This window comes from Cnephaeus nilssonii (assembly GCF_951640355.1).
Source record: "Cnephaeus nilssonii genome assembly, chromosome: 6".
NCBI classification, from domain to species: domain Eukaryota; kingdom Metazoa; phylum Chordata; class Mammalia; order Chiroptera; family Vespertilionidae; genus Cnephaeus; species Cnephaeus nilssonii.
The window spans coordinates 92,032,304-92,320,661 of NC_137077.1; the positions used below are offsets into that span (position 1 = coordinate 92,032,304).

Below are 288,358 nucleotides of genomic sequence, written 5' to 3' on the forward strand. Positions count from 1 at the left end.
ACTTAGTGACAACTTCAAGGAACTTAGAGAGTAAGTCAACATCATAAAAAGTACCATAAAACATCACAAAAAAGTCATAAATTAAGCATACACTAATTGAAATGAAGAATAATTACAAGGAATCAATAGTAGAGTAGAGGACACAGAGAATTAAATCAGCTATTTGGAATATAAGGAAGCAAAAAATACCCAATCAGAACAGCAAAAAGAAAAAAGAATCCTCCCCCTCCCCCCGCCCCCATTAAAAAAAGGATAGTGTAAGGAGTCTCTGGGCAGAAAGAAACAGTGGGAATTGTTTCTTTCAAGCATACCAACACTCGCATCATAGGGGTACTGTAAGGAGAAGAGAGGAAGCAAGAAATTGAAAACCTATTTGAAAAAATGACAGAAAACTTCCTTTACCTGGTGAAAGAAACAGACATACAAGTCCAGGAAGCACAGAGAGTCCAAAACAAGATGAACCTAAAGAGGCCCACACCAAGACACATCATAATTACAATGCAAAAAGTTAAAGACAAACAGAATCTTAAAAGCTATAAGAGAAAAGCAGTTAGTTACCTACAAGGAAGCACCCATGTGACTGACAGCTGATATCTCAACAGAAACTTTGTAGGCTAGAAGGGAGTAGCAAGAAATATTCAAAGTGATAAAAAGCAAGGACCTACAACCAAGATTACTCTGCAAAGTTATCATTTAGAATTGAAGGTCAGATAGAGAACTTCCCAGACAAGAAAAGGCTAAAGAAATTCATCACCACCAAAGCAGTATTACATGAAATGTTAAAGGGTCTTCTTTAAGAAGGAGAAAAAAAAAAGATAAAAAACATGAACAGTAAAATGGCAATAAATACATATCTAACAACAATTGAATCTACAAACAAAGTAGACAGTATAATAGAAACAGACTCATACATACAGAGAACTTTTTGTTGGTTGCCAGGGGGGAGAGGGGTTGAATGTGGGTGCATGAAAAAGGTGAAGAAATGAAGAAGTACAAATTGGTTGTTACAGAATAGTCATGGGTATGTAAAGTACAGCATAGGGAATATGGTCAATAATATTATAGCCCGGCCTGTGTGGCTCAGTGATTGAGCATCGACCTATGAACTAGGAGGTCACGATTCAATTCCCCATCAGGGTACATGCCCCAGATGAGGGCTCCATCCCCAGTGTGGGGCATGCAGGAGGCAGCCAATCAATGATTCTCTCTCCTCATTGATGTTTCTTGCTCTCTCACCCTCTCTCTGAAATCAATAAAAATATTTTTTTTAAAAGGAAGTACGAAGGCACATAACAGGGGTAATGTCTGACAAAGGCTCAGAGCTGTTAAATTGACAAAAGCATAATTGTAGTTATTAACCAAACTGAGGTCAAGAGAAGAAGCCAATATAAACATGTGACCGAATTCTCTAGAGCTAAGTCGCTTCCCAATGGAGTGGCATTATAAACTCTTAGACATGCTATTTATAAAATGTCTTCTAATTAGCCTTGAACCAGCTGCTCTCCTGTGGCCAAACCCAGGCTTGGAAAGCATGTATCAGTGTGGTTTGAGAAATGGTTTTAAAACAGAGAGATCCAACAACTGTTTTTAGCATAGCAGAGTTTTAAGTAGTCTTCTACTGTTTGCTTCTATTGTTAACAAGATCTTCTATAATCATTTCTTTGGACTTTCTATCTCCAAATTTTTTTCTTAATTAATTTTTATTCTCACCTGAGGATATTTTTCCATTGATTTTTTTTAGAGAGAGGGGAGGGGAGGGAAGTGGGGAAGAGAGAGAGAGAAACATCTATGTGAGAGAGGACACATTGATTGGTTGCCTCCTATTCGCACCCTGGTCTGGGGCCAGGGATCGAGCCTGCAATTGAGGTACATGCCCTTGATCAGAAATTGAACTGGTGACCTTTCAGTCCAAGGGCCAATGCTCTAACCGCTGAGCAAACTTGCCAGGGCCCATCTCCAAATTTCTTAGTAGGTCAATTCAATCACCTTTCCCTACTGGGCTCGATATCCAATTGGCATGGTGGCAATATAAATTAAATATTGTCTTGATTTGCACTTGTTTTCACACAACTCTGGTGTGTTCTAAGGTTATAACTTGTTTCTTAATTGGATAAATTTAAAGAAACTTGAGCTATTTAGAGATGCCACATTTAGTATTCATTTGATGAGTGAACTAATGAAAAGCAGTAGGTCTATGAAGCTAAGAAATTTGTTGCAGAACTTGAATAACTTGATTCTGAGAATGGATGATTAAGATGTGGGTGTGGAGAGAGGCGGTTATTAGGGAAGAAAGAATCTGGAAAGTAAAGGCAAATATGCAGCTCCCTCACCAAATTTGCAACATCTGTACTGATTTTGCTTTCAACCTTTACACATTCCTTTGTGTGCTTCTTTGATTGCTAGTTTTACTCATTATGTGACAACTGGATTTTCACATATTTTACATTTTTTGGTGTGTTTATTCCATAGTAACTTTTAAATTCATATCCTTGATGTCTAGCATAGTTCTTATTACATAGTAAATATTCAATAAATATTGTTAAATGAATGAATGAGTGAATGCTATTAAAAAAGTTGAGTGATATTTTGAAATCACATTTAGACACTACTAACAGGCATTAAGATACTTTTGCCTTCCTTTTCTACCTTTCCTCTCTCTATCAACATTTATTGAGCACTCAGTACAAGCCAAGCACCATGTTATATGTTGGAAACTACTGTGATTTACTCTTCCACCTTGAAATAATTTGGCAGTTGATGAAAACCTGTAATGTTTGTTATTTAAAAGTAGCCAGTTCTATGAAAACATGCTCAAAGTCACTAATCATCCGAGAGATGCAAATTAAAGCAACAACGAGATACCATCTCACGCCTATCAGAATGGCTATCATCAACAAATCAACAAACGACAAGTGCTGGCGAGGATGCTGAGAAAAGGAACCCTCCTGCACTGCTGGTGGGAATGCAGACTGGTGCAGCCACTGTGGAAGACAGTATGGAGTTTCCTCAAAAAACTAAAAATGGAACTCCCATTTGACCCGGTCATCCCACTCCTAGGACTATATCCCAAGAAACCAGATACACCAATCAGAAAGGATATATGCACCCCTATGTTCATAGCAGCACAATTTACAATAGCTAAGATTTGAAACAGCTTAAGTGCCCATCAGCAGATGAGGGGATTAAAAAACAGTGGTACATCTACACAATGGAATACTATGCCACTATAAAAAAGAAGGAACTTTTATCATTTGCAACAGCATGGATGGAACTGGAGAGCATTATGCTCAGCGAAATAAGCCAGTTGGAGAAAGATAAATATCACATGATCTCACTCATATGTGGGATATAATAATCAACATAATTTGATGAACAAGGAAGATCCAGAGACAAATGGGGGGGGCGGGTTAGAGAGCAACCAAAGGACTTGTATGCATGCATATTAGCATAACCAATGGACACATGGACACAGACACTGGGGCGGTGGGGACTTGCCCAGGGTGGGAATGGCGGGGGGTAGGGGGTCAATTGGGGAAAAAGGAGACATATGTAAAACTTTAGACAATAAAAAAAGAAAAAGAAAAAGTAGCCAGTTCTTTTTTTCTCTTTTTTAAATTTAATTTAATTTTATTGTTTAAAGTATTACAAATGGTAGTACATATGTCTTCTGTTTTTCCCCATTGACCTCCCCCCCCCGCCTCCCCTACCCCCCACCTCTCCCCTGCACATGCCCTCACCCGCCCCCCCACCCCCCGCAGGGTCTTGCGTCCATTGGTTATGCTTATATGCATGCATACAAGTTCTTCGATTGATATCTTACCCACCCCCCCAACCCTCCCCTGCCTTCCCACTATAGTTTGACAGTCTGTTCGATGCTTCTTTGTCTCTGTATCTATTTTTGTTCATCAGTTTATAATGTTCTTTATATTCCACAAATCAGTGAGATCATGTGGTATTTATCTTTCACTGACTGGCTTATTCCTGGCAGCTCTCTCTAAGGAGCATGCCTATGCCTTTCTCTCTCTCCCTCCCCCTCGGTATGTTCCTTTTCTTCATCTTTCTCCGACGCTCCACGGGCCCTTCTTTTGCCTCTGTAACTTGTTTCCTGAGCCAATTTCTTTTACAGCTCACTTGCTCTACCTCTGTGACTATAAATAAAACCTTCTCGCCGGGCCAGCATAGCTCACTGGTTGAGCGTCAACCTATGAACCAGGAGGTCAAGGTTCGATTTCCAGTCAGGGTACATTCCTGGGTTGCAGCCCCTATCCCCATTTGGGGGGGGGGGTGTGTGCAGGAGGCAGCTGAGCAATTGAGCAATGATTCTCTATCATCAATGATGTTTCTCTCTCTCCCTCTTCCTTCCTCTCTGAAATCAATAAAAAATATATTTTAAAACTTTCATATATATACATATTGCCGGTTCTTGGATTTGATAGTGCAAGTGTAAGGCTTACAGTTTTATTATTGCTCTGAAGTCTACACTTCATAGAGCCATTAGATTAAAAAAATAAAAATTTTTATAGTGATAGCTGTTTTACAATTTCAAGCAACCAGTGCCTGGAATAGGCATCCTTTACCCTGGATTGAGTCATACAGGTAAATGTACACTCTTAGAGGAGCAGGGAACAGCTTCTGGAAACTTATAAATATGTTGTATATATTTATTTCTCCTGAAAATGTTAATAGCGACTCTGTTTGCTTTGCTGCATAGTGTAGTGGTTACGTTCTTGGGTAATTAATAGTTATAGTCCTTCTGTTTGAGTCCTGGCTCTGATGTTTAATAGCTGTGTGATCTTAAACAAGTAACTTCACCCCTCTGCTTCAGTTTCCTCGTCTGTAAAATGGAGATAACATTAGTACTATGTCATATATATGTATGTAATCCTCACCACAACCCCATGACATAGTACTATTGTATATATATATAATTCAGAAAATGCTCAGCACATAGTATTCTTTCTATATTAAGTATTGTTATTACAATTATTACATAGTTGTGGCATTGATGATAATAATGGTGAAAATTGTGATGACTTAAACCTTCCTAAAGCCACTAAACACTAAAGAGTGAATGAAAATGAACAACTACAAGAAATGTTGAATAACCAGCTGACCATTCCAGTTATTGCTAAGACAGCCTTTTCCTTCTCGTTCTATTTAAGGCCAGCCAGACTCTTAAGCCCGGGGAATCTGACTTGACTTCTGAGATGAATTAGGTTGAATTCGAACGGCAAAAACAATATGCTTTTTAGATTTCACTAAAATGTATACTGATTCTATCTTTCAGCCTGGATGGAACCGAGTCATTACCATGGTTCTGTGGTTTATTTTATCCCATGAAACGCACATTGTTGATGCTCTACCAGTGATAAACAAGGAATGGGGAAATGTTAACTTTTGATTAGCTGTCCTAAAGCTTCTCTAATCCAGTTCTACCACATACAATTAGAGAAACAATTTATTTAAGTCGTCATTTCCACATACCGACTTCCACTGCTGAAAGGGTTAGTCGAATTAGATGAGGTTAGAATTTGTTCCAAAGGTTTTTAACTTTTCCTAGCTTTACCTGACCAAAGCTTTCTTTAGATAATTGAATTTCAGGGTTATCTGTTTACCTTTGTTGGGTCAACTTTGCTTTCTCAAATGCCTGAGAGTGATTTCTTTCCCCCATGTATTATTTTTGAGATCTCTCCTCCCCCCCCCCCCCCCCCATTTTTCTTTATCCCTTCCTTGCACAAATAACTGCCAATTCTCACAATGACTGCCCCCGGGAATCTGCTCTCTGCAATGGCTGCTTCTCTCCCGGGCTCTGCCTCTGGAAACAGAGCCCCTTGGGGAACTGCTAACCCAAGAGTGCCAAGTAGAAATCGTGTAAAGTTATTTTATTCGGATGCTGGCTGCCTAGCAGACTTAAAATCCAATAGATCTATAAATCATTGCTTGAATCTTTTCAAGAGTGGAAGATTGAAGCCTAAGGCCTAACTCCTATGGCAGTGTTTTTAATTTAATTACATACTTTTTTTAATTATAAGAGAAAGTTTATTTAGAGGTAGTAGACGGGCCCTTGGAGTTTAGGAGAGAGAAAGGCAGAGGTAACATCCCTGGGGGGTGGGGGGAGGGGGAGGGAAAGCATGGGCATGTTCCCAAGAGGGAGAACATGCCCATTGCTGTGTGTTCTTTATTTTTGTTAATCTTCACCGAGGATATTTTTTCCCATTGATTTTTAGAGAGAATAGAAGGGAGGGAGGGAGGAGGGAGAGAGGGAGAGAGGGAGAGAGAGAGAGAGAGAGAGAGAGAGAGAGAGAGAGAGAAAGATGTGAGAGAGACACATCGATTGGTTGCCTCCTGCAACCCTGGTACATGCCCTTGACCAGGAATCAAATCTGCAACCCTTCTGCCAAAGCTCTAACCACTGTGTGACACAGTGTATTTTTGTTTGTTTTATTGCTTTCAGAGAAGAAGGGAGAGGGAGAGAGAGATGGAAACATCAATGATGAGACAGAATCATTGATTGGCTGCCTCCTGCACGCCCCACACTGAGGATACAGCCCACAACCCGGGCATGCGCCCTGACCAGGAATCAAACCGTGACCTCCTGGTTCATAGATCAGTGCTCAACCACTGAGCCGTGCCGGCTGGGCTGCAGTGTATTTCTTAAATGTGGTCCATGGGGACAAGACCCATGTAAACAAGGGGCCTCTTGTTCAAAGTTATTAAGAACTTCAAGTCTGCGACAAGAGAGCATTAAACCTAGTGTCGGGTCCTTTGCGTACAGAGCCCTGTGCAATTGCACAGGCTGTGGGTCCGTGAAGCCCAGCCTGTGAGGAGCCCATAGCATCAGAATCTCTGAAATCTGACTGGTGAAGGTCTGATTTCTGGGTCCTACCGGAGAATTAATGAATTGGAAACTCTGGGGTTAATGTTTGGGAACTGCATTCTTAACAAGATTCCCAGAGGTTGATTTTGTACATAAAAGTTTGAAAACCTATTTTCTTCATTTGCTTGGGAAGTGGAAAAAGCAATTCTGTATTTTAAAAGTATTTGGCTTGCTTTCCTAGGTAGCTATAGGAGGCAGCTCAGAGCACCTACCTTGCACCATGAGCTTTCTTTTCTGCTCTTTCACACTCTTTAGTCTTTAAAAAAAATTTTTTTTTAATTTTTATTTATTGATTTTTTTCTTTTTCTTTTCTTTCTTTTCTTTTTTTCCTGGCACCAGTTCTTCCAATTGGCTTTCTCAGCAGTGCCTGTCACAGGCATCTGAAGACCATCGTGAAAATAGACATCATCTGCCTATTTATTGATTTTAGGGAGAGAAAGGAAGGGAGAGAGAAACATCGATTTATTGTTCCTCTTATTTATCCATTCATTGGTTGATTCTTGTATGTGCCCTGACGGGGGATTGAACCCGCAACCTTTATGTATCAAGACAATGCTCTAACCAATGCTCTAAGGGCTCACACTCCTTATTCTTCTTTCTTCCCTTTCCTCTTCTGTTCTGTGTTTGTTTGGGACCTGTCAGTTGTACCCCGGGCATGGTTAAACTTGATTGATGACACCCAAGGCATATAAATTATTTAACAAAGAGAAAGTTCAAGAGGAAGAAGTAAGACTTTCAATAGTCTGGGCACTTTTTCTACAGGAATTATGTCTTTTTGTCAGAGCCCCCTTTTCTTAACCAGTTTTTTAGGTGGGGGGGGGGAGTGCGGGTAACAGAGAAACAAAGCTATGTGAACAATGCCAATTCCACAGTCTCACCCTCAGTGACTGTTTGGTCACACTCATTGGGTCAGTTCGGTTTCCTCAACACTAAATGCCTGCCAGTTCTTGGAACTTATTTCTGCAAATTGTCACTTGACCGAATTGTAACACCAAGGGCTCAGTACTTCATCCTGGATAACTTGAAGAAATACTTTTATCAAGTTACCCTGACTAAGCACTTGGTTTTAAATTCTGAATTTAGCTGTACATCATTAAGATATTTCAAAGTTAATAAACCTCATTATATTATGGATTTTGAAGTTTAGCTTAAAAAACGCTCTTCTTTTTCTCACAGTTTGTGTGTAAGTTATTGCTTAAGTAGTCACTAAGCAGAACAAATGCTGTCTTGAATTTTTCCTTAATTAAAAGGCACTTTGCAATTACTTATAAAACTTTTTATTTATTGATTTTAACTTCTTATTAAAAATATATATGTTTTTATTGATTTTAGAGACAGAGGAAGGGAGAGGGGGATTAAAATATCAATGAGCCTGGCTGGCATGGCTCAGTGTTGAGTGTCAACCTGTGAACCAGGTCATGGTTCCATTCCCAGTCAGGGCACATGCTTGGGTTGTGGACTTGATCCCCAGTCGGGGAATGCGGGAGGCAGCAGATCAATGTTTCTCTATCATTGATGTTTCTCTCTCTCTCTCCCTCTTTCTTCCTCTTTGAAATCAATAAAAATATATTTTAAAAAACCTTTGAGAAGTAAATATCAATCAGCTACCTTCTTCACACCCCCTACTGGGGATTGAGCCTGAAACCCAGCCAAGTGCCCCGAGCAGGAATCGAACCAGTGACCTCTTGGTGCACAGGACGATGTTCAATCCACTGAACCACACCAGCCAGGCTGATTTTAACTCCTATTTCCTATTCCCCCCACCAATATTTGGAGCTCCCTAAAACAAAGCTTTATTACTCTATATTTTTAAAGTAATAAAATCTTTTGTGTTTCTATTTCTATTCTTGTAGCAAGTGAGAGACTAAATGGAAACAATCCTTTATAACTTTGAAATATCATATAACCCTGGAGTTCTTAAAAATATTTTTTTCTGCTCTGGCTGGTGTGGTTGGGCATTGTTCCGTGCACCAAAAGATTGCCGGTTTGATTCCTGGTCAGGGCACATGCTAAAGTTGTGTGGGCTCCATCCCCAGTAGGGGTAGTGCAGGAGGCAGCCTTTTGATGTTTCTCTCTCTCTCTCCCTCTCCCTTCTGCTCTCTCTCAAAATCAATAAAAAATTTTCTGTTTGCTTTTTATTTTGGGAAAGTATTTAATATGCACAGAACTCTTATAATTCAATAATAAGAAGGGAAAAAACTCAAATTGTTGAAATAGGCAAAACATTTAAACAGGTAGGTATATCACAAGAGTAAAGATAAGAATGGTCAATAAGCACATTAAGAAGTTTCAACATCGGCCCTAGCCAATTTGGCTCAGTGGATAGAGCGTCGGCCTGCAGACTGAAGGGTCCCAGGTTCGATTCCGGTCAAGGGCATGTACCTTGGTTGTGGGCACATCCCCAGTAGGGGGTGTGCAGGAGGCAGCTGATCGATGTTTCTAACTCTCTAACCCTCTCCCTTCCTCTCTGTAAAAAAATCAATAAAATATATATTAAAAAAAAAAAAAGAAGAAGTTTCAACATCGGCCCGACCAGGTTGGCTCAGTGGGTGAGCATCGACCTATGAACCAGGGTAACCTTTACTTGGTTTTTAGAGCTTGTCTCCTGTTTCTTTTTAAACATATTTTTATTGATTTCAGAGAGGAAGGGAGAGGGAGAGAGAGATAGAAACATAAATGAGAAGAATCATTGATCGGCTGCATCCTGCATGTCCCCTACTGGGGATTGAGCCTGTAACAGGGCCTGTGCCCTGACCAGGAATCAAACCCAGACCTCCTGAGCTGACACCCAACCACTGAGCCACACCGAGCAAACATGTCTGCTGTTTCTTAAAATTAACTGGCCTGGGCCTAGCCGTTTGGCTCAGTGGATAGTGTTGGCTGGAGGACTGAAGGGTCTTGGATTTGATTCCGGTCAAGGGCACATACCGTGGTTGCAGGCTCGATCCCTGGCCCCTGTCAGGGTGCATGCATGAGGCAACCAATTGATGTGTCTCTCTTATTTCGATGTTTCTCTCTCTCTCTGTCTCTCCCCCTCCCTTCCACTCTCTCTAAAATCAATGGAAAAATACCATCGGGTGAGGATTAACAAACTAACTGGCCTAAAAGAATTCTAAGCTAAAAAGACATATTTTGGGGTGACAAATTCTGTTTCCCTACAGTTCCTAGGGCACAAACTTGTACAGCATGTTACTATACCGAATACTATAGGCAACTGTGTCACAATGGTAAGTATTTGTGTAATGCATTGTGATACAATGTTAAGAGGTCTATGATTTATGACCTCACTAGGTGATGGGAATTTTTTAGTTCCATTTTAATAATCTTATGGGAGCACCATGGTATATGTGGTCGCTCATGACTTAAACATCAAAACAATTGAAAAATGGGATTTTCAAGGGAGACTGGAGAAACCGAACTGCCATCTTGGGTTTCCTATGGGATATTTATTTAATTTACAACCACTGTTTACCCAAACAATATAGAATTTTTTCAATCACCTATTTTACAAAGCTTCCTTGCAATTTAGCATAAAAACAAATCTTTTTATGTATTCCAGTGACCCTTCTGAAACACCCTAAAGTTGTTCTTACATATATTGAGATTTTAATCCTAAAAATTCCAATTTCTAAGAAAACAATCAAAAAGAAAAAAAAAACCCCTCTCAATTTCTAGATGAAAACTAAGAAGTAAACAATTAGCATTCTTTATCTTAGCAGATTTATGAAGACATTTTATAACCTCTAGACATATTTCACAGACATCAAAGTCAATTATTAATATAAACTTATTTTCGTAAACCTGGGTAAAATATAAATATTACATTTATATCAACAACTTGAAAGAAGTGTCTGTTCTACTTAAACCACCAAACTTAAACTAGCTTTTGTTTACTAAGAATTAATCTTAGATCATGTGAACTTGAAAAGCACTTCAGTTAGTTTCTATTTCTGAGAATTTTAGAAATGCTTACAAGGGCCTGATTTTAAATTAATTTTAATAATACCATCTGAAGGTAAAAAGTTATTTCACACTTATTTATTTTTAAATATATTTTTATTGATTTCAAAGAGGAAGGAAAAGGGAGAGAGGGGACAGAAACATCAATGATGAGAATCATTAATCAGCTGCCTCCAGCACACCCTGCACTGGGGACCGAGCCCACAACCCGGGCATGTGCCCTTGACTAGAACCGAACCCGGGACCCTTCAGTCCACAGGTGTGGATACTCTACCCACTGAGCCAAACCAGCTGGGGAACATTAACAATATGGATAGACACATGTAGATAGATGCAGAGACATTCTAGCCATGAATAGTTGTATCAAAATTGTTTTGGAAGAAACTCACTAGTTTATAGTATAAGATTAGTTGGATCTAAATTTTGTTTTGGAGACATTTACAATTTATATCTGTCCTTAACAAGTGCAGTTTCAAATTACCTTCCCCCTTTAAAATAAGGACAGCTGTTGTTAATACCTTAAAAGAATTGGGCTGACATCATAGGTTGATCCATTTTATAGCAAGCTTTTTCTAATTGTGCACACAAAATATTTAGAAGTATCAAAGGTCCCTATCTTCACCATCTTAGTATTAATGGGAGACTGACTGTCCTTCGGCTCAAAGGCATAATTTTCCTGTGAGATCCGTAGGGTCTCAACAAAGTTCTAGGAAAAATCAGCCTTTATGTGCACATCTCCATATGATTCAAATGCGGTGAATATCCCTTGTCAAACCTAAGTACATACTAGCTTGTTGAGAATCCTACCTAATAAAAAAGTAATATGCAAATTAACCATCACTCCACTACACCCACCAGCCACGCCCACCAGCCAATAAGAGCGAGTATGCAAATAAACCCAACCAAGATGGCTATAGCCACAGACAGCAGGAGGGAGGCTTGGGTTTCCCAGGCAATAGAGGAAGCCAAGCTTTCCGCCTGCCATTGCCGGCCTAAGCCTCCACTCAAGGCTACAAAGTTTCAATTATAGAAGGTAAACAAATCCAAACAGAAATGGCGGCAGCCACGGAGCTGGAAAGAGCGGGAGGCTAGGGTTTCCCCCGGCAATGGAAGAAGCAAAGCTTTCCGCACACCCTGGCCAGCCCAGGCCTCCGCTTAAGGCTACAAAGTTTCAATTATAGAAGATACATGAACCCCAACAGAAATGGCTGCCGCCACAGAGCGAGCAGGAGGCTTGGCTCCGCTACAGGATACAAAGTTTCAATTATAGAAGGTAAATAAATTCCAGATACCAGGGCCTCCACTTGGGTCGCCAGGGGGCATGGCTGGCCTGCAAACCACCACAGGCCCCTAGCTCAGGCTGCCCCACGCCCCAAGGGAACCCCAACCCTGATCCAGGACACCCTTCAGGGCAAACCAGCTGGCCCCCACCCGTGCACCAGGCCTCTATCCTATCTAATAAAAGAGTAATATGCAGATTGACCATCACTCCAACATACAATATGGCTGCCCCCATGTGGTCAAAGATCCTGCCCCCATGTGGACACAAGATGGCCACCACAAGATGGCCAGCAGGGGAGGGCAGTTGGGAGGCACCAGGCCTGCAAGGGAGGGCAGTTGAGAGGGACCAGGCCTGCAAGGGAGGGCAGTTGGAGGCGATCAACCCTGCAGGGAAGGGCAGTTAGGAGTGACCAGGCCGGCAGAGGAGGGAAGTTGGGGGCAAACAGGCTCGCAGGGGAGCAGTTAGACATCAATCAGGCTGGCAGGGGAGTGGTTAGGGGGTGATCAGGCTGGCAGGCAGAAGCAGTTAGGGGCAATCAGGAAGGCAGGCAGGCGAGCAATTGGGAGCCAGCAGTCCTGGATTGTGAGAGGGATGTCCCAGATTGGAGAGGGTGCAGGCTGGGCTGAGGGACACCCCCCCTGCCCCCGTGCACGAATTTCGTGCACCGGGCCTCTAGTTTTTATAATAATTTACTTGAGCCACAAGAGGCTATGCCTAGAAACAAGATCTCCACAGACAAACATAAATCTTCCAAGAAATAAGTTTGTAGCTTTTCTATGCATTTAAAATTAAGGAGGGAACGAACATAAGGATGATTACTTGAAGGAGGGAGAAAGCAAGGCAGGGATCAAATTACAGGACAGTCAAGAAGATTATGTGTTCTCTAGATGTGGTCATGCTTTAGAAGGGGTCTGAAAGGAGGCATTTCAAAGGTATGTCAACCTAGATGCACAGAAACAATGGACAGGGCTTGCTAAAGGCAAAGATAAGCCTTTCCTAAGGAACTTATAGGTGTGGGGCATGACTACCTACCCAGTCCTGCCTCATCAGGAATTTATGATCAGATCACCCTGTGAGGTTACGTTCTGTCTACACCCTATAAGATTGTTTCATGCCCTGGAGGAAATTTTTCATTATGAACCCCACAACAATTCTTACTCACCTAAGAATACCTGAGCAAGGGCCAGTGAGAATTTGGATGCCACCAGAACTGAGATGCTTTCCAAGGCAGACCCTTCTCTCAGAACTCTCCCTTCTGCTGGCTTTTCAGCTTTCAGTGTGTTACCGTACTGGATGCCTTGAGGAGCCCATCTCACCACTCGAATTCGAGAATCTGCAACAACCATTGTCACCCATTGGCTATTCTGGCTGGGAAAGCAAGCGTCATATCTATTTTGGAGCTAAAAAGAATTGGGTCTCTCATTTAACCAGCAAAGATTTTGTTCAGACTCTCAGTAAGCAATCCACTGAAAAACTGAAATTAAAAGCAGTCATCGATTGTTTTCTTCTTTCCTTGGCTAATCTCAACCTTATTCATTTTGATGATTTTAAAAAACTGATTTTAGAGACTGAGGAAAAAAGAGAGAGAGAGAGAAACATAGATTTGTTGTTCCACTTATTTATGCATTCATTGGTTGATTCTTCTTGTATGTGCCCTGACCCAGCATCAAACCCACAACATTGCGGTATCAGGGCAATGCTCTAACCAACTGAGCTACCCTGCCAGGGATTGATGATTTTCTAAGAACAGGTCAAATAAAGTTAGGACCTGCTACTTAAAGCAAGAAGGTCTGGGATTCTGAGGAAAACTCACTTGAGTTCACCTAATGCAAAGCGGGAAGCCAGTGGGGCAAAATGGGCCCTTGCTGGTATCTAGTCCGCAGGGTGGTCCTGGGTGGGTTTTCTCGCGAGACAGGCCAATAAGCCAGAACAAGCAAAATAGGGAAACGGAGAAGGTTAAACAAGCAGTTTGCAGCCACCTAGTAAATCCTATCTTCCCTAAACCAGAGACCCTTAAAAGTAAGTTGTTTGCACTTCTCCTCCCAACCAGAGGGTAAATAGGTTAAACCACCCTATTCAGGGAGACAGAAAGCAGGAATCCAATTAGTGCCATTTGCCAAGCACACCCAAGGACAGATGAAGGTAAGAGAATAAACCTCATTTTGGTACACCAGCATAAAGCTGATGAATATTCTATTAAGATCCTCCCCTAAGAACTCCCCTAAATGTGCAGCCTTTAAAACCCCTCACAATGAGAGGACACGCCTGAGCCTCCCCTCCCCGTTCCCCCCACAGGCATGCAGACTAGTACATCTCTTAAACGCTAAGGCCCCACAAGGCTTGCAACCGGGGAGCAACGGGCAGCAGCAGTTCGTCCCAGGCAAACTCCCTGAGTCACATAAGGCCCCCTTTTCTCTGACTTTTAAAAATCTTTGTTTTAAAAAAAATATTTTTATTAGTTTCAGAGAGGAAGGGAGAGGGAAAGAGAGATAGAAACATCAATGATGAGAGAGAATCATTGATCGGCTGCCTCCTGCACGCCCCAACTGGGGATAGAGCCCACAACCCGGGCATGTGCCCTGACCAGGAATCGACTGTGACCTCCTGGTTCATAGGTGGAACCTCAACCACTGAGCCACGCTAGGCGGGGTTCTCTGACTTCTTAGTGAGCCAAAGCAGACCAGCCAGGCTCATTTCCCCAGTCGTTTATTTGTTTCAGTTCCCAGCTTTCATAAATGTCCTCTAAAATTCATCGGGACTCACGTGTTGTGAAATTTTTCCTGCACGAAGTCAAGAACCCACATACTACCGACTGGCGCTAGGCAGACCTGCCAAGGGCCAGTTTCCCTTTCCAGTAACATACAAAGTCTTTTTTGTTGTTGTTGTTAATCCTTACTGGAGGATATTTTTTTCCATTGATTTTTAGAGAGTGGGAGGAGGAGAGACAGAAAGAGAGAGAAACACCAATGTGAGAGTTACACATTGATTGGCTGCCTCCTGTATGCACCCTAACCAGGGCCAGGGATCGAGCCTCCAACCGAGGTACATGCCCTTGTTAACTGCACCAAGTAAATGTTGATGTAAGAAATATGCAAACTTGTAGGAAATTTTTGTAAGAATTTATTTGACCTAAGCTGATGACAAATGCTGGGAAGCAAGATCACAAATGCTGTGGAAAGTAAGTTTGCCATTTCTTTTATGCATTAAGAAGAAAGATTCCATGAAGGTGGGAGAAAACAGGGCAGGGACTGGATTAAAGTATAGTTAAGATTATGCTCCCTTGTGGGTGGTTACACTTAGGTCAAAGTTATGTTAAACTAAATGCAGGAAAACAATGGACAGGGCTTGCTTAAGGCAAAGATAAACCTTTTACCAAAGTGGTTATTATATTCCTGGAACTTGACTATCCATCATGACCTGGCCAGATAGGAATTTATGAACAGATTACTATGTGAGGTTACTTTTAGTGTAATTCCTTTTTTGTCTACAAATTGGAATATTTTATTATATGTAAAGTACACTTTACTAAAACAGATCTTTATAAAAAATAAAAAATGTTCAGCCCTAGCCAGTTTGTCTCATTGGTTATAGTTTCGGCCCTTGGGCTGAAGAGTTGTGGGTTCAATTCTGGTCAAAGGTAAGTACCTGGATTGCAGGCTCAATCCCCGCCCCAGTCTGGGCACGTATGGGAGGTGCAGGACAAGGTCAGCTGCCACCTGTGTTCTGCTGGGGCCAGGTGGCATGAGCTACAAAGTGATTTGCAGATGACTGCTACTTGTGTTGGGTTTGGAGGTGTCCAGGTGAAATCAAGCTTCAAATGAAGCTGGCTATTGCTAGTGCCAGGCTTAGGGCCACTTGGTGAGAGGTATAGCATGCTAGATGCTGCTTGTTTGAGAGATTTTAGGAACATCTGAAGTATGAGTCAAGACAGGCCATCCTATGGAAAAGCCACTGGAAATAGGTTCGGTGGGCCAGAAAGTTGGGTGGACCAGGATCTCAAGGTAGAGCAAAGTGTGAGCCAGGCTGATGGAGTCTCAGATATGGTGCCTTCCCATGGGCTCTTTGGGGCCCCACAGCTCTTGCTCTGGTGCTGGACAATTCAGTTTCTCCCTGTATTTCTCTGGTGCCTCTCAAGCTGCTATCCCAGCACTGGAGCTCAGAGGGAGTGAGTTAGATAAAGTCCTGTGCATGGGCCCTTTAAGAGGAATTGCCTGGGACTCCCTCAGCCTTAATCCACACTAGTTTTTATAGCCAGAAGTTTTGGGGACTTCTCTTCTTGGGACTGAAACCCTGGGTTGAGGGGAGGGGCTGGAGTGGGTTTTGGGGCCCCTCGCTCCACAGGGGTGACCTCTGCAAGACTAAAGAAAAATGTTCAAGATATAAACAAATGGAAGAATATACCGTGCTCATGGATTGGTAGAATCAACATCATTAAAATGTCCATACTACCCAAGGCAATCTATAGATTCAATGCAATCCCCATTAAAATACCAATGGCATATTTCACAGACCTAGAACAAACTCTCCAAAAATTCATCTGGAATAAAAAAAGACCCGAACAGCTGCAGCAATCCTGAGAAAGAAGAACAAAGTTGGAGGGATCACATTACCAGACATCCTATCTAATAAAAGAGTAATATGCAAATTGACCATCACTCCAACACACAAGATGGCTGCCCCCATGTGGTCAAAGATGGCTGCCCCCATGTGGACACAAGATGGCCACCACAAGATGGCCAGCAGGGGAGGGCAGTTGGGAGGGACCAGGCCTGCAAGGGAGGGCAGTTATGGGCGATCAGGCCAGCAGGGGAGGGCAGTTGGGAGGGACCAGGCCTGCAGGGGAGGGCAGTTAGGGGCAAACAGGCTGGCAGGGGAGCACTTAGGCATCAATCAGGCTGGTAGGGGAGTGGTTAGGGGGTGATCAGGCTGGCAGGCAAAAACAGTTAGGGGTAATCAGGAAGGCAGGCAGGCAAGCAGTTGGGAACCAGCAGTCCTGGATTGTCCGACTGCCCATTTAGGCCCGATCCTGGACAGTCGGACAACCCTCGAGGGGTCCCAGGCTGGACTGAGGGACACACACACCCCTGTGCACGAATTTCGTGCACCGGGCCTCTAGTCAAGATATATTACAAAGCCACTGTTCTCAAAACTTCCTGGTACTGGCACAAGAACAGACATATAGACCAATGGAACGGAACAGAGAACCCAGAAATCAATCCAAGCCATTATGCCAGTGATGGGCAACCTTTTGAGCTTGTTGTGTCAAACTTCGCCAAAAAACTGAGCATAACTCGGGTAGTGTGTCACTTTGAGGAAAAAACATTATTTCACAAATGTTTCATCCTCAGGAGCAGCAAATGTTTCATCCTCGGCATGCAGCCGCCTCAGCAGCCGCGTGTCATCAGAAATGGCTATGCGTGTCAGTGTTGACATGCGTGTCATAGGTTCGCCATCACTGCATTATGCTCAAGTAATATTTGGCAAAGGAGGCAAGAGCACACAATGGAGTGAAGACAGTCTCTTCAATAAATGGTGCTGGGAAATTTGGACAGATACATGCAAAAAAATGAAACTAGACCACCAACTTACACCATACACAAAAATAAACTTAAAATGGATAAAGGACTTAAACGTAAGATGAGAAACAATAAAAATCTTAGAAGAATCCATAGGCAGCAAAATATCAAACATATGTCATAGCAATATCTTTATGGATACAGCTCCGAAGGCAATGGAAACTAAGGAGAAAATAAACAAATGAGACTGCATTAAGTAAAAAGCTTCTGCACAGCAAAAGAAACATCAACAAAACTACAAGAGAGCCCACTGCATGGGAGAACATATTTGCCAATGTTATATCTGATAAGGGTTTAATCTCCAAAATTTATAGGGTACTCATACAACTTAACAAAAGGAAGATAAACAACCCAATCAAAAAATGGGCAAAGGACCCAAATAGACCTCTTTCGAAAGAGGACATACAGAACTCCAAGAGACACCTGAAAACATGCTCTCATCTGAGAGATGCAAATCAAAACGACAATGCGGTACCATCTCACACCTGCCAGAATGACTATCATCAACAAATCAACAAACAACAAGTGCTGAAGAGGATGTGAAGAAAAAGGAACCCTGGTGCCCTGCTGATGAAATGCAGACTGGTACAGCCACTGTAGAAAACAGTATGGAGTTTCCTCAAAAAATTAAAAATGGAACTCCCATTTGACACAGTAATTCCACTTCTAGGACTATATCCCAAGAAACCAGAAACACCAATCAGAAAGGATATATGCACCCCTATGTTCATAGCAGCACAATTTACAATAGCTAAGATTTGGAAACAGCCTAAGTGCCCATCAGCAGATGAGTGGATTAGAAAACTGTGGTACAGCTACACAATGGAATACTACACTGCTGTAAAAAAGAAGGAACTCTTACCATTTGCAACAGCATGGATGGACCTGGAGAGCATTATGCTAAGCAAAATAAGCCAGTTGGAGAAAGATAAATACCACATGATCTCACTCATTTGTGGAATATAATGAACAACATAAACTGATGGACTGAAGTAGATACAGAGACATAGAAGCATCTAACAGACTGTCCAACCGCAGAGGGAAGGCAGGGAGGCGAGTGAGAGATCAACCAAAGGTGGGAATGACCGGGGAGAGGTCAATGGCGGGGAAAAGGAGACATATGTAATACTTTAAACAATAAAGAATTAAATAAAAAAGAAAGAAAGAAAGAATGTTCGTGTATCTAGACCACCCAATGAACATGACCAGACTTCCTGGAGTCCATCTGAGACAGGTTGGTAAATCAGGAAAAGTGGATTAAGGAAACTGAGAGATAAATGGCCTAGCAGTTACAGCCATCTAGTAAATTGAAAATTCCTATCTTCCCTAACCAAGGACACTTAAGAATAAACTAGAGGCCCAGTGCACGAATTAGTGCATCTGCCCCTTGGTGGTCAGTGTGCATCATAGCAACCGGTCCTTTGGTCCTGCGGTCACTTAGGCTTTTATATATATATATATATAGATAGATGGGACACTTAAAAGTAAATGGAGGCCCTGGCCAGGTAGTTCAGTTGGTTAGAGAATTGTCCTGATATGCCAAGGCTGTGGGTTTGATCCCTGGTCCGGATATATACAAGAATCAACCAATAAATACATAAGTGGAACAAAAAACCAATCTCTCTCTGTCAAAATCAATAAAAACATTTTTTAAAAAGAGTAAATGGTTAACACTTCTCCCCAACCAAAGGATAAATCACCCTACTCAGGGAGATAGATAACAAAAATACAATTAGTGCCATATGTGTCAGCCACACCCAAAGAAGGATGAAGTCAGGGAATAAATCTCATTTTGGTGCATCAGTATAAAGCTGATGAATATTCTATTGAGATCCTCCCCTGAGACCTCCCCTAAAATTCCTTCCTTTATAAAACAGATAAGAACCTTTAAGACAAAGACCCACCTATCTCTGGAGCATGCCCATGCCTTTCTTCCCCCTCAGGCATGCATCTTTACTTTTCTCTCTAAAGTCTAAGGGTCCTGCTAGACTTGCACACCATGGCTCACTTTTTTTCCTATAATGTTTCTTGAGAGCCAAAGCAGAGCACTGCCTAGGTTCTCTCCTATTGCTTCTTCTACCCTAACTCCTTCCTTTGTTTCACTTTGTCCCCAGCTTTAATAAACATACCCTCAAAACCACCTGGACTTGTGTTGTGAAATCTTTCCTTCAGGAAATCAAGAACCTACACACTATCGGCCAGCCAGAGGCAGGCCTGCTCCAGGCCTGGTCCCTTTCCAGTGACACATCCTCCAGACCAACTGACATCCGTCATTCAGACCAACTGACATCTGATAACTGTCCTGCGTCAATTCTAAGGCTAACGAATCATTTGTTACTATCAAGAATGCACTTTTTACTATAAGAACTCTTAACCTTTCTTTTTTGTTTGGAATACTTCTGGGTTTTTGCTTAACTGTGTTTCTGGTTTGTAAAACCTAAGACCCTTGAATAAATTTTTATCATTTATTTCTAGTCATAGCCTTTAGACTCTGTGTTCATTCAACACATCCATCACCTCAGAAGAACATTCTTATTGTGGATGAAAAGGGCACTGTAATAAGTCTAACTGAAATAAACTCACAGGGTGATCTGAATATAAATTTCTATCTAGGCAGGTCATGGTAGGTAGTCACACCCTAGGCATATAACTTCTTTAGTAAAAAGTTTATTTTTGCCTTATGCAAGCCCTTTCCACTATTGTGCATCTAGGTTAACACACCTTTGAAATGCTATAGTAATCCTCTTTTTCAGACCCCTCGAAGGGTGACTACCCTCAATAGAGCACATAATCTCATTAACAATACTGTAATTACATACCCCTGCCTTCATGTAATCTTATTTATATTCCTTCCTTAATTCCAAATGCATATAAGAAACTGCAAATTGCATTCTCTGAAGCACTTTGCTCAGTCCCTTGACATCTTGCTCTCAAAATCCTCTTGTATCCTCTGCTTGGCTGAAACAAATTTATAAAAATTCTCTACAGATTTGGATGTTTTTCTATTAACATTATCATGAGAGACTGGGAGTTGATGCCAAATGGACCTGTACAAAGAACCCTATTAAAAGTAGTGCTAGCCCTACAGTTGGTTAGAGCATTGCCCAGATATGCCAGATAGTGAGTCAATCCCTGGTCAGGGCACATACAAGAATCAACCAATGAATGCATAAATAAGTGGAACAACAAATTGATGTTTCTCTTTCTCTCCCTTCCTCTATCTCTCTAAAAATCAATAAAAATAGAAGAGAGAACAAAAATGGCGGCATAGGTAACCACCTGTACTGGCTGCCTCCCACAACCACATCAAAATTACAATGAAAATACAAAAAACTATCATTCAGAACCACCTGAAAGCTGGCTTAATGGCAGTCCTACAACTAGAGAAGTACAGAAGAAAGCACATTGAGACAGGTAGGAGGGGCAGAGAAGCATAACGGGCTGGTCTGACACCCATGTGTGCCATTTTTTTAATTGGGAGGGAGATTTCTCTGCAAAGGCCACCTGTGAGGAGCAAGGGATGCTCACTCCACCCCAAACCCCCAGCCCAGGGTTCCAGAGCTGGAAAGAGAAGTCCCCGCAACTATGGGCTATAAAACCCAGTGGGGATTGTGGCTGAGGGACACAGAGGCTGCTGGAGACCCAGATGTTCCATTTAAAGGTCTGGTGCACACGAACTTACTTGGACTCTATGCGCCGGGCGACATTGGGGGACCCAGACACATATGGGGACTAGATTGTCTGGCATCAGGGCAGGAACTCGGGGGTGGCTTTCTCCCAGATGGGAGTGCTCACAGGGGTCATTTTTCCTGTGCTGGGACTGCCCCAATTGCAGGGCTGACTGGCAGCCATATCTAAGTCTCCATCAGCCTGGAGTACACTGTTTGCTCCTCCCTGGTGATTCCCTGAGATCCCACCCCATCCAATTTGCAGCCCTACCCAAGCTGTTTGCAGCAGCTTTTCCATATGAATGGCCTGTCCTGGCTCAGGCTTCAGACTTTCCTAAAATCTCCCAAACAAGCGGCAGCTGGTGACAGCATGCCCCAAACCCATTAATAAAAGACCCAAGAACCAGCACTAGCACCAGCCTGCCTTGCTTCACAACTGGGCCTTGCCTAGGCACCTCCAAGCACAATACAAATAGCAAAGAGCAACCACCTGAAGATCCCTCTGTACCTTCTGCCAGATGGCCCCAGGCAGTGGCTGACTTTACACCTCCCTGGAGGCTCTAGAGCCAGAGCACCTGATGGACAGCTTCAGACTATACCAGATTATAACTCTACACATCCACAAGTGACACACTCAAAGGGAAGACTCAGTGAGTACCAACGCCTCACTGAAGCAGTCCTGTTCCATAGGGGTGTTTCCTGCATAGCAGCTCTCCTACTGTAGTCCAACTGGTCCTCCCCAGCCAATTGGCCTGAAGGTCAGCTCCTCCCAGTGACAACAGCAATCAAGGCTCAACTATAAGACTGTGCACATAGCCCACACAAGGGCACATCTAGAGTGCCCAGCTCAGGTGACTGGGGAGGCTGAGCCACTAGGCCCTACAACACCTACTACACTAGGCCATTCTACCAATTATAAGAGACATAGCAGCTCTACCTAATACATAGAAACAAACACAGGGCATCAGTCAAAATGAGGAGACAAAGAAACATGTCACAAATGAAAAACATGGAAGCAAGCAAACTACTGAATACAGAGTTCAAAACCATGGTTATAAGGTTACTCAAGGATCTTCATGAGACTTTCAAGGATCTTAGTGAGAATATCAGAGAAATAAAAAAGGATCAGTTAGAAATTAAGCATACACTAACTGAAATAAAGGATAATTTATAGGGATTCAACAGTAGTGTAGAGGAGTCTGAGAATCAAATAAGTGATTTGAAATATGAGGAAGCAAGAGCAAAAAGAAAAATGAATCAAAAAATATGAAGATAGTGTAAGGAACCTCTGGGACAACTTCAAGCATACCAACATTCACATTATGGTAGTTACAGAAGAAGAAAGAGAGCAAGATATTGAAAACCTACTTGAAGAAATAATGACAGAAAACTTCCCCTACCTGGTGAAAGAAATAGACTTACAAGTCCAGGAAGCACAGGGAGTCCCAAACAAGAGGAACCTAAAGAGGACCACACCAAGACACATCATAATTAAAATTCCAAGGGCTAAAGATAAAAAGAATCTTAAAAGCAGCAAGAGAAAAGCAGTTAGTTACCTGCAAAGGAGCGCCTATATGACTGTCAGCTGATTTCTCAACAGAAACTTTGCAGGCCAGAAGGGAGTGACAAGAAATATTTAAAGTGATGAATAGTAAGGACCTACAACCAAGATTACTCTACCCAGCAAAGCTCTCACTTAGAATTGAGGTTCAGATAAAAAGCTTCACAAACAAGAAAAAGCTAAAGGAGTTCATCACCACCAAACCAGTGTTACATGAAATGTTGAAGGGTATTCTTTAAGAAGAGGAAGATGAAGAAGAAGGAGAAGGAGAAGGAGGAGAAGGAGGAGGAGAAGGAGAAGGAGAAGGAGAAGGAGAAGAAGGAGGAGAAGGAGAAGGAGAAGGAGAAGGAGAAGGAGAAGAAGAAGAAGAGGAAGAAGAAGAAGAAGAAGAAGAAGAAGAAGAAGAAGAAGAAGAAGAAGAAGAAGAAGAAGAAATAAAAAATATGAACAATAAAATGGCAACAAATACATATCTATCAACAATTGACTTTAAAAATCAAAATAAATGAACAAAAAATCTAGTGAACAAAATAAACTGGTGAATAAAATGGAATCAGAGGCATGGAAGCATGGAACAGACTGAGGAAACTCAGAGGGTTGGGGGGAGAGGGACAGAAGAGATTAACCAAAGATCTTATATGCATACTAGAGACCTGGTGCACAGATTTGTGTACTGGTGGGGTCCCTTGGCCTGGCCTGCACCCTCTTGCAACCTGGGACCCCTCGAGGGATGTTGGACCACTGGTTTCAGCCAGATCCCCTCAGGCCAGGCCAAGGGACCCCACCAGTGCATGAATCTGTGCACCGGGCCTCTAGTATGCATATAAGGTCTTTGGTTAATCTCTTCCTGCCCTCCCTGCTCCCCGCTTCCCTCCGAGATTCATCAGTCTGTTCCACGTTTCCATGCCTGTGTGATGAGCATCTGCCCCCTGGTGGTCAGTGTGCATCATAGCTACTGGCTGAATGGTTGGACGGTCGCTTAGGCTTTTATATGTATAGACTAGAGGCCCGGTGTACAGATTCGGGTGGGGTCCCTTGGCTTGGCCTGTGGGGATCGGGCCGAAACTGGCTCTCCAACATCCCCCGAGGGGTCCCAGATTGCAAAAGGGCGTTTCTTGGATAACGCACCCTGGAATTAGGCTCCCTCCTCTCTGATTCCGGGTGGGTCACCCGAGAACCATAGCTGCCAAGTCACCGCAGCTTGGCAGCTCTTGCATTGAACGTCTGCCCCCTGGTGGTCAATGCGCATCATAGTTACTGGTCAGCCAGTTGAAGGGTCAGCTGGGTCGGCAGGTCGCTTAGGCTTTTATATCAATAGATATGTATTACCTACAGACATAGACAATGGGGGAAGGCCTGGGGTGGAGTGGGAACTGGGTGGAGGGGGGGCAATGGGAGAAAAAGGGGGACATATGTAATACTCTCAACAATAAAGAGTTTAAAAAGTAAATAAAATCAATAAAAATTAAAAATAATAAAAGAATAAAGTAACCTCAATCTCCCATTAGTGCCTCCTGTATATTTCCTAATCATTGTCCTATAGTTTACTGTCCTTAGTCCAAGGCCCTTTGCTTTGTCACATCCCCACAATTTTCCATTTTTTTTGGAAAAAGGTTTATAAGCTGTTGAGTCTAACTGCTTCTTCGGGTCTTCATTTTCCTTCTAAAGACCCCTGTGTGTAGATAAAAATATTAAATAAACTTATAAGTTTTTCTCCTGTTAATCTGTCTTATGTCAGCTTAATTCTTAGGCTAGCCACAGACTCTAAAAGGGTGGAAGGAAGTTTTCCTCTACTACAACATACATAGAAGACAATCACAGAAACTGATTTGACAGTTCTTGCTCTTTTCTGGGTGGTAGGGGTTACCTGTTTTATGGTCCATCTTCCATTTTGTCCTTTAGGCTAGTTTTAAGTATTTTGTAATTATGAAGCTGTTAATTTCCCTTTGTAATTTTTTTTGGAAAAGTTGTAGACATAGCACAAAGAAGATTACTAATTTTGGTTTTCACTAGCCAAATAATTTGTTTTTTTCTTCTTAAAATAGTAATTTTGTTAAAAATAATAAATAAATCATTTTTATTTTCTTTAAGGGAGAAGCAACAAAATCCAGTTACGATCTCAAGTTAAATTCACAATGGGGTCTAGGATTTTTTTTTACCTTTAAGAATTTGAAAGCTTCACTTTCATTTGCTTGTTGCTTTAGATCAGCAATTTTCAACCTTTTTCATCTCATGGCACACATAAATTAATTACTAAAATTCCACAGCACACCAAAAAACCCCCACATTTTTTGCCAATCTGACAAAAAATAGGTATAATTTTGATTGATTTACAAAATAATAATGATGTAATTACCTATCGTTTTTCCTCCAAAGTGACTTGCCCCTGACTAAGTAGTTAGGTTAAGGTGACCAGACGTCCCGCTTTTGGCGGGACAGTCCCGATTTTTAACAATTTGTCCTGTGTCCCGCGGCGTTTTAAAAAAGTCCCGATTTTTGGAAAGAATGCACGACAAGCTAGGGAAAGGCGAGAGAATGGGAAGGGAATATACGTTTTTCAGCGGCCATGTGGCTATTTAGCCAGGATATGAGTTTTATATTATTTTTGTTAATTTTATAATGTTAAACTTTAATAATAACAAATAATTGTTGAGAACTGATTATCGAGAATTGCTTATCAAAGTTCTCATTGTTGATCAGTTGTTAGAATTCGACCACCATTGTTTGGACTTAATGAACAATGGCATTTTTTGGGATTGGCAATGACGAAAACATTTTGTAACTGTCTCTCAGACGATACACATCGTACTGCGTGCTAGTAAGCTAGTTAAACAAGTGATGTCATTACAAATCAGCTATTCAGATAATTTAGGTAAGTAATTTATTTATTTATTTCATAAATACATAAATTTTCTTGAATTTAGCAGACAGTACTCGTATTATTTATATTTTATAGTGGCGGCAAAAAGTCTAGCGCCGGCCTTGAAAGTGACACTTACGACTTACGTTACGGCAAATTCAGAGGAAAAATAATAAAAGTTAGTATTGTTATTATTTAGAAAGAAATATAGGATTAAAATAATTTTTAAAATATAGTTACTTTATAACAATCAAATTAATTTAATTTATAAACTAACAATAAAATATGTTCATGTAATTATGTACCTACTCACTGTGTTTTTAAGCAATATGTATATAATAATTTATAATATAATTTTAAATTATTTTTTTTAGATTTTTAACATAATGAGTAAGAAAAGAGGATGCAAATTCAACGATGATCTAAGAAGTGAATTTCCTTTTATTAAAAAAACCAAAAGCGATTACAATATAGACCAAATTTTTAATCAAGAACTACCCGCTCCCCCCCCACCCCCCCACCGGGCCGAAACCGGTTTGGTTCAGTGGATAGAGCATCGGCCTGTGGACTCAAGGGTCCCAGGTTTGATTCCGGTCAAGGGCATGTACCTTGGTTGCGGGCACATTCCCAGTAGGGGGTGTGCAAGAGGCAGCTGATCGATGTTTCTCTCTCATCGATGTTTCTAACTCTCTATCCCTCTCTCTTCCTCTCTGTAAAAAATTCAATAAAATATATTAAAAAAAAAGACACCCCCCCCCCTGGTAAATGGTGTCCCGCTTTACTAATGTTAAAATCTGGTCACCTTAAGTTAGGTATTGCATGTTTTAATAATACTTGTGGCATACCTGTTGAAAATTGCTGCTTTAGATACATCTCCAATTCTCATTGGCTATTGGCTTGCATATCACAATGGAGGATAAGTCTGTCCCTAGACCAAGTCCAATATCATCATTTCAGTAAAATATTGTACTGTTGCTGAAGTCTCATTCTGGGGTATCCACAACTGGATTATGAATGTTACTCACCCAGTGATGCGTTCGCCTTGTCAACATCTGATAATTGTGGAGGTGACTACCTCAGACTAGCTGTGCCACAGAGCACTGTTGGGTCACTGGTGGCTAGTATGGGGAGCAGGGTGAGAGGAACTTTTTCCTTGGTGCTGCAGAAGATGTAGCACCAAAGTGCTCCACTTCCTGTGGAGAAGTGTGACACCATAAAAATGGATCCTCGGATGACACTGGAGGATATAAGATTTTACTGAATTCCCTTTGGTTCTCGTCAGAAGACAGCGTATAAAGATTAGGAGCTGAGAGAAGCCTGAAAAAAATCTGCTTTGGAACACGTAATGGTGGCATCTAGGTATGGGATATGGTGAAGGAAGGCATGGACGTGGGATTGTCCCTCAGGTTAGGGATGGTGGCAACATCCTCATTAGCTGAAAAGGGGTTGGGGTCAAGATGACAGAGAATGATAGGTAAAATCTTGATGGGAAAATATTAAGGCTCATTCTCACATGTTTTAGCACACAATGGAGTGTTCCAGAGGAAGCTCTTTCAGTAAAGTGCATGGTTTTGTCAAAGCAAGATTGAGAGAACTATGCAGAAAAGATGTGAAATCCCCGAATGATCTCTTTTTTAATTGTCTTTTTTATATAGCTCTGTCATCTTTAGTAGACCTCTTATTAAGCCTCAGGTTCTTGTTCTCATTTTTGCCTGATGTGAGTTTGCATACTGGGTCAAATTTTCTATTCAAAGACACTGTATTCTGTTTCTGATTATTGTGGAGGTGTATGTCTTCCTTGATTTCAATCTCAAAACTTTGTTTTTACCTAGAAAAATAGATGACATTATTATGTCTTTACAAATTATGGAAATTAAAAAACATAATTAATATTTTCAATGTAAACTACTACTTGAAGGGATTTAGTTCCTTTAAATTTAGTTCTATAATTTTATTTATACTAATTTTATCTTCCAAGCTTACCTGGGTGGCCTTTAGCTCTCAAATACCTGTGTTAAGACCACATTATTCATGTTTTTTGTGATTTTAGTAACTTTAATAACTTCTTAGAATTTACATTTCCAGGTTGAAGAGTTCTCCATTTTTATTTTTTCTCATATGTCAGACTCAAGGTCTTATACTGATAGGAAGCTTTTTCTGTGAAGCTTCTTCGGGCATCCGTTGTTTCCTCTTGTTGTGGTCCAATGGAAGCACAAGCCATTGGCATAGATGTTCTTGAAAGCTATGGATTTCACTTAGTCAATAACAAGAGTTTTGACAGTTAAGACAATGACCTCTTCAGAGTATGATAAATTCCTCTTAGAACTGAATGTGAAGAAAACATTTTTCTATGCCAGCTCCTATATTGTACTTCCTTTTCTTACAGAATAAGTATGTAACCAAACCTGTTCTTGTTTTCTAAGTTAGAGCTCAATTAAAAGCTCACATGTAGAAAAAAATGACTCATTTTGGGTAAATAGACACAGTACTTAATGTTGAAAAAGGTTCTGATCTGCTATACATAAAAAAAACCATTTTAAAAATCGTTCTGAATTGTATTTAAGAGTGAATGGCTCACGTTGTTTTTTATAAGTAGTAGGGCATAAATCATAATACCTTAGAAGGCATTAACAGGCAAACGCTTTTGTTTTGGGAAAGATTCGGCTAATGCTTTCGGATTTATTTCCGAAGCTTTCACAGACGACGTCTCACAATATATTGGCCGTTGGCAGAAACACGCCTAAACCCCTAAATTTTGGCTTCTGCTCAAGGTGTGTAACCCGTATTCTCAGAGACTGGGAAAAGCGTCCACGAGCTAGGAAGGGCCCGCTTCTTCTGTTCTAAACTGCTTTCCTTGTCGGTGGGAGGGAAAAAGCCCAGGGAATTTATGTGAGCACCAGCGGAGCGTTTCCTCTCGGTCCCCTGACGCGCAGCACAGCTTTCATTGAGCCCCAGGCTGAACCACAATTCCCAGGATGCACTCAGGTCCGAGGCGGCCAGAGAAGCAGCTTCCGGTTTTAGCCAGTGCGGCTGCGCTCAAGGTGTGGTCTTATTGGATGTTACCGCCTCGCGTGCGATTCACGGCGACGTGCGGCCGTGGGGGCGGGCGGACGATCTGAGACTCGGTATCGCGGCGGCGGCAGCGGCACGGCTACACCGAGTTGGGCTCCTTCCCTCATCTGCCCTCCCCTTCTCCCCCTCCCCTCACCTGTGGTTCCCGAGGCGCCCGAGGCGTGCGGCGAGGCGGCGGCCAGCTCTGGGTGAGGGTCCCTGGAGTGTGAGCGCCTTCTCCCGGGCGAAGAGGTAGAGCTCGGGTCGGGAGGACGCGACGGCGGAGGGGACGAGTGTCCGGGTGTGGGCCGGGGAGCGTGCGTTCGTCCCAGCCCCGAACTTGGCCTCTTAACCTGACCCGCCCGCCCAGGACGGTGTGTCGCGAGGGGCCTGGATCCGCCCTCCGTTCCAGCTCTGCCCGCCTCGCCCCTCTCGGTAGAGGGTCCAGAACCCCCTGTCTCTCCTCCCTCCGCCTGCAGTTGCCGTTCCTTACTCCCCACGGAGAGAATCTGCCCTCCGTTTTCTCATTTCCGTCTCTTTTACCACTTCGAGTACTTTCTTTGGTGCAGGCGTCGAGTGGGTTCTGCTCAGCACTCCTTGGACAGTGGGAACGTTTTCCTCACCTCCTCTAAGGCGGCGTTCCGGGCCACCTGGTTGGCAGAGTAATTGGGCTGTTTTCCCAAGCCCTGTTGGGCGTCTCGCCTCTCGGCGTGCTGCTTTTAACACTGTTGGTAACAGGGTTTAAGTCAGTGTGAGGGGGTCAGTGAGAGACTTGGGATTGAAAACTAATAGCTACTTGAACCCTCCTCCTGGCTTTTGACCTTTATTTAAACGTTTGCTTCTGGAATTTTGACAACTTAACGTGATATAGCCCAGTAGTGAATTTTGGTAGAAAGACTCAAATGTCCACCTGGGATTTTAGTGGTTGATTTGTCTTCATTGCAGGCTGCTGACATTTTTTTTTTTTTTTAAATAGTAGGATGATTTTTTTTTAGTAGGATGATTTATTTATTATTATTATTATTATTATTATTATTATTATTTTGTTAATCCTCACCCGAGGATATTTTTTCTGTGGATTTTTAGATAGAGTGGAAGAGAGCGTGAGAGACAGCGAGAGAGAAACATGGATGTGAGAGAGAGACGTCAGCCGGTTCCCTCCCGCACCCTGGGGGCCGGGGAATGGGGATCCAGCCTGCAACTGAGGTAGTGCCCTGGACCGGAATCGAACCTGGGTCTCTTTAGTCCGCAGGCTGACGCTCCGACCACTGAGCCAAACCGGCTAGGGCAGTAGAATGATTTAAAAAAAAATTAATTTCAGAGAGAGAGAGAGAGAGAGAGAGAACATCGATTGGTTGCCTCCGGTAGGAAACCTGAAACCTGAGTATGTGCTAGAGAAAGTACTAGAAGTGATGTGCCCAGACCATAAATTAAACCCACCACCTTTTGGTGTATCGATGGGACAATGCTCCAACCAACTGAGCCACACAGGCCAGGGCTAGAATGATTTTTTAAAAAAAAAATATATTTTATTGATTTTTTTCAGAGAGGAAGAGAGAGGGATAGAGAGTTAGAAATATCGATGATAGAGAAACATCGATCAGCTGCCTCTTGCACAACCCCCACTGGGGATGTGCCCGCAACCAAGGTACATGCCCTTGACTGGAATCGAACCTGGGACCTTTCAGTCCGCAGGCCGACGCTCTATCCACTGAGCCAAACCGGTTTCGGCTAGAATGATTTTTAATATTTTTATTTTAGACATAATTTCTCAGCCTGTACCTTAGTCCTATTATATCTTTTTCTAAAACAGCCCCTCCCTAAACCATTTGAAACTCCAAGAAAGTTGTCACATTTAAAATCATTTGATCACAAAGCTCTTCCCAGTGAAATGTTAAAATTTATTTCCTTCAGGCCAAAGCTTTATTTTTTTTGGGGGGGAGATCATATGTCACTTACGTAGCTTGAAGTGTCCTCATATCAAGGGCCACCTTTCTGTCTCTCCTTTTACCACACTCTGACATTTATTCTGTTAGCATTTCATAGATTTTTTTCTTCCTTAATTTTTCATTTCATAGAAATTTTATTTCTGATGCTGTTATTTGTTCATAGATGTTTTCATTCTTTCTCAGAAATCTCTCAGTGGTGACTGTGATGATCTATAACTAAAATCATTTCATCAATATGCAGGACTTCCACACATGTGGTAGCAGCTGCTTGGTGGTGAATTATTATGAACTTTGAAAACTTTCAAATTGATTTAAATATGAAAGGCATATTTCGTTTAGCCTCTGTTTTAACTGCCCACCCACCAGCGTATGATTTTAGGCAAATCTTCTCTTATTACTGGGGTTCTGGGCATGAGAGGAGTATTTCCAGAGTGTTTTTCTAACCCTAGACTTGTATGAATTAAGTGAATGGATTTTCCCTCCATCAGTAATATCAATATAGCTGATGCACTTTGGTATAAAACAAAATGAAAATTGTATTCTTCATTTCAGGGGTCAGCAAACTTTACAGCTTATGGGCCAAGGTCTGCCGGCTGCCTGTTTCTGTAAATTTTTTGTTGGCACATAGTTGTATGTGTTTGTTTAGATATTGTCTGTGGTTGCTTTGTGGTGCAGTGGTAAGTTGAGTAATTGGGACAGAGACCCGTATGTCCTGCAGAGCCTAAAATATTTATTATCTATTCCTTAATAGAAAAAGTAAACTGACTCCTGCTTTATTTTATTTTTAATTTATTAATATTTTATTTATTTTTAAGCGAAAGCAGTGTTTTATTATAGAAAGCTTTCTGCTTCAGGAAGAGGACCCAAGCGCATGGCCATATTTTAATGATTTTAGAGAGAGGAAGGGGGACAGAGAGAAAGAGAGAAACATGATGTGAAAGAGAAACATTTATCAGTTGCTTTCTATATGTGCCCTGATTGAGGATGGAACCTGCACCCAGGTATGTACTGTGCCACGGAAAAGAACCCACAACCTTTTAGTGTATGGGATGATGTTCCAAGCCACACTGGCCAGGGCTCCTGCTTTTTTTATTAATGTATTCCACGTAGAAAATTAAAATGATTCAGAAAAATGTAAAGGAGAAAGTAAAAATTATCCCAAATCATACAACTCCAGAGGGGTTTGTTTTTGTGATTATTTTTATAGAACTTGTGAGTGAATATTTATATATATATTGGCTCATATTAAGTGTTGATTTGTAATTTGCTTAAAAAATCTTAGGTTATTTTAATTTGCAATGGAATACATTTGTATTTTCTGCATCAAATATTCTATACTAGATGAACCAAGTTTTCCTGATTTGTCTTATTAGTCAAAGATTTAAAAAGTTAGGAATGCTTGATGTTGAATAACATATACTTGATGATGATGGTGAACATCATTTTTTGAGTACTTACTGTATACTAGATAGTTTTCCAATACTTTATATATAGTAAGTCATGTAATACCTTCAGCAGTTCTGTGGAGACACATACTATTATCCCTATTTATAGATGAGGAAACTGAGGCATAGAGAAATTAAGTACCCAAATTTATCAGCTAGTTAATGGTGGAGCTGGGATTTGAATCCATGCAATATGGTTTTGGGACTGAGACCCTCAATATGTTACAGAGCCTCTCCTTAGAGAACTGTTCAGTGAAGAAAGTTTAGACAGTCCCGAGGTATATTATGTAAAAGTTCCTCCTTGTATTCCTCTTTCCATTCCACTCTGTAGAAAACCACTGTTAACAATTTGATATAGAGCTCTCCAGCTCTTTGTCCTCATTTGCAAATGTTGATTTGCAAATCTGCAGGTTTAAAAAAAATTAGTACTTTTTCTTTTAAAGTTATTTTTAAATTTTTTTACTTATTGATTTTAGAGAGGAAAGAGGGAGAAGAGAAACAGAGAAACATCGATTTGTTCTACTTTACTTATTTATTAAAATGTATCTTTATTGTTTGAAAGTATTACAGGTGTTCCTCCTCTCTCCCCATCAGTTAACCCCCTCTGCCAATGTACCACTTATTTATGTATTTATTGGTTGATTCTTGTATGTACCCTGATAGGCAATCAGACCTGCAACCTTGGCATATCAGGACAATGCTCTAATGAACTGAGCTACCTGACCAGGGCAATACTTTATTTTTTTAGAGCAGTTTTAGATTTACAGAAATTTATGCAGCTAGTACAGAAAGTTCCCATATCGTCCATCTCCCATTTTTTGTTGTTAATAGTATTTTGCATAATGTGACATATCTAAAATAATAAAAGTGTAATATGCAAATCGACCGAATGGCCGAACAGCAGAATGACCATCCAGACGACTATGCTATGCCATGCACTGGCACCAGGCCAGCTAAGGCAAGTGCGATGTGATTGTTCGAGGGTGGGGTGTGGTGGTGCCTCGCCATCGCCCCATGATCGTCCCACAGAGGGAGGCCCAGGCCACCGGCCGGTGGGGTGATCAATTCGGGGAGAGGGGCTCCGTGATCGCCCCAAAGAGGGAGGCCCAGGCCACCTACTGGTGGGCTGCGGTGGGTGGGCGAGGCCTCCCTCTGTGGGGCCATCAGTCGTGGCTGGGTGGGTGGGGCCTACCTCTTTGGGGTGATTGATTGTGGGGCTCCCGGATTGTGAGAGGGCGCAGGCCGGGCTGAAGGACTCCCCCCCCCCCACCCCCACCCCTCTGAGTGCACGAATTTCGTGCACTGGGCCTCTAGTTTGTTATAATTGATGAACCAATATTGTTGCATTGCTATTAAGTAAAATGTAGTTTATATTAGGCTTATTTTTTGTGTTGCAGAGTTGTTTTTTAAAAAGTGGGATCAAACCAGCCATTGTTAAGCAGTGTGCTTTTTAGGTGGTTTTCAAAATAATAGTGCTTCTGGACTTTTTGATGCAAATAAACTTTCTTGATTCACTAATTTGCAGATTAATCACATATACTTAGCATTCTCCTTGGAGAGTGGAAAACTTGAGAGTTACTTCATTCCTTTTCTCTTTCAAAAGTTTATCTTGTAGTGCCAACTGCTTTTCTCTGAAGTAATGCTGATTATTTTTTGACTGAACATTCTGGCTCTTCCATGAAGCTGTTCAGCTTCTTGGAGTTTTCTTGTTCATCAGAAGAGTGGTGCACATAAACCCATTTACCCACCAGCCTCCTCCTCAATAAGACTGGTACTTCCTCAGCCATCTTTATCGTTCTCAGCATTATCTTCCTCTTCCTCAATTTCCAGAACATATGTTCCTGGAATGTAATCTTTAGCAGCTAATTGTTCATATTCTTGTACTCTTAATTTTTTCAAGGCCTCTGTAGCCTTACCCCAGAATTTCTTCTGCAACATCTGAGGATTTAGTGTTTGGATGAACTGGATCAATTCTAGCAGACATCATCACATTCTTATCTTTGTTTTATGCTGAACCAGGTCTTGAAGAAATTTTTAAGCCATTGAGCTGTTATTTTTCATAGCACTGATTCCTACAGCCATGACTTTCCCAGAGTTCTTGTCCATACCAAAATGGGAGGCCACAGTCATGAGCAACGATTGAATGATCTTTGGGACTGCCAGGTGATGAGATGTTTGTGCAGCAAACAGATCTTGTTATTTCCCTTTGGTTTGGTGCCATTGCAGAAACCTTTGCATAAGAGGATGGAAGTTTGAAAAAGCTCATGACTTCCCACCAATCTTCTCTCTATGTAAAAGGCTAATATGCAAAGTGTCCCCTTGGCAGTTTGACCGGGAGACCGGGAGTTCAATCACTTGCTATGATATGCGCTGACCACCAGGGGGCGGCGCAGAATGAAGGAAGGCTCCCGCAGGTAGTTGGCAGCCAGGGAAGGAAGGCCGCCAGGGAAGGAAGGCCCCCAGCCGGCAGCTGGAAGGCCCCGCGCCCCGATTGGTCCTGATTGCCAGCCAGGCCTAGGGACCCTACCCGTGCATGAATTTTGTGTACCAGGTCTCTAGTCTGGTTGTAAAGTTCATGAGCATCATCTTCACTTCAACTGTCTTGTTAGGGCTTATAGCCACTTTAGCATTTTTTGTTTGTTTGTTTTGCAAAATCTTGGAGATTATGAATCAAATGGAAAACTGAAAAGTTAAACACCTCTGTTATTTTTCCTTTTGTTTCTGAAGCACTTTCAAAACCTTTCACCCTTTTCTTGTGTTTGGAGTCTTTCTTCCCTGTGGCATACGGCACTAGCATCTTTAGGAAGAAAGATGAACCAGAGGAACAGGCAACAACTAATATCTTGGTAACCTTAGCGAAGCATGCAGTTGTGATAACGTTGACTTTTTTGGCATCATTTCTTCTGTAGAGTTCACTTACCACTTCCAGAAGATATCTTGGAGTGCAGTTACATTGCTGCTTCTTGACATGTGTACTTGAAAGTCTGTGACACTATATTTACTTTTTTCTTGTATTTTGTGCTTGTATTCTCACCAGTACAAAAATGAGTATATAAAATCTTAGGTGCTTCTGTGGCAATGTAGAAGTACAAAGAAGAGCTCTAGCAAGTAGATTGATTAGATTCTTCTCAGTGACATCAAAGCTTTGCAAAATGTTATTGAAAGATTAGATTTAAGACAATGTAATTGTAGGAGAGCAGATCTTTCAGCTCTTGAGGAAAGTTATAGATGTTCTGGGCAGCAGTGACCAATCTGTGCCATAAACATCACCAGCTTTGCCATTACTTTGCAAGGTGTATTTGGTTGCAATTTAAAAATCTCCATATTGGATTTATAGTGAGCTAAATGTACTATTGTAGAAACTCCTCAGTGTAGGCGAGAGGGTCCACTTTATTAGTTCTATAACTACTGCAGGTTACTGGGAAGCTTGTGTTTGTTTCTGCGGGCATGTTGGCTGCATACTGGATCACAGTGAGCAGTTCTCAGGAAACCACACCCACTGACACCCGCCAGCCCTTCTTAGGCTGTCACTTAGAATCATGCTTCCGGGTGTGGGGAAACAGCCCTTGGGAGCTCAGCAGGTGATACCATCTTGGCTCATAGTAGTGTGCTTTAAAAAATAATATTCATGGGTAGCTTTCCAGGTCAATACATTTGCACCTACTCTGTTCTTTTTAAATAGTTCTTTAGTATTTTATTGAGTGGGTATGCCATAATCTAATAGTGTTCCTATTGCTGGATATTTAGATTGTTTAAGTTTATTGTAAATTGTACATGTGCCTTGTATGTACAGTTGTCTCATGCTAATGACTATCTCTCTGTTTTTTAAACAATAATGGCAAGAGTTATTAGAGTGAAAAACAAGAGATAAACTTTTGAAAGAGGCAGAGTGGGCAGGCTAGAGGGTAGAAGCTGCTGCTAATGACTCTTTAGGGTAACTTTCTGAGTCTAATTACTGGTTGAAGGAAATATGTTTTTCATTTTGATGTATATTATCAGACTGCCATCCAGAAAGGTCATAGCAATGTAAATTTACCAAAAATGTGGGTGTGGGTGAGGTTTTTGCATCTCTATGCCATTGCCATGATTTTTTAAAAAACGTTATCCAATTGGCAATGTATTCCATTTATCTTACTGGGAGATATGATTTAGACTTTAGTGGGGCTTACATTCTGTAGTTGTTCTGAGTACTCCATTAAAGAGAGCTGCTCACTTGTTTAGATTCTTTACTTGGCTTTGAAAGCAGCATGATTTTGTCTCCCCTGTTAAAAGAATCTGGGTGACTTCCCAGTAGGCTTTATATTTCTTGAGAGTAAGGAGTATGTAGCTTTCTTCATATCAAATAGCAACCCAGGTTTATATGAGTATATGTTCTTTTTAAAACCTAAATTGGATCATGTTCTTTTGGGATTACTAATGAGTAAAGTATTTTAACTTTGTTAAAAATAACCTTTTCAAAGTCTTTGTGAAATTGGAAAATTACAGTATAAAATTGTCATCTTGGTGTATATTCTCCAGCTCATTCTTTATTTCTAAATGAGATAAATAAGACTGATTGATATTGTAGGACCTATTTGTTAGGAATAAATTAGCCTACCCTATTTATTTTTTAAATTTTTATTTATTGATTTTTTTTTTTTTTTTTGAGAGAGAGACAGACAGAGACAGAGAAAGAAACATTGATTTACTGTTTCACTTGTCTGCTCATTCATTGGTTGGTTCTTGTATGTGCCCTGACTGGGGACCGAAACCAGTCTTGGACTGTCACTGCTCTAACCAACTGAGCTACCTGGCCAGAGCAATTTTTTACTGTGTGTGTGTGTGTGTGTGTGTGTGTGTGTGTGTGTGTGTATAGTTAATCCTCACTAGAGGATATTTTTCCATTGATTTTTTTTTTTTTTTTTTAGAGAGAGTGGAAGTGGGGGGGAGGGGGGAGAGAGAGAGAGAGAGAGAGAGAGAGAGAGAGAGAGAGAGAGAGAGAAAGGAAGAAAGGAAGAAAGAAAGATGGATGTGAGAGAGAAACATTGATCAGTTGTCTCCTGTACTTGCCCGGACCTGTGATTGAACTCGCAACCTAGTATGTGCACTAAATGGGAATCCAATCTGTACCCTCTTGGTGTATGGGATGATGCTCCAACCAACTGAGCCACACTGGCTACTGTGCAATCTACCCTATTTAATAAATACTTTTTGGTATTCAGTTTTGGAAGTTAAGGAATGGATTAAATAGGGTATTTATTTCATGGAACCCATGGTTTTGAATTTTCTGTTTTGGAGTATACCTTGTGGTAGAGGGGATATATGCTGGCTAAGTGATATTATAGTTTGTCTTAATTACATATTGTAAGTTCTGCAGATGAAAAGGGAAGCTAAATTCTGGAAACTGCCAAAATATCTTTAGGCATGGACAAAATACCTGTGAGAAAGGACACTAAGTTTTTTCATGGATGATCACAGACAAATATAATTTTCTTTATAGCTTACTTAACAGTGTTACATATTATTGGACACTGTATTTTCCACAATATCCGTGCACTAGAAAACAAAGCATACAAAGAGTATGTATGGTCTTGAAGAGACAAAAATAATTAGCTTATTAAAATTTGGCCATCTAGGTCTTTTGTATTTTGTTTTTGGTGTATATTAGCTAATTTTTTCACTGGCGCATATTCACTTTAATCCTATACATATGTCCTTAAATTTTAGTTTAGTGAACATGTATTCATAGTTGTATCTACACACCCATTCCTTTGGTCAGGGAACAAGTATTGGCAGTGAAAACTTTTTAGCATTGTGGAACTGAAGGGTTACTTTTTATTTTCTTGGGATTTATTTATATTCTATTTCATTCCAGAAAGACTTTCTAGTTACTTAAAAGATCCAGAAGTGTAATAAAATGTATATTAAAAAAAAGAAATGAGAAGGAGGAAACATATATTCTGTTCCCAAGTGGCAGTATAGTTCAATGACTAAGAATAAAATTTGGATTTGAATTTTCTTGGCAGCAAAGGGAAAAATGGAAATACAGTAAAATACATAGCACTAAACTGGAAGGAGGAACAAGACCAGTTTTCCAGGGGTAAATCTTCTCGACATATTTTAAGGAAATATTTAAATTGGGCATTATATAAAAGCTGTTTTTGTTGTTGACTAGAGGTTCTGGTTAAAAAAAGGTGATGACTAATTAACATTTTAAATCAAGAAAATTAATTTTGTATGGTGGTTGGTTTGAATTTAGGATACAGATGTGTTTTATTTCCTTAAAATACTTCAAACATATGTAGAACACAGAGTCAATATAATTAATATCCATATGTCCACCATACAGCTATATCAAATCTTAACGTTTTCCCATACTTCCCATTTTTTAAAGAAAAAATGGAAAGAAAACATACAGTTGAAGCATCTTCCTGGATTATATTTTACTTCCCAGAAGTAACAGTTATCCTGAATGGTGTTGGTGTTGATCATTCCTAATGCCTGTTTTTATGTAATTACTTCATAAGGAATCCTATCTAATAATAGACAAATATGCAAATTGACCATACCTCCGACACACCCACAAGCCACGCCCACAAGCCACACCCACCATCCAATCAGAGCAAGTATGCAAATTAACCCAAACCAAGATGGCTACAGCCACAGAGAGCAAGGTTTCTTAGGTAACAGAGAAAGCCAAGCTTTCTGCCAGCCGTTGCAGGCCTAAGCCTCCACTCAAGCTACAAAGTTTCAGTTATAGAAGGTAAACAAATTCAAACAAATGGCGGCAGAATGGAGCTTGAGAGAGCAGGCCAGGGTTGCCGGCGGCAACAGGGGAAGCAAAGCTTTCCACACACCCTGGCGGGGCCCACCCGCTTAAGGCAACAAAGTTTCAATTATAACCCCAACACAAATGGCTGCGGGCCTCGGAGGGAGCCCCAGGCTTGGCTCTGCTCCAGGCTACAAAGTTTCAGTTGTAGAAGGAAAATAAATTCCAGATACCAGGGCCTCTGCTTGGGTTGCCAGGGGGCGTGGCTGGCCTGCAAACCACCACAGGCCCCTCACTCAGGCTGCCCCACGCACCAAGGGAACCCCACCCTGATCAGGGACACCCTTCAGGGCAAACCAGCTGGCCCTCACCCCTGTACCAGGCCTCTATCCTATCTAATAAAAGAGTACTATGCAGATTGATCATCACTGCAACACACAATATAGCTGCCCCCATGTGGTCAAAGATCCTGCCCCCATGTGGACACAAGATGGCCACCACAAGATGGCCAGCAGGAGAGGGCAGTTGGGAGGCACCCAGCCTGCAAGGGAGGGCAGTTGGAGGTGATCAACCCTGCAGGAGAGGGCAGTTAGGGGTAACCAGGCCGGCAGAGGAGGGAAGTTGGGGGCAAACAGGCTGGCAGCAGAGTGGTTAGGGGGTGATCAGGCTGGCAGGCAGAAGCGGTTAGGGGCAATCCAGAAGGCAGGCAGGCAAGCAGTTGGGAGCCAGTAGTCCTGGATTGTGAGAGGGCAGTTGGACATCCCTTGAGGGGTCCCAGATTGGAGAGGATACAGGCTGGGCTGAGGGACAACCCCCCTCCGTGCACGAATTTCGTGCACCGGGCCTCTAGTATATTTATAAGCAGGTCATAATATTGTTTTGCGTATTTAAAACTTTATGTAGACACTTTTCTGCCTATTCTGTAATTTACTTTTTTATGAAACATGTTTTTTAGTTTCATAGGAAGTTGATATTTTATTAACATTTTGACCCACAAAAATGGCTGTTTTCATGTGGTTCAACCTGATTATAGTCATCACGTTTATCTGCTGTATAGTTATATTATTATTAGAAAACCAGTTTAAATTTATTTTCATGTTGATAGGTGTGTAGGTTGTTTATTGTTTCTCCTGTTTTAAAAACAATGCTACTGTTAAAATTCTAGATAGGAAAGTATCAGGTTGTACTGCAGGTAATAAGGATACATGTTTTGTGAAATTTTCATAGCAGAAAGCTTTTTGGAAATAAAGTGTTTATTGAACCAAATATTAGTTGGAAAAGGACAGGTCCTGCGATGTGCAATCTAAACCATCAGCAGCAGGAGCTAGATGAAGAAGGCAAATGTTCTCTGTCCTGGAGTAGATGGCCTCTTTTAAATACAGGGGTGGGAAAAAGCAGGTTTATAGTTAATACAATGCACATATTTAAGATCTTGGGCAAGTTTTTCAAACTGCATGTTGGGAGCCATTAATGGGTTGGGAAATCAGGTTAGGAATTCAAATAGGATGGAAAAGTATCAGGTTGTATTGCAGGCAGTAAGGATAAATGTTTTGTGCAGTGTGTGTGTGTGTGTGTGTGTGTGTGTGTGTGTGTATGTGTACAAAATTTGAAATGAAGTCCTCTAAGGTAAATTACTTAGAAGTGGAATTATTGGGTTGGAGGTTATGGAGAAATTGCCAAATTGCTCTCCAAAATTGTCCCTATTTTGCATTTTTTTTTCATTAAAATGTGAGAATTTGCTCTTTCCAAATTCTTATCCATGGCACGGTCAGATTTTTTACATGTTTACAAATCAGATAATTGTGAAATGATACCAAATTGTGTAATTTTTTTATTAATTATGAGATTGAGCATGTTTTCAAATGTTGTGTAACTATTCAGGTTTTCTTGAATAGCTGTTCTCTCTCCCCTCCCAATTGGGTTGTCTTTTAAATGGATTTTAGGAGTTTTATATTCTGGTTATGTCTGTTAAGTGAATTGCAAATATCTTCTCCTAGTCTGTGGCTTATTTGTTAATTTTTTTTGTGTTTTTTTCTAAAAGTTTTAGACTTTTTTTTAATATTTAAGTCTTGATTATGTCTGTTAAGTGAATTGCAAATATCTTCTCCTAGTCTCTGTGGCTTATTTGTTAATTTTTTTCGTGTTTCTTTCTAAAAGTTTTAGACTTTTTTTTTTACATTTAAGTCTTGATTCTGCCTGATGTTTTTTTTTTTTTTTTTATATATGATGTGAGGCAGGGATCTAATTTAATTTAAAAATATAATTTTATTGATTTCAGAAGGGAGAGGGAGAGAGTGATAGAAACATCAGTGAGGAGAGAGAATCATTGATCAGCTGCCTCCTGCCTGTCCCACACTGGGGATGAAGCCCGCAATCAGGGCATGTGCCCTGACCAGGAATCGAACTGTGATCTCCTGGTTCATAGGTAGATGCTCAACCGCTGAGCCATACGGCCAGGCAAATTAAATTTTTAAATATTTTTTATATTTCTGTTAATATTTTAATACTTTTGTTAATTAATATTAATAATTTCTGTTAATATTTAATATTTTTATATTTGTTTTTATATGCCTATGCATGTAAATTGTTGTAAATCTTTTAAGTAGTTTCAGTTCAGTACACTAACAGCCTTTTAAAAAAAATTTCACTTGAGGATATACTTCCATTGATTTTTTAGAGAGAGTGGAAGGGAGGGAGGAAGGGGGGAGAGAGAGAAAGAGGGAGGGGGAGAGAGAGAGAGAATGAAACATCGATGTGTGAGAGACACATCCATTGGTTGCCTCCCAAACACACACTAACCCAGACCAGGGATCGAGCCTGAACCATGGTACGTGCCCTTGACCAGCAACCGAACCAGAGACCCTTTTATATGCAGGGCAGTGCTCTAACCACTGCAAAACTGGCTAGGACAGCCTTTTTTTTCTTTCATCAGGCTGCTTCACATGTTCAAGTTTGTGACTTCTGGAACAGAGTAATGTGATTGGTTGATTACTTGATCCAGAACTAGAACCCAGAATGTACATAGAGAGCATACAGGAGGTGGGCAAAAATACATTTACAGTTGTGAGTATGCGAAACAGAGTTTATGCTTGTATTATATATTTTTCCATACGAACCTGTAAACCTACTTTTGCCCACTGCTGTACAGTGGAACCTCAGTTCTTGAACTTAATTCATTACAGAAGGCTGTTCAAGAAGCGGTTTGTTAAAAAACTGAATCATTTTTCCCCATTAGAAGTAATGTAAGTTGAATTAATCTGTTTCAGACCCCCAGGTGATTCTGTTTTAACCTTTCTTTTATACAGGTCATGTCTAATGTACTGTTTAATCTATGAATAAACGCTTCTTTTCTTAAATTTATCCAACCACCCACTACTAGCCTTAAATGAATCACTTTGAACACTTGGTCCAAAGGTGTCTTTCCGGTCTGTATGCAGCATCTTTGTTTGCTCATATATCACTGCCTGGGAAATGGCTGTCACTGGCTAACTGCTTTTCATTTATCCAAATCAACAACAGTTTTTCTACCTCTTCAGTAGTCTGTGATCATTGTTTCTTTCACACCCTTAGCAACATTAGCACTAAAGATTATAACTATTTACACATTATATCACAGTTTAGCTGATCCTGATGTATTGATGGCTTCTTTTATGTTTTAAAATTGTGCTAATTGTTGATTTAGCCGGCAACAAAAGCATTTTCTCCTTTGTTTGTTGCCAGAGAGACCCTTTTTGTCATGCTGAGGTATCAGCTTGAAAGGGTTGTCAGTTTGAAAACCAAAGTTTGATTCCACAACCCAGACATTTTTGCCTGTGAACAAGTTGGCCTAGAACTGAATTGGAGATGTTAGAGAAAGAGGTTTGATTGTGTTTTGTAGACCTCACCCAAATGTCATTTCTCTCAGTCACTTTTTAAATTGAATCTGGCTTGCAAACAGTTTGGGGATATATTTTTATGAGGAAAACAAGATTGCTGTTTTGTTGTTTGTTTTCTTGCATTGCTGGTTAATATCCACAGACTTTGGAAACTAGATAAGCATGTATTGGATTGACATTTTGATAGTTGAAACTTCAGAATACTTAATTGTATTTAGTCATCCAGTTGCTATTGTCATATATATGTCCTGATGTTTGAGACTTTTAAAAAATATATTTTTACTGATTTCAGAGAGAAAGGGAGAGGGAGAGAGAGATAGAAACATCAATGATGAGAATCATTGATCTGCTGCCTCCTGCATGCCCCCTGCTGTGGATGGAGCCCGCTGGGCATGTGCCCTGACCAGGAATTGAACTGTGATCTCCTGGTTCATAGGTCAGTGCTCAACCACTGAGCCATGCCAGCCAGGCAAGACTTTTAATTTTGAGTTTAGGAGAATTATGTATGTAAGCTTGAGCCTTAACTGTCTTAAATGTTTGTTAGAAACCGCTATGAATCATTTAGTTTAAGAATGAAAACTTTGCCCTGGCCAGTGTGGCTCAGTTAGTTTGGCGTCATCCCGAACACTGAAAGAGTGCTGGTTCAATTCTCGGTCAGGGCACAAGCCTGGGTTGCTGGCTTCCATCCCTGGTAGGAGGCACGCAGGGAGCAGTTGATTGATGTTTTGCTCTCACATTGATGTTTCTTTCTCTTCTCTCTTTAAAAATCATAATACATAATAAAAGTATTTAGAAAAAAGAATGAAGACTATTTTTCTTCCCACTTGAAAGGGTTTTTATTGCATTTTTAATCTGAGAAGAGTTTTTGTGAGGCCTGTAGATATATATTCTAGGTTTTTCTTTTTTTCTTCCTATTTCTTTCATATTGGCAGTTAGTAAAAGTGAGCAATATTGAGAAAGATTGTAGATGCAAGTTTTATTTCTAGATTTCTGATTGTGATATTGAGAAAGGGAACTATTTCCTTCAAGTCTCCTTCTGTAACATTATAAAAAAAGACACAAAAAAATAAACTTGTATTCTAGTGTTACAGAATTTACCAGGCGACCGAAAAAATACACAGGAGTACCGGAGGCACAGGAAAAACCCATTTATTTCCAGATATTTCATGTGTACCAGTACAGTGACCCAGGGGTGTCTGTTTCTCTCCAAATCCTGAGCCCCCCAATATGGAGGAAGCTTTCCCTTTATACCCCTTTAGTTTCTTTGTCCCCCAAATATGGATCATACTTCTGGACCTTTTGCAGGCTTTGCAAAAAACCCTATGTACTGGGATGGGGGCAGTGGGACCACATCTCAAGGCCTGGCCTGGTGCCAGCACTGATAACTCCATCTGGGGATGGTTTATGGCCTCTCTGAAATTGGAGTAGTATTTTGGGTAAACAGATCTTGCAGGACCAGATAATTAAAGGGGCAGTGACTAGATTCAGATTGCTAGGCCCCCAAAAATGTCTCATTTTCCCCATCACTAGAGCAGCAGTTGACAACCTTTCAGACCTCACGGACCACCGCTTGACGACCACTGCTGTAGAGGATCTTATACGGGATGAGATAGGACCCTGAATGGTTGTTACTTACTTATGAGACGGGTTCTTTACTAAAGTAGGGTTTTGATTTTGCCTCAGAGGTTCACTCTACAGGTCAGATATTTTACCTGGACAGATTTTATTTATGAAATAGTTGGAACAATAGTGTGGTTATATGGTATTATATTACAGACTAGAGGCCTGGTACATGAAAATTCATGCACTGGAGGGGGGGTCCCTCAGCCCAGTCTGCCCCCTCTCAGTCTGGGAGCCCTCAGGGACGGGAGGCGACCCGGCGATCAGGGGAAGGCAACGCCCCCATGACACCTCTGCTGCTGCCACTCAGGCGGCCCTGGGCGGCTGTGCAGCTGCCATCCAAGACTTGCCTGCGCCTTGGGCGTCTGCTGGGTAGCCGCCATCTGAGGCTTGCCTGCGCCTCGGGCTGGTCCTGGGCAGCTGGGCAGCCGCCATCCAAGGCTTGCCTGCACCTCGGGCCGGCCCTGGGTGGCTGAGGGGACTGGGGGACTCTGGAGACAGGTGCGCGGAGTGGCTGGGCCCGCCTGGGGGCGGGCCCGGCTGTGCCGTGCACCTGCCCTCTGGCGGGGCTGAGGGGACTGGGTGCCGCCATCTTGTGGCTGTGGGTGCCACCATCTTTGTGAGGGCGTTACTATCAATTAGCATATTCCCTCTTTATTAGATAGGATGACTTATTAAATTTAATTACTTTTTTTTCCAAATGTAAGCAGAAGTTTATTTAAAAAGTCAAAGAGGTAGAAGAAAGGGGCTGTAGAAGAAATGGGTTCAGGAAATCAGTTAGATGCAAAAAGAAAGGCCCTTGGAGCTTAGGAGAAAAAGAGAATGGTCTAGGTCAGTGGTCGGCAAACTGTGGCTCGCGAGCCGCATGTGGCTCACGAGCCGCTGTTTGCCGCTCTGTTGACTAATGAGTTTGCCGACCACTGCCTTAGGGAAAAACTTAAAAAACATTTTAATAATGTACTAATGTCTTTAACCTGAAGTCAAAACTTCTGTGTAAGGGTAATGCCTTACAGCAGTGGTCGGCAAAACTTCTGGGTAAGGGTAATTAATGCCTTATGCAGTTTTTGGCAAACTCATTAGTGAACAGAGAGGCAAACTGTGGCTCGCGAGCTGCAGTTTGCCGACCATTGGTCTAGGTAAAGTCCCTGGGGGGAAGAAGAGGGGGACTGGGAAGGCTAGGGTGTGCTCCAGAAAGGGAGAGCACCTATTTGTATATTTTACGTATTTTGGTTCAGTGTATAACAATTTATATATCCTGGACTTCTCAAGATTTCTCTTACTATAACACTCAGGACTGTTGTTCCTGTAATGTACATAAGCATTTTTATGTACTATTTTTCATTTCAGAAACAATATTCAGGGTTACTATAGATCTGGGAAATGGAAACCACCATTTGTAGTATGGCTATAAGAGTTGGATAAAGATTTTTATTTTATTTTAAAAATTTTATTTTGACTTTTGAGAGAGAGAGAGAGAGAGAGAGAGAGAGCGAGAGAGAGGTAGGTTTGTTGTTCCACTTATTTATGCATTCATTGGTTGATTCTTGTATATGCCGTGACTGGGTGGGGATCGAATTCACAACTGTGATGCATCTGGACAACAAAGCTATCTGGCCAGGACCAAGACTTTTCCTTTAAAAGTGTTTTTTTTTTTTTTAGCTCTATGACCAGTGGCTACAATGCACTATTGTGTCTTTAATGAAGCTCTATAAGTATGGTCTTTGGAATTAGAGATACAGATTTGACTTCAGGATCTTTTACTTAAGTTTGTCTTTGATGAGTTACTTGATCTCTAGTCTTAGTTTCTTTATCTGAAAAATGAGACCCCTTTTCATGAGGATTGTTGGAGGATTAAATGAGATGTTTAAAAGGCCAACTACTTGGCCTGGTTCAAAGTTGGCTTCAGTAAGTGTTAAGTAGCAGTTTACCTCCCTTGAAAGAGATAACATGACTAGGAAAAATGGAACTACTTAACTTTTGTGGGAGGTAGTGTTGTGTAATTAGAGAGGGCCCAAGCTGGGCAGTTCTTATTTTTCTCTATTTTCTAATTTGTGTAACCATGGGGAAATTATCTAGACAGTCTCACCCTTAGTTTTCTTATTTGTAAATAAAGATAATGCTATCTATGTAACAGACAGGGTTTTAAAGTTGAAGGGGAAAACTATAAAAGCTTACCTTATCTGGCACATGGTAGCAGCTAAAATTAGCCTCTAAATTTTTTTTTGGTAGTAGTAAATAATATTATGCTCTGAAGTGGGTCTCAAGAAGGACTTTTGGTTGGAGAAACCAGAATGGTTATGAATTAGTTTGTTTACTTTTACTTGGAGAGAATAAACATGAGGGAAAATTCATTGAAGGAAGACTCCTTTTAGGAGCCTACTATTATTTGGCCAAAGTAAAAATAATATTATGGTTGTTTAGCTCATGGATTTATAGTTTTCCAAAATTTTCAGTAATCTTGGATTAAATAAACTTTGGCATTATTTATTTTATTTATTTATTTATTTATTTAATTAATTAATTTTTTAAATGATATTTTTATTGATTTCAGACAGGAAGGGAGAGGAAGAAACATCAATGATGAGAGAGAACCATTGATTGGCTGCCTCCTGCATGTCCCAGAGTGGGGACTGAGCCCACAACCTGGGCATGTGCCCTGAACGGGAATCGAATCATGACCTCCTGGTTCATAGGTTGATGCTCAACCACTGAGCCATGCCAGTCGGGCGGCATCATTTATTTTAGTATTTAAAATTAATTTTACTGAAGTATAATTTATACATAACAAAATATATTCATTTTAGTGTTCAGTTAGATGAATTTTGATCATTTATACACTCAGATAATCATCACCCCAATCAAAATACAGAATTTCTATTACCTCCCTCATGTCCCTTTGCAGTCATTCCACTCACATCATTCTCACATATCTGGCCCAAGGAAATGACGGATCTGTATAGATTAATTTTGCCTCTTAGAATTTTATACAAAAGAAATTTTACAGTATGTATTCTTTAGCATCTGGCTTATTTGACTCAGTGTAATCTTTTTGAGATTCATCTGTGTTGCTATGTTTTTTTGTTTTGTTTTGTTAATCCTCACCCGAGGATATTTTACCATTGATTTTTAGGGAGAGTAGAAGAGAGAGGGAAAGACCAAGAGAACATATATGTGAGAGAAACCCATTAATTGGTTGCCTCCTACATGAGCCCTGACCAGGGCCCGGGCCAGGGAGGAGCCTGCAACCAACGTATGTGCCCTTGACCGGAATTGAACCCGGGAACTTTCAGTCCACAGACCAACGCTCTATCCACTGAGCCACACTGGCTAGGGCATCTGTGTTATGTATACCAGCAATTTGTTTCTCTTTATTGCTGAGCAGTATTCGTCATGGTATTGTTACACCACCATTTTATTCATTCGCCTGATGTTTGGATTTCCAATTTTTGGCTATTATTAAAGCTGTTATAAACATTTATGTACAATTGTGAAACATCTTCAATGTGGAAAGTTGTCCTAAAAGAAAGTGTTTATTGAGTCATATGCTAGCAGAAAATGGACCAGGTCTTGGGACATGCAGTCTAACCACTAGCAGTAGCACTAGGTGGAGAAGATGAACATGTTCAATGTCATGGAGCTGACAGGACCCTTTTATACAAGGTTGGGAAAGAAAGATGTAAGTTGTTTGTAAAGAATTTACATTGGCTGTAAATAAGGGGTAGTGGGGAAAGGTGAAGTGCAGGCTGTTCTAGGATAGGTGCATAGCCCATGAGGAAGACTTATTTTCTACTTCTGGATTGGTTATATGCAATAGACCTGAAATAAGCGGATGCTGTGTCATCTGGGGTTTGGCTTTTAAAAAAATTTTTATTTTTTAGATAGCCTTCTGGAAGTTTGATTCAAATTTTTAACATACATTTAGGAATGTGGTTTTGATCTGTGACTCTGGCTCTGTTAACTGATTAACCTCTTACCTCTTCCTTTTCACTCTTCAGCCTGCTGTAATTTAATTTAGGACATCTCAGAATTTTTCTTGTCAAAGTCTTACATTTTTACTTCTTTTGGGTAAAGTTTTAGTAGTTTACTATAAATCCATGAGCTAAACAACCATAATATTATTTTTAGTCATATAGTTAGTGTGTTTGGAAGTTTCTTAAGTTAACAATTTTTCAAAGTGGTTGTGTCAGTTTATCTTTTGCCAGCAATGTACTAGTCCTCATTAATATTTGACACTAGAAGCCTGGTGCACGGAATTCGTGCACGGAGGGGGGTTGTCCCTCAGCCCAGCCTGTACCCTCTCCAATCTGGGACCCCTGGAGAGATGTCTGACTGTCCACCGGGATCGGGCCTAAACGGGCAGTCGGACATCCCTCTCACAATCCAGGACTGCTGGCTCCCAACTGCTTGCCTGCCTGCCTTCCTGATTGCCCCTAACCGCTTCTGCCTGCCAGCCTGATCACCCCCTAACCACTCCGCTGCCAGCCTGGTTGATGCTTAACTGCTCCCCTGCCAGCCTGTTTTCCCCCAACTTCCCTCCTCTGCCAGCCTGGTCACCCCTAACTGCCCTCTCCTGCAGGGTTGATCACCTCCAACTGCCCTCCCTTGCAGGCCTGGTCCCTCTCAACTGCCCTCCCTTGCAGGCCCGGTGCCTCCCAACTGCCCTCTCCTACTGGCCATCTTGTAGTGGCCATCTTGTGTACACATGGGGGCAGACATATTGTGTGTTGGAGTGATGGTCAATCTGCATATTACTTTTATTAGATAGGATAGAGGCCTGGTGCAGGAGTGGGGGCCAGCTGGTTTGCCCTGAAGGGTGTCCCAGATCAGGGTGGGGGTTCCCTTGGGGCGTGGGGTGGCCTGAGCGAGGGGCCTGTGGTGATTTGCAGGCCAGCCACGCCCCCTGGCAACGCAAGTGGAGGCCCTGGTATCTGGAATTTATTTTCCTTCTACAATTGAAACTTTGTAGCCTGGAGCGGAGCCAAGCCTGCTGCTCCCTCCGCGGCCGGCAGCCATTTCTGTGGCAGTTAATTCACCTTCTATAATTGAAACTTTGTAGCCTTAAGCGGAGGCTGGGCCTGGACAGGGTGTGCAGAAAGCTTTGCTTCCCCTGTTGCCACCGGCAACCCTGGCTTGCTCTCTCAAGCTCTGTTCTGCCGCCATTTCTGTTTGAATTTGTTTACCTTCTATAATTGAAACTTTGTAGCTTGAGTGGAGGCTTAGGCCTGCAACAGCTCTCGGAAAGCTTGGCTTGCTCTGTTACCTGGAAAACCTTGCTCTCTGTGGCTGTAGTCATCTTGGTTGGGTTGATTTGCATACTTGCTTTGATTGGCTGGTGGGCGTGGCTGGTGGGTGTGTCGATGGTACAGTCAATTTCATATTACCTTTTTATTAAATAGGAGGATTGTGTTTTACAGCAGCGGTTGCCAACCTTTTGGACCTCCCTGGATCACTAAATTCATAATTTTAAATCCCATGGACCACTATTATGATTTTTTTTAAAAAGATAAATACATTTGTAAAATAATGATCAGAGAACTTTCATTTTATTAATATGAAATGCACCTATTTCATATAACAACATTATACTTATAACAAAACCTTCAAAGGTTGTTTAATTGTAACACATTTATTAAAGTAATTTTTAAGAAATAATTGACGCTTATTTAAGTAATACACATTTTTAGAGTGTGATATTTGCTCCTGTTTGCTTGAAATAAGTTTATGGATTTTAGGCTCCACACATGTTACTGCAAGACAGAGAGCTGTATTTATTTCAAGCCGAGACCGATACCGAGTTTTAATTGCTGTGACAGATGAAAATGTTTTTTCGCACAAATATGTTGTTGAAAATTGAATTAAAAGTTTCATTGCTTTTTCACTCAGCAATGGATATTCACTTTTAATGGAGATCCAAAAATGAGGTCTTGATAAGGATGACTGAAATTTAGCTTTGAGACTGTCCTCGGATGATAGATTGATGAGGCTTTCTTTTTCATTCATGCTTAAATTGCTATCTTCAATGTTTGCTGCAAATGGATCTATTATCCACATATTGCCATGTCTGGGATCTTCTTTCTTTGTGTAATAACACCAGAAGATTCTGTCAGTGATTGTAAGTGCTGTTGAACAATGATTACCACCTGCCGGTTGACATCCTTCTCTCATATATTCATCAAAGTTTGAAAACATTTGCAGATCTTCTTCAGCCAACCGCATTTGCCACAGTAATATTTCCTTTTGAAAAGTATCCATTTTACCTCGTAGTGTGAACATAAGCAAGGATATGTTTAGTTCATTTAATAGCGGAAAAGTATCTGCCAGGTATGCAAGCTTGGCTACCCCACTCATCGTTAGAAAAGAGGTCTTGTGATTTCGGGTTATTTTGCCGCTGGAAAAATATTTTGACTTCTTCGTGCAGGGCGAACAGTCGGGTTAGTATCTTGCCCTATTATGAATCATGCTTTTGGCATCAAGTCTCAATACTCTTTGCATAGCTATAGATCCTGAAGATTTTCTCTTATGTTTTAATATGAGTTTTATATTTTATGTTTTAAGTTCATGTTCCATAGGGTGTGAGGTTTATTTAGATCAAGGGGCCACTCCCTCCCCTTGCCCAAGGGATTGTTTCCACTTCTTTATTTGTTTTAGTTATGCTGGGCCTATTTCTTCCATATCAATTTTAGAATAAGCTTGTCTTTATTTACAAAAATCCTTGCTAGAGTCTTGATAGGAATTGCATTAAACCTATAGAAGAATTTGGGAGGAATTGACATCTTTACTATTTAATATTTCAATTCATGAATATTATATGTTGCTATTTGTTTAGACCTTTGATTTCTTTCATTATCATTTTGTAATTTTCAGTAAACAGATCCTATACATATTTTAAGTATATACTTAAGTATTTAAATTTCTTTGAAGTAATTATAAATGACATTGTTTTAAATTTTAGTTTCCACATGTTTATTGTTAGTATATAAAAATGTGATTGATATTTGAGTGTTCATGTTCTATCTGTTGACCTTGCTGAACTCGCTTAGTAGTCCTAGGAGTTTCTGTAGATCTTCAGTAGCATTTTAAGTTTTGTTTTTAAGTATTTTACTTCCTATTAGTTTGTATTAGTTTCTTCTATAGTAACCAAATATTGTGGGCTTTTAGGATGGAAGCTGTTAATATCTGTATGTAATCTTATACCCAATCACTTTGATGAGTTTTCTTATTATAATGATTTTTTGCAGTTGATTGTTTTGGGTTTTATAGCTAAACTGTGATATTATGTGTAAATAGTTATAGTTATAATCTTCATTTTTTTCCTCTTGTTGTCTATAACCTCCAGGACAGAGTTAAATAATGGTGATAAAGGACAACACCCTTACCTTCCTTCTGACTTTACCTTAGAGTTTTAGAATTGATTGCTTTGGGTTTCAAGGTATTGCATCCTAGTAGAACTTCATTTTATCATTAGAGAGAATGCAAATAAAGTAAAACATATAGTAGATTACAGTTTTCTCCAGTGTTCTTATATTGGGCCGTTTTGTTAAATCGTTGGGAACCTGAGCATTGACATATATGTTTTTTCTTTCAACAATTCTATTGTTGAAACTCTAAAATATATTGGTAGGCCTTTCTGCTTTAGCATATGTAAAATGGTGAATATAACTAATTTTTTTATTGGAGATTTTACAGTGTCTTATTTTGTTCATTCTTCTTTTATTGTACTTATAAATTTAGAAAGCATTGTTGATAGGACTATTTATCTTAGCCCTTTCCTGGAAATTGATTTTTTTAAATGTCTTTTTATTTTAAGGAGAATCCTTACAGATTCTTTGGGAAAACTTATTTCTTGTCATTTGCTTTCTGTTTCTGAGTTGAAGATTTCAAAGCAATTCTAAATAGAGCATTCCATTTATATTCTAAATGAGCAACATACATAACTCCTGCTTATGAGAAGATCAGTGTGGTCATATTTCAAGGCTGCTTTGCAGAAAGCTTTCTTCTGTTTTCTACGTTTGATAGTAAAGATTTTTATTCTTTAGTTTACTTGCCATGTAAACAAAATGGCTTTAGGGTTTTTCTATGTAGGAAATGTCCAAACCTGCAGAGAATTTTTATGAGTTTATTTAAGCCATTCTGGTGACAGTTTCCAGGAAGCAAGAAGTTTTGCAGTTTCTTCCTTTTTTAAAAAAATTTTATTTATTGATTTGAGAGAGAGAGAGAGAGAGACAGAAAGAGGGAGAGAGAAGCATCCACTTATTTATGCATTCATTGGTTGATTCTTGTATGTGCCCTGACTGGGTATCGACCCCACAATCTTGGGTATGGGGAGGATGCTTTAAACAACTGAGCTGCCTGACCTGCAGTTTCTTGTATACTTTTGGAATTAAGGAGGGAGCATAAAGGAGATTATGAAGGCGGGAGAAATCAAGGTACAGGATAGTTAACAAGAGTATTTACTCCCTAAAAGGTCTGGAAAAGAGGATTACTTCTGGCATCTCAAAGGTGTGTTAACCTAGGTCAATGGCCGGCAAACTGCGGCTCTCGAGCCACATGCGGCTCTTTGGCCCCTTGAGTGTGGCTCTTCCACAAAATACCACGGCCTGGGCAAGTCTATTTTGAAGAAGTGGCGTTAGAAGAAGTTTAAGTTTAAAAAATTTGGCTCTCAAAAGAAATTTCAATCGTTGTACTGTTGATATTTGGCTCTGTTGACTAATGAGTTTGCTGAAAACCGACTTCTGCGCATGGGCCACCAAGTTTCAATCGCACTGTATGTGCGTGCCCGCATGTGGTATTTTGTGGGAGAGCCACACTCAAGGGGCTAAAGAGCCACTTGTGGCTCGCGAGCCGCAGTTTGCCGACCACTGACCTAGATGCTTAAGAATAATGGACAGGACTTGCTTAAACCTTTCATTAAAGAGGTTATAGGCCTGGAGCATGACTACCCACTCTGACGTGCCCAGTTAGGAATTTATGACCATATCTTTTTGTGAGGTCACTTTCCATCACTGAACTTGGCTGTTTTATTACAGAACCAACCCTCTTGTCCACAGGTTCAAGTTCTTATCTTTTTTTCCCCCTAGTCTTAATTTTTTTTGGGTAGCAGTTAGCACATGAACTTCATGAGGGCCAGAACGACCTAGATATAAATCCCAGCTGCTTTTTATTTATAGACTAATGGCCTTGAACAGTTACCTAATCTCTGAGCCTACTTTCCACATCTGTATATGAATGTAAATCATTAACATTGTTTCCTCTTTCAGAATTGGGCATTAATAGCATAGTTTATAATCTTAGTATTACAAATATGCTTGCTACGGCCTTTATGTGATAGGCACATGCCCAAGTTTGGTGATCCTTAAAGTTTTATGTTTGTTATTGCTCCCAAAACTTTGAAAATACTTAGAGAAATTCTGTAGTAAAGTCATGATTTATGAAACTAACAGAGTAATTCTTAGTTTAATTAGAATTCTTGGACTAAGTCTTGTGTACCCACATATATGAACATTAAATACACCTTTTATGGTATCCAGGCCCTCCCACTTTGCCCTACTCCTACTTTCCCCTGGTAAGAACGTTGAATCTCATGGGATTTATGAGCATAACATGTACCCTGGCTCCTTCCTATTTTAGTATTTCTAATTGGATTGCCTATTATAATTGTCTTATTTGGATGTGTAACTAAATGTGTAAAGTAAGCCTTTGGCCCTGGCCGGTGTGGCTAGTTTGGAGTGTTGTCCCATATACACCAAAAAGTGGTGAGTTCAGTTCCTGGTAAGGGCACATACCCAGGTTGTGGTTTTGATCCCCAGTCGGGTTGTGTACGGGAGGCAACTGATCGATGTTTCTCTCTCTCTTTCTCCCTTCCTCTCTAAATGTCAATAAAAAATAAAAAAATAAGCTTTTATAGTATGAATTAAGAGGTGGAGGGTCAAGGACTTGAAATACTAAACTCTAGGAAATTTATTGCAATCCATTTTGGAGAGAGAGAGATGATTTCTGAGAGTGTTTTTACAAAAACACTTAACATTTAAATATCATCTATCAAATATTCATTAAACATGTGTATAGCACTTTCTAAGAACTCACAGGGATATAAAAGTATGCTCTGGTCCTGAGTTTCGTTTCTTCCAGGGTAGTCTACAGTTAAAAATAACTAAAAATATTGAAATGCAGACATTAAATAAGTTAAATGCAAACCATTACCAATAATATATGCTATATTAAGTCAGAGATTTGGTCCTATTTATTTTCTACAAAGTATGGCGAATTTTGGTTTCCTTAACTGTGAAATTGGTTATTATGATGTCTATATGAGATTGGATATGTAAAACCCAGCTATAATGCATACAATCCACATATGTATATTTAAATATATTTTTATTGATTTCAGAGAGGAAAGGAGAGGGAGATAGAACATCAGTGATGAGAGAGCATCATTGATTGGCTGCCTCCTGCATGCTCCCTACTGGAGATTGAGCCGGAACCCGGGCATGTGCCCTGACTGGGAATTGAACTGCGACCTCCTGGTTCATGGGTCTGTGTTCAACCACTGAGCCACACTGGCTGGATCCACATATATTCTTTCTACACTTATATATGTTTTTCATTGAAAAAGTAATGTATAGTATGTGTCAAAAATATACAAGTAGAACAAAAATGGAAAGTAAATCTTCTCATTCAAGACCCAGGTTCTTCCCCATGCATTTCTTACTTTTTTTTGTTGTTGTTAATCCTCACTCAAGGATATTTTTCCATTTGTTTTTAGAGAGAGTGGAAGGGAGGGGAAAGACAGAGAGAGAAGAAACATTAGTGTGAGAGAGAGACACATCGATTGGTTGCCTCCTATATACACCCTGACCAGGGCCGGGGATCGAGCCTGCAACCGAGGTATGTGCCATTGACCAGAATTGAACCGGGGACCCTTCAGTCCGCAGTCCGCCATTCTTATCCACTGGCTACAGCTGCTTTTTTCACATAAAAGTACTTTTTGGCCCAGCCGGTGTGGCTCAGTGGTTGAGTGTCGACCTATGAATTAGGGAGTCATAGTTTGATTCCCATTCAGGGCATATGCCGGGGTTGTGTGCTCGATCTCCTGTGTAGGGCATGCAGGAGGCAGCCGATCAATGATTCTCTTCAGTGATGTTTCTATCTCTCTCCCTCTCCCTTCCTCTCTGAAATCAATAAAAATATGTTAAAAAATAAAATAAAAGTGGATTTGGGCAGTCTTTCCTGTCATCAAATACAGATTTTTAAAAAGTACATTATTGTTTTATCATTATTAATGATTGCTGAGTATTTCATTGTTTGAGCATATAATAATATAACCTGTCTCTTCTCCCAGCACTCGTTTAATGTGTTTAAAATATGTTAAATTTAAAATCTTCCTCTCTTTAGGGTCAACACACTATCCTGAGAGTCCACCCTCCCAAGAAGAAGGGACAGAAAGAAAGGTCTCTTTGTAAGAAAGCCTTCTGTATCCCATGAACCAGACAGCGAAAAACGGATTGGAGTACATCAGGACTCCAGAGCCAGAAATACGGCTCAGAAAAGGACCCCAACTTGATGGTACAAGGAGAGGTGATAATGACAATCGCCAAGGAGATTTGGAGCCTGTTATAGAGGCATCTGTTCTTTCTATCCATCATAAAAAAGTAAGTTGATATGTTAAGACGGTAAGACAAATTTATGGGAGTATGGCTGGAGAGAGGATGGGGTTTTGAAAAGGAACCTTGAGCACATTTGTAAGTTTTTGTTCAGAATAATTTGAAGTCTCTTACTAAATCAGGTAGGTATTACTTGATTTCATTGTTATGAGCGGGGCCTTTTCTGTTACTTTAAATCATAATCTAATTTATCTTGTTTGAGAAAGGAAATGGGTTGTGTAGTGCTTTAGTGATGACATTGTTGTTTATATTTTTGGAGAAATTTTGTTTGCATGCTAGAAATACTTCTGCAGATATGGTTTATCTCTAGTGCATATTTTGGAAATCAGTAGAGTTCTGAGAAGAGAAGGCAGATCTTTCACTTCTCAGAGAAAAGAACAGCTTTTAAATTATTCAAGCAACTATTCCTAGAAAGAACAAAGGTAGAAATATCTGTAAACAGCATTAGAAAGTCATTGCTATGTGCTTTGGTACCTTGGAAATATGTAGCATGCATTCAATATTCTGGCTCTAGTACAGTGTTTCTCAAATTGTAGGTTGTCCCCATTAAAAGTTTATGAAATTAATTTTGGTACTATAAAGGCAGTGTTTAAAAATTAAACAGCAAAATAGAATAAATATTGAGCTGCACGTATACAGGAATATACATTTAAACAAACTGTTATTTTACGAAATTGTTTAGCTTTATATATATATATATATATATATATATATATGCATATCTGTAATAATAAAAGCGTAATGTGCTAATTAGACTGGATGTCCTTCTGGACGACCTTCCGGATGAAGCTGGGGCTGCGAGGGAAGCCCGGGTCCCAGGTGCCAGAGGGAAGCCAGTGCCGGCATCTGGGGGAAGGAAGGCCTACTCTTTCACAAATTTCATGCATCAGGCCTCTAGTGTGTGTGTGTGTGTGTATGAATAATATGCATTTCTTACTGGTGAGTCATAGTTAAAAATGTTTTAATACTTCTTGAAACTGCATCTTTACCATTTTAATAGATATGCTTATTATATGGATAATAGGGTACTGGTTTGAACTCCAGTGTGTTGTCTTGTCTGTTGAGATCTTTTTATAATAATTTTACCAGGCTTTGTAGCAATATATGCTATTGTGGCAAGAAATTTGAGGTCACTTCTTCTTTTATTCTTGATACCACTTTGTAACTTTATACTAGACTAGGGGCCCAGTGTACAAATTCGTGCACCTTAAAAAGGAACTGTGGGTTGCGAGGCTGAGGTGGGCGCAGGGGTGGGTCTCGGCCCATCCTCTGCACCTCCCACCCAGGCCCTCCTGCCGCGGCCCCCAGCCCCCTGTCTCCTGGCAGCCCTGCTCCCACCACCACTGCTCCCACGTGCTGACAGCGCCGGCCCTGCTCACACCCGCTGACGGTGCAGAGCGATTGGGGTCGTCGCCTGCGGTGGGTGTGAGTGGGGCCAGTGCCGTCAGTGGGTGTGAGTGGTGGCTGTTGCCCCTATCACCCCTTAGGAATAGGGGGAGGTAGAGAAGTTCTCAGGGGCAATCGGGGCCGGCGCCGGGCGCCAGCAGCGGGTGCGAGCAGTGGCTCTGGCGTGGGCTGTGGGTGCGAGCGGGGCCAGTGCCGGCAGTGGGTGTGAACAGTGGCTCTGGTGCTGGCAGCGGGTGCGAGCAGGGCTGTCGCCGGCAGTGGCCCCAATTGCCCCCTCAGGAGCAGGGGGAGGTGGAGAAGCCCTGAGGGGCGATCGGGGCTGACGCTGGGCGCCAGCCGTGGGTGCAAGCAGTGGCTCTAGCGTGGGCTGCGGGTGCAAGTAGGGCCAGCGCCAGCAGTGGATGTGAACAGTGGCTCGGGCAGCGGGTGCGAGAGGCGGCTGCTGGCCCTGATTGCCCCCCAGGAGCAGGGGGAGGTGGAGAAGCCCTGAGGGGTGATCGGGGGTGGCAGCCGCTGCTCTCACCCACTGACGGTGCCAAACGATCGGGGGGCGAGCGGGGCCAGTGCTGGCAGCAGGTGGGAGTGCTGGGCAGGACCGCAGTGAATGGGAGCAAAGAATTTTCAGTAACCACCAGAGGCTCGCCCCAATAATAGCGACGGGCACCCCGCCTTGGTCTGGCACCCCCGCTCACCTGCTCCACCATCCCACAGCGGCTGACGCGCGCCATGTTCCGCACGTGTCCCTTGGTGGTCAGTGCATGTTATAGTGACCAGTTGTTTGGTTGTTCTGCCATTCAGTCTATTTGCATAATAGGGTTTTATATATATAGTTTGTGCTACAATGACTGATTATTTGCATGCATATGCTTGCAAGTGTTTCACACACAGGCAGATTAGTAGTTTATAGAATTAAGAACTATTTGCCTACTGCAACTATAAGTGTAATTTGGCCTATAAACTAGCATTATTGTTTAAATAGAAGTTTGACGGATATCTTGGGCAAGAACTTCCTTTCACATTTAAGACTTTTCTTTCCTGTTGCCACTTTATAGTAATACTAGTGGCCCGGTACATGGATTTGTGCACATTGAAAGGCAATTAATTAGAAGAAAGATTCATGCACTAATTACATTATTGCAAAAAATTACATATCAAAATAGTATATACACTGAGTGGCCAGATTATCATGATCTCTGAACGCATAATAATCTGGCCACTCAGTAAATATATATTATAGGCCCGGTGCATAAATTTGTGCATGGGTGGGGTCCGGCCAGCCTGGCCAGGGGGAGGGGACATGGGCGGTTGGCCGGCCTGCCTGCTGGTCGAACTCCTGGTCAAGGGGACAATTTGCATATTAGCCTTTTATTATATAGGATATATACTGAGTGGCCATATTATTATGCATTCAGAGATCATAATAATCTGGCCACTCAGTGTATAATATAGTATTATAAAATTAAAACATGTGTGCGATTGGCGCCAGTGAGAGCTTAATATGTATCACGCTTGCGTGAGTCAACATTTATTTTTAAATTGCCAGTGCGCATCATATGTACCGGCCGATCAGCCGGTTGGACGGTCAATGAATAAATTGTGATGTGGTTCACGTTGAATGTCAACAAAAACAACCAAATTAACGATTGACAATGACAGATTGAAACACATGCGTGTGATTTGCACCAGCGAGAGCTTTATATGTATTGTGCATGCGCGAGTTTATTTTTAAATCACCAGTGCGCGTTGGATATACTGCTGGTCACTTAGCCTTTTATATATATATAGAGGCCTGGTGCACAAATTCGTGCACCAGTGGGGTCCCTGGGCCTGGCCTGCAGGATCAGGCCGAAACCAGATCTCCGACATCCCCCGAGGGGTCCTGGATTGCGAGAAGGCGCAGGTCAGGCCGAGGGACCCCACCAGTGCACGATCGGGGCCGGGGAGGGATGTGAGAGGTTGGCCAGCCAGAGAGGGACCGCGGGAGGGCTCCAGGGTGTGTCTGGCCCATCTCGCTCAGTCCCGAACTGCGGGGCCTCAGCAGCAAGCTAACCTACCGGTTGGAGTGTCTGACCCCTGGTGGTCAGTGCACATCATAGCGAGCTGTTGAGCAGCCTTAGCATATCATTAGCATATTACACTTTGATTGGTTGAACAGACAACCAGATGACTAGACACTTAGCATATTAGGCTTATTATATAGGAATGTATGTATGTATGTATGTATGTATGTATGTATGTATTTATTTATTTATTTAATTTAACCCTACCAGACCGCTGTACCGATTTTTCGGTAATTTCCGAATCTGTCACTATACCGCTGTACCTAATTTTCGGTACTTTGCCTAGTACGTGAAAAAAATGCGTCACAAACTAAAAATAACCAACCAATCATGGTCAAACCTCATGGTTAGCCATTGCAAATGTCTGCCCCCATGTGTTTGAATTGACTTTGTGTGGTTTAACGTGCAAAAATTCTGAAAATTCAACATTTGAGCCTAGATGAGGGGATGATCCCGACAAAAAATCGCTTGGCCATCAAGCAGTATATCAAGGATAAGCCCACAAAGTGGGGCATCAAGTCTTTCCTTCTCTGTGAAGGGGAGACTGGCTACATTTTGAATGCAGAAATCTACACTGGTGCTGCACCAATGCCTATAAAAGACTTGGGTGCAGTAGGAAATACAGTCATTTGTCTCCTGACCTCATGTGCAATGGAAAATGAATCTCATGTGCTTGTCATGGACCGGTTCTACAACTCTGTAACCCTTGCTAAATATGCACTGTCAGAATTACACACAGGAATTGTGGGAACCCTGCAGCAAAACAGGAAGCAGTTTCCTAAGTCGCTGAAAAGTGTAAAAAACTTGCTAGGGGTGACAGTCGCTATCTATGTCAAGAAAGTGTAACATGTTTAGTTTGGCAGGATAGAAAGCCCATCACATTTATTTCGAACTACCACAATCCAGCCCAAAATGTAGTAATAAACCGAAGAAATAAAGATGGCAGTGTGCAAGAAATACAGATGCCACAGCTGGTGAAGGACTATAATAAATATATGGGTGGCTGTGATACAAATGACCAGATGACCCGCCTTCATCGGTCTCGTCATCATTACCACTGGCCCCGGCGGCTTTTCATAAAATTTTTTATGTGGGCCAGTTATAATTCTTATATCTTGTATGCTTCAAAGCAGCAAGCTGCTTCAAAAAAGCCAGTTTATTTCACCAGATATATTCAGAAACTGTGCCTGCAACTTATTGGTGGATACAGGACATCAGCCCACCGCCACCCTCAAAAGGAACCCTGCCCTCAACAGATGACCCCAGGCAATCATTTTCCAGAGATTCCCCCTTGGACATCGTCTAATCATATCTGTGTTTTGTGCATGGAAAAGCACTCCAGGTACAACAAGCAAAATCCTGGAGTGTCTTACAAAGACAATCCATGCAAGAAGGTGAAGAGCAACACCTGGTGCTCACTTTGCAAGGAGTACCTCTGTGTGAAATAAGGCTCATCCTGCTGGGTGGATTGGCACACAAAGGTGGAATATTGGCGCTAGATGAAAGGTAGACCTATTTTCTACAATGTCTCCAAGTTCCATCTTATTCTAACCACTTGTTTGCATGTAACTAACATTTTTCTATATCATGTTGATTTTTTCTCTTTAATGCTCAGGAGCCCAGGTATAGGAGACAGTTAGGTTCAAGGCTTCAGGTCTGGTAGGGTTAATAAATCTTTATTGTTCAGATTATTACAGTTCCCCTTTTTACCCCATAGCTCCCCTCCACCTGGTTCCCATCCCACCCTCTGCCCTCACTCCCCCCCCCCCTCGACTGTCCTCATCCATAGGTGTACGATTTTTGTCCAGTCTCTTCCCATACCCCCCACACCCCTTTCCCCTGAGAATTGTCATTCCACTCCCTTTCTATGCCCCTGGTTCTATTATATTCACCAGTTTATTCTGTTCATCAAATTTTTTTATTCACTTGATTTTTAGATTCACTTGTTGATAGACATGTATTTGTTGTTCATAATTTTTATCTTTACCTTTTTCTTCTTCTTCCTCTTCTTAAAGAATACCTTTCAGCATTTCATATAATACTGGTTTGGTGGTGATGAACTCCTTTAGCTTTTTCTTATCTGTGAAGCTCTTTATCTGACCTTCAATTCTGAAGGATAGCTTTGCTGGGTAGAGTAATCTTGGTTGTAGGTTCTTGATATTCATCACTTTGAATATTTCTTGCCACTCCTGTTTGGCCTGCATAGTTTCTGTTGAGAAATCAGCTGACAGTCTTATGGGTGCTCCCTTGTAGGTAACGAACTGTTTTTCTCTTGCTGCTTGTAAGATTCTCTCTTTGTCTTTTGCCCTTGGCATTTTAATTTTGATGTGTCTTGGTGTGGTCCTCTTTGGATTCCTTTTGTTTGGGGTTCTGTGCGCTTTCTGGACTTGTAAGTCTATTTCTTCCACCAGGTGGGGGAAGTTTTCTGTCATTATTTCTTCAAATAGGTTTTCAGTATCTTGCTCTCTCTCTTCTTCTGGCACCCCCATAATTCGGATGTTGGTAGGCTTGAAGTTGTCCCAGAGGCTCCTTACACTGTCTTCATATTTTTGGATTCTTTTTTCTTTTTGCTTTTCTGGTTGAGTGTTTTTTGCTTCTTTGTATTCCAAATCTTTGACTTGATTCTTGCGATCCTCTACTCTGCTGTTAGATCTCTATATAATATTTTTTATTTCAGTCAGTGTATGCTTAATTTCTAGTTGGTCCTTTTTCATATCCTCGAGGGTCTCGCTAAATTTATTGGCCTTTTCTAGAAAATTCTTGAAAAACCTTATAACCTTGGTTTTGAACTCTATTATCCAGTCGTTTGCTTTCCTCCATTTCTTTCATTTGTGATCTGTTTCTTTGTCTCCGCATTTTGGCTGCTTCCCTGAGTTGATAGAGTGGCTTTGTGTGCTCGGTGTCCTATGGGGCCCAGTGGCTCAGCCTCCCCAGTTACCTGAGGTGGACACTCTTGGTGCACCCCTTTGTGGGCTGTGTGTACAGCTTTGTTGTAGTTAAGCCTTGATTGTTGTTGGTATCACTGGGAGGAATTGACCTCCAGGCCAACTGTCTGTGAGGATCAGCTGTGGTCTATGTTGGGAGAACTTCTGTGCTGGAGACACCCTTATGAGACAAGACTTGCAAAAAGCCTCTGTGCTTAGCTTGGATGGGCACAGTCTCAGGGCGGAGCAGACAGCATTGGTTTCCTGTCAGCCCTGCCCTAATAGGCCCCTGTGTCTCAGTGTCCCGTGGTAATCGCTGCAAGCACCTCTGAGAGAAAGCCACCCTCGAGTTCCGCCTGCTGCCAGACAGTCCAGTTTCTCCCCGAATGAGTGTGGGTCCTCAGAGTCTCACCCAGAACTGGAGTTCAGAGCCGTCGGGAGCTTTTGTCTCCCTCCCGCTTGAGAAAGCCAGCCGCGTACTCAGTTGCCCGCCCTCTTTATGTGCGCGTGTGCCTGGGTACCTCTGCCTTCCGCAGTTCTTCTGAGTCTCAATGTGCTTTTCTCTTTCCTTCTAGTTGTAGAATTTCCACTCAGCCAGCCTTCCTGTGGTTCTGGATGATGTCTTTTTTTCCTTTTAGTTGTAGTTTTGAAATTGTTGTGCGAGGCAGCAGTTTAGGTGTTTACCTATGCCGCCATCTTGGTTTCTCCAAAAAAACTTATTTTTATTGATTTCAGAGAGTAAGGGAGAGGGAAAGAGCGAGATGGAAACATCAGTGATGAAAGAGAATCATTGATTGGCTGCCTTCTGCACACCCCCTACTGGGGATCCAGTCCACAACCTAGGCATGTGCCCTTGACCGGAATCGAACCCGGGACCCTTTAGTTCACAAGCCGACGCTCTATCCACTGAGCCAAACTGGCTAGGGCTGCATGTCTTTATGGCAGTATCATAGTGTTACAGTAGCTTTGTATAATGTTTTGAAGTAAGGACTTGTAATGCCTCTAGCTTTGTTATTCTTTCTCAAGTTCTTATGACTATTTGGGGTCCTTTCTCATTTCATATAAATTTTAAGATTGTTCTATGGCTGGGGTTATATTAAAGAAAGAGGCAATGAATAAACAGAAATAGAAGAGGGTTGATCAGGTTATTTAACACAGGGTTGGGAAACCTATCATCTAGCCTTATAGAATAGGCAGGTTATTTAATTTCTCGGAATTTGTTTTTTCACATGTCATAGGACAGTAGATGATGTATGTGTTCCTTTCCAGTTAAAAATAAGACTACATTTTTATCAATTTCTTGATATTAAGAAATGTTCTAAAAGGTTTTCAAATATACACATTGAACTGTTCTGAAGTATACTCATATCCAATTTAATAAACTGATGTTATAAAGAAAGTAATACTTCTGCCAGTTTCTAGAAGTGACTGTGTAATTGAATGCTTAGTAAAGGCTGATCGAAAGTAGAGAAGAGGAAAGAAGAGGAGCATGTGTGTAGGGCATTTCAAGTAACAGGAGTAGTGTGTGCAAGGTTCTGAGTCTGAAAAGAACTTGGCCTATTTAAAAAGTGTGGTGAGTGGATGGGGGAGGATAGTAAGAGATGAAGTAAAAAAAAAATGTAGGTAAGGACTCTTGTAAGCTGTGATTGGAGAAAGTGCGTTGGAGGCCATTGGAAGATTTTAACCAGGGGAATGATAAAATCTTATTTACATTCTAAAAAATGTAATATTTGACTTTCGTGGAAAGACATTATATTGGTAAATTTTTTTGGGGGGGAGAGAAAATTATAGATGAGCTAGAAAGCTGCTACAGAAATTTGTGAAAGTAGCTTAGTCTGGGTTGGTGGTGATAATTGAGTTGGCAAGAAGTGGATATATTAGAGCTGTGCTTGGAAGTAGAGTTGATAGAATTTGCTGGTGGGATTGGATGTGATGGTTAAGGGAGAAGGAATTGACAAGAATGATTCTGAGGTATGATATGAATACAGTGGAGGCTTGGTTCTTAATTTCCACGGATTGGTTCTCGAACTTAATTTTTTTGGAAGACTGTTTGAGAAGTGATTTGTTTAAAAATGGAATCATTTTTTTCCCATTAGAAATAATGTAAATTCAATTAATCCATTCCAGACTCCAAATGATTCCCTGTTTTAACCTTTCTTCTTTTTTTTGTTAATCCTCACCCGAGGATATTTTTTCATTGATTTTTTTTTAGGGAAAGTGGAAGAGAGAGGGAAAGACAGAGAGAAACATTGATGTGAGAGAAACACATCCGTTAGTTGCCTTCTGTACAAGCCCTGACCAGGACCTGGGCCGGGAAGTAGCCTGCAACCAAAGTATGTGCCTTGACTGGAACCAATGCTCTGTCCACTGAACCAAACTGACTAGGGCTTTAACTTACCTTTCTTATATACAGTACATGTCTGAGATACTGTTTAGGAGGTAATATGCAAATTGACCATCGTGCCCTCACAAGATGGCTGCATACAACCAGGCCGGCAGGGGTGTTAGTGAGGAATGACCAAATGACTGAACAAGCAGGCTTCGTGGGGCGACCAGGCCCGCAGGGAGGTTAGTGAGGGACGATCAAACGACTGAACAAGCAGGCTGCATGGGGCGACCAGGCCGGCAGGGGAGGGCAGTTAGGGGCAATCGGGCCAGCAGGGGAGCAGTTAGGCGTCGATCAGGCTGGCAGGGGAATGGTTAGGAGGTGATCAGGCTGGCGGCAGAAGCGGTTAGGGGCAATCAGGCAGGCGAGCGGTTGGGAGCCAGCAGTCCTGGATTGTGAGAGGGATGTACGACTGCCCGTTTGGCCTAAACGGGCAGTCGGACATCCCTCGAGGGGTCCCAGATTGGAGAGGGTGCAGGCTGGGCTGAGGGACTCCCCCTTCCCCCCATACACGAATTTTGTGCACCGGGCCTCTAGTATCTTATAAATGCGTATACATATATTTAGAGTTACATAAATATTTAAATGTTAATATACCAGAAAAACCATATTCCTGTGTAATTCAGCTTTTGCTGCAGGAATTGAATACTCCAAAAGCTCAGTAATTTACAATAAATACACACGTTCCATGAAGGCTGCAGGTCAAGTGTAATTGCTCTAGGTTGCCAGTCTCTTGCAGGTCAGCTCCATGTGTCTTTTCATTCTGGGACTCAGGCTGAGGGAGGCTTCTTGGGACATGTTCTCATGGCAGATTGTACTTAAAGTTTTTGCTCATATGTATATTACATCTGCTTATCTTCCATTGGGCAAAACAGTCATGTGGCCAGATCTAAAGACAATGGAATGGGGATTCTATTACTGTTTGGGGAATGAGTGCCACAATTTTTTTAAAGGAAAGAAAAAGCATTCTCTACTCCAGGGTATTTACCTAGGTTATTGTACTTCATGTAATACATTTTCAGTGCCGAGTCTGATGCTAGAGAGAAATTTTCTGTTTGTACCACAGAATACTAGACTGGCAGTAGAAGATCTAGGTTATTTTATTTATCTAATTCTTGACTGTAACTTTGCAAAACTTTTCTGTGCATCAGTTTCTCTGAAAAAGAGTAATATCATTGTGCAAATTATACCTTCTATATGCATACTATGAGTAATGTGAAAATTTACTGGTATGTGAAAATTCTTTTAGTTTTTAGATTTGATGTTTGCTTTTCTGTTCTTGTCCATTGCCCTCAATTCTAATAATGAACTTTGGGTTAAAAAACAAACTTAGCAGTGGAAATATCTAGAGGTTTACCATATGTTGTGAATTAGTGTGTGCATTTGAACTGAGTATTCTATGGTATGTGTTATAGATGAGAAAACTCCTAGAGAAGCCTAAGTGATTTAGAACCTACTAGTAAACAAAGTAACTGAGATTCAGGTCTTAAGACTATAATTTTTTTTTGTTATTTTTGACATATTCCAGTGATTTACAGTTTGGAGCAGTTTTGACCTCTTAGGAAATATTTTGCAGTGTGCTAATGTAAAAGCATTCAAACCTGTAAAGAATTTTTGTCAGTTTATTTGAGCCAAACTATGGACAATTGCCAGGAACAGAATCTCAAAGGATGGGGATAATAATGCTCCAGAGAATGGCAGTTTTTCACCTTGTTTTATACATTCCAATGAAAAGAGGAGACTTAAGTGGGTTACAGGAAATCCATTGGTGATAGATTAGTGAGGCGGGAGAAAGCAAAGCAGGGGTGGGGGAGACCTCTGGGATTGGATAAAAAGTAAAATGATAGACACATACTTCTTTTAGGCAGGTGCAGGATAGTTAACAGCCAACAATTAACATGATAACAGTAACAATGAAGGAATTTATGGTCTCTGTTCTGGCGCCCAGGCGCATTTGGTTGTGCCCCAAGGGGTCCAGAAAAGGGGAAGTTACAAGTTACCCAGACATTTCATAGGTATGTTATCTTAGATGCAAAAAGATGATAGGCTCAGTAAAGATCGAAGTTGATCTTTGTCCGGGAAAATACTGGCCTAGGACATGACTACCTACTATAAACTGCTTTTAGTTAAATTTTTAATTTCAGACCAGCCTTTGTGGTAACTGCCATGCAGGCCTTCCCTGAGCTAGTCAGGTTAGCATGTGTCCTCCCCCCCCCTGTCCACAAGTGTCTGGAGACATTTTTGGTTGTTGCAACTAGAGGAGTTGTGTTGCTAGCATCTAGTGGGTAGAGGCCAGGGATGCTGCTAAAAACATCTTCCAATACACAGATAGCACCCCCAATAAAGGATGATCTACCTGAATATGAATATGTCAGTAATGCCTACGTCAGTAGCAGCATATCTAGAACTGTTACACTTTTTAGTAATAGAAGTATTGTTGCAGTGTATTTCTTCAGATTTTCCAGCGCTGTCAATTTGCAAAACTCCAAGAGATTTCATCAAATCATAATCCATGTAAATGATTCATCTTAAGTTGTGCTGTGCACAGCCTGCAAGGTTGAGCACTAGTGACCCTATTTGTCTACTCTGGGCCAGGTGCCTTTCTAGTGTTTGTAATATGGTGGTTAATAAGACAGCCTGTATGGTGCAAGTGCAGAAGTGGAAAAGACACAGGCAATAAAACCCTGAAACACAAACTACTAAGATAATTACAGATAGTAAGCGATAAGCTATGAGGAAAAAATATGCTAAGGTAATGGGGTAGTTAGTGATATTCTTTAATTTTTTAAAATTTTGTATTAAGAATTTATTATTTTATTATTTTATTGTTATTGCTAGAGGCCCGGTGCATGAAATTCGTCCCTAGGCCTGGCTGGCGATCAGGGACGATTGGGGCCTTCCGGCTGCCGGCCGGGTCCTGCCTTCCCTGGCTGCCAGCTGCTGGCCAGTGTCTTCCTTCATTCCACGCTGCTCCCTGGTGGTCAGCGCACGTCATAGCAATTGACCGAACTCCCGATCTCCAAGTTGAACTCCCGAGGGGATACTTTGCGTATTAGTCTTAGATGTGTGTGTGTGTGTGTGTGTGTGTGTGTGTGTGTAATTATTTTGATAATCTTAATAAATTTATTTGAACCAAACTGATGACAATTGCTGGGAAGCAAAGTCTCAGTGGATTGAGAAAATGCTCTGGAGAATAACAGTTTTGCAGTTTGTTTTTATACATTACAGACAAAGGAAGAGGCCTAAGGAAATCCATTGGTGGTAGATTAGGGAGGCCGGAGAAAGAGGGGGGCTTGGGGGAGTAATCTCTGAGATTGGCTAGGGACTAAAATGAAGAGACAAATACTTTTTTTTAGTTGGTGGGATAGGCTATTTAATAATTAACATTTACAGCACATAGAGATGGTATGTGGGCAACAAGGTAACAATGAAGTACCTCATGCTCTGGTGGGAGATTGTCCCCTGAGGAGTCTGGGAAAAAAGGGAATTACTCCGACATTCCAAAGGTATGTTAGGTGCAAAAAGACAAACAGGCTCAGTTAAGGTAAAATTTGACCCTTGTCAAGGAAGATACCTGCTTAGGACATGATTATTGGACATGACATGCTTTTAGTTAGGAAGTTTTAATTTCAGACCATCCTGAGTGGTTACTTGAGGTCTCTGAGTTTGTAAGGCCTGCCATCCATGCCTCCTGAGCTTGTCCAGTTTAGTCTATGACTCCCTTTTCATCCACACTTCCCCCTTTTGGTCATAAATCAATTTAAAAGATGCATTGATGACCAACCTTTTAGTTGGATAATGTGTTCCCATGATGCTAGAAAGGCTCATCATTCCTAGGAAGTCTTAATGTCAGTGTTTGTCTTGCTGAACAGTGGACCATTGGGAATGGGGCAAGACTATAATCTTTGATGGAAGCTAAGGCCAAATTTTTCTCAAAAGGGAAAAGCAGGTGCCCTAGCTGGTTTGGCTCAGTAGATATAGCATCAGCCTGTGGACTGAAGGATCCCAGGTTCCCTTCCGGTCAAGGGCACATGTCCAGGTTGTGGGCTTAATCCCTAGTAGGGGACGTGCAGACAGCAGCCAAATGGTGATTCTCTCTCATCATTGATATATCTATTTCTCTCTCCCTCTCCCTTCCTCTCTGAAATCAATAATTTTTTTTTTTTTTTTAAAGGGAAAAGCCAGTAAATGGGAGGTAGTCAGGTCTTCTGGGCCCTCATTAAGAAAAACACTCTGGATCACTTCTAATCTACAAGCTATCATGATCCAAGTTTTGTTGTCTGTTTCACTTTTCTGTATTTTGCATCTAATATAACATTTACTTATAGTTTGAGGGCTCACCATACACCTCTTTAATTTTTACAGTCTGACCATGATATGGGTTATCATTTACTGTGGTCCATCTATTTTCTATTGGAAGCACTCAAGTGCCCTTCATTTTTAATCTGATTCCTGCTAGTTGGCAATTGGGAACTGTAACCTTAATGTTTAATTGGGACCAAGGCTGTAAGAACATAATGGTATAAATTACAATTATCATCTAAAAATGTCCCAAGGTCAGGAGGACAGTAAGAGTTTCATAAGTAAATTTCCTGTGCCTCAGCAGCAGTTATTGAGGACCTTAAAATATTATAGTGACTTCAGCTTCCACATGAATTAACTAGAGGCCCAATGCACGAAGATTCGTGCAAGAACAAGCCTTCCTTCCCCTGGCTGCCGGCACTGCCTTCAGTCTGGCCAGAGCCGCCTTTCTGCTCCGGCCCAGAGCCGCCTTCCCACACTGCCCAGAGTCCCCGAGTGGCTGGGGTGGTGCGGAATGCCTGCATCATCGCCATGGTGACAACGCAAGCATCCCGCCCTGCCCCTGGCTGCTCGGCGCCTGCATAGGCAAATTAACCCACCATCTTTGTTGGGTTAATTTGCATACCCACTCCTAATTGGCTGGTGGGCGTCGCAAAGGTACGGTAAATTAGCATGTTTCTCTTTTATTAGTGTAGATATACTTAGTAGTCCTTGTTGGTATAGGGGTAAGCGTGTTCCCATAATTGGGTTCTAGTGTTTATGCATAAAATTCTTTTTTCAGTATTCCTTTTGCATTAACCTTCTACATCTTCCCTGTACTTCTTTGTTTTTCTCTTTTTTACTCATTCAGAAATAACCAACTTATTAGGACAAACTACTACCTTTTAACTTCTTTTACAATCCCACACACCCTGCCTGGCCAGTGTGGCTCAGTTGGTTGATCATTATCCCATGCACCAAGAGGTCACCTGTTCAAAACTTGGTCAGGGCATATGACTGGATTTCTGGTTCCATCCCTAGTACGGGAAGGGGGCGTGCAGGAGGCAGCTGATTGATGTCTTACTCTCACATCGATGTTTCTCTCTTTCCCCCTCTCTCTAAAAATCAATAAAAACATATTTTTAAAAAAACAACTACAAAATCCCACACACACCTTTCCTTTCTTCTGCAATAATATTTTTTTCTAAATTTCAAAAGAGAAACCGTAGAAAGGGTATTAATAATAATACAAAAAGTTATCTTACTCACCTTCAGCAGTTATTAACAGTTAAGGTATATATACAAGGTTTGAGAAAAGCCAAAAAAAACAGATGTAACTATTATTATGACTAACATTACTAGCAGACATGTAAAGACAATCAAATAAATGGTGTTTTAAATTCAACATTAATTTGTAGGTATTCAGGCCTTGTTGATATCCTGAGATAGATAGCTATGATGTCAGTGGCTTCTCATTCTTGAGGAGTCTTTGATAGGCAGATGACTTGGTTAGGCACCTGATAAGGTCCCTTCTGATGAGGTTGGAGAGAGTCTTTAATTGATGTCTTTTCCAATGGACAAAATCTGGTTGTAAGTCGTTAAATGAGCATGCTATGAAATGAATCAGTTACTAATTTATTAATTTCTTTAAGCTAGTTAATAATTATTCAGAATGTCTCTTTTTAGTAAGGTTCTTATATCCCTTCATCTAAATGCATAGGATGGCCAGGGACTAATGAGGAGAAAGGCTAAGTTTACCAAAAAGAGTAGGTTGAGGAGCATTATAGGGAGAGCTTTTGGCCAAGAAGACTTAATTTTTTTAGAGCAGTTTTAGGTTCACAGAAAAATTGAGGGGAAGATACAGAGATTTCCCACATAACCATTGCCCTCAAACCATCCAGAGTCTATAGTTTGCATTACAGTTCACTCTTGATGGTTGCACACACTATGGGTTTAGACAAATGTACATATAATGACATGTATCCATCATTATCTTATTATCAAAGTAGTTTCACTGCCCTAAAAATCCTGTACTCTGCCTATCCCCTAAAAATCCTGTCGTTTCACTGCCCTAAATAAAAATCCTGTACTCTGCCTATCTACTTCTCCTCTCCTGAATTTTTAGGTATAGTGGTCAAGGAAAGCCACTCTAAGGAAGAGCATGTTTGAGGTAAGATCTGAATGATAAGGAACCAGCCATGCAAAGACTTGGGGGAAGACTGTTTCCAGGTAGAAGAAACAGGCTAGTACAGAGATCTGAAGGTAGGAATTAGCTTTTCTTTTTCTCCTCTTCCTCTTCCTTTCCACCCTACTTCCTCCCCCCCCCCTTTTTTTTTAAAGGACTAAAAGAAGCCAGTGCAATTAGAGTATAGTGAGAGGGAAGAGTGAAATGAGATGAAGTCAGTGGACCAGGCAGGGACCAGATCATATAGGTGTAGAGAAGGAGTTTAGATTGTATCTTTTAAAAAATATATATATATATATATATATATATATTTTTATTGATTTCAGAGAGGAAGGGAGAAGGAGAGATAGATAAATACATCAGTGATGAGAGAGAATCATTGATCGGCTGCCTCCTGCACGCCCCACACTGAGGATGAAGCCCACAACCCGAGCAGGAACTGGGACCGGAATCGAACTGTGACCTCCTGTCATAGGTCTATGCTCAACCACTGAGCCATGCTGTCTGGGCTAGATTGTCCTATCTATAAAACAGTAGTATGCAAATCATCACTCCGCTACACTCACAAGCCACGCCCACCGGCCACGCCCACTGGCCAATCAGAAAGGGAATATGCAAATACACCTAACCAAGATGGCTGCAGCCTCAGAGAGCAGTTGTTGGAACTGGGATATTGGAGCCGAAGATCAGAGGGGAAGATCGGAGCCAGCGGTGGTCCCCCACAGGTGATCAGAGCCAGCTGGGGTCCCCCGCAGGTGATCAGAGCCAGCTGGGGTCCCCTGCAGGCGATCGGAGCCAGCTGGGGGTCCCTGCCCAGGGCCCGAGCCTCAGCCAGAGGCTTGTGGCATTGGCTGGGGGTGGAGCTGGGCCACTGGAACCAGCTGGGGTCCCCTGCGGTGATTGGAGCCAGCTGGGGGTCCCTGACCAGGGCCCAAGCCTCAAACAGAAGCTTGAGGCCTTTGCCTTGGATGGAGCGGGGGATAGAGCCATCTGGGGGTTCCTGCCCAGGGGCCGAGCCTCAAACAGAGGCTTGCGGCATTGGATGGGGGCGGAGCGGGGAGATCAGAGCCAGCTGGGGGTCCTGCCCAGAGCCCAAGCCTTGGCCAGAGGCTTGCAGCCTTGGCCGTTGGGGCGGAGCCTGGTGATCGGAGCCTGGCGATCAGAGCCAGCTGGGGTCCCCTGAGGGCGATCGGAGCCAGCTGGGGGTCCCTGCCCAGAGCCCAAGCCTCTGCCAGAGGCTTTAGGCCTTGGCTGGGGGTAGAGCCCACGAGCGGAGCCAACTGGGGGTCCCTGCAGGTGATTGGAGCCAGCTGGGGGTCCCTGCCCAGGGCCCAAGCCTCAGCCAGAGGCTTTAGGCCTTGGCTGGGGGTGGAGCCCACGAGCGGAGCCAGCTGGGGGTCCCTGCAGGTGATTGGAGCCAGCTGGAGGTCCCTGCCCAGAGCCCAAGCCTCTGCCAGAGGCTTGCGGCCTTGGCCGCTGGGGCGGAGCCTGGCAATCAGAGCAAGCTGGGGTCCCCTGTGGGCGATCGGAGCCAGCTGGGGGTCCCTGCCCAGAGCCCAAGCCTAGAGGCTTGCAGCCTTGGCCGTGGGTGGAGCCGGGCGATAGAGCCAGCTGTGGGTGTCTGTGGGCAATTGGAACCAGCTGGGGGTCCCTGCCCAGGGCCCGAGCCTCAAACAGAGGCTTGCGGCCTTGGCTGGGGGTAGAGCAGGGCGATCAGAGCCAGCTGGGGGTCCCTGCCCAGGGCTGGAGGCTTTAGGCCTTGGCAGGGGTGGAGCCGGAGATCACAGGAGATAGGTGTGAACTACAGAGGAAATACCTTTTCTGATCACTCATTGGCTAAGCTCCCTGTATGCCACTGGTAATATTCTTAGTAACTTGGGTATAAGAATCCAAAAAAGTGATCTAGGGCTTTTCCACCACACTCCTGGAGAAAAAAATGAAGGTCTGCTGCTGGAGGGCTAAGAAATGTCATAACCTGCCCTACACGGTTTGGCTCAGTGGATAATGTCTAGGTTTGCCAACCGCAGAGTCCAGGTTAGATTCTGATCAAGGGCATGTACCTAAGTTGCAGGCTCCTCCCTGGCTGGGGCCCAGGTCAGGGCTCAGGAAGGATGCAAGCAATCTAAGTATTCCTCTCACTTTGATGTTTCTCTCTGTCTTTCCCTTTCTCTTTCACATTCTCTAAAAGTCAATGGAAACATATACTCAGGTGAGGATTAAAAAAAAAAAAGAAAGAAAGAAATGTCATCCTATCTAATAAAAGAGTACTATGCAGATTGATCATCACTGCAACACACAATATAGCTGCCCCCATGTGGTCAAAGATCCTGCCCCCATGTGGACACAAGATGGCCAGCAGGAGAGGGCAGTTGGGAGGCACCCGGCCTGCAAGGGAGGGCAGTTGAGAAGGACCAGGCCTGCAAGGGAGGGCAGTTGGAGGTGATCAACCCTGCAGGAGAGGGCAGTTAGGGGTAACCAGGCCGGCAGAGGAGGGAAGTTGGGGGCAAACAGGCTGGCAGCAGAGTGGTTAGGGGGTGATCAGGCTGGCAGGCAGAAGCGGTTAGGGGCAATCAGGAAGGCAGGCAGGCAAGCAGTTGGGAGCCAGCAGTCCTGGATTGTGAGAGGGATGTCCGACTGCCCGTTTAGGCCCGATCCCACCAGGATCGGGCCTAAACGGGCAGTCGGACATCCCTCCAGGAGTCCCAGATTGGAGAGGGTACAGGCTGGGCTGAGGGACAACCCCCCTCCGTGCACGAATTTCGTGCACCGGGCCTCTAGTATCTTAATAAAATTCACTGGAATGTAGGCAGTCTTTGGTGTGTTTAAACAGTAGGAGACATGGGTGATTTTAAAAAGATCACTGAATGTAGAGGATTGTGAGAAGACAGAATGGAAGGAAAAAAGAAGCCTGTTAGAATGTTCTAGGTGAGAGATGATGTTGGCTTGAAACAGAGTGGTAGGAACAGCAGAAATGGAAAGAAATGGATGGATTCCGAGTATTTTGGAGGTCAAGCTAGCAGGACATCCTGATGGATTAGATGTGGAGAGTGAGGAAAAGAGGAATTAAAGGTGATTGCTGGATGTTTTAATTGAGCTAAAATTGAGATTTGTAAGTCAAGAGTGAGGAGTAGGTTTAAAGGTGCAAATCAAGAGTTCTGTTTTGGAATGTGAGATTTGAGATTTATATTAGTTGTCTTGGAAGAGATATTGAGTAAGCAATAACTAAATCACTATGATTTTAACTATTTTTAAAGCTGACATGAATCTAAAGAATTTTGCAGCATCAAGGAATTTCAGGCTAAACAATTTGAAATTAAAAATGGCAAAAAGTTCTGTTTATAATATTAGTTACTACATGAGATAGTAAAATGTTTTTTTTTCAGAATTTTCACACCCAGTCTCTTTTGTGTTAATCACATTAATTGATTATCTATTTCTTGTTATACTGTGTATTTTTCTTTGCCATCTACTTGATAATGTCCTCTAAGTATATATTTTTTTGTTTCACCAACAAATAATCAAGTGAATGTGATTTTTTTCAACCTTCTATGAATGAACTCATATTGCCCTGAAAACCTGTATTTGATTTTCCTTTAATGTTAGAGCTAACCCAAAAGCCAGAACAAAAGAACCATTTCTTTCTTTCCATCTCATCTGCTTTAACAGATTTTTTGTGAGGAATCAAGGAGAGGATTTGATCCATAGATTGTAGAATGTTAGAGCTGAAAAGGCTCTCTGAAACCCTCTTGTTTACTTATCTCAGTTTACCAATGAGGAAATTGTGTTTTTGTTCCTGATGAAAATTCTTCTTTGTGTATTGTTTCTCTTTGGAGGAAGTTCTTTGCTAAAAAACAGAAGGTGGTTTATGAAGAGACCAGTACAACTGCCTGTGCTACGTACTTGGAGGTGGTTTCAGTAGAAAACTTATTGGATCATTTAAGCAACGAAATCTCCTTTTGCTCTGGTCCTTCCTTGGCCCTTTCTCTCCATTCATTATCCTATATTTAATCTATATGTAGTACTGTTCCTCGCTACTAATTTCAGGGTTATTAGTGTAGAATAATCATGGGAACTAGAAAAGAAGGGGGTAGAGTTACAAAAAACTAATTTTGAGACTGAAATTAAAGACACAATATTAACTTCCTGTCTTCAAGTGAGTTGAAGAGTTCCATATACTGACTTTTTGTTGTTTTTTTTTTTTTTTAAGAGAAAGGACTCATTTCTTACAATTTCCAGCTTTGAAGTGGAACTATCTGAACTGTTAGCAAGTAGAGTGTATCCTTTTAAATAATTCTTTTAAAAAATGTGTTTTTATTGATTTTAGAGAGAGAGGAAGGGAAAGGGATAGAAAGAGATAGAAATATTGATGAGAGAAAAACATTGATCGGCTGTCTCCTGCACGCCCCCTACTTGGGATTCAGCCGGTAACCTGGGCATGTGCCCTGACTGGGAAGCTTGGTTTATGGATAATGCTCAACCGCTGAGCTACACCTGCCAGGCCTAAATAATTCTAATAATGCCTTAAATTTGTATGTAGCACTTCCATACATGTTATTTCATTTACTTCTTAAAACTGCACTCTGAAATAGAAGAACAGATATGATCTCTTTTTGAAAGTGGATGAAAGTAAGATTTATAAAGCTTAGAGTAATTTGCCCAAGGTCACATGGCTGAAAGAGCATGTGCTGTCTTCTGATTGCTCTTTCTGCTGAACAAAGCTGCCTTTGTGACAGCTGGCACCAGGTTGACTTCGGGTTTCTCAACTCCAAGCTCTGCCCCTGAGTGTTTTATGTTGAGCCCAGAGATTAGATTCAATGGTTGGTTCTTGGTTTTTTTTTGCTGGAATTGTTGCTGCACATCTTTGCTTCTTAGATGCATTCTAGCCTTTCAATGGATTTTCTGTTTATTTTGAAAATAAATAAACCAAATGTATCATGGTACAGTCCTTCATATTTCTAATGATTTTGCATAATTTTCTTTGAGTATTTGTTTCCTTCTTTTTAAGATGTAGAATTTAACTAGATTGCATAGATTTAAAAAAAGATATGGTCGTTTCCCTTAGGCCCCTTAGTTGCATTAAATGCCAATTGTTTATAGGATAAAAGCGTAATAGGAAAGCAACAGGGTGATTTTTGTTAAAGTTACAAACAAGTTAAGTGAAATCTCGAATAGTTATATGCATTACAGAGTGGTATGTCTTTTTGTACAGGCATTTACCAACAGGTTCCTTTAAGTCTATTAGGAGTCTTGTGGTTCTTTAAAGAAAATAAATATATACAAATGCCAGGATTTTATTCCACACATATTGAACCAGAATCCTTGGGTCCTGGATTTATGTATTTTTAAAATATATATATATATATATATATATATATATATATATATTTTTTTTTTTTTTTTTTCAGAGAGGAAGGGAGAGTGAGAGAAACATTAATGGTGAGAGAAAAATTGATTGGCTGCCTCCTGCATGCTCCCTACTGGGGATTGAGCCTAAAATCCAGGCATGTGTCCTGACTGGGAGTCAAACCGTGGCCTCCTGCTTCATAGGTCGACACTCAACCACTAAGCCACACTGGCCAGGCTGGATGTATGTATTTTTAAAAAGCTTCACAAGTGATGAAGATGTCACTATTGTTTGAAAAAGAAGTGCCTAAAGTAATTAGTTCTATTTTATTCAAAGCAGTTAATGTATTAAAAACTTCTTAGGAACGTGCTTTTTACAAAATGACAAATCCCTACATGTTCTCTAAAGAATATTTGGGAAATAAAGTTAGATTTCTTTCTTTATTTTTTTTTAAATTTAATAAATCTTTATTGTTCAGATTATTACAATTGTTTCTCTTTCTTCCCCCCCCATATCTTCCCTCCACCCGGTTCCCATCCCCTCCTCTGCCCTTACCTCTCCCCCACTGTCCTCATCCATAGGTGTACGATTTTTGTCCAGTCTCTTCCCGTACCCCCTACACAGACACCCCTTTCCCCCTGAGAATTATTAATCCACTTCCATTCTATGTCCCTGATTCTATTATATTCACCAGTTTATTCTGTTCCTCAGATTTTTAATTCACTTGACTTTTAGATTCACTTGTTGATAGACATGTATTTGTTGTTCATAATTTTTATCTTTACTTTTTTCTTCTTTTTCCTCTTTTTAAAGAATACCTTTCAGCATTTCATATAATACTGGTTTGGTGGTGATGAACTCCTTTAGCTTTTTCTTATCTGTGAAGCTCTTTATCTGACCTTCAATTCTGAATGATAACTTTGCTGGGTAGAGTAATCTTGGTTGTAGGTTCTTGCTATTTATCACTTTGAATATTTCTTGCCACTCCCGTTTGGCCTGCATAGTTTCTGTTGAGAAATCAGCTGATAATCATATGGGTGCTCCCTTGTAGGTAATGAACTGTTTTTCTCTTGCTGCTTGTAAGATTCTTTGTCTTTTGCCCTTGGCATTTTAATTATGATGTGTCTTGGTGTGGTCCTCTTTGGATTCCTTTTGTTTGGGGTTTTGTGCACTTCCTGGACTTGTAAGTCTATTTCTTTCACCAGGTGGGGGAAGTTTTCTGTCATTATTTCTTCAAATAGGTTTTCAGTATCTTGCTCTCTCTCTTCTTCTGGCACCCCCATAATTCGTATGTTGGTACTCTTGAAGTTGTCCCAGAGGCTTCTTACACTATCTTCAACTTTCTGAATTCTCTTCTCTTCTTGCTTCTCTGGAGGAGTGTCCTTTGCTTCTTTGTATTCCAAATCTTTGACTTGATTCTTGCGTTCCTCTAATCTGCTGTTGGGTCTCTGTATAATATTTTTTATTTCAGTCAGTGTATGCTTAATTTCTAGTTGGTCCTTTTTCATATCTTTGAGGAAAATTTATTGGCCTTTTCCAGGAAATTCTTGAAAAACCTTATAACCGTGGTTTTGAACTCTATGTCCATTTGTTTGTTCTCCTCCATTTCTTTTGTTTTTGATTTGTTTCTTTGTCTCCATATTTTTGCTGCTTCCCTGAGTTGGTAGGGTGACTTTGTGTGCTAGGTGTCCTATATGGCCCAGTGGGTCGGCCTTCCAGTTACCTGAGGTGGAGACTCTTGGTGCACCTCTTTTGTGGACTGTGTGTACAGCCTTGTTGTAGTTAAGTCTGGATTGTTGTTGGTGTCACTGGGAGGAATTGACCTCCAGGCCAATTGGCTGTGGGGACCCGCTGTGTCTATAACAGAAGAATTGCTGTGCTGGAGACACGTTTATGGGGCAGGACTTGTTCCAGTAGGGCTTTGGTGCTCACTGAGTCTGCCTCTTGAATGTGTCCCTTATCAGAGTGGTTGAAATCTGGTGTTGTCTCACACAGACCACTAGATATACTAGTTTCTGGATCTCCAATGGGGTGCAGGTCAGCTACTGTCTGAGGCCACCCAGCAGGAGCTACAGCAAGAACTACAGTTTTCTCCTCTTTGCTTGGGGTTTGGCAGTTTTGGAGCTGTCTGACTGGAGCTGCAGTTTATTTGGTTAAGCTTCCACAGAACAGGCCATTTATATGCAAAAGCCACTTTGTGGAGCCTGGGCGGGTTTGTAGAATGTGTGGGGCGGGGTCAGGGCGTCACTAGGCTAGGGTGTGGCAAACGGCGATGGCTGCCGTCAGCCGTCTCTGCCTTTTCGCGTTTCCAAGTCCCCGCGTCCTGCGATCCAGCGCAGTAAACAATGATTGCTGGGCGCACCTCTGCAGAAAAGTCACTCTCACTTTCCGACCCGATGGCTGAGAGTCCAGCTTCTCCCCGTAGGCGTCTGGGTCCCCCGTGTGTCCCCAGAAACTGGATTTCAGAGTGATCGGGAGCTTGTCTCCCTTCGGGTTGAAAAAAAGCCGCGTGCCCAGTCGCCCGCCACCAGCCCAATTCGCGCGCCTCCGTACCTCAGCTTTTCAGCGTTTGTGCTCCTTTCTCTTTCCTTCTTAGTTGTAAAACTTCCACTCAGCCAGCTTTCCCGTGGTTCTGGGTGGTAGACATTTTGTCTTTTAGTTGTAGTTTTGAAATTGTTGTGCGAGGCGGCAGTTTAGTTGTTTACCTTTGCCGCCATCTTGGTTCCTCCAGATTTCTTTATTTGTTATTTGTTAAAGGAAAATGTCACATTTACTCATAGTTGACTCTTAAAAAATTGAGATAATTCACATATAAAATTCACCAATTTAAAGTGTACAATTCATGGTTTTAGTATATTTACAGAATTGTGCAACCATCACTACAGTCTAATTTTAGAACATTTTTTCATCCCCAAAAGAAACCTCTTACCCATTAGCTGTCACTCCCTATCCCCATCCCCTAACCCTAGGCCACTTCCAATCTACTTTATGTCTTTTCTGGATTTGCCTGTTCTGGACTTTTAAAAAAAATTAATCCTCACCAGAGGTTATCTTTTCCATTGACTTATTTTTATTTTTTTGCGAAAGTGGAAGGGAGGGGGAGAGACAGAGAGAGAGAAACATCGATGATAGAGAGACACATTGATTGGTTTCCTCCCCCATGTACTCCATCTAGGGCCAGGGATCGAGCCCACAATCGAGGAACGTGCCCTTGACCAGAATTGAGCACTCGACCCTTCATTCTGAGGGCTGATGCTCTAACCATTGAGCAACTGGCTAGGGCCTCAGTTATTATTTTTGTAGGCATCTTAATTTCCAATAACCCTTTAGTTTGTATTTGCTAACTATATCAGCTTGCTAATGCCTTTACTACACAGTTCAGAACTCTAAATTTAAGACTGGATTAACCTGTCAATTTTCCAAAAATAACCCGGTGCTCAAACTAAGTCAAGTTTATACTTACTGCAGTGAGAGGGAGCATTGCTCTAAAGAGTTCCAATAGTGTTTTAGAAAGAAGAGGTCCTGGATGGAAATTTATAGGGTTTTGGTGTCTCGGTTCTAGTGGTTTAAGGCAGGTCTTTTTTCCTTTTTTTTTCTTTCTTATTGAATTCATTGGTGGTGACATTGGTTAATAAAATTATATAGGTTTCAGATGTACAGTTCTATAATTCATCATTGTATATTGTATTGTGTGTTCACCACCCCAAGTCAAATCTCCTTCCATCACCCCCTTTACTCTCTTCTACCTCCCCCCACCTCCCTATACTTCTGATAATCACCATACTGCTGTCTTTGAAAAAGGTTAGGGAATTAAGCAAAACAACAAACAAATAAAAACACACCCCACAAATACACACACACAAAAAGCCCAAAACCTCATAGACACAGACAAGGCAGGTCTTTCAACTCAGAGAACATATTGGCACTGGGCAAAGCTTGTGATAGGATAATTTAGGACTCGTTGAGCAAGTCTCGATGAGCAAATATTTGTTCGATAAGCGAGCAGGTTTGCTTAGCTGAGCAATTTATTGTATTAAGGGACTGGTGGAGCAGCCTGTTGTTTAGTTAAATGAATTTTTGAGAAGTTCCTAAAGCGAATAATGAAGTTATGCACTGGTTTTTATCCTTATTTTGCTGGGCAAGATTTTCCTGGAACAATTGATAAAGTCATGTTGATGTAAGGGCTTTAGATTCTTCTTTATCATTAAGTTATGTGAATGTAGAAGGTCTCAATGACATCTATAAAGGCAGATACATTTTAATTAAATACTGTTCCCAGCCCTGGGTATTTTACAGTTCCCATGACTTTAATCTTCTAACTTTAGATGGCATTATGATTATGGATCTCTGTGGCACTTTGTTTACTGACTTCAATTAGTATTTCAATATAATTTATCCCAGAATGCACCCTAAGTTTCAGTTGAACTGAACTAGTTTCTATTCCTCAAAATGGTACTTTTGCTTTTCCTTTTCCCTCTTGACTATTGTGTTCATTTCATCTTATCAAAATTCTGTACCTCATTCAACCTTTCCTGAGTCCCACACTTTCTATCTTTAAACTAGCTATACCGTATTTCTTTATAGTCATTTATGTGACTCATTCAGCCCCTTATTAGATTGCAAGCCAATGGAAAACAGACTGTATTTTACTCATCTTTTAAAAAAATCCTTTTAATAAATATTTGTGTTACAGTGATTTTCAAACATTTTTCATCTCATGGCACACATAAACTAATCACTAAAATTCTGTGGCATGAATCAAAATTATATCTTTTTTTATCAAATCGTCAAAATATATATTATATATATATTTTGATAAAAAAAGATATAATTTTGATTCATTCACACCAGACAGTTATTGTGTTGATTGTTGTCATTTTTTTATGTGCCCCTGACTAAATAGTCAGGTATTGCATGTTTTAAAAATTCTTGTGGTACACCAGATGAAAATCACTACTCTATTGAACTGAGTCAGGCTAAAAAAGATAAATGTCCAGTAGATTAATGAATTATTTCATATTAGACTGATCTTAAAGGCCTCTATGATTCTGTCTTTCCAAAGATAAAATATATTCTAGAGAACTGTCATTTTAGCTTGTACTTTGGGTAGATCATGAGTCAGATATAATTGTTTTTTTAAAATATATATTTTTATTGATTTCAGAGAGGAAGGGAGAGGGAGAGAGAGATAGAAACATCAATGATGAGAGAGAATCATTGATCGGCTGCCTCCTGCATGGCCCCCACTGGGGATTGAGCCCACAACCCAGGCATGGGTCCCTGACTGGAATCAAACTCGGAACCCTTCAGGTCTGCAGGTTGACGCTCTATCCACTGAGCCAAACCGGCTAGGGCAAATATTATTGTTTTGAAATATAACCAACTTTAACTCAGTCTTCTCACAGATGGACTTAACTGAATGTAGCAGGAAAAAAATGTTAAAAAGTGTTTCATTCTCACTTCATAGCATTCACTTCTCTTTTTTTTTATTTTTAAAAAAATACATTTTATTGATTTTTTTACGGAGAGGAAGAGAGAGGGATAGAGAGTTAGAAACATCGATGAGAGAGAAACATCCTTCAGCTGCCTCTTGCACACCCCCTACTGGGGATGTGCCCGCAACCAAGGTACATGCCCTTGACTAGAATCGAACCTGGGACCCTTGAGTCCGCAGGCCGACGCTCTATTCACTGAGCCAAACCGGTTTCGGCTTCACTTCTCTTTAAATATAGTGACTTATTCGTAGAAGGTCTTAGGGAATTAAGTTTTATGCTTTAATTTTAGGCAGGTTTGGTTTTAATTCTTTAATCTTTCATAATGTCCTGTTTCTCTTCATAGTTCCTTTTGATAAGGGTTAGAGGTATGACCACAGAACAGAGCATAGTATATATTTAACACTTGTATGTGATATTTTAATATAGTTGCGGTTCAGTGTTGAAAGAGAGATCTTTGGGTACTGTGGTTTAGTGGCTGCTAGATGGGAAATCAAAAGTAATTTCCACTCATGACAAGGTGGTTCTTTAGAGTTAATATTGGAAGACAGAGACTATTTTATATATAGTGCCCAGCGTAGGGTTTCCCAGCTATCATGTGACATTGTTATAAACTTGCCCATGTGACCTAAGAGAAAGCATTTTTTTAAAAAAAAATTCTGTTTTCTGTCCAATGTTTGCCTCTACCACTTTATACCTACTTATTATCTTCTATCTAACCCAGGAAACTGTATTTGCCACCACCCACTCTACACATCCCTAATTAGCAACTCCATAATGCTTGAATACAATAAATAGCTATGATCTGGCACTTAAAATTTTTTTTTGAGGATATATTTGTGAGTATTTCTTTATAGGAGGGTGAGAATTGGGGATAATACGTGATAAATCAATAGACTTATTAGTACTTTGTGCTTCTGAAGGAAACTTTTTAATAAAAATCTTGCTGATATGTTGGGGTGAATTAATGTGTATGTATTTCTTACCTCTGACCACATTGTGCCTAATAACATATACTGGACCACCAGATGGAAATCTTACCAACAGTAATAATGTATTATCTTGAATTGAGGTTAGCTTTTTTTAGAAGCACCATTTCAGATAAGAAAGGATGGTTATGAAAGATGTGACAAGAAAATATGACAGGCAACCCTAATGCTTTGAAAATTTCCAATATCTATGAGTTTGTTACCATGGGTTAGTTAAATAATAGTAGCTCCTGAACAATATGGTTCAAATTTTAGTTACCACAGTATATTTACTGTGAGTAACTGCATAAAGTAAAAACTTTTCCGGTAGCTCTTCAGTCCACAGATCACTATGCAAATAATAGATGTGTATCATGGTCACCGACCAATCATGTCATTTCTTTGAAGTCTGTCAGTGACTGATTATTGTACGTCTGTTAACTCATAATACACAAGACAGGCAAGTGTATAGTTGTGCTGCTTCCCAGTGATAAACATATATGACTTTTTACAAAAATGGAAAACCAAAAGAGGGAATTGGCTAACAAAGTGAAGCAAAAAAAAGGATCATGATAACGCTGAAAGTAAAAGTCAAACATAAATGGATTATAGAAGAAATAGCTGACTGTGGCAATGTTGACACTGCCACCGCTTAAGAGATTTTAAATAGGCAGCAAGAGGAACTTAGTGAAAACAAACTTGTCGACATAAATGAGTCAAGTGTTTGCGACCAAAAGGATGAGGATGTCCAGAGAAATGATACAGGCAAAAAAGTTAAATTAAAGGAACTTTTAAAGATATTTTAGGATACAAAGTGCAAAGAATAAAATGCTGAAAGCCGATCCAAACTTAGAATGGAGTATGACAATTTTGCCAAGGCATAGAAAAGATGCTCACTTTGTGTTGTAAGTTATACCACAAGAAGGCACTGTTTCATTTATTTCTTGGCAAGTTTTAAACAAATAAATAAATTCTCAATATTTCTGTTTTAAAATATAGCATTTGAAATAAACTGACAGTTTTTAATGTTTTGACAAAGATTTTTTAAGGTTATGGACTAGTCATTTTCCCATTGGCTAGTAAAATTGTTTTACATGATTTTGGCTTGCAATCATTTTTATTGTCCTGCACTATCATGTAAAGCAAGGTCTGCCTGTATGTGCTGTGGCCTTTGGTCAGATGTCTGTTACCTGCAAAATCAGGCACTGTCATAACTAAAACTGCGAGTGGAAGGAATAAAGTATGAACTTTGGAACTATATGGACCTGAATTGAACTCTTCCTCTGGTATTTTGTAAGTGTGTGACTTAGGAGTCAATTAACCTCAGGTTCCTCATCTGTAAAGTAGTAGCTGCTCAATGAATACTTTAACACATTAAGTGCCAAGCCTGTTTTGTCTTCCTTTCCGTTTAGCCTGCGATATCCGATTTCACCGATATGCTGGCGGCACCAGTGACTGACCAGTTGGACGGAAAGTATAGTGTCACTCACCAGTGACTGACATGGCGCTTAACGTGTTAAAAAATTTTTGGATGGATGCTTAGGCCCTGGCACTAAATAGCTCACTTATTATTAGCATTTTTCATAGTGAAGTATCTGATAAAATATTTTTTTCTGATGTGAACACATAATACTGGACTGTCGCATATATAATTTGAAGTGTATAGACCCTCATATCATTTCTTTAGATCAGTTTCTCAAACACTATTGACATTTTGGCAGATAGTTCTTTGTTGTGGGGAGCTGTCCTTTGCATTGTAGGATGTTTAACAGCATCCTGGCCCTTCCTACTAGATGCTAGTAGCATTCCCCCCACTTATGACAAGTAAAAATGACTCTACATATTGCCATATTTGAGGTGGGTGGGAGCAACAACTGCTACTGAAACAAACAGGAATGCTGTTGTTATAGTTTATTTGTCAGAGAAAACTTGAGTAACTTTTTCATTTTTAATACTCATAATTCTATAATAAACTGACTTTACTTCCTGTATTGTTACTTGTCTGAGGCTTTGTTTTAACCTTAAGAGAATTTCATTATAATTCTTCAAGGGAAATATATTGTTTCATTGGTTCTTGGTCTCTGTCCCTGACTATTTCTATGATTGCCTTGCAGAGCTCTGAGGAACATGAGTGTAATGATGAAGCTTCTCAGGAAGAGGAGGGGTTTATGGGCATGTCCCCTCTCTTACAAGCCCATCATGCTATGGAAAGAATGGAAGAGTTTGTTTGCAAGGTAAGATGGCAATTTCTTGTAATTTTTGTGTTATATGACCTGCCATTCCCAGACAGAAACCTTTAAGGAGTGGTAGTGCCTTACCCTTTGGTTTGCTTTGGGAATAATCTCTGGCAAAATGGAGACAAAAGCAATCTCATGACTTTAACCCTATTCAAGGCATAATACATTTGCCTGCAGCAGCCATGATAAAGATTTGAGAAAACTAGAACATCTAACTGGTAAAAAAGTTTTTCCTAATATGGGTTATTGATAGTTTAGACAAGACAGAATGAAGCAAAATTGGGGGTGGTTAATGCCTGGAGATACTAAGTGCCATCTCCAAGTCCCTTGAATCTATTTATGTGTTGACTGTGATGGCAAGTAAGATACTCTTTCTAGGGTAATCAACTATTCTTTATATAGGAACTAGAGGCCTGGTGCATGAAAATTCATGCACTGGATGGGGGTGTCTCTCAGCCCGGCCTGCCCCCTCTCACAGTCCGGGAGCCCTCAGGGGTGGGAGGCGACCCAACAATCAGGGGAAGGCGACGCCCCCATCACACCTGCTGCTGCCACTACTGGCAGCGCAAGCCTTGGCCGGCCCTGGTTACCTTAGCCTTGGGCAGCCCTGGGCAGCTGGGCAGCCGACATCTGAGGCTTGCCTGTGCCTCGGGCTGGCCCTGGGCGGCTGGGGGGCTGAGAGCAGTTCTGGCCGCACTGCATGCCTGCCACCCCTCCAGCGGGGCTGAAAGGACTGGGGGACTCCAGCAGGGCTGAGGGGACTGGGCGCCGCCACTTTGTGATGTAGTGACGGTCAAGTTGCATATTCCCTCTTTTTTAGATAGGATTGCCTGGTTTTCGTACACATCTAGTGTTTTTAGTTTAACTGGTATATTGTCTCTCTAAGGCTTTTCTTCCAATTCACTTTCTGGTTCATTAGGACCTATTGTGGGGATTTTGTTTTTCTTTTTCCCTAAAATGGTAACTGGAATTGGGATTGCTTGCTTAGAGAAAATAGGTCAGGGACACTGGTAAATCTATAGCCACTTGATTATACTCATTGATCAGGGCCCTGGCAGGTAAAAAGTCAACATAAGTCAGTTGTCTATGTGTATATGTGTATGTAAATTCATTTACATATTAAACATTCCCGGAAAACTCTTTTAGAGAGAAATTTTCATGCATATGGTCATAGATCCTGAAAACTAAACTTAGGTTTTTCTGTATTCACAGGGACATTAGAAATAATTGAAGCCAGTTGACTTAGAATACTATACTTTAGATCAGAGGACAAGAAGAAAACATTATAATAGAGACATCCCTTCCAAGATGAAGTGATTGGTGGAGAGGGGAAGGGGAGGGATATAAACATTATGGGATTACTTAGAGCCCAGGACATTTTTTATAAAAAATCTTTATTGTTGAGGATATTACAGATGTCCCTGTTTTCTTCCCCCATTGCCCCCCTCCACCCAGTTTCCACTCTGCCCGAAGCCTTCACCACCTATTGTCTGTGTCCATAGGTAATGCATATATGCATTTAAGATCTTTGGCTAATCTCTTCCTGCCCTTTCCTCCACACTTTTCTCTGAGATTCGCCAGACTGTTCCATGTTTCCATGCCTCTAATTCTATTTTATTCACCAGTTTATTTTGTTCATTAGATTTCTTGTTTATTTTGATTTTTAGATTCAATTGTTGAAAGGTATTTGTTGCCATTTTATTGTTCATATTTTTTTCTCTCTTTTCCTTCCTCTTCCTCTTCCTAAATAATACCCTTCAACATTTCATGTAATACTGGTTTGGTGGTGATGACTCCTTTAGCTTTTTCTTATCTGTGAAGCTCTTTATCTGACCTTCAATTCTGAATGATAGCTTTGCTGGGTAGAATAACCTTGGTTGTAGGTCCTTGCTATTCATCACTTTGAATATTTCTTGCCACTTGCTTCTGGCCTGCAAAGTTTCTCTTGAGAATCAGCTAACAGTTGTATAGTGCTCACTTGTAGGTAACTAACTGTTTTTCTATTGCTGCTTTTAAAAGAGACAGTCTCTCTTTGTGTTTAACCATTGGCATTTTAATTATAATGTGTCTTGGTGTGGGCCTTTTTGGGTTCCTCTTTTTGGGACTCTCTGTGCTTCCTGGACTTGTAAGTTTATTTCTTTCACCAGGTAGGGGAAGTTTTCTGTCTTTATTTCTTTAAATAGGTTTTCAGTATCTTGCTCTCTTCTCTTTCTGGCACCCTCATAATGTGAATGTTGGTATGCTTGAAGTTGTCCCAGAGACTTCTTACACCAAGCATGTCAAACTCACTGTATGCAGCCCACAACAAATATTTTTGCGGCCTAGCCAATATAACAGTATGTAAGAAACGTTTCAGTAAAAAATTCGTAACTTAATTTTTATAATATCCTGTTATACACAACTATTAATAATGAACTATAACGTTTGCTAATGACTGATTACTATAATTGTTGTTGCATTCATTCATTTCCCTTACACGCCTTACGCGCAGGTGCATTATTTCTCTCCACTAATACTAGCAGCGAGCATTTTAGCAGCCAATTGCCACATCATTAGTCTTGTACTGACTTGTTTGGTGTGTGCAACAGATTTTGCTTTCGGAAAACAAGAAAAATAGGTTTATTTGCGTTAGACTTAATAATTTGTGCAGTTATTCAGTGTCTGGTAAGTTAATGTTCAAGAAAAAATATTAATTTTTATTAAAATGTTCTATTAGTTTATGTTAACGATTACTCATTTATTTCAGCTCTTTGTATTCAGCATGTCTCTTTCGAAATAAACCTACGTTTCTATGAAAATTGAAGCTTTTGTTTTTTTGCAGGCCACATAAACTTAAACCTTGTTTATTTGGCCCATGTTAGCCTTTGAGTTTGACATGCTTGCCTTACACTATCTTAATATTTTTGGATTCTTACTTCTTTTTGCTCTTCTGATTGTGTGTTTTTTGCTTCTTCATATTCCAAATCATTGATGTAGTTCTTAGAATCCTCTACTCTACTGTTGAACCTTGTAAATTACTCCTTATTTCAGTTTGTATAGGCTTAATTTCTGACTGGTCCTTCTTCATGTCTTTGACATTTTCACTAAGATCCTTGTAAGTCTCACTAAGTCCCTTGAAGCTCTCTTTGAGTCCTTTGGAGCACTCATTCAGATCCTCGAGTAACCTTATAACCATGGTTTTTGAACTCTGTATCCTATAGTTTGCTTGCTTCCATTTCTTTAATTTGTGACATGTTTTTTTTTCCTCCCCATTTTGGCTGCTTCCTGCGTTTGTTTCTATGTATTAGAGAGAGCTGCTATGGTTCCTGAAATTGGTAGAGTGGCCTTGTGTGGTAGGTGTCCTGTAGGGCCCAGTGGTTCAGCCTCCTCAGTCACCTGAGCTGGGCACTCTAGGTGTATCCCTATGTGGACTGTGTGCACAGTCTTGTAGTTGAACCTTGATTGCTGTTGGTGTCACTAGGAGGAATTGATCTCCAGGCCAATTGGCTGTGAAGACCAGCTATGACTACAGTGGAAGAACAGATGTGTAGGACACCCCTATGGAGCAGAACTTGCTTCATTGGGGCTTTGGTGTTCACTGAGTCTGCCCCTTGAGTGTGTCGCTTGTGGATGTGTAGAGTTGTAATCTGGTGTGGTCTGAAGCTGTCCACTGGGTGCACCGGCCCTGGGACCTCCCAGGAGGTGCAAAATCAGCCACTGCCTCGGGCCACCTGGCAAGAACTACAGTCTACAGATGGCTGCTACTTATATTGGGTTTGTGAAGTGCCCAGGTGAGGCCCAGTTGTGAAGCAAGGCAGGCTGGTGGTAGTGCCAGGTCATGGGCCTTTTATTGATTAGTTTGGGGCACACTGATGCTAGCTGCTGTTTGTTTTAGAGATTTTAGCAAAGTCTGAAGCCTGAGCCAGGGTAGGCAATTTATATGGAAAAGCAGCTGCAAACAGCTTGTGTGGGGCTGCAAATCGAATGCGGTGGTGTCTCGGGTCGTCATAAGGGCAGAGGGGACAGTGTTAGCCAGGCTGATGGAAACTCAGATATGGCTGCCAGTCAGCTCTGCTACGAGAGGAGGTGTGGTGGTGGTGGTGATGGGGTCCCAGCACAGGAATGAGGACCCCTGTCTGGAAGAAAGCCACCCCGAGTTCCTGCCACATGCCAGACAATCCAGTTCCTCTCTGTATGTCCCTGTGTCCCCCAAAGCCTCCCGGCACTGGAGCTTAGAGGGATTGAGTCTGAGTATATTCGTGTACTGGCCCTTTAAGAGGTGGTTTTTACAGCCCCAAGTTACAGGAACTTCTCTTCCCAGCTCTGGAGCCCTGGGCTTGGGGTCTGGGACCCTTTCACTCCTCACAGTGTGTGTGGGGGGGGAGGGGGTGCAGTGTGGGGCGGGGCGGGGCGTGGAGTGGGGGTGGGGGTGGGGGCTCTGCAGCCAAGATAACCCTCCCGATTAAAAAAACAGCACTGTGAGTGTCGGACCAGCCCATTCTGCATCTCCGCCCCTCTTACCAGTCTCAGTGTGCTTTCTTCTTTACTTCTCTAGTTGTAGGACATCTATTCAGCCAGGTTTCAGGTAGTTCTGAATGATGGTTTTGTATCTTAGTTGTAATTTTGCTGTGGTTGTGGGAGGCAGCAAGTCCAGGCATTTATCTATGCTGCCATCTTGGTTCTCCGAGCCCAGGAAATTTTAATCAGTGTTTGAAAATTGGTGGAAAAAAAAACTCCAAGCAAAACAATAGATCCACTCTAGTGATTACTGACGTAGGAGAATTAGTACAGAAGGATACAAAAGATATATTTTATTTTTCAAAGAGCATGTTTGGGCCCTGGCTTGGTGGCTCAGTTGGTTGGAGCATCATCCTGTACACCAAAAGGTTACGGGTTCGATATCCGGATGGTCAGGGTACTACCTAGGTTGCAGTAACTAATGTTGAATCTCTCAAAGTTGAGTACGTATTTAGTGTCTGGGCCATTGGGGATTTTTAATATTTATATTATTAGTGGGATACTGTAGCTAACTTCACTGTCTTTTTGTTCTTTCTGAACTAAAAAAAAGTGAAAACTTTCAATTTAATAGCTAATGAAAGAATAAATAGGGCATTTTTTTTTTTTTTTTTTTTGCTGCAAACAATGATTTATTGAAGAAAAATGAGTGGGGCACAGAAATGGATAAACCATTCACTTATCATCCACTAGCCGTTTGTCTATGAGAGCAGCAAGAAGAGGCCTCCTATTACATGGTGTTCTCCAGACCTGCTCTACCCTGCTCTGGTGGTGCCACTGACCATACTTAAAAAACTAGCCATGTCCAGTGCCTCAAGGATTCTGTTTGGATTGAAAGCAAGTAAATGGAGACAGTTTAAAATGAAGTGTCCTGTGGTCTTGCTGGTATACTTTCTCTTTAGGAAAAGGTTTTCTTACAGGAATAGGGGAAAGAAAATCATTTTAGTCTTTATAGAGAGTCCAAGTTTGATCTTGGTCTCTTTTTTCAGCCTTCAGTTGCTGTTATTTTACCAGCATAGCCTGGGCCATGTGGGAATAGGTATATTGTGGGCATTTTTTAAAAAAAATTCCATTTGTGCACTATATATTCTGATACAAACTCAGTGGACCGTTGCTAAGTTTGATGTAGGCGGTGTCTTTGTCAGGCTTGTAAATAAACATGTCTTCGTCTAAGCTGTGATCCTGTTCTTTTTTTCCCCAGGCAGTAAAAGAGGATACCTGTTTAGGTTGGCATTTGGCTTGACTCCAAGTTGAGAATAAGGTGTAGGGTTTGTTGAATATAACATTAATTGCAGTATAATTAGAAAGTACAGCTCACTGGCTCAGTTTTTAGACCACTAGAATGTTTGTATAGAAATAATGGCTGGGTTGGGGGGGGGGGAGAGAGAATCATTCTAATATTTTATGCACATATAACTAGTAAGAAACTCAACATATTCTTTCTGACTATAAAAAGGAAGGGAGAATTTGATTATTTTGTCTGTGTGGCAACACAATAGCAATTTTTATGTGGTCACAGTAGAGTTGTTTCCGAATTGTGAACTGCCTTGAGGATGTAAGGATTTGATGCTCGTTTTCCTTCCCTCTTAGAAAATAAAATTCTCCCGAAGTAAAAACGGTAGCAGCATCTTGTAAAGTTAATCTCAGTAATAGCTGTTTTACCAAGTTCAAATTAGATAAAAGGAATTCATTATCTTGGTGTGTCTCTCTCTCACTTTCTCTCAATATAAATCCCATGAAAGCTACAGGTACTTTTATAAGTCGTAGTAATATCAGCAGTAGACATAAAAAATTTGGATTAGTCTTTTGGCATTATTTTATTTTGTTGTATGTTAGGAACAAGCATTGAATAGTCAAATTAACACCAGTAACCACAGGGCCATTTCTATTCTTCTTTTTTTTAAAATATATTTTTATTGGTTTCAGAGAGGAAGGGAAAGGGAGAGAGAAATAGAAACAATGGTGAGAGAGAATCATCGATTGGCTGCCTCCTGCACGCCCCCCACTGGGGATCGAGCCTGCAACCCAGGCATGTGCCCTTGATCGGAATTGAACTCGGGACACTTGAGTCCATAGGCCAACGCTCTATCCGCTGAGCCAAACCAGCTAGGATGGCCATTTCTATTCTTAAATTTAGTCTCCACTTCCTTTGGAGTTACACAGAGGATCAGTTTTTTATAAATGTCAGGAGACACTGAGGAGAGCAGAGAACAGGAAAATGTTGTGGAGTGAAAGGAATGGACATATTTCTGCATAGTAGAGAGAGAACCAGTGTCTGTGGTCAGCCATGTTTGTCACAAGAACCCTGAGGACAGTGGGTGGAATCATTGCCTGAAGCTGAAGCCTAGAGGTAGACTATGTGCCTGGCATTTTTTCTTACATCTTTCTGGCTAGCAGAAGCAAGTTCATTTAGGATTAAGTGATCCTAGTGGTGTTGGCTCTCTGGGCTGAGAGACATTAAAAGAAGCAGAGTGCAGAGTTGACAGACTTTTTAAAGAGTGCATACTAAACTCCTGATCCCTTTTCCTTTAAAGTTTGATGGGGAGGGACAAACAGGAAAAGGGAGAAAGGGGGGCAAAGGGACTTGAAAGGCAGTTAAAGCCAAACTTCTTTGTCATCTCTCCAGCATGAGGAGGGTTGGATTAGTTACTAATTCTCAGACAGGTGATAGCCTCTGAGATGGTTAGGGTTAATTCCACCTTTGGGATGGATGTTGAGGTTTGCTAACTCATTTATGAAATGCTTTGGGTCATTTCATTTGATCCTCATATCTTCCTTATGAAGTAATCAAAGCACTAGAATCCTCATTTTATAAATGAGAAAACAGGCTTGGCGATTTTGTGATTAAAGCTCATTCAACTAGTTAGTGGCAGACATCCAAGATTTTCTGACTCCTATGCTCTTTTCTACTTCATCATATTTGCTATGATAGGAAGAGAAGATAAAGGGAGAAAGAGAGAGCAAAAGGGAGCAAAAGGCACAAAAGTATGATTCTATATAGTTCTTTTTTCACCAACAGGAATAGCCTATATAATAAAAGCCTAATATGCTGTCAGTTGTCCGGTTGTCTATTCAACCAATCAAAGCATAATATGCTAATGATATGCTAAGGCCACTCAACCTCTCGCTATGACGTGCACTGACCACCAGGGGGCAGATGCTCTGACTGGTAGGTTAGCTTGCTTCTGGGGTCCGGCCAATCGGGACTGAGTGAGATGGGCCGGACACGCCCTGGAGCCCTCCTGCGTTCCCTCCCCGGCTGGCCAAACTCCTGCGTCCCTCCACGGCCTGATCATGCACCAGTGGGTCCCTTGGCCTAGCCTGTGCCCTCTCGCGATCTGGGACCCCTTGGGGGATGTTGGAGAGCTGGCTTTGGCTTGATCCCGCTCAACACAGGAGCTGCCCCTTGGTGGTCAGTGTGCTCCCACAGGGGATCGCCGCTCAGCCAGAAGCCGGGCTTACAGCTGTCTCCCACCTCCGTGGCAACACTAAGGATGTCCGACTGATGGCTTAGGCTGTCGTCAGTCGGACATCTCCCGAAGGCTCCCAGACTGCGAGAGGGCGCAGGCCGGGCTGAGTAACCCCCTCCTCCCGAGTGCATGCATTTTGTGCACCAGGCCTCTAGTTAAGTATAAAAATGGTCATATTTAATATCACAGGGATTTCTCAGAGGTAAAGTCTATTGTGGAGAATGGAGGGGAATCTGTATGGGTGGAACTTTGGACTCTTCATCCTACTTTTAGCCATATTAAAACAAAGTTTGAAACCACTCTTTAGGACATATTCTATAAATGCATTTACTCTTCCCCTTTCTTAAGAAAAGCCCTCCTGCCCCATTTAAAAAATATCTTTTTCATCAATCTGTTTTTTAGAAACTCAGAATATAGGACATTGTTTATTTGAATGTGTTTGTCTTTCTAAAAATAAGTTATTTTTCTCATAAGAAAATGTAAGAAATTGTTATTTGGGACCAGTGTTGCTAAAGTTACAATTAAAATCCCCAAAATATTTGATAATATTTTTCTTTCAGGTTTGGGAAGGTCGATGGCGAGTAATTCCTCATGATGTCCTACCAGACTGGCTCAAGGATAATGATTATCTTTTACATGGACACCGGCCCCCTATGCCTTCTTTCCGGGCCTGCTTTAAGAGCATTTTCAGAATACACACAGAGACAGGCAACATCTGGACACATCTCTTAGGTATATAATATCAGTGATGTAATGAATTGGTGATCTTATTCTTTTTTCACTTGATGGAAAGGATGGAACTTAAAAATGTATTTATGATTTACCATTTTGTTTTCTGGATTTCTAATGATGCAGTTTCTCAGTGATTTTCTCTGTGGTTTGCACTATGATTTTATTACAGCTAAGTTATATATATGTTGTTTAAAGTATTACATATGACTCCCTTTTCCCCGATTGGCCCCCCAATTGAACCAGGCCAAGAGAAATATACTATACAAAGTGTGGTATAATATTTTAATGAACACTGAGAGGAAGGTAGTTATTGAATAGAAGTAACCTGGTTTTTCAAAGTCATTACTTAGAATATTCACAATTACATTTCAGTTTGTCTTAAAGTAGAATGTGATGTATGATATTTTTTCCCATCATGATTGTATATTAAAGAAGGAATAGAATGGTATTGGGGATAACTGTGTAACTACATGTAAAAGAATAAAGCTGGACCCCTACTTCACACCATATATAAAAATTAACTCAAAATGGATTTAAGACTTAATCATAAGAACTAAAACTATAAAATCAAGAGAAAACATAGATGCAAATCTTTATAACTTTGGGGGTTAGGTGATAATTGATATCCAAAGCATGTGCAACCAAAGAAAAAAAATTGATAAATTGGACTTCATAAAAATTAAAACTTGTATGTCAAAGGACATTATCAAGAAAGTGAAAAGGTAACCCACAGAATAGGAGAAAATATTTGCAAAATAAATATCTGATGATTGCTCTAGTAAAGAACTCTTGCAGCTAAGCAATAGGAAGTCAACCCAGTTTAAGAAATGAGTAAAGCATCTGAGTAGTAATTTCTTCAATAAGTTCTAAAAATGGCCGACAGACACATGAAAAGAGGCTCAACATCATTTTGGGGAATGCAAATCAAATACTTTGAGAAATGCAATGAAATACCACGCCATACTTACTAGAATAGCTGTAATAAAAATGGGAAATAACAAGTGTTGGCAAGGATATAGAAAAATTAGAACTCACATACGATGCTGGTGGGAATATAAGAAGGGTGCAGCCTCTATGGAATATAGATAGCTAAACAGAGTTACCGGCAAATTCTACTCCTTAGGCATATACAAGAGAATTGAAAACATGTTAAAACAATGAGGACATGAATATTTTTAGCAACATTATTATTATTATTATTATTTTTTTTAATATATTTTATTGATTTTTTACAGAGAGGAAGAGAGAGGGATAGAGAGTTAGAAACATCGATGAGAGAGAAACATCGATCAGCTGCCTCCTGCACACCCCCTACTGGGGATGTGCCCGCAACCAAGGTACATGCCCTTGACCGGAATCGAACCTGGGACCTTTCAGTCCGCAGGCCGACGCTCTATCCACTGAGCCAAACCGGTTTCGGCAACATTATTAATAATAGCTAAAAAGTGGAAACAGCCCAAAATCTATCAATTGATGGATGGATAAATAAAATTTGGTATATCCATACAATGAAATATTACTTGACATTGATACATACTACAACATGAGTGAGCCTTGAAAACATGCTAAGTGGAAGAAGCCAGACATAAAAGGCCACTTATTATGTGATTCATATACATGAAATGCCTAGAATGGGAAAATCCAAAATCAGAAAGTAGGTTAGGGCTGTCTGGGGTGGGGATTCGGGAATGAGCTATGACTCTAACAGGTATAGGGCTTCTTTTTGGAGTAATAATAGTGATAATTTCATAACCTTGTGAATACAGCAGTCTCGTTATCAAGGGGGATACATTCCAAAACCCCCAGTGGATGCCTGAAACCGCAGATCGGACCAAACTCTATATATACTATGTTTTTTTTTCTACGCATGCTTATCTGATAAGTTTAATTTATGTAAAATTAGGCACAGTAAGAGATTAACAACAGTAACTAGCAATAAAATATAACAATTATTGTAATGAAAGTTATGTGAATGTATCTGTGCTGACACCCCCACCCCTAATAACAAATCTGATAACTGAGACTGCTACTAAGGAACTAAAGGCTGGGAAATGTATACATTCTGGACAAAGGGATGATTCATGACCTGGGGCGGGATGGCTTGAGATTTCATCACACTAAGAGTGGTGTGCAGTTCAAAACATGGGTTGTTTCCTTCTGGAATTGTTTATTTAATAGTTTCAGATCACTGTTGACCATGGGTAACTGAACTATGGAAAGAGAACTAGACATGGGGGGGAACAATTACATACTAAACTAGAGGCCCGGTGCATGACATTCGTGCACTGGGGGGTGGCTCTCCTCAGCCTGGCCTGTGCCCTCTCACAGTCCAGGACACCTCCGGGAATGTCCACCTGCCAGCTTAGGCCCGAGTGATGTCGCACTCAGATATCCCTCTCGCAGTCCGGGGCTCTCGCAGTCCGGACCCCTCGATACTTACTGCCTGCTTGCAGTGGAAGTGGGAGAGGCTCCCACCACTGCCGCTGCACTTGCCAGCCGTGAGCCCGGCTTCTGGCTGATCGGATCGGTACTCCCCCTGTGGGAGCGCACTGACCACCAGGGGGCAGCTTCTGCATTGAGCGTCTGCCCCCTGGTGGTCAGTGCATGTCATAGCGATCGGTCATTCTGCTGTTTGGTTGATTTGCATATTAGCCTTTTATTATATAGGATAGTTTGTGGCCTTTCCCCATTTGACTTGCATTTCTTGTCACATTTTATTTCCACTGTGTGCCCATGTTCCTACCTTGCTAGTATAGTGAGAATAGAACAGAGTATGAAATCAAGTTCATTGCTGATGTCTAACTCCAGGGTAAATGTTTTATTAAATGGATCAAAGAGAATGACTTAGCAAATGTTTAAATTCTTAATATCTGTGCCTTCCTTTTGTTAAGTGGCCCATCCCTAAGCAGTAAGAACATAACATCTTACTGTGAAGAACAGTTCAAAAATTGGTTATGAAATAGCTTGAATAGGCATTTACTGTCCTTAATTCTTGAATCTATTGGACCAATTGGTGAGGACCAGAGAAGCATAGTGTTCCTTGACAACTATTGGTAGAGGAAAGCTGTATTTCTTGATAGGGTATGGAGGTATTGGAATTTATTGCAAAGCAAATGTAAAGTGGACCTTTGAAAGCTGGATAGTAGCATAATGTGCCCAAAATGGCATAAATGGAATTTCATACTAAATTTAGAGGTAGAAGTAGACTGATGCAGTCTTCTAGAGAAGAACAGCATGGTGTGGTTTATTTTTTGATTATGCTCTTAGACAAATAAATGATAATATTTTGTATACTCGGTTTATGAAGCTGAGAAGTATATGATGCCAACAATGTTTGAAGTAGCCAAAATTTTGGATAGGCTTCAGTTATTTAGAAAATTTTTCTTATGGAATTTTCGATCCAGATATCATTGTGATTGTGAAGGTTTGAAAACACAATTAGCATATAACTTTGTGTCTTCAAAAGAATAATCTTTCCTCTCTCCTCTGCACTCTTTTCCTAGGTTGTGTATTCTTCCTGTGCCTGGGGATCTTTTATATGTTTCGCCCAAACATCTTCTTTGTGGCCCCTCTGCAAGAAAAGGTGGTCTTTGGGTTATTCTTCTTGGGGGCCATTCTCTGCCTTTCTTTTTCATGGCTCTTCCACACGGTCTACTGCCACTCAGAAGGGGTCTCCCGACTCTTCTCTAAGTAAGTATCTGTGAAGTCCATATTTTGATCAATGATTTAGAGTCAGTGGGTTAGTGAAAAACATCTAGCAGAGCTGGCAGAATTCTTAATACCACCTCATAGAAACTTTCAAAAAATGTTAAAGCAAGCACTCCAGTATGCCTCTTAGCTGTCATTGCTAGCTCATGTCATGGGGGATTAATGTGAATACCAGTGAGCAGTGATTTTTAATATTCAATGCATTTCTTTTCCTATCCTAGACTGGACTACTCTGGTATTGCTCTTCTGATTATGGGAAGTTTTGTTCCTTGGCTTTATTATTCTTTCTACTGTAACCCACAACCTTGCTTCATCTACTTGATTATCATCTGTGTGCTGGGTATCGCAGCCATTATAGTGTCCCAGTGGGACATGTTTGCCACGCCCCAGTATCGAGGAGTACGAGCAGGTAAGAGCATGTGGAGGTTTTACATTAAACAGTTACTTATTTGTCAGCCATTTACTAAAGGCTTACCATTGTCTAAGCATTGTGCTATGTACTTGTGATGAATAGATCATAGTTCCTGTTTGAGGGGCTTTTAATGTAGTCTTTATTAGAGCTGAGGAACAGTGGTTAGCTATGTGAGCTGATATACTTGGGGCAGTGTAGTTTACTTGAGTTTATGGCCATACACTGTCGATAAGACAGGGGCTCTGTAACTTTTGTAAAATAAACAACGATTCCTCTTACTCTCAGCATGAAGTATACTCTTCGTAGTTATAATAATTTTTGTTATTTTTATTTAAAAATGTGTAATCTGCTTACTGATTGTGTTCTATTACTGTAGGCATCATACATCTCTTCTGATATAGGGATAAAGAGGCTTTTTATTTTTAGGATAATGTCTGTTGAGCTGGTGATCATATGGAAAGCCTAAAGTCTTTGAGTACCTTGGTTGAGCCGTCCTCAACCAAGGAAGTTACAGGTTAACAGAGACAGGTTTTTATCTCCCACTGGACTGGAGACGCCTTATAGCCAAGGCTGTGTCTTGAATTTTCTTTTCCTAATATCAAACCCAGTGCCCACTGAGAATGAACAATAAATTAAATATTTTGGGAGTATTTTCCCACCCTAGCCAGTTTGGCTCAGTGGATAGAGCATTGGCCTGTGGACCAAATGGTCCCAGGTTCGATTCTGGTCAAAGCATGTACCTTGGTTGGGGAGCATGCAAGTCGTGCAGGAGGTAACCAATCAATGTGTTTCTCTCACATGGATATTTTTCTGTTTCTTTCCCTCTCTCTTCCACTCTCTCTAAAAATCAGTGGAAAAATATCCTCAGGTGAGGATTTAAAAAAAAAAGAAAAAGTATTTTTCCTTTCAACCTTTAAAAAATTTTTTTGAAAGAAAACAACTGTTTGGTATTAACAATTAAGCCATGGTTTAGCTGCAGTTACCTAGAAGGTTAGGAGTTAAAATTAACTTTGTTATAACACTCTACCCTATTCCTTCTTTAAGTGTTTATGTGAGCAAATGAGCAGTGGTCAGGGTTGGCTTTCAGTAGTACTTGACTGTGGTGTTAAGCTTGCTTGAGCACAAAAGATAAGAATGTCTTTGCTGAGTAGAGCTGGATATCCTGCTTATTATACACATCAGAAGAACCAAGTTCCTGAGCTTTGAGACAATGACAGGCAAGACCATTGGTAGCCTTTGCTTAGCATGTAGAGGCACAGAACAAGTGAAAGAAGAAGGTCATGGTGATTTTTATTTTTTTTAGTGAGGAGTGGAGGTAGGAAGTAGTTTTTATTTAGGCCTACTTGATTTCTTTCTTTTCTGAGATGAGCATTGTCATTTTCCTCTTTTCTGTTGATGTCCATTTTAATTGTGAATAGGCATTGTGCTTACATCTGTTGTTGCATACCAGCAGCTTATATAGTAATGTCTGAAGCAAGCGGTATGCCCCTTTCTTTTGAGAAAGCTTACCAAATGATTGTTTTATAAGGGTCATTCTTAAGTCTTTGTGTCAAAAATGTAAAGCAATTACTACTTTTGTAGGGAGTATTCGTGTAGTGCTTGGTTGACACACCGATTTCAAGTGGTTTTATAACAGTTGCCTTCAAACTTTTTTGATCATGACATTTTCTCCTACAACCCTGAAAACACACACACACACACACACACACACACACACACACACACACACACACACACTGACAGAAACAGCAGTTACAAAACTTTGATAAATTAGCGCTTAACTTTCCACTTGTGACACAGTCTGATATTTGTTATTTTAGCCTAGTTGTTTTAGAAATTCTGATCCAGACTCAGTTGGTCATACCCAGAAGTTTGAAAAACACTGCTGTATATGATTTTGAAGGCATTGGGGCTTGGTGGAGTGTTCTGATGCTTCTGTAGACTTCTGTACCTGATGGGTACTTTTGGGCCTGAGAACTTTGAGAAGCATCTCTCTCTCTCTCTCTCTCTCTCTCTCTCAGACATGGCTTAGACTTGGAGGGATGAACCTCTAGCTGAGTGTAGTTCTAGTTGCGGTTTCCAAAAATACTTTGGGGATTCATCCGAACCAATAATTGCCTTTTCTTTCCTCACCTCCACCCCTTTCCATCTCAGGAATATCTGTTGCTTTAAAGGGAAGATAAAATATGTAAAATTGCTTTATATTGCAACCTGTGTCTATAAAGAGGCAGAATTTAGGGACTTTTAAACCAGCTCCTAGAGCTGTGTATTTCTAAAACACTTTGCAATGTGCTTTGAGGACTGCCGAGTCCTTAAGCTAAGCCTCTTTCAGCAGGAGGCTCCTTGCATCTGTAAATAGATCTGTCTTTTAGAACATAGCTGTGCTGTCTCGTGTGGCAGTATCCGAGTTTGAAGTACCTTCTTTTTCTGTTCAAACAAGAAGCTAATGTTGCATTCTACTTTGAAGTATTCAATTTATAATATTTATTTATTATTTCTCTTCTGCATTTTTGCCTTTTTCTTGTGATTTCTAGGAGTGTTTTTGGGCCTTGGCCTGAGTGGAATCATTCCTGCCTTGCACTATATCATCTCGGAGGGGTTCCTGAAGGCTGCCACCATAGGACAGATCGGCTGGTTGATGCTGATGGCCAGTCTCTATATCACAGGGGCTGCCCTGTATGCTGCCCGCATTCCTGAACGCTTCTTTCCTGGCAAGTGTGACATCTGGGTAAGTGTGATCAGAGGTGGCTATTGTGTATACATACTTACCTCTTAGTGGATTATTGGCAGACTGGGAAGTGAAATAAATGAAAAAGTTTTAGACTCAAAACCAACAGGTCTGTATTCTAAGCCTAACTCCCCCTCATCAGTTATGTTTCTCTGGATGATAAGTACAATAATAGCTGTATTTATTGAGTAGTTACTGGGTGCCTGGCACATGTCTGAGTGAGCACTTCATATGGATTACCTCATTTAAGATATTAGTCCTATCAGGTATAACAACTGTTGCTAATGTTTTCATTTTGAAGATTAGGAAATGAGGTTTAGGAGATTGGTAACTTGTCCAGTGTGCCTGGCTATTCAGTGGTAGGGGTAGAATTGGAATCAGGCTAGTCTAAAAACAAGAGTGTGAGCTGCTGTATACTGCACTCTACTGGCAAGTCATTCAGTTTTTCTTTGTCTCAGCTTTCTCATTTATGAAACGAGGGTGATGGACCAGATTTTTGCCTAGGTCATTTTTGATCACCAAATTTAGTGATTTGTAATGAGAGATTGAGTATATATATATTTGGTTGTAACAGGAGATAGAGATAACTAGATTGTGGTTAATGGTGGAAAGAGGAGGGGCAAATAAAATATAAGAGACCAATAGTTAGAAAATTTTAAAACAGAAGATGGCCTGAAATGTTTTCAACAGTACAGAAGTGGAGTGTTGTTTGATATGAAGTCTGACCTTTGGAATTCTTTTTCTTAACCTGTCAATTGTTATAGACTACGTTGATCATCTAGTCTCTTTAAAGTATAGTTTAGCTATCTGTAAAATGAAGATAATGCTAATTTAGGCAATCTTTTGAAACATCTCTATAGATGTGACTTAAAAAAATCTAGTTTACACTCTAAAATCAGTGTCTTTCCCTTGATAAATACTGTTTTGCTGCTGTACTTTTTCTTTCTTTCTTTCTTTTTTTTTTTTTTTGCTGCTGTACTTTTTAATTTTGAAACTATAATAAGAGAATAGTGTAAGTTTGAAGTAATTTTTGGTGCACTTGATAATCCCTTTTGAGCATTCAACAGAACAGGTTAAATCAGAAATAATATCACATGTTTGTAGACCAGCTTCTGACTTGAGAAGAGAATAAAAAGCCCTGTTTTCCTAGTCTTTCGATATAGTATGTTGTTCATGTAATTCCAGAGTCTTCGAGCTGGAAAACGTTAACCACCATATGTTTTGACCTTGTACCCAATCCTGGAAATCCCTTTAGTTTTTCTAACAGAGAGCATTTTTCTAACATTTGAATGACCAGAGATCAGGTGCTTTAGTCCATGATAAAAATATCCATCAACAATGAGGAAAATGCCCTTCTGTCTATGCGGAGCCCACTGCTAAGTATTAGGGGGTCCTTGGGGCCCTTGTGGTCTGTCTTTGCCCATCATTTGCCCCTGAGTTCACCAGATACTCCACTGTTAACTGTGCAGAGTTTCATGTCCAGAACTTAGCGGCAGCACCTTGATTTCTGTGGGGACAGCTGGCCTTCAGTTTAGCAGAATATGATATGCCTAATGTATATCCCAAGATCTCGAATTTGAGCTCTGTCGCATCCATTCCTTGCCCTCTGCTCAGCATAAGTGATCTTAATAATCATTAGCAGACTTTTAATAATGCATGGGTTTCTCCACCCCCCTCTTTTTTTTTTGCCTCCAGTTTCACTCTCATCAGCTCTTCCACATCTTTGTGGTTGCTGGCGCTTTTGTTCACTTCCATGGGGTCTCAAACCTCCAGGAGTTCCGGTTCATGATCGGCGGAGGCTGCAGTGAAGAGGATGCACTGTGACACCTGCAGTAGCCAGGGCTAGGGCCCTGAACCAGGGCCTGCTGCACCTGCAGGCTTTTCCCTTCCTGGCCATTGATGCCAGTACCCGAGGAGCCCCAAAACTTTGACAGCCTCGTGCGCTTGGTGACACACCAGAGGCTCCATGTGGCACATGACTGAGAAGAGAAAAACAAAAATAAATCATACCTCAAAGGATGGAGTGCATCAATTTGGGGAAAAGGAGAAATAGTCCAAACCCCGGTGTATTCTTGGGATGTACTGATTGAGGGCTCTGCAAGACCCTTGGCAAACTGGCTTCTGATCCATATCATATTTATTTGATGGGGAAACAGTTTAGCTGGCAGTTCATTCTTCTCTCCCTTTCTCTCTCCTTAAAACAATAATTCAAACCAATTTAGGTGAACATTTATATCCTATCAAGGGGTGGGAATGTGATTTTAGATGCTCTTTTGGGAGAACAAACAAGTTAATGTAAATAAGATTTCTAACTTACTGTTTAAATAAGAATTTATATAAATGTTTAAAACATGGGGGTGGGGGGGGGAGGGAGAATTTTTGTATAGAATGAAACATGCAAGTACCACACACTGTTTCAATTTTGCACAAAGTGACCGTAGGAGGATGAGGTGATGGCCCAGAATGTATAATGCCTTGGTGCACCATGCTGCCTTCTGAAGGCTGTCATACCCTAGACCCTGGTGGGGCAGAGAGCACAGCCCCTGCCCGGTGATCACATCGCCACTCTCATGCCTGAGAGCCTTGGGGAGTCCTGAGGGAGAGGGAGGTTGGTATGTGTTTTCTAAGGAAGCAGCAAGTGAATGGCTGACAGGATGTTAGTTAAAAGCTCTAGTTCAGGTGTCCTTTGAGAGACCCACTTCTTTTTTATGCCAATGATCCTCTCTAAGGAGCAGAGCCACCTGCTGCAGAAAGTCAGTTATGCTTGCAGGAGGGTAGAGGAGACTAGGAGGTCTGGAAATGTTAGCACAGGGCTGGGCTGGGTGCTTCCTGGCATCCTGTTCATTTTGGGGTGATTTTCATCTGATTGCAGGGATGTGACAGTTTTCCATACCCTTGTTGTGGAGCTTTTGGAGTATCCTGGAAATGTCCCTCTATGAAAATCCCTGCCCTAACTACCCTTCCTCCTCTTGGAAATAAAAATTGAACTTTTCCCAGCATCATCCTTCTTGGCATGGAGCCAACCAGAAGAGTCTGCCTTGTCCAGGTGCCCCCTGAGCTCCTTTACCAAGGCTGGGAGACGCTTCCTTTGGATTAGGGAAGACGAGTGTCACCTGTACTCTGTCTTGGTGAACCTTGGTGTGGCAGACAGATCTGCTCTCCTTGAACAAAAAAGCCACTAAAACTCTTGAAAAGCAGGGCCTAATACCCACCAAGGAGTAGCAGCAGTATCTGAATCCCAATTTTAAGGGATAGTGTGGTGGTGGGACGTTTTAAAAGGAAATTGTATGTTATTGCCAAGGAGTCTAGGAGAATCTTGAAAACTGTATCTTTGAAGAGTTGCTAGAAGTAAAAAAAAAAAAAAGATTACTTATGTCTTCAAGGTTACCCTGCTATGGCATCAGGGAGAGTGTTAGGGGAAGGCTCTGGTTCATATGATCCTCACTTGGCTCATAGGCAAACCACCCAGATGGCACTAGAATCTTAGGTTACTTACTGTCAGCCAAGGCTGCAGGTGATCGTTACATCCTGGGACTGTGTGCATTAGAATAAACACTGAGGCCCTAAGCATGGGGCTGGCATCCTCTACTGGGTGTTTGAAAATGTGGGAAGGGTCTCCTATTTATTCCTTATGGGGTTTTCTCGGTTCTTTCTCTCCCTTTCAATCTCCAGCAAAAGCTGCAATCCAGGAAGAAAGAATCCATTGTAGAACTTGGGAGGAACTTAGAGTATTTTGGTTCTGGATAAGGTCACTACCCTGGGTGCTAGGTGGACCCAGCAAAAGACGCAGTGCGTGAACCAGTTCAGTGCCTGACAGAATAAAGAGCAGTATTACTCCCTCTGAGGGGACAGTCCAGCAGGGCAGTGCCATGTGGAAGGAAGCTCACTTAGCTCCTGGAAGCAACAGCACATATCAGAAGCCAGACTTGCTCTTCGGTCATGCTCTTTGAGGTGCGGGGTGGAAGATGCAGCCTTGACACAACACCAACAGAGGTAGCTGTCTCTGGGCCCAGTCACCCCACACCCCAAAGAGGAGCCCAATCTGGTTCAACATAGCACAAACCCTTAGCAAACATGAAATTTAACATCAACGATGTATAATCCAGTAAAAATCTCTCCTTAGGGTGTGTGTGTGCGTACCCATTTATAAGTGTGTGTCTGTGCAACTGACTACCAACAGCCTCACTGCACTGGGTCTTACAGTGCTCGCTGAGAACTCTCACCAGGTTGGCGCCTGAATGCCTTACTCTCAGCAGTCCGAGGCTTGCTTGCTCTGTGCAGATTTTTAATTTTCTTTTTTGGCCCTAGGCTGATTAGGACCTCTACAGCTTCATACTGTCACCATTAAATAGTGGCCTTTTTCAGTATTTTTTCCTTACCCTTTAAAAATTGCTGAAGCCACAAAGCACATGTTTTGGGGATCATAGATGTTTGGGGTTTCAGAAAGGCATCTGTGTGATGGTTCATTCACCATGGGATTTCCCTATTTGCTGTATACTCAACTTCTAATAAAAGGAACCAAGTGGAAAATGAACTTTCGTTGTGTATTTTTTCCCCCGCTGTCTCAGCTTACCACTCCAGAGCTTTTGGCATTTCTGACTTGAAGTGTTAATTTCGACACTGAAGCTTAAGGAATTTTCAGAAACTTTCTAATCTGAATTCACAAACCAAAATGCTCATGCCCAGCTCACTTCTCAACCTTTCTGACCAAGTTTATTTTATTTTTTAAAATATGTTTTTATTGATTTCAGAGAGAGGAAGGGAGAGGGAGGGAGGAAAGGAGAGAGAGAGAGAGAGAGAGAGAGAGAGAGAGAGAGAGAGAGAGAGAGAAAAACATCAGTGATGAGAGAATCATTGATTGGCTGCCTCTTGCATGTCCCCTATAAGGGGTTGAGCCTGCAACCTGGGCATGTGTCCTGACCGGGAATTGAACTCTGACCTCTGACCAGGTTTAGAATGGAGGAGAGGGCTAACTCCTTCTTAATTATTAAAGTTTATGCAACTAATATATAATGAACACGTTATGCAAAGGACTCTTGCTATCTCATATAACCCAACTACAACCCTCTGAACTGCTGATCAGTTCACATTTCATCAGTGCAAAAACTAAATCAGAAAAGCTAAGGCTGACTCTGCCGGTGTTCTTTAAGAAGAAAATTCAGATTAGATAGTCTAATGTATATTGACTTAAAAGTTTTGAGGATTGTTAACCCTTTTATGTAACTAAAGAAGATGTTTAACTTTTGTCTTAGGTAAATTTAGTTTTGCAGGAGAATTTCCAGTATTGGGATAATATATCCACTCTGAGTTTTCATTTTAAAGTATAGATAAAAGTTAAAGGTTTTCCATATTATCTGCATAGAGAACACTGGATTGCATTCTATTCTTGAAAAATAAGGTGAGGCCTACAAATAATTCACTTCATTTTTTCCTAGGCTTTTCCAAGCTGTCTATATACTCCTCAGGCGAGCTCTGGTTATCGTAAAGGAAATAGATAAGGGCAAGTTTGAATTTTGACGATAGATTGCTAGGACTCTGGGTAGTCTAGAGAAACCTCTGGGCAGTGTTGCTTTAAAATTACCCCAGAAATAATATCATCCCCAGTATTTTGCTTCAGTTACAGCACCTTCTGTATTCTCAGTGGGCATGAACTATGCACTGCCACTCCCTGTATCCTAATGTGCAAACATTTTCTGCCTTCAACTATTGGATTTGGTGAAACAACATCAGTCTGGCTCTTGTAACTTCGGGTTGTAATGGTATGTAGGGGGCTCAGGGACCCAAGGAAGCAGTGGGTCCAGCTGCATGAACACAAAAGCCTCATTACTGCTCACTGACCACCCCTGCCAGCTACACTGACCTAGAAACAGCTGTAGGTTCAGAGCGCAGCTCTGCCATTTGCCAGGTGACAGGCGAGAAGTCCTTTCCCCAGCCCTGATTTCTCACTTGTTAAAATGGAGTTTCAAACATCCTTTGCATCTTTCTGTGAAATGCTCTCACAGATTAACATTTCTCTAATTTCCCATGGTGACTGGCTGGCGTTTCTGCCATACTCTTGCTCTAATTTCTCTCTTCTGTGGTCTTTGACTTTTCTGACTTTATATTTACTTTTCTGACTTTATATTTACTTTTCTGACTTTAAGATATGCCCACTCCTTTGCTCTCCTGAACCAAAACTTCACTTAGCACCAGTAAGTGGCTATAGAAGCATTTTACCTGAAAGCACTCCTATTAAAATACACAAAATTATTAGGTGAATTTAGAAGTTAATATATCTCTGTACTGAGGAAGGAGGCTCTGACAGCAGCCTTGAATTCTGGGTCACCCAAAGATGTGTAACATTTATAGGGAAAGACTTTCAAGATTCTGTACCCCAGGCCTAACCGGTTTGGCTCAGTGGATAGAGCATCAGCCTGTGGGCCAAATGGCCATGGGTTCGATTCCGGTCAAGGGCACATACCTTGGTTGCAGGCTTCTCCCTGGTCGGGGCATGTGCACGAGGCAACCAATGGATGTGTTTCTCTCACAGCGATATTTCTCTCTGTCTTTCCCTCTCTCTTCCACTCTCCCTAAAAATCAATGGAAAAATATCCTCAGGTGAGGATTAACACACACAAAAAGTTAAATCTTAAAAAAAAAGAAAAGATTTTGTACCCCAGACTCTTGTCACTTATTAAATAACTTTGGTTTGAACTTTGTCCCTTTGAAATAAAGGTGATGGCTCTTTAGCTTGAGCCAGGTTGCCACCTGCTGTCCTTGAGTGATTTTGTTAACAGTAGAAAGAGGAACAATAGTTCTGACCTCTGAAGGCAAACTCAAGAGAACGTTCTGTTCTCCCAGGTAAGGAGCAAACTAGTTGATCAGAAATGGTCTTTTGTTCATTGGTTCTGAAAGAGATTTCCAGATCTTATAGTCCACTGCAGGCCAGGCACGCCATGTGGTTTAAGTGGACAAAATGAGGCCAGGATCTGCCACAGCACTTCCTAAGCTTGGTTTTAAAATTATATGGCTAACGTAGTTGTTAGATTTGCCTAAAAATGCTTGCTCTGGTTGGGTGGGGAAGATAAGCCTTTCAAAAGACAACACTGAATTGTCCTAGAGAGAGACTGGCAGTCCGTGTCTGGGAGGTGGTAGTTGAGGTCAGATGCTGTTGGAGGCCAGGACTAATGCTGAAGGAAGGCATGTGGGTGGCCATGGCCGGTGGCTAGGAAGTGCTTATGCTGCCATGCTGGTCACAATGAGGTCATTGCGACATGGTAATGGGGAAGCTCTGAGCCATGATAGCCACTGGGTTGGAGAAAGGGCTCCCTGCTGCTTTTCACCCACCAGCACCAGGTAGGCAACTGTGACTTTTACCTACTGTCCCTGGCATCCAAACTAATTTCTCTGTCCCTCCATGAAACAAGGTAATAGTAGCTAGGCACATTATTACGAATATAGCATTCAAACCTCACAATATTCTTCTAATAATTTGGAGTTTTCAACTCTGTGTTTCAGTTTCCTGGTCTATGATGTGGGGCTAATACTAATACCTACTTCAGAGGGATGTTGCAAGGGTTGAATGGGTTAATAACTGCTTTTATCTGGTACATATGGACCTTAGCTATTCCTACCATTATTCTGCCACTTAAACTGGCCAAGTGAATCCCTTATCTTCTCTGAGGTTCGATTTCTTCAGCTGTAAACAGGCTGTTAATGCTCACCTCACAGGATTGTTGTGAGACTTAAGTGGTAATGAAAATAACATTGTATAATTGATAGCATAAGGCATTTTACAAATATAATGAATGTTTAATAAAAAAATGAAAAAACAAAACAAAAATAATGAATGTGTTTTATTGAGTTGGCCTACTTTAGAGAGAAGGGGGCCGATTACTGGTGGGAAACTTGTACTTTGAAGAGTGGAGGGCTGAGAAGGGTCCCAAGGCCCTGTGCGCTGTCCTTGCCTATGACTATGGGGTGTGGCTAGACCTCCTCATTGGAGGTTGGTTAAACGGAAAGATCTGAGGCCACTCCAGGATTCCTGCACAGTTCTGGTTTTAATGTTGCTCTCTCAATGGAGATTGCTGTCTCTTAGGAGCCAGGTCTGAGAGGGGTGGGTCGCAGGAATTCCAGGGCCTCAAGATACTGGAGGAATGTGTATATGGAGAGTGAATTCCCAAATATAGCTCCCTTACCAGTGGGCTCTGCCTGGCAAATTGAAATGTTCCTCAAAGTTCTAACCCCAGGAACAGTCCGGTAGTCTCTTTGTAGATCAGTGGGCCTGGGCCTCCTGGGAAGTGGGGAGCCAGCCCTCTGGAGACCCTCCCCATGCCACTCTTTCCTGGGACTTTGTTCCATGACAGCCACTCCTGCTGCCTCTGCTGAACCCCATTATCTTCCAACGTGGCCGCTGGTCATCTCATGCTTTTCTTAGATGCAAAAAGTTCCTTCACATCGGGGCTTTGCAAATATTTTTCAAAAATATATGTTTTCATTGATTTCAGAGAGGAAGGGAGAGGGAGAGAGATAAAAACATCAATGATGAGAGAATCATCGATTGGCTGCCTTCTGCACGCCCCCTACTGGGGATCAAGCCCACAACCCTGGCATGTGCCCTGACTGGGAATCGAATCATGACCTCCTGGTTCATAGGTTGACACTCAACCACTGAGCCACACTGACGGGACTGCAAAGATGTTTTTAGAAGTTTTTAAAATAGCAATATTTTGCAGACATCACATGCAGCTATCCTAATATATAAAAAGCCAGGGGTCGTCATGACCAAAACAACCAGACAGACAACCAAACAGCAGGCTGTGTGGGGTGACAAGGCCAGCAGGGGGGTTAGTGAGGGACGACCAAATGACTGAACAGCAGGCTGCGTGGGACGACCAGGCTGGCAGGGGGGTTAGTGAGGGACAACCAAATGACTGAACAGCAGGCTGCGTGGGGCGACCAGGTCGGCAGGGGGGTTAGTGAGGGATGACCAAACGATTGAACAGCAGGCTGCGTGGGGCGACCAGGTCGGCAGGGGGGTTAGTGAGGGATGACCAAACGATTGAACAGCAGGCTGCGTGGGGCGACCAGGCCGGCAGGGGGGCAGTTGGGGGCAACCAGGCTGGCAGGCAGAGGCGGTTATTGGCAATCAGGCAGGCAGGCAGGTGAGCAGTTAGGAGCCAGGGGTCCCAGATTGTGAGAGTGATGTCCGACTGCCGGTTTAGGCCCGATCCCAGGGCTAATCACTCTCACAATCTGGGACCGCTGGCTCCTAACTGCTCACCTGCCTGCCTGCCTGGGATTGGGCCTAAACCGGCAGTCAAACATTCCCTGAGGGGTCCCGGATTGGAGAGGGTGCAGGCTGGGCTGAGGGGACCCCCCCTTCCAGTGCATGAATTTCATGCACTGGGCCTCTAGTGTTGGTATAAAAGGATTTGGAGTCTTTTCCATTACTATTCACTTCCCTTCCCTCCCTCCCTCCCTCCCTCCCTCCCTCCCTCCCTCCCTCCCTCCCTCCCTCCCTCTCTCTCAAATAGAGTTAGAGTTTTTTTGAGCAGCAGAAGGAAATTGAGATGCCCCCACTGTGCACCTCACTTTGAGGCAGCTATGTTTCCTGTGGGGGATTGTTCTTGCCCTTGTCTCATTTGTGCTGTTGCTATGGTTGGTCTAATTCTGCCGCTCTTTCTCAGTATCTTTAAGTCCTTGGTTCTACTGAAGACCAGCCAGGTTCATTAGAACAGCTGACCCTATTTTTGGCTAGGTCTGGGCTTCTGGAGAATAGATGGAATGAAATCCTTTTGTCTTGGTCCAAGTTGAGCTCATGCTAGGCTCCTGAAGAGGAGGTAGGAAGGATGGGAGAATGCCCCTCGAGGTGGGTTGGGTGGTTGCAGGCACCCTGGAAGGACTTGGGGAAGTGGTTTCTGGTTCCACCCAGCAATTTCAGGAGGCAGGGTCATTGAGATAAGCATTGACCTGAGTGATAACCCAGCTGTAGTGAGCTGGGTTTCCCATCAGTTGCTGACTCCTTAAAATGTCTCTGGAAGGACTACTTTGTCAAAACAGAGGTCAGACTGGGCGGGTGTCACTGCAGCAGCTGGGGTGGCAGCAGCCAGGCACACAGAGGCAGCAGGAGCAGGGGGAGCGAGGCACAGGTTTCCGAGGTGCCGCCACAGTCCTGGGCGTTCTCCTGGAACACAGAGCAGAGATGAAAGGGCAGCATTCACGTGAGGTACCAGCCAGAGGAGGCGGGAAGTAGGGAAGGGGTCTCTGGACTAATAGGAGCCCAAAGCCTGGGGAAAGAGGGAGGTTTCCGAAAGTGGAGGAAGCACCGTCCCCTTTCTCAAACCCCCTACCTTTTAGGGGGAAGTAGAGGCTAAACACTCAGCCCCAGAACTGGGCTCAAGAATTCTCTGCTTGCCCCTTCTTGGAGTGGCTGCGGGGTCATCCTCTTAGAATGACTTCAGGGAAGCCATTGACTCTGGGAGTATCTTTGGTGTGGGTTATTTGTGGCAGCCATTTCCAGCAAAGACAATACCGAGTATAAGCACCCAGCTCAGGGCCTGCCACAGGGCGGGTGCTCAATACATGTCGGTCACCATTAGTATTTTGCACATAATGATTTCCTGTTGGCTTAGATCATTTGCAGCTAAGTGCAGCAGCCATGAGGACAATATGGGGGTGCTGTATTTTGATTCACTGAGGGCCCAAACCCTGGGAACTGTGTGGCTGTTTGTAGAAGGCCCCTCGGATCCTGGTTGACTTAGTGTTTGCGGCACGTGTCTGGAGGTTTCCCCGTGCAGTTGCATCCTGTGTCCAGATGCACTCATGTCTTCAGTGCGCAGGCACAGCCACAGCACTGAGGATTTGGGGATAAAGTCCAAGCCCCACCTCTCAACCCCCTCCAGCCCCACCTCTGGGTGGAAGGCATGACAGGAATCTGGTCGTCGGCGGAGCTTCTGGGCGCGCATCCTGTCACACTTGATAGAGGCATTATGTGCAGGAGTCACTGTCAAGGCAAACGCCTCATGACAAGAGCTGATTCTGGAGAATCAGTTCTGGAAGAGCCTGCCCCGGTAGGACCAACTGCCTTACAAGCGGCTTCCAGGGTCAGGAGGCAGTGCCCAGGGGCCTGGGGGGAGGGTTGGAGAACAAATAACGATGCTCTGTGTGGGAGAGTGGCCTCAGCCTCAAAATCTAAGCCCTTCAATCTCTCCTGCACCGCCACCCCTCCCTCACCCCGCACATCCTGGCAGATCAGAAGGATATATTTGACTTCTGTAGCCTCCTGAAGGACTGGTGGGAAGATGCTACAGTCACAGGTGGAGTCTGTCACCAGGAGGAGAAGGTTACTATTGGGAATCTGTTGCATCACAAATACCCTGCAGCAAAGAGAGAGGGGCGGGGGGCATGGAATCCATGGAAGGCTTGATATAGGGCTTCTAGGGGGGAAACCCCCAGACTTCTAGTGTAGAGTTCGGGTGGCAGGGGAAGAAATGGAACCATGAGGCAGGTCAGATCAGGGCAGCTTCAGGAACAGCCCTGGGCAACTGACTCAGTCCTATTGGCTTATTTTACCCACAAGCCTTTGCAAATGCTCCTTTCCTAGCAGATTGGAGAAGGCGAGGAAGTCCTAACTGGAACATATTTGAGAGTTAAAGTTATTATTAATATATGCAGGACAACAGGTATAAATCAGGACTGCACCAAGCAAATAGGGATGTGTGGCTCTCCTTGCTTTAATGTGGTGGGGGCAGGCCATATGGGGAAGATGCAATGCTCAGTCTTGGCCACGAGGTGGCACAGCGCCCCTGCATACTGCCCAGGAGTCCTGTGAAGAGGGAGGGAGTAAAGGGTTATGGAGAGCCTGTTATGCACAAGGCCTGGTGTATTACATAACAGCTGCCCCTTACTGACCATTTCCTCCGGGATGGTTGGTTTTGTACACACACACACACACACACACACGCACGCACGCACGCACACACATGCACACACACACGTACAAAACCTTCACCACACTACATGAGGTTATTATTTCCCTTTTGTAGATGAGAACATTGAGGCTAGAATTGGCTAAGTCACTTGCCTAAGGATACACAGCTAGGAAGTAGCAGAGCCACTTTTTAAACTCAGGTCTGTCTACCCTAAAGTCTTGGCTTTGCACCATAGCATTTGCTTCATCCTTACAACAAGCCTTTGAGCTAAGTGCACAAATAACAATAGTCCCAAGAGAACTGCTGTGGTAAAGTTAAGATGTGTAAACCTGGCATTACACAAGGGTAAGAGAGGGAAACCTGACTGTCCGACGCCAAAGTCTGAGGCGCTGCACACGGAAGAATTTGCTCCAAGTCTGGGGTCTCTCAAGGATATCCTGGGAAGCCCTTGGTGAGTGGCAAGGCTGACCCAGGGGACATCCTGGAGGAGGCCATTGCCTCCTGGGCCAGGAGAGAAGTTCCAGGGAGCATGGCCCCTGAGGTCAGGGGTGGGGTCAGCAGGAGGGAACTTTCATTCAGGCCTCCCTGGGCCAGGCTGGCAGAGCGAGTTGGCTCTAATGGACTCTCCATGGGGAAGGCTGAGTCTAGGCTGGGCCCACGCGCTCCTAAGAACATCCTTATGCTTTCCCCTTTCTCTGCACAGACAGATTTCTCAGGGAGGGCTGGCTTGTCCTTTCCTCAAATCTACCCTTGCCTTCCAAGATCTCTCGATGGAGTTCAGCTTGTGTGGCCGTGACACTGAGCTTCAGTGCAGGTGTGAGTGAGATAGACAGTGAATCGTGGGATCATTTCTTTTCTATCTGGGATGGCTTTGGGGCCTGGCACGGAGGTGACTTGCTGACAAGGATCTGGCCTCGGGACCACCATTCCTTAGCCCCCAACTGGCCTCCTCCCTCACACCCTCTGCCTCAGCCTGTTTCCTTCACTAAGGGGCCTGGGAAACAAAGACCCTGGAGCGTGCCCTTTCACTTAGAGCACCCCCTCCTCGCTCCCCATTTACAGACGCCCCCCTGTGCGTGACCAAGCCCTGCCCCGAGGCTGGGGACAGGAAGAGCTGCCTCCGGTCTTACTTCTGGCAGGCCCCACACTCGATGATCCCGTTGACCTCCTGGATGGCCCTCTGGTGCACAAACACGGGGTACTCCGTGTCGCAGGGCTGCCGCATGTCCTGCTTCCTGTGCTTGTGGGCTGTGGGGAGACAGGTGCGAGGGGAGAAAGAGCATCATGAATTGGAAGGGCCTTCAAAGTCATGCCTGGAGGGATCTCAGCTTCAACACCTCCAGGCCCTAGTCCATTTGCAGGTGGCTCCTTGGTCAGAAAGCTCTCCGATCATGTAAAGGAGGGGTAGGGCGGGAGAAAAGGGGGAAGGGCAAAGGAACAGAATCAAAGCAGTGGAGTGGATCACAGTGGACAGGGCAGCAGACTGGGCCTCAGGGTGCCTCGGGTTCAGTTGTGTGTGACTGACACACGGGCCTCATGACCTTGCAAAAGCCACTTCCTGCCTGTGGAAGCCTGCATCCCTACTGTGGGCTGGGGCTGGGGAGCGGGCGAGCACCTTCTCAAAGGCTCCTTTCAGTGTTGATGTGCAGGGTCTGAGAGGAAAGCAGAGGTGGTCAGAGTGCCCAGGGGTGGCTCGGGGAGACTTCAGCCCTGCACCCCATCACCCTTCCAATTCAGTATGGACGGGTGACACCTCCTCAGCCCAGCCAAGGCGCTCTGCAAGTGCAGGGCCTGGGCAAGCCCCGGGTCTGCCCTCGTCCCTGCTGCTGGTGAGGGCCGAGCAGTGCGGGCCAGCGCCCGGCTGCGGGGCTGTGGGGCTGGGGGGCGGCTGGGGGACGGCTGGGCAGGGGCCCTCAGTGCATGTCTGTGGTGCACTTGAGTCATTCAGAAAGGACTCAGCACACAGGAGAGTAGGTCCCTGGCCGCCTGCTCTGGACGGCCTGCTCGCTCCTGAGGTGAGCAAAAAGCAAACAAGGCCAGCTCCCAGGCTGAGGGACACTGTTTTTGTTCAAAATAGCGTGTCATTTCGGTGCTACAGTACTCCTCTTCCTGCGCGGCACTTTCCACGCCTTCCCTTTCATTCTGAGAGCTCTCTGTGAAATAGGCAGGACAGGCCCTATTCCCCCATTGTGTAGACATGACCCATGGCAAGGTCACACAAAGGTTATCAGGGAGTTACAGGTCTCCTTCACCCCCAGACCCAGAAATGTCCCCGTGCAGCCCTGCTGAGGGACAGCCAGGGCCACACTGACCTCTAAGGGTGGTGCTGAGCAGCGCCGCGGCCCCTGGGATTCGAGAGGGGGTGCTCTGGCTACAGCCTGCAGAGGCTCAGGGCCTGGCTCCTCTCCCTCCAGTTCCCCGGGCCTCGCACCCAGGGGGGCTGGCGCAGGCTGGCCTGTCCACCCTGTCAGCTGAGACACTGTGTGTGGTAGGTCATCGCAGGGATAACAAGAGCAACATGCCAACAACAATAGGCGAGTGGCTTCCCCAAGGTCACACAGCTGCCCTCTGCCCAGGCCCTTGGACTCTAAGCCCAGAGGACACGGCTGACCGGCCGGGCCGGGCCTGCTGGGCGGGAGGAAGGAGCCCCAGGACAGCGGCCTGAGACGGGACGTTCTGGACCAGCAGGACGAGGGAGCTCACGCTCAGCTTTGTAGGCGCAGATGCTGGCAGAGGACAGAGGGGCGCTCCGCCCCGCCCGTGTTCCCGAGCCGCCGGGAGGGGGGACCTGCTTCTAGATGGGTGGTGACACCTGTTCCTGGTTCCTGTCACAAACACCCCGTGACTGACCTGTCCCCGGGCAGTCCTGTGAAGGCTGCTGGGTGTGATTTCCAAAAGGAGTCTGGAAACATGGCAGGGGATGGCCACGTGAGCGGAGGGTCGGAGGCCGCACCGGCAGGCCAGTGCTGAGAGCAGGCAGAGGGGGAGTGAAGCCGGCCAGGCAGGGACAGCAGTGCGGGTGGGTTTTCCATCAGGAAGCAAAAGAAGGGGTGCAGCCCCCCTGGTGGAGAAGGTGCAGAACACCAGGGAAAGGCTCTACAGCAAGCAGGGCTGGAGCAAACCCGCTAAGGTGCGGCAGTGTTGCGTGGTACAGGAGCCCGGGCCACCCATGTCCCTTTGCCGGTAAAGACCAGGTAGCTCACTCTCCTGGGAATGTGGTCAGAGTCCCAACTGGCTGACAGGACATGGCTTTGATCTGTGGTCAGACCTTTGGGAGTTGCTGGAGACACATTATCCCAGGAGTGTCCCAGTGATCAGATGAGGCCTCTGCCTGCCACCCCTCAACCCCGAGCTGGAGGCCGCACTGTTCGCGCCGCAGGGTGACCTGGTGGCCACTCACTTGCATGTGGCCACAGCCACTGGACCCCATCCCTTTCCCTCTTGGAACTGCAAACGTCCTCCCCAAGGAGACGGCTGGGGTTCCATCTCGCCCGGGTAGGGCTGTGCTTGTGTGGGATGAGGTCTGGGCTGCACCCCACCCCTAAGGCATGGGGCTTTACACTGGGGGAGCTCCCGAGTTGGGGTGCCCGGGATGAATGCACCCCTTTAAGGGAGAGCTGAGGGGGCCCTTTGCAGCTCCAGGCTGCCTCCTGCTCCCCCACCCGGCTCCGCAGTGGGTGCTACTTACAGTGATGGAAGACAGCTTTGGCTGCCAGGACATGGGGCCCAGCACAGGGTGGGCATGATGTCACACAAGGTCAGGATGTCACAGGTGGTGATGTCACATGGGATGAGTGATGTCACATGGAGCAGGGGTGTCCGGAGATGGTGTGATGGCACACAGAGGTGGGAAGCCCGGAGGGGAAGGTGACGAGAGAAGGCCAAGCAGGATGAGATATGAACAGTGAGCTGCCCAGGGCCCCTTCCCCCCTGTCATCCCCCCCCCCCCCCCCGCCCCAGTTAGCTGGCTGAAATGGCACTGACAGCAAACACACGGTCATGCAGGCACAGGTGCTCACCCTCAGCCCCGCGGTCGGCTCTCCGGGAGCCCCAGGCACTCCACTCCAGCAGGAACCTGTCAGACATGGCACCGAATCCGACTGGGTGGCCGGGGCCCTGGCGCTCCCCGTGGCTCCCCGGTCAGCCCTGTCCTCCTGGACATCCTTGTCCCTGCCCGAGGGCCCCCCCCCGCCCCCGGCAGCAGCAGGAAGGAGCAGGCCCCACACAGGACAGTTCCTCCCCGACCTCCCCTCCTCCTCTGGCTCCCTCAGAAGATACACCTGCATGAAGTCCCCCAGCTGCCCCCCCACCGTAGCCCCCCCCCCACCCCACTCACAGCAAGAGCTCCTGCACCAGCCATCTGGTCGCAGTCAGGAGGGCTGAGATAGGCTGGGAAGAAGGGAGACAAACAGTTAACGCTGGGCTGGGGGACAGTGACCCATTAGAGGCCACACCCCGGGACACCCCCTCCTGCTGCCACCACCCACCCCTTCCCAGCTGCGGAAGCCTGGGGAGCTGGTTATCCGAGAGCCTCCGATGCAGGGCCGGCAGCCTGGGTTAGACAAGCCCATCAAGAAGGCCAGGCAGGGCCTCGTCCGAAGAGCCTCTTGGTGACGCTCCCAGGGTCCCTGGGGCCTGTGTGACCACACTACTCACCAGAGGCCTGCAGACACGCCCTGCCGGCGGGTGGGAGGAGGCAGAAGTGGGCGAGGACTTTTTGGTCAGAGTCAAGAGGGTCCCTGGGGCTAGATGCCTGAGGCTGGGGGAGACCAGGGACCAGGTAACCTCATTTTAGGTGGAGGGCTTGCCCTCTGGCGGAGGGGAGGTCTGGGGTGACACTCACGCTGACCAGGGGCCGGGCGGCGCTGTGGTGGTGACTCGGGGGTTTGCACATGGCCTGGTAGTCATACATGGTCACTCTGAAAGCCAGAGACAGGAGATGGCGGGTCCGGACCCTCCCGCCCCTGCCCTGCCCCAGGGAGTCGCTGCAGTTTCATTCACCCAGATGCCCGACAGACAGTTCAGGGGTTAGGACGGCAGATCAGAAGCGAGACACGCCCCAAATTACATTTCTGCGCTTGGTTTTAAAGAAAACGAACAGTAAATTTGGTTTTCCTTCTAGGGCCCACATGTCCTCATGCCACTCCCCACCTCTTCTCAGGTTCCGGGCTTCAGAACGGCTGCTTTTGGAGTACTTGGGGGCTCTCACGGTGGGTTTTGAGGTCAGGATCACCAGATCTGTCTGGACCATTTAGCATCAGATCCTGCCTTTTCTGTCAGGTGGGGGAGACGCATGTCCCACTTACTGGCTGAACACCCCCATGCTGAGCAGCTGGGTCAGGAGAGCACCGTCCACCTCCCCTAGAAATCTTCCCACCTGGGGGGGAGGGAGGGAGGGAGGGAGAGAGAGAGAGAAGGGTGAGGACTTTGAAACCTCCCACCGTGGCCCAGGGCTCATTTCTGAGCTCCACACTTTAGCTGCCATGTGGGTTTTCCCTGCAGATGCCCTCCAACATAATCACAGCGGGATCCTTTCCACCGCCCCCTCCCTTTAATTCGCACCCCCGCCGTCCTGCCATAGTCTCATCTCAGGGCTTTTAAAACTCTAAGTTGTAATCTACTAATTGTCTATTAAATCAATCTGGGGGTTGCAATCACATTTTTTAAGGTGAAGAATTCCTTTGAACAAATCAGTGGGAATCACCCACAGCAGGTTCAACAGCATGTGCGTGCGTGCGTGCCGGTGTGTGTGTGTGTGTGTGTGTGTGTGTGTGTGTGATGGGTCAGATGCAAAATGTGCTCCTGTGGGTCATGGTCACAAGAGGTCCAAGGGCATCCTTATCACCCAGCTACACCAGGTCTGAGAACGCTGGAGCTGCCTTTGATTTCCCCTCCCTCCCGCCCTCCCCTCTTTTCCAATTAATCAGTGTTTCCTGTGGATCTGTCACTCACCATCCCGATTCCATGAGAAGTGACTTAACCTAAACCCGTGTCCTCTCCGCAGCCACTTTGCCCTCGTATCTGGGCTCCCCAGCCCCCAGCCACCGCTGGGATTTGATCACTCTCTTCTTTGTTTCCTGAAACAGGACACCCCTCTCGCCATCCCTCCTTCATTACCCAACCAACCAACACTAGGTGAGCACCTGTGTGCTGGGCATCCTCCAAGCCAACAAGGTCAGCTCACCTTCACACCTGCTGTGCCGTCCCCCCCCGCCCCTCCCCCCCCCCCCGTGCCCCAGCCTCATTGCTGCACCCCTCCCATTGCCTGCCTCTTGCTGCTGCTGGTCCTCAGCACGGCACCGAGGCTGGGACCGAGGTGTTGGATTTTGATTCAAATCCTGGCTCTGCCACGGCCTGCAGTGTGGCCATGGGCAGGCCGGTAGGAAGATTGGGGATAATGCGTGCCAAGTATCTCGCCCACAGAAAATGCTGGGGAAGTGGCGGCCAGTCGGACAAGGAGACACTAGGACTCTTCTCCCTGCCTTGATTACCCTTCCCCAGTCCTCACTCCAAGGAGCTTTCCTTCTCAGCCTCCTCTAAGAAGTCTGTTTCTCACTTTCCCAGCAGAATGAATGCCTCCTTCCTCTGCACTGAGACACTGACAGGCTCACCACAAAAGCTCACAGGGGGGAATGGAGCAGGCTGGTCAGCTCTGCTCTCTCTGTGCCCGGAAGGCCCTGGTGCCCTTCCTGCAGAGACATCTCCCTTTAACAGATTCTCTGCAGAGGGCAGCGGACAGCAAGGGGAGAGCGTGGAGCTGAGGGCATTCCAGGGACAGGATGGCAAGCAGGGAGGTGAGAGACCCCAAGTCCTGCCTGTGCCTCCAGGTGCAGCCCTGAAGCCACCTGAGGTTCCTTTGGGTCGAGGGCTCCCTCTCAGGCGGGGCTCTCTTCCTGGTGTTGCGGTTACTGCGTGTGTGCGCGCGTGTGTGTATGTGCATGCGTGTGTGTGTGTGTGTGTGTGTGTGTGTGTGTGCGTGCGTGCGTGCGTGTGTGTGTGTGTGCTGCATCACCACCCAGCGCCATCCTAGGGGCAAAGATCCACCTCCGCCCCCACAGCAGTGTCCTGCTCACTGCGTTACTCAGTGCAAAGCTGCTGAAGGAAGGTGCGAGGGAACAGACTAGGGAATGAGTGTATGGTGTGAGTATTCTGCTCCCTGGGAAAGTGCAGTGGGGTGGAATTGAGGCTCCTCTTCTCCTCCAATTCTAGGCGTATTCACCCCAAACCCTGTTGTTTAGACACTTGATTCTGAGAAGGGAGGTCCCTGAGAGTAAGTCAAGCTGCTAGACACTGGAAACAATGTATCCTCCTCTGTAAATAAGCAACTGACTTGGAGGATATGTCACTCTGGCAGAGACTATCCATCCTCCCCTTCTTTGGTATGGAGTAATATGCTCAACTAAAAGACTACATTTCCCAGACTCCCCTGCGTCTGGGCCTGGCCAATGAAATGTGAGAAAAGTCCTGGTGGGACTTCCAGGAATCTGTTAAAAGGGAGATGTCTCTGCAGGAAGGGCACCACGGCCAGGGCTGTTGCACTTCCCCTTGTCTGGAAAGTGGACACGAAGGCAGGCGCTCCTGTATCCAGGTGATCCTGAGGACGGGCACCTGGTGACCATTCCTTATATGAGAGAATAAGCCTTTAAGTTGCTTAAGCCACTGTAGTGGGGACTCTATTCCTCACAGTAGAATGCAATTCCTAGCTGATACAATTTCATTTGAACTTCGAGTGCATCAGTGACTCAAATAGGTTGATAGAATTTTCTGAATCAGCAAAGCCAAGGTCCACCCATTCAGTTTTGGGTACCCTGTCAATTTAGGTCCTCAGACTGAAGGTGGAGGGGCACCCAGCACAGCACGCAGGGGCACTACGGCTTCTGTACAGCCACAGCACTCTGAAGGGCTCTGGGAGCTGGCTCTGCCTGCCAGCTAGGTGAGCTGACCCAGGGCGGGGCTCCGCTTTCACCGAGGATAAGCCCCACACAAGCAACAGTCCACTGGGCTGCTGAGCAAAGGGCTGGGGCTTCCTGAGGTTCCAGTCTGTACGGAGGAGGGAGTGAGGTGAGGTCCTGTGAGGCACACCCAGGAGCCTGGAGCAGGAAGCAGATGGGGCAGGGGGCAGCCAAGGACCCAGAACTGATGAGCATCCTCCTGGCCAGCAACATCCCCTCGGCATGGGCTGATTTGCGTGCATGTGTGAGTCTCTGTCCCCAGAGAGAAGGGGGACCAGAGGGTGAATTAAAGCAAAGATTCACTCTGGTATTGGAATGGAGCAAATGTCATATGGCCTCCTTACCTAGGACAGCCTCAAGTTTCTTCTCTAAAAATGGGAAGTTCATCCTCTGAGGGATGTGAGAAGCCACTGTGCATGGCTCCTAGTGGGGACCGATCCTTTCATTCCTGCTGAATGGCCTCCCCTGAGTCCCTGAGCTGCCCCATTTCTTGACAGGTGCCGTGGGCCCACAGTGGGGCCGGGAAGAGTGTGGGGATTGGGGCTCTGCACTCCTGGGGGGCCTCTGCTGCCATTGGCTGTCTCAGGTCAGGTGACCCACTCAAGTTGCCCAAATGAGGATGCCCTGGCCCCCAGAAGGTGGAGCACGGGGAAGCCAGAGCTACGCTGGGGTAGGCGGTGAGGAGTGGGGGGCTGGAGAGGCACGTGCCGGAGCACACGCAGAGCAGGAAAGTCGAGGTTTCTCCTGCGCCCACTTCACCCGCTGCACCCGCGGAACGGGACTTGAAGCCTGCGCTGCCACGTGGCAGGGAGGACAGAGGGCTTGGGGAGGTAGGGAAGGAGGAAGGGAGCAAGGACAACAGGGAGGCCCAGGACAGGTGTGCCAGAGGCCCTGTGCGGGCCGAAGGGGGTGCCCCGGTCTGAGGGCCTTGCAGGCACTGGCTCTGTGGGCTGCGGCCAGGGTGGGGAGGAGGTGCTATGACTTCTGGGAGACAAGCCTTAGGGGGAGACACCACAATGGGGTGTCTGACTGTAGCTCCGCTGCCCCTGTGAGGTCCATCCCGAAGCTCCCGTGTGTGTGGGTGCTACTCACAGGCAAACGGCAGGACCCAGAGCCCCAGATCCAGGGTGACAGGTCCACTGTCAACGGTACACAGAGCTGTTGTCGCTCCCGTGCCCTTGCTCTCTGCTCTCTCTCTAGGCCCCAAACAGATGGCTGGGATCCGTCCTTTGTGGTTCTTTATTACAGGACGGAGCCCTGAGCTGGAAGAGAGGCTCAGTGGGGCCAAGTATCTAAGCCTCAAGCTGGAACAAGGCCAGGACCGGGACCAGGACAGAGCCGAGCGCCCCTCCCTCCGGCAGGCGCAGGGGGGCCCTGGGGCTTCTACACTGATGTTTGCTGGGTGAGAGGCCCATGAGGAAGAGCTGGGGGGGGGGGGTGGGGGGGCTTTGGGAAGACTCCTGCATCTGTACAGTGACAGGCTTCTCTCCCAGAGCCCTGCCAGTCGCTGGCAGGGACAGGAAGTGGCCTGGACCTTTCGGCACATAGTCCAGCCCAGAAGTACACCCAGATCCACAGCAACTGGCACAAAGGCCGAGGCAGCGGGTCTCAGCTTCAGCGCCCACGGGAATCACCGGTGGGCTTGCAGCGGCACAGAGGGTGGGCCATTCCCGGAGCTGCCGAGTCCCTTGGCCTGGGGCGGGGCCTGGGAGCACGTGTTTCCACCAAACTCCCGGATGCTGCTGATGCTGCTGGTCCTCAGCACACTGTGAAGCCTCCGGATAAAAGGGGGCAGGAGGAAGGGTTGAGTTGGGAGGGCCCAGGCTTGTGGCCCTCGGTGGCACCTGGGTATGCTGAGGGAGGGGCAGGTCTGGGTGGGTGGGTGGGAATGTGTGGTGGAATGATCCTGAAATGGCCACAATGGTTCTAGCCTCTTCGAGTCATGCCCTGTGTAAGCCCAGCCCCTTGAGGGTAGGCTGGATCTAGTAACTTGCTCCTGGTGAGTGGAATATGGTCCAAGTGACCAGATGTCACTTCTGAGATTAGGTTCCCAAGATTCTGACCCCTGTCTTGCTCTCCTCTCTCTGCTCGTCTTGGCTCTCTTGCTCTGATGAAGCCAGCTGCCGTGTTGACAGCTGCCCCCTGGAGAAGCCCACCTGGCAACCGATCTGGCCAGCAACCATGTGAGTTTGGAAGCTGAGCCTCCTCTACTTGAGGCTTGAAATGACTTGAATGGAGCAGCCCTGGCTGATCCCTTAATTCAGCCCCATGAGAGACCCTGAGCCAGACTCACCCCGCCGAGCCATGCCCAGATGCCTTACCCTAGAAACTGGGAGATGGTAAGTCTTGTGGTTTTAAGTCATTTTGGGATAATTTGTTATGTAGCAATAGGTAACTGCTACAGAGTTATTGAATGAATGAATAAAAAAACCCACAAAACCAAAAATGGATGGATAGATGGCCGGGCCTGGATACCTGCCAGGTGCTGCGTATATCATTGGTGTCTCTGGCTTGGGGGCTATCTCCCTCGAGCCCTCTTATCGCCTGACACTGCGCAGGCCATGGGCGGAGAGGTCCAGAGTGAGGAAAGAGGAGCCCTGTCGTGATGCTGCTGCTTCCAGAGCCTGGACACTGGCCTCGGACTTACCCAGGAGCCTGGATTCCGGGGCCTGGAGTTCAGGGTCCTAGAGCATTGGTCCTAACTCTGTGAGACGCAGACCAGTTTGACGCAGCGAATGAACTCTGCCCTGAGCACGGACAGAGGGAGGGAGAGGAGGGCCGGGCAACTGCTCAGCGGACCCGGCCTGCAGCCCGCCCCCCTCTCCGGAGAAGGCTCTCCCTGGGCTCACTCGCCTTGCCCAACAATCCTCCATTTCCTCCAGGGCCCAGGCTCTCCAGCTGGACTTCCCTCCCCAAACCTTGCAGAGCCTCAGTTTTCCTCTGGTATAAAATGAAAGTAATAACACCACCAGAGCCTCCCTCCCCTTTCCTGGGGCTCCCAGTGCTGGGAGAGGGGGAGGGGAGCATGGGCTGTGGGAAGCCAGGGTGACCAGGCACAGTGAGAGCTGGGGCTCTGGAGGAGGTCCTAGAGGTCACACCCTATTAATGAAGATGTCACTTGTGCCCTGCTTCATTATACAAAGCATTTGTAAAGCTACATTCAATGTTATAAAGTAATTCGGTAGTTGAGAAGACAGGGGTAAATAAGCACATCCTTTATAAAATAGAAGAGTCTAAATAGCTGTTTGCTACCACATATTATCCAAAGTTGTGCCCTCTGATGTCATGATTTGAGAAGACATGTGAGCGAGTGTACAACAGGGCCACCGTGAGTCACACCAAGGGCCCCTTGGGAGTGCCTGCCACGGGCCCCCCTCCCTGCAAGTTTGTCCTGATGCCTCTCAGGCCGGGGTCAGCAAATGATGGCCCACGGGCCAAATCTGGCTCTTGAGCTGAGAATGTGTTTCTATTTTCAAATGGTTGGGGAAAAATCAAACGATTAATAATTTTTCATGAGACATGAAGATTATGCGAAATTCAGATTTCAGTATCTATAGTTAAGCTTTACTGGAACAAAGCCACGCTCATCCCTTGCATACTGTCCGCAGCTGCGGCCCTGCTACAACGCGGCGCTGAGCAGAGGGGCGCTCTGGTCTGAACGCCTAAGCCCGCGCTCTCTGGCCCACAGGCGCCGTTGCTTTCAGCTGCTCCAGAGCTCGGCCTCTCAGGCGCGGCTGTCCCCTCCCCAAGTGTCCAGCCTGCCACACTCTCCCTGAAACTCTGGCACTTGAGAGCCAACACCACGGGGGCCTGCAGACCTGCCGGCTCAGTTCCCCAGGGCGCGGGGGTCCGCGCATGAATGATGGAGAGCACTAGCTAGGCCCAAAGCCTCTTTCCAACCACTGTTTCATTCCTGTCATCGCCCATTCCCCCCAGAGCAGTTGAGAAACACTAAACAAACTGGGCTCTGTCCAGGGAGGAGTGGCAAGTCCAAGAGGGGCGTGAAAGGGCAGGAGGAAAGGCAGCGCAATGAAGGGTTGGCAGTTCGCACCTTGCAGGAGACGCCATGATGTCAGCCGGCCCTCAACTCCTACTAAAGAGGAAAATGGACAAAACCATCTTCTTCACGCCCGCTGCTGAGACAGGCTCCGCAGAAGCGGGCCACTCCAAGTCTCTCCTCAAGGAGTTGGATTCCGTGACCCACCGGTGCCCTCCTCAGTTGCCCTCTTTCCCACATCCCCTTCCGATGCCCTGCTTCCTGCCAAGTTCTCACGACTTCTGTGGACTCGGAGGCCAGAGCACGGCCACGGCCAAGGCCACGGCCTCGGCACCCCCGCCTGCTTCCCCAGTTCTGCCGATACCCCAGGCACCGAGAGCCTGGGGCCTTAGACATCGTGTGGTGCAGCCCCCTCATTTAAGAGGAGGAAACTGAGGCACGGCTAATGGGAACCGCTTAACCCAATCACAGAGCTAGTTAGGGGCAAAGCTCACTCTGGACCAAATACTATTTCCCTTCCGTTGAGGTTCAGCTTGGAGGCCATTTCGATGCTTCTGGCTTGTTTCAAGGAAATATTTCATGTGAAGCTATTCAGGGTGGGCTCAGGTTTGAAGAGGCTTCCTTTTAGTTTGATTCCTGGCGACATAATTAATATTGGGACCCAGTTTCGGCTTGGCAAAACAAAATTATGATTGCACCTTCTCTTTTGCCTTTGTGAGCACAAGCGGGGTCCGAGGAGCCATCACAGGCGGGGGGAAGATCATACGTGTGAGCCGGGCTGCGACACGAGAGGGGTCACCTCCATCCCTGTTTCCCCGCTAGCAAACCGAGGCGCAGGGCTAGAACAGAACTTTCCGCGAGGGTGGTCCAGGCAGGGAGACAGTGCAAAATGGGAAGATCTGGCCCCCTGGGCCCCAGGAAGGTAGAAGGGAGGGCCTATGGTCTGAACGTGTCCCCCCAATTCACATGTTGAAACCTAACCTCCAAGGCGATGGTCGAAGGTGGGGCCTTTGGGAGGCGATTAGCCGTGAGGGCAGAGCCCTCAGAAATGGTTTCAATGCCCCACAAAGGAGAGCCGGAGAGCTCCCTTGTCTTTCTACCACATGAGGATGCGATGAGAAGTTCGCAACCCGGACGAGGGCCCTCATTCAACCATCCTGGCTCCTGACCTCGGATTTCTGCCTCGAGGACCGTGAGCAATGATTTCCCGTTGTTTATAATCCCCCAGCCTGTAATTGTTACAGCAGCCTGAGTGGACAAGGCAGGCGGGGAATGCGACAGCGACAGCGGGGTGAGTAATGAGCAGCAGGAGAAGCGTAGGACTCTGGGAGGAGGCCCCTCTGAGGCCATGCCCTCCATGACAGCCGCGGCACAGAACACGCGGCCCGAGAGGTGGCTGGGCTGAGCCTCTCCTCATTATGTGGACAATTTCCCACCAACTCCGGGAGAAGGCCTGAACCGTTACAAAATCGAGAAGTAATATTTTCTATGACCATCTGAGTTGAAAAGAGCCTGCATTTTGTAATCTTGCTGTGTTGACTTTGGGATTCCATTTTCTGCAGACCTTTCACTCTAATGGGCTCTAAAGCAAGATTGCTTCCTGGGGCCATTAGCCCTTTCTCCTAAGACATGGCTACCCGAGGATCGGCTTACTCCTACCCCCACTTCCCAGCATCTTACCTCCTGGGATCGCTCTGAGATCAGAATGAACCCGTTGTTGTCCACAATGAAGCAGTCCAGGTCCTGAGGAGAAACCCAGAGGGCGGTGAGCGCTGGCCCTGCCCCCGGCCCCCTGGGCCCTCTGCCTGGCCTGGCATTTGGGAAGGCAGGCCGCCATGGCTAGTGAGAAGGTACCCTCCCTGGAGCCCAGCACTGCAGGAAAGAAGGGCCCTGGGGAGGGAGGGAGCTGGCTCATCCAGAGGACGTGGGTCGAGGGGCCCATGGCTCCCCCTCCCCCCTCTTCACACTGGGAAGAACTTACACTGTCCTGGCAGCTCTTTGGGCACGGCCCATCCCCCGCACTGCACTGGAAGGAAGAGAAATTGTCAGTCGGGGATGCCCTTGTGTTTGTGTGGTAGGCATTCGGCGTGTGAGTGTGGGAGTGCTGTGTGCGTTGTACATCTGTGTTGTGTGTTGATGTGTGGGGACTGGTGGATGTGTGTTTATGGTATACTAGTGGTACATGCACATGTGTGTTTATGGTACCTATGTGTGGTGTGTGTCCATGTATATGTGTGGTGTATGCATGTATTTGATGTGTGTGTGTGGCGGTGTGGGGTAGTGGGCAGGGCACTGAAGCAGGATCCTTGCTGGGTGGGTCAGCTTCCCGGAGGGAGCCATGGCCCTGCAGCTGTGGCTCAGGAGAGGGGGGCCCTATTGCTGGAGGCCTCATGGGTGGCTGCCTACTGCTCTTTGCCATCCTGCTTGATGTGGTGGCTAATCCCAGGCTAGTGGCTGGTGCTCCTTCCCCCTCCCATTCCTTCCATCCTCATTCTCTGGCCCCTACACTTGCTCAAAGTGGGGACGCAGCAACAAGTGAAGGGGGGCCATGGAGCAGAGGAGGCTCAGTGCCAGGGGCAGATTCGGGGCTGGAGGAGCTTGTGGAGGGAAGTGAGGAGCCCTGCGCAGCCCTGGGGAGCCAGGTCTGAGGGCTCTGGGAGGAGAGGAAGGGTCGGGTGGGAGGGGCTGTGGTAAGGCCCAGCTCCGCGGGTGGGCCACAGACTGGCCTCGGATCTTGGGGGCGGGGGGCGGGCGGGGACGAGGAGGGCAGTTTCCTTACTCTGCCGTGTGGGGGATCTGGGCAGCAGAGACTAGTGACAGACAGTTCAGGGGATGCGGTGCCACGCCCTTTGCCCCAGGTCTAAGCGGAGAGAGAGCACTGGGTGGGAAGGCTGGGACAGGGACCGAGGCCGCAGGCAGAGCTCCAGGAGCTGAGCAAGGCAGAGGAGAGACCCGGCAGGGCTGACAGAGGCCGAGCAGGCGGGCTGAGAGGCACTGGGCAGCCGGGGGAGTGGGTCTGACAGTGCCAGCCCCTCGTCACCGTGGAAATGTTGGGGAGCCTTCTGACCTTGAATTGACCTCCATCACACCCACCTGCTGCGTGGCCGCCCAGAACGTGCGCTGCAGGAAGTCCAGCCTCATTTGGATGCCCACCGCTGTTTTGGGGGAGGGGGTGGTGGGAGGGAAGAGACAGTGAGAGGAAAAATAGATTACAGTTAGAGAGAGGGGGTGCATCAGCAGGAACTGAGGGGAGAGGGAGCACCAGGGCAGAGAAGGGGTGGGGAGAGCTGAGTCAGACGGCAGCATGCGGACCGAGGTTCCTGGGGGAGGGGGAGGGAGAAAGGAAGAGACCGGTGGCTTCTGTCTCCCCACAGAGGGCGATGCTGGAAAATGGTCTGAGAGAAAGATGAGGCCTGGGCTCGAGAGCACAGCGAGGATGGCATTCATCCTCGGATCTCGGGGACTCAGGGCAGGCGCACTGGCAGACCATTCCCCCTTTCCCACAGATGAAAAGGTAGAGGCTGAGAGATGGAGCCATTTGCCCAGGTCATGTGACCCAAAGTGGTGGGACTCTCGGCCACTGTGGGTTGGGTAGCTCACGGGGCCTCCTAGTTTCCAGCCTGACCTAACAGCCTCTCTTGTACCCAGAAGGCTAGAGACCGTCCAATCTGCAAAAACTACTCTTTTGATGATGCCACTTACAAGGGCCACCATGCCTCTTTGGTTCCCAAATAGGTGTAGGGAACACAAGCTGGTGCTCACATCCTAAGAGAAATCTGGGGCCAAAGAATAGAAGAAAAGCAGCTTATATTGAAAAAGAATTTAAAAACTAGGCCGACTTCCTACCGCCTGGTATAATAATATCGAAAATGTGTTGAGTGCCAGGGACGCTTACGTCCGTGAGCTTGTTTCATCCGCACGGCAGACCCATTCTATTATTATTCAGACTTCACAGTGGAGGGAACAGGCTTACAGAGATGACACGCTCACCCAATCACCTGGCCCCCAGGCACAGAGCCAGGACACGTCTGTCTCGGAGGCTCTTAACCTCGATATTCCCTAGGCCTGGCTCGGTCTTGGTGGTCAGGGAGAGTGAGAGGCTTCGGTTCCCTCATCTGTAAAATGGGAACACACCTGGCTTCCTAGCCGTGAGGCTGTTTTCATGGGACGTTCTGCAGTCACCCCAATGACATCCATTGGAGCGATTTTCCATTACAACCATTCTGACTGCCTGAGACTCCGGGCGCTGTTCTGAAGTGGACTGGACTCCCAGCATAGCGCAGAGGTACAGAACTGTATCCTTTGGTTTTTTTCAGTATGAAATGGTCCCAGAGAAATGTGATGGGGGGACAAAGGGAGAGACCAGGTCAAGGGGCCAGATTCCTGCCCTGGGTTGCACTGGAGCCTCGATTTCCTGGCTTTAGCATCGGAATCACCTGGAAGGTTTGTTAAAATCTCACCCCCAGAGTTTCTCATTCTGGGCGGGGCCTGAGAATGTGCATTTCTAAAGTGCTCCCAGGGCTATTGCTGTTGCCCAGGGACCATATTGTGGGGACCACTGTTGTAAACCATCACTGTCTGGGTGCACTTTTGGGGATGAAGAAGCTGTTCTAGATCTGAATTGTTCCACATATGGTAGCCACTCGTCGCATGTGGCTTTTGAGCCCTTGAAAGGTGGCTACTGTGATTGAGGACCTGAGTCTTAAAATTTTTATTTAATTTTAATTAATTGAAATTGAAATAGCTACATAGCTGGTGGCCATGATATTGGACAGAGCGATTCTAGGCTCTGCGTTTACAGATGAAGACCCCAAGCCCCTGGGAGCCCCTCCCCGCCCTGCCAGTCCCATGGCAATTCTGAGGCTGGAGCTCTGGCCAGCCCGCTTGAGCAGATCCTACGACGTGGGAACTTTTGAATCCTATGGGGGCTTCTTTGTTGCTTCAAGGCCCAGGTGGTTGAAAGGCGTAGGAGTGAAGGGGATGGTAGACCCACTCTGGTTCATGAGAGGGACAGACACAGCAGGTGTGATCAGCAGCCCTGGTTACCATGCCCCTCCTCCCTCTCACATCTCTCTCCTCTGAGGCTGCAGGTGGAACTCAATCACTCCCCATTCTTCTTCCTTTTAAGACCACTCTTAATATTAATTTTAGATAGATTTTCTTTTACCGGAAGAAAAAGGCTGAGTGAAAAAAGAGGAACCTCCTCTAAAAATTCTCAGAGGGGAGTCACTAATACTTAGAATAATAGGATCTTTGGGATTTAGGAAAGCTTATCTACCCTGGCCCTTGGCCCTTGTGGTCAAAGCACTCTCAGACTATTCCTAGAATGAGACTGCCTCTCTACCCATTGGTCAGTGCCAGGTCTCATAGAATCATGACATTTCTGAGCTGGAAGAAATTCCATGATTCTAACAGAGGGAGTCTCAGAGGGTGGGGTTCATTTTCCCCTAATGAAACAGGGTTTTGAGGCTCTTGGGTAGAAAAGGCAGGAGTGGGGCACAGGGCAGATTCTCCCCCACTAGGTTCCATCTCACAGCTGGACCATAAGCTCCTCCAAGGTAGGCTCTGGGTCCTGTGCATCTGGGTATCCTTTGCAGAATTTAGGACATTCCAACGGCCTACTGACATCTCCCCTGGAGTCACCGATAGGCATTTCAAACTTTTGCATGTCTGGGGTTTCCTCCTTGAGATTTCCCCATTTGGAGGGCACATTCTCCACCTGATTGTTACCATGTTTCCCCATCCCATCTGAGTTCCGTAGACCTTATTCTAAAACTTCATTAGTCTGTCTGTCCATTTCTCTCCCCCTCCCCTGCTACCAGTCCGGGCCAAACCATCATCTCTCTCACTTGAATTAATGTAATTAACCCCTAAGGGGTTTCCCTTCCTTCATGATCTGTTCTTCACAAAGTCACGAGAGTGCTCTTTCTGAAGAGCAAATCATGTCACTCCCTTGCTTAAAACCTTCCAATGCCTTCCTTCCCACTGCTCTTGAAACAATATCTAAACTCTTTTGATATTGCCTACAAGACTCTTAAGAAGCTGGCCCTGCTGATGTCTCTGATTTCAGTGGGGATCACTTCTCCCTTAAACATGCTAAGCTCGTTCCCACTCGGGGCATTGTATCAGCTGCTCTGTCTTCTTGGAATGCTCTTCCCCTAAAACTTTACATGGCTGGCTCCTTCCTGTCATCAGATCGCAGCCCAAACATCATGTCTTAGAGAGACCTTCCCTGACCTCCCAGGATAGAACAGCCCTCCCCTTCGCCACTCATTCTCTACCTCATCACTCTTTTTCTTTATTTCTTTTTTTAAATCCTCACCCAAGGATATGTTTATTGATTTGAGAGAGGAGGAGGAGAGAGGGAGAGAGAAAGAGAAACATCGATGTGAGAGAGAAACATCGATCAGTTGCCTCCCCAACATACCCCGACTGGGGAATCAAACCCAAAACCTAGCTTCAACCAGGAGTGGAACCTGCAATCTTTTGGTGTATGTCACGACTCTCCAATCAACTGAGCCACCCAGCCAGGGTTACTCTTTATTTTCTAAGCAACATGGTTTATTTATATTCTCATTTATTGTCAGTCTCACACCATTAGAATGTCTAGTAGCAGGCAAGGGGGTTGAGTTCTGATCCCTAGCACCTAGAATAAATAGTACCTAGCACATAATGGGGTGCAATAAAGAAATACTTGTGAATTCTATGTGTCAGCCACTTGAATGGGAAGCAAATTCTATGAGATCTCTTAGTCCCTTGCCTCTGGGGTTCAAGACCTTGCTGAACTCCCTTTTGCCATACAGAGCCCTGCCCTCTCACAGATGCTGGGCTTGAGGTCCTAGAGATTTAGCTGTGCTCTGATTTGTTGTGAAGGATGAGCATGGGCACTTCCTTAACAACAAATCGACTGTGTCCTGCCATGCCCAACAGCTGTGCCCTTGGCTTTAATCATTTCAAATCTTCTGTTCAACTCCGGCCTCACAACCCGAACAAATCCTGCTTTTCCACCCCAGACACTGAGAAAGCCCAGCCTCTCCCCTGGAGACTCACCAGGGCAACTTGGGTTCTTGTTCTGGTCCATTTGATTGCTACCTTGGGTGGTTGGCTATTGTCAGAGCCTCAGTGGACCTTCACTGGTTGCCCTCCTCCCAGCACCTCCTAATTAGCCTACTGTGTGCAGCAGGTAATACCTCAAGACACTGTTTGCAGGAGGCTCAGAACTAAATCATGGTGAAGAGAGAAATCCAAGCAAAGGGGCACAGGGAATGAGAGGCACTTGGCCTGTTAGGGTGGCTTCCCCCCAACCCTCATGGATTATTAAGAGACCACCTCCGAGAGAACCAAGATGGTGGCAAAGTTAAATGCCAGTACACGCTGCCTTCCACAACCACATCAAAATTACAACTAAATAAAATACAGAACAACTATCATTCAGAACCACCTGAAATCTGGTTCAATAGAAGTCCTACAACTAGAGAAGTAAAGAGGAAAGCACATTGAGACCTATAGAATTTGTGGAATGAGCTGGTCTGACACCCACGTGTGGTATATTTTTAATTGGGAGGGATATCTCCAAGGCTTACCATGAGAAGCAGGTAGTCCCAGACTCCAAGCCCAGGGTTCCAGAGCTGGGAAGAGAAGTTCCCATAACTTCGGGTTGTAAAAACCAGCAGGGATTGTGGCTGAGTGAAGTGGAGCCTGCTGGAGACCCAGATGTTTCTCTTAAAGGGCCCACTTCCTCTGAGCTCCAGTGCCTGGTGGCTTTGAGGGAATACAGGGATATATGGAGGAACTGGACTGTCTGGCATGTGGCAGGAACTCAGGGGTGGCTTTGTCCCAGAAAGGGGTGCTCACAGGGATTATTCTTCCTGTACTGAGACCTCCTCCATCACAGAGCTGACTGGCAGCCATATTTGAGTTTCCATCAGCGGTCTACATTGTTTGTTTCGCCCTGGTGATTCCCTGAGACCATGCCCCATCCAATTTGCAGCCCCACACAAGCTATTTGCGATGGCTTTGCCATATGAATGGCCTGACCTGATTCATGCTTCAGACTTTCCTAAAATCTCTCAAACAAGCAGCAGCTGTTATCAGCATGCCCCAAACCTATCAATAAAAGGCCCATGACCTGCACTACCACTAGAGTGCCTTGCTGCACAGCTAGGCCTCACCTGGGCACTTCTTAGCCCAATACAAGTAGCAGCCATCTTTAGATCTCTCTGTAGCTCCTACCAGGTAGCCCCAGGCAGTGGCTGACTTTGCACCTCCTGGGAGGCCTCAGAGCCAGTACACCTGGTGTACAGCTTCAGACCATACCAGATTACAACTCTACACATCCACAAGCGACACACTCAAGGGGCAGACTCAGTGAACACCAAAGCCCCACTGAAGAAAGTCCTGCTCCATAGGGATGTCCTGTACAGCCGCTCTTCCACTGTAGTTGCAGCTGGTCCTCACAGCCAATTGACCTGGAGATCAATTCCTCCCAGTGACACCAATAGCAATCAAGATTCAATTACAATAAGAATGTGCACACAGACCATACAGGGGCGTACCTAGAGTGCCCAGCTCAGGTTAATGGGGAGGCTGAGCCACTGGGCCCTACAGGACACCTATTACACAAGGCCACTTTACCAATTCCAGGAGACATAACAGCTCTACCTAATACATAGAAACAAACACAGGGAAGCAGCCAAAATTAGGAGAAAAAGAAACATGTCAGAAATGAAATAAATGGAAGCAGTAAACTATTAGCTACAGATTTCAAAAACATGGTTATAAGGTTACTCAAGGATCTTACTGAGAGCTTCAAGGGACTTAATCAGAGCTTCAAGGGATTCAAGAGAGCTTCAAGGGACTTAGTGAGACTTTTAAGGATCTTAGTGAGAATGTTAAAGACATGAAAAAGGACCATTCAGAAATTAAGCATACACTAACTAAAAAAATAATTTACAGGGATTCAACAGCAGAGCAGAGGATTCTGAGAATCAAATCAATAATTTGGAATATGAGAAAGCAAAAAACACCTAATCAGAAGAGCAAAAAGAAATAAGAACTCAAAAATATGAAGATAGTGTAAGGAGCCTCTAGGACAATTTCAAGTGCACCAACATTCGCATTATGGGGAGTGCCAGAAGGAGAAGAGAGAGAGCAAGATATTGAAAACTTATTTGAAGAAATAATGACAGAAAACTTCCCCTACCTGGTGAAAGAAATAGACTTACAAGTCCAGGAAGCACAGAAAGTCCCAAACAAGAGAAACCCAAAGAGGCCTACACCAAGACACATCATAATTAAAATGCCAAGGGCTAAAGACAAAGAGAGATCTTAAAAGCAGCAAGAGAAAAACAGTTACCTACAAGGGAGTACCTATATGACTGTCAGCTGATTTCTCAACAGAAACTATGCAGGCCAGAAGGGAGTGGCAAGAAATATTCAGTAATGAATAGTAAGGACCTACAACCAAGAATACTCTACCCAGCAAAGTTGTCATTTAGAATTGAGAGTCAGCTTTACAGATAAGAAAAAGCTAAAGGAGTTCATCACCACCCAACCAGTATTACATGAAATGTTGAAGGGTATTCTTTAAGAAGAGGAAGAAGAAGAAGAAAAAAGATAAAAAATATGAACAATAAAATGGCAATAAATACATATCTATCAACAATTGAATCTAAAAATAAACGAATAAAAAATCTAATGAACAGAATAAACGGATGAACACAATAGAATCAGAGGCATGGAAACATGGAACAGACGGATGAATCTCAGAGAGAAGGGGTGAGTGGGGTGTGGGAAGAGATTAACCAAGGATCTTACATGCATATATGCATTACCTATGGACACAGACCATAGGGTGGTGAAGAACTGGGGTGGGGCAGGAACTGGTGGAGGGGGACAATGAGAGAAAGAAGGAGGACATCTATAATATTAAAAAATAAAGATTTAAAAAAAAGAGAGAGACCACCCCCACCTCATGCCTCTGTATGTGGGCCCTTGTTTTAGATCCTGACCTTGATCCCCTGATAGAGGAGAAATCAGACCCCTTTCTCCTAGTCTTAGCACAGACTGCCTTTCTCCTTCCTTTCTCTCGTCTGCTTCTCCACAATCTCCTGCTCTCTTCCAAAACAGCGTTTCTTTAAGATCTCCTTGGCTGGCAGACAACCTAACAAAGAGCCTCAATAAGGCCACAGGCGGCAGAAGGCTTATCAAGATGAACCTCTTTGCTCTTTATCCTGGCTGTCACCTCAGTCTGCTTTGTCATCACAGAAGGCAAAACAAAACAGCTGTGCACACACACTCATGCACACCTGCCCTCCCGCCCCTAAATGATCCCTGTCAGGGGCCCGGCTCCCAAGGAGTCAGAAACTCAGCTTTTACCCACTAGCTCTCATATCTATTTTGTCCTCCCTTCTCCTCTGCCTAGATAACCGAGCCCACAGACATCGGGGTGAGGAGGGGCCACCTCTCCTGATACAGCCTGGGAAGTCTGCAGCTGCTCTGTGAAATCTTGGATGATAGAGTGCCATTGCCAGAAGGGAAACCAGACATCTCAATCACTCTCCTCCCATTCTATAGGCAGGAAACTGAGGCCCAGGGCTGTCAACTAATTAACCAGTTACTAGCGAGTTCAGCGATTTTCCACCAGTGTGCCACAAGAATATTTAAAACATGCAGGACCTGACTATTTAGTCAGGGGGCACTGACCTATTTTCCCCTAGATTGTCAAATAAAAAATGACAGCAGCCAACACAACAGTAGCTGTCCAGTATGAACGAATCAAAATTACACCTATTTTTTGTCAGATCGACAAAAACCATACTTTTTGGTGTGCCTTAGAATTTTAGTAATTAGTTTGTTTTAATAGTTAATGTGTGCCATGAAAAAGGTTGACAATTCCTGAGCACTTAGTGATTGAGCAGCAGAGTTTGACTCTGCCCGTCCTCTGGGACCCGGGCTGGGCTCTTCCCTCCCATCCCCCATCAGCTCTGGGCTGGGTGAGGCAGGGGCTCTCTCCTAGAACTGCTCACAGCATGGGGAAGTGGGCAAACCCATTGCAGAAAGCTGCCATACAATTTTCTGTGATCACGACAGGGTGGCCAAAAGAAAGGCTATGGATCAGAGGAGAAGGTCAAGTCTGTGGATTAAGCAGGGACCCTTCACAGAGGAGTCATGCTCAGGTTGAGTTTTTCAGGAGCTCATTCCAGCCTCCGGGAAGGACACGCTTTCTGGGGCTGCGAAGTGGGAAGTGTGTTTAGGGGTAGATGGGAGCGGGTAGCTTGAAGGCACCTGACATCCGGGTAGGTGAGAGGCGACTGCTCAGGAGGTAAAAGATGCTCTCTCCTCCGGGGACAGCAGCCCGGCCCCCCACTGCCGTGTTGCCCAGAAGAGCAGACTGAAAGGAGCGTCCCCAGTGAAGGGGCGTTTCTCAACCCCACCCCCAGTTCTGAGGGCGAATCCCCCTGGAAAGCATGCAAAATGGAAGAGGCACACTAGCATACCCGTGACATTGCCAACATGCCGCACTGTCTGCCATCTGCTTGTCAGGCCAGTTTTAAGAACTGCAAGGAAGGGTCATTTAGGGGTCAGTTCCCAGGCCAGGCTCCTCCCTGGCTTAGTTTCCTTTGCCTTTGGATGGGACGCTGGCCATCTCTTGGCATATCAGCTTCTCCAACGTCATCGTCCTGACTGGTTAGTAAAGAGGCCGCTGCGCTCTGAACACCAGTCTTCCCTCACCCAGGGCACACAGACACCTGCCCACCCACACCAGCAGGTCTGACACGTGGCTCCACTGAATAGCCTGGCTCTGTGGTAGCTGAGGCTCAGTGATCCCAGCCCGCCATGCGACCCTGGCTGGGAGGCTCCTGGCTCCTGAGGACAGCAGGCAGTTGCCCCCCTCTGAGCCCTCCAGTTACCCTGCCTGAAATAAATGCCCCTTCAGCTTTCCCTTCTCCACAGGCAGGATGGGAGATGCCGCCCCACCTGTCTCTGACCTGAGACAGACCTAGCTTCCCAGGGGGCCTATCTGCCGCTGGGTCCTGACCACACCCTTTCCCCAAAGGGGGAGAGGCTGAGAGGCTGAGAGGCTGAGGCCAGGGGTGGGGGGAGTCGGGACAGCGCGGGGAAGGAAGATGGAGGCACACGGGGAAAACAGCTTTCTCCTCCCTGGAGTTGGGAGCGATTAATCCACAGGCCTTTTTTTCCACTGAAATGTGAGCGTTTCAAGGGTGAGCGCTGCCCTCCCCGCCGCCGCGAGCGCCTGTGGTGTGTGTGCGCCCGTGTGCGCGTGCCTTAGCCTGTGTGTGCTCCTGTCGCTGTCATCACAGATGTACCCCCAGCTGTCACTCCATTGCTCCGTCTCTGTGCTCGCGCGTGCTCTCTCCTCCTCTCCCCTCGCTTCCCCTCTCTATCTGTCTGCCTCGGTCCCTCCCTCTTCCCCTCTCAGTTTGTTATTGACCCAGCAGCCCCGTCCCCTTGGCAGCGGCGGCGGCAGGCATTCCTTCTCCCCAGGCTGTTTGCTGCGTGCCAGGTCCCCGCTCGCGGCGGATTGGAGACTCGGTGCCCACTGCGCTCCACTTGGCTGTGCTGTCTGGCTTTCTCCAGGAATCCCAGGAGGGGCTCACTGAACGGCTCACAGCTACTTGATTGAAGGCGCGTGAGGTCAGGGTGGAGAAAGGTGAGTGCTGTGCGCTCGTGGGAAGAAATAAAGGATTTCGTGGGTACAGGGTGGCTGGGGCATGGGGACTTGGGTCCTGTCTTTGCTGGGTCTCTGCCCTGCACACATGGAGAGCTGCTGCCGCCTCCTGCCTGGGGCAGTTGCCGGGGCTGGGGCAGTGCTCAGGCTGGGGCATCTGGGCGGGCCACAGAGACAGGACACAGGGAACTCTGACCTCACGGTGTTGAGGACATGAGCTAGGATTCTACTGGGGAGGGGGGAGCTAGGGAAAGGCGGGGGTGAGGAGGGCAGTGCCAGTGCCAGATGACAGGCCTGTGTGGCATAGAAACCAGTCCCTGCGGCAAGGGGACAGACAGCCGAGAGCCCTGTGCCGTCTGCATGCCTGGCTCAGCAGGCAGCCTGAGGAACTTGGGATCTGTGGGGAAGGAGGTGCTGGCGACAGGGCTGGGACAGAGCATGGTGGCTCGGCTTGGGGGTGGCAGGCTGGAGCGCTGTGCTGTCTGGGGCACAGGAATTGACCTCACGGTCCCAGTCTCTTCTCAGGATGCTCTCAGTGTGGGGCCGTGGCCTCCTGGCAGCTGTCCTCGGGCAAAGCTGCGGAGGAGCCCTTCCCTCGCTGGACATGGGTCCACAGAGCCGTGGGGAAGCCCTGGTGGGGGCGTGGCTGCGAGTGGATCAGGGAGAGAGCCTTGCCGCTCTTCCTTGGCAAACGGCAGGCCTGGCTCCTAGCGGTCCTGAGGCTTAGCGGGGGCTGTGGACTTAGCTTAGGGGGATCGGCTTCCCTACCTGGCTTCCTGACCCAGTGGGGCATGGGTACCCTGCGTGGGATCAGGACAGCCGCTCTCCGCAGCCCTGAGGCCCATTTTGATGATGCAGAGATAGGGGGCCTGACTAGGAGTCCCGACCTCCCCCCCCCAGTTCCAGGTCGGCTGCTTTGTCTTCCCTGAGCTGTGCAGTCTGTGTTTCAGGGGTGATGGTGGGGAGGCTGGCTCCTGGCTGTCATGGCATGTTGGGCATCACCTCGCTGTGACTCAGATCGACACTCTGCAGCTTAGATAACTACACCAGCTGGGGGAGGGGAGGGCAGCCGAGCACGTGGAGATGGGCGGGGGAAGTCCAGCCTGAAGGGAAACCCACAGCAGCTTCCTGCGCTTCCCACCCCACCTCCCCATTGGCACAGGCCCTGGCGCTGCCAAAGAGGGAGACCAGGAAAGCCAGCCGGGGGTGGCAGGAGAAGGAGGAAGGTTTTTAAAGAAACCGATCTGGTTTCTTTGGGATTTGGCTGGAAGCTGTGTCTGGGGCTCGGATAGGCAAACTCTGTCCCATTTCCTAGGTACCAAAGCCTGGGCGGGGGCCTGCTTTGGGCTGGGTGGGCAGCATGCTGAGGGGGCAGGGATTTATGTAACGTTGGGGTATCTGGGGACCTCTGGGGTGGGGAGAGGAGAAGGAGTTTAAGCAGAGGCAGTCTCTCCCCGCTCAGGGCCTCCCTCCCAGATCAGGCCTCCTCTGGCCCTGCCAGCCCGGCCCTGAGCCCAGATCCAGGGCCTCCGTGAGCACGTAGCTCATTCATGAGGAGTGATGAGGGGCTTTTCTGTTCCGCTTCCCTGAGGGTCTGTCTGGGATTGGGAACGTTCGACAAGAAAACAGGTGCGGGAAGCCAGGGGTGAGAATGGGGAGTGCGTTTGAAAATGAACCAGAAGGCTTTGTCTGTTCCAAGTACAAATATAGAGATTTAAAGCCTGCTTCCGTGCTGCTGGCAGCATGTTTGGGGATGACCGGCCGGGAAAGATGGAGAATGTTTCCTGAAAGGGCCTGACCGCCAGGCTGGAGGCGGCCGGGGAGCCCAGCTCTGTACGGTCTCTGCCACACGGGCTCAGCCTGGGGCATCCCACCCCCCGGGTCTCTCTCTGCCCTCCTGGGCGGGGAGGACACTGACGTGGCTCCAGCCCCGGCCCTGCCTCTCACTAGCCGGTGGCCTTCACCTCTCTGCGGAACAAAGGAGGTGCAGAGGGGGCAGCAAAGGCCCCTTTTGCTTCTGGGTTCAGTGAGTCTGGTGCTGAGGGGGACCCTTAGCCTGAGTCTAGGAGCCTCGACCAAAGGGAGAGACCAGGCAGGGTGCGCACAGCAGGGCCGGGCTGTCTCAGGGGCCAGGAACCCCAGGTCCAGGCACAGTGGGCATTTGCCGCTTTGTGGTTTGGACACTTGACTTGGGGGGACGGACAGGCAGAAGCATCAGAGGAAGGGCATGGATGCCAGGCCTGTGGGGGGGTTTCTTGGTGGTTTCCAGCTGGAGTCTGAGCCCACTCCACTTGGAGGATTAACCTCCACTTGTGGGAGAGATGGCTGGGGCCGAGGCACGGAGAGGCCAGCTCCCAGCCATCCTAACCCAAGCGTTTGCAGGGAATGAGAGCAGGCAGGCCATTTGCAGGGAATGAGAGCAGGCAGGCTGCTCCTCGCCATGGGGGCTGAGGTGAGGTGACCCCTGGGGTAGCAGATCCCACCCTCGTCTCCAGGGGACGCCACACCCACTCAGCTCGGCAGGAGCACGAGGAACCTTCTGCTCTCGCTGCTGCCTCCTGTTCCATCGCTACCTTCCCAGCCCTGGCTTCCCTGAGCTCCCAGCCCACCCTCCTCACCTCAGCACTTAACCCTCTGCCAGAAGGGTTTCTAGAAAGCCCCCTCCACTCCCTTGACCAGATCTTGTCCCCTGGAGCATCCCTGCTGCATCTGCGATATTTCTGGACAGAGGGCAGCTGGGGAGACCTGGTGGCATCTCAGTCCTGCAGGGCACAGAGCTCACATCTCCATCAGTAGGAGGGGTAAGAACACACGTCTCCTCAGCTCCAGTGAGAGCAAATGAGGAGACGCCGTTAACTGTGAGGTTCTGCACAAGCGGAAGGCTGCATCTGCCCCGTCCTGCCCTTTCCTTCGTACATCAGGAACCTCGGTGTGCAGGCAGACCAGGGGCAGAACAGACCTAGACCTGTAAAGGCAGCTGAGTTAGGAGCTTTGCCCCAGACCACTCGGGCCCAAAGCTGTATTCTTCCATTACCTAACCCGAGGGAAGTTACCTAACTTCCCGTGCCTCAGTTTCCCCCATCTATAAAATGGTGTTAATAGTACTACTAACCTCAGGAGTTGTTATGAGGACTAAGAACACAGGCGTTTGCAGCTACGGTGATAGCTTCTCCCCATCCAGAGGCTTCTGGAAGGAGGTGCTAATGTGAATACCCTCACCTCTCTGCCCAGGTCACTGCCACTCCCTGCCTGGGACTGGCTTCCAGAGACTGACCAGCATGATCTCCTTGGGGGCGGGGGGGGGGGCGGGTGCAGGATTGGCTGGGAGAGATGTGATTGAGCCCAGTCTTCTCAAACTTAGATATGCATACAAATTGTCTGGATCTTGTGAAAATGCTGATTCTGATTTTTAAAAAATCCTCACCCGAGGGCATTTTTTCCATTGATTTTTAGAGAGATTGGAAGGGAGGAAGAGAGAGAGAGAGAGAGAGAGAGAGAGAGAGAGAGAGAGAGAGAGAGAAATATCGATGTGAGACACATTGATTGGTTGCTTCCCCCCGCCCCCCCCCCGCCCCAAACGGGGCAGGGGATCAAACCTGCAACCCAGGTAAGTGCCCTTGACTGAGAATTGAACCCTCTACTCTTTGGTGCATGGACCGACACTCTAGCCACCGAGCCACAGCAGCCAAGACATTGAAATGCTGATTCAGGCCTGGGGTGGGGCCTGAGATTCTGCATTTCTAAGAAGTTCCTAGGTCAGCCCAAGCTGCTGGTTGGTCCATGGACCACACTTTGAGCAGCAAAGGGTTGGAGCACACAGCCCTGTGTTCTCAGGGAGTTCCCCATTTGACTGCTTTTAGCTCATGAGCCCTGTCATCCAATCCAAGTTCTCCCAGAAAAGCCCATGAAGGAGGACCCCTGGTCTCGTTGTCTCTGGGACTGGGTCAGAAAGTCCTATGAGGATTTGGAGCAAGCCCAGCACCCAGAGCTACAAGGCTGTGGGACTTGGAGGCAGGAGATCTTTCTGGCAGGACCCCCTGACTCTTTCCACCCTCATTCCCCACCCTGGGTGGGGACTGCCCTCCTGGATGGCATTAATTTACCCAGCAGCTGGCCGTGCTTGCTGCAGCCGCGGCTCCCCAAGCTTCCTAATGTAGGCCATCCCCTTCCTAATGAGGCAGGGAGACTTTGGGAGGCAGGAAGGAGTCCTTTGGTTGGAGGTGTGCAGATGGGCAGAGGGCCAAGGAGCTAGAACGTGCTGGGCTCAAGCCCATATCTCCTGAAGGGTCACTTCTCTGGTGCCCAAGGAGGCAGGGTCAGCTCCCCAGGGAACATTCCCGTCACATTTCTCTAGAGATGCCAGGGTCAACAGTGTCCTGCTGCCTCGCAACACTCCGCCTGTGGGTCTGCATCGTGGAGACCGGCCTGCCTTGCTTTGCATAGGGACACCGTTCTGGGGATGGGGCAGCAGCACCTGCACTTGAGGCCACACCTCCCCCGAGGGGTGCTTGCTGGGCTCCTTTCGGAGAGGACACAGACCAGGGGCGGGTAGATGGGGCGTCTACAGGAAAGGGAGTCTACGTGAAAGAGGAGCCCTAGCTGGTTTGACTCTGTGGTTAGAGAGTCAGCCATGGACTGAAGGGTCCTGTGTTCAATTCCAGTCAAGGGCATGTACCTTGCTTGGTTGCAGGCTTAATCTCCAGGCCCTCGTGGGAGGCAATCAATCAATGTGTCTCTCTCAGATGGATGTTTCTCCCTGTCTCTCCCCATCCCTTCCACTCTCTCTAAAAGTCAATGGGAAAAATATCCTTGGGTGAGGATTGACATAAAAAACAAAACAAACAACAAAAGGAAGAGGGGAGGAGAGGAGGCTCCGGTGGAAATAGGGCCTGGGCTTGGGGAGGGGGCTCTCCACCACCCACTGCCCTGCAGGAAGCTGGGGAGAGTGGGAGCAGGAGGTTGGGTTGGGCCCCATCCCTGTGCTGGTCTGAGCAGAGAACACATTGTGGCGAAGGGCTTGCTTTAGACCTTACTTCTAGGCCGGAGGTGCCCTGTACACCTGCCTGCTGGGGGCTCTCAGGAGCCGCCAGGCATCTCACTCCGCTGCCTGCATGCTGCATGTGAGGAGGAGTGCAGACGGGCTGCCGGCAGGGCACGCACGTGTGTGTGTGTGTGTGTGTGTGTGTGTGCACGTGCCTAACTGCACGGCTTTCTGTGGGAGTGTGTTTGTACCACGTGCTGTGTTGGGAGCTCCAAGCATGTGTCTGGGAGCCTGTGTGCCCCCCTCTGTGCACACTTAAGTGTCTCCCCACAGGGGCCATGCCGGGTGACAGTCATCAGGCCGTGGACGAGCAGCCAGGCTCAGAAGCTGCAACTCCATTCCTGACCTAACGTGTGACCTTGGGCAAGTTGGTCATTGTCTTCTTGCCTTGGGTGGCCATTGACCTGCCTAATATGTGTGGGTGCTGTGAGCTTTTGCTATGAGGGATCTTGCTGGAGTAAGATTGCTCTGAGGGTCAGGGCCTGAGGGGCAGAGAGAGGGTGGCCACTGCTCTCTGTGACGGAGGTGTGTGAACGCGTGTGTGTGAGCACGCCCTGCAGTGAGCACCACGTGATGTCCACAGCCTGGCGCAGGCTCAGAATGCAGCACGTGCTCAGAGTAGAGAAGCGGGGCCACGTGTGAGGTTGGTGGGACAGGAAGGAGATGTCTCATAGGCCTGCTGCAGGCTGCTGGGGTTTCTTCACATCTGTCAGGGGCTCAACATTCACCTGAATTATCTTCTAAGGTAATTTTTGTGTTAAATAGAGTAAATGTTAACTCTCCTCCTTTAATTAGATTGATCCTCACGGAAATTCCACCCGTTGAGTACTACTGTCATCACTTTTAGAGCTAAGATAACTGAGGCCCAGAGAGTTTTGCTGTTGGTTTAAGGTTATGCAGCGAGGGAATGACCTGGCAAGGGTTTGAACCGAGCCCTGTCTGACCTGGGCATTTGAACCAGGATCCTGCCGGGGACAGCACCGGCCCTGCCCTGAGCATCAACCCCACGCCCAGCCCAGGGCCTTGGGACTGTCCAGTTGTTGAGGCACACTCTGCCAGCCCCTGCGAGGCCTTCACACCCGAGTCCAGCTGATGTGGCAGAGGGGCAGAGGAAAGACAAAGCCAAGAGAGGCCGCCCCCCCCCCCCCCCCGCTGAGCAGGCTGCCCTGGGAGCACAGCTGAAGGCCCCATGGGGGCCGCTGTGTTCTAAGTGGGCTCTGCCACTCTCCAGGAGGCCGCTGTAACCCAGGGGGTGGGGAGAGTCTCTACGAGGCACCAAGAGCTGCAGCAGGACCCTAGATGCCTGAGGGAAACTCTGCTTCACCCAAGATTTCAGAGCTGAGCATGCCAGCGTCTCAGCAGCTCTCCACCTCCTCAGCTGTCTGCTTAGCTCTGCCATGGCTTCTCAGGCTCCCAGAATGAACCAGGCCTGTGGGAGGGGGAGGAGGGAGAGATTGCAACCAGCTATCACCCAGGGATGAACTTGGCACCCAAGAAAGATCGGACTCCAGGAGCACCAGGGCAATGGGTTGGCAGGGCTGTGCCTTTGGGAGCAGCAGGAGGGGGGCTGATGGCAGTCTCCCTCCACCCCTTTCCCCACCTCACTGTGCCCTAGCTGTTGTGACCACCACCACAGTGCTGTGCCCACCTCTGATGGGGCTGGGGGAGTGGAGGCCCCGGGCTCTGTCTCAGGGCCCTTGGCCATGCCCGGAAGGCAGTGGGGACCGGAGGAGGGCCTGTGCCCGCTTTATGAGTCACTGGGTTGGGGCGGGGCAGGTCCTTGAGACCCTAAAAGGGCGAGTACCCTCTCTGTCCTCTCTGGAAGGGAAGCCGGCTTCCTGCTCCTTCTGGTTCGCAATCTCACCCTCTCCTCCGTGTCCCTGTCTCCGTGTCCCTGTCTCCTGCTGGAGCAGCTGCTGCAGCAGCATGAACCCCTGAGCCGCTGAGTCTTATTATAGCCGGCAAGGAAGACACACACTGCGACTCACCGCCCAGCGAAGGTGGAGGGGAAGCAGGGCCCCCCAGCAGCAGGAGCGGGACCTGGGCCGCACACCTGACGCAGCGCGGGGTCTGCGGCGGGCCTGCTCGGCCTCCTCGGGGCCATGGTAAGCATGGCGGTGGGACTGTGACCAGTGTTGCCTGTGGCCTCACTCTGCACCTGGCAGAGCTGTCCCTTACTTTCCACACGTGTGTCCCAGAGAGGCCCAGACAGAGGAGGCCCTGCGGCTCCGAGAACATTTTGGAGACCAGCATGCCAGAGAGGCAGCAAGAAGAGGCTGGGGAGGGGACACTGGGGAGAATGTGGGCAACTCCCCAGTCCCACAGCCCAGAGCTCAGCCCTGCACCTAAGACTGAGGGCCCCTGGGTCGCCTGAGCCCCCCGCACCACCCCGACCACCCCGGGGGGTTGACGATTCGTGGTTTCTCTGCCCCTCAGGCCTCTCCTTCCCCCGCCCAGGGATCAGAGCTGGAACAGGAGAGGGAATGACTAGCCGTGTAAAGGGACACCGGGCCCTCTCCCTAACCCTGGGCTGGATGGGCCTGTGCCTCAAGCACCTGCTCTGCTCAGCGCGTCCTCTCTCTCTCCCTCAGGACTGACAGGTAGTGCCCACAAGGCTCCTCTGTCCCAGGGTGCAGGGCTGCGAGAGCTGCTGCGTCACCATGCTGGCCCCCGGCAGTGGCCCCGAGCAGAGGACCAGGCTGGCCCTGCCGTGGAGGCAGGTCTCCTGTGAGTATGGAGGGGGAGGGGCTGGGCGCAGGGTTAGCATGGCCTGCAGTGATGCGTTTGGACTGCCCGGAGGTCTATCTCTTCCCGGGAGGCCCAAGGCTTGGCTCCGGGAACCCAGGAATCACCTGTGCAACCTGCCATGCTTTTGGCACCTGTGAGGGCTAAAGAAAGAGTTGCTGCTGAGAGCCTCAGTGGTTGGATCAGGAGCTGGAGTCCTGTTTCCCCCACGTCAGTCTGTTCCGGAACCAGGAAGTCCACCCCACGCCCAGAGGTTCCAGCTCCTGTGGCCCTGATGCTGTAATGTGAGCCTCCCTCTTGTCTCGCCTGCTGGGTGGACATGGAGACCCTCTTATGCCTCAGTCTTCCCAACTCTGAAATGGGGGACTAGTGGGCTCTTGGGATGTGTTGCTGGAAAGGGCATTAGGGACTGGCCCTGCGTATGAGGAAAAGGCCCTCTATTTCCCATAAGGAAATTTACAAAGTTCTCAGGGTGCAAGAAGCCCTGAGAATTCTCGTCAGGTGCGGTAATGGGACAAGGTTGGCGAGGACTGGAGTGCCCATGGTGAGAGGTAAGAGAAGGCCCTGAGGACATACACTGCCAAGCTTCTCCCTCGCACGGCCAGCCCTGTCATGCAGCTGCCTCACACAGCAGCCTGAATTATTCACTACGTGCGTGGCTGATCCCCGAGCGATCAGCTCCCCTTTCAGCCTCATTCTGGAATCACTCAACACCTCGCAATACAGGATCCCGTTTTCTCGTCACCAGGACGTTCATGCCACTCTGAGTTTCTTGGGGGTGGGGAAACGGTGGCTGCTGAGGATGTGGAACCTTTTGAGAGGGAAGCTGAATGGGTCGGGAAAGTGAAGCCAGAAGAAGGCGATTATTAAATGGCATGGTGGGGCCGGGCGGGGGAGGCTGACCTGGCAGCAGATGGGCTCAGAGGGGTGACAAGGTGAGAGGTAGCAGCAGGGGCCCCCACGTGGCCCGGAAGGGTCTCCAGTTGGCTTCTATGGCCATGCCTGTGCTCACTTGCCCTCAGGAACAAAGAGGCTCAGGTGTCAGCCTTGCAGTGTGTCTCTCAGCTGTCATTGATCCCCCGGCAGGGGAGCGATACCGCCCCATCCTGTTCCTTCCACATCTGCCCTTTGGAAATCCAGACAACCAGACACCTACCAGACACAGACTCAAGAACATCCCATCCAGGCACGCTGGTCGGGTGGCTGCTGCTTCTCTGGGTGGGGCCAACCGGGCCAGGACCTGGGTCTGGGCATCTCCATCCCTTCTCCAGCTGGGCCTTTCCTCTGGCTTCTTGGGGCTGCCTTAGTTTGGCTGAGCTAGTTTGAGCTCATCCCTTTTCCCTTTTATAGTGAGCAGGCTTCTCTGACTATTCAGGAGGACAGCTAAGGTTTTTTTCAGTCACTCTTAGAAAGGGTTGCTGGACAATGGAATGACCTGCCCTGTTGTGATTGTTCTCTGAGTCCCCCCTGGGTGTGCTGGACTCCTGGCTGGTCCTCACGCTAAGTTGCGGGCCCCGTCTTGGATGTGGACTCATGCAGATCTGACACCCTGGGAGGTTTTGGGGGCACGCTTGGAGCACCCCTTTGTGCCCTTCCTTCTGTGTGGTATGTCTTAGCCTAGTGCAGGTGCAGGTCGGGGGTGCGGTGAGGAGGGGGAAGGAAGCAGCGGTGTGGCCATTTTCTTTTGAAAAGAGAACGTTCTCCTGGCACTGACTCTGGGACAGGACCCTGGGGGCAGGTTCCTCAAGCATCCTTATGTTCTTCATTTTGTCAACATCTGTGGTGTCAGTGGGCCCCAGCTCCCAGAAGCTCAGCTGTGGGAGGCCACGTGAGCTGAGGCATCTTTGTGGACCAGCGTTGCTTGCCCTCTGGACCCAGGCCTGCCCTTCTCCAGGGTCATACTGCATGGCAGGGTTTCTTTTGCCAGATGTGCTGCGGGCAAGGAGCCCGGCTGACACCGTGCGATGGCCATTAACATGGAAGTACTTGGCATTTTAAAATTATCTTTTTACGTGGCCAATAAGTGTTTGTGCATTGGTTGTGGCTTGGGCCATTGTGGTATGAACTAGTAAGGCGGGAATAGAGGCAGGAGGAGGTAGCTCCCACCGGCCACTTTCTTTCTCCCTGTCTGCCCACCTCCCTGCTTCCCCACCAGGGATCACCTGCTGGATCGCCCTGTCTGCTGTGGAGGCCCTCCCCACCTGCCCTTTCTCCTGTAAGTGTGACACCGGCCGCCTGGAGGTGGATTGCAGTGGCCTAGGCCTCACCATGGTGCCCCCGGACTTGCCTGCTGCCACCCGAACTCTCTTGCTCTTGAACAATAAGCTGAGTGCCCTACCAAGCTGGGCATTCGCCAATCTGTCCAGTCTGCAGCGGTTGGACCTATCCAACAACTTCCTGGACCAGCTGCCCGGCTCCATTTTCGAGGACCTGACGAATCTGACTGAGCTGCAGCTGCGCAATAACAGCATCAGGACCCTGGACAGGGACCTGCTGCAGCACTCACCCCTGCTCCGCCACCTCGACCTGTCCATCAACGGCCTGGCCCAGCTGCCCCCTGGCCTTTTTGACGGACTCCCTGCCCTGCGCTCCCTATCGCTGCGCTCCAACCGCCTGCAGAACCTGGATCGGCTGACGTTTGAACCCCTAGCAAGTCTGCAGCTATTGCAGGTGGGGGACAACCCGTGGGAGTGTGACTGTAACTTGCGTGATTTCAAGCACTGGATGGAGTGGTTCTCTTACCGAGGTGAGCACAGCCAGCCCTGCCTGGGTGTGAGGAATTGGGAGGGTCACCCCTGATCCAACACATTTCCTGGAGGCTGGGGTAAGGTCAGGGGAGAAGGGGTGGCCCTGCCTCTTCACCAGCCACCCTGAAATCCCAGCCGCCGCTTCTCCAAATGATCAGCAGGCAGGGAGCTGGGGTGCAGCTCTCCCTCCTCCCCCACTGCCCCCCTTCTTCTCTGTGCCTCCCTCCCTACCCCCTGCCTTTCTCTTCTCTTTTTCTTTCAGATTGACTCATGGTAACTTGATCTTACTTTCATAGGTTTCATGAGGGAACTTAAAGACACAGTATACTTTTTCTCTGCATCCCACTAGATATGGCCCTGGGATTCCCTAGTATGGTAGGAGGAGAAAGAAAAACCACTCTTGCTTTTCTGAACACAGCAATCTCTTAAATATCCATCGTTTCTGGATGGTGAAATGTAATGTAAATCCACAGATAAAACCAAATTTTTGTTTTGATGATGATCTCAACTCCCTCTTCCAAGAACTTTTGTTATCAAAGCTTTAATAAGAAGCCAAATGGTTTTACTTTATTTCCCTTCCCCCTTTCATTAAATGATTAAGTTCTATAATGACCTATGAAATGATGAAATGAAATGGGAAAGGAGGGCAAAGAATTAAGCGCAGTGGCTAAAAGTGCCAGATCTGGGTTTGATTTGTGGCTCTGCCACTTACAAGGTGTATGATCTTGAGGAAGTTGATTAATTTTTGTGTTAGCGCACGCACCTGTAAAATGGGGGTGACTAACATGTCTATCTCATAGAATCGTTGTGAGGATTAAATAGGTAGTACATGTGAAGTGTCTGAAAAAGTGCTCAACATAAAGTAAGTCCTCAATAAAATGTGTGTATTTGTTCATTTGCTAGTAGTAGTCATTATAGTAAGTGGACTTAGTAAGATACAATTTGGTGCCCAGCACGAAGTAGAAGCTCAATGAATATTTGCTGAATGAATCAATATAAAAAAATCTCTGTGAAAGGAATGCTAACATTTTTCATCAAAGTCTCACTCCTTTCATTTCATACGCAGCCAAAATCTCAATTATTTGCATGACGTTCTCATATGTTAATTATTAAAAAGATTTTACATACTGTAAAGTGCCATAACATGTTAGTCACTATGATAATAGTTCCCATTTTTGTGAGTGGGGAAATAATACTTGCATAGTACCTACTTTATAAGCATCATTTCATGTACATTATCTATTTTAATCCTCATATCTAATTGAGATGGCCTTATTTTTTAGCCAAGAAAGGTAAGACTCATAAGCAATTAAAGACATTAAGTTGTACAAGATGACACCCTCAGGTCTTTGGAGCAGGAAGATAAGGTTGCCCCCTGTCAGCACCCAGCTCCTGCTTGTTGAAAGGCTGCCCTGGATGGAAGACTTGCTAAGGCCACCCAGCAGTCAGCATCAGGGATCGGGGTGGGGACTAGAGGCCCAGTGTCTTCAGACCCAGACCCCTATGCTGTCCCCAGCGAACATTCTTGCCCTTTCACACAGCCATCAGGAACTAAACTCTCAGCACAAACGGGCAAGGAATGGGAACGTATATTTTCAGAAATTTTCAATAGTAGAGTTGTTGTCAACGTTGCACTCCTTCAAAAAAAAAATCCTGGGTTGTTTTCATCAGCATCCTGGGGGAAGATTGGTGCCTATTGTACACAGCAGCTGGGCTGGGAGAGGGAGCTGGCAGTGACGGGGTGGCAGCAGCCAAGTCCTTGCACAGGCACTATTGCCGGCATCTAGATTTCACTGGAACTGACTCTGGCTTCCAGGGCATGTCCGGGCAGCTCATTCTCCTTAGCTGCCCTCTCTCTCGCCTCTCTGTGTTCTGCTTCTCCATCTCCCCATGGTGGAGCGGCTTCACCATTGTCCTGGTAAACCTGTGCACCCATCGCTGCCCCCCTCCGGTCCCACCCCGCCCCCCTCCGCCCCATCCCATTAGCACTGGTCCCTCTCCTTTGCTCTCATAGGTCTTCAGGATTTTCTCCCAAGATGCCTCTGCACTCAGAGATGCTGAGGTTGGGGTGCTGATGGGCCATTAGATTGCTCTAAAGGGGAAAAGAGAAACATTCTCGCCCAACCCCTTTTTCTCTGTACTCCAAGGAGGTACTCGTAGGCAACCAAAAGGTCCTGCATGGAGGAGTGGTGGCTTTGGCAGTGACTTTTGGCTTTTGTCCTTTTTGTGAGGAAAGAGGCCCGGAGGGATCGGATCCCATGTTGAGCACAGTGCCCTGGGCTCACAGCAGGTGGGAGGCAGGCAGATGCAGGGAGAGGAGTGGAACTGCAGTCTGGCAGGGCTCTTGGCCCTCTCCTGGCACGGACAGCTCTTTCCTGAGCACTCCCACCTGTCAGCATTGTCTTGCCTGGTGGGTCAGGTTGACTCCGGAGCAAGTAAGCATGACTGACATGGTTGTGTGCTTCTCTATAAAATGGGAATCATGACAATACCCATTTTACGTGGCTTCTGCATGGATCAAATGATGCGATATGTGTGCCTCACCCACCATGGTACTTGGCTCAATGGATGCTAGTTTCCTCTTCCCTTCCTCTCCTATCCACACGATCCCAGGACTGACCACATTGCTCACAGAAACTAGAACTGGGCCTTCCATTTCTGGGACCTGGGGATGGGGAGAGGGAGTCCAGCTTCTGGATGCCTGGTCAGCTCCTCCTTTTTTCTCGCCCAATGCAGGGGGGCGCCTGGACCAACTTGCCTGCACCCTACCCAAGGAGCTGAGAGGGAAGGACATGCGCGTGGTCCCCATGGAGATGTTCAACTACTGCTCCCAGCTGGAGGGCGAGAATAGCTCGGCCGGGCTGGATAGTCCTGGGCCACCCTGCACCAAGGCCAGCCCAGAACCTGCGAAGCCCAAGCCGGGGGCTGAGCCCGAGCCGGAGTCCAGTACAGCCTGCCCCCAGAAGCAGAGGTACCGGCCTGTGAGCGTGCGCCGGGCCATCGGCACCGTGATCATCGCCGGGGTCGTCTGTGGCATCGTCTGCATCATGATGGTGGTGGCTGCTGCCTACGGCTGCATCTATGCCTCCCTCATGGCTAAGTACCACCGGGAGCTCAAGAAGCGCCAGCCGCTCATGGGGGACCCGGAGGGGGAGCATGAAGACCAGAAGCAGATCTCCTCTGTGGCATGAGAGCCCGGCCACACCTGGCCCAGGTAGGAAGGGCAAGGAGAGCGCATGGAGGCTGCTTCTGGAAGAGCTGGCCCTTCTTTCTGCCACAGTCCCCAGCTCCACTCCCCCCACCCGCCACCCCAGCCCTCCAGCAAACCAGCCACAGTGGGGACCTCCAGTCTCTGGGGAAGCTGCCGTCATGCTGAAGGCTCCAGCTGATGCTCCTCCCTGGGCCACCAACTCTTTGGGTCTCCCTGAGCCTCTGGTCATAGAGAAGAAAGAATATGCGTGCAAGTGGAGGCTTCTGGGCTGAACACTCCCGTCGCCCTTCCTGCCCTGGGTGCAGTGCACCGCTAGGTGACTCTCCCCACCTCTTGCTCAACCTCTCTCATCTGCGTTTAGGGGCTGGGGAGGAAGTAATATGAGGGCAAGGGGTTCATTTCTGAGACTCTCTTTTAAGCCAGGAAGATATTCTTAACCACCCTTCAGTGTGAAAGTCGGGTCCAGCTTTCAAAAGCTGGTACTAACGTGCAAGCCCACCAGCCCTGTCATCGGGATCTAGCACTTAGAAACACAGCGCTGTGACTGTAACACACTCCCGCGGCTGAAGCCATTATGCCCCTATATCTGCTAGAGACCAAGCCGACCACCTTGCTCCTGGATTCACTGATTTACTCTGACACTAACTCATAGCATCACCAGCGAAATCACATCAACTGAAAAAATCCCACACACGTGCACACACAGTCACATGGAGGCAGAGGTCAGGCGAACTCGGGGAGCAGAGCAGGCTTCCCCTTGGGTGTCTAGCCCTCACCACTGAAACTTCTGCTTGCTTATCGCCATCTTCTCAAGTCAACAAGGAGGGAAACCCAAACTGACAGCACAGGATGCCTTTGAGATCCTCTGAAGTGGGCCAAGAGGATGAGCCTGCCCGTCACCATGGTAACCCTCTCACCTGTCCTGCTGGGTTTTCCAGGGAACCAGCCCAGAGGCCTTGAGGCTGCAGTGCCTGTGGATGGCAGCCTCCTGAGAGCCCAGGGGGCCAAAGTGCATCCTCACTGCCAGCCCCGTGGGGACACCCAGCGCTTCCCCTCCTGCAGCCTGCAGCCCGAGACCCATTGCTCCGCACCTCCCCCCTCCTTCAGCACCTCTGGGCCTGACCTCGGGTGGGGACTGGCGACATCTTGGGAAAGCAGGTGGCCCCCGTGAAGCTCACTGCCTGCTCACATCTCCCACACAGAGACTGCCGCACTCTGCTCAGAGGCTCCCGTGATGGGCTCCCTCTCCCACGGTTTGGTCTGCTCAGTCTGGCTCCCCAGAGTTCTCCATTGCACCTGGATGGGCTCCAAACCAGAGCAAGGGCCAGGGGTCCTGTTTGTTCCTTGCTTGAACCTATACCAAAGGGGCGGAGATACCTGCTTGCAGAGTTGTGGGAATGGCGGTGAGAAGGGGGCTGTGCAGGGTTCGGGGGTCGCTCAAGGTGGCCCAGGAAGAGGTTGCCAGAACACGAGGCCCAGGGTCTGAGGAAGGACAGGGAAGTACAGGGCAGGCCCAGCTCAACTTGCACCCCTCAACCCTGTATCTCATAGAAGAGCATAGTGGGGGAGAGGGCTTGGAGGAGAGGCAAACTTGCCTTTGAAAAGGCCATTCTCTAGCAAAGGGGGTGCCCAGGGCACCCCAGCAAGGCTGCTAAGTGCCCTCCCCCGTGTGGGGCACAGTCTTCCTTCTTTTGGTTTGCCAGCTGAAACCAGATGTAGGGATTCCCTAAAGGGAACGGGGGAGGGGTGGACATTGTCAATGGTGGTATCTTCACCTTGAGACAGAAGATTTTTAAAGGCAAAATTATATTTCTGGTTTGTTGTTTCAGAAGACCAATAAAGACTGTATTTTCCTATGTACTCCCTGGTTTCTTTGGGTGGGAGGGGATGTGAGTGCTGGGAGAGTGGCTTCGGGCCCCCCACCCCCAGGCAGCTGCACAAAGTGCTGCCAGATGTCACCCTGATGTCCAGAGCTCTGTAAGACAGGTGGGAGCCTCCCATGGCCTCGCCTTGGGGTGCCACCGGGAGGAGTGAGGGGCCGAGCGCAGCAAGCTCAGCATGTGCTGGCCTGACAGGAGGTGCGTGAGCCTCAGGCTGGCTTCACTGGGCAGTAGCGTGGCTGATGGAGGGAGACCCACCACTGCTCCCTGCCCTGTGGGTGCTCATCTACCCTGGCTTGAGTGAACCCACCCTGACAGTCCAGGGCAGATGGGCCCGTGTGGCAGGAAGGCAAACTAGTACATCTGCCCAGAGGACCCCACTGTGTAATGGAAGGTGAGGGGCTCCCTAAGAGCAGTTAGAGGACTTCTCTGCCCATTGGGTTTTATCAGCTTCAGCGAGTTGGTGAGGTTTGCTGACACGAAGGAGGAGCCCCGTTTCACCTAACACCATCCTGCACCTTCAAGCCTGACTTCAGGGGCAGGCAGATGATACTCTGGGCTTACAAATATGATCTCTCCACAGGGCTCAGCTGGCAGGGAATCGGGATCATGGACTGGGAGGCTGGGATGGGGGGGCCAGGAGAGGAGATGAGGGAGAGAGCGAGGCCTCTGGGGTTGCTCGTCCATCCCAAGCCCGAGTGACCGTCCTCTAGGCCTCGACTGGCCTCTGGCGGAATGGGCCTGGACTACATGGTTCGTTAGTCTTCAGAGACCAGGATGGAGTTTTGTCCTTCCCAGCCTTCCTTTGGATGCTACTCCGGTGAGCCAGGAGCAAAACCCAGGGAGAAGCGAACCATCAGGGACCCATTTTTGGAGCTCAGCAGGACTCCTGGCAGAACCGGGCTGTTCCCCTTTCCAGGTGGTGATAACTGTGGGGCATTTCCCTCCTTCCTGGAGCCATGACAGCCGAGGCAGCCCTGAGCCCCACAGCAGAAGTGAGGACAGGGCCCCTCACAAGTGTGGCGCAAGTCTGGGCAATGCGTAGATGCATATCCAAGTCCCATCCTGAGTGCGCCCGAGGTCTTCGGTTGTGCCCACTCACCTGCGGGCAGAGCCCTAAGGAGAGGAGCCCCGTGCAGCTCCAGGCAGCAGGCCCAGCACACAGGCTCTGTTAGGGGCACGTGTGTAGAACGTGTGGTAGACAAATACACTTGCAGAGTGTGGTGCCCACCGGCATTATGTTTGCCAATATTCCCTAACTAGGGCTTGGAGAATTGAAAATAGATCCTGACTAAAAACTTAGGTTTATAGAAATCTTGCAAAAACTGTTGCTAAATCCCCTGCTTAGAGATGAAAAGCATCCCTCCTCATTCATCTGCCCTCCGTACGAACCTGTGGCATTAGACACACCTCTGCCTGGCGCCCGGCTGGCCTCTTCGGCTGGTCCGAGTGCCCTTCTCCCAGCGCACAGAGCCATGCATGCTCATCCTTCCTGGAGCTCACATCACACACTGCCACCAGTTTCCAAGGGATGAAGCTGCCAGGTCAGCAAACAAGCTGCCTATCCTGCCTGGAGCTAGAGGCCCCCACTGGCCCAGGATCAGGGAGGCTGAGCCATAGGCCAGAGAGAGGAAATTAAAAGAGAAGAGCCCCAAATAATTGAAGGTCTCCGGAGCCTCATCCTTTTCCTGTCACATCTCTGCACCCAGAGCGTCAGAGCGACTGCCTGCAGTGTGTGAAGCCAGAGGCACCAAGACACCGTTTCTATGACAACCCCTCGCAGCTCCAAATCAGCTCTGTGTTAAAAATGATTTCAAATAATTGGAGAGTGCAGGGGGGCCCAGCCAGCAGCCTGACCCTGTGCCCCTTTTCTTTCCTAGACTTCCAGGTGTGCAGGAGCTGAGGCGGCCCAGGATAGGGAGGGAGCCGGGCAGGCACAGACTCAGCTGGGACCACAGAACAGCCTTTAGGGAGACATGTTTGGGGTAAAAATTTGGCCTGGAACTGGATTTTGAATTAGCTTTGGACTAAGAAAAAAGAGGCGCCCGAGACAGCCTGGTGCCTTTCAAACACTGGGCTGGCGCATCCTAAAGATGGTCCATGTGCAAGTGTTCCCAACGTGGATGCTGAACAACATCAGGCCAAGTCACTCTCCCCCACCCCCTCTCCCGGGGTGGAAAACAGCCAGGAGCCTGACCTGTGCCCTCCTTAGCCAGGAAGACAGGGTTGGACCATCTCTGCCTGACCCCAGCCTACTCCTCCATCCCCTTGGCCCTGAACTCAGCCTGAGGGGAGAAAGGGCACAGGTCCTGCCTGCCTCACCCCACTCCAGCTGCTGAGTGCTTCCTCGTGGCTAAGGGGTCCCCGGGAAGCAGGACAGGTGCCTGATTCAAGGAGGCAGGATGGCTGATGCTCGAGTGGCCATTGATGGTGCAACTTTTCAGAACTCAGCTGAAGTTGAGACGTGGAAGCTGAGCCCAGGATAAAGGGGTTTCAGCACACAGGCTGCGTTCCAGGACATGGTGGTTGTCCGATAACGAGACAGGTGCCCGGGGCTTTTTTAGGCACCAAGAAACTGTGAAGTCAAGGGCGCTCGAGAGAGTCACTCATCACATTCGAGGCAAATTGCAACACAGGATAGTGAACCTGGGCCTTAAAGAGAGGTGATCTGAGTTTCAATCCTAGCTTCATTACTTACTAGCTGTGAGACTTTGGGCAAATAACTTTTCTGTGTCTCAGTTTCCTTATCTGTAAAATGGAGCCCAAAGTCTTGGTTTCACTGGATACCCTGAGGGCTGAATGACAGTGCGCGTGGGAAGCAGATTCCCAGGGGCTAGGCACATGCTGAACACATATCGAGCTCTCACTTTAGGATTTTTTTTTTTAATATAGGATAATAAGATTTTATTTATTATTATTATTTTTTTATTTTGAGTCACAGCCCCGTTTTCTCTTCAGAGGGACACTAGACCCGAGGTGGTGGAAGAGGGAAGCCGCAGGCCGAGGGGGGGAAAGCAGGTCTGGGTTGCAGTCTCTGTCCTGTGTGACCTTCAGCAGATCTCGTAACCTCTCGGGGCTTCGTTTTACTCACTTCATAAATTCTTTAGGATTCAAGGTGGTACTGTTTAATAAATAAAATGGCTCGGGAGGACTCCACTACCCTCAGCTCCACATGTCACCGGGAAAACTACAGCCGAGGACTGCGACCCTGCAGCCCAGAGGCAGGGGTCCTCCTGCTATGACCATGTGCCTTATTCCTGACATCGACTCACGCCTTCCCAGCCCCGGCACAAAGGGCAGCTCCTACCTGCAGCAATGGCTGTCTTCTTGTCCACTGTCACGGCTACGGCTGTGCTCGCTGTGACTACCACAGGCTCCCCTGGACCTTCTGGGGAAACAAAAATGGCAAGTCACCTTCTCAGCAGCTGGGGAAGAGCAGGGGTTGGGGGAGACCAAGAAGACAAGTATAAATACCAGGTGAGGACATTCCTTGGAAAACTGAGGGGATATTTGAGAAAGATGTTGCTGTGAAGGCTCTGTTACCACCAACCACTGGTCGGGGCAGAGCGCCTCCTGAGGCCCAGGCGCTGCCCCCTTCTGTGCAGACCTGAACCTGCCAGATAACACGTCGTGGCCCTGGCCGCCGGGACAATGCAGCGCTGTCAGTGTCACTAAGACACGGGGAATTGGATCCGTCTCAGGAGCAGTCTCAGTTGAACTCAGGGAGCCTGTGGCTACCGTCCTCCTGACACGCGTTCCACCCAGAAGAGTTGTGTCGCATCAAATGACTCTTCCCAGCAGAAGGAAGGCTGCATTCCAGGACTCGGTGGTTGCAGATCCTGGATTGTCCTTCATCAGTCACACGAGTCAGAGTGACCTTGATAGCCCCTTCAGGAAGCCAGACACCAGGGCCGCATTGGGCACAGAAGGCTGGCTGGGGCTGAGGTCCGAGGCACCCCACACATCCTGGCCGTGGCGGCCCACCCACCACCACACCTTCCTCAGCCATGCCTTTCCCTGGCTGTGCAGCTGGTCGCTGCCCTTCTAGGGCTCTGCCAGCTCCTGAAGGGCGAGGGTGTTCCTTGAGTTGCTCTCCCACCTCTTTAGGAACCAGGCCATCAGAGGAGCAGAATGCAGGAGGCGGCTTCAGCTCTACATTAAAACAGAGCTTTCTGGCTCTGAGCTGGTGCCGGCTAGTACATGACCTCGGGCTTCTTAATTGTCATCCGTCCATGGACCTGGATTAGCTTTCAAAAGCGCTCTTATCAATGGGTCAAGTTCCATTATTAAACAGCCCAAGAAAGGGGAAATTTCACCATGTGCGCTCTGACTAGAACATCATTATATGAAATGTTGAAACAAACGGGCCATGAGGATCTTGTTGTGTGATGATTGTTATTACAGCGTCAGTTGAAAAGGGACGTAAATGAACACAGGTTGTCTGACCTGCTGTTTTGCTAAGATTACCCATCCCACCTGGCTGTAATCAAATAACCCACAGAAATGAAACATTACTCCGATTCTAGGAACTTACAATATGGGAGGCTGTCCTTGTTTGTAGGGATTTGCCATGATAAAGCCACAGGGGACCACATAGAGAAGTTTTCATCCTCACCTTGCTTCTAGAAATGTCTGGAAGGTACTGCTGTGGCCGACCCCCTGCGGTTTCTCCAGGCCCACAGGCTGCTTTCCCAGACACACTTCCACTGTATGTGTGCTCCATAGGCTTGTGGGGAACACCCACGTGAAGGTGTGGGGGCCCTAATAACACAACACAGTCTTTGGGGACATCAGGAATTTCAGCTTCTGGGTCACCTCGCACCTGGGGTGACTGAGCAGGGGGGCCAGGCCGGGCTGGCCCGGGAAGAGGTGGGCTGTGGAAGGGTCTGTAACAGGCCAGAGCTGCCTGGGCACCGTGAGGCTGCCCTGTGCTGGCAGGTTCTGGGCGCTGACAAAAGCCAGAGCTGTGGGCAGAGTTCAGCCCACTAGGCCCAGGCCAAGGGCAACGGAGTCAGCCCAGCGAGGCAGAGGGAAGCCTCCACTCCCCGCAGCTGACTCCTCTGCCTCCTTGAGACTCCCCCTTCCCCTTAAAATAAATTTGTTGTTGTTGTCTTTGGGGAGAATGGGAGTGTGCAGAGGTGTCTGTGTCTCTAAGCATATGCATGAGCGAGGGTGTGAAAAAGGAGTGAGTTCCTGCCTCCCAACTCAGCCTTCCTTCTTTTTGGGTTGCCAGCTTCCCTCTCTTCTTTCAGCTCAGTTCCCACCCACCACCTCCTACCTCACCGCCACAAAAAGCTCCCCCAGCAACCAGCAGGCATGTCCCGGTGACAACGCTGGCAGGAGGGAGCATCATCCTGGGCTGGGGGCAGGGCCAGAGAGCCTCCTCCGGTGGGAGCCCCTCCTGGGGAGCCCTCGGTGCTGCTGTAGCTGGTGCCCGAGAGGAAGAGCGGCTTGTTCCGGCTCAGAGTGGACAGTGTGAGAAGGGGACTTCACCTCAGCTTCGAGCACCTCCCTCTGAGCTTTCCCCAGGAGTGACAGCACTCCCTGACGCTCCCCTTCCTGCCTTCCACTCAGTGCGAGGCCCTGAATTTGGGGGAGACCTTGGTTTTAGGATGGCTCTGTGGCTCCCTCTCTGTGTGAAAAATGCAAGACACAGAACCTTTCTGCACCTCAGCTTCTCCCTGTGTGAGCGGAGGGGTGTGTGTGTTGGGGGGAGGGGTGGGGGGGGAGCTAACAGCACTCACTGTGGAGGGCTGTACAGATGAGTGTGCTCCATGGGGAGAAGCGGTCTGTAAAGCACAGTAGTGATGCGTCAGGTGGGAGGAGCAGGCAGGCATGGGATGAGGGTGGGCTTAAGCACAAGGTGAAGGTGCCACCCAGAGGGCATAGCCCCAGAGAAGCCCGAGGGCACCGGGGCCTCCCCAGCAGTCAGCTCTGGGCATTTCTCCACCAGAAAGCTGGAGGATGGTTTTGATGGAAGTGGCGGCTGGAAGGGTTTGGTGGGGGACATCTTGAAGGGGAAATGCAACTCTCCATTCCAATTGACTCCCAGCCCGCCCCCTCCTTTCAGATGTCTCGGTCCTCCGCCCTCTTCCTCCTTCTATTTCCCCCCCTCACGGGCTCCCTCTGGCCTGGCTGTGAATCTTCTAGGCCCTCTTGCTCTACGCGCTGGGCTTAGGCTGCCCGGAGGTGACCTGGTGGGGCGCTAGCTCTGCCCACACTCTTGGGGCCCGGGACCCGTCCTCCCGCCGCTGTAGGCCACAGTCTCCTCACGTGGAACCAAGAGTGTGAGGCTGTGCGCCTTCCAAGGTCCCTTTCTGTTGTAAACATTCTACTATTTTCTTAGTGCTCTGTCCAAGTCACTTAATTTTTCCTTTAGGAGCATTTTTCAGAGGGGGGCTGGGTGGAGTTGAGTGCCTGCAGCTCTGAGATCCTGGTCCTTGGACTAGTGGGGGTTGCTGGCTTGATCCATGGGGCCCAACCCTGGCTGCCCTGACTCGGACCCTTCAAGCCCCCAGTGGCCTGCCTGGGGAAGGCGTCCCTTTATTACGGGGTGTTTCTGAGGAGCAGGCCAGGAGCTCGGTGTTGCTGCCACGGGAGACCCCAGGGAGTGGATCCTAGGCTGTTTTCCCTGTTTGGGAAGAGCCGGGACGTGGGGGGGGGGGGAAGGGAGGGGGGCGCGCGGGGGGCGCGGGGGGCAGCGGCCTCAGCAAATATGGGCGTCCAGGATGGAGTGAAGTGCTACTCTCACCTGGGAGGTTTAAGAAAGTTTCAAAGATACTCAGATGTTTAGAAACAGAAGAATCTTAGAGAGAAACTCATCCAATACCCATCTATTTGGAATTTGGGCTAAAATTCATCTCTTCTAGATTTTTGGTCAAATCTCTTTCCTCTGCTCCATGCTAGATTTTTAACCGCCAGCTTTGACTGCTGGTCAGGGAATGCAGTGACCCGTCCTATACACAGTGCAGGGACCAGCTGTGTGGTGAGGCCCCAGCGAGCCCTCCCAAGTCGCTACCGTGTACCAGGAGGGAAAGAGGAAGGAGCCCGGCCCGTCTGGACATTCTGCTTTATCTCACAGGAGGGAGGGGGCTGCCCTGGTCCCGCCCGGCCAGGGAGCATGGGGTGTGGATTACCTGGCCCCTCTGGGGCACGGAGATTGAAGACAAAGCTGCCAGCAGGCTGCTCAGCGGCCTGGCGGTACCACAGGGGGAAGTGGTCCATGGTGAACACACTGGCCTTGTCTTCAGGGGTCAGGAACTTCCTGCCAGGAGAGAGATTTGGTTCCTCCCTTCATATCTGGGGACACGTTTATCCCCTTTTCTTCCATACACAGTTGTCTTGGCTGGGCCAAGAGAGCAACTCCCCTCTGTTTTAGTGGACTTGCAGGTGGAAAATATGAGCTCCTAATTGGTGGCGCCCCAGACGATGCCCCCAGCAATTCTTGCCTCTTCCAGAGTCAAATGCTGTTGTATCTGATGGCACATGAGGAGCTAGAAGAGGTATGACGCCTGTATTTTGAAAGAATACTTTCCATTTTTATTTTGACTGCTTTGTCTGCAGGGTTTATTTCTTTTGGATATAGCCTAATTTCTTTTTGTCTGGCTAATTAGCGTTTCTGAATGGAAATTGTATAGTCACCTCATCACTGAGCTAATACAGGAGCATAAATTGCCCCAAAACGGTTACTGCAAAAGCCCGTGCCTCTAGGTTTTAGAATGCATTATGAGGGTTCTCTTTTCGAGCAGCTTTATCTCGCTAATTATGGCTTAGCACTCCCTGGGCACACACCAGCCAGCAGAAGGGAGCCCTGGTCCAGAAGCAGAGTGGGAGGCAGGGAGAAGCTGTGGGGAGTAAAAACGTCACTGTGGCTAACCCGTGAGGTGGAGAGCTGAGGTGGACCTGAAGACTGCCTGGCTTACGTGTTCCAGAAGCAGACCTGCCTTGTTGCCCAATTCCTAGCTGCCAGCCACATCACAGCTTGGGTGTGGGGAGCCCCTGGGGTTGTGCAGTGCATGTGAGGCCGGTCACAGTGGCTGGCTCATCACCAGGAAGGCCTGTCTGTGTGAGGTCTCCCTCTGCCGCTCCCGGGAGACGTAGAGAGAGGCGCAGGGAGTGCCACGATGCTTTCTCCCTTCACACTGTCGGGCAGGGTTCGCTTGTCCGACCTTGGCCAGACAAAGACCTGTGTGATTTTCAATTCGGGTGAAGTTTAAGGGATGAGGAAGTATGAGTGGGTAGTAAGCTGGGGGAGGAAAGTTTCCCACACTGTTTGAGGCCTCCGAGGGAACCCACAGTTTACCTATCAGTCCAGTTCATCTGAGTTATCTGCCACGTCTCTGACAGGCCATGGGAAAGGGTAGAAGCGACTTCATTTGTTTCCTAGGAAGCCTCAGCTTTCTAGCAAGCGTGGACCTGACGCAGAGTCCAGGAGGAAGCTCAAGATGGCACGCCATAGCTGAGCGCGCTTGGATTTAGCGAGAGGAACAGCCAGTGGGTGGGAGGTGAGGACGGGGTCAGGTTCTTCTCCTCCAGATGCCTGGCCCCCCCCCCCCACCCCGCCTACCTACTTGAGCCTGGTGGTTTGCAGAGCTCAGGTGGCTCTGCTCAGCTCCCTCCCTTCCAGACCCCTCTCTGGGCTCCCACTCCCCCTTTGCTGGGCACTCAGCAGGGAGGACAGTGGGCTGGCTGGTCCCTGGGCAGCAAAGCTGGACTTTGCTTGGAGCAGGGTTTCCCAGCCTCAGCCGTTGCCAGGGGCTGTCTTGCGGGAGGGTTAGCAGCATCCCTCGCCTCCACCACTAGATGCCAGTAACAACACCCTCCAGCTACTGCCACCCAAAGTCTCCAGACAGTACCCAATGGCCCCGGGGTCGGGTGGGTGCAAATAGCTTCCAGTTGAGACTTGCTGGCTTAGGGGATGAGGAAAGTGTCAAGAAAGGAGGGGACACAGCCGGAAGATTTAGCTTGTCACACGGAGACCTGCCCCAGGGGGAAAACAATTTCCGGGTTTCCTTCCGTGAACCTCTGACTAACCCTCCCCACTTCACAGTCTCGGGGGCTCTCTTGCCCCACTGTGCTGCCCGCCCTCCTCTCCTGGGACACCTCCAGGATGAGTCCGAGCCTGGGTGGAAGGGTTACTTTTCTGACCGCCCACTCCGTAAGCCCCAACCTTCCACCCTCCTTGCACTTGAGGGGTTCACACGTGCCCTGCCAGTACACATGCCCAGGAGCACCCCACAGGGATCCCACTCCTGCCCGGCACACTCACTTGTTGGAGACCTTCTCAGAGCCCACGAACAAGCTGCTTCTGAGGAGGCCGGCCCGGGTGCCCAGGAAGGCCGTGTCCGCCACGCGCTCGGACTCCCTGTGAGGCAGACGGAGCAGGTGGCACCACACGCAGCACAGTGGCAGGTCCAGGAGGAGGGCCCAGGGAGCAGGGGACGAGGCCTCAGGGTGAACCCGCAGTTCCTATCAGTCCAGTCCATCTGAGTTGTTTGCTGTGTCTCTGACAGGCCACTGGAAAGGGCAAGGCACCCGCCCCTGGCCCTTCTGGCTGGGGGCGGGGCTCCCCTGGGCGGCAGCCCCTTTATTTATTTATTTATAAAAATTTTTAAAATCCTCACCTGAGGATATTTTTTCTATTGATTTTTAGAAATAGTGGAAGGGTTGGGGCGGGGGGAGAGATAGATAGATAGATAGATAGATAGATAGAGAAACATCAATGTGAGAGAGACACATTGATTGGCACCCCAACCACAGAGGGTTGAATCTACAACACAGGTACATTCTCTTGACTGGGAATGGAATGCCTGACCCTTCCATGTGCGGCTGACACTCTAACCACTGAGCAACACCAGCGAGGGCCTGCATCCCCTTTAATAATGGGGCCCCCTTGTCCTCTGCTTCTTCAGATCTAGCTCCTGACTCGTCCACTCAGCTTTTGGGGGAGTTGGCTCTGGAAGCCAGAGGGAGCTCAGGAAGGGGGATTTTTGTCCTGGGGCCAAAGGGATAGTAACTTCTCCTGACCAACGCGTACACAGCACCTCACAGTTTCAAAGCCCTTTTCACATAGTCACCTTATTAGGAAATGTAAAAGGGGGAGGAGCAGACTTGTCTACCTCACCTAAGCGATCCTGCTGGACTTCATGACCTAGCCAACAGATTGGAAAAAAAATCCGTTAGCCAGCTGGAGCGGAACTAATTTTTTTCATGGTCTCAAAGCCATATCGTTATGATGATGCACCAGGGGGCAGTCATCACCTCTTTCTTTATTTAATTTCAGCTTCTTGAGGTGTAATTGACATAAAATTGTAAGGTATTTTAAGCATACTTTGTCTGGGTTTGCTGTATGTCTGCATTGTGAAAGGACCCTCCCACCCAGTTAACTAACACATCCATCACCTCACACATTCATCTGTTCTCTGTGTGTGAGAGCATTCAATTCTACCCTCCTAGCAAATTTCAGTTATACAACACAGTGTCACCACTGTAGTCACCATGTGTCACACCAGATCCTCAGACCTTGTTCACCTGAGAACTGAAAATCTGTACACTTTTACCAGCCTCTCCCTGATTCCCCACTGCTCAGCAACCACTTTTCTGCTCTGTTTTAGTTCCCTCCCCGCCTTTTTCCCCTAAAGATTGCACGTGTCTGGCGTATTTCACTTAGCTGCTAGTCTGGTGTTTTGTTTTGTTTTTAAATTTGAGCCCCGTTAACAACCATGAACCCTTCTTGTAGGTATCTTTTCTCAGGGTCTACGCCATCAACAATGCCCACACTCTTGTCTTTTTGGTGACGTTCTAACAGGTGATATCTTGTGTGGTTTTGGTTGACTTGTCTCTGATGAATAGTGATGTTGAGGATCTTTCAGTACCCACTGGTCATTTGTACATCTTTGGAAAGATGTCTGTTCAAATCTTCTGCCCTTTTAAAAAGAGAAAACAAATTTTTTTTGCTATTGAGTTGTGTGAGTTCTTTATTTTGCATATTAATAACTAATCAGATATGTGATTTACAAATATATTTTTCCATTCAGTGGGCTGCCTTTTTATTTTGTGATTGTTTCCTTCGCTGTGCAGAGCTCTTTAGTTGCATGTAGTTCCACTTGTTTATTTTGCTTTCGTTTCCTTTGCTGTTGGTGTCAAATCCCAAAAACCATCGCCAGCTTGATGTCAAGGGATTCACCCCCTATCCTTTCCTCTAGGAGCTTTGCAGTTTCAAATATTATGTTCAAAATATTTAATGCATTTTTAAAACAATGTGCTTTTATTGATCAGAAGAGAGAGAGAGAGAGAGAGAGAGAGAGAGAGAGAGAGAGAGAGAGAGAGAAGGAGAGGGAGAGAGAGAAACATCAATTTGCTGCCTCCTGTACCTGCAACCTCTCCGTGCATGGGTTGACACTCAACCAACTAAGCCACACTGGCCAAAGCTGTTTAATACATTGTGAGTTGATTTTTGTGATTGATGTAAAATAGTGAACGAATTTCATTCTTTTGCCTGTGGCTGTCTAGTTTTCCCAACACCATTTGTTGAAAGACAGACCATCCTTTCCCCATTATATATTCTTGCTCCTTTGTCATAAATTAATTGACCGTATATGCCTGGGCTCATTTCTGGGCTCTCTATTCTGTTCCATTGATTTGTGTGTTTGTTTGTATGCCAATATCATACTGTTTTGATTACTATAGCTTTGTAATATAATTTGAAATCAGAAAGTGGGATGTCTCTGGCTGTGTTCTTTCTTAAGATTGCTTTGGCTATTTGAGGTCTTTTGTTGTTTCATACAAATTTTAGGATTGTTTATTCTATGCATTTCTGTGAAAAATGCCCTTGGAATTTTGATAGATATTGCATGGAATCTTTGATTGCTCTGACTGGTATGGACATTTTAACAATATAAGTTCTTCCAATCTGTGGGCATGGAATATCTTTCCATTTATTTGTGTCTTTAATTTCTCTCTTCAATATTTTATAGTTTTCAGTGTACAGGTCTTTCACCTCCCTGGTTAATTTTTTTCCTAAGTATTTTATTTTTTGATGCAGTTGTGAATAGAATCGTTTCATTTTATTTCTTTAAAAATATATTTTTATTGATTTCAGAGAGGAAGGGAGAGGGAGAGAGAGAGATAGAACCTCAATGATGAAAGAGAATCATTGATTGGCTGCCTCTTGCATGCCCCCTACTGGGGATCGAGCCTGCAACCCAGGCATATGTCCTGACAGGGAATCGAACTGGGAACCTTTTGGTCCAGGCGATGATGCTCAATCCACTGAGCCACCACAGCCAGGCAGAAATTGTTTTCTGAACTTCTCTTTCTCATAGTTTGTTGTTAGTGCACCAAAAATTTGAGTTTTGTATATTAATATTATATCCTGAAACTTTACTGAATGTTTTTTATTAGTTCTATCAGTTTTTGTGTGTGGAGTCTTTAGGGCTTTCTAAATATAATATCATGTCATCTGCAAATAGAGTAAGTTTTAGTTCCTCCTTTCCAATTTGAAAACCTTTTCTTTTCTTTTTCTTGCCTAATTGTTTGGTAGGACAGAAACTACTATCCTACCTAATCCTACCTAATAAAATAGTAATATGCAAATTGACCGCACCTTTGCTACGCCCAAGCCACGCCCACCAGCCAATCAGGGCGAGTATGCAAATTACCCAACAAAGATGGCGGTTAATTTGCATACGCTGAGGGAGGGAGGAGTGAAGACTGAAGACAACTTAGAAGGAAGACGGAGGAAAAGCGGAAAGCAAGATGGCTGCCAGAGGGAAAGCCCGGGCAGGGCGGGGCGGGGCGGAGCAGGGCGGAGCAGGGCGGGTGGCAGAGGCGCGCGGGTGCAGGCGCAGCAGCCGCTTGCAGGATTTTTCCTGCAAATGGGCTAGTAGTGTTGAATAAAAGTGGGGAGAGTGGTATCTTTGTCTTGTGTCTGATCTTAGAAGAAAAGCTTTTAACTTTTAACCCTTTTTACCTTTAAATATGCTATTAGCTGTGGGCATGTCATATGTGGCTTTATTTAATAACTTCTAACTTTATTAATGTTTTTGCTCCTCGCCCAATTTATTGCAGACTTTTACCCAATTTCTCTCTGTGCCTGGATTAGTGTTTTTGGTGAGTGTATAAGGTAGACAATACCTAAAGCATTGACAAGGGGAAGCATTTTTTAAATCAAAGCTCAGCTGTGTGGCTGTTGGGGTTTCCCTAATGGAATTCTTTGATGAAGGCTGCACCATACACTGTCACCTGCTAGTACCTGGTGCTGGATTAAAACACCTGGTCTACATGGGAAAGCATGGAGGAAAAGGTCTGGAGGTGCCCATGGGGCCTATCCGCTCCAGGATTGTAGAGACCAGAACATCTGGGGGTGAGGCCTAAGCACCTGTGTATATTTAAAAAGCTTCTCAATGCATTTATCTGTTCAAAAGTAGAGAGAAGAGTCTGATGAGACTTCTGCACCATAACTCAGCTTCAGCGATTACCAACCCATGTCAATCTTGTTTCTTGTACAGCCTCCCAAGCCCCTCAACTGGATTATTTTGAAGTAAATCCAAGAAATAATTTCATTGGCAAATAATTTCTATCATCCTAATATATAAAAAGCCAGGGGCTGTCACGACTGAAACAACCAGATGGACCACAGAACAGCAGGCTGGTGGGGCGACGAGGCCGGCAGAGGGGTTAGTGAGGGATGACCAAATGACTGAACAGGAGGCTGCATGGGGTGACCAGGCTGGCAGGGGAGGCAGTTGGGGGTGACCAGGCTGGCAGGGGAGGGGCAGTAGGGGGCGACCAGTCAGGTAGGCAGGTGAGCAGTTAGGAGCCAGAGGTCCTGGATTGTGAGAGGGATGTCTGACTGCCGGTTTAGGCCTGATCCCCAGGATTGGGCTTAAACCAGCAGTCGGACATCCCCCGAGGGGTCCCGGATTGGAGAGGGTGCAGACTGGGCTGAGGGGACCCCCTCCCCCATGCATAAATTTTGTGCACTGGGCCTCTAGTTAAAATATAAGGAATAAAAAATCCTCAATGCCATTATCACACCTAAAACCTCCTCACAATTCTTTAATGCCATTAAATAATCCAATAGCCTTATGCATTTTTAAAAATTTGTTTAAATCAGAATCTGATTAGGGTCCATGGTTGTTATGTCTCCTTTCTCTCCCTCTCACTCTCCATCTCTCTCTCTCTCCCTCTCTCTCTTGCTCTCAATATAGATATTTAGTTATTTATTAAACTGTAATTCACACACCATATAATTCATACATTTAAAGTGTAAAATTGAATGTTCTTTAGCATTCAGATTTGTGGAACCCTCACCACAATAAATTTTAGAACATTTTCATCATCCCTAGAGAAACCCCATACCCATGAGCAGTCCTTTTTAGTTTCTTTAAACTTTTCCTCTCCTCTCTTCCTCTCTCCTTTCTTTACTTTGCAATTAATTTGCTGGACTAGACCATTTGTCCTGTAGAGTTCTTTGCATTCTGGATTTGGCTGACTATGATCTCTGGTGTTATTTAGCATGTTTTCTTGTTCCTTGTATTTCTTATAAGCTAGCAATTGGACCTTGGGGCCTGATTGGATTCTGGCTTAAGTTTTGGCAGGTGGTGTATTCTTCATCAAGATAGACACCATCTGATTGACTAGAGGTTGCAAAATAGGGATATTCCTCCTCAGTATTTGATTATCCTGAGGTATAATTTGTACAAGAAAGGCAGGATAAATAATTGAGTCATTACTTATTTACCAGTTTTTAGAATAGTGAGTTGGTTTCCTTACATCTTCCAATGAGGACCAATAAGGCCTTTTCCCCCCAGAATAATTATGAGCACAGGAATGTAAACATATTTAATGTGTTTTCATCCATTGCAGTTGTTAGGACTTTTGCTGCTTGAATTGTCCCCGCTTTGGCCAGTGAGAGCCTCTTCAGGGTGGCGCGGGGTCCTGCTGGCACAGCTTCATTAGCCTCTAGTAACTTCTCGCTTCCTGGTAGGAGGAGGTGCTCCTGGCTAATTCTGTACATTTCCTGCTCCTGTCCTGACATTGCTCCAAGGACCACTCACTCATTTTAAAGAGGACTTTTAAATGTGGACATTGAAAGTTCACAATATAGATCTGAATAGTTCACTGAGGTAGGTCCTTTCAGTGGACAGAGCTAGGATACTTTTTTTGTTTCTTTCAGAGAAAATACATCATGAGCCCACTGATATTTTCAATTCATATTTAGCATCACATCTAAACTTAACTTCTTTTAATTTATTTTATTAAATTTTATTGGGGTGACATTGGTCAACATGAACATATTAACTTCTTTGATTTAAAAAAGGTGTATGTCTTTTCTCTTTTGCTGAAAATATTGGTTCCTAATTACATTAACATTATATATTGCTTTATCAATTAATATAGTTTGTGACTAACAGTGTCAATATTGTTTCTAGCAATATGGTGATTGAACACAGTTTAAGATTTTATTTATTTGGTGTTTACAGCTCTATGTTTTCAAGTCCCTTGAAAGAATTCACCTATGTGTGGGTATTTCAGGAATTTTTAAAAGAAATATATTTGAGGATATAAGTTCTATTGTATGTAATGATAATAGTTATATATAACATATATAACTTAATAGACTTTTATTTTATACATACAATATAGACCCTGGTCCTGAATCACTTAATACATCTCCTTTTTCATGTTGTGACAGAATCCTTTGCTGCTTCTTCCACAATATATGTAATACTAGGGGCCCAGTGCACGAATTCGTGCACCTTGAAAGGAACTGTGGGCCGTGAGGCTGCGGTGGGCACAGGGGTGGGTCTTGGCTCATCCTCCGCACCCCCACCCGACCCCTCTGGCTGTGGCCCCCGGTCCCCTGTCTGCCTGCAGCCCTGCTCCTGCTGCCATTGCTCCCACACGCTGATGGTGCCAGCCCTGCAGACAGCAGGTACGAGTGGGGCTGTGGCTAGCAGCAGGTGTGAGAGGCAGCTGCCAACCCCAATCACCCCTCAGGAGCAAGGGGAGGTGGAGAAGCCCTGCAGGTGATTGGGGCCAGCAGCTGCCGCTCTCACTCACTGATGGCACCGAGCGATCTGGGCTGGCATAGGGCACCAGCAGCAGGTGTGAGCAGTGGGTGGGACCACGGGGCACACAAACAAAGAATTTTCAGTAACCACCAGACGCTCGCCCCAATGACAGCGACTGGCGCCCCACCTTGGTCTGGCATCCCTGTTCACTTGTTCCATCATCCCACAGTGGCTGATGCCCGGTATTTCAGAGATCTGCATTACAGCTAAGTTTGTTTCATTTGCTTTCAATTTTTATAGCTTATATTTTAAAATTTAATTTTGTTTTATAATGAATATGGAAAATAAGGCATATTCAGCAGAGTCTATCTCTGTCTCCAATGCCCCTGTTCTTTCACTCTTCCTATAAGCAATATTTTTCCTTGGTTTGTTTTTTGTTCAATTAAAAATATGTATATATATACATACATACAAATATGTATATAACTGTATATAACTACTAGGGGCCCGGTGCACAAAATTCGTGCACTGGGGAGGGGTCCTTCAGCCCAGCCTGCCCCCTCTCACATACTGGGAGCCCTCAGGGGATGTCCTACTGATGGCTTAGGCCTGCTTCCCGTTGGGAGTAGACATAAGCCGCAGTCTGGCCTCCCTTTTCGGGAGGTGACCGGGCTGATCAGGGGAAGGCGCCAGCCCCATCACCCCACTGCTGCAGCCACTGCCAGTCACTGCAGCTGCCAAGGTATTTTCATCAACACAGACTCCAGTCCCTTAACCATGAAAAAATGACAACTTTCTTTAAGCATTTTCAAGATGTGTCTTTCATACGATATGACATTTCTTTCTTTATTTTTCTTTTTATCCTCACCTGAGGATATGTTTCCATTGATTTTTTTCCCCTTCCCTCAGATCCCAGGCTCGGCCCCTTCCCAAGCCTAAAGCCTCTGCCCGGTGGCTGGCTGGGAGTGACCTGTGTGACGAGGAGGTTCCCAGGACACAGGTATGTATGCAAATTAACCGCCATCTTTGCTGGGTTAATTTGCATACTCACTCTGATTGACTGTGGGCATAGCAGAGGTATGGTCAATTTACATGTTTCTCTATTATTAGGTAAGATGAAATGTATTTGCATTTCCTTGATTTAGGTAAACAGTGGAGGTATTATACAGGCTTTTCTCCATTGCTAAGATCATTCCATAAGAGTATGTAGAAATATTTCTCATTTTCCTCACTCAATTATTTATTTTAAATTTATTTTTCAATTATATTTGGCATACTATGTTAGCTTCAGATATACAGCATAGTGATTAGGCATTCATATACCACATGAATTATATAAGTCTAGTAGCCATGATAAATCTAGTACTCATCTGGCACCATGTATAGTTATTACAATATTACTGACTATATTTCCTATCCTGTACTTTACATCTCCATGACTATTTTCATAACTGGCAATTTGTACTTAATCCCTTTTACTTCTTTTGCTCATCCCTGTATTTGCCCTCCTACATGCCAACCATCAGTTTGTTCTCTGTATATATTAGTTTATTTTCATTTTGTTTGTTCATTTATTTTATTTTTTAGGCCCTACATATAAGTGAAATCATATGATATTTGTCTTTCTCTGTCTGACTTATTTACTTGGCATAATTCCTTCTAGGTCCATCCATGTTGTCATAAATGGCAAGTTTTCATTCTTTTTTATTGCTGAGTAATATTCTATTGTATAATACCACATCTTTTTTATCCATTAGTCTATAGATGGACACCTAGATTGCTTCCATATCTTGACTATTATAATAAACTAGTAGCCCGTTTGCACGAAGATTCGTGCAATAGACCTTCATTCACCTGGCTGCCTGCACCAGTTTTCTGCCGGCACCAGGGACCCAGGCCTTGGCTGTGGCCACCGCCTTCTGCCTTTTTCAGGGTCGGGGCTTGGCCCGGGCGGTGGCCTTGGGCTCCGCGGCACCCAACATCCTTGTTAAGGATCGCAGGAGCCGACCCCCAGTGGTTTCCTGCGATCGGTGCAGGCTCCCCGCTGGTGCCCAAGGCCCGGAAAGCCTCGGCCCCTGGGACCCCCGGGAGCGGCGGGAGGGGCCGGGCCACGCCCCCATAGGTGGCTGATCGACCCCCGGGCCCCCGGGAGGGGTGGGAGGGGCAGGACCATGCCCTCCCAGGTGGACGATCAACCCCGGGACCCCCGGGAGGGGCCCGGACATGCCCCCCTAGGTGGCCGATCGCCCCAGGCACCCCGGGGAGCGGTGGCATGGGCCCGACCACGTCCCCCCGGGGTGCCGATCGCCCCAGGCACCCCTGGGAGCGGCTGAATGGGCCCGGCCACGCCCCCCGGGGTGCCGATCGCCCCAGGCACCCCCGGGAGCGGCTGAATGGGCCCGGCTACGCCCCCCCCGGGGTCCCAATGGGCCCGGACACGCCCCCCTAGGTGGCCGATCGCCCCAGGCACCCCGGGGAGCGGCGGCATGGGCCCGGCCACGCCCCCCCGGCGTGCCAATCGCCCCAGGCACCCCCGGGAGCGGCTGAATGGGCCCGGCTATGCCCCCCCGGGGTGCTGATGGGCCCGGCCACGCCCCCCAGGGTGTCGATCGCCCCAGGCACCCCCGGAGCGGCGGCATGGGCCCGGCCACGCCCCCCGGGGTGCCGATCGCTTCAGGCACCCCCGGGAGCGGTGGCATGGGTCCGGCCACGCCCCCCCGGGGTGCCGATGGGTCCGGCCACGCCCCCCCGGGGTGCCGATGGGCCCGGCCACGACCCCCGGGGTGCCGATCGCCCCAGGCACCCTGGGGAGTGGCGGCATGGGCCTGGCCACAACCCCCGGGGTGCCGATCGCCCCAGGCACCCCCGGGAGCGGCTGAATGGGCCCAGCTATGCCCCCCCGGGGTGCTGATGGGCCCGGCCACGCCCCCCAGGGTGTCGATCGCCCCAGGCACCCCCGGAGCGGCGGCATGGGCCCGGCCACGCCCCCCGGGGTGCCGATCGCTTCAGGCACCCCCGGGAGCGGTGGCATGGGTCCGGCCACGCCCCCCCGGGGTGCCGATGGGTCCGGCCACGCCCCCCCGGGGTGCCGATGGGCCCGGCCACGACCCCCGGGGTGCCGATCGCCCCAGGCACCCCCCGGAGCGGCAGCATGGGCCTGGCCACAACCCCCGGGGTGCCGATCGCCCCAGGCACCTCGGGGAGCGGCGGCATGGGCCCGGCCACTTGGCACCGCCATCTTGAACTTCTCAACGGTGGATATGCCACCCGGAGTCCCGCCCCCAGCCTCCTGCCCGCCCAATCGTGGGCATAGCGGAGGTGCGGTCAATTTGCATGTTTCTCTATTATAAGGTAAGATGCTGCAATAGCGGCCCGAGACTGCTGCTGCATTGAAGTGGATGATAGAAGCCCTGATGGACAGGGGGGCGATCATGAGGAACTTGGAGAACCTGGGGAAGCGGGCGCTTCCCTATCGGATCTCTGCCCACAGCCAGCAGCACAACAGAGGAGGGTATTTCTTGGTGGATTTTTATGCACCACCAACAGCTGTTGAAAGCACGATGGAGCACTTGTCTCGAGACGTTGATGTAATCAGACCTAATATTGTAAAACACCCCTGCCCCAGGGAGTAAAGGAGTGTGAAGGGATTGTCCTGGTCCCATTTGAAGAAAAACTGTATTCCACAAAGAGGAGGAAATGAGGATTCTCCAGATTTTAGTTTTCTATTCAGTTCTCTCACTTTTGAGCATCATGGATGAATAATTTACAAGCTTGACCTTTACATAAAAGTGTGTTAGGTGCCATTTGAGTGTTCTGGGTATTTTTAGCTCTTGATCCCCTTTGCTGGGAGAGATGCAGGAATGGCTTGCTTGGAGCCACTGTGTAATCTGCGGGGTCCCACTCTCCAAGTCAAATATATCGTTCTTGATTTTGTTAAATTACATGTAATTTTTTTGCCCTACAACACTAACACCATTTTGAAGAACAAAACTTATAAAACTACCTTGGAGCTAATCATTCATACTGTATAATCATTCAAAATAAAATATCATTCAGATTGTTAAAAAAATAATGCTGCAATAAACATATGGATGTATACATCTTTTAGAATTAGTGTTTTCAATTTTTTTGGATAAATATCCAGAAGTGGAATTGCTGGGTCATATGATAGTTCTATTTTTAATTTTTTGAGGAAGTTCCATATTGATTGCTGCACCAGTTTGCAATCTTGCCTATAGTGCACCAGGGTTCCCTTTTATCCATATCCTTGACAATACTTGTTGATTTATTGATAATAGCCATTCTGACAGGTGTGCGGTAGTATTCATTATAGTTTTGATTTGCATTTCTCTGATGATCAGTGATGTTGAGCATCTTTTCATGTGCTGTTGGCCATCTGTATGTCCTCTTTGGAGAAATTCATGTCCTTTGCCTATGTTTTAATTGGATTGTTTGGGTCTTTATTTTTTTATGTTGAGCTGTATGAGTTCGTTATACATTTTGGATATCAACTCCTTATTAGATATTTCATTTGCAAATATCTTCTCTCATTCAGTGGGTTGTCTTTTTTTTTAATGTTTTCCTTTGTACTGCAAAAGCCTTTTAGTTTCATGTAAGTCCCATTCATTTATGTTTGTTTTTGTTGTCTTTGGCCTAGGAGACATATTAAAAAATATTACTAAGAGTGATGTCAGAGTATTGCCTATGTTTTCTTCTAGGAGTTTTATGGTTTCAAGTCTTACATTTAAGTCTTTAATCCACTTTGAGCTTATTTTTTTATATGGTGTAAGAAAGTGGTCTAGTTTCATTTTTTTTGGCATGTATCTGTCCAGTTTTCTCAACATCATTTATTGAAGAGACTGTCTTTATACCATTGTATATTCTTGCTTCCTTTATCATAGACTAGTTAACCATATATGTGTGGATTTATTTCTAGGCTCTCTATTCTGTTCCATTCATCTATAAGTCTGTTTTTATGCCAGTTCCATGATGTTTTGATTACTATAACCTTGTAGTATAGTTTGATATTGGGCAGCATGATATCTCCAACTTTATTCTTCTTTCTCAATATTGCTGAATCTATTCAGGGTCTTTTGTGGTTCCATAATAAACTTTAGTATTATTTGTTCTAGTTTTGTGAAAAATATCATTGGTATTCTGATAGGAATTGCATGGAATCTGTAGATTGCTTTGGGTAATATGGAAAGTTTAAAGATATTAGTTCTTCCAATCCATGAGCACTATATAGTTTTCTGAGTGCAGGCCTTTTACCTCTTTGGTTAAATTTATTCTTAGGTATTTTATTCTTTTTGATGCAATTATAAATGGGATTATTTCTTAATTTATCTTTTCAATCGTTTGTTATTGGTATATAAAAGATGCATCTTGCTTTTCTAAGTAGGTGATTTTTCCTATAAAATTCTGTTAATGTTTACATTAGGGTAGTATTAATTAACTTATCAAGTGTCTAGGGAGATTGGACATTTTCATTCCTATTCAGGAACAAGGTATGGCCCACCCGAGGATATGTTTTCATTGTTTTTTAGAGAGAGAGGAAGGAGGGAGAGAGAGAGAGAGAAAGAGAAAGAGAGAGCGAAACATAGATGTATGAGAGATACATTGATCGGCTGCCTCCCTTACGGCCTGGACCAGGGTATCTAACCCCACAACCTAGGTAGGTGCCCTGACAGGGAATCAAACCTGCAACCTTTTGGTTTACAGGTCATTGTTCCAACTAACTGAGCCACCCTGCCAGGGCCCCACTCTATTTTTAACCTCTTATCTTGCCCCCTCCCAACACTCATGTGCTCTTACATGCACATGAGCACACATGTACATGCAAATGCACATACACATACCCCCCCCCCCACACACACACACTCAAACTGTTCATCTTTTCTTTCTATCTGTCTGCTAAGCACAATAGCACCAGGTAAAAGTCAGCAGAGACAGTGAGGAAATCTAAGGCGCTGGGACACACGGAGGTGAAATTTGCACTTCATGGTGTCTTGACCTCAGCTCCTGGAGACTAGGCACTGACCTGCTGACCTGCTTCCTCAGGGCACGGTGGTAGTGGGCTCTCACAGTGAGAGCACAACCCTGAGACAGGGGTTCTTAAAACGGGGCTTCTGCAGTGTGGGCTGGGGGCTTTGGTCCTGTGACGGGGATCTGCTTGGGGTGTTTCTCCCGAGGGGAGTGCAGTGTGCGGAAGCTTTGTAAAGCCGCCGCATAACCTGGGGCTGTGGATGTTGCTCTCACTCTCCCCGTCTTCCCACTCTCATCACCATTCATCTTAGGCCAAAGGACTTGGATGATCTCCTAAGCTCCCTAGTGGGAGGGACCCTGACTCAGCCGAGGGAACGCAGGGGCCAGGACCGCTTTCCCTTCTGGGAGCCCTCAGCCCAGCCTGTACATACTCAGAGGCATTGAGAGCCAGCGCTGTCCAGTAGGCTTCCATGGGGGCTGTGACCACGGCATCAAACAGTACCTCCCGCACCAGCTCCTTGTCACCTGGATGCAAAATCAAAGGAGACCAATCTACTTACTTCCCCCCGGATTATAAGCACAGCTCATCTGCCCTTTTGAAAACCCTGACCTTCAAGGAACAAGATGTGCCTCAGAAGCCTATGTCCGGAGCATGTAAAATGACCTACGTGAGTTTGAGGAAGTCGCTGCACCTCCCCAGCCTTCATTTCCTCAACCCCAGACAACATGTGAGTGGAACCAAACGATCTCTAAGGCTCTTTCCAGTTCTAATGTTCTGTGCAATTAGAGAATCCCTCAGCGACATCAGACTTTGTTGGTGGGCAGCCCGCCCTCCATCTCAACTCCCATCGCTCTGCTCCTTGGTCATCGCCCTCACACTCGCTGGCCTAGGCAGTTCTGTGAATTTGGATTTGCCTGAGAGCTCCACATAGGCTCTTCCCTTGGCCAGGATGCTCTTTTCATGGGTGGCTCTTTCTTTTCCCTCACTCCCTTTAAGGTATTTACTTTTATTGCGGTGAAATTCATGGAACATAAACTCCAACTTAAAGTATGCGATTCAGTGGCATTTTGTACATTCACAATGATGTGCAGTCATCAATCTGTCCAGTTCCACAACATTTTCATCACCACCATCATCCTGTACCCATGAACCACTTGGGTGGTAAGTGACACTGGCTGTCAGAGGTGGCCCTCACTGACAATTTGTTTACAGCAGGCCCCATCTTTTCCGATACAGCACAATCTGTAACAACCTACACCTACCCACGTAGGCTTGCTTCTTCATCGCGTGGTTTCCCCACGAGATTATGAGCTCCCTGAGAGCAAGGGCCTCGCCTGGTTGGGGCACCTCTAGCTTCAGTGCCTGCTCCAGGCCGGGCACAGAGGACATGCTCAGTACGGATCATTCATGGAATGAAGGTTGGGACAGCATAGAAAGTGGAGTCTTCTCTTGCTGGTGACATGTGACAAAGTGACCTGCTCCTTCTTCCAAAGAGAAGGAAGAAGTACCATGTGGAGGGTGTCATTTCACAGTTGAGTTAGTGGAGGGGAACTTAAGGTTAGTCTGAGAACCAGGTGTTAGAAAACACTCATAGACACAGGCTTGAGAGGCTGTCTGGTCAGAGATGAGGACGGAGTGTCAGCTGCTGGCCCGGGCCCACTGCTAGGTGGTGGTGGGACAGATCTGATGGTTAGGCGGACGCCTTTACACTGTGGGAGTGTCCTTTGGAGCCTTATAGTGCTCAGGTGAAGGAGGTTTGCAGAGATCCCAGTCCCTGACATGGGGATGTGCTCATGTGCCCCGTTCCAGGAGCACTTAGTCACCAGGCTGTCTCTGCTTTGTTTTGGGAAGCCTCCCTCTCCTCCTAGGCCTATGGTCGGCAAACTGCGGCTCGCAAGCCATATGCGGCTCTTTGGCCCCTTGAGTGTGGCTCTTCCACAAAATACCACGGCCTGGGCAAGTCTATTTTGAAGAAATGGCGTTAGAAGAAGTTTAAGTTTTAAAAATTTGGCTCTCAAAAGAAATTTCAATCATTGTACTGTTGATATTTGGCTCTGTTGACTAATGAGTTTGCCGACCACTGTCCTAGGCCATCAGTGAGTTCCCCGGATAGAGCTACCTGACAGCCCTCCCCTAGCCCCAGCCCTCTCTTCCTAGCCCCAGCCCTCCCTGAGCTGCAGGGTCCCAGAGGGAAGCCCTCACGGGCGGCAACACGCACATTCCAGGTCTGGGTCCTCCCCTGTCAGAAAGCGGACCATGGCCTCCAGCTGGCTGAGCTTCCGGTGGTCGGGGTCGATATCCGTGATGCAGTAGATCCTGGAATCCAGAGGGGTCAAAGTTACCTCAACAAATCCTGCCCTCTTCCTCCCTCCCTCCCGCCTTCTCCTCCTCATGTGCAGTGACTTCCCCACTTACCAGTCACTGGCCAGGGTCAGGTCTGGGTGCAGCAGGTCGTGCAGGCCTGAAACCAGAGCTCACACTCAGTAGGACGCTCACCCCATGTGAGGATGTGACCAGAACTGTTTAGAAACAACGGCTGGGAAGCTTCTTCAGGGAAGGGCTGGGTTTACTCTTCCTTTTCTCAGCTCAGAGTAGGGCTGGGCTGGGTTTACACAGACCATGCCTTTGTCCGTGTTGCTCCCCACCCCTGAAATGTTCTTTCTCCCCATTGCCTCATGTCCAAATCCTAACTATTAGGTCTCCCTTGAAGGAACTAATACTTTGAAACCAGTGATTTCGTCTTCATTGTACCTGACTGAGCTAAATGGTCAGTCAAAAGGTGATCCCAGAGATGGGCCATGTCTGTTTTGTGTAATCTCTGTAGCTTCATGCCCAGCCCAGCCCAGCACCTAGACTGACCATGGGCTCCATACACTTGTTGATTGAATGAATGAATGAAAAAGCACCCCAGTGCGCACCCTCAGTGCTCAAAAATAAATAGGTGCTCAAATTGAGGTTCGTCAAATTGTACGCAAGAATGATGGAAATGCCGAGGGGGCACGCGCGGCTTCACTAAAAGAGGTTCTGGGCTGACATAGACGCAGGCAAACAGCCAAAGGGGGACACGCCTGTCCCCACAGGAAGCCCAGTTGAGTCCATGATTTTAAGCCTTTGCGTCACTGGCTGGTCTCACCCACTGAGGTGGGTGACGGAGGGCACCCCGTCCCTGCAGCAGTGAGATGGGATATCTGGGAGAGGAAGAAGAGCACAGGGAGGAGGGAGACACCATGGCGACCAGGGAAGTTTGTTTTGGGGCCTGCGGGAAAAGGAAGGAGTGTTCCAGCGTCAGGACACGGGTCCGGGGGGGCTCCTGGGAAAGTGAGGTGTACACTGGGAAAGTGAGGTGTGGACAAGGGTCCGGGGGGGCTCCTGGGAAAGTGAGGTGTACACTGGGCCTGGGGAGTGGGTCCTAGTTAGCTGGGATAAGAGGGTAAGGCTGGAGAGGAGAGCATTTTTGGGGAGAGTGCAGCGATGGGAAGACCTTGAAGCCTAGTGTGTAGGGAAATGAGAAAAAGCAGAAGGCCAGTGACACAATCCAATCTGGCATTTCTAGAAAGTTCCCTCTGGCAGAAAGAAGTTCAAAGGAAGGAAGAGGCAGGAGACCCGCGGGAGGCTGCTATGGCTACCTAGGAGAGAGGGGACAGTGGCCGTGGCCGAGAGGAGAGACAAGGTACATTCAAGGGATGGTAAAGGGGAATGGACAGACTATGGGCTTTGAATAGGGTTGTGACCACATCTCTCAAGGACGTCCTGAGCCCTGGATATGGGTTTTGTTCTCTCAAGGTACCCAGGCAGCTGCCAGTCATGGGCAGGTTGCTTTAGGGAGGGTGGGCCCTTCTTTGCCATCCTCCCCGCCATTTCCTGCCATCCTTCTCAGGTTCACTTCCCATGAGCTCCCTGTTATGGGTTGCATTGTGTCCTTCAAAATGATATGTTGAAGTCTTAACCTCCAGTACCTGTGAAGGTGATCTGATATGGCAATAGGGTCTTGGCAGATGTATTCAAGTTACGAAGGGGTCATTAGTGCGGTCCCTAATCGAGGGTGCCTGGTGTCCTCATAAGAAGGGAAAATAGAGACACACAAGGGGAGAAGCCACGTGAGGATGGAGGGGACGTGGAAGAGCTGCAGTGCAAGCCAAGGATGTACATTCACAAGGATGTGGGGACCACCCGGAGCTGGAAGGGGCCTTGGAGGCAGCCTGGCCGGCAGAACCGTGAGGGAACACTTTCTGTTGTCAGGGCCACCCAGTTTGTGGCACTTTGTACAGCAGCCCAAGCAAACGGCTACAGATTTGCTTCCTCACTCCTCCCAGCCTCCTTTCTCACGCCTTCCCCAGTCTTCCGACAGGTTCAATTCAGCTTTGTTCAGAGAAACACATCCCCCGGAGGCCCGCCCCTCCGGCCCAGCAAAGCCTCCCAGGACCTGGCAGTGTGAAGATGGCACGTCTTAGGCTCTGTCGGTTTTGATGGCTGACTGGAGGCTGCTGCACACCCACGGTGCCCGGACACACCGTCCTCCCCGCAGCCCGGCTCTGAGAGTCTGTTCTCAGGCCCCGGACCTGGAGCCTGTTGGACCAGCTCTAGCTCCAGTTGGTCCTGCTCAGTATCCCAGGAGCTTCCATTTGCCCCTCTACACTGTCCATCTGTACTTGGCGCCGACCCACCTTCTTCCACAGATGTGTTCCCCAGGAGGATGTATTCTCCGTGGCCCTGGGACAGCACCACGCCCAGACTGTGGGGAGAGCAGAGAACCCAGGTCCTCATCAACTGAAAGTGCAAGTCAACGTCCGGTCCATGTCCTGCCCTTCACCAGCTCTAAGTGTACGAGCTGTCCACACCCGGGACAAGAGGCGCCCCAAGCTCCTTGGTCCCCACAGAACGGAGGCAGCACTTCTATTTTCACATCAGCCTTTCTTCCTGAAAAGGACCTGGAAATCCTACAGGCCAAAGAGTCTGTCTCCTCAGCACCTATTTTAATCTAGTTACACCCTGATCCTCTCAGGAACCCCCAAATAGAAGAGTCCTTTCCCAACTGGTGAATCCCATGATGCCTTCCTCTCTCTCCTGGTAGAACATTGCTTTTGAACCTTGGCCGAATATCTGAATCACTGAGGGAGCTTTAAAAGACACTAGTGTCTGGGCCCCATCCTAGAAATTCTGAGTAAATTGGTTTGGATGGGGCCTGGACATTGGCAATTTTATAAAATTCCTCACGTATTCTAATGAGCAGTCAGGGCTGGGAACCATGCTTTATTGAGAAATGAGATAATGCAGAGATAAAGACTATTTGTTTCTTAATCTGTGTATTACCTGGAGTTAAATATTTATACAGCTGGAGGAAACCTAGGAGAACTTTAAATTTGATCTTTCATCTAACAATTGCTTACAACTGCATGCATTAAGATCTTTAAGTAGATTATGCCATTCAATGTTCACAATACCGCCAAGAAGTAGCTACTATTACAACCCTCATTTTACAGATGAGGAATCTAAAGCACAGAGAGGTAAAGTAACTTGACAAAGGTCACACAGCCTGTAAGCGGTGAAGTTGGGATTTAAACTCAGGCAGTTTGGTTCCAGACTCTGCACAATAGGCTATACCGGCAAAGCAGGACTAGACCTCTTAAGTTTCCTGGATGCAGACCTGGGTCTTTTTCTGTTGCCACAAAACTGCCATTTACTGTGAGTAAATGCATCCGCCGACCTGAATGTTCTCCCCCGTGTTATTGATATTCACGTTCTACTCATCCTTCCACTCCGCAAACAAAACATGTGTCCTCACCTGAAAGGTGTGTCACTGATGTCTGTGAAGAAGTAGTCATTGGTCAGGAAAAGGACTCTCTTCTGAAAGAGAAAATAAAGATGTTTGCTCGAGAGAAGAGTGGCTGACCATGCCACCCACCTCCTTACCTAAAGCCCCTGGCGTTTCACCAGCTCTGTGCCACTTCTCTCACTTCTTACCTCTTCCCTAACCAGCACCAGCATGCCTCATCTCTGGACACCACAGGCAGACTCATCATCGCAGGCCCAGCAGCCTTTGGGGTGGCCTGAATGAAGGACCAAGGGCTAGACCTGTGCTATAAAGTGGCCACGGCACAAATGGTACTGAACCTTGATATGTGCAAATAAAGAAATGAATCTTCAAACTTTGGTTAAGGAAAATTTAAATTGAGATCACCAATGTGGTAGTGACTATTGTATTGGACAGGGCGGGTGTAGACTGATCCTAGGCTTCATATGGGACCAGAGTGGAATATTCATACAGTTGGAGGGAATCTATGTGGTGCTAAAAGCTTCTGTCCAATCCACCCACAACCCTCCCCTTTCTTGAATACAGCCAAGGGAGAGTGGGGTCACCATTCTCTCCACTAAACCTCTCCCAGTCCATGTCACTCTTTACAACTCTTTTTTCCTTTCAAAGCTGCTTTCTTTCAGGTTTAACTTGCATTTGCATAAATTAGAGCATCAGGTAGTATATACAGAGGCTGTGAATCAGACAGATCTGGGTTTAAGCTGTGTGCTCTGAGGTAAATCACTTCACTTTTCTAAGCATCAGAATTCTCATTTGTAAATCAGGGTTAACAATAGCATCTCTTGCCTATGGTTGCTCTGAGGTTGTGAGTGTGTTTTTAATAGATGGGAGTCGGTCCAGGGAACAGCAGGATTTGCGCTGGGCTCTGAAGTTCACGGAGTGTCTGGTCCACAGACTCAAGTTTATGTCTTTGGGAAAGCCACATGTTCCAGTTGGCTCAGGAGCTGTTCTTATTTGCCTCACTTCTTTCTGGCCTTTCTTGCATCTTGAAAACTGGAGCAAGATGTTGGAAGGGAGCTCTGTTGTGGTTAGAGGATTGGCTGGAGCACCAGAGTCACAGGCTCCATTCCCTGTTAAGGGCACATACCAGGGTTGCAAGTTTGATCTCTGGCCCCAGTAGGGACGGGTAGGAAGGAGAGGCAACCAATTGATGTGTCCCTCTCACATGATGTTTCTCTCTCTTTCTCCCTATGTCCTTCCCACCTGGCAACCATCAATTTGTTTTCTGTATCTATGAGTTTATTTCTCTTTAGTTTGTTCGCTCATTTTTTAAGGTTCCACATGTAAGCAAAATCATACGATATTTGTCTTTCTCTGTCTGACTTATTTCATTTAGCATAGTACCCGCTAGGTCCATTCATGTTGTCACAAATGTTATTTCATTATTTTTTTATGGATGAGTAATATTGCATTGTCTATATGTATCCACTTGATGAACACTTAAGCTACTTCCATATATTGGCTATTGTAAATAATTCTGCAATGAGCATAGGGATGCATATGTCTTTTCAAATTAGTGTTTTGGACTTCTTCAGATAAATACCTAGAAGTGGAATTACTGGGTTCTTCTTTGTCTCTTGTTACAGCTTTTGTTTTAAAGTCTACTTTGTCTGATGTAAGTATTGCTAACACAGCTTTTGTTTCATTTTCATTTGCATGAAATATCTTTTCCTTCACTTTTAGTCTGTGTGTCTTTCAATCTGCAGTGAGTCTCTTGTAGACAGCATTATGTATGGTTCTTGTCTTTTTATCCATTCAACCATCCTATGGCTTTTGATTGGAGCATTTAATCCATTTTCATTTAAAATAATTATTGATAGATATGTAATTATTGCCACTTTATTATTAATATACTAGAGGCACAGTGCACGAAATATGTGCACGGGGGGTGGGAGGTGTGTCCCTCAGCCTGGCCTGCACCCTCTCCAATCTGGGACCCCTTAGGGGATGCCTGACTGCGGGTTTAAGCCCAATCTCACAATCTGGGACTGCTGGATCCTAACCGCTTCTGCCTGCCAGCCTGATTGCCCCCTAACCACTCCCCTGCCAGCCTGATTAATACCTAACTGCTCCCCTGCTGGCCTGATCTTGCCCTCAAATGCCCTCCCCTGTTGGCCTGATGGCCCCAATTGCCCTCCCCTGAAGGCCTGGTTACCCTCAACTGCCCTCCCCTGCCGACCTGGTTGCCCCCAACTGCCCTCCCCTGCCAGCCATCTTGTGGTGGCCATCTTGTGGCGGCCATCTTGTGATGACATGAGGGCAGCCATCTTGTGGTGGCCATATTGTGATGATGTCGCACAAGGGCAAGATGCCACCTAGCCTTTTATTATATAGGATTATTCATATACAGTAGGTCCTTGGGTTACATTGGAGATCTGTTCCTATGGCGCGACATAACACGATTTTCGCCGTAAGTTGGAACCCACCTACATAAATACCTACATCACTCACATGGAGCACATACATAGCAGTATTGAAGTGAAACACTAAAAAAATTTAAAAGAAAGATAACAATTCCTGACCTTTACTTGTGGTAAATAAATAATAAAAAACATTAAGCACATATGTACATACGTTGAAATGTCGAATTTTTTTTTTTTTTTAATAAATGGGAGATGGCAATGTAACCACAAAATGACATACGTCAAGTCCGATGTAACCTGAGGACTGCCTGTATTTTATCTTTTCTTTTTAATGAAGTCCCTTGAACATTTCTTATATAACTGGTTTAGCTTTTTTTTTCTTCCTTTCTTTTTTTTTGTCTGGGAAGCTCTTTAAGCTATCTTTCTATTCTAATGATAGCATTGCTGGGTAGAGTGATCTTGGTTGTAGGTTCTTGTTTTTCATCACTTTGAATATTTTGTGCCAATCCTTTCTGGCCTGCAAAGTTTCTGTTGAGAAATTAGCTGACAAACCTATGGGAGCTCCCTTCTTATTTGGGTCCCATTTTATTTGGGACTCTCTGCACTTCCTGGACTTGTATGTCTATTTCCTTTGACAGGTTAGGAAAGTTTCTCATCATTATTTCTTCAAATAGATTTTCAATCCTTTGCTCTCACTCTTCTCCTTTTGGTACCACTCTGATATGAATGTTGGTATGCTTGATTTTACCCCCGAGGCCCCTTAAACTATCCTTATTTTGTGGGTTATTTTTTATTTTTTCTGTTTTGATTGGGTGTTTTCCATTACCTTGTCTTCAAAATTGTTGATTTAATCCTCTGCTTCATCTAATTTATTGTTGATTCCCTCTAGAGTATTCTTCATTTTAGTTATTGTACACTTCATTTCTGACTGGTTCTTTTTTATGTTTCCTATCTCTTTGTTCAAGGTCTCACCAAATTCATCTACTCTTCCCCTAAGTTAATTGAACATCCTTATAACCAGTGTTTTGAACTCTGCATTTGGTAAATTGCTTGTCTCCTATTGTTTTAGTTCTTTTCCTGGAGTTTTGTTCTGTTCTTTCAGTTGGGACATGTTTCTTTGTCTCCTCATTTTGGCTGACTCATGTTTGTTTCTCTGTATTAGGTAGATTTGCTATGTCTCCTGGTCTTGGTAGAGTAATTTATGTAGAAGGTGTTCTGTGGGTCCCTGTGGTTCAGTCTCCTGGTCACCTGAGCTGGGTGCCCCAGGCCTGTCCCTTGTGTAGGTTGTGTGTCACCTCCTGTTGTAGTTGAGCCTTGATTGCTATTGGCACATCAGTGGGAGGGATTGACTCTCAGGCTGATTGGCTGTGAGGAATGGCTATTGTGTTTGGCCGACTCCACCAAACGGGATTCACTTTATTGGGGCTCTGGTGCCTGCTGAGTCCACCCTTTGGTATGTCATTTGTGGAGGTGTCTGGGGGAGGGTGCTCTGTTGTGTTCTTAAGCACACCACCAGTTTCTGGGCCTCTTGGGAAGAGATCTGGTACAGGCCAATGTCACCTGCTACCTATGCCCAGCCTGGGGCCAGTTGGTATGAGTTACAAAGTGATCTGCAAATAGTTGCTGCTTGTGCTGGGCTTAGAGGTGCTTGGGAGAGGCTAAACTGCAAATGAAGTCTTGCTGTTACTAGTACTAGGCTTGTGACTGTTTAGCAACAGGTATGGGGCATGCCAAGGCCAAATGCTGCTCATTTGGAGTTTGTGGACCTTTGAGAGATTTTAGGAAAATCCACAGCATGAGCTGAGACAGGCTGATAGTATGGAAAAGCTGCTCAAAGAGGCTTGAGTGGGCCTGCAAGTTGGGTAGTGCAGTATCTCAGAATCACCAGCATGAAAGTACAGTATTAAATAGGTTGATAGAGACTCATGCTTGATGCCTGCTTGTTCCTGCAGGCTATGTTGAGGGAGGGCTCAGCAAAGGAACAATGGCACCTACCAGCTGCCTTTTAGCGCTAGCCCTGAAGCCAGACAATTCAGTTCTTCCCCTTTTGTCCCTGGTGTTTTTTGAGCTGCTGCCCCAGTGACTGAGTTTGAGTAAGTCCTAGCATGGGCCCTTGAAGACCTGTAGTGCCTGGACTCCAGCAGCCCTTGCCTCACCCAGTTGCAATCTCCACTGTTTTTCATAGCCAGGTATTATGGTGACTTCTATTCCCAGTACTGGAATCCTGGGCTGGGGACCCCAGTGTGGAGATGGGACCCCTGGCTCCTCATGGGAGACCTCTGCACTGAGATATCCTTCCTGATTCTGTACCACCACACAAGGATGTGGGAACAGCCTCTTCTGTGTCTCCACCTCTCCTACCAGTCTCAACATGGCTTTTTCTTTATATCCTTGGTTGTAGGACTTCTGTTCATCTAGTCTTCAGGTAGTTCTCAAAGATGGTTGTTCTGTAAGTAGTTGTAACTCTGAAGTGGTCATAGGAGGAGGTGAGCACAGCATTTATCTACTCTACCATCTTGAGCAGAATTCCCATCCAGTAAAAATTTCATTTCAGATACTGTACTATTTGGTTCTAAAAATTGTATTTGGTTCTTGTGGTCGTTTCATGCTGTGACAAAATAACTAAGCTGGAAGTACATTTCCAAATTCACTTCCCTATATGATTCCAAGTTTGGGTTGGCCAAAAGAGAAGTTTGCAAGAGATTTTCTGGGCAAACATGAAGCAGCAACCATTTTACACAATACAGGTAAGTATCAGGCACTTGCAGCTTGCTCTGAGCTGTTGGCTTACCTTCTTGGCCTGGGTAAGCAGCCACACTCAAAGCTTCCTCAGCTGCCACTGGATCTCCTTCTGTGTCCCTGAGACCCGAGCCCTGTGAGTGCACGGCTCCATGTGAAGGGCACTAGCTCCTTCTGTAGGTCACTGACTTCACTGTGGTTGGATTTTAGTTTTTCCTCATAGGTTCCTGTTTCTCTCCATGTGCTCCAGTTTGTTCTTGCTTTCCCCATATAGCTTCCAGCTTTCCTTCCAAACTGCGGTCCCTGCTGTCCTATGATGACTTTAAGATCACTACAGCCTTCTGTAGACTTCTTCACTCGCTCCCACAATTTCGTAAGGTCTAACCCCTAGAATAAAGCCCTAAATTCATTTCACTTATAGTGGTTCTGCTCTTTAATCAAATTCTATCATTTCTCTGCTGAGATTCTCTAACTATTCACTCATTATGACCATCTTTTAAAAATTCCTTGTGCAAATTTATCATATCTGCTTCAAAGTTCTTCTAATTCTAACAGCTGGGTCATCTCTGGTTCAGTTTTAAGACTGCATTTTTTCTCTTAACTATGTGTTACATTTTCCTGTTCCTTCACATGTGTAATGATTTTTATTGTATACTTGCTGTTGTAAAGAATAGGTTGTAGGCACATTGTCTTCCTCTGAAGAGTGTTGATTTTTTTTTTTTATTGGGAGATAAATCATTGGCAGGTCTCCTTGAGCTTGGGGAGGCTTGGATTTACATTTATTTTAGGGTGGGTGTGTTTCAACTTTGTCTTTAGGTTTAGGGTGAATCCCAGGGTCTTGAGACATGGTCTTCACTCCTAAAGTGTAGCTATTCTGTGCTTGTAAAGGAAATCCTGTGGTGTTTATGAAGCTTCTTCACCTCAGTGTGACTCCGACCCCAAATTGTCCCCACTACCATAGGCAACAGCTGAAATCCTCTTCAGCCTTAGTTTCTGCCTGCTTTTAGTCACTTTCATATGCCTTTCTATGTTTTTTGTTTTTTTGTTTTCTTTTACAAAACTATATTTTCCATATTTATAATTGTCATCTGTTGGAAGGTTAGTCTAAATACAAGCTACTCCCTCATGACCGAAATCAGAACTTCGAGGTTATCTTTTAAGACTAAAGCTAAAGGAAAAGAGAAGGAAGGGGTGGGGTATTCCTGAATCCTATTAATAGAAAGAGAGAGCTGGAGAGGTTTGGAAGATGAAAGTAAAGAGATGTCATAACAATCTCTCCTTTCAATAGATTGCCTCTCTTTGATGGGAAATAAAAGTGTGTGTGTGTGTGTGTGTGTGTGTGTGTGTGTGTGTGTGTGTGAGAGAGAGAGAGAGAGAGAGAGAGAGAGAGAGACCACAGGGCACTTTAATCCTGTCTCCTTAGGATCCTGTAGGAATTCAGGGCCAGTCCTACAGTAAGTCCTCATCCAGTGCATAGGGATTAGAAGGTAGAGGAACATGCGGTGAAGCTGCTCTAATGCTGGTGCCAGCTGTTGGCGTGTGTGTGAGAGAGACGTGTACTCTCCAGCTTTCCATAGTTCCCAGCACCCCCAGGATTGATGCTTATTGCTTCTCTCACTCCCATTTCTGAACATGACCTATCTGGCCCCATAGGTTTTTGGGTTTGTGAGTCCTGCTCTAAACCATGCTGGGTTTGCTACTATTGTCCTTGGTCATGTCACCATGGTCACCTATCTGAAGTTTAGGGGAGATTTAGAAAGGTCTGAATAATCTGTGGGAAATAGCGATACATGCAAAATCCCCTGGGGAAAATGGCAAAACAAATTATCACCTTCCAGGAGGATGGCTTGAGTGAAAAGAAAATTTCCCTTGGCCTAGACCTGAGGAGTGCTGCTACTGAAGAATATGCTTGCCAGGTGAGATCCGCCCCTGAGCTGAGAGAGGGGATATCACTAAGTTAGGGGATAGACTGATTGGCAGGCAAGAAAACAATGAGACTGCCTGTGACTCTGACAAAGAGAGGACATGCAGGAGAGACAGAGAAGTTGGTAGTGAACCAAGTGGAGCACCAACAGGAAGCGTGGCATCATTGTAAACCAGAGCAGTGAGAGGCTGGACTCCACCATGGTGGCCTTTATACCAGCAAAATGCCTCCCCCGCCCCCCCCCCCCCCGCCCCCCGCAACACACACAGTGCAGGTGCAGTAGCTTCTGGCATGAGTAGAGAAAGGAAAGATTAAAGAGGAGAGTTTTGCTATGATAGGGTAGAGGGAGAGGAGAAGATAATGAATTGTAAAGGTAGAATAGCAATGCTATTCTAAAGAGAGTCTTGAGAAATCTTTAAGGCGGGCGAGTGAGTTGAGAATTCAGGGCCAGTCCTACAGTAAGGCCTTATACGTAGTGCTCAAGAGTGTGAGGTCTAGAATCTTTAATCTCTGATTCTCCTCAACTGTAACATGGGGATAGGATAGTACCTACTTCATAAGGTTGTGAGTATTGAGTGAACACATTAAGTGCTTAGTACAGTTTCTAACAAATGTTAGCTGCCATTATTACTATTATTTTATTATTAATAATAATAATAGTAGCAGTAAGGCATGAACACAATCATGTTACTAAATCTCCATTATGGTTGTGACCATGATCATCATCACCCTACTTCTTTATGTCAAGAAGACTTTGTTAAATTGCAAATGTCACTTGGATGATTTATTAGCAGCAATGGACACATTTCAAAGGGAGGGCCTGGGGTTTCGGAGAAGCTCAGGCTGCCTGGATCTGGTTAGGACTCTCCCTTGGTGGCTTTGAGAAGTGGGAAGGCAGCATGAGAAAGAAAGGACAGTAGACAAACCACACCCACTTCATAAGCTGGTGTATGTTCCACATAGCATAATCACACTCAAATCTGTCCTAGAGTTGCCGAGTACCATGGGCATGTTAACGTTTTCATTGTAGCATAAAAACAACTCCTACTTAATGCTCTGGCAGGGTTGGGCCAGTGAGAGCGCCCTTGTGCCCTTGTGTATGTGAGTGGGAGTCTGGTTGGGATCAAGGTGGGGGCTCATTGAAGAAACCTCTGTTTTTGTTTTGATCAGGAGAAGCAGCTGCTGCAATTGATGGTCTCACGTCACTGGTGCTGCCCAGTCTGCCTAAAGGAGGCCCTTCCCTGCCCAGAACCTATGAAAAAAGCAGCTACGGAAGTCAGATATTGGTCCCAGGGAGGGTTAGTCTGTGCATCTCAAAGGAATACAATGAATTGCTTTTCCTTCGCAGTGCTTTATTTGGCTTCCATGGAGGTCTGTGTTTGTAGAAGAACTTGGGTCTAATTGTTGCAGACAAATGCCTGTGTTCTTTTAGCTGAGACAGATGGGCAACAGGAGGAGGAGGTGGGAGTGGTTGTGAGGGAGGAGGTGACATTTGTAAATATGTCAAGGGACAATGAAAATTCACTGAAAATGCATTGGAACCTTTTAAGTGAGAAGGTGAAATGACCTTTTATAAGTGATGTGCGGGTCTGTGAAGACAGTAATAGTGTCAGTGAGGGTATCGATGCTTGAGCATCTGTGGTTACAGTGGATAAAAATCAGCTGTAGAGAATAGCAATCATTTTTAACCTCTTCCCATATAACATGTTTTACAGGAGCTGCTAACAATTTGCAAAATTAGCTGTCACTTTTCTCCGTTCCATCATAAACAGCAAAAGGGCCAAGTAGCAGGCAGCATAAGGAAGGAAGAAGAGCTATAAAAACTTGGGCTACCAACAGCCTTGCTCAGGAGTCACCTAAGAGCCCAGCCTTGATGTGAGTGACAGTTCCTTGGCCAGATGCTTCTCTGGGGCCGGTGCACCCTTGGCTATGCTTGCTAATCAAGCCCTCTAGGTACAGCTCGCTCTCAAGTCTTAAGCTCTAATTTATCTAAGTCCAAGTTCCTTGTCACCATCCCAAACCTCAATGAATGGCAATTCTGCCTCTTGGGACCAGAGCCTGGCTCTTTCTCTCTAGCACCTTACCCTTTTGTCCAGCGGAACCTTCACATCCATAGAGAGAGAACCTGTTTCCCCATTGATCATGGCTGTTCTCAGCTTTAAGAGGAAAGATAGCGGAATTAGTTCCTTGACTCACTCTGCAGTGTGGAGCTTTACTGACCAGATTGGAGGTGATCCTTAGGAACACTTTTGGTTCTTCCCCTTTTCCTCTGAGCAGAATACTGAGAGGGACTGGAGACTAACTTCTAGGTACCATTTATCTTATAATTCTGGAAATTCACTAAGTTAATGTTCCAAAGTGGACTGATATATGCGGGAACATAGTGTCATATTACTGAGACATAATTTCCTCTAGGGTGAGCTACTGACACCAAAGCCAAACTAAAACATCACTCCAACTCCTCCAATTCTGTAGTTTGTGGACATGAACCCATGCAGCCTCAGTAATCCTTGTGATTCAGAAAGATATTTTTATAGCTATTTAAAGAATTGCTCATTATAGAAATGATTTCTGGTTTGGGCTTGAAAAGGCTCCACCAAGAAGTATAGAGTGGCCTCAGAGCTTCCAGCCATGCAGCTGGCTCACGTATTGGCCATAGAGCTAAACCAACTCCTCCTTTTCCCACTTTCCCCACTCACGATTTCAGCTCGGTCCTCCCATTCCACTTCAGAGAGATCCACGCTGTTGTAGTTAGGTTTGGGTTTTAGTTTCTTCCCCTCTCTGTACTAGAATGGGCAGGTCAGAAAGAAAAACATGAGGTTAACCTAAGGCCCTGCTCAAGTTTCATCTCTTCAACAAAGCCTTATGGGTATATTTATAAGATCCAAGAACCTCAGTGATTTCTTATGGTTATCTGGGCCAACTTTTAACCCAACGCAGAGCTTCCCTGTCAGCGTTTGTGATAGATGGTCTCATGGCCTCTGAGTGAATATTTCCCATGGGAGGAGCTCCCTCGTTTTGAGTCAGCTTGTCATAGTTGTGGACAGCTCTCACACAGAGCTGCAATCTGCCTCCCTGTAACTTTTACCCACTGGTCTTAGTTCTTTCCCTGGAGCTACACAGACTGTCTTCCCTTTGATGACCCTTGAGATTTCTGAAGGTGTTTGTCATCCTAAGACTTCACTTCTCCAGGCCACACTTTCTAATTTGCAAATGCCTCAATGCCCTCTAAATATGATCTACTATGTCAGTGTCATGGAATGGAGTGCCCAGGACAAAAGTCAGTATTTCCGATGGGGTCAGACCAGTGTGGTGTGTGGCCCAAATTCACACTGCTCTGATTGATGCCTCTGATTCTGCTGGACAGCCATGAGAACAGCACAAATAGAGTTTTCACTCTATTAAATCCCCCGGGCCTTCCTCTAGAGACACACTGTTAAATTACATCTTTACAATCTTACACTTGAGCATTGAGTATTTGCAGAAATTTCCAGGCATCCCTAATATATTTCTTTTTGTTAGTTTCAGCCCATGGTTTTAGAAAAATACTTTCTGAATTTTCTCACTTAATGTGTTAGACATACTGTCCAGAATTTTTGGAATCTTTCTGTGTTTTCTTTTGTTGATAGAATTTTTGAGTGGTCAGAGCCAAGGACAGACAGATTCTGAAGTGCCCCATAAAGACCTCTTTCCAGCTTTACACAGAGCCATTAATCAACACTCTTTGAATGTTATTATTATTTTCTGGCCATTACTTTCTCTCTCTCTCTCTCTCTCTCTCTCTCTCTCTCTCTCTCTCTCTCTCTCTCTCCAAGAAGTTATCTGCTATTAGATGTGTACCAGGTTTAGTTTAGTCATCATAGGTCAAATAAAGGAAAAGACTAGGCTTCCGGTCAAGATGGCAGCATAAGTAATTGCAGTACTCCCATCCTCCCACAACCACATCAAAATTACCGCTAAAGTACAGAACAATCATCATTCAGAACTACCTAAATGGAAGTCCTACAACTAGGTAATTAAAGGAGAAGCCACATCGAGACTGGTAGGAGGGGCAGAGACACAGAATTGGCTGGTCCCACACCCACATGTGACAGATAAAAATCAGGAGGTCCTGCCCTGAGGAGCAAGGGGTCCCAGCCGCACACCAGGTACCCAAACCCAGGGTTCCAGTGCTGGGAAGAGAAGTCCCCATAACTGCTGACTGTAAAAACAAGCTGGAATTGAGGCTGAGTGAGATGAAGGGCTGCTGGAGTCCCAGGCATTCCTCATAAAGGGGCAGCGCACAGTTACTCTGACTTATTCCATCTCAGCTCCTTAGCTGGGATAGCAGCTCAAAAGACACCAGGGAGGAACTGAATAGTCTGGCATCAAGATGAGAGCATGGGGTAGCTTTCTCCAAGACAGAATTGCTGACAGAGGCCACTGTTCCTTTGATGAGCCCTCCCCTCATAGAGCCAGCAAGTGGGTATCATATCTGAGTCTCCATCAACATGGTTATCACTGTTCATCATGCTCTGGTGATTCTCTGAGACCCTGCCCCACCAAACTTGCAGGCCTATCCAAGTTGCTTCCAGTGGCTTTTCCATACAAATGGTCTGCTTTAGACTTTCCTAAAATCTCTCAAACAAGCAGCATCTGGCCTTAGTGTGCCCTGTACCTCTTGCTAAGTGGCCTCAGGCATGGTACTAGCAGTAGCCAGCCTTGGTTCAAAGCTTGGCCTCTCCTAGATACCTCCAAGCCCAGCAAGAGTAGCAACCATCTGCATATTACTTTGTAGCTCATGCTGGGTTGCCCCAGGCAGAACATAGGCAGGAGTAGTTGGCCTGCACCTCCTGGGAGGCCCCAGAGTCAGTGTACCCAGTGGACAGCTATAGACCATGTTGAAGCACCATCCAACCACTTACACAATGACACATTTGAGAGATGGACTCAGTGAGCACCAGAACCCTGATGAAGTAAATCCTACTCTGTGGGGTGGGTCTCTGCACAGCTGATCCTCCATGGACAGTGGTCTCAGCCAGTTCTTGCAGCCAATTAGGCTGAGGGTAAATCCCTCCCATTGGCATTCCAATAGCAATCAAGGCTCAACTACAACAGGAGGGTTCACATAGCCCATACGAGATGTTGGGGTGCCCAGCTTTGGTGATTGGGGAAGTTGTGCCACTAGACCCTACAGAACACCTACTACATAAGGCCACTCTACCAAGCCCAGGAAATGTAGCAGCTCTACCTAATACATAGAAACAAACATAGGGAAGCAGTCAAAATGAGGAGACAAGAAACATGTCCCAAATGAAAGAACAGTATAAAACAACAGAAAAAGAACTAAACAAAATGGAGATAAGCAATTTACTAGATGCAGAGTTCAAAACACTATTGTAAGAATGCTCAATGAACTTAGGGTAAGAGTAGTTGAACTTAGAGAAAACTTCAACAGAATAAAAAAGGAAATGGAAACCTTAAAAAGAACATGGAAACCATAAAAAAGAACCAGCCAGAAATGGAAACACTATTTGAAATGAAGAATAATTTACAGGGAACCAACAGTAGAGTAGATAAAGCTGACAATCAAATCAGCTATTTGGAATATAAGGAAGCAAAAAACACCCAATCCGAACAGCAAAAAGAAGAAAGAATTTTTTTCTTTCCACATTTTATGTCCTGAATTTCTTTCTTTTTTTAAGGTAATTTATTTATTTATTTTAATTTTTTATGGTTTAAAGTATTACATAAGTTTCCTTCCTCCCCGCCCCCCCCCCCCCATTGACCTCTCCTGGCCATTTATACACCCCAGCACATGCCCTCACCCCCCTAAGAATTTTTAAAAATGAAGACAGTGTAAGGAATCTTTGGAATAACTTCAAGTATACCAACATTTGCATCATGGGGGTGCTGGAAGGAGATGAGAGAGAGCAAGAAATTGAAAACCTATTTGAAAAAAATAATAACAGAAAACTTCACTAACTTGATGAATGAAATAAACATATAAGTTTAGGAAGTTCAGAGAGTACCAAACAAGATGAGCCCAAAGAAGCCCACACCAAGACACATCATATTAAAATACAAAAGGTTAAAGACAAAGAGAATCTTAAAAGCAGCAAGAGAAAAGTAGTTACTTAGTTACCTATAAGGGAGCTCCCATAAGACTGTCAGCTGACTTCTCAACAGAAACTTTGCAGGCCAGAAGGGATTGGCAAGAAATATTCAAAGTGATGAAAAGCAATGACCTACAGCCAAGATTACTTTAGCCAACAAAGCTATCACTTAGAATTGAAGGACGTATAAAGAACTTCCCAGACAAGAAAGAGCTAAAGGAGTTCATCACCACCAAAGCAGTATTACATGAAATGTTAAAGGGTCTTCTTTCAGAAGGAAGAAAAAAATATAAAAAAAATATGAACACTAAAATGGCAATAAATACATATCTATCAACAAATTAATCTAAAAAACAAAATAAATGAAGCAGAAAGAAACAGACTTATAGATACAGAGAACATTTTGACAATTGCCAGTTGGGTGGGGTTTTGAGGAATAGCTGAAAAGATGAAGGGATTAAAAAGTAAGAATTGGTTTTTACAGAATCATGCAGGGGGTATAAAGTACAGCATAGGGAATAGTCAATAATATCATAACTATGCTTGGTGTTAGATGGGTGTGAGATTTATCAGGATGATCACTTCTAAGTTATAAAATGTCTAATCACTGGGGTGTACACCTGAAACTAATGTAATATTGTATGTCAACTGTAATTAAAAAATTTTAAAAATGATTTAAATTAAAAATTAAAAGAAAGGGGAAAGTTTCTCATTAGGATAAGTTAAGAATTAATCAGAGGTTTACATATACATATATTTATCATCACCTGAGTATATGTTTATTGATTTTAGAGAGAGAGGGAGGAGAAGTGAGGGAGAGAGAGAGAGAGAGAGAGAGAGAGAGAGAGAGAGAAAGAAACATCAAATCAATTGACTGCCTCCCATACATACCACGACCAGGGATCAAACCTACAACCTAGGTATATACTTTGACTGGAAATTGAACCCACAACCTTTTTGGTGTATGGAATGATGCTCCAACTAACTTAGCCACCAGGCCAGGGCAAGAGGGTTTACTTTTAGCAGAATGTGACACACCCACCCCGCCCCCTGCAGATGCTTAAATGTTGAAGTCCCCTATCACTGTGCATGTTGCCTCTGCCAGTTTTTTTTCCCAAGAAAGCCTCATCTTTATTTCTTGCCTGTGCAGGAGATCTGTAGTAAAACTGCCACAACAGCATCTTCCTTTTATTCTCCTCTTTTCCTCCTTGTCCCTGCATGGATGATGTTCCATTCTTGGCCTTATGGATGTCTACACTCATGACAAATAGCACTGTCCTGCCACCTTCAACACTGGATCTGCTTCTTTTGAGTAAGCTGCAACATTCTTTATTCATTGCCACTTCCTAATCCTACCTAATAAAAGAGTAATATGCAAATTGACCCTAACTCCACTACATCCACAAGCCATGCCCACAAGCCACGCCCACCAACCAATCAGGAACAAATATGCAAATAAACCCAACCAAGATGGCTACAGCCACAGAGAGCAGGAGGGAGGCTTGGGTTTCCCCAGTAACAAAGGAAGCCAAGCTTTCCGCCTCCAGCCTAAGCCTCCACTCTAGGCTACAAAGTTTCAATTATAGAAGGTAAATAAATCCAAATAGAAATGGCGGCAGCTACGGAGCTGGAAAGAGCAGGAGGCAAGGGTTGCCCCCGGCAATGGAGGAAGCAAAGCTTCTGCAGCCCTGGCTGGCCTAGGCCTCCGTTCCAGGCTGCAAAGTTTCAATTATAGAAGATACATCAATCCCAAGAGAAATGGCTGCTGGCCACTAAGCGAGCAGCAGGCTTGGCTCCGCTCCAGGCTACAAAGTTTCAATTGTAGAAGATACATAAATCCCAGATACCAGGGCCTCTGCTTGGGTCGCCAGGGGGTGTGGCCGGCCTGCAAACCACCACAGGCCCTTCACCCAGGCCGCCCCACACCCCAAGGGAACCCCCACCCTGATCCGGGATACCCTTCATGGCAAACCAGCTGGCCCCCACCCATGTACCAGGCCTCTATCCTATCTAATAAAAGAGTAATATGCAGATTGACCATCACTACAACACACAAGATGGCTGCCCCCATGTGGTCAAAGATGGCTGCCCCCATGTGGACACAAGATGGCCACCACAAGATGGCCAGCAGGGGAGGGCAGTTGGGAGGGACCAGGCCTGCGAGGGCAGTTAGGGGTAACCAGGCCAGCAGAGGAGGGAAGTTGGGGGTGACCGGGCCTGTAGGGAAGGGCAGTTGGGTGGGACCCAGGCCTGCAAGGGAGAGCAGTTGGGGGGGACCAGGCCTGCAGGGAAGGGCAGTTAGGGGTGACCAGGCCTAAAGGGGAGGGCAGTTAGGGGCAAAAAGGCTGGCAGGGGAGCAGTTAGGCATCAATCAGGCTGGCAGGGGAGTGGTTAGGGGTGATCAGGCTGGCAGGCAGAAGCGGTTAGGGGCAATCAGGAAGGCAGGCAGACGAGCATTTGGGAGCCAGCAGTCCTGGATTGTGAGAGGGATGTCCGACAACCCATTTAGGCCCAATCCCACCAGGATCGGGCCTAAACGGGCAGTCGGACATCCCTCGAGGGGTCCCAGATTGGAGAGGGTGCAGGCTGGCCTGAGGGACATCCCCTCTGCCCCGTGCACGAATTTTGTGCACCGGGCCTCTAGTTCCTGATAATACCTGAAAGAGCATCTTTAGCTCCTCAGATTAGGACCAAAATTTCACTTTGTTAATTAGCTATTCATTGGGCTCTTGACCCTCTTTCAATTTATTACTAAGCATATCCTCTATTATTTTTCTTTTTAAAAACCCAACTATTGTTTTCCTTAATACCTATCAAAAATCAATAGTGTCTTCCTTAGGGATCTCATGAAGTTGGCTTTACCATATCTTTTGTTATGCAATAATATTCTACATGGTGTTGTTCTCTAATTGTTTCATTTGTGTAAGTCTGTTTGTGTATAGTCTATTCTTTTAATCCTATATAATAAAAGTCCAGCAATTGAAATGGTGGAACAACCAGAACGACCAGAGACCAGCACGATCAGGCAGGCAGGCAAGTGGTTAGGGGCAATCAGTCAGGCAGACAGAGGTGGTTAGGGGTGATGAGGCAGGCAGGAAAGTGGTTAGAGGTGATCAGGCAGGCAGGTGAGTGGTTAGGGGTGATGAGGCAGGCAAGCAGAGGCAGTTAGGGGTGATGAGGCAGGCAGGTGAGTGGTTAGGGGTGATGAGGAAGGTAGGCAAGTGGTTAGGGGTGATCAGGCAGGCAGGCGAGTGGTTAGGGGCGATGAGGCAGGCAGGAGAGTGGTTTGGGGCAATCAGGCAGGCAGGCGAGTGGTTAGGGTGATCAGACAGGCAGGCGAGTGGTTAGGGGCAATCAGGCAGGCAGGTGAGCAGTTAGGAGCCAGTAGTCCTGGATTGCAAGAGGGATGTCTGACTGCCAGTTTAGGCCTGATCTACAGGGATCCCTGTGGGATCGGGCCTAAACCGGCAGTTGGATATCCCCCCAAAATTTCTGGATTGTGAGAGGTGCAGGCCAGGCTGAGGGAACCCCCCCACTGTGCACAAATTTCATGCACTGGGCCTCTAGTTAGACTATAAATATCTGTTTATAGCCTTCTCAGAGCATTATAAGGTTAGGCACACAGTAGGTCTACAATATGAATTTATTATTTGAAGTCTTATATTTATCTAGATTACATAGGTGATAATAGATGGATTTCTGACCAATGCCCTTCATTCTACATGTTAGCTCCAGGACTAACACATTTATTATTTTCCTAGTGAGTTATTTGTTGGCACTGGGGCTGCCCCTACAGAACCCACTGGTAGAGCTTAGTGGCCCATTATGGATTCATATGCTTGCCCTACAGAGTCTGAATTGGGAAGACAGAGGGGGTTTCAGTGTGCCCTGATCTCTTTCTACTCTGAACCCCTATAGTTTGCCTTAAGTAACTCAATCAGCTGCCTTATGGATACTCAGTAACTATCTGAACCAAGTGGAATGGAATGTGGCTTAGACTGATCTCTCCAAATGGCACCTGGGTAAGTTCTCAGGAAGGTGTTCTGCTAGTTACTGTCCTTAGCTGTCACCCACTTCAGTGTAAGACTGGCAGAGGAGAAAGGGTTAAGATTTCTCTAGGACTTTAACACCCTTCCCCTCAATGCCCTCAACAATCACACTGAGAGATGTGGCCATTATTGCCATAGACAGTGGCCAAGTGCCATGACCAAAAGTAGAGCAGTAGTGAGCCCCTGGCCCTGAAGGCAGAACTTTGACATGAAATTATGGCAGTTCCTCTCTTGGCCACCTGTTGTTCAGTTGAATGCAGATGAAAACACCCCCAGTCCCTGTATCAGGATGGAGGCAGCTAGGAAACAGGCAGGAGCACTCAGGAACACATCCCAAGACAAACTCTGGGAACCTCGGCTCTCCTGCCCCTCACTCTCACCAGTCAGCTCCTCTGACATTTTTATTGTTAACTCAACATTCACACCCCTTAGGATCTACTGATACCACTGTCGGACCCCAAGAGGGCACATGGAGCTACTGTGGCAGTGACGGGAGCATGGCTGGCTGGCTGTGTCCAGCAGGGACAGCTGCACACTTCATCACATGCTCACTGGACTCTTCATTGATTAGTTATGTATCTTTGCCTGTCTCTTCTGCTAGATTATGAACAGTTCAAAACAGGACCATGACTTAATTTTTCCCCCCACATATTACCCACTGGGTTCCTGGATGGAGCCCAGCATGTGCTCATTGTTTTAACTGTTTTATGAAGCACCCCAAATCCCACAGGGCTAAGATCCTAAGACAAATAAGATCTGTACCTACCAGGGGTCGGAGGTCAGGATGTGAGAGGATGTAGCCGTTGTTAGTGTTCAAAAAGGCATATCCATGTACTCCGAGCTACAAAGACAGGGTCGAGGGACATCAGAGCTGTTGTTGGGGTTGGAGAACTGCAGCTGAGAAGGGGTTTGGGGCCACAGGATGCTAAAGATGGCAGCACACAGCAGTGATGTTTTCAGATGGGAATATAACTGAGCCAGTGCTATGCTTCCAGCCATTAATTTTAACACCTCCCCCCCCCCCCAATTCTATGGTTTTTAGCATCTATAATAATGTATATCATTACCTGGCTTCTTCCTCACCATATGCTCTAGATCAGGGGTGGGAAAAGTCTGGCCCATGAAATCATTTGGTCTGGCCCTGCCAAGGCATTAGGGGTGAGTTAATTAAACGTTTGACCAAATATAGCAGGCTAATTTTTAAGTTGATAATTTTGTATGGCCTAGGAATGATGTTATAAAGATCCAAAGGGCCCTTGGCAGAAAAAAGGTTCCCCACCCCTGCTCTAGGTGCTTTGATGATAATCTCATTTGTTCCCCAAACAGGACTGGATAGCATGGAGGAACAGATTGAGAAACTGAGGCACCAGCAAGGGAAAGCACTTGCTAAAGGCCACAGAGCAAGTCAGATCCGGTGGTAACACAGGGCCCCAGGAGTCTAAGCCACTGTTCCCAAGCTCAATGCCTGCACTTCTCTGGGGGCCGGAGTCAGGGCCCCATCCCAGCGCTAGGTTTGGCTGCCCTGTCAGCAGGGAGCTCCTGAGCCTGGTGGGGCAGCTCCTGGGGAGCCTGTAACCCCCACTCAGGGACCTGACCCAGGCTCACCTTGTACCGGGGCGCCAGCTTCATCAGCTCTCTCAGGGCCACATCAGAGCCCGCCACCCCCAGCAGAATGCCATGGGACCGCTGGAAGGAAACACACCGGGGTCAGGGGGAGATCTGGCTTCCCCGAACCCAGGGCCAGACTGGACCCCAGCCTTCCCAGAGCCTGGGAGAGGAAGCCCCTTGGGCTTACGCGGTCCTTCCTCTGCAGTTAGATTTTAGGCTGAGCTCCCTGGAATAAAATCAAGAACCGAGCAGAGAGGTCCCAGGAGTAATCTCAGCCGCTGGGAAGATTAATGTCCAACATTAATATTTAAGTTGTAATATTTAAATGAAATAAAGTTGAATGAAATGTTCACCTTCATAGCAGAAGCTGAAGGGTCCGGATCTCAGGGATCCTAATGTACGAGTGGTCTGAAACACACAGTGCCTGTAAGGACACATTTCCTGACCAGGGGGAGGATGGAAGGCTCTAGAAATGTTCTCACCAGAGGCCTTTACAAACAAGTTACAGTTCGCCCAGACTGGTAGGGTAAGTGTGGTTTTGCTGGCAGGTGACCCCATTAGCCCTACATCCCTCAGGCAGTGGTCCCAAGTGCAGAGCAGTGGAACAGCCCCAGGTTGGCTGGGCAGAATCGCCAAGGAGTTTTAGGAAGTCGGACCAAACCCCAGCCCAAACCCCTCCCCTCCCGACCAAGAGGTTCTGATGTAGCTTGGTGGGCACAGGCCTGGAATCTGCATTCGCAGCTCTCCCACGGGCTCTGGTGCCACCACGCCGAGAAACGTTGGTCTAAAGATGCTGCCACTTCTCAGGCAGCGGCCACTCACCGTTTCATTCTTTCTGCTGAAGACTGGCATGGCCACGGTGGTGAGGAGCACCAGGCTCTGTGCCTGCGAGGCGAAGAGCTGCCGGGGAGGAAAGAACAGAAGACAGAGGGCTCAGAGTCCACAGTGCGAGGACCCACCATCACCGGCGTCAACTGTCGAGTCACCTTCCAACGGGAGGAAGCAATCCCAAATGAGGTTTCCCTTCTCTGCAAAGGGAGAGCTGGCAGAAACGCTGGGGGAGAGCGGTGGGCTGGGGAGGAGGACCAGGCGGACGCCACACAACTTAGCCAGGGCGAGTCTCAGAATCCCAGAGCCACGGCCCAGCTCCCAAGCAGGCTCACTGGCCCTCTTGTCTCGGATGAGCGTGGGTCCATGGAACAGGCCCATCCTGGGCATGCCCCAAAACAGCGAGGTTTAGCACAGCATGAACTCTTCCAAAAATCTCTGCTATAGACCCAAGGTTGGCACAAACTACGGCTCAGGCCAGTTAAGAGGGGGAGGGACATTGACACAGAGCCACAGGCAAACACAAGAGCAGTGAGGGGCCACAGTGCGAGAGCAGGCCATGGTGTGGTTTTAGTAGCCTCCCGTCACCACCCCCCGTCCAGTCCCCCCCCCCCCCCCAACACACACACGGGATGAACCCACAGCCTCTTCTCCACTCAGGACACCAGAACCACATCATTCCCAGCCTCCGAGATGGCCCTCCTGTCCGCCTCCTCATCTTACTGTGCTGGCTCCTCCACTTTCCTCGGAAGGGGCTCCACGCGTGTGCCCCACTTCACCTCAAAGACAGGCCCTGAGGAGTGGTGTGCGCAGCCGTGTCTGCTAAGTCTGACCTTCCTCAGGGCCAGCTAAAGGAGACTGCCTAGCCATGGAGGCCCACAGTAGACCTTGGAGAATGAAGAACTTTGAACCATCAAGCCCTCTACCCCTTCCTCCTCTGATGCTTCGGTTTAGAGTTTGGAAGTAAGATTTCCTAAAAGTGAGCGGTTTCCGTTGACTGGAGTTGCACTATCCACTTGGAATGAGAGGTCCGTAGGGAAGACTAAGGGGACAGCAGCAGGAAGGGGTCTGGGTCCTTGGTGACCAGGGCGCTCCTCATAGGCTCTGGGCCAGCCACCTCTAGACGTCTTTCACTTTACATGAGGGAGAAATGCACTTTTATTTAAGCAACTACTTTCAGGTCCCTCTTAATCCTAGCCTGGTGCATCAGCATTGAAGCAGGTGTCTGTGATGTGATTTGAGAGGTGCCAGAAGGTGTCCCTCTTCCCCCAACATCTCATCTGACATCGACCTTCGACATCTCTTCCTTCATGTAAGTCATTGCTGCCCGCAGGCAGCCTCTTTGTGAGTGCAGGGCTGGGAAGGGGACACTTGATAAACCTATGGGATCCTGAATTACTGGTCGGACTCCTCTTTCCTGTAACAGGAGGGAGAGAGGACAGTGAAGGAGGTGAGGACAACAGGAAGGAGGGAGGAAGAAGTTTGGAAAACTCGAACCTAATCCACAAGCAGAGGACCTCTGTCCATGAAGGGCAACCCTGGACAGGCCTACTTGCTGGGTTTCTGGGCCTCTGGGGCAGCATACAGGTGATGGTCTGCTAGTGGGTGAAGCGCTCACTCCCTTCATGTTTCCCAAGGATGCGATCTGCCCCCAACTCCCATTCCTCATCCAAGAAGTCACCTCTCATGCCCCGGGGTCCCTCACTCTGTGGTGGGGTCAGGGCCCACCTTGCTGTCCATGTAAGCTTCGGTCCAGATGATGTCGTGGTCATGGTTGATGACCATGGGGCGGCTGAGCACGTGCAGGTACTCCATCACGTTCTCCTGGGCGTCTGCCAGGGTAGAGATCTGCGTGTAGTAGCCTGGAGGAGAGGAGGGGCCATGTAGTGCAGGAGGCTGGCTGCTCCACGTGGAACCCTTCCGCAGGGCCCACACCCCCCCAGCTGCTGGCTGGCCCCTCACCGGGAGCTGCTCTGGGCCACAGGGAACTGCTTTCCCCAAGGCTGTACCTCTTCCAGGGGGTGGTGGGGGCCAGTGCTGATGATGGGAACTCTTGGGCCCAGCCCTGTCTCCACTTGGGCAATTGGAAGCCCCCTGCCCCCCAGCTCCAGAGCTGCCACAGAAGCAACGGGGCCTCAGCAGGGTCTGCCCTCCTCACTTCTTATAGCCCTCCCTCCTCCGCCCCCCCCTCCCCACCCCTGCATGCAGCTCTGTCCCAGGGCCTGCTTTCAGGGACCCCAGGCTATGACAGCTGTCACAACCCCGCCTCCTCCCTTCTCTGACTACTGTTCCTCCTCAGTTATGGAGAGGGAGCCATAGCCTCTTCATTGTAGCCACAGTGATATTAAAAGAGCAAATGGCTTACAAGGCCATGAATAATTTAGCATGCATTTACCTCTCTGGTCTCATTGCTCGTCACCGCCCACAAAACATTCACTCCACACTCAGGTCAAGTGGAGCAGCTCTCAGATCCCAACATGCCTCTTGTCTCATCCTTTGACATGCTGTTCTCTCTGTCTGGGCCCCCTTTCCCTGCTCTCTAGGTCTAGCCAACTCCTACCAGGTCTTTATGTGTCAGCCTTCCTGTCACCTCCACATGGGGAAGTGCCTCTGCCGCTGTCCCCCGGCTCCCAGTACAGCCTCTGCTCTCCCGTCCTCACAGGGCAATCAAGATGATGTTATCATTGATGGTCCGCTGCTTTGTCTCCCCAGCTGGACAGTTGCAAGAGCAAGACTGAGTCCAAACTGACCACAATTCGGAAAGTTTGCCAGGTACACCGTAGATGCTCAATAAATTGTGGTTGAACCAAACCCAAGTCCAAACCTGAGGCCCAGGTCTTAGGTTCTGGCCAGAGATAGATGAGGACTGTTTGCACACAAAACACTATTCTAAATAAAATGATGACCACCTGCTTTTTGTTTGGTGGTAGAATCAGCGTAAATGGGCTTAATTTGCAGCAAGAAGAATGGAGGCTGGACCCAAGAGAGAACTTACATTATAACGTCAGTCCCGCCTCTGCCTCACTGTCTATATTGTGGTTTCTACGAGGCGAGACAGCTTTCTCTCTCCTGCAAACACTGGATAGATGACCTCTAAGTTTCACTTCGGGTGGCTTTATAACTTAGAGTCCCTGCAGGAGTAATCAAACATTTACTCAAGGCTTTATGGAGCAATTTTCATTTTGTCTTGCTTTCTCCAAGTGAGAAGGAGGGGCAGATACTGTCATCTCCACACAGCACCGCTCTTCTGCAAGGCCCCATGCAGGAGCCACTGCTCAGCACCCCGGTGACGGGGCAATGCTGTTCCACCTGCACTCGGGTACAGGCTGCCAGGTGCTCCGCCCACCTGTCACCTACCTTTGTTGTTGCACGCGATCCACTTCATGCGGTCAGCAAAAGTGACTTCTCTCCCAATCAGGTAAGTGAAAACTCGAACCTAATCCACAAGACACAGATGGACTCAGCAGCCTAACTCCTGGCCACGAGCAATGCTAACATGATGCATGTGAGTCTTTGACGTCTGTCAAGCACTTTGCCAACTTCTCCAGTCCCACTCCTTTGGGTCAGAAAGGGCCCCGGGCCCAGGCAGCACCGGGACTTGCCAGGACATTTTTCACATCTCACCACCATGGTCTCTCACCTGATCCCTCTTGCACGAGTCCTCTGTGCCTAGAGTCACCATAGCTTTGGAACATTTGAATTTACTGATGGGCTAATGGGTAGACTATTTGAACTCATGGCAGGCCTGGCTTTTCTGGGCCATCCCATCATGGCGGTAGGAGACCACCCCCCTTGGCACCCCCTCCGTTCACCCCTTGACCACCACCAGGGAGTAACCTTGCGATCCAGCTGGTTGTACTTCTCAAACACTGGCTCATAGTCCTCCACGGCCCCGTCGGTGAGCAGCATGATGGCCTGGTTGCAGAGGCTTCCTTGCCTGGCCTCTTGGAACTGTGCAGGGGAGGGGAGCTCCATAACTGCAGCGGGGAACTGCCTTCCCCCCACCTCAGCCTATCTCCCACCCCTCCACGCTCCCTCGGCTTCCCCAGGTGCAGTACCTGCTTCAGGATCTGGAAGGCTTCCCTCAGGGCTTGGTCCACGACCCCCACACCTTTAACCACCAGCTCACTCACCAGCTGTTTGAAATGCTGTAGTGGATAAGAAACCGGAGGAGTGTCAGTGGATGGAGTGGGCCAGGGAACCTTCATCTTTGGTCTTAATTCCAGAGGCTGTTTAGAGCTATTTGCCCATCTCTCCAGGGTCTAGCTGACCCCCACAGCAGATGTTTCTCCAATGCCCCCAAGATAAACTGAGAGATTGTGAGTGGCTGGGTGCAAATCTTTCCCCACTACTAGAAGGAGATGCCAGTGTAAGTTCAACCCCAGCAAGGAGGCCAGGCCAATGCCCAGGCTCCCAGGTCCTCAGCATGCCAGCTCTTACCCCAGTGGCGAGCATTTCACGGGAGAAACCATGGAGGCTGCGAGGGGCTCCAACTCAAGGCTGGGATTCAAGAGGAAGCCAAACCCAAATTCCCCAGTCACAGAGGGAAGGGTCTGTGACACTTAGACTCCCTTTAAACCAAGTTGCCACATCCTTTCCTCATAGGCCTTCGAAAAGGACTCAACACAATGGGTTTGAATTTCTCCTCCTTTTGGGAAGCTCCTCATGAAAACTGACATAGTAGAAAGGCCGAGGGGGAGGCAAAGGGGAAAACCGAATCCTGGATGATCCACAGAATAAGAAACCAGTCCTGAAGAAGTGAGATTTTCCTCAGATGGGAGGTCTCTCTTTGCTCACTGCTGAGATAGGCAGCGGATTCATGGGGGCAATTCCCTGGGAGTATTTGTGTGGGTGACTGCAGACCTGCATTGCCCCTTTCCAAATGCCATGGGAATGCGTAAAAGGGCCGCCAGGAAGCTGCACAGATGACTCCCACCCTTCTAAGCAGAACAGGGGCTAAGAGGCATGCGGCCCGTGCCTGGTGTGGACACTCACCTCGCGGTTGTCTCGATCCGCCTGAACAAGGATCCCTTTGAAACAAGGCTCGATGTAATGGATGTAGTCATTGTACTGCAGTTGCAGAGGGAGGAGGGGAGGAGAGAACAGACAGGGTCCGTTTGGAAAGTCAGGGCCCAGTGATGAAGCCCAGGCAACTCACAGAGTGGTCCAGGCTGGAGTCACCTGGGCACCTGTGCACATTATCTTGGGGCACCCTATGCTTTTGGCAATTTTTCTGAGTAGAGCGGTGGGAGTACAGAGAACAGCAGGGCCTTCACTATTCCTCAAATTCTGGTCTTGACTCATTTTCTTGGGTGGCTGAGTCCTGCCCCTCTCCTGGGGCACACAGGGAACTGCAGGTTACTGAGAGAATCCCTCTGGTCTCTGCCGCCAAGACCCGACGAAGTGCCTTCCATGGGAATCCCACAGCCCTCCAAGTGCAGACCCCTCCCCCGTGCCTGGGTCCGGGGATGAGAAACTCTGCTCTTCTTGTCTCTGCCCTGCATTGAGGAAGAGGGTCCTTTAGCTGTCAACAGGCTCTGCGAGAGGAGCAGGAGCACACCCCACTGCTCCCCTGGCTGTCCTGTCTCTGCTGCGGGTCAGGGGCAGGGATGGAGAGGTGGGGAGAGGGGAGCATGGGGCCCAGGAGATGTGGGTGGGTAAGTGATGTGGGCCTTGGGAGCAGCTCAGGGAGGAGGGGGCCATTCGCATAACCCCAGGATGGCCGTTTTGCAGTTAGACCATTTTGCTTTGGTGCTTCTTTATCAGAGAAGTAAATCCCATTAAAGATAAGCATTTCCAGCAATGTGGCAGGGAGGTGGAGGGAAGGTTTAGGTCAGGTAGCCTTCAAAATGGTACCCCGGTGGCCCGTCAGCTCTGCCTCTGCGGAGGGCCGCGCTGGCCCACTCTTTCATTGCCTTTGAGAGCATTCTCCTGACGGTCCCCTTCCTTCCTGCTGCATCTCTCCCACCGTGACCTTCCTGGGGCAGGCAGGGCCAGCCTCGGGGAGAGCTGCTCTGAAAGCAGGACCAGGATTTGTTGGCCCCTGTCTAGGCACCCCCACGCACTTTCTCCTTTCTCCCAGTGCATCTGGATTTGGGGTGAAGGGACTGGGAGAACTGGGATTGCTGGACAGCAGGCACCCAGGGATCACTCTTCTTGTAGCAGAAGGGAGAGGCTGCTCAGTGACGGGCGCCAGTCAAGAGCACGAGGTGGGATAAGTTAGGCGTCTACTCAGGGTCAGAGCTTCTCATCTTTGTTCTATCCCAGACTCGTCTGAATTAATAAACTCTGTGGACTCAGAAGAATGGACATACACATAATTTCAGAAGCTCTGCGGGCCTCTTGCAGTCTGTCCTTGGACCCTGGGTTAGGCCCAGCTTCAGAGAGATCACTCTGAGGCATCGTGTGGTGGTAGCTGTAGGTCATTCCAATGCAAGCTGAGGAAAGTTTCTCTAGAAAGGGAGAGCTGTTCTAGGAAGGAAGGACACTCACTGCAATGACATTAACAAAGTCATTCTCTCCCAGTGTGTCCAGGATGGTGGAGATGGTGTGCTTGGCGATAGCCATCCGCAGCCCCTTCATGCTGCCACTTGTGTCCACCACAATCACAACATCCTTGGGAGAAGTAGCGGCTTGTATGTACCTTTAGCAGAAAGAAAAGGACAGGTCAGCGATGGGGAAATCAAAGCCAGAGCAACCACCCAACCTAGTGTTATTATTTCTGTTTGGATTCTGGCTCAAGTTTATCCAAAGTTCAGGTAGTTGCTCCATTGAGACTAGTTTGTATCATGTTCCATGACCACTTAGCATAGTTCTGAAGCCATTTTGGGGACAACAGCTGGGTCCGTGCCCATCTAATGGGCTTGTCAGGTGGGAGAAATGTCAAGTCCTCTTTGTTTTGGACCAGCCAGGGTCCCGGAGGGATGGACAGCAGGATGAACTGGATTCCACCCTCAGATTCTGTTATAAATCTTCCAAGGGAGGGGAGTTGGGGGAAAGAGAGCCTGGCGGTGGGTTGATTTGGAGCAGCTCACTGTCCTGGAAGGAGCTGGGGGCAGGAAAGACAAATGTGATCAGCCCTGCAGCAAGGGCAGCTGTGGTGAGAAGGGAGGCTTCTTCCTACTCTTGTGTCGGGTTAAGGTTCTACCCACCTGAGACCCTTGGCCTGGAGGCAGGGACTGGAGAAGAACTAGGTGAAACCCAAAGGTTGGAAGAGGGAGGCCAGCACAGACCCCTTTCCCCTGGGAGCGCTCACCAGCCACGGTTTCGGCAGTCAAAGGTGATGACTCCATTCTCGTCAGGTGTCCATTTGATGCCTGGGGAAACAAAGGCTGGCCCGTTCACTGGCTCAGTGAGGCGGCTCCAGAGCCCCAGCTGGGTGCTGACATCCAAGAATGCCATGATCCCCAGGGAAGGGCCAGCCATGGACCTGGACAACAGGCTGAGGGGCCCCTAGAGCACCCTGCAAACTGAGGCAACAGGCAAGGAGGGAGGCCAGCTCGATGGAGGGACACTCATCATCCACACTGCCCAGACCCAGAGTTGAGGTGAATTTCACAGTAGAACCCCTATATGTTGTGTATGGAACTCACTTGTGAGCTAAACCTCACATCAATTTGTGGAAGGGGAAGCTTCCAAAAGGCATGACTTTTAACATCCATTACCATCCAGCAAAAGCATGGACAGAGTGAGGGAGAGCCAGGTGCTCTGACTTCTAGCCCCTCTGCCTCTAGTCAGGTTGCCTGCTAGTACCATGATCCTTCCTGTTAGCTGGCTGGGAGAAAGGATTGGCTATAGGACTATAAGCTCCTCGAGGTCAGGGAATCCAAGTATAGGTACACCCCATTTTATGGCTCTGGGCTTTATGGTACTTCAAAGATGCTGCAGGTTTTGTTTGTTTTGTTTTCAAATTGAAGGCAAGGCCCTCGACCAGCAAAAAGATTACGACTCTCTTTATTGAGAAATTCACTTTGTTGTGGTGGCGTGGTACAGGACTGCTTGTACCTGACAGTGTTTGACATAGCACCTCGCAGGCTTGATACTCAATAAATGTTTGTTGTATGGATGAAAGAACAAATGAATGAGTATGGAAGATCTTGCCTTGACCCACCAGCAGGGTGCTGGGGTGGATTTTGTCCTATTCATCGAATCAAAAACTTGGATGAATGCACACAAAGCAAAGATAACATTGACATGCTCCACAATGGAATCTCTATTTGAAAATACTGTAAAGATTGGGAAGAGTGGGCGCACAGTACGGAAATTAAAAATAAGCGGTGCAATTGTATTGTGTTGTGTTTGGGCTAGAAAAATATCATGGCCATATCATGACTGTCTGGAAGCTCTAAGGGACTCCTGTTCCACAGCAGTTAGACTTCAGATGAGATACACACTTTGAGGCATTGCTGGTCCGTCAAAAGGAGAAGAGGTTTCCAGGGATCTTACTCCCAAAACCAAACAAATGGGAGCGGAGTTCCAAGGGTGAGAGCAGGGGCCAGAACAGTCAGGAGCCACGGCCTGGAGGGAAGCAGGACAGAACCACGGGCCGAGCTGGTATGGTGGGAGCCTGGGTAGCATGGCTCTGACGTGGACCTGCAGCGGCAGTGAGCAGCGGGGAAATGAAGGCCATCTTCCCAGAGCAGCATGGTTGTGGGGGATTTGACCTTGTAATAGTAACAGGGGTTCTTGGCTCTGCACCAGGGTTTTGGTGGTCCTGGGTGGGGGTACCCTCAACTCCAAGCAGAAGCAGAAGTGATCCTCTTGGAGGGAAGCTTTCCCAATCAGGCCTGCAGGATTCCCACAGATTACAGGTGGCATGGCCCTACGATAAAAGATTACCAAATACACCGGAAACAGGGCCCCAGGAGTGAGAGGCAGCAGAAGCAAGAAGCACCAGGTGTATCCTCCCAAGGGTTACCGGTGTTGGAACTGCCAAATACAAATTACAGAATAGCTATGTTGGAGAAGAATATACAACAAGAAAATGATGAGGGACAAAGAAACAGCCTTAAAAGTATGGAACTTTTGTAAGTGAAAAAAATGTTTAAGTTGAAAAAAGAAAAAAAAGCATAGTGGATCATTCACAGGTAAAGAGAAAATTCAGGCATTTGAAGGATTTTTCCAGAATCCTGTGGAAGCCAGAATGAGAATGTCTAATACAGGGTGTCTCAAAAAATGTATACACTTTAACAGCTGATAGCTCAATTTTGAAAATGAAATGTATTTTTTTTATCACTGCCTTTATACTTATTCAATGTGTGTGTATACATTTTTGGGGGACACCCTAAATATGTCTGACCGGAGACATAGAAGGAGAAAAGGGAGAGCACAAGGAAACACCATGGTCCAAAGACAATGATGCAAATGTTCCAGGACTGATAAAAATGCGAGTCCAGACATCCAGGAGGCACAGTATATCCCAAGCGGGATAAATGAAAAGATATTCCTTTCTAGACACATCGTAGTGAAACTGCAGAACTCCAAAGGCAAGTAAATAAATAAAGACCTTGAAAGCAGCCAGAAAAATAGAACATTTACTTTCAAAGGAACAGCAGTTAAGCCAACAGCAGAGTTTCTCAACATCAGTGGAAGCCAGAAGGCAGCGGGAAGAAGTTGGAAGGTGTTGAGAGAGGATAACTGTTAACCTAGAAGTGCATCTCCAGCAGAACTATCACTCAAGCGTGAGCATAGAAGACTGCAGTGTTGCTTTCAGAATTCCACTTGGGGACTGAGTTCCCTGGAGCTGTTGTTCTTTACTGGGAGCTAGTTCTCAGGGTGTTTCATCAAAGGGAGGCTTAGTCAGTCACTTATCCTATATAATAAAAGCCTAGGTGGCGTCACATGACGCCCTCATGCAACGTCGTCACAAGATGTCCACCACGACGTCATCAGAAGATGGCCACCACAAGATGGCTGCATGCACAGCGGGGGAGGGGCCTGGTGGCCGCTCGGTGCAGTGAGGCCTGGGGGTCCCATGGCTGGCAGGGGAGCGGTTGGGGGCAGGCAGAAGCTGTTAGGGGCAATCAGGTAGACATGCAGGCTAGTGGTTAGGAGCCAGTGGTCCTGGATTGTGAGAGGGATCCCAGATTGGAGAGGGTGCAGGTGAGGTTGAGGGACACCGCCCCCCACCCCACCATGCACGAATTCCATGCACCGGGCTTCTAGTCTCCAATAAAAAAGAAATAGGATTTGGTCTTTTCTGCTGAAATAGGATGACAACAGGAAATGATTTGTATAACTTGCAAAAATAAAAAAGAATGAATTTAAAATAAAATAAAAAGAATGAGAATAAAATAAAGCATGTGTAGATGAACACAAGCTGAAGCAGCTTACCACGAAGCGCACGATAAGGGAACTTGTGGAGGATTCACCTGAAGAAGGAGGAACAGGACCTTGGAAAGACAGCTTGAGGTGCGTGAAGGAGTGGTAGGCAAAAAAAAAGGTAAACAAGTAGCTCTTACCAAACAAGCAATATTTGCATCAAATAGCATAATAGTATCTAACCTGGGATAAAAAGGAATATATTAGATGACAAGAGAATGGAAATCAAAGTGGGAGAAGGATATGTAAGTGGAGAAGTTCTAAATTTTTTTTGACTGGAGAAAAGGTAAAAATATTATTTAATTTTAATATCTTATTAAATACTAGAGGCCCGTTGCATGAAATTCGTGCATGGAGAGGGGGGATGTCCCTCAGCCCAGCCTGTACCCTCTCCAATCTGGGACATCCCTCTCACAATCCAGGACTGCTGGCTCCCAACTGCTCACCTGCCTGCCTTCCTGATTGCCCCTAACCACTTCTGTCTGCCAGCCTGATCACCCCCTAACCACTCCACTGCCAGCCTGATTGATGCCTAACTGCTCCCCTGCCAGCCTGTTTGCCCCCAACTTCCCTCCTCTGCCAGCCTGGTCACCCCTAACTGCCCTCCCCTGCAGGGTTGATCACCTCCAACTTCCCTCCCTTGCAGGCCTGGGTCCCTCTCAACTGCCCTCCCTTGCAGGCCTGGTGCCTCCCAACTGCCCTCCCCTGCTGGCCATCTTGTGGTGGCCATCTTGTGTCCAAATGGGGGCAGCCATATTGTGTGTTGGAGTGATGGTCAATCTGCATATTACTCTTTTATTAGATAGGATAGAGGCCTGGTGCAGGGGCGGGGGCCAGCTAGTTTGCCCTGAAGGGTATCCTAGATCAGGATGGGGGTTCCCTTGGGGCGTGGGGCAGCCTGAGCAAGGGGCCTGTGGTGGTTTGCAGGCCAGCCACGCCCCCTGGCAACCCAAGAGGAGGCCCTGGTATCTGGAATTTATTTACCTTCTACAATTGAAACTTTGTAGCCTGGAGTGGAGCCAAGCCTCCTGCTTGCTCCGTGGCCGGCAGCCATTTCTGTTGGGGTTAATTTACCTTCTATAATTGAAACTTTGTAGCCTTAAGCGGAGGCCTGGGCCTGGCCAGGGTGTGCAGAAAGCTTTGCTTTCTCCATTGCCGGGGGAAACCCTGGCCTGCTCTCTCCAGCTCCATGGCTGCCGCCATTTCTGTTAAGATTTGTTTACCTTCTATAATTGAAACTTTGTAGCTTGAGTGGAGGCTTAGGCCTAGCAAGGGCAGGTGGAAAGCTTGGCTTCCTCCGTTGCCTGGGAAACCTTGCTCTCTGTGGCTGTAGCCATCTTGGTTGGGTTTATTTGCATACTCGCCCTGATTGGCTGGTGGGTGTGGCTGGTGGGCATGGCTTAGGCGTAGCGAAGGTGCGGTCAATTTGCATATTACCCTTTTATTAGGTAGGATGACTGGTAAGGGGTAATTATTGAAAGAATAAAAACAGAGGAGTAAACCTTAAATTGATAAAAATAAAAAGACAAATAACAGGAGATTTTTTTTAACCCTTTGCACTCGCTTGCTTTTTTCTCGATTCCTTTATTCTACTCAGGATTTAATTTTTTAAATACCCCAGATTTTACAAAGCACGGCAGTAGAATAAAAAACTGGAGTTTCTTTTCATACAAACTTATTTATTTGGATTTTTTTTATATTTCAAATTATTGATACATTCAAAGAGTATAAAAAGAGCTGCTACCGATGCTAAACATGTCGAGTCACACTCGACATCCGAGTGCAAAAGGTTAAGTTAGTAATTTTAAAAGGTTATAAAAGGAGAATGGGAAACAAAAAATGAAGGGACAAATAGAAATTTTAAAAATAAAATAATTAAAAAAATAAGATAAGCATTTTTAAATATATCAATACAATAAATGTAAATGTGCTGAACTTGCCAAATAGTAAAAGAAGTTGCCAGTTTGAATAAAGGTTTAGAAGCTATACACTATTTTCAAGAGATATGACTAAAACAAGATTGGAAGAAATGATGAAAAAATATATGTTGGGTAACGAAGGTATATATTGGTATTTCTTATAATATCAGACAAAATAGACCTAAAAACAAAGTGTAGTAAAGGCTAACAAGACTTAAAACCAGCAAAGATACCGTATTTTCTGGCGTATAAGATGACTTTTTAACCCAGGAAAATCTTCTATATGCTCAGTCGTCTTATATGCCGGAAAATACGGTACAGAAAATGTAAATAATACAATTAACAAGTTTGAGCTAATGACATATGCAGAGTTTTTCATGCCACAATTAGACCACACATATTCTTCTCAAACACACATGGAATATTTATAAAACTTGATGTCATACTAGGCTATTAAACAAAACCTCAATCAATTTCATATAATCAGTACCACATATTCCATATTCTCTGTCTACAAAGCAATTTGATTAGAAATCCTATCTAATAAAAGAGCAATATGCAAATTGACCATACCTCTGCTAAGCCACACCCACCAGCCAATCAGGATCGAGTATGCAAATAAACCCAACCAAGATGGCTGCGGCCACGGAGCGAGCAGGAGGCTTGGGTTTCCTTGGCAATGGAGGAAGCCAAGCTTCCTGCACACCTGGCTGGCCCAGGCCTCCAATCAACACTACAAAGTTTCAATTATAGAAGATAAATAAATTCCAACAAAAATGGCTGTAGCCACGGAGCGAACAGGAGGCTTGCGTTTCCCTGGCAATGGAGGAAGCCAAGCTTCCTGCACACCCTGGCCAGTCCAGGCCTCCACTCAAGGCTACAAAGTTTCAATTATAGAAGATAAATAAATCCCAGATACCAGGGCCTCTGCTTGGGTTGCCAGGGGGCGTGGCTGGCCTGCAAACCACCACAGGCCCCTCACCCAGGCCGCCCCACTCCCCAAGGGAACCCCCACCCTGATCCAGGACACCCGTCAGAGCAAACCAGCTGGCCCCCACCCGTGCAGCAGGCCGCTATCCTCTCTAATAAAAGAGTAATATGTAAATTGACCATCACTCCAACACACAAGATGGCTGCCCCCATGTGGTCAAAGATGGCTGCCCCCATGTGGACACAAGATGTCTGCCATAAGATGGCCAGCAGGGGAGGGCAGTTGGGAGGGACCAGGCCTGCAAGGGAGGGCAGTTGGGGGCAATCAAGCCTGCAGGGGAGGGCAGTTAGGGGTGACCAGGCCAGCAGAGGAGGGAAGTTGGGGGCCACCAGGCCTGCAGGGAAGGGGAGTTGTGGGGGACCCAGGCCTACAGGGGACAGCAGTTAGGGGTGACCAGGCCTGCAGGGGAGGGCATTTAGTGGCAATCAGGCTGGCAGGGGAGCAGTTAGGCATCAATCAGGCTGGCAGCAGAGTGGTTAGGGGGTGATCAGGCTGGCAGGCAGAAGTGGTTAGGGGCAATCAGGAAGGCAGGCAGGTGAGCAGTTGGGAGCCAGCAGTCCTGGATTGTGAGAGGATGTCCGACTTCCTGTTTAGGCCTGTTCCTAGTAGGATCCTAGTAGGATCAGGCCTAAACAGGAAGTCGGACATCCCTCTCAGGGTCCCAGATTGGAGAGGGTGCAGGCTGGGCTGAGGGACACCCCCCCCCCATGCACAGGGCCTCTAATTTATAATAAAAAGATAAATATAAAGTCCCTATATATTTGTTTTTTTATTATTGTTGTTAATCCTCACCCAAGGATATTTTTTTCATTAATTTTTAGAGAGAGTGGAGGCGGGGGGGAGAGAAGGAGAGAGAGAAACATCTATATGAAAGAGACGCATCAATTGGTTGCCTCCTGGGGGAAGGAGATTGAGCCTGTGAGGTACGTGCCCTTGACCAGAATCGAACCTGGGACCCTTCACTTAGCGGGCTGATGCTCTATCCACTGAGCCAAACTGACTAGGGCAAGTCTCTATATATTTGGATACTTTAAAATACACTATTAAATAACCAAATGATAAAAGATGAAATCACAGGAAAATTAAAAAAAATATTTAGAAGTAAGTGATTAAAACATTACCATGACACCAAAAACACAGGCAATAAATTCTGTGTATCAAATGGCACAATCAACAAAGTGAAAAGAAAACCCATGGAATGGAAGAAAATACGTGCAAATCACATGTCTGGTAAGAGGTTAATATCCACAGTATAAAAACACTCCTACAACTCAACAACAGAAAACAACAACACAATTTAAAAATGAGCAAAGAATGCCGAAACCGGTTTGGCTCAGTGGATAGAGCGTCGGCCTGCGGACTCAAGGGTCCCAGGTTCGATTCCGGTCAAGGGCATGTACCTTAGTTGCGGGCACATCCCCAGTAGGGGGTGTGCAAGAGGCAGCTGATCAATGTTTCTCTCTCATCGATGTTTCTAACTCTCTATCCCTCTCTCTTCCTCTCTGTAAAAAATCAATAAAATAAAAAAAAATGAGCAAAGAATTTGAATAGACATTTCTCCTAAGAAGATATATGAATGGCCAATAAGCACATGAAAAAAGCTCAACATTACTAATGATTAGGAAATGCAAATCAAAACCATGATGAAATGCTACCTCATATGCAGTAGGGTGGCTACTGTTGAGGATGTGGAAAAACTAGAACCCTTGGCACTGTTGGTGGAAATGTAAAATGGTGCAGTTGCTATGGAAAACAGGTATAGCAGTCCCCCCCCAAAAAAAAATTAAAAACAGAATTACCATGTGATCCAGGAATTCCACTTCTCAGTATATGCCTAAAATAATTGAAAGCAGGGTCTCAAGGGGGAATTAGTGCATCCATATTCATAGCAGTATGATTCACAACAGCTAAAATGTGGAAGCAGCTCAAGTGTCCATAGACAGATGAATGAACAAACAAAATGTGATATAGCCATACAATGGAATATTTTTCAACTTTATAAAATGCTCACACAAGCTACAATGTGGATGAACCTTGAGGATATAACCCATCTGGAGATGGGTGGTGGTGATGGTTTCACAACAAGGTGCATGTACTTAATGCTACTGAATCACACACTTAAAAATGGCTAGAATGATAAATTTTATGTGATATGTATTTAACTTAATAATAAAAAACTCACTACCAATCAAAACTTGTGAGATGGAGTGGAAGTAGAGTTTCTAGGGGCAAGGTAGAGCCATAAATGCTTATTATAGAAACAAAGAAAGGCTAACAATTAAAGCTGAGTCCAACTTAATAAGTTAGGGGGAGGAACAACAGAATAAAAGGGGAAAAAAGAAGATAAAATTAAAGTTAAAATAGATAAAATAAAAAACAAAGAAATAATACAATCAATGAAGACAAAAGATGATTCCTGAAAAGACTAGCAAAATAGAAAAATCAGTACTGGACTGATAAAGGAAAAAAGAGATTTAAAAGATAAGAGAATAATAGCTTCTGGAAATAGATTTGAAAACTCAGATGAAATGGGTGGATTCTTAGAAAAAGTATTTTACAAAATTAAAGAGAAATAGAAAGTCATATTAGTCTTGCAAGTATTAAATATATTGAAGTGGTAATTTAAAAATCTTCCCATAGAGAAAACATCGGTCTTACATGGTCTTATAGATAAATTCCACCAAGCTTTCAAAGAAAAGATCATTCTAATCTTATATAAATACTCCCAGAAACCAGAAAAAGAGAGAATACTTCCCAGTTTATTCAATGAAGCTACTATAATTTTGAAAAACAGATACGGAGAGTATACAAAAAAGAAAAATTACAAGACCATTTCATTTGTATATAGATGCAAAAATTCTAAACAGAATGTGAGTAAATGAAATCCAACAATGCATTAAAGACTAATTTACTGCAATCAAATTAAGTTTATCATAGGAATGCAAGGGTGGATTAACATTAGAAAAGTCAATAGATAATTAGGCCAAAGACATATAGGCATTTCACAGAAGAAGAAATACATACAACAAATGGCATATAAAGAGATGCTTAATTTCACAAGTGACCAGGAAAATGCAATGCCAGATCACAGTAAAATACCATTTTATAATAAAAGATTATTAACAAAAAATTTTAAAGTTTACTAATTCCCAGGATTTGAGAAAAATTGCATCAATAGGATTTCTTATTCACTGTTGGTGGGAATATAATTAGTGAAAGCATTTTGGAAAACAATTTGGCATTTTCTTGTCATAGTTGAACAGTTATACATCTTAGGACCTAGCAATTCTATTCCTAGGTATATGCCTAAGATAAACTCTTATAAGAATGTCCATAGAAACATTGTTCATAAAAGTAGAAAACAAAGAAGAAAAATAAAACTGGAAACAACCCAGATACAATCAGGAGGATGGATAAACTGATGTATTGACCCCAAAGAATATGATACAGGAAAAAAAAAATGACAAAATATAGCTACATGTGACAATCCAATAAATCTTGGTAGTATAATAAAGCAAGTTCTAAAAGTCTAAATCAGAAACCAGTTTTATAAATTTCAAAAACAAGCAAAACAAAACAATATATTGTTTAAGCAGATGTGTGTGTAAACATAAGATAAAACTAAATAACTAAACAAACAGAAAGCCACAAATCCAAATAAAATGATAGGCTCATAATTCAGGATAGCTATTACTTGGGGAGTAATGGAGAGTAAGTGGAGGGGAGAGAGGGTGAAATAGAGGAGCACATATGTAAATAGAAATTATTGGTAATTTAATTTTTGTGTTGGTGATGTATATACAAGCATTGTTATGTTATAAATAAAATTTAAAATAGATAACAGTGGGCCTGCAAGGACCCATGGGGATAGTGTACTGTGATCAAGGATTATAATCAACCCCATATTGTCCACCTGAGGACTGATACACACCTATAAATGTGGGTGAGGGTGTGAGAATCACCCTCTCTACTAAGACTGATGGCTTACAAAGAAACCATTGGATTGTGTTGTTTGCACACAAATTGACTTATCGGGAAGCCCTGATGTAGCAAGAATATTTACAGGAATTCTATCCTGGAGAAGACTTGAGAGACCTATGAGTTGTCTTCGAGCATTTGAAGGGTCTGTCTTGGGAAAACAGGGCGACGTTAAGACTGAACAGTGTGCTAGAATATAAAAGTAGGTTGGCGTAAAATGTGGAGATGAATTTTTTTATAAATAGGAAGTAGAAAAACAGAACTCTTGCAAATTTTATGGTAGATTTTGTTTTCTATTTTTATTGGTAGACAAGGGAGCTTTCCCCATTGTCTGTTAGGTTGGCCACTGATTACATAGTGACCCAGGACATCTCTACGTTGCGGTTGAACATGTTAAGTCAGTAAGCCCCATTTCTCCAATTAAGATGTGAACATCTAAGATCAAGAATTATTTTATCCTCCCTTGCATCTTTCACAGTGCTTTTCATAGGACAAGAGTTCAATGCGGGCATTTACTGGCTGGTTACCATGGTATTTATTTATTTAATTAATTAATTAGTTAATTAATCCAACAGCTATTTGTTGAAAATGTGCATATTATGGTGTGAAGAGTGTCAAAATGTGGGTTGGAGGTACCTTTGGATGTCAGGGCCACCCCCATTCACCAGGGGTCTGAGTGCCAGCGTCCATCCGCAATACCCTTGTGGCCTTATTGTTAGAGAAGAAGCTAAGAGGATCTTGGTGATACCTCCCATGTCCTCACCTGGATAGATCCTAAAGAATCCAGTTGAGCTGCCAAAATATTGCCAGGTCAATGTCGGGTCTCTCTGGAAGTTCTCCACAAAAACAGCATTCAAGGCTTCAGACATGTAGACTCCATTTAAAATATCTGGGTCTAAGGGGCGAGATTGTAGAAGGAACTGCAGGGACACTCAATCAGGAGCAACAGTGACCAATTCTTCACCTGGGAACACACACACACACACACACACACACACACACAGAGCCAGCAGTGATGCAGTTCACACTTCCCTCTACATCTCACTCGGAGAGCCACACACCCTCTAAGCCAGGAGCCCTGAGCTTTCTCCAGCCCAGGCTCCTGTGAAATGATTCCCCACCCTGAGTCAGGGAGGTTGGAGAAGGGCTTCTCAGGAAAAGGGCCAAATCGTTAACCTCCACCAGCACCACCCCAACAACCATGCCAGGCCATGGGGCGAGGACTACCTTTGTTGTACACGTTGGTGGGCAGCTGCACACTGCTGAGTGACGTGTTCACCCTCAGGTTGCTGAAGTGCGCGTTGGGCTCCAGGACAAACTCAGCCCCCAGCTCCACGTACTTGCCACTCGCATCCCTCTCGTTGATCAGGACCGAGTTGTAATAATCAAACTAGGGCAGAGGAGAATGGGCCAGACAGGGACCAGTGGACAAAGACCCACCAAGTGCAAGAGAAAGAGAAATGGTGCAATCAGAGGACTCAGATGTGAGAGACCTCAGGTGGACTGACTGCATCCACACAAGCTCCATCCGGGGGATGCAGGCAATGATCCACAGGATTCAGATTTTGGGCAAATATGTATCTAGATAATTGGAGCAGGTGGTTGATTCAAGTAGGGTTTGACATAGATTTTTTTGGATTATTGCTCAGGTCTCCACTTTATTTATCATGTTTGGACACAACCAGAGATGGTGACAGAGACAAGCAGATAGATTCCAGGAGAGATAAAGGCAGCCTTGTCAGCACCACCAGCTTCTTCAGTGTACGGCCCCGAGAGGTGGGGGTTCTCTCTTTAACAGCCTGCAGCCCATGTCCCTGTGGCCCCCAGGGAGCCAGCAGTCTGCTCTGTGCTCTTACACACAGTGCTGGATCCACTTGGATTACCACCTTGCAGCCATAACCAGACCCTCTTCCCACTGTCTCCACACCACGTGGTTCAGACCTGAAGAGCACCCTCATGCCTGCCCATGCCACAACAGTACTGCCACAAATCCACTGCATCCCTCCCCAGCTCAAAGCCTTTAATATGTGCCTTGCAGGTTGAATAAAGGCCAGGACACCTTTACCACAGTCACTTTCTGTTTCACCATCCCCTGGACATACAGAGCTGACCACTGACAATTTCTTCAATCTTGTATATTTTTCTTTCCCCTCGGCTTGGAAACACCCTCTATATGCCCTCAGCTGCTCAAATCCCCCTCAGCCTGGACTGGTGCTGAGGATACTCTGTCTGGGGACTTTCTGAGCTCCCCTTTCCCTTCTGCACCGTGGGAACATGGTACCAGGTGCATGGGCAGACTGTAGGCTGTATGTTAGAGTTTTTTGGTCTGTGAACTTCTTGACTTCCATTTGGGCAGAGGCTAGCACACAGCATTGGGTGGTGAAGTCTGTGGAAGAGTGATTGCCACTCTACACCTCCACCCCAGGTTTTGGTAGCTGTCTCTCCTACCTGGCCCACAAATCCCTTCTCAAGACTCCAGAGCATTTCAGAATCTTATTGTAGGATCATACAAATCCTGAGCACATTAAAAGGTAGTACTGGGTAAAATTTCTCCTGGAGCAGCCAGCTCTGCCGCAGAGACCACGCTATCTTGAAGGGAAGAGTGGCTGTGATTGGAAGCCCAGCCTTACCTTCAACTGGGGAGACCTCGGATACCTCCTGGGACCCTACAACCACAACATCCAGAGACCAGCTGCCTCAGCTGTGAACCCAGGAACAATGGGACTCCAGCCTCCCTGACCGCAGGTGCCTAAAAAGCCTGTCGGGGCGGGGGGGGGGGGGGAGGGTGGCGGGGAAGTGGTATGAATATGCGGACGAGCCCTGCACCTTCTCACAGAGCAGATAGAAGGAACAGCTGAATCAAATAACATCCACCGGGAATTGGTGAATTAAACACAGCTGGTGAGGCAATCCATGGATGGCAAAGTCAGATATCGCCTAGAGAAAGTCAACACAGGAGAGAGAGAGCTACATAACCTGATACCCAGAGAGGAGTGGTCATGGGGATACAAAGAAACAGCCCGCATATGAAAGAAAAGGAGGAATCACCAGAAAAGGAAGTAAACAAAATGGAGGCAAGCAATATGTCAGAGAAAGAATTCAGAGCAATGGTTATAAGGTCCCTGAAAAGGATGGAAGACAAATTCAATAATATGTATAAGAACCAAGAGGAAATGAAGAAGAACCAAGAAGAAATGAAAAATGGCATTGTTCCAATAAAGAACTCAATAGAAAGCATTAACAGTAGACTAGACGAAGCAGAGGACCACATCAGTGAGCTAGAAGACAAGGTAGGAAAAAATACCCAAGCACAGCAGCATCTAGAAAAAAATCTTAAAAAACAGGAGGAGAGCCTAAGGGAACTTTGGGAGAACACAAAATGAAACAACATCTGCATAATAGGGGTGCCAGAAGGAAAGGAAATGGAGCAAGGAATAGAAAACCTGTTTGAAGAAATAATGACAGGAAACTTCCCGGATATAGGGAAGAAAAAACTCACACAAGTCCAAGAAGCTCACAGAGTCCCAAACAAGATGAACTCCAAAGGCCGACACCAAGACACATTATAATTAAATTGGCAAACACCAAGGACAAAATAAGAATCTTAAAAGCACCAGAGAGAGACAGAAAGTTACCTACAAAGGATCCCCCATCAGACTAGCGACTGATTTCTCAACAGAAACACATCAGGCCAGAAGGAAATGGAATAAAATATACAAAGTCATGCAAAGGAAGGGTCTGAATCCAAGAATACTGTACCCAGCAAGGCTATCAATCAAAATTGAGGGTGAAATCAGGAGCTTCACAGACAAAAAAAGGACTAAGGGAGTTTATTACCATCAAACCAGCAATGCAAGAAATGCTAAAGGGACTTCTGTAAAAAGAAGAAATAGGAAGGGAAGAAGGAATACAGGCATAAAAAATAAAAATGGTGACAAACAAGTACCTAACAATAATAACTTTAAATATAAATGGATTAAATGCCCCAATCAAAAGACATAGGGTAGCTGAGTGGATAAGAAAACATGTATCTGCTGGATATATAGACAGTGGATATATGGATAAGACCCATATATCTGCTGTCTATAGGAAACCCACCTCAGAACAAAGGACTCACACAGACTGATGGTGAAGGGATGGAAAAAGGTTTTTCAGGAGAATGGAAATGAAAAAAAAAGCTGGGGTAGTAATACTTATATCTGACAAATTAGTCCTCAAAGTGAAGGCCATAACAAGAGATAAGGAAGACCACTTCATAATACTAAAGTGAACAATTCAACAAGAAGATATAACTCTGGGAAACATATATGCACCCAATACAGGAGCACCCAAATACATAAAAAAACTTCTGGAGCATATCAAGGGAGAGATTGACAGCAATACAGTCATAGTAGGGGACCATAATACCCCACTAACACCACTGGACAAATCCTCTAAACAAAAAATCAGCAAAGAAACATCAATCCTAAATGACTTACTAGACCAGATGGAATTAATTGACATCTTCAGAACATTCCACCCAAAAGCCACAGAATATACATTCTTCTCAAGTGCGCATGGGTCATTTTCAAAGGTAGACCACATATTCGGACACAGGCAAAGTCTCTTCAAATTCAAGAAGATAGAAATCATATCAAGCATCTTCTCTGATCACAATGGCATAAAACTAGAAATCAACTACAATAAAAACAATCAAAAAAAATCAAACACCTGGAGGCTAAATAGCATGCTATTAAACAATGATTGGGTTAACAAAGAGAGCAAAAAAGAAATAAAAAGCAACATGGCAACAAATGACAATGAAAACACAACAATCCAAAATCTATGGGACACAGCGAAAGCAGTCTTGAGAGGGAAGTTCATAGCTCTACAGGCTTATCTCAAAAAAACCAAGAAAAAATGGTAATAAATTATCTAACCCTACAACTCAAAGAGTTACAAAGAGAGCAACAAGAAAAGCCCAGTGTAAGCAGAAGGAAGGAAATAATAAAGATCAGAGCGGAGATATATGATATAGAGAAAAAAAAATCAACAAAACCAAGAACTGGTTCTTTGGAAGGATAAACAAGATTGATGAACCTCTAGCCAGGCTCACCAAGAAGCAAAGAGAGAGGACCCAAAGAAACAAAATCAGAAATGAAAGAGGTTAAGTAACAACTGATCCCACAGAAATGCGAATTGTTATGAAAAAATACTATGAACAACTCTATTCCAACAAAATGGACAACCTAGATGAAATGGACATGCTCTTAGAAAAATACAAGATCCCAAAATTCAATCAAGAAGAATAAAAAAAACCTAAATGGACCGTAACTACTGAAGAAATTGAAGCAGCAATCAAAAATCTTTCAGCAAACAAAAGCCCTGGTCTGGATGGCTTTACAAGAGAGTTCTACCAAGCATTCAAAGAAGAACTAAAACCTATCCTCCTCAGGCTATTCCAAAAAATTCAAGAGGAAGGCACACTTCCAAGCTCTTTCTATGAAGCCAACATTACCCTAATCCCAAAACCAGATAAAGACACCACAAAAAAAGAGAACTACAGACCAATATCCTTGATGAACATAGATGCTAAAATCCTCAACAAAATTCTAGCAAATCGGATTCAGCATTACATTAGAAAGATCATACACCATGACCAAGTGGAATTTATTCTGGGGATGCAAGGATGGTACAATATCCGCAAATCAATAAATGTCATACATCACATAAACAAACTGAGAGACAAAAATCACATAATCATATCAATTGATGCAGAAAAAGCATTTGACAAAATTCAACACCCTTTCTTGATAAAAACTCTCAGCAAAGTGGGAATAAAGGGATCATACCCCAACATAATAAAAGCCTTATATGACAAACCTACAGCGAACATCATACTCAATGGGCAAAAACTAAACTCATTTCCCCTAAGAACAGGAACAAGACAGGGATGCCCACTTTCAACACTCCTGTTTGATATAGTACTGGAAGTGCTAGCCATAGTGATAGGAAAAGAAGAAGAAATAAAAGGCGTCCAAATTGGAAAAGAAGAAGTAAAACTGTCCTTATTCACAGATGACATAATACTATACATAAAAACCCCCAAAGACTCCATCAAAAAACTACTAGACCTAATAAATGAATTTGGCAATGTAGCAGGATACAAAATTAACACCCAGAAATCTATGGCCTTTTTATACACCAATAATGAACTCACAGAAAGAGAAACAACAACAACAAAAAATCCCATTTACCATTGCACCAAAAAAATTAAGATACTTAAGAATAAACTTAACTAAAGACGTAAAAGACCTGTACTCAGAAAACTACAGGACTTTGAAAAAAGAGATAGAGGAAGACATAAACAAATGGAAGAACATACCATGTTCATGGATTGGTAGAATCAACATCATTAAAATGTCCTTACTACCCAAAGCAATCTACAGATTCAATGCAATCTCCATTAAAATACCAATGGCATATTTCAAAGATCTAGAACAAACTCTACAAAAATTCATCTGGAATAAAAAAAGACCCTGAATAGCCACAGCAATCCTGAGAAAGAAGAACAAAGTTGGAGGAATCACATTACCAGATATCAAGCTATATTACCAAGCCACAGTTCTCAAATCTGCCTGGTACTGGCACAAGAACAGACATATAGACCAATGGAACAGAACAGAGAACCCAGAAATTAACCCAAGCCATTATGCTCAATTAATATTTGACAAAGGAGGCAAAAGCATACAATGGAGTCAAGACAGTCTCTTTAATAAATGATGCTGGGAAATTTGGACAGATACATGCAAAAAAATGAAACTAGATCACCAACTTACACCATACACAAAAACAAACTCAACATGGCTAAAGGACTTAAATGTAAGATGGGAAACCATAAAAATTCTACAAGACTCCATAGGCAGCAAAATAGCAGACATATGTTGTAGCAATATCTTTATAGACACAGCTCCTAAAAGCTTCTGCACAGCAAAAGAAACCATCAACAAAACAACAAGAAAGACCACTGCATGGGAGACCATATTTGCCAATGATATTTCCCATAAGGGTTTCATCTCCAAAATTTATAGAGAACTCATACAACTTAACAAAAGGAAGGTAAATGATCCAGTCAAAAAATGGGCAAAGGACCTAAATAGACACTTTTTGAAAGAGGACATACAGAAGGTCCAGAAACATATGAAAACATGCTCAAAGTCACTAATCATTTGAGAGATGCAAATCAAAACAACTATGAGATACCATCTCACACCTGTCAGAATGTCTATCATCAACAAATCAACAAACGACAAGTGCTAGCGAGGATGTGGAGAAAAAGGAACCCCCGAGCACTGCTGGTGGGAATGCAGACTGGTGCAGCCACTGTGGAGAACAGTATGGAGTTTCCTCAAAAAGTTAAAAATGGAACTCCCATTTGACCCAGTAATCCCACTTCTAGGACTATATCCCAAGAAAGCAGAAACACCAATCAGAAAGGATATATGCACCCCTATGTTCATAGCAGCACAATTTACAATAGCTAAGATTTGGAAACAACCTAAGTGCCCATCAGCAGATGAGTGGATTAATAAACTGTGGTACATCTACACCATGGAATACTACGCCGCTATAAAAAGGAAGGAGAGATGTGTCCTGATCCTTGTTCAGGAGGAAATAGAGGGAGCAGCTGAAACAAGAGGAATCCAGCCCGAATTGGTGAAGGAGACGCGGCTGGTGAGACAGTTTGCAGCTGGGAAGGGCAGAGATCTCCTGGAAAAAGAAAACAACTCCGAGACCATGTGGATTCCAGCAACAGAGAGGAATCGACAGGACTACTCCAGCCATGAAGACAGAAGAGAAGCAGTCCAGAGATGGAAGACGCTGACGTCGCCTTGCCATACTAGCAGTTAGCAGCTGTGCATCACTGCAGGTTGCCCAGGACCAATCCAGAGAGAGTCGGACCTGCATTACCACCATTTGTCCACCATCCAGAACTGAAATGTCATTGCTGACATGTACACATAAGGAACTGTTTGACATTGAAATTGGGTCTCAAAAGAACTGTTGGCCCAGAAACTCACTACAGACTGATTCATTTGCCTGTCAGCATAACCATTATTGCTTGTCTCATTTTTGGTTCTTATAAGTGTATTTCTAATAGCACATGATCTCACTCATCTAGGGGAAATGATGAACAACATAGACTGATGAACAAGAACAGACCCAGAAACAAGGAGGCATGGATCAGACTGTCGGGCCTCAGAGGGAGGGTAGGGAAGGGTGGGGGTAAAGGGGAGAGACCAACCAAAGGACTTGTGTGCATGCATATGAGCCTAACCAATGGTTAAGGACAACAGGGGGGTGGGGGCATGCGTGGAGAGGGTGTGGGATGGGAATGGGGGGATGAGGACAAATATGTGATACCTTAATCAATAAATAAATTAATTAAAATTAAAAAAAGAAAAAAATCCTAAAAAACTGGCTTTAAAAAACCTGCTCTTGTACAAATTTGGTTGTATCAGATTGCTGAGCAATATATGTCCCATGGCAATGTCAAATACAATAAAGAAATCAGACAGTAATTAGTGGAGCCTATTATATATACTGGTATATGGGCATACCTCAAGGTATTGCAGGTTCCAGACCACCACAATAAAGCAAATACTGCAATAAAGCAAGTCACACACACACACACAAAAAGGAACGAACTTTTAGCATTTGCAACAGCATGGATGGAACTGGAGAGCATTATGCTTAGTGAAATAAGCCAGTCAGAGAAAGATAAATATCAGGTGATCTTACTCATATGTGGGATATATTGATCAACATAAACTGATGAATAAGAATAGATCCAGAGACAAGGGGCAGGGGAGGGGTAGGGATAGAGAGCAACCAAAGGACTTGTATGCATGCATATTAGCATAACCAATGGACACAGACACTGGGGTGGTGGGGGCTTGCTTGGGGTGGGAATGGCTGGGGGGATGGGGGTGTCAATTGGGGGAAAAAGGAGACATATGTAAAACTTTAGACAAGAAATAAAAAAAAATGTAGTACTGGACCCCCGCCTCCCTCTACTCCTCCCTATCCTGCACTCAGGGGCCACTGTCCATCCCTGGGGCGGGAGATTAGCCGTAATACCCTCTCAGCAGCAGCTACAGGAGCAGGAGGACTCACCACCAGCGATTCATTGAATTCATGGTTCAGGTCAGCCTCCTCAGCCGCCTCTACCAGATTCTGAGGGATGGGAACACAGAGGGGAGAATGAACGGGCAAAAGGAGACCAGTGGGTCCTCAATTCCACTCCCAAGAATATACCCAAAGAGAATTGAAAACAGGGACTCAAACAACAACTTGTGTGTACATGTTCACAGCAGCACAATAGCCAAAAGGTAAGTGCACATTTCCAAGTGAAAGAAGCCAGTCTGAAAAGGCTATCTACTGCATGAGTCCAACCACATGACGTTCTGGAAAAGGCAAAAATGGAGACAGTAAAAAGATCAGTGGTCATCAGGGGTTGGTGGTAGGGGGAGGGATGAATAGGTGTAAAATAGAGGGTTTTTAGGGCCGTGTGACTATTCTGTACGGTCTATAATGGTAGATACATGTCATTGTGCATTTGTCAATGTACAACACCAGGAATAAACCTTAATGTAAACTATGAACTTTGGGTGATTATGATGTGTTGTGTAGGTTCATCTATTGTAACCAATGGACCACTCTGGTGGGGGCTGCTGATAGTTGGGGAGTCTGTGTGTTTGTGGGGGCAGAGTTTATATAAGAATTCTCTGTACTTTCTTCACAAATTTGCTATGAACCTAAAACTGCTCTAAAATAGTCTGTTTAAATGTGTATGTATATATGTATATACATTTTAGTCATGTTAAAGTGTGCAATTCAGTGGCATTAGGTACATTCCCAATATTGTGCAACCACCACTGTCTAGTTCCAGAAGTTCTCATCACCCCAGTCACTCCTTGGCTCCTGGCAACCACTAATCTTTCCGTCAATGGATTTTCCTATTCCGGATATTTCACACAAATGGAATCACACAGTAGGTGACCTTTTATATCTGGAATCTTTCACAGAGATGTTTTTAAGGTTCGTCTGTGTTTTAACACATAGCAGAAAGTCATTCCTTTTCATGGCTGAATAACATTCCATTGTATGGATAGCTCATATTTTGTTTATCCATTTATCAGTTGATGGACATTTGGGTTTTTCCACCTTTCAGCTGCTGAATATAAATACACACAGGTTTTTTTGTTTTGTTTTGTTTTTGTCAAGGGAACCTCAGTAAATCTGGGGGGAAAGAGGAGAAGAGCTGAGCTCCTATTCTGGCTTTGTCAGGGACAGCCACTAAGCCTCTCTGGGCTCAATATAACTGTACATGGGGTAGAAGAGTCTCCAACTTCCCTTCTCCCAACCCCTAATTCCTAGGATGCGATGAAGAAATTCCACAGGGCCAAGATTACTGGAGTCCTGCTTTGCGACAAGTGTCCCCATGGACACTCCCAAGCTGTGTCCCCCCCACCCTCACGGGACCCCCAGCAGGGAGCAGGGACTAGTGCTTGGAGAAGGTCTGCAGAGCAAGCACTGGTTTGATTGATTTTCTGAGGCTGAGGCTGAGGCTGGGAGAAGGACACAGTGCATCTGAGCCCCAGGGAGCCCAGGGCCTGGCCTCTGGGGGTGAGCCAAGACTGCCGGGCTCTAGAACCGGGGGACCAGGGCCCGCAGTGGAGCGCTCCTGCATTCCACCACTGCAGGTAGTGGGTGGTCCTGCTGTGCTGGTTGTGTGGGGTCAGTGTCCCCCTGCTTCCACCAGGATGGGATCTCCAGGCCCCAAGTGTCTTCTCAGTGGTTCCTGATGCTAAGATCCCCTGCCTCTAGGCCTGGAGAAAAGAGGCTGCAACTTGTAACGTGGGAAAGAGGGCCCCAGCGGTTTTACACAGGATGCCTCCCAGATGGTCCTTTGTGGCACATGGTGGATGTGCCATGGTGGAATCACCTGAGCAGAGGCCTTCACTATAACCACCTGTGCTGTCTGGGTAGCCCTCAGAGCACTTGGGATCCATGAAGGGTGGGTCTGTATGGCAGGAGTGGAAAGGATAGGGGGCAGTGTAGGGGAAGGAGAAAAGGAGAAAGAGGAGGTAGGGAACTTTACTTTGTATGTACTCCATCCCTCTATACTCACATCCATCCTCCACCCAATTATCACCCATCCATCCATCCATCCATCCATCCATCCATCCATCCATCCATCCTTCCATCCATCCATCCATCCATCCATCCATCCATCCATCCATCCATCCTTCCATCCATCCATCCATCCATCCATCCATCCATCCATCCATCCTTCCTTCCATCCATCCATCCATCCATCCATCCATCCATCCATCCATCCATCCTTCCATCCATCCATCCATCCATCCATCCATCCATCCATCCATCCATCCATCTATCCTTCCTTCCTTCCTTCCTTCCTTCCTTCCTTCCTTCCTTCCTTCCTTCCATCCATCCATCCACCCACCCATTCATCCATTCATCCATCCATCCATCCTTCCATCCATCCAGTGGCTCCTCAGCCCTCATTTTGTTCCTGCTCTGCACCAGTCACTGAATATAACATCATGGTGCAGAGTCCCCCCAACACTGCAGGTTGGTCCTATTGCACTGGACGCTGTTCTCCAAGGCAGAGCTCCAATCCCAGCCCTCCCTCTCCCCTTGCTTTCCATTGTTTCCTCCTTTACAAGGACTTTTTGGCTCCTGGGGATGTTAGGCCGATGCTCGTGAGGTAGGAAAAGGATGATATGGGAGAGAGGGTGCAGGGCCATGGCATCATTTTGAGGGTATTTTGGTGTGACAGGCTGGGCAGAGTCCCCCTCCCCCCAGATCACAGGGCCTGAGCACCTTGACAGCCTCCACTTTCCTGCGTAGCATGGTCTCCATGTCCTCTGAGAACTTCTTCACCAGCTCCAAGCCATCCACCTCCTGGATCCTCAGATTGGGCTCCACATCCTTGTATTTCTGTCGAGGGGAACGTGGGAGAGATGGCACCTGTCATCAGCACCAGGAGGTTCGGTACCTCCGTCCTCTCAGCCAGCGCATTCACACCGCGAGGCCTTGCTTACTCAGCTGGAGGCAGGACAGGCCCTCTCCTCCTCCGGTAATCTCCCCACCACTGACAATGGCTGCCTCTTATCACATGTCCTCTCTGTTCCAGGGGCTCTGGACACATTCAGTTAATGTCCTCAAGAGGGAGTAGACTGGGGCTCAGAGGGGTCAATGAACTTGACCAAGGTCACACAGCCAAGTCTCTGAGACTTCTGTGTGCCATGCCTGCCCCCTCCCTGGGGCGGCTCACGTGGACTGCGACTGCCCTGAGCATCAGTTCATTCCCTCCCCCACCCCCGCTTCCCAATGCGCATCCTGTCCAGACCAAGCTCAGCAGTGACGGGTATTAACGCTGCCTGACAAACTGTTCAGAGAGCTGGATTCGAATTCACGCTCTGGGCCCAAGGGAGACCATCTTTCCCCGAGTGTGTGTGTGACCAATGTCTAAAGGCTCAGGTCAGCAACCTATTGATCACGTGACCAGAGGCAAGTTACTCAGTTTCCTCATCTGCAAGATGTGACATTAGCATGGTTTAGAGAATGTTCTAGAATGCATAGACTTAGAGAATGTTTTTACCCCAGTCACATAAGGACTGCTCCATGTTTCTCACCAGGTTAGAGGGCACAAATGAGAACACGGAATGAAATGGTGTTTTGCAGAGTAGGAGTGTGGTAGGGCAGTGAGTGGGAAGTGGGATTGAGCTGTCGTTGTTATAGTGGCCTGTGGGGGTCCCTGAACGGGGGCGGGCACCCTCGCTCCGCCTGCTCCCTCCTGTGGGCTGTGGGAAGGGGAGACAGGAAGGAGCAGCTGGTGGTCACATGCAGGCATAAAAGCCTGAGAGTTGCTTTTAGCGTCATTTAGAAAATGGCAAATGTCGTAGTCACCTCATGAATTTGTGGTGAAAGTTAGACCCTGAATATAAAGCTCTCAGCAAATGGTGATAATAGAGAACAGCAAGCTATTATTAAACTGCTCTGGGAGTTATAAATATCAGAGGGAAATGAAGCTGTTTATAATCTCGTAAGAGGACAGGCTAGGAGTCAATCTGCACACAAAGCAACTACCCAGGGGAGTGGGGCTTGCTGGCCCCGTCCTCTCCATCGGGCCCTGCGTCCTGCCCAGGAGCCGGGCGCGGCCCAGACCTCTGCTGGGGCCCCTGAGGCTCAGCAGCCCCCAGACATGGCTGGAGCCCTGAGAACCAGAGGTGAGGAGCTCGCTGTGCACAGAGGCCACAGGCCCGCTCATGCTCCTGCTGCCCAAGCGCCTGCGGGACTCACCCCTCCTCCTCCGGCCCCGCCCCTTTCACAGGAGCCAGGCCTGCCTCCCAGCCTGCTGTTTCTGCCCCCTCACCCCTCTGTTCCTCACAGCTCCTCCCTCAGCAAATCCCTCTGGTCTGTCTAGTTCCATCTTGACCTCCGCTTCCCCGGGACCTGAGCTGACACTATGCTCCCGACCACCCCACTGACTTGCTCTGTGACTCGGGTCTCAGTTTCCGTGTCTGAAGATGAGGGGATTGGAGTAGATGATGGCTAAGACCCCTCACAGCACCAACATGCAGGGATCTGGGTCTCTGCTCCCTGGCAGGGCTCCCTGGCTGACCGCCCACAGGCCCCGGGAGCTCTGGGAGGTGTTACTCACTCACCTTCTGCAGCAAGAGAGAGCCTGAGTATTTGGTCACGGTGTCATACAGGTTCCCGCCAAAGGTGTCTGCCCACAGCTTCACTCTGCCGGGCCATGAAGGTACATGTGTGTACACACACACACACACACACACACACACACGGAGACACACACATAGATGCGTATGCACACACACAGGCATAGACAAAACAAGTGTCTACATGCGTAGACACCACTGATGCACACATGCACAAATACATAGACACACATGATACACAGAGACTCGCACTCTAACACAACGTACACACAAACACATACACACTGACACACACCCAGAAGGACACACATGGCAAGGCAGGAGACGCTGAGGACCCACAGGGGCCCAGCAGCGGCACTGGGCGGGCTGAATGCCCTTGGCTGGATCTCTCGCTGAGGGATGAGGGGCAAATGAGGCAGAACCAGAGCCTGACCTCAGGCCCCCAAGGGCTGTGGTTTGTGGGCGGGGAGCGGGGAACAGGGGAGGGGAAGAGGCTGTGGGCAGGTCCGGAGCAGGGCAGGGAGGACCCTGAGGATAGACAGGAACTGCCTGGGCACAGCTGCAGTTCTCAGTGAGTCGCTCCCCTGGTGTGCCCTGCTCAAGGTCACTGCAGGCTGCTGCATCCTGCTGAAACTTCAGAGGGAGCGTGAAGCGCAGGGGCAGAGGAAAAGGCTCCCAGCTGCTGCTGCGCAGGGTGGGCCAGGCAGTGCGGGCAGGAGAGGCCACACCTGACCCTGATGCAGGCAGCCTCTGGAGAAACCCTGACCTTTGGTCCGTCCCCAGAAGGATGTGGAGATGTCACCATCTGGACAGGCTGGAGGGGTCCTGGGGGTAGGCACAGGCTGAGTCTGAGCCTCTCCAGATGGAGCAAATGGAGTTTGTCCACATGATCATTTCGAGATCAGCATTTATTCAGCCACTCAACCAATATCTACTCATGTCCTGCGTACCGGGCATTGTGCAGAGTCCTGGAGCCACTCAGTCTTCACCTTTGGAAGCCCTTCCATTAGAGGGACGCCCCTTCATATACAGATAGCATACTACTTGTTTGAAGGGACACCAGTGAAATTTGGGGAGGGGCAGTGGTGGGCAGGGAAGGCTTCCTGGGGGAGGCGGGATCTGAGTTCAGTGTTAGAAGCTGGGGAGAATTTAGGGTGAGAGTACAGAAGAGCTTTGGGAAGAAAACCGTGACTTCCAGGTTTCTAGCTTGGGTGGTTGAGCTTATGGGGTGTTATTAAATAAAACGAATACCAGAGGGATCATGGGACAAGTGGGGGAGGGTGGAAGGGGATGAGTGTAGCCGAGGATACACAGAATGGGAGGTTTCTGCTGCAGAGCTATGCTGCAGAGTGATGTTGGGCAGGTTGTGCATTGTCCAACTCCAGAAAGTACCAATCACTTTGTATCTTGAAAGACACAAACTTGAATTTAAAACCTTGCATGTTGTTCAGGAAAAGCTGTCCACAGGCAATGGCTATATGAGCCTAACAGGTAGAGGCAGGGCTAAGAGTCATTAGTACATGAATGGCAGTTGAACTTCTGAGCGTAGATGGGCTCTCTCAAGGAGAGAGTGTGTAGCATGAAAAGATCTGAGTGGGTGACAAGCCTGGGGAACACCAACACCAATCCCAGGGTCAGGAGCACCGAGAAAGACAGAGGTAACAGATGCCCAAGGAGGCCCAGGTGTGCACAGCGTTATGAAAGTTGAGGCATGGAGACTCAAGGAAAAGGGGGAAGCCAGTGTCCAAAGAGTCCAAAGAGAGAAGTCCAGAAATGTCTACTGGATTGTGCAATGAGGGCCTTTGATGACTTGGGTGAGAACAGATTTGGGAGGGCAGGAGAAGCCAGGGCAAGCATTGGAGGCTGAGGGCTGATGTTACTTCATAGGAGAGAGAGGGTCTTTGGGGTGGGGAAGAGGAGGGGGTCAAGGTCCTGGGTTGAGACCTGATGCCAAGGGAGTGGGCAGGTGCAGTGTAGAGAGCGTTTTGCTCAAAATTTATTTAATAGGTACACCAGAGCCAAGGACTAAAAATATACACACCCAGAGGGGTTGCATAGTAATTTAAATGTATACCGAAGTGTAAATGACTGATACCAAGTCTTCATGACAGGGTGTAACATCGGGGCCTGGAGGGAGGCAGAAAGGCATAGGAAGGGAAGACCGAGACCACCAAAGTCCAATTTGACCTGGTTCCTGGCTGCACGAGCCATTTGGTTGCTTTAGAACTGCTTCACCCTTTCAGAATGTTAAAACTAACTTCCTAACGAATCCTTGGGGAGCCGAAATAATCGTGTCAATCAGCACAGCTCCCACTCCCAGGCCCCTGATGGCAGCGGTTATCCTGGAAGGAGCGCGCCCTGCAGGTGCTCCCTTCGCTGCTTGTCACCCCAGGAGTGTGAGCCTGGCGAGCAGGTCAGCTTATAACCAGCAGGTGGCTGGGGAGGGGCAGGCAGGACTCCCAAATGGAAGAGAGGAGGGTGAAGAAAAGGTCTTCATAGCCAGAAAGGGGGCGTGCCCCCCAGGGGAGAGCCGGAGGGAGATGGGAGGTGGGAGGCGCAGAGGATTGAGGTCTGCCAGGGGGAAGGAAAGGAGGGAAGGGAAAAGGGGTTTTATGGGGGAGGGGCTGAATTGGATGCTTACGTTTCCAGAGGAATCATGGCCTGCCCCGACGTGGGGGACGGAGAGGTGCTGGACAGCAGCAGACACAGGATGACTGCGGTCTTCGGCAGCGAGGGCCACAGGCAGCGGGGCATCCTGCCGCAGGCGGGGCGGGGGCCTGGGTGGGCCTGGGGGGTCTGGGCCTGTGCTCCTGCTGTGGTCCGGGTGGGCAGAGGGGAAAGAGCAGCCTCAGACCGTGGGCTCTGTCTGCCTGCTGGCCAGATCCTTGGGACGCCCCAAGCCTCCTGCTTTTTGGGTCCTGGTAAGCCCGGGGTTCCCGGCTTTCAGTCTGGTCTTGTCTGCAATGCCTAGTGGGAGAAGGGGCTTCTCTCTGTCCCGCAGAGAACAGCAACAGAGCAGGCTTCCAGGAGAGGGGCTGACTGTGGCAGGGGAGGCTGTGACAGACGAACCCCTTAATCCACTGGCCTCTCCTCTAATCCCCCGGCTGACAGCAGGGGCGGGCGGGGAGGGGTTGGCAGGAGTGACCTGGGCAGGATTACTCTGATTTCAGAAGACAGGGCTTGCCCATTCCATCGGGGTGGGAACGCATGCTCCTGCTGTAAAGAGGCAGTCTTTCTGGACCCTGTGACACTGGCCCAGGGCAACAGCGGGCGCTTGCCCAGAGCTCTGATTTACCAAGAGCTGGACAACCTCCCTTTAAACTGCAGAGCCGTCCTGGCAGGTCGGTGTCACCCTCCCTGTTTTCAGGGCTGTGAGACCAGGGAGGCTTGGGCACAGGGTTGAATCTAACTCTGGCTCATGGCCCCAGGCCTGCTGCCTTTGGCTGGTTCAGAGGCAATGCCAACATCCTATGTCTCCTCCTCCCACCCCCCCCCACATCGCACACACCTGCTCCTGGTTCCAGTCTAGGGGCACATTTGCCAAGAAGCTGATGTAGCGTCGGGGTCCCTCCCTGCGCAGCAACATGCTCGTAGTCTAGGCCAGTGGTCAACAAACTCATTAGTCAACAGAGCCAAATATCAACAGTACAACGACTGAAATTTCTTTTGAGAGCCAAATTTTTAAAACTTAAACTTCTTCTAATGCCACTTCTTCAAAATAGACTCGCCCAGGCCGTGGTTATTTTGTGGAAGAGCCACACTCAAGGGGCCAAAGAGCCGCATGTGGCTCGCGAGCTGCAGTTTGCCGACCACGGCTCTAGGCAAAAGGAAGATTGACCACAGCTGGTTAAGACTCTGTCTCTCTCCATTCCAGCGCTTCTCTGTCTGATTTCCCCTCAGGTGGGTGGTGTTTCGTGGCTGTGTGCATTTTGGGGATCCAGCTAAGAGGAAGATGAGTGGGGAAGCATTTAATTTGGATTTAGTGGGATATATTTATGTAGCTCACAGTTACTTCCTTGTATAGACAAGTTACCTCCAGTCATACTGGATAGGAACACTGTTATCACCCACAGTGCTGACTGGCCCTGCATCGGGACACCTGGGCGCAGCATGAGTTCATCAGGTGTGAATGTCTTACATGGGAGAGGAGGAAAAACAAGGTTTGAAATACACTGAGCCAGAAGCTAGTATGGAAGAGCCTTCCAAAGATCAAACTAGTAACATTGCCAGGTCCTGGCTGCGTAGCTAAGTTGGTTGGAGTGTCATCTGATATGCCAAGGTTGCTGGTTTGATCCCCGGTCAGGGCACATTCAAAAATCAACCAATGAATGCATAAATAAGTAGAGCAACACATCAATGTTTCTTTCTCTCACATTCTCCCTCCTCTCTCTCTCTCTCTCTCTCTCTCTCTCTCTCTCTCTCTCTCTCTCAAATCTATAAATTAAAAAAAAGAGGAGTGAAAATATATAAAATTGCCAGCAGAGGACTTGGTTCTCTCAAGGCTGGCCAAAACAGCTCTCTCCTGTGAGGAAAGCGGCTGATAGCGAATGTGGGTAGTTATAAACATGCCAAACATTGTCTTCTCTCCCAGTGGGAATTACACAAACTGGAATTTGATCAAAATTCTTGTGTTTGTGGGTCCAAATTGGTAACATACCACATGAGCACTGTATGCGATGTCACATAAAGCATCCCATGTGACAGAGTGCTTCTTAGTCTATCGGAGGCCTCGGGTCCCAGCAAAATCTGCGGGTTCCAGCAGAGTGGCACGCACAGTTGCCACCAACACAGAGAGGTGTCTGAAGGAGTGAGTGTGCCGGTGACAGAACTACACACTCATGGGGAAGCCCATGTTGTAGCACTAGAGGCATCTTGTCACACAATTAGGTGGCCCAGTACACGTGGCAGCGTTTTTTAAATGTGTTTGAATTCTTCCTATGATTGCCTCCATTTCAGATGGATTTTGTATATTTTTCAGAATTACAAGTCATACAAAATTTAGAAAAAGTACTGTAGAGCTGTGTGGGGCAATTAATAAGAATATTTAATTTTCTAGGTTTTGTGATTTTTGTGGTATTTATCTTCTTAAAATTTGTATTTTGGAGTGATTTTTTTTCATTCTAAACAAATATTCTCATTTATATCTATTTTTGCATTTGTAATTTGTATTCTTTTTCTTTTATAGATGACCGCCTCCTAATAATGCAAGCCCCCGACCCTGCAGAACCTGGCCCTGTGCCTCGTTGTAGCGCCTGCTCATCGGAGCCCCTGACTTCCCTAATGTGCTGAGCACAGGAGCTGCTTAGAAGGCTCTACACGCTCCTTGTACTCATTTCGCAAACACAGTGGTGGCCTGGGTTCCCCCAGCCCTTAGACCTGAGTGGGAAGCCCTCAAAGTACTTGTAAAGAAAAGTACTGATGTCACATTGGTGAGGAGAGTAATATTACATCTTTTCAAAGACTGTTAAAGAACAAAAATTCAATCAAGTAAATTTGAGGATCTAACTGGTTTTATTAAATGATTCATGAATTGGGCAGCATCCCACCTCTGGGAGTTGTACAGAATGGAAGGTTATTATAGGCAGAAACTGGATGGGACAAGGAAGTTGTTATTAATGAAAGAGAAGAAAGGATTTTTCTGGCAAGGTTTCAGGGGGAGGCGGGGATCTCATCAGGCAGGTTACCTCAGCTTCCTTGGGGGGATGCAGAGGGCTCACATAGTGACAACTATCTCATTGGCACAGACCAGAGAGTTCCTGACTAAGATTACATTCCTGGAGAAGGTGGAAACTGTACTTAGGTCAGCTACTAAGTCCAGGTTCAGTGTCATGGCTTTAGCACAAGTGACTTCATTTTGGTCCTGTGGTTTTTTTCTTGAACAAGACCTACCAAGGTATGGCACACTACAAGTGTGCCCTAACCACTCACTGTACAGAGAAAAATGCCCTTTAAGTAACTCTAAAATATATGTATTTTATGCTCTATATGCTATGTATGCATTGTTGGCTCTATGAATTGTAGCATGTTAAGACCGTAGCCCCTCTTAGTGCTGTATTGTGAAATGCTAGGGCCTGCGGTAGGGGTGGTGGAGGCGGTGGTGGGGTGGGGGCCGGGGGTGGGGTGAGGGTGCACAGAAGACTTTAGAGCTGAAAATTTTCAGAAAGAGATTTCTTAGCAGGAATAAAATGAAGTGTGGGAGCAGAGCCCAGAGCGAAAGGAGTTATCAGTCCTTAAGAGAGATCTTTGAAACTCAGAGCTTCAGTGGCTCATCCCTTAGCTGTAGCCCAGGATGGCATGTCATTCCTGCCGTTAGCAATTAACTTGTGTTGTGGCTTTATTTTTAAGGGCTCTGAGGGAAAGAGTATTCCAACTTTCTCTTGGTCAGTGCTTCATCTTAAATCCTTTAAATGTAACCCAACCTGACCCCCTTTCCTGGGGCCTCTTCTTGGTGCACCAGCCTCTCACCAGGCACTGGGGAGGTGATGCCTAGAGTTGGAATGAAGATTGGACATGGTGCTTTAGATAAATACTCAAAGTTATCCAGGAAGGCTGGTCTCAAAGAAACTCTCAGCTAGCCCAGCCAGTGTGGCTCAGTGGTTGAGCGTCAACTTATGAACCAGGAGGTCACAGTTCGATTCTCAGTCAGGGCACATGACCGGGTTGCAGGCTCCACCCCCAGTAGGGGCCATGCAGGAGGCAGCTGATCAATGATTCTCATCATTTATGTTTCTCTCTCTCTCTCCCTCTTCCTTCCTCTCTGAAATCAATAAAAACTCTCAGCTAAAGCAAGCTAAGCACTGTGATGCAGAGGGAAGTATTTGGCAGCACAGTGGAGGGGACAATTATTTTTTCCCCTTGGTGGGAAAAAGGGGGAGGGGACATTTCAGGGAAAACTTCACAGTAAAAGGGACATTGGAATTGGGCTTTAAGTAATGAATAGGAGTTCACCAAATGAAGGCTATTGAAGGGATAGTTATAAGGAACAGATGGTACAAGGAACAAAAGTAGAAAACCACAGGCATGCTATCGTGTATATACCTTTTGCGGAATGGTGAGAATATCAGTGTCTGTTACTGCAGACTAAGCTACATTTAGTGGCTTAAAATAAAAGCAATTGTTTAGTTGAGGAATGTGTATTTGGGGCAGGGCCCAGCGGCAAGGCTCTTCTCCACTCCAGGCAGTGTCAGGTGAGGCGGAGTCAGCGAGGATGGTTTACACACACGGCAGGCAGGCAGGCAGGCGACAGGCAGGCCCGGGCTGTGGGCTGGGGACTTGCTGGCTGAAGACGCCATTGTACTCCACAGGGCTGCTTGGATTTCCTCACAGCGGTCCTCCTCCTGCCTTTCTCCTTCCCCTGGTCCCTCCCTGCCCGCCTCCTTCCTCTGCTCCCCGCTTCTGCTCTCTCTTCCCCCTTGGCCGGCTCCCTCCTCGTGCTCCCCTTTCCTCCCTCCCCCGCCACCCTGCACAGCCTTTGCTCTGTTCCTGCTGCCTGTCCACATGATTCACTGGGTCCACTGGCTCCTCAGGAGCTAGGCTGTAGGGCACTCATCTCTGAGCTCTCCCTGCCTGCGCAACAGCAGAACAGACCAAGGGAACTAACCAGAGCTCCAGGCTTAATTCTGCAACAGAGTCTAAGCCAGTATTTCTCAGTACTCCATGTCATTTTTCTTCATTCATGCACAGATATGTACGAGCTCTCATAAGCATGTGTTTGAGGGCCTGTGCCTGGGTCTAGTTTTCCCTTTGGTCATCCAATACCCCCCCCCCCAACCCCTGCTTTAAGGGATAGTGAAGATCAAATGGGGCAATGTAGGTATATTTTGTTGACAGACTATAAAACATCATAGAAGAAATTCAATAAACTTTATTTAGCAATTGAATCATTTTTTTAAAAAAAAATTTTTTTGTAACAGTCAAAGAAAGCTATTTGCTCAGGCCCCAAACTTTGGAGTCAGTTGTGACTCCTCTTTCTCAGGCCTGCTCCATCCTGCTGGCTCTGACTTACAAATACATCCAGAACCTAACCATTCATCCCTTAGCCATTGCCACAACCTGGCCAAGCCTCAGTGTTTAATCCCTGGATTATGGCAACATCCTTCATGCTGCTTATTCTGGATGTCTTCAGTTTGCCCTCCAGAGCTCAGCTATGCCCTCGGCCCCTGCTCCATGCCCTTGGAGTTTCATCAGTCCAGACTGCCTCTGCCGGGTCCTGTGCCCTCTGGCTTCCACTGAACTTAGCCAACAGCGAGCCCTGGCAAGAGCCTGGTCAGAAAGCAAGAATACTTCTGGCTGGTGGCATCCCTCAACCCAACATCACTGCTGCTCTTCAGGCCTCTTCTTGTGTTAGTCATGTTTCCACAGAGAAACAGAACCAATAGGATATATATGTAGAATCAAAGAGATTTTATTACAAGGAATTGGGTCACACAATTTTGGAGGCTGATAAGCCTCAAGCTCTGTAGCCAGAAAGCTGGAGACTCAGGAGAGCATGTGCTATAGTTCCAGTTCAGTCCAAAGGCTTGAAACCTAGGACAGTTGATGGTGTGGTTTCGGTCCAAAGGAGGCAGGCTTGAGACCCAGGAAGAGCTGTGATGTTTCAATTCTAGTCCAAAGGCAGGAGAAACCGGTGTCCCAGCTCACACACTGTCAGGCAGGAGGAGTTCTCTCTTACTCACGGGAAGGGTCAGCCTTTGTTCTATTCAGGCCCTCACCTGACTGGATGAGGCCCACACACAGTAGGGAGAACAGTCTGCTTTAGTCATGTCCATGGATTTAAATGGTAATCTCACCCAGAATCACCCTCACCAACATGCCCAGAATAACGTTTGACCACATATCTGGACACCATGGACCACTCAAGTTGACACATAAAATTAACCATCACATGCCCTTAGACTTTAGTAGTAACTGCTTCCTTGCCATGACTTAGAAGGAGGTAATAGCTCAGCTGCTCTTAAGCCCCGGGTTAGGTTACATTACCCTTGTTTCCTCTCCATCCATACATTTCAAAAGATATTTATTTTCTTTTTTAAAAATAATTCTTTATTTTTGATAGTATTACATATGTCCCCTTTTACCCCCATTGACCCTCTCCAGCCCACTCCTGCCCTTCACACCAGGCCCACACCGCCCCATTGTCTGTGTCCATGGGCCATACATATCCTAATATATAAAAAGCCAGGGGCCATAATGACCAAAACGACCAGACGGACAATTGAACAGCAGGCTAGGGAGCTGAGGGACCAGGATGAACAGTCACCATGAGGGGACCCCTGCCTGGATTGGGGGTGTGGCCAACCTTCAAACTGTGGGAGGCCCCTAGCCCAGGCCAGCCAGCGCCCCAGAGGGGGCCACTACCATGATCGGGGACGTGGCCGGCCTTTAAACCACAGGTAGCCCCTAGCCCAGGCTGGCCAGCACCCCAGAGGGGACCCCTGCCATGATCGGGGGTGTGGCCGGCCTTCAAACTACAGGCAGCCCCTAGCCCAGGGAGGCCCCCTAGCTGAGGATGCCCGAGTCTGTTTTGGACCTAGGGCCGGCTCTCCCCATGAGCAACTCGGAAGCTGCCAGTGTCTAACTGCCAGTCTCCAGGAGGTAGGAGTTCGTCCACCGTCCACAAAAAAGTAGGACCATTGAACTGTTCACAGTCTCAGTGCAGGCACGGGTCTGTGGCTGATGGGGTGGAGGCCAGACCAAAACAAAACAACAGAAACACCCTGCCCACCTCGGCAGGTGCAGCTGCAGTCCACGCGGGCCTGGGCAGTGTAGAAAGCGCTACCTTCTCCAGGTCCTGTGCTGGCACCACTGCCTCGCTCACCCTCAAGCCCCCCTGAGTCCTGACAGCGAAGTGTGTAGGGCATCCTGAAGGAGTTGTGCCATTCTGGGTGCTTTTGCCCAAAGACTCCCTTTGGGATGAATTCAGAGCCACATCTCACTTCCCAAGAGACTGGAAGAACCATGTAAAAGGAATTCAACAAAAGCTTTCCACATCTCTGTTTATTCTTTTGAATCCATAAAACGACCTTAAAAAAAGCATTTGGGCCACCTAAGAGAGAATGCACTTTCTGGCCAGAGTACGCAGGATTCTTTTGCCCAACAGGTTAAAGGAAGCAGAGAGCTGGCACAGTGGAAATGGCCCTGGTGCCCTATGAGGAGACTGCGGGAATGGGATTATAGAAATTCCACAAGCCTCTTTCCACCTTCTCCTTTGCAAACCACACCATCCAGATCCATCAGGACTGGAGGCAACTGGGAGTTGCAGCCGTGATTTGGGACATGGTAAGCAAATCCTGGGGGCCTCTGAAAAACATCTGCAATTGATTATAAGACTGGTCTTTATTTAAAAAGAAATAAAAGAACAGCTTTGTTAAGATATAATTAATATACTGTACATGTCATCTAAAGTGTACAATGAACTGGTTTTTTAAAGTAAATTTAGAGTGGTACAACCATCACCATGCTCAATTTTTAAATATTTTCATGACTCCATTCCCTCCAAAAAAAAACTTCTACCCACTAGAATCACGTTCGTGATCATCTTCCCCAAAATAGATTGCATTTTAAGGGTGGGTAAAGGAAAGTTGAGGGAAGTTAAAACACTGCACAAAGGATATTGTAAAATGACAAAGCCCAAAGTAAAGATCATGTGTTTTCTTTTTTTTTTTTTTAATATTTTTTCATTGATTTCAGAGAGAAAGGGAGAGGGAGAGAGAGATAGAAACATCAATGATAAGAATCACTGATCAGCTGCCTCCTGCAGGCCCCCTACTGGAGATTGAGCCTGCAACCCAGGCATGTGCCCCTGACCAGAATCAAACCTGGGACCCTTCAGTCCACAGGCCGATGCTCTCTCCAATAAGCCAAACCGGCCAGGGCCATGTGTTTTCTTTAAGTTCTGTGTGGTTGTAATGGTCCCCAAATCCTATATAATAAAGAGGTAATAGGCAAATTGACCATCACTCCAACACACAAGATGGCCGCCCCCATGTGGTCAAAGATGGCTGCCCCCATGTGGACACAAGATGGCAGCCACAAGATGGCCTGCAGGGGAGGGCAGTTAGGGGAGACCAGGCAAGCAGGGGAGGGCAGTTGGGGGTGACCAGGCCTGCAGGGGAGGGCAGTTGAGGGCGATCAGGCTGGCAGGGGAATGGTTAGGGGGTGATCAGGCTGGCAGGCAGAAGCGGTTAGGGGCAATCAAGTAGGCAGGCAGGCGAGCGATTGGGAGCCAGCAGTCCTGGATTGTGAGAGGGATGTTCGACTGCCTGTTTAGGCCCGATCCCGGTGGGCAGTCGGACATCCCCTGAGGGTTCCCAGATTGGAGAGGGTGCAGGCTGGGCTGAGGGACACATACCCCTCCCCGTGCACGAACTTCATGCACTGGCCTCTAGTCTATACTAATAAAAGGGTAATATGCTAATTAGAGTGGATGTCTTCTGGACGTCCTTCCAAACAAAGCCACAGCAGCTGCAAGGGCCGAGGCTCAGGGAGCTGTGGGTGGCTGCGAAGGGCTGAGGCTCAGGCCAGCCGTGGCAGCAGCAACGGGGTAATGGAGGCAGTGCCTTCCCCTGATCCGCCAGGTTGCCTCCCACAGAGGAAGGCCAGACTGGGGGCCAAGGCAGAGGCAGTTAGGGGCAATCAGACTGGCAGGGGGGCAAGTTAGGGTTGATCAGGTCGGCAGGGGGGCAAGGTAGGGGCGATCAGGTCAGCAGGGGGGGCAAGGTAGGGGCAATCAGGCAGGCAGGCAGGCAGGCAGGCGAGCGGTTAGGAGCCTGTGGTCCCAGATTGCGAGAGGGATGTCTGACTGCCGGTTTAGGCCCAATCCCCACAATTGGGCCTAAACCGGCAGTCAGACATCCCCCAAGGGGTCCCGGATTGGAGAGGGTGCAGGCTGGGCTGAGACGCACACGAATTTCATGCACCAGGCCTCCGGTGCACGAATTTCATGCACCAGGCCTCTAGTATATATATATATATTTAGGTGCTCCTATATTGGGTGCATATATGCTTACCAGGGTTATATCCTCTTGTTGGATTGATCTCTTTAGTGTTATGTACTGACCTTTGTTGTCTCTTGTTATGACATTCATTTTGAAGTCTATTTTGTCAGATATAGTATTGCTACTCCAGCTTTTTTTTTTTTTCCATTTGCATGGAAATATTTTTTCCATCCCTTCCCTCTCATCCTGTGTGTGTCTTTTATTCTTAGGTAGGCAGCATATAGTTGGGTCATATTTTTGTATCCATTCAGCTACCCTATGTCTTTTGATTGGAGCATTTAATCCATTTATTTTAAGGTTATTGTTGATAGGAACTTAATTATTTCCATTTTAATTCTATATGCCTATGTTTTTCTCTCTATTTCTTTGTCTCATTACAGTAGGCCCTGTAGCATTTCTGTAAGGCTGGCTTGGTGGTGATGTATTCCTTTAGCCCTTTTTTGTCTGGGAAGCTCTTTATTTGACTATTTTGAATGATAGCCTTGATGGATATAGTAATCTTGGTTTCAGATCCTTGCTTTCCATTACCTTGAGGACTTCATGCCATTCCCTTCTGGCCTGTAGAGTTTCTGATGAGAAATCAGGTGTCAGCTTTATTGGAGCTCCTTTTTAGGTAACAGTTTGCTTTTCTCTTGCTGCCTTTAAGATTCTCTCTTTGTCTTTAATTTCTGGCATTTTAATTATGATGTTTCTGGGCATGGGCCTGTTTAGGTTCTTCTTGCTTGAGGTTCTCTGTGCCTCCTGGAATTGTGTTACTTTTTCCTTTATCAGGTTAGGAAAGTTTTCTGCCATTATTTCTTCAAACACGTTCTCTATTCCTTTCTTTCTTTCTGCCTCTTTTGACACACCTAGTATTTGAATATTGTTACATTTCACATTGTCCCACAGCTCCCTAAAGCTGTCCTCCTGTTTTTTAATTGTTTTTTTTTTTCTGTTTGGTTCTCTGAGTAATTTTTTAAATCCTGTCTTCTAATTTACTGATTCAATCCTCAGCTTCCTCTAATCTGGTGTGTAGTCCTTCCAATGTGTTCTTTATTTGTGCTATGTCATTTTTTATTTCTGTTTTCATAGTTAACTATATTTTTTTCTCATGCTGTTGAGCATCTTTACCATCATTATTCTGAACTCTGTATCAGATAAATTTCTTATCTCCATTTCATTTATCTCTTCTTCTGGAGATTTCTCTTGTTCTTTCATTTGGGGGGTATTTCTTTGCCTCCTCATTTTGGCTGCCTGTTTGTATTTGTGACTATTTATTAGGTAGATCTGCTATGCCTCTCAATCTCTAGTCAGGACAGTGTCAAATGCTGACTAGAGCAGTGGTCGGCAAACTCATTAGTCAACAGAGCCAAATATCAACAGTACAACGATTGAAATTTCTTTTGAGAGCCAAATTTTGTAAACTTCTTCTAATGTCACTTCTTCAAAATTGAGTGGTCCGGGCCGTGGTATTTTGTGGAAGAGCCACACTCAAGGGGCCAAAGAGCCGCATGTGGCTCGCGAGCCGCAGTTTGCCAACCACAGTTCTAACCCAATACCTTCTACTCCCACTGCCCCCTACAAATATTCGAAACTCCTACCAAACAGAATAACAATCTTGCTTCCAATCTTACTCTGCTGCTAGTTTTAATCTCTCGAAAAGAAACTTTTCTTCAATGTCCCACTTATTTCTTGCCAGACCTCTGTCTCATAGCTGGTCTCCCTGCCTCTGCTTCTGCCTCTCTTCAGTCTTTCTTTTGTTGTTGTTGTGAATCCTCACTGAAGGATATTTTTCCATTGATTTTTAGAGAGTGTAGAAAGGAGGGGGAGAGACACAGAGAAATATCCATGTGAGAGAGACACATCGATTGGTTGCCTCCCGCACACCCTCCGATCTGGACTGGGAATTGAGCCTGTAACTGAAATATGCCTTTGACCAGAATCAAACTTGAGACCCTTCGGTCTACAAGCCAATGCTCTAACCACTGAGCAACCGGCTAGGGCCTTCAGTATATTCTTAAAACAGTGCAGACTAAAATGTAAGTCAGACCATGTCCCTCCTCTGCTTGGAAGCCCACAGTGGCTGCCCACCTTACTTAGAGTAACAGCCAAAGTTTCTACCACAGTCCACAAAGCTCAACACGATCAGGGCCTGGCTCCTCCCTTGCCTGTCTCCTGCTCCTGCCCTTGCTCAGGGGCCCCCACCACAGCAGCTCCTTGCTGCTCCTTGAGCACCCTAGGCCTGCTCCCACCTCAGGGCCTCTGAGCTGGCCGTTTCCTGTGGCTCTGCCTGCCCCGCTGTCCCTGAGCAGCTGGCTCCCTCGTTTCCACCAGGTGTCTGCCAATGAGGGTCCCTGGCAGGAAGAGATGGTACACCTGAATTGGGTGACTTGAGAAAAGTTTAATAAAGGGGCTATTTACAGAGGTATGGGAAGGGCATCTCGGGAAACCACAGGGACAGTGCAGTATCCTGGCTGGAAACAGCAGGAGTCACCTTGGGCCTGAGAGGACAGGGGAAGGGAAAGTCACAGGAGCCCGGAGAGAGGGAGCTGTTTGGAGAGAGCTGTCCCACAGGAATGCCGCCAGCCGGTGGCGACCCCACCCCGAGTGGGCTGGAGGATTGTGTCCCCACTCCTCCTCCGCTCTCTGAGCTCCTGCTGGTGCTCACATCTGTGAAAGCCACGGAGCCTGTGAGAAGAAGCCCATGGATGGAACACTCAGGGTCACCTCCCAGGCTGAGGGGGCAGAGAGCTAATTCGAGAGCAGATGGAAGACATCCAGCATGAGATCTTCACCCAAAAAGTCACCTTTTACTATGAAAATGCTCTGAAATTAGATAGCGGTGGTGCACAGCTTTGTGAATATACTGAAAACCACTGAACTGTACACTTTAACGTGGTGCATTTTATAGTATGTGAGTTACACATATATTTTATTTATTTTTTAATCCGCAGCCTGTTATGCCCAGTGTTCAGAATACCCAAAAACCCACCAGGAAGCCAAGGCCCGCTGTAAATGCAAGAGAACCTTTATTCATGCTAGCACGAGCCCTCGTCCCTCGTCCCCAGCAATCAGAGAGAGAGAGAGAGAGAGAGAGAGAGAGAGAGAGAGAGCTTTTTTTTGGGAGCACAAAGGCTTTAAAGGGGGCCCAAAGCAGTGGGCAGAGGGAGCATTTGTGGCCCTTGTCGATTGGTCATGGGGCAGGATGAGGGGTCGAGTTACACAGGGGCACTGGGCAGTTTGCCTAAAGAGGACTGTGTCCACTTCTCTACATTCCTATTGGCAGGTATGTGCAACTGTTACATTCTCGCGGCTTACAGGGAGGGGCAGCACGGCGGGTACAGAACAAAAGTAACAAAAAAGGACTTCATGGAATCAATTTAGTTTGGCTCTATCACAGCCGAGGATATGTTTTTATTGATTTTTTTTAGAGACAGAGGAAGGGAGGGAGAAAGGAACATTGATATGAGAGAGAAACATTGATCAGTTGCCTCCTGTACACTCTCTGACTCAAGATCAAACCCACAACCTAGGTAAGTGCCCTGACCAGGAATCAAACCCACAACCTTTTGGTGTACTGGACGATGCTCCAACTAACAGAGCCACTCAGCCGGGGCACATTTTTATGTTTTAAAAATGCTTTTTTAGCGTCGCTGTTTCAATGTTGAAGCCTTGCCTGGCTGTGGGATCTAAAAATTTACCTGGCCTCAACATTTCACTTCCCTCTTCCCAGCATCTTTTTTTTCCCTTAGTGGTTGCCATCAAACATAGCACATACAGTATTTCCTTATGTCCTGTGCTCATGTCCCGTCTCCTCCACTAGAGCGTAACTTCTGTGAGGGCAGGGGCTACGGCCTGATTGGTTCCCTCCTAAAGCAGTGCCCAGCACAAGTAGAATGGACTGGACGACTGGGTGAAGGTGGAGTTACTCTGGTTGGAGGTGAGGGTGGGGGCTCAGGCCAAGTCCTACCTGTTCCCACTCCTCCCGGGGCCTTTGGACAAGTCTCCCAGGGCTCGGCGCTCAATCTGGAAACCACCACACAGCCATGCAAAGGCGTTCCTTTCCCCTTCATTTTGCAAATGTGTCTTGGGGGCTCATTCCTCTTCAGATGACAAAAAGGACATCCCAAAGGGCATCCACAATATTCGCACACAGGTTCATAGCAGCACTAGGTGCAATAACCGAAAGCTGGAAGCAACGCAACTGTTCATAGAGGAGCAATTGAATGGATAAGCAGAATGGGGTCTATTAAAAAGACTTAAAAAGATGAAATTCTGACACATGCTGCAATGTGGATAACCTTGGGGGCATTATGAAATAAGCCAGTTACAAAAGGACAAATACTGCATGATTCTGCATATATGAGTTGCCTAGAATAGTCAAATTTATAGAAACAGAAAGTAGAATGGTGGTGGCCAGAGGCTGGAGAGTTAGTGCTTAATGGGAACAGTTTCACTTTGGGAAGATGAAAGGGTTGTGGTGATCGGTTGCACTGCAATGTGAATGTTCTTTACACTCAGAAATGAACTGTATACTTAGGTTAAATGGTAATTTTAAAAATATTTTAAAAAGTGGGGAAAGAAGGGGAGTGTGGACCCCTGCTATGTCTTCAAGAGGTGGCCTCCATTTTTAAAACTTCCATTGCTACCCAATCCCAGTCCTGGCTCGATTCTAGAGTTTGAAAGGGAGAGGAAAGGTTTAGATTCCGAATGTCTTTAATCATGGTTCCAGCAAGTTTTCCTCTTAACGAGGGAGAGGAAGGGAGAAATGAGGCCACTGAGCGAAATGCTGTGGTCTAACTCACACACACCGCCTCCAACCCCACGCATACACCCTCCCCGCCGACCACAAAGAAACACAGCTTGGATACAGGTGACAACTCAGGCATCTGCTGAGTGTCAACCTAGATTTGCTATCGCAGTTGCTGGAGGGACATCAGGCCCCTACCTTGTCCCTTCTGCCAGGAGAGTCTGAGGCACATCAAAGCCCCAGGCAGAAATTAGAGGCAGCCAGGCAGCCAGCTGGCTGCAGGGAGAGGGCCCTATGGGACCTGCTGGGTCTATAAATACCTGGAGGGTAACTTGTTAGAGGAAGTGTGTGTGTGTGTGTGTGTGTGTGTGTGTGTGTGTGTGTGTGTTGTGTGTGTGTGGAAAGAGAGGTGGAGATGAGGCAGGAAGAAAGGGGAGAGGAGGCTCTGAGGGCTATGGGAGCTGGGGGAGGCTGGGGAGGGTAAAGGAGTTGGTGAATTTGCACAGCTGCCTGCATTGCTCTCTAGTTCACAGCCCAGGAGGATGTGGGAAGCCTCAAGAGGAAATCCACGTTTCAGGGAACTGGCTTTGAGACAGAAGGCCAGAGGAAGTGCCACAAGTCAGTCATCCCCTCACTTGACCAGTAAGTGAACCAGGCTCATGTGCTCCTGGCCTTAGGACCCCCCACATACACACAGGGAAATGGGGACATTGTGGCAATTTGACGGTGGCTATGCCAGAAGCTGACCAACATCTACGGGGACAGCAGCTTCACTGGGGACCTGGACGAGGAACACAAAGGCTCTGTTCTCAGATCCGGTCCAAGTCTCAACCATGTGGGCTGGGAGCTGTGGCACCGGGAGGGAGCTCCAGAAACTGCTGGGGAGGATGGAGCGCCCACCAGGGAAAGAGGCCTGGCATTGGGTTTCAGCTCTGCCTTTAACTGGAGGTGACTTTGGGCCAAGCACTTCGTCTCTGGGCCTGTTTCTTCATTGTAAGCTGGAGGGGCTAACTTGGACCGGGCTGCCCTTGACCTCTTGCCCCACTGCAGATGGCCTCTGTCTCAGCCCTGGAGAGTCCCCCTCCTCCCATGAGGGGCTATCCATGTGACTAGGGCCAGAGAGGGGATACCAGCAGCTCAGGGAACAGGGGCTACTGCACTTGATTTAATACGAAGACAACCTGTAAGTGTCCTCTTTGCAATCTCAAGTATACTAGTAATTTGCTTAACAAACTCTTTATAGGCAATAAGAGAGCTCAGCTGTGGTGTCCAAGTTTCTGGATTTGAACTCTAGTATTATTTCTTCCTTACTCTGTTGTCCAAGGCATCTCATTTTCTTATCTGTGAAATAGGACGATGCCACCTCTGTGTCAGGCAGGCATTCAGCTGCAAGTAACAGGAAACCCAACTAACAAGATAATGACCTGTTAACACAGAGCCAGGGCCTGGAGTCAGCAGTTGCTGGTCTTGGTTCATGGCTCAGCGAGGCGCCAGAGGTCCAGGTGCCCACTCTTTCTTCCCTTCCCTCCTTGGTATGCTGTCACCTCATTGTCAGAGGATGGCTGCTGCCATTCTAAACTTCTCATCCAATGTGGAGAAAAAGGAACCCTCATGCAGGGTTGGTGGGAATGCAGACTGGTGCAGCCACTGTGGAAGACAGTATGGAGTTTCCTCAAAAAGTTAAAAATGGAACTCCCATTTGACCCAGTAATCCCACGTCTAGGACTATATCCCAAGAATCCAGAAACACCAATCATAAAGGATATATGCACCCCTATGTTCATAGCAGCACAATTCACAATAGCTAAGATTTGGAAACAGCCTAAGTGCCCATCAGCAGATGAGTGGATTAAAAAACTGTGGTACATCTACACAATAAAATACTATGCTGCTGTAAAAAGGAAGGAACTCCTACCATTTGCAACAGCATGGATGGACCTGGAGAGCATTATGCTAAGCGAAATAAGCCAGTCAGAGAAAGATAAATATCACATGATCTCACTCATTTGTGGAATATAATGAACAACATAAACTGATGAACAAAAATAGAACCAGAGGAAAAAAATATTTTAAAATATATTAGAAGTAATCCTATTATTTGCAGATTTTTAAAATATTTTCTACAACTACGTGATATTATACTATGTTAGCACAGTTTTGGTAATAATATTTAAAATAATTTTCTTGAAATATTAATGTTTATTGCATGTAACATTATGTTTAAAATAATTTTTCTTGAAATAAAAAAATTAAAAACAAATAAAAAATAAACTTCACATCTGAATTCAAGGTAGGGGAAAGGAGAAGGACCATGCCCAAAGCTTCTGTTCTTTTTAGAAGAACACTCAACACCTCTGCCAGTAAACCTATGTTTCTGACCCACTGGCCAGAGTAGACCGTGTTGTCCCATGTGCTGCAAGGTTGGCTGGAAAATGTAGAAAGGACATCCCACCTGGTCTAATTATGATGTCCTGCCTGGGGCTGGCAGTGGTTATCAAGGAAAAATAGAAACAATGTAGCAGGATACAAAATTAACACCCAGAAATCTATGGCCTTTTTATACACCAACTAGTGGCCCGGTGCACGAAATTCATGCACGGGGGGGGGGGGGCGGTCCCTCAGCCCAGCCTGCACCCTCTCCAATCAGAGACCCCTGTGGGATTGGGCCTAAACCGGCAGTCAGACATCCCTCTCGCAATCTGGGACTGATGGCTCCTAATCGCTCACCTGCCTGCCTGCCTGATCGCCCCTAACTGCACTCCCCTGCCAGCCTCATCTTGCCCCCAACTGTCCTCCCCTGCTGGCCTGATCTTGCCCCCAACTGCCCTCCCCTGCTGGCCTGATCTTGCCCAGTCTCTGTCTCTCTTTGTTTTTCTCAGCATCCTCCAGGCCTCCCTGCCTCCCTGTTTCCCTCTTCCTCTTTCCCGGCTGGGAGGGGGCAGGGCCAGTGGGGGCTGCTCCACCCTCTACCCGCCAGGTCTCTTCAGACCCATTCTGTTTTGTTTCCTCATTCTGAGAAAGGCTCTGAGAATGAGCTGGGAGGGAGGGAAAGAAAGGAAGAAAAGGTTGTGAGCTGGTGGGTGCTGTGTATGTCTGTGCGTGTGTGCGGTTGTGAGTTAGTGTGAGTGCCGGCCCTGCCTTCCCTGTCCCCATCTCTGCTGCCACAAGTAACCACCCACCAGAGCCTGCTGTGCATGCAGCCTGGGCATTAGGTCGAGCCTCCGGTCATTGTGGATGTGATGGACCCAGGGTTTTTATATACTAAGATAATAAGCTCACAGAAAGAGAAATAAAAAAAAAACAACAAACAATCCCATTTACCATTGTAACCAAAAAATTAAGATATCTAGGAATAAACTTAACTAAGGACGTAAAAGACCTGTACTCAGAAAACTATAGGACATTGAAAAAGGAGATAGAGGAAGACATAAACAGATGGAAGAACATACCATGTTCATGGATTGGTAGAATCAACATCATTAAAATGTCCATACTACCTAAAGCAAGCTACAGATTCAATGCAATCCTCATTAAAATACCAAACGGCATACTTCAAAGATCTAGAACAAACTCTACAAAAATTTATCTGGAATAAAAAAAAGACCCCAAATAGCCACAGCAATCCTGAGAAAGAAGAACAAAGTTGGAGGAATCACATTACCAGATATCAAGCTATATTACCAAGCCACAGTTCTCAAATCTGCCTGGTACTAGCACAAGAACAGACATATAGACCAATGTAACAGAACAGAGAACCCAGAAATTGACCCAAGCAATTATGCTCAATTAATATTTGACAAAGGAGGCAAGAGCATACAATAAAGTCAAGACGGTTTCTTTAATAAATGGTGTTGGGAAATTTGGACAGATACATGCAAAAAAATGAAACTAGATCACCAACTTACACCATACACAAAAACAAATTCAAAATGGCTAAAGGACTTAAATGTAAGATGGGAAACCATAAAAATCCTACAATACTCCATAGGCAGTAAAATAGCAGATATATGTCGTAGCAATATCTTCACAGACACAGCTTCTAGGGCAATGGAAACTAAGGAGAAAGTAAACAAATGGGACTACATCAAAATAAAAAGCTTCTGCACAGCAAAAGAAACCATCAACAAAACAAGAAAGCCCACTGCATGGGAGAACATATTTTCCAATGATATTTCCCATAAGGGTTTAATCTCCAAAATTTACAGAGAACTCATACAACTTAACAAAAGGAAGGTAAACGATCCAATCAAAAAAAATGGGCAAAGGATCTAAATAGACACTTTTTGAAAGAGGACATACAGAAGGCTGAGAGACACATGAAAACATGCTCAAAGTCACTAATCATTTGAGAGATGCAAATCAAAACAATGAGATACCATCTCACACCTGTCAGAATGGCTATCATCAACAAACGATAAGTGCTGGCGAGGATGTGGAGAAAAAGGAACCCTCGTGCACTGTTGGTGGGAATGCAGACTGCTGCAGCCACTGTGGAGAACAGTATGGAGTTTCCTCAAAAAATTAAAAATGGAACTCCCATTTGACCCAGTGATCCCGCTTCTAGGACTATATCCCAAGAAACCAGGAACACCAATCAGAAAGGATATATGCACCTCTAGGTTCATAGCAGCACAATTTACAATAGCTAAGATTTGGAAACAGCCTAAGTGCCCATCAGCAGATGAGTGGATTAAAAAACTGTGGCACCTCTACACCGTGGAATACTATGCCGCTATAAAAAGGAAGGAACTTTTACCATTTGCAACAGCATGGATGGAACTGGAGAGCATTATGCTAAGTGAAATAAGCCAGTCAGAGAAAGATAAATATCACATGATCTCACTCATTTATGGGATATAATGATCAACATAAACTGATGAACAAAAATAGATCCAGAGACAAGGGACAGGGGAGGGGGTGTTTAGAGAGCAACCAAAGGACTTGTATGCATGCATATTAGCATAACCAATGGACACAGACACTGGGGCAGTGGGGGCTTGCCTGGGGTGGGAATGGTTGAGGGCGGTAGAGGGAGGTCAAGTGGGGAAAAAGGAGACATATGTAAAACTTTAGACAATAATAATAATAAAAAAGGACAAGCAAGAGACCAGTGTTATGTGGGCAGCAGGTAAGCCTCAATCCCTCTAATAGTAAATGAGATTCTGGGTGAAACAGAATCAGGACGTGGCACCCAAAACATTCTCTAATATTATTTGCATATAAATTCTCTTCCAACATAAGGATTGATGCAAACCTTTACTCCCAGGACACTTTAAGGGGAGCTGGCGAAGGCATGGCTCTCTTCTTCAGATGACCTGGCTGTAGGGCCCATGGTTTCTGGGAGCCTTTTCCCGGCCTTTGTAGTTTGAGCCGCACCATGTAGGGCTCAGAAGACCTGGCTTCACACCCTCGCCTGATACTAATCCCCTGCACGACTGGGGCCTTTCATCTCTTCATTTTGTCATCTGTGTGCAATAATGTATATGGTTCTTACAGGACAGGACCATGCAAGATGGTGATGTGAGGACATGATGTTCTACGCAAATGCAAGCCATTTAAGTCCTGTGGGAAGGAGCAAGGCGCCCACCTTGGGGAGCACAGTGGTTGGGGTGGGGAGGTAAGCACACACACATGCACACACACCCTGCCAGGTCCCATTTCAAACACACGTATGTACCAAGTGCCGGTGAATGGAAATTCCACACATTAAAACATGTCATTGTCCGCCAGAGTGGGCCCCGCTGGCACCCAGTGTAAAGGGCTTGTAAAGGACACGGGCAGGGCTGAGGACGGCGGCCTTCGCAAAGGGGTCTTGGCAATCCTCATCACGTCAGGCCGACAGGAAGTTTCCAGGGCTCTGTCTCCATGTGGAAATGTGTAAACCGTGACAGCTGCCCCTGGGAACACCCGCACTGTCCTCCAGAGGTGGCTCTCTCCGCGAGGACCACATCGCTACAGAGACTGCCTCTGAGTCGCTGTCACTCCCAGTGTCCCACCTCCTTCTGACAGTCTGGAGGCTGTGACTGAGCCCTGAGACCCTGAGGAGAAAAGCAGGGAAGCAGGGGGTCTGAGGGGCACCCCAGGGAGAGACCTCCGGGTGCCCCAGGAGGTCAGAGGAGGAAGCCCTTAGAAATCAGCTGTGTACTTCACCTTGAACTTGTTCCTCTGCAGCCACGAAACGTCAGACCCCTGAAGGGGTTGGGGCAGCCTGCAGCCCGTTTGTCTAGTGTCCACCCAGGAATGTCAGAAGGAGCACCTGGCCAGGCAGCCACGATTGGAGTGGAAATAGTCCCATGGGCCACACCATTGAGCATGTCTGAAAAATAACATGAGCTTAAATTTAGAATCATTCAGCCGTATCCTGGCAATGTGGTTCTCAAAACCCGGGCCTGTCGTTAAAAATACTGGGACCCATGCCAGCTAGAATGAAGTGTTGGAAGCCAGTGCTGAAACGTAGCAATGTTCAGCAAGTAGCACTGGTGCTAAACCCCGCAGGCCACCGAGGGCTGGAGGAGTGGAGGCAAAAGCAATTAGGAGCCAGAGGCGCTGGCCCCGGCAGGGAGCAGACTGCATCCTCGGAGAACCGGCCAGGTTCTGTGGGGAAGCCTGGTCCAGCTGGAAGCTTGGTCAGACGTTGCAGCTCAGTGCTGCCCAGGGACAGCATTCCAGGAAGGCCAAAAGGGCTGTGGCTGACTCCCAGGGTCAGCATTATCCAGGGCGAACAGTGAGGAGCCCTGGCAGGAGCCGGGTCTGCTGGCCAGGGTGTTCTCGAAGCAACCTGTGAGGAGAACACTGCCTTACCAACCTCACTGATGTGCAACTCAAATGAACCCCCCAGACCTCAGGAAGCTCTCCTCTCCTCCCCGCTGAGGGAAATACAGGAGTGATGCAAAGCTCTGTCAGTTTCCTCCGGTGAAGAAACTGGAGCAGCACTTCGGGAGTGGTCCCTGGCACTCATCAGTGGATGCTCCTTCCCTTGGCTGGCCATCCTCCAAGGGACAGTCCTTGGTTCCAATTCACCATCCACTCAGAGGATTGGGGAAGGGGCTCCTGCCTCTACCTTGGGGACACAAAGTCCCAGGTCATGTGGCAAATGAGAGTTGGAGTTGCTCTCTGTTTTGGACTCTCAGTTTCCTCCTCAGTAGAATGGAGGGCCGCTCCCGCAGGTGCCAAGAGCTGAGACGATGCCCATTACGTTCCTCACGCTGCTGGCACACGGCACACTCATGAATGCTGTGGCCATCGTGCTTCTCCTCATCACTGCCAGCACCCCCACACCGTGGACCAGTCACCCTGAGGCAGGGCTGTCTGCAGCCGCAGCCCTGGAGGTGGGGGCGGCGACATCTGTGCAGCCTTCCCTCTACTTGCGTCAGCAGCTATTCTGGAGCAGCAGAGTGAGAGGTGGAGTTAGGAAACCAAAGTTACTGGTTCGGATGAATCCCCAAAGCAGGTTTAGGAACCACGGCTGGACCTACACGCAACTGGAGGTTCATCCCTCCAAGCCTAAGCCATGTATTCACGAGAGAGAGAGAGAGAGAGAGAGAGAGAGAGAGAGAGAGAGAACAGGTGGGGTGTGGGGTGAGGAGAGGGAGGAGGGAACAGATAGACATCTTGATAATGGTTTGCTCAGGCTCCTCGTCTGTCTGAGTAGCCACTGACCTCTGAGGCTCCTGGGCTCCATCCTTCTGCTTCACAGCCTCTGCTGGGTCCCCTGAGGAAGCCACACTTTCTCTGCAAACCATCCTTGGGAACCTCCCTCCTCATTTTCTCCCCTTCCCTAACACCGTTCACTTCTGCTAGTGCCCTCTCCCCTTCTCCTCTGCTCTTGTTTCTCAATTACTCTTCATCACTTGCCCACACTCAGCAAACCTCTGTTGGGCACCTCCTCTGCACCTGGCATTATGCAGAGCCCTGAGAACTCAGAGCCTCGGGGATGGTGGCAATTTCTTGCCCTGGGGAAGCTCATGGGCTGCTGAGGAGGCAGCCACAGAAAACCCCAAGAGGTGAGTGTGGGGACCCGGAGCTGGAGTAGCTAACTCGCCCTGGGTCTTTCCTTTTGCTCCACACAACTTGCTTTGTGCCTGTGACAGTAAAGTAGGTGGCAGTAAGCCTGAGCACATCTGGAATGCCCGGTGGTCCTGAGAGCACAGAGCTGACTCTGAGTAGCCCCTCTCTTCAGGGAACTATCAGAAAAGTGTCCTAACATGCCGAGGGGGTGGGAATGGGGTGCATATCAATTAGTGCTTGTGGCTGAAAGTAAAAGATAACCCCTACGCAACTGACTGAAATAATGCCTCACATAAGAAGTCTAGATGGTTGCAGGGTTGGTTAATGCCGCAGCTCATCAATGTCACCAAAGACCATCTCTCTTCCTGTCATCCTCAGTATGTGGGTGGTCCTCAGGTCAGCACGCCTCATGGCCACAGATGGCTACTATTTTCCAGACATTACACCCAGACATGACAATATCTAGAAGGAGAAGAGGGTCTGATTTACCTGTGCAACTCCTACCTGTGAGGAACGTTTACTGCAGAGATCATGCAGCAAACTTCCTTTGTTGTTGTTTTTTTCAACAGCCAGATTTGATCTGATCCCCATGCCTGAAGGAGTCATGGGCAAGAAAATGGGGACTGCCATGACCAGCTTAAACGAATCATGATTCCCTTCTTGACTGGTGCTGGGCCTCATCTCCCCAAAAGAATATGGCCACACAAAGGATACCCCAAAACTTGAGGTCTGATGGAATGGAGGAAGGGGATGGTGGATGGTTGTTTGTGACCAGCCAGCATGGTCTGGAGTGCCTGGAATGTGGGTAGCAGGACCTGTGTCCAGTTAGTGGATGTCCTCTTCACACGTTTCAGGAATATTTGGGCACAGAAAGTGATGCTACAGGTGTAACCCATGGGTGAGAGGCAGTAAAGCGTCAGCAATGAGAGGGGTGACAGCTGGGTCCTCTGCCGACTGCTCTTTCCCTGGATTCCCACGTGGCCCCCGAAGCTCCTTCAGGTCTCTCCTCAATTGTTTCCTTCTCAGCGAGACCTTCCCTGGGACCCAATCACGAAGTGCAGACATTGCCATTTGTGGCAGCATCGATGGACCTAGAGGATATTGTGCTTAGTGAAATAAGTCAGTCAGAGAAAGACAAATACCATATGATTTCACTTAGATGTGGAATCTAAAAACCAGTCAGAGAAAGACATATATCACATGATCTCACTCATTTGTGGAATATAATGAACAACATAAACTGATGAACAAAAACAGATCCAGAGACAGAGAAGCATCAATCAGATCGTCAAACCTCAGAGGGAAGGTAGGGGAGGGTGGGGGTAAGGGGGAGAGATCAACCAAAGGACTTGTATGCATGCATATAAGCCTAACCAATGGACACAGACAATAGGGGGGTGAGGGCATGAGTGGGGGGTGGGGGGGCAATGGGGTGATAAGGACACATATGTAATACCTTAATCAATAAAGAAAAAAATAAAAACAAAGTAAGTGAACAAAGAAAATAGAAACAAACTCATAATACAGAAAACAAACTGATGGGAACTTGAGTCATACAGATGAAGGGATTAAGAAATACAAATTGGTAGTTATAAAAAGTCATAGGAAGGTAAAGTAGAGCATACGGAAAAAGTCAACAATCCTATATAATAAAGAGGTAATATGCAAATTGACCATCACTCCAGCACACAAGATGGCCACCCCCATGTGGTCAAAGATGACACCCCCATGTGGACATAAGATGGCTGCCACAAGATGGCCAGCAGGGGAGGGCAGTTGGGGGCGACTAGGCCTGCAGGGGAGGACAGTTAGGGGTGACCAAGTCAGCAGGGGAGGGCAGTTAGAGGCAATCGGGCTGGCAGGGGAGCAGTTAGGCGTCAATCAGGCTGGGAGGGGAGTGGTTAGGGGGTTATCAGGCTGGCAGGCAGAAGCAGTTAGGGGCAATCAGGCAGGTAGGCAGGTGAGCAGTTGGGAGCCAGCAGTCCTGGATTGTGAGAGGGATCCCAGATTTGAGAGGGTACAGGCTGGGCTGAGGGACATCCCCTCCCCCCCCACCCCCCGTGCAAGAATTTCTTGCACCAGGCCTCTAGTATTGTAATAACTATGTATGGTACTAAATGGGTGCAAGACTAATTGGGGGGATCACTTCATAATTTACATAAATGTCTAACCACTCTGTTGTATACCTGAAACTAATATAATAGTGTATGTCAACTACAATAATAAAATATAAATTTTAAGTTACAATAAAAAAATAAGTTTGGCACCTGCTAGTTCCCTTCCCTGTTTAATTTTCCTTCTTAGCATTTCTATCTCTAACATGTTACATATTTTTCTTGTCTCTCTTGCTTCTCATCCATCTTCTCCTTGACTGTGGAGTATCTGTTGCTCTGTTCACTACTCTATCAACAGCATTTGGTTTATTGCCTGGCATATAGTAAGTGCTCAATAAATATTTCTTGAGTAGATAAAAATCTGGTTGCATATCAGTATCACCTAGGGAGTTTGTGGGAAATGCAGGCTCATAGACCTCATCCTACATCTACTAAATCCAAATCCCCAAGGGGTGGGAACCCGTCTCCTTAGGTGACTTCAGTGCACTGGCTGAAGTTTGGGAGCCATCTCTCCTGGCTTTCCAGCATGGAAACAAGGAAGTGCAGCTTTGAGACAGAGATACTTAAGCACCAAAGAGTGAAGTCAACACATCCCGGAGTCAGTGAAGTGTGGGGACACTGAGATTCTGCACAACCATTTGCATGTTATCAAGGGAAGGACAAATATGAGCGCCTTCCCATCCCCAGCAGTGCCATCAGTGTGATAAGGAGTGAATGCACAGGGAAGGGCAGGACAATGGGGGCCGCTGGCCAAGGACGGTGCCCATGATGTGGTGTTACAAAGTGGTTAGAAGAGCAGATTAGATGTGCAGATGGCAACAAGGATGGAAAGTAAAAACAGCACTTGGTGGGAAAAACGGGATTTATGACACAATAACACTGACAAATAAAAAAGACATGAAAAATACATAAATTTAAAATTTGCCAGGGCTACCCAAAGACGTCTTAAAACACAGGAAACACCAGTCATAAGAGGAAAAAGTAATAACTTAGTTTTCATTAAAATCAATAACATTTGTAATTGTGTCAAAAGACATAATTGAAAGAGTAAAAAGGCCAACAATGGACCAGAAAAAAGGTATTTCTCTCTACATGCAATAAACAACTCATTTAAAAGTAAGACAAATCAACATGGAAAAGCAAATAGCCAGTTAAACAATGGGCATCAAACTTGATTAGGCACTTCACAGACAACCATATCCATATCTACAGCATATGTGCTCCACATCCTTAGTTCTCAGGGAGGTGCAGACTAAACCACAGTGAGACACCACACCCTCACCAGAATGGCTGACAACGGAAGGCTGACCATACCTTGGGCTGGCAAGGATGGCATCGATGAGAAGTCACATTGTGTTGCTGGAGGAAATGTCAGTTAGTACCACACGTAGCATGTTAGAGACATGGAAACACCTACTGCCCTAGGACCCGCAATTCTACTCCTGGGCATATTCCTGGAAGAAATAAGCTCAGATGATCACCAAAAGACTTGCACAAAAATATTCATAGTAGCTTTATTCATTAGAGTCATAAATGTGGAAATAATCAAATGCCCATCAACAGGTCTAACAATTCAAAGCTTCACACAACTGAATACCATACAGCAATAAAAATGAACATAATAATGAGTAAAAGAAACCTGGTAAAAAGATAATAAAGACTATATGCTATATAACCCCATTTATCTGAAATTCAAAAAAGGGGTCTATGATGGTAGGAAGTGGAAGGATGGTATCTCTGGGGGTTAGTTTTGACAGAGGAGGGGCATGAGCAACCTTCGGGAGCATTGGAAATGTGCAGATCTTAATCTGGATGGTGGGTTAACAAACACCAGCCCCACATATACAGTTAGCTATAAAATTCATTGAGTTGTCCACTTACGAGTCTGCATTCTTTTTAAAAATTTTTTAATTTTTTTTATTGATTTCTGAGAGGAAGGGAGAGAGAGAAGCATCAATGATGAGAGAGCATCATTGATTGGCTGCCTCCTGCACGCCCCCTACTGGGGATCGAGCCCGCAACCCAGCATGTGCTCTTGACCTGAATCGAACCCAGGACCCTTCAGTCCCCAGGCCAATGCTCTATCCACTGAGTCAAACCGGCTAAGGCAAGTCTGCATTCTTTATGTGTGTATGTTATCCTCAATAAAAATTAAATTCATGAACACCGAACAACACACATTTTGTAAGAACTCAAATGGACAAAAAGGAACATATTGGACTTAATAGAATGGTTGTGGGGGATTGTTGGGAAGGAAGGGGATAAAGTGAGGTTTGGACATGAAAGGGAAGAAATTAATAAAATTAGAAAGGGTTCTTCTCCAAACCAATAATATAGGTTTATCTATACTAAGAAGTATGAGTAATTCAATTTTTGCGTGCATGTCCAAGGCAGAGAGAGAAAAGCAGTGAAAACAAAGAGCCCCAGCAGCAGCCTAGGGGAGTCAGAGTTGAGGTACACAGCATGGGCTTTGCCAAGAGAAGGCCACCCTGGACTGATCAATGTAAGAATGTAATCTGAGACAGTGACGAAAGACAGAGTTCTGACTGGCACTCGGAGTTGAAGGTTCTCATGCCCAGTGTCCTCACTAGCGATTAAGACAGACTAAACCTGAGCTGTGCAATTAGCAGCCCGTCCATGTACACCACGGCCAGTTTGGAAGGATCTCATACATAGCTATGTTTGGGTTCTTTGGCTAGGAAACCCCAGCCACTGGTCAGGGGGTCTTGGTATCTGAGCAGGAACATGTCTCATGGGAGTCACTCAGGCCACCAGTGACAGACACTAATTAGCCTAGGAGGACCCTTGATTTGTGGAATTTCAGTAACATAGTGGTTTGGGTTGAATTGTGTTCTCCAAATATTCAAATGTTGAAGTCCTAACCCCAGTACCTCAGAATGTGACTTTATTTGGAATTATAGTGTCGTGGCAGATGTAATTAGTTAAGGTGAGGACGTCCTGGATTAGGGTGGGCCCTGATCTAATACTACTGGTGTTTTTGTGAAAGGGGGAATTTAGACAGACACACACATGCGGAGAGCATCAGGTGAAGATGAAGAGAGATCTCGGAGTGATGCTTCTACACGTCAAGGAACTGAAGATTGGCAACAAACCACGAAAGATAAGCAAGGGTCACAGAACAGACCCTTCCGCGGTGTCAGAAGGAACCAGCCCTGCGGACACTTTGATCTCAGACTTCCAGCCTTCACAACTGTGGGGCAATCCACTTCTGTTGTTCAAGCCCCCAGTGCACGGTGCTTCGTTACGGCAGCTCCAGGAACCTGACGCAGTGGTCTAGCACAGGCGCTGAGGTACCTGCCTTCTCGGTCCTGGCCTTCCCCTGTGAGCCTCTACCAACGTAACCGGAGAAAAAAGGAAGGATTACTTCTCCACAGCGTGGAATATGACTTGAGCTGAAGTGTGTGGAACATTCAGGAATGGGATTTTGGAAGAGGGGAGGACGGGGTGAGGATGTATGAGGAGGACATCCACTGGGCACTGCTGGTTGGGATTAAACTACTGGGAACAAGGCTCAGGGATGCCTCAGAGATGCAGTCATCAATGGGGCTGGCAGAACTTTGTTGAGGGATGCAGCAGGCCACTGGAAATGGGCTGGTGTGTGTGTGTATACACACATATATATGTGGACATGTGTGTGTGCATGCATGCACATGTGCTCACGTGTGCGCATGTGTGGGTGGATGTGTTCTGGAGACTGAGAAGTTACAGAAAAAAAACAGGAGAGGCCCCCAGCAGGGGAAACTGGTCCTTTAAAGAATCCTTCAAACTCTTCTTTCCTTCCTTCCCTCTTGGGCTTGCTGTGAACCTTCCTTAATTAATGCCTGTAAAAGGCTTCAGATGCTGGAAGAAACAGCAGCTTTATAAATACACACAGACTTCTAAAGGCTGACTAAAGCCGAGTCCCCTGGGGAGAGCTGTGCTGTGCTGGGGGCAGGGGGCACTGCACCCAGAGGAGAGGCCGCAGTGCAGAGCCAGGGCCATGAACTTGGGCAGGTCAAACTGCCCTCTGGGCCTATGTCTTCCTCAGGAAATGAAAGGGTTGGATTGTCATCCCGCAAAACCTTTCCTCATGCTCACTTCTTATAACCAGTGCCTCTGGCCAAGGTCCCGGGGGTCTCAAGCTGCACACAGAAGGGCGCCTGAGAGAAGCAGGCCTGGCCCACTCGACCAGCTGATGGAGGCCCAGCACTGGGTTCTCTAAGGGAGGCTTAGAAACGGTCTGGAACTTGCAGGGCCTCAGAAGGAGTCAATGGCAGAGCCAAAATGGGGCTGCAAGGCCGTTCCACCATCCTTCAAAGCATCCCTGCCCTGGCCATGGAGGAGCCGTCTCCAGGTGGTAGTGGAGGCGGAGAATGTGGTGGTCAGTTTATACTCAGGCCCAAACCCCTGAACTTACATCTTAATCAAAAGGGAAGGACCCAGAAGGAGAAAGAGGGCTGGGTGTTGAGGCTGGAAGAAACCACACTTTGTTCAAACCCTTCATTTGATAGAGGAACCTGTGGCTCCGAGCGTTTACCTGACCTGGCTTTAGTCACATACAGCAAATTAATGACAGAGCTGGCCCAGAGCTCGGCCTTCCGACTCCAGGGGTAGCTATTTGTCTGCAGTCTGACTTCTTTTAGGCTTAGTCTAAGGCGGTGCTAGCTCAATGGCGGAACCAGCGGTTCCTCAGGACTGGATGTTGGCAGGGTATGCATGGTGACACATACCATTGGTCCCCATTTGCCCAGAATGCTCCAGGTTTATGCCCACTGTCTGCTGTCCTTATTAATAGTTCATTCTCAGAAGTAACCTAATGTAGATGGGCCATCCTATGGATGACAATTGGGTGGCACTAAAGAAGAAAGAGGGCTTGAACCACCACAATCCTAGGTTGTGAGAACTGAAAGGACCTTTGCCCACTGCAAAATCCCTCGCGCAGGCTGCAGGCCCAGCTGAGGTCGCGCTGTGGGGCTGCATCCCCCACTCTTCCCTAGTGGAGTGGGTGTGATGGAAGAAAGGAAGGTGCCCCAGCGTCTGATTATAGAGAGGTCCCCAACCTCCCCCAAATCAGGGCAGTCCCACTGGACCAACAGTTGTTGCAGGCCCTCGTGCATGGAACGGTCCCAGCGGTGCCTGGTTCACAGGGTGGCTGGATCTGGAACTGCAAAAGCTCATATGTGAGGCAGGATTCTTCGTTGTCAAGTCTTATTTTATAAAGAAAGAAGCTGACGTCCACAGAGGGGAGAAGAAGAAATCATGTAGCAGGTTAATAGCAAACTGTAAACTAGAACCCAGGTCTCCTGGGCCTTACCCTGCCCTCCGCAGGAGGCTGCCTGAGTGCCCTGCTGGCTTCACAGAGGGGAGGGCACCCTGTTGGCAGCTAGGCTTGGGTAGTGGGGTGGAGGGGAGAGTAGTCCCTGGCTCCTAGTCCTTCCCATGCTCACCCCATGTCCATCCATTATGCCAGGGGAATGTCTGTAGGTCCCACAGGGAAGTGGCTGCTGCTGCCCTCAGGAGAGCCGAGGGAGTGGCAGCTGGAGTGGGTGAGAGGCTCCCGGGGCTCACTGAGGGGTCTGCCTGGGAAATACAGGCAGAGGCACAGCACCTTCGGCCTAAGGAGGTCAGGAAGCTTTCAGGAGAGACGTTGTGAGAGCGGCTGACACCCAGGGATGCAATAGAATGTTGGGATCAAACACTGGTAGGTTGTCAATCTGGGCCCATGGGACCCAGATGCCCTCATTCCTCTGACCAACACTGGACTGCTGTCAGCGGCTCCAAGGAGGAGTCTGGGTTTGGGAAGGGCATGCGTAGGCTCCCCTGCCCAAAGCCTAGGCTACCTGCAAATGGCCATTCTGCCTCCTCCTGCCCATCCCAGCGTTCAGCTGCGCTGGTGGGAAAGAACAGCTCTGCCAACGAACAGACTGAGTAAAAAAGTACAATTAAGAAGAAATGAACTTAATTCCAGGTTCCTCGGTCATAAAATAGGGGACACTTTGCAGGGTTTTAGTAAGAAACAAATGAAATAATGTACTAAGTGCCATGAACAGTGCCTGGTACATATAAAGAACTTATTAAGTGCTCTCTGTTATCAGTATTAACTCCAGCCAGCATTTCCTCACTTCATCTCATTATCTCTGACCTAGCCAACCAACCTAGAAGCCAGGTCATCCTTGACTTCTTTACTATTCAAGATCATCACCAACTAAGTCTTAGAAATTAAACTTCCTAAATATTTCTTAAATCTGTCTCTTCTCTCTCTTTTTAAATTTCAACTACCATGGCCTGAGGTCAGGCCATCGTCCTTCCCCATGGCCTCCCGTATTCCCCCTCTGCTGACTGAAGATCTGACCATGGGTTCTGTGCTCAAATCGCCAATGAGTCCCCCATTGTCTAGAGTCTGAACTATGCTTCCTACCCCTCTATCTCTTCATTGAAGTGTCAGCAACTCTACATGGCTTGAATTCTACCTCCTCATGCCCTGCCCAACTACACACACACACACACACACACACACACACACACACACACACAGCCCTTTGTTGTTTCTTGCTTCATATATCCTGCCATCTTTTATTTATCTTGAACACCTGCCTACCCCTCTCTTTGTCAACTCTCACCTATCCTTTAAGACCCAGGTTCTGCACCCTCCCTCTAGAAGCCTTCTCTCAATCCCGTTTGCCTTAGCTGAGCCATTATATCTCAAGCATATCAATTATTGCCCTAACCATGTTTTATAACGAGTCTCCCTCCAACCTGGACTGTGAGATCCTTGGGGCAGGGACCAGGTCTGATTCATCTCTGTGTCTCCACAGAGAAGTGGGTACATGCTTGCTGAATGAATACATGCACAAATGAATGTATGAAGTGGCCCCCCAAAATGGCATGTGGTAACAAGTTTGGGGGAAAGCAACTCATTCCCAATGGATGGGAAAGATAGATAGGCTTTCTGAATATATGAAAGGCACATTCCTCTGACATCTCCCAGTGAAAGAAGACTAAGAGAAAAGAAAATGCTTTGAGGAGGCTGAAAATTTTTCAGGAACTCAACACTAGGAATAGCTCTTAGCTGTCATTACTGAGTTTGGTCTAGGGAAGACAGATGCTTCTTTTTTAAAAAAAAAATACTTTTATTGATTTCAGAGAAGAGAGAGGGAATGATAGAAATATCAATGATGAGAGAAAATAATTGATTGGCTGCTTCCTGCACGCCCCCAACCTGGGCATGTGCCCTGACCAGGAATTGAACCATGACCTCCTGGTTCAACCTCCGAGCCACACCAGTTGGGGCAAGAGACACTTCTGACAAATCACATTCACACTCAGGCTGGCATTTCACTGCAGGACAGAGTCCCTCATCCTGTAAGGGTCTGTTATTCATGGATTTTCTGTCAACCCACAGCTTCTTAGTCCCTGGCACGCTTGGTCAACTACTATGTACACAGAAGGGAATAAAACTTCAGAAACGCATAACCCTGGAAAGTGCTATGGGCAGAAAGTACAGAAGCATAAAACAGAATTCTGGACAGATTTATGACAGAGCCATAAATGGCAATCCAGAGAAGCTGAGCCACACATCCCTTGAGGCTGATGGGAGTGAAGAATAAGCTCCTCCCATGCATGTTCCATAGGCGACTGTCCAACAGACCATGCCACTGCACAAAATAGATGGTCATTCTGATCCAAACTGCCAATTTCTATGTTGGCATGATAACCACACACAAAATAATTTTTCACCCTGATACTCACTTGGTTGAGGAAAGAGACAGGAGGTGGTGGGAATAGAATCCAGATCTCTTTGACTCTAAGTATATGTGGGATAAGGAGCTCATAGCAACTTCAATGTTGGGACTGCCTTCTTGGTTTGTGGAGCTCCTAAATGGATATTTAGACTCTAGCTGTGCTGAGAAAAAACATAATTGGTGTTACATATCAGCCAGGTGGTAGGAAATGGGAAAATGTCTCTCGGAGGAGCTGGGGCCTCCTTTCCCTGGGTGATGTCTTCCATAGTCGTGTGTGGACCCAGCTGGATGGGACCTGCAGCCTCCATCATGGGACCCCTGCAAATAGCTAGTCTCCTAGGCCATGGCCTTCTTGTGGCTCAGCATCAAGAGTGGAGGCCACTTCCACCTCCCCTAAGTGTCTGTTTCAAGGCCGGCCAACCTCTGTGGCACGTTCTACAACTTTCACTTTGATATTTAGTGCCTTTCATCTTCATCCTCAGACTTGTAGGGGAATTCTGATTTTGGCTTACAACTGTAGGGTCTCCCATAGTTTCTCTTGCCTATTTGGAACATCTTTGCTTCTTTCCTGTTGTGCCCTTAGTTAATTGTCCAAGAAACCCGGCTGCATAGCTTGTGCGGTGCTAGCTGGCTCGGAGCCACAGTGACTGTCTGCACTGCCCAGCCCCTGAAAAAGCTACCGCCGGTGCTCTGCTTTCAACCTCCCCACTGGTGTTTTAAGACCATAATCTGCACACAGAGTTTTTATTTGTGTATTTTTCTCAGGGCTCTGAGCTGTTGGAAGGCATTACTCACAATTCAATTTAGTGGAAATCTATCTGGATACTCAAGGTTGAGTTAAATTTACCAAGTATTTGTAAGCGCCTCCCTCACGCTCCTATTTGTAAGAGGGAGGGAGATAGAGAGCAATTGAAACCTAAAAATCAAGTATTCAGCAAAACATTGGTGAGACCCACCTGTCTGTGTAGCCAAGCAACTTGACGTGATGAAGTGATGCCACAACCTGCTGGCTGCAAATGGTAGATGTAACCTTAAAGATGGCTTGGCATGCCAAAGCCTGGGAAGCGAGCTGCTTTCCTTGAACAAGGAGGAGGCACTATGAAAAGAAGGCTTCTCTCTGGCTAGGAGGCGCCATAGAGTCTGGAGACATCACTCCTAACACTGCACCCTCCACCCCACCCCACCCAGCCCTGCCTGACAAGGAACTCTCTCTGCAGTTCAGTTCCGAGCTCCTCTCCTTCCCTGTGTCTGCACTGGCATATGAGGTGAAGCCTAGTGTCAGAGGCCTGGTCTTTGATTGACACCTCCCATCTTTAGCATGACACACCCAGGGACATAAGCCTTCACACGTGTTAACTGTGGGTTCCTGTCTCCTCAGGAACTAAAGAGGGCGAATGTTATTCACCAGTGGAAATTTCTTTAGGAGGAAAGGCACTTTCTTCTCTGGTTTGCACCCTGCTCACTCAAGAGCAAGAAAGCAGAGTCCTGTCTGTCTGAGAAAAGTGTTGGGCCAATAGTGTTTGAGGGAAGAGTAAAGTTACCAGATATAAACAACGTGTGCCTTCCTGGGAGAGCCTCAGCCTGGGAATTTGCTGCCCTGGCCTACCTTTTGAACAAGCTGGAAGAAGCCATTTGTGGGTACCAGCAATGGTGGGTCTGCATACCAGGAACTTCTTGAAGATGCTAAAAAAGTATTTTCTCACTCTGCAATTACACCATGCCTGGCATCCTAAGTGGGGAGACTAAGCAACATGTGTACTTTCAGACTCTTCAGGGACCATAAATTCTACCAAACAACACCGCCTTTTCTGGCTTTGCAATTAAAATGGCACTTTACCCATAAATGTAGGGCAGTAACAATAATACTATCTTGGGTTAAACTGGCATCTTTGTCTTAAAGAGCTCATACACTTCTTTTGGAAGGAAGGGATAAGTGTAACTGTTTTCATCTTAGTGACAAAGAAATGAAGGGGAGAAGAGGGTATAACACAGTGACCATAGATATATGTATCAATATCAGACTAAACACAGGCCACAGTGGCTGGCAAATGCAGGGCAATCTAGCAGCTGCGGGCCTCATCCCAGCGTTAGAGGACTGGCACACAGATAAGGCAGAGGGACAGACAGGAACTCGTACTCAGAGGGCACGGCAGGAGCAGACATGTTACATGTGGAGCTCCTACTTAATCCTCCCAAAGACCCTGTGAGTGGATATGGCTTTCATTCTACAAATGAAAAAACAGTCCCAAAAGTTCACCTACCCAGGAACCGGAGGCAAGTTTGTCTGACAAAAGCTCTGTGTCCGGCCCCCACACCAGCGGGACTTCTGTAACTTCACAAGGCTGAAATCCCCTGCTGCCTTTAGCAACAGAGCCTCAGGGCTCCATCTGAAATTCAATGAGCTTAAAACTGCTGCCAGGAGCCACCGACACCTAAGGGCAGGGTCCACGATGGTCTCAGACTTTGGGGTGGCAGTGGGAAAAAGAAAAGTTACTTTATATATGAAGTCTAATTTTGGGTGCCTTAGCTAACCTTAATCCATTTCTTGCACTCTCTATAGAAAGCTCCTGTACAAAGAAGCTCTTATCTGCTTCACCATATATAGAATAAGCACCCATCACCAAACGTCCTTTAAGAGGTGACTTAGTCTTTGGTCCAAATGAATTGGGCCTATCACTTTTAAAGTGTATCACTTCAGTAAAGGGTGGAGAATTTCTTGTTTTCAAAATGTATGGCGGTAGTATTGACCTACAAAGGCCTGAGTGAGGCCTGCAGTGTGGTCGGACTGTGCTGGGCTGGGGTTCATGTCTTTACACGCCACGTGCATCTTTCTCATTAGCTGCTGCAATTGATATTTTTTTATTTTATTTAATGCTGAGGTAAAAAAATACTTCATGTAATTAGCCATTTGCTACCCCAAATATACTAGAAACATTTAAAATGGAATTAATTTCTCCTTAGCAACTCTTAACATGTAATAAAGATCAAAGAGATTTTTTTTAAAAAAGGTTGGCCAGCAGTTAAGTATATCACTGACTTTGTTCCAGGTTTACTGTATGTATTGCTGAAGTGAGCAGTCATTGATTTTGTCTCTCTTCTTGCCCCAGTCTCCATATAAGAATATTAAGATACTAGAGGCCTGGTGCAAGAAATTTGTGCATGGGAGGAGGATCCCCCTCAGCCCAGCCTACACCCTCTCAAATTTGGGACCCCTTGGGGGATGTCCGTCTGCCAGTTTAGGACCAATCCCAGGGATCGGGCCTAAACTGGCAGTTGGACACCCCTCTCACAATCCTGGACCACTGGCTCCTAATCGCTCACCTGCCTGCCTGTCTGGTCGCCCCTAACTGCCCCCTCCCCACCGGCCTGATGACCCCTCACTGCCTCTGAGTGCTGGCCTGATTGCCCCTAACTGCCCCCTGCTGGCCAGGTCACCCCCTACTATCCCCCCTGCCAGCCTGGTTGCCCCCAACTGCCCCCCCCCCCCGCCAGCCTGTCGCCCTCCAACTGCCCCCTCTGCTGGCCTGGTCACCCCACACAGCCTGCTGTTCAGTTGTTTGATCATCCCTCACTAACCTCCCTGCTGGCCTGGTCGTAGACAGCCATCTTGTGAGGGCGAGATGGTCAATTTGCATATTATATCTTTATTATATAGGATATTATATACGATTATATAAGCAATTATCAATCCAAAGTATTTTGTTAGAATATCACATGGGTTTTTCACTGTGTTAGTGGTTGTAGGAGAAATCAAAGAGACAAAAGAAACCGTCCCTTCCCAAAAGTAGGATGACAGTAGACTCCTCCACCTTGAGTATGGCACCTAACAGGTTCCAGTAAGAGTCACTGCCTTGCCTGGCCAGTGTGGCTCAGTAGTTGAGTGTTGACCCATGAACCAGGAGCTCATGTTTGATTCCCAGTCAGGGCACATGCCCGGGTTGTGGGCTAGATCCCCAGTAGGGGGCATGCAGGAGGCAGCTGATGCAATCAATGATTCTCATCATTGATGTTTCTATCCCTCTCTCCCTCTCCCTTCCTCTCTCTGAAATCAATAAAAACATTTTTTTTTAAAGAGTCACTGCCTTTCCACCTACCTCTTCTCCTCAGAAGAAGTACCCTCCTGCGGAAGTGGGGAGGTGGTCTTGTGATAAAGCCTTTGCTTGATGGCCTGAATAAAGGTCTAAAGCCAGAGCCCCAGTCTCAGCACCTACCTTCCCCATGCCTCCTTTTATGACCTATAAAATGAGAATAGAACCTGCCTTCTGTGCAGTCATCCAGAGATCCTTTTATGATCCAGAATAAAAAGGGCTATAGAACTGCAAAGTTTTATTTATTACTATTACTCAGCAGGGAGTTATTCCCAGGCCTTCCCTGGCAAGGGCTCTTCTGACTCTACCCAAGATTGAGCTCAACTCTGAGCATAAAGATTAGTCTGCTACATAGCTTGAAGAATCCTTATCATTATGCCCTGAACCATCCACTATCTATCCTCAGAGGCTAAGAAAAAGCTTTAAAATCCTCTGTGACCTTCTTCTCAGCACGATTTTCTAAAAATGGTAAAATGTTCATCTTGAAACATAGGTAGGTATGCTCTGCTGGTTGGGTCCAAAAGCAATAGCATGAGCTGGGATAAATGAGGTGTTGCTAGAAACTTGGGCTATTTGTGGACTCCTAGAGAACAACTGCCCTCTAGAAAATAGCTATAATATCTTTAGAAATAATTTCCCTTCAAAGGCCCGGGGAAAACATGCCAACTGGACTTTTAAAGAAGAAAGGTTTATTTTGTTTGGTACAAGCAAACCAGCATTACTTCCAAAAGCTGGGTAAGAGCTGTGCAGGTCAGTCTGCGGGGTGACACTGCCACCTTGTGGTGGGCACACTGCAGCACGCGGAGCTCAGCAATGGGAACATTACACATTCTCTCTGTTCACAGTATAACCAGAACTGTTAAAAAAGAAACCACGTTTCCAGAACAGCCCACCCTATGGAGAGGCTAATTCTTCTAGAAATGGCCCATAGTAAGAAAAAAAATTAAGCTTGGCATTTACTGTGTGATATGAGCTAAGCACTTTTTCTACCCACTCAATGCTTAGTGCCAGGTGTACTGAAGCATGTATTTTATTTTATATTTTTAAGCTTGACTGAAAAATAGTCAAAAACATTTTACTTCATATTACATATACTTTTTTAAAAAGGCAGGAACATTTAAGGTAACAACACTTAACAGGAAAAAACCTTGAGCTGGAGGACCTTGAGAATCCGTTTTTAAATGTTTTGCTTTCACATAGTCTTTTTCATGGCTGCTTGTGTCATGTTGAAGAGATAAGCTTCGTAGATTATATTTAAGAAGTTGTCGTCATTCTGGAAAACAAAACCAAAAGACCCAAAGGAATGTGATTGGCGGGCAGGAACAAAAGGCTTCCCCCGTCTTGAAGCTGGCCTGTCGAGCCTAAGATGCTCATCTCTCCCTGTCTGTCTAACAGCTGGCAGCTTTAAACTGCACATGTGAATGGTAAGTGGGGCTGAAGCCAGGCCAGATGAGTCCGCTGTTGCTTTTCAATGGTCAGCATGTTACACACAGCACAGACGGGCTGCCCAGCTGTGTGTATGAACAAGGCTCACTCATGAGAAGCCTGGGTTTGTTGGTTGGATAGGAAGGACTTGATCCAGGTCAGTGGTTCTCAACGTTTGGTTAGGAGATTGCTAGCAGATACTTGGTTTTTGGCATTAGTTAAGCTTTTACTTGCAATGTGCACCGTTGGTACATCAAAGCCGGTGTAATTCTCCGTTAGCTATGGAAGTTTCTGGCCTTGGCGAGTGGACAGCAGTTACACGGGCAGTTGATGGGCTCTCCCGCCTGGCTAGGGGCTGATGGAGAATCACGGGTCTAATCAGTGGTTTTGTTTTTAATTATGGAGACTTCTGCTTCACACCCAAATCCTTTAAAGCTTTAGCAATTCACCCACATTGCACATTCCCTCTTGGCACCCACACACAGAGTTAGCATTATTCTCACGCAATGAAGGAGAGCTACATATCCCTGTTTTTCTTACAAAGTGACCACAAAGTCCCTCCTGTGTCCTACCAACAGGCAAACACTAAAAACAAAATGCTTAGTGACTTCTAACAGTTCACCAGGAAAGTATGTCTAAAACGTGGAAAAAGTATGATGTACGCAGAGAGTGGAGAAAATAATGCCTAACATTGTACAGGGACTGCTCTAGGCTTTCAGTCTTGGCCCCTGCACAGAGATCTTTGGAACAATGTGATTAAATGGAATGAGCCAGAAGAAATATGAAAGTTTAAAATTTAAATATTTTCAATTTATTGTTCTCAGATGGTCTATCTAAGTCCGCATGAACTTATCATAAATGGCTTTAAAAGGAGGAAACTATGGGCATCCTGATATTCGTGAACTAGTAAAGCATGATCATTTGTTGCCCCTCTTTAACAGATAGTCTTCCACTTTCTAGCCCAATTCCTTCCATTCTCTCTAAAATACGTCACCTTAAAAAAATGTTTTTACTAATAGAGACCATTTTCTTCTTAAGATGAGACATCTGCAAAAGTGCTAGCCTGCTCTCTAAAAGCCATCTGAAGCTTAAGCCAAATATCACAAAAGTTTTCTTAAAGACTGTCTAACAAAAAGTACCTAAAGATGTTAGCTGAAGTGTGTGAAGTCTGGGAAAAGCATCCCGCTTTTCAAGGCCTGCCACTTATTTGTGGATGTGCTTTGCTGGGCAGACAGCCCAGAGGCCGAGTTACTACTGCAGCCCCCACTGCGGGCAGCAGGAAGCAGCACTCTGGAGCCAGACTGGGGCTGGAGCTCAGCTCTGCTATTTACTAGCTGTGTGACCTCAGTTTCCTTGTCTCTAAAATGGAAAAATGATAGTGTTGCTGTATAAGGACTCAATGACTTAATGAAAGTAAACATTGTAACAGTGCCTGACACAGCTCTGTGTGTCAGCTGTTATTATCTCATAGAGACAAAACTCATGGCTGCCAAAGAAGTCCCATCACTCTATCCTGTCCTAATTAGCAGGCTTCGAAATCATCTGTAAAATAGCCCTAGTATCACAGCCATTACTTGCTCCCCTACCTGCTGGCTCCTTGTTCAACAGTCTGCTTGAACTCTCCACTAAGCACCAGTGCTTGCGCAGACAGCATCACTTCTACTCCCAGAGGTGGTGAGCTCTCAGTTTGCGCGCCCACAGCATCTAGTCCTTCTTTTCTGACAGGTGACAGACTGGAGGACTTAGTCAGTCCTCCTCCAAATTACAGAACCCTTAAGGTGTCAAGTCACCTAAAGCTGCAGTTAGTATTCTGAATCTCACCCAGCCAAGCACAGAGCCACTGTGGATGGGGGTGAATTCTTACATCGCTCTCTTATTCCTGGGCAGTAGTACTTAGGCACTCGCTAACTGAGGCCTTATCTCAGAGTGGCAACCGCCAGGCGAGCAGGATTGGCCAAGGTAAGAAGAGAGACGATGGCCTTCCTACCTGAATGAGGAACAGCAGTGCTTCCTGAAGCTGCAGCTTGGTCAGTGGGCTGAGCACGGAGGGCTCTGGGCTCTTCAGAGGCAGGAAGAGGCTGGTGGAGGCGGCAGCTGGTTCCTGGCTTCCCAGGGACAAGAGCCCGCTGTCCCTCTCCTTTGATGGGCTACAGGTAGGTTGTGTGAACACCATGGGGGACATGAGCAGAGAAGGAGCAACTGTAGCAGGGATGCACTGAGGTGAGATGACCTGCTCATAGCAAATACATACAAAGAGGGCAGGTGTAAGCAGCAACTCATTGATACAATGGGTACAGAGACAAAGAGGCCACTCGCTTGCGAGAGTGGATATCGGTGAACTTAAATCCGAATTGTTCAGAATTTCACTAGACAGGAAAAGCTCGGTTTGGGTGCCCACAGCATCCATTCCTGTCCAGTTCCCCACATATTTCCCTTGTCCTTCCTAAGCAGCTCTGCTCAGTCCGCTCTGGTGACTGTTGTTCCCTCTGCATGGAGTGCTTGGCCTCTGAGCAACACTTTATTTTTCTGCTTTACTGTCATCACTTGGCAACATGCATTTAGGACTGCTGGCCTTTTCCTCAGGGCTAGTTGTCTACTACTCTGACCTACAGTTCCAACAACATACATGAGTTGTTGGAGGCACACACATTTCCACTCGATTTTTCTGTGGAGGAACCGCTGTGAGTGGTCCTCCTCACTCATTTCTCACCAGGAGGGAGGCATGATTCCCGGGTCCATCCCGATGGGATCTGCCTGCCTGCAGAGAGCACACACTTCCCGCTTCTCCGTGCTCAAGAGGCAGGGGCAGGTCCTGGGCTGGTCGTGCCAGCACTGCCAGTGACTTGTCTGTCTGGGCGAGTCTGTCTACCTCACTTGGCTAACAAACGTAACACCAAGTCTTCCAACAGCGTTTGCAGTTATGCAAGTGACACTTAGATCCCTGTCTCACTGATGCCTACAGCCCTCCCTCATCTGTTTCTAACTCAGGTGAGAAAATGTTATTATCATCCCAAAGCTCCATAAGAACTCGAGGAGGGGTGTAAAGGCCAGTGATCATGAAGCTGCTGTAATTTTTAAATCACTCCCTTGGTATCTTTTGGGGCAGAAACCAGCCTTGAGGAAGGCAGCTGTTACCTATCCCACTGCTATTCTGAGGAGAGGGGCTGAGGCGGACGCTCCCGGAGGAGGATGGCCAGCACCGCGAAGCTGACAGTGTGCACTTTCCTCCGCGGCTCCACGCCTGTGAGCACTGCAAAGCCAAGAGAATTGTGCGTGCAGACGTTTATGTCCAACTATCAACCCCGATTGTCCTAGTGTCCGGTCTAAACCATCAAAGAGAAAAGGGGACACGATTACATTGAAATGAGGATGAGTGGCAAATACTGTTTCCATAGAAATAGGTACTCAGATTTGAGATTTTATAAAAAATAAACACGAGCTCTCTGACTCAGCGCCACACAGACACAGGCTTATGCTCCATGCTTATGATCTTGGTTTTCAAAGAGTGGAAGATTTTGTTGTCTACTTGCCAAGACATGACAAACAACCAATGATGAGATATGTAATAGGGAGAACTTCCTAATTTTTAAACCTATTGCATTTTCAATGAATTTGTACCAATCCAAATGAGAAAATAATCCAACCTCCAGATGTTACCCATGGCAATGGAACAGCTTGTGGTTTTCTCTGTTCTAAGTTACTGATGAACATAGAGATCATCTTCCTTAAAGGATAAACAACTTCTAAAAATTACAATATTTTTCCCCTCTCTGGAAATGTGTGTGTGTGTGTCGGGGGGGGGGGGGGGGGTACATGGCATATTTATCCCTCTCTCCATCTTCATTAAGCTATGCAGAGGAAGCAAACCAGAACAGGCCGGCCTTTGCAGAGTAATGGCAGGTTTCTCCATTGACGCCCCGGCCCCAGGCCTGTGGGCTCTGCAGAGGCAGGGTCTGTGCTTGTCACCACTGTGCACCCGTGTGCAGCACAGTGCCTGGGAGGGAGCAGTGCTCAGGAATATTTACTAAATAAATGAATAAGCAACAGTTACTGAGACTAGAATAACAAGAGGAGGTCAGACATTTCATATCCCAGAATGAAGACTAGGATCTCCTACCATGTCTATGTTCTTTCCCACATCCATGTCTTCACGCCTCATAAACTGTGAAGATTTAACTCTCCCAATAAAGTATCTGAAAGGAGGGGAGCTCCTAGATTGCTAAGCAAAGCAAAGACTCTCTTTCCAGGCAGAAAGTTAAGGTGATATACAATGCACAGAAGCGGCTTTGCAACACTGTTCAGGACAGGTATGTCCCTAGAGCACAGAAGGGGACTCTGCATTTCACTGCATCACAGTAATGACCCCCACCCAGTGGATACTTACCTGGAAAAGGGGAGTCTGCTTTTCCGTGCTGGATGTCTTATCAACCCAGGGTTCCCAGGGCTTCCCTGCTCCAGAGCTCTGCGTTAGCACAGGAAACTTCGCTGCCAAGGCTGGGCGGTTAGACGTGTGCAGCTGCTGCTCCTGCTGCACAAGCTGGAGCTTTTGCAGTAACTCTTGAGGGGAGATCACTCCAGAACCACTAGGCTGACTGCCAGAAAGGGCGAGCATTTGTCTTGGGCACGTGGACTGATCTTTTTCATGAGCCTGATGTCCTAGTGCCTGAGGTGGAAGGGAGCCATTGAAATGTACCAGTGGTGGCTGAGCCACCACCTTTACTGAAGCTGCAGGGGTGGCCGCAGAGAGGGCTGTGAAGCTCAGGGCTGCTGGGCCGGCAGGTGCTGGTGCACCAGGGTCATACTTGTTCACTGCCGCCGGGGTGCTCTGGAGCTTCTCTAGCAGGTTTAGAGTTCTGGAAGCACCGTGGACTCGAAGGGACGTCCCAAAGCTCTGGGGAGACCCCAGGTGGACAGGACCAGTGAAATCCTCCCCAGCAGGAGGCTCGCTGCCATTTTTGTAGGGCTGGTTTTCAGGCAGCTCTGACAATGGGTGAAGGTCGGCACTCCTGACCAGGAGTTTCTGAATGGCTGGACATAGCTGCTTCTCTATGGGGGGTGAGTGTCCTTTGGGTTCCTCATAGGACAGGGAACGGATAACCCCCTGCCGAATTGGAAGTTTCTCTTGCTGCTGCTGGTGGAGTGTCTGTGGAGGCCCCACAGTTTCCTGACATGTAGCTTTGTCCTGCTTCCCAAAAAGTGCTGTCAAGGACAAGTGTTGGGGTTCAGGGTCTGAGGTCTGAAAAAATAAAAATGTCTGAAAATGGATCTACATACAATTTGGTTATATGGGGGCTATGAAACACAATTCACCTAATCAATAGTTTCTTCTATTTATAAAGGATTAATTAGAGAGTATAAAAAACTTAATTATAGTAAACTTCACAAAATTGAGACCTTAATGCCAATAATTTTCACAGCATTCTTCCCTTCTACTTTCAAGATAGCTGTTATATTTTAATATCTGTTGAATGATGAAAAAGGAATGTGAGCTTTGATAGGCCTGGGGTTCACAGATTGGGAACCACTATGGTACAAAATTATATATACCAGAAGGTAAGTAATCTCTTCAACAGGAAGTCCATCTAACCCTGCAAAGTATAAGATACTGAGAATACACAGGAATATGAGGATTTCAGAATTTCTGATAGCTTTTCACACAATTATAGAAATTTAGGGTGAGAGGAAACATGTCAGTTTGTTTAACTTGATCCTTTCAACTATGTGAACTCTGAGAAGAAAGATACCTCCTAAGTAGCTAACGGGGCTCACATTTTTTTAAAAGGAGCCTACAAGCCATTTCTACACAGGGACCTCTGACACAAACTGCACTTCATGGCGAAGCCTGCACTCTCTTTCTGCCTTCTGAACCAGCCCTTATAAAGGAGTTCCTGGAATCCTATTTTGACCAATGGGATGGAGGCTTTCCCCATCCAATCAGAGCTGTGTAGTTCTGACCAACCAGAGTGGCACTATTGGTGCTTTTGGACCAATCAAATTTCAAGGATTTGGAGTCCTCATTTACATGAGGACAGAGCAATCAGGGACCAGGGGCGGGGACTTCTGTCTACATAAGCCAGCTCCCCTCAGGCTCTGGGAGCGCACTTTCCTCTTTCCGTGGGAGACTCAAGACTGTTTTCCTGGCTGAGCTGAATTCTGGAAGATGTCTTGCAGTAGCAGAGCAGACCAGCACAACAAAAAGCAGATTGGCACAGAGTAGAGCAGAGTTGTCCAGCTCTGGGCCCAGGGCTGCCTGGCCCAGGGCTGCCTCGCAGCCATGCTGTATCACAATTGAGCTATTTTGCACTGAATAAAGTTTCCTCCTTCACTGCACCCCAAATTGAGGATTCCTGTTCGCATTGAGTTGGTACCAACTATTATTGGTTGACAACTATATATTAGTAGCTTTAAAAAACCATCAAATCATAAAATCTACCTTGGCCCTGCCAGTGACAAAGTTGCTTCCTTCCTACTCTATATCATCGCTGCCTCTTTCTGTTGCTTTCTGTATTATTAGGCTAAGAAAACAGGAACTTCATTCTTAAATCAACATATTCTCACTTCTCTATTAAAATAACAAATTTCCATGGAAAGCAAACAATAAAAGAAAGCAAAAGATAATTAGAAAAGACTTATTTTTAAAAAATTCAACATGAGACTTTCATTAGCTTATCTTTATGTCTTTTGGTTCCATTTTATTTTTAAAATTAATTTAAACCAATTCCTTAAAAAAAACAACACCCAAAACCGTTAATGAGGCATAACACCTAGAAATGGAAACAGCCACATTATATTTACAATAAAAAATGGGACTATACCCTGGCACGTGTGGCTCAGTAGCTTGGGTATCATCCCATGCACCAAAAGGCTGCCCGTTTGATTCCCAGTCAGGGCACATGCTGGGTTATGAGCTCAATCCCTGACGGGGGTGTGTGCAGGGGGTAGCTAATGATGTTTCTCTCTCTCCCCCTTTCTTTTCTCTCTCCCTAAAAATCAATGTTAAAAAATCTTAAAAAAAAAATAATGGGGCTTGTAGATTAGCAATTTTGTTAATGCTTTACTATTCTGAAATATATATTCATATATGTATATACTAGAGGCCCAGTGCACTAAATTCATGCATGGGTAGTGTCCCTAGGCCTGGTCAGCGATCAGGGCCGATCTGTGGGGCAGCCGGCAGGGTGATCAGGGGCCTCCCACTGGCAGTGGCCTTGGCTGGCCTGGGGCCTGCAGGCTGGGGGCACCTCCTGCATTGAGCGTCTGCCCCCTGGTGGTCAGTGAACGTCATAATGACCAGTCATTCCACCGATTGGCCAATTTGCATATTAGGCTTTTATTATATAGGATTCATTCAAAAACTGCTGTCATAATTAGATGCAAATACAATGACAAATCATCAGGTTTAAAAGGGACTTTTATACCATTCCTTAGGACAGGAATCCCATTCTGTATACACAGTGGCCTAGCATTATACCTGGTACAAAGAAGTGTTCAGAAACGTTAAATTGAATTTTGGTGTCCTGGCTGCTTTGGGGAACCAACCATCAACATCAGCAGAACATGGGCCTCTTGGGTAATATTCCTGTTAACTCTAATGATGTTATTAGTTTGTTGTTGTTTTTTAAAAAACACATTATCCTGTAAGGAGTTCAAATCCACAAGAGAATATGGTAAATGCCAAAAGTAAAAATTTTAACCCCTTTTGAGAGTGAATTATTAATAATAAAAGAATCCCTAACTTGAAATCTCTCTCTCTCTCTCTCTTTTTTTTTTTTTTTAATTTACCCTAAAGGATCCTCAAATAGGACCAGGCCCTCCTGCTTTGACTATACTCTGGGTGAAAGTTTGTTACGAACCTTATGCAGACACCATGAATGAAAAACAGAGAACTGAGTACCTGGCTGGGCGGAGGTACGCGCTGCTGCTGGTTTTCACTGGGCTTCACCGGAATGGGTTTGATGAGATTGGGGTTGTCATAAATGGCAGATGAACTGGTTATCTGTTTTGGCTCAGAACAGGTTTTACACTGAAATAGAAAAAAGAACCTTATTTTTGGTGTAAAAGAAGCTTTATTCTTTTAAAAAGAACATACTTTCCTTCTTGTTCTTTATTTTATTTAATTGGTAGCTATTTTTTTGTAGAGTTTTATGTACAAAACAAAATCTCTTAATCTTTTTTATATTTGAGTATAAATAAAATTTAAGTTTATTTATTTTTTAGTTACACAATTCAGTGCCCTACAATATTACCAATAGTATCAGCCTGCAAGACCTAGAAGATCTTAGATACCTGGATACTTTAAAGGCTATCTATATACTTAAGAAGTAATAGTTTAAAAATATAGTCTAGTGCTTTTTAATGATAAATAACGATAGAAACTATTCCTTAAATACCATGTCTGGATTGCAATAGCAATTGATTTCAAGTTGGAGAGTTCCAACATCAAAGTAACTAACCCTTTTTGGTCTACAAATCAAAAAGTAAAGCTGACTCAAACCACTGATTTAAAAATTACTAACATCATCTTTATTTAATAAGTGACTTTTTGGATAAACAGAATAATTCAAATCTGAGTGTTCTGAGCCACTCACTACAAATTAGAATTTCACAGAGAAAGAGATGAGACATGCCTCATCATTTCAAATACCAAATCATTATCATACATCAACCTAACCAACCATGCCATTATCAGCATAGTAGGATTCATAACAGAAGGAGCACAGCAGCCATGTCGGCATCTGACTTGTTACAAATAAAACTGAGTATAAAAATGCTCGCTTCTGTACTACAGACTCTCTAGCATTGTTGGTTTCAATTGTACAGTCAAGGCCCCAGGTCAGGAAATATTTCACACTGGAATGTGTGACAAATACAATCTTGTCCCTCAGAAACCCAAGGTTCCCAATGTGTCTTACAGTTATTGGATTGTATTTTCTAATTCAAGGATAGAGAGGTGTGGGGTCAACTACCACCGTGTTCACTTAGGTTTATAAAGGTAACTGTACGAAGGACTCATTATTTTCTTTTAAGAATTCTGTAAATAACTGGGATTTGGCATTAGTATTAAATGGGATGTGAAATACTTTATGAATCATAAAATGTTATTTCTAATTCTTCTGAAGTGAATTATGGTGATTAGTGGCATGGACCAACGGGACTGGCTTTTCAAGATATGGCTAAGCAGCACAAGACGATATAGTCACTTACAAAATTTTAGCATGGAAAGACTTTAACTTCTGCTTGCGTTTAAAAGAAAAGTGGATGTTTAGCTTACTTCCACCAAATGACCCTTCTGTACTCCTTCATTCTCTCTATGATCAGGGACCTTGAATTTTAAACTAAGGAAAAAACAGATTTTTCCCACCTTCACTATGCACATATCCACATGGGTCAACAGGCTTGTCTGTCTTTTGCTTGCATAACCCCAGGGTGACTTTTCTAGGTAAAATTTCCAGGAGCTGTTTTCTATGTTACTGCAATTGTCTACCTATCTATGAATCCTTGCTTGTATATGAAAATAGCTCTCTATCAAATTTCTCAGAATTAAACATCACCCACCTCAATAGTTTATAGCTCATTTTCTAGTTGTTTAATTTTATATTCTTCTCCAACCCAAATAACTTTAAAATATTGGAAAAAAATCACAGTTTTGTAAAAAGTGTATAATGGATTCTTCACAGAGAACAAAAACTATGTCACATAATTCTAATTTATCACATACAAACACACAAACACATTATCTCTGCCAAGAGAAGAGTCTGAAAGAAAATACAACCAAAGTGTATTTGGGTTTACAGGGTTGTGGGTGGTCTTTCTTTTTATTTTATTTTAAAATTTTTATTTATTTACTAGAGCCTGTGCGTGCACTGGTGGGGTCCCTAGCCCTGGCCTGCTCCCTCTCGCAATCTGGGACCCCCTCGGGGGATGTCGGAGAACCGGTTTTAGCCTGATCCCCACAGGCCAGGCCGAGGGACCCCACCGGTGCATAAATCTGCATCCGGCCTCTAGTATGCATATAACATCTTTGGTTAATCTCTTTCCGCCCTCCGCCTATCCCCTTCCTTCTGAGATTCATCAGTCTGTTCCATGTTTCCAAGCCTGTGGTGGGCCTCTGCCCCCTGGTGGTCAGTGTGCATCATAAGTTACTGGACGGCCGGTTGCTTAGGCTTTTATATATAGAGATTTTAGAGAGAGAGGAAAGAAAGAGAGAGCAAGAGAGAGAGAGAGAGAGAGAGAGAGAGAGAGAGATCAATTTGTTGTTCCACTTATTTAGGCATTCATTGATTGATTCTCATATGTGCCCTGACTAGGGTCTGCACTCACCACCTTGACATATTGGGATGATGTACTAACGGACTGAGCTAACCAGCCAGATTTTCCTTTTTGTTTCTGAATTTTTTCACTGAACATCAAAAGACACTTAATAATTTCTTTAATTTCATAAATAGATCTCAGCAATATCTAGAACTATTAATTCTTGCCTAAAACCACAAAACGCATAATAGTCCACTTTTGAGTAGTAAGGACTTAACTATGTAGCCAACAAATCACTTCTGGCCTGGTTCATTTATCTTCCTGAGCTTTGTTATCTTATGGTTCATTTGCATCTTGACAAGAAGGAAGGAGGTAAAGGAGATGCCACTCAAATTAATATCATTGCTACTTTACAGAAAACTCATAGGAGGTTATTTCTTAGGGAGAAAGCATAAAATATTAACCCAAATAAGTGTTTCAAATTATTTTATTAACTTTACATAAAAAGTTGTATCTGGTACCACTAGGCTTTATTTATCAATATCATATACCTATAGCATAAAATGTTTCCTCCTCAAACTTTTAGGAATTTTCGTGAATTTAAAATTTTTTGAGTTGGAAAAAATCTCAGAAGTAATTTATTTAGTTTAACATTTATACAGAGAAGTAAAAAAATTTTTATACTATCCCCAATATGTAATCATTCAGTATCTTCTTTAATGCTTCCAATAATGGAAAATTCACTTCCTCATAACAAGAATTCTGAGGAAAATTTTTGTTTTCTTTCTCTTTTGCCCTCTTTCCATTTCCCCATTTCCTATATATCAGAACCATTTGGCTCATGTTCACCATTTTCTAAAATGTCTGTTGGTGTGTGAGAGAGGAGGAAACACAAATACAAGGTAAATAAAAGATGCAATGGATGTTAATGGGGGAGCACAAACATCTGGTGGGTGGATCAGAAGTAACATGATGGGCAAAGAACATGTGAAATGGGCCTTGAAAGACTGATGATATTTTATAGGTAAACGAGAGGGGATAGCATGGGAAAAGGCATGAAGGCACTTTTAGGAAGAAAGATTGTTACTTTGTTTGGTAGGAGTTTCAAATATTTGTAAGGGGCAGTGGGAGTAGAAGGTATTGGGTTAGAAGAATTATCTGAGCTCGGCTGGTGTGGCTCAGTGGTTGGATTCCCGGTCAGGGCACTTGCCTGGGTTGTGGGCTCAATTCCATATCTCATCATTGACGTTTCTATCTCTCCCTCCTTCTCTGAAATCAATAAAAAAATATATATTTTTAAAAAGAGTCTGCAGGTTCATAGATACTAGGCAATGAGAAAACAAGAAAGATTTAGGCCAGAGCAGTACCATGATCATATAGGTTACATTACATCATCTGGCCGTTAATGACAGAAAGAATAATTTCTTCTGTTGTTTACCTCACAGTTGGAGCAATTGACATTATGTCTATAACATATTTGATTGAATGTCTGCACTTCCTGTCACCACTGTAAGAACCCATCTATGGGAGCATAATGATGAACAGAACATTGTTTCAACATCAAGTTAACACTGTTGTGGGAGAAGGTGACTTAACTGTAAAAATTGAGAAAGAACAAAATAAGTTCTAAATACTAATAGATGGTGAGTTCAATGGAAAGAATAATTAATTTGAATGATGTGATCTGGGAAAACTCCATGTAAAAAGTGGCATTTTAACTGGGCCTTGAAAGACATGTAGAGTCTGAAGGGCAAGTAAAATGAGGGGAAAACCATTCCAAGTTGTAGGTATAGTATAAAGAGAAGTCTCCAAAGCCATGAGTGTGTGTGAGTTCCATGTTATTTTATGAGACAGTCAGGTGTCGCTATACGAGGCAGCACTGGAGAGGCTCAGGAAACCAAGTTTATTCTACTCACAGGTCCTAGAAACAGGAGGCACAGCCCACTACACAGGGCCACATGGGGAAGCCTCTCGATGGTCTGGAGGGAGCATCTATATAATAAAAGCCTAATATGCAAATTGGATGGCGGAATGACACACACTGACCACCAGGGGGCAGATGCTCAACACAGGAGCTGCCCCCAGCCCACAGGCCTCAGGACAGCCAAGGCGGGTGCCAGCAGGGGCCCCTGATCGCCCCACGGGTAGCCCTGCAGAGGGAGGCGACCAGTGGCAGCGGTGGGGGGCGGGGCCGGCAAGTGGGCAGCACCAGGCCTGCCAAGGCGGGTGCCAGGGGGGGTCCCGCCAGTCACCCCACAAATCAGCCCTGATCACCAGCCATGCTTAGGGACCCTACCTGTGCATGAATTTTGTGCCACAGGCCTTTAATTATAAAATACAAATGGTACAGTGTGTGTGTCTGTGTGTGTGTGTGTGTGTGTGTGTGTGTGTGTGTGTGTGTGTCTGTGTGTTTGAGAGAAGAGAGGGAGAAAAAGTATTTGTTCAATATTTACATTTATTATTTACTGGCCACATAAAACTGAAGTTCCTGGAGGGTAAAATTTTACTTTTTAAGATTAATCTATATCCCTGACCGGTTTGGCTCAGTGGATAGAGCATCGGCCTGCAGACTGAAGGGTCCCAGGTTCGATTCCGGTCAAGGGCATGCACCTCGGTTGCGGGCACATCCCCATGGGAGGTATGTAGGAGGCAGCTGACCGATGTTTCTCTCTCATCGATGTTTCTGAGTCTCTATCCCTCTCCCTTCCTTTCTGTAAAAAATCAATAAAATATATATTTTTTTAAAAAAAGATTAATCTATAGTGTGCCTAACATAGTATAATTAATAAAGTATAATTCATTATCTGACCATTTGCCAAGTCATTAGGCTACCTTTTAAAGATTTTAAGAATTAAATAAAATAAACAATATAGAAATAGTTATTACTGACTAAAGCTGGAATTAAAGCATCTCTGTCCAAGCCCTACGATAGAATAATGAAACTCTGATTTATTCATATTCATTCCTTCATTCAACAAACATTTATTTGGCACTTATCATGTGCCAGGAACTTGGAAGACTAGGGATGTTCTTTGTACTCAAGGAGCTCACAGTCTAATAATAAAGGGTGAGTCAACAATCCAGTCAAAGGCATGTTAAAGGAACTCAGTCAATTGTCCTTTAGTATGTCCCACTTCATTCAGGACTTTTCTGATTGTTTCTTGTGGTGTCATTTGTTTCCTATCTGCTCCTTACTTCTTCCTCCCTTTCATTTTCTATAAACTAGAAAGTTAGAGCTCAAGTCTTAGATTCAGGATCAACTCTTTTGGCAAGAATATTTCAAGGTGGTGCTATATCTTTCACATTATATCACAGTAGGAGGCACATAATGTCTGGTTATTCAATTTTTAATTATGTTCATCAATGGGTTCAGGTGGTGGCACCCTAAACCCTTTCATCAATTCTTCTCATATTATTAACAACTGATAATCATTGCCTGAATCAATTATTTTACTAGAGTGTTTTTAAGTTCTATCATTCTATCTACATTAAGAAGGGGGAATTCTTGGAATTCTTTAATAGAGAACTCCCCCTCATCAACAAGGACTATTTGGTTACTCTGAAATATAGTCCATACTGGCCAGGTAGAATAAATGCTTAATTATTTTTCATTAACTACCAATTTTCAGAGGAAGGAGCTGGTGTCCTAGTATCTCCAAGGATAGCCAATAATTATATTTTTATTTTGTTTTATATTTTTGGTTGTGTGCTCTCTCTTATCTCTATGAACTCAGATTTTATCAATTCAGTGGGTTTCAATCCACTGCATTCTTTTTCTTTTAATATTTTTATTGATTTCAGAGAGGAAGGGAGAGGGATAGAGAGATAGAAACATCAATGATGAGAATCATTGATTGGCTGCCTACTGGGGATTGAGCCCACAACCCAGGCATGTGCCCTTGACCGGAATCAAACCCAGGACCTTTCAGTCCACAGGCCGACGCTCTATCCACTGAGCCAAACCAGGTAGGGCTGCAGTCATTCTTGTTGATGTTAGAATTCATTACTTTGGTTGGTGGTCCCTTCAAGCTGACTACTGTGCCCCTTCCACATGATCCTATTTGTTTGGCTTTCAAATCCTGGAATTAGGAGTTTCTTTAAAGAGCCCGGAAACCTTTCGTGAGGAAACAGTATTTAGAAACAATAATCTGGGGGCTAGAGGTATTTATTGCTACTGGATTGTCACTTATTTCTAGGTCTTTTCAGGGGGAAAAGTTAATAACTACATATTTAAGGAATAAAATGTCAACTAAAATGTCAACTAATTTAGACATTTGCATTTAAAATGTAACATTATACATTAATTTATTTTTTTCTCTTACACTGAAGGTTTTATTCTGACCACAAGTTGACCCTTGAACAACATGGATTTGAATTGTGTGGATCACTTATATGCAATTTTTTTCAATACAGTACATGTGCCCAGACAGTGTGGCTCAGTGGTTGAGCACTGACCCATGCACCAAGAGGTCACAGGTTTGATTCCTGGTCAGGGCACATGCCTGGGTTGCAGGCTAGATCCCCAGTAGGGGGTGTGCGGGAGGCAGCCAATCAATGTTTTTCTCTCTCTTATCAATGTTTCTACCTCTCTTCCCCTCTCTCTTCCTCTCTTTCTAAAAATCAATAAAAACATATTTAAAAAAAATACAGTACATGTATTTACTCTTCCCTGTGATTTGTTCATAATAACATCTTTTCTCTATCCTTTCATTGTAAGAATACAGTATATATTACATATAATATATAAAATATGTATTAATCTATTGTTCATGTTATTGGTAAGTCATCTGGTCAATATTAGGTTATTAGTTAAGTGCTTGGGGGAGTAAAAAGTTATATGTGGATTTTCAACTGTGTGTGGGGTCAGTACCCCTAACCGACACATTGTTAAAGGGTCAACTGTACTCATTTATTATATCTCATGACAGCTGAAAAATTACAATGCTAACAAAACCACTGAATGAAGTTTATAATTTCTTTGTAGTTCTTTTTGTCCTTAAAATATAATCCACTAGGGGTATTTAGTTCAAATAAGGGGTTCTGAAGTCACTCTAATTTTTTTCTAAGTAATTATGTCATAATATATTTAATTATGTACATTTATTTCATCTAATTTTCAAATTCTAACTTTTATTTTCTTTTCTAATTTTATTCTTTGCCCATGTTTCTAGAGATGTTAATCTTTTACTTCTCGATTTTTATAAAAGTGCTTTATAAAATAGGAAAATTAACCCTCTTTCTATTATTTAGCTATAAACACTTCTTCTTAGTTTTCAGTACCTTTTCACTTTGCTTGTGGTTTTTATAAACCATGATACACATTTTTTAAAATTTCATGTAATTTAACTAATTACTTTTGGGTTTTGAGTCATGGTTAGGAAGATTTCCCCTTTCCCAGACTACAAAGAAATCCATACAAGTTTTCTCCTGGTACTTGAATAGTTTTACTTTTACATTTAAATTCCTAATACATTTGGAATTTATCCTGCATATGGCACAAGGAAGAGATCCAATTTTGCATTTTTCCAAATGGCTACCAGTTAGCCAACATCATTTAATTAAAAATCTATTAAAATAACTGATTTGGAATTTTCATCTTTATCATATCCTAAATTTCATATACACTGGGGTCTCATTTTGGACTTTCTCATCTGTCCCATTGGTCTATCTGATTGTTTATGCAGCAACACCAATACCACACTGTTTTAAGTGTTCAGGCGTTAATGTCTTAATATCAGGTAGAGCTAGCTCCCCACTTCTCTCCCACCCAGTATGGCTTTTCTTTGCCAGGGTTTTCCCCAGTTATTCTTCCTTGCATATTTTCCCACAAAACCCTTATAATCAACTTGTCTGACCTCAGAAGAGGAAAAAGAAATCAGTTTGTATTTGTTTAGGAATCATCTTAAATTTATAGATTAATTTATGGGGAAGTGAAAACCTGAAGTTTTATCTCCTTGTCTAAGATCAGGACATATATTTCCATTTGTTCAAGTCTATTTTTATGCCTTTCAGGAGTGTTTAAACGTTTTCTTTATATAGGTTTTGCTTGTTTCTTGTTATTTTATTCCAAAGAATTTATATTAGTTTATTGCTATTTTTGTTGTTGTTAATCTCACGCGAGAATATTTTATCCATTGATTTTTAGAGAGAGTGGAAGGGAGGGGAAGAGACAGACAAACAGAGAGAAACACCAATGTGAGAGAGACACATTGATTGGTTGCCTCCCACACACGCCGACCAAGACTAGGGATTGAGCCTGCAACCAAGGTACCTACCCTTGACCGGAATCAAACCCTTGACCCTTCAATCCCCAGGTCAATGCTCTAATCACTGAGCAAAACCAGCTAGGGCAGTTTGTTGCTATTTTTATGGGGGTCTTCTAGTAAACCTTATGACTGTGTACTATTTGTACATAAGAAGGTTACTGATTTCTCAGGCTACCTTTTAATCTATTTAAAAGAAAATAGTCATAATCTCTTAAAAGCAAAGAT

At 46.1% G+C, this 288,358-nt stretch overlaps 4 protein-coding genes across 5 annotated transcripts in view; 2 read left to right on the forward strand and 2 right to left on the reverse strand.

Moving 5' to 3' along the window:
- Nucleotides 1-28,877: 28,877 nt before the first annotated feature.
- ADIPOR2 (adiponectin receptor 2) lies at nt 28,878-105,620 on the forward strand. Of its 2 annotated transcripts, none has more exons than XM_079775052.1 (8): nt 28,878-29,087; nt 55,864-56,120; nt 85,294-85,413; nt 93,941-94,112; nt 97,616-97,802; nt 98,042-98,229; nt 100,767-100,960; nt 102,656-105,620. In XM_079775052.1, the coding sequence occupies exons 2-8, from the start codon at nt 55,950-55,952 to the stop codon at nt 102,782-102,784; spliced, it is 1,161 nt and encodes a 386-aa protein (XP_079631178.1). In that variant the 5' UTR covers nt 28,878-29,087; nt 55,864-55,949; the 3' UTR covers nt 102,785-105,620. The 2 variants fall into 2 exon arrangements, with proteins under 2 accessions (XP_079631178.1, XP_079631179.1); XM_079775053.1 differs by having other exon boundaries at nt 28,882-29,044.
- Nucleotides 105,621-110,877: 5,257 nt separating this feature from the next.
- On the reverse strand, nt 110,878-234,269 carry CACNA2D4 (calcium voltage-gated channel auxiliary subunit alpha2delta 4; the record flags this gene model as incomplete). Its single annotated transcript, XM_079775701.1, has 38 exons — nt 110,878-111,125; nt 111,850-111,944; nt 112,175-112,317; nt 114,003-114,120; nt 116,561-116,581; nt 116,892-116,947; nt 117,209-117,261; nt 117,716-117,791; nt 118,179-118,249; nt 126,502-126,564; nt 126,803-126,847; nt 127,915-127,976; nt 156,444-156,524; nt 160,273-160,400; nt 162,405-162,500; nt 175,569-175,662; nt 177,357-177,454; nt 177,554-177,599; nt 179,803-179,870; nt 180,921-180,982; nt 190,061-190,132; nt 190,676-190,762; nt 198,887-198,961; nt 199,726-199,806; nt 200,551-200,628; nt 202,285-202,418; nt 203,914-203,992; nt 204,394-204,507; nt 204,615-204,704; nt 205,552-205,626; nt 207,049-207,199; nt 207,812-207,872; nt 218,528-218,659; nt 218,992-219,154; nt 226,921-226,980; nt 229,654-229,770; nt 231,501-231,582; nt 234,157-234,269. The coding sequence occupies 38 exons, from the start codon at nt 234,267-234,269 to the stop codon at nt 111,021-111,023; spliced, it is 3,345 nt and encodes a 1,114-aa protein (XP_079631827.1). The 3' UTR covers nt 110,878-111,020.
- Nucleotides 145,191-151,236, forward strand: LRTM2 (leucine rich repeats and transmembrane domains 2; the record flags this gene model as incomplete). The annotated part of the gene is made up of 3 exons (XM_079775702.1): nt 145,191-145,280; nt 147,454-148,044; nt 150,782-151,236. Exons 1-3 carry the CDS (start codon nt 145,214-145,216, stop codon nt 151,234-151,236), a joined length of 1,113 nt encoding a protein of 370 aa, XP_079631828.1. The 5' UTR covers nt 145,191-145,213.
- Nucleotides 234,270-269,653: 35,384 nt separating the features above from the next.
- The window catches only part of DCP1B (decapping mRNA 1B), a 56,511-nt gene continuing 37,806 nt past the window's right edge, over nt 269,654-288,358 (reverse strand). The window contains exons 5-8 of the mRNA XM_079775054.1: nt 279,511-279,639; nt 276,001-276,852; nt 273,604-273,846; nt 269,654-271,464 (exon numbers count right to left, since the gene is read on the reverse strand). Coding sequence (XP_079631180.1) covers nt 271,384-271,464; nt 273,604-273,846; nt 276,001-276,852; nt 279,511-279,639 — 1,305 coding nt within the window. The 3' untranslated portion in view covers nt 269,654-271,383. The remainder of the gene's footprint in view (nt 271,465-273,603; nt 273,847-276,000; nt 276,853-279,510; nt 279,640-288,358) is intronic.

Coding starts and splice junctions, on each gene's coding strand:
- ADIPOR2 (XM_079775052.1), top strand. CDS start 55,950: ATGAACCAGACAGCGAAAAACGGATTGGAGTACATCAGGACTCCAGAG. Junction 94,113..97,615: donor CATCTGGACACATCTCTTAG/GTATATAATATC, acceptor CTCTTTTCCTAG/GTTGTGTATTCTTCCTGTGC. Junction 97,803..98,041: donor GTCTCCCGACTCTTCTCTAA/GTAAGTATCTGT, acceptor TTCCTATCCTAG/ACTGGACTACTCTGGTATTG.